General features: G+C 40.0%; 3 protein-coding genes and 2 pseudogenes across 10 annotated transcripts; 2 read left to right on the top strand and 3 right to left on the bottom strand.

Annotated features, from left to right (window-relative positions):
* Positions 1 to 86,011: 86,011 nt before the first annotated feature.
* On the top strand, positions 86,012 to 155,553 carry ERICH6B (glutamate rich 6B). Its single transcript, XM_090258203.1, has 18 exons — positions 86,012 to 86,345; positions 96,882 to 97,062; positions 100,168 to 100,352; positions 111,078 to 111,166; positions 111,933 to 112,217; positions 112,425 to 112,559; positions 116,362 to 116,498; positions 118,272 to 118,333; positions 126,969 to 126,978; positions 127,669 to 127,682; positions 127,872 to 127,898; positions 128,366 to 128,385; positions 129,380 to 129,461; positions 133,663 to 133,669; positions 144,909 to 144,998; positions 145,159 to 145,311; positions 152,658 to 152,883; positions 155,299 to 155,553. The coding sequence occupies exons 1-18, from the start codon at positions 86,012 to 86,014 to the stop codon at positions 155,551 to 155,553; spliced, it is 2,292 nt and encodes a 763-aa protein (XP_090114329.1).
* On the bottom strand, positions 111,960 to 112,535 carry LOC149996148 (large ribosomal subunit protein eL15 pseudogene; annotated as a pseudogene).
* A 6,481-nt stretch (positions 155,554 to 162,034) lies between the features above and the next one.
* Positions 162,035 to 231,182, bottom strand: COG3 (component of oligomeric golgi complex 3). The gene is made up of 23 exons (XM_090258398.1): positions 230,933 to 231,182; positions 223,489 to 223,635; positions 221,209 to 221,270; positions 219,997 to 220,162; positions 219,281 to 219,355; positions 218,035 to 218,127; positions 216,985 to 217,110; positions 214,356 to 214,436; positions 213,108 to 213,151; positions 212,319 to 212,445; positions 211,629 to 211,720; positions 210,433 to 210,572; positions 208,640 to 208,800; positions 202,576 to 202,681; positions 199,796 to 199,920; positions 197,188 to 197,277; positions 193,185 to 193,305; positions 190,656 to 190,744; positions 190,413 to 190,547; positions 181,621 to 181,696; positions 177,041 to 177,168; positions 176,139 to 176,237; positions 162,035 to 164,084 (listed from the first exon to the last, which is right to left on the bottom strand). Exons 1-23 carry the CDS (start codon positions 231,101 to 231,103, stop codon positions 164,055 to 164,057), a joined length of 2,484 nt encoding a protein of 827 aa, XP_090114524.1. The 5' UTR covers positions 231,104 to 231,182; the 3' UTR covers positions 162,035 to 164,054.
* LOC149996146 (60 kDa heat shock protein, mitochondrial pseudogene) lies at positions 227,312 to 229,369 on the top strand (annotated as a pseudogene).
* An 11,222-nt stretch (positions 231,183 to 242,404) lies between the features above and the next one.
* SLC25A30 (solute carrier family 25 member 30) lies at positions 242,405 to 272,860 on the bottom strand. 8 transcript variants are annotated; one of them, XR_016507431.1, is made up of 11 exons: positions 272,778 to 272,860; positions 266,973 to 267,093; positions 265,643 to 265,790; positions 261,638 to 261,732; positions 260,686 to 260,771; positions 258,904 to 258,999; positions 258,085 to 258,209; positions 254,002 to 254,140; positions 252,372 to 252,452; positions 250,896 to 251,251; positions 248,397 to 248,459 (listed from the first exon to the last, which is right to left on the bottom strand). XR_016507431.1 is itself a non-coding variant. In XM_090258418.1 (10 exons), exons 2-10 carry the CDS (start codon positions 267,040 to 267,042, stop codon positions 242,922 to 242,924), a joined length of 1,398 nt encoding a protein of 465 aa, XP_090114544.1. In that variant the 5' UTR covers positions 267,043 to 267,093; positions 272,778 to 272,860; the 3' UTR covers positions 242,405 to 242,921. The 8 variants fall into 8 exon arrangements, 4 of the variants coding, with proteins under 4 accessions (XP_090114544.1, XP_090114547.1, XP_090114546.1 ...); XR_016507432.1 differs by having other exon boundaries at positions 251,101 to 251,251; XR_016507433.1 differs by having other exon boundaries at positions 248,397 to 248,454; positions 251,101 to 251,251.
* Positions 272,861 to 273,459: the final 599 nt, after the last annotated feature.

Below are 273,459 nucleotides of genomic sequence, written 5' to 3'. Positions count from 1 at the left end.
TCTTTTCAGAGGCCTGGCCCCAGGTAAAGGGGTAGCTGCCATATCTGTGGCTGACAGCATCATAACATTAATCCATTACCCACCTTAATCTGATCAAAGACTCTCCCTACCCCACCCTGCAAAGGGAAGTGCTGGGGAAGGAAAGTAAGCAGTGAACACTTGGACTGTCCTGCCACATTAGCATGAAAAGAACTTTTCCTAAACCAAAGGTAGGGCATTGATGAGAGTAAATGAGGTACACATAGCAAGGTCATGGACACCAGCATCAGTCAGCAGACCTGTGTGCAAATCTGGAGGCCAAGAAACAATTACTATATATCTTAGCTCTGTGTGCTACAGCAAAATTCCATAGACTAGATGACTTAAGCAACAGACAATTATTTCTCATAGTTCTTGACCTGGAAGTCTGAGATCAAGGTGTCAGAATATTTGGTTCCTACTGAGATCCATTTCCTGGCTTGCAATGTCTACCTTCTCGCTGCATCCTGACATAGTGGAGCTCTTTTATTAAAGGACACTAATCCCATCTACAAAACTTCATCTAAACCTAAATGAAAGGCTAAACCTCCAAATACCATTACATTGGGAGTGTGGCTCCAAAATATAAATTTTGGAAGGACACAAACATTCAGCTCATGATATTACATGACTTAGGCAAGTCACCCCACCTCTCAGAAACTCAGTTTCCTCATATACAAATGAGGAAATTATATCTACTTTTAGATAACCTTCATAAAGAAGCCAATCACTTATCAAACTCTCAATAAATAAACATTGTTTTGGCACTCTCATGCAAACTTGCATTGCTCCCTCTGACTTAAAATCTCAAATGGCTGACATGCAACTGGTGCTCGATTTAAAAGTTTGATGCTGCAACTTGTGTGAGGGCTTGTGTGTAGTTTTCTTGACTGATTTGCTTTTTTTTTTTTTTTTAAGGGAGGAGCATTTTGAGCTGGGCCCTTCTGGCACTGACATCTCCAATTGCCCATCAGCCATATTCCTTCCTCTTCGGCAGGATACATGCATCCACATCTTGGTACTGAGATGCTTCCTTGATACTGCACACAAAATGCCTGTTATTACTCAGATTAACATCATCATCAATAATCCATGTTCCACGAGCATCCACAGTTGGTCGGAACTACACCGAGCTCAGAGGTAGACATGCAGGTAAAGCAGAGACAAAGGAAAGAACAGGCATGCATCTGAGACTCTCCAGGCTTCCTCACCTGCAACTGTCTGATGATGAACCATGGGGAAAAATTCAACAAACAGTATGGTCTACTAAAGATCAAAGGGACTCCTGCTCTACCTTAGAGACTCAGAAACTGTAGCTCTTGGTCCAGAAGTCAGAGATGGGAATTCGGGGCATGTTCTGATCTTTCTCTCCTTCTCATTTGTCAAGGGGATGAGAAACTGTGTAGATGTAGTAAATAATAATGATCCCTAACATCACGAAATTGCATGTGATGTTTTTGGAAACATTTGTTATTTTTGCTAGTTAGGGCAGAGGGCAGCTCTATGTGGGAGCCAGAGGAACAGCCCAAATACAGCAAAGCTTTGGGCCAGGCTGTTCTTAGGACAGGCTGGGAGGTCTCATCTTCTGAGGAAGCAGAAGACAGTGGCAAACAAATGAAGATCATCTTTTGGAAAAGTTTGGGTGGCAAGAAAGTAAAAATATAGAATGGCAGTTATTGAGGTGATCAAAGCTTGAGGGTTTCTAGAGCTGTGTACTATCCTTACAAAGCTCCCTCCTCAATCCAAGAGCCACTAAAAATTTCCCCAAGTTATGACATTTTCTAAATATTGGTTAATTTGTTTACTTGATCCAAGAGTGAGGCTATATCAAAAGACTATAATATATGGAATATAAAACAAAAAGTAACAAAGAACCTAATAAAGCAAACTCATAGATACAGACAACAGAATGATATTTACCAATGGGGAAAGAGGTAGGGAAAGCAAATTGGATAAAGGAAGTCAAATATATGGTGACAAATAGAAACTAGACTTTATATGGTGAGCATGGTATAGAGTACATAAATATTGAATTATAATGAGGCACACCTGAAATTTATATCATGTTATTAACCAATGTTACCTCAATAAAGTATTTTTTAAAAAGACATCCAATGGAAAAGACTTTCAGTCTCTAAGAAACTTTTTTTTTTTTTTTTGGAAAAAATCAAAAGAAGCAATTGAATGGTCTCTAGCCACCACCTCTGAGATGAGAATTGGCCTTGTGCTCACAGGCAGGCAGAAGCCATGGAAGGGGAATCTTCCAAATGAAGAGACAGGAAGAATCCACTCCAACAGTCTTGACCAACAGGGCCAAAATTGAAGGCTTTGTTTATTAGCACAACTCTCATCATAATTTATGTGATTATGTACATTTCAACCTAAGCAAAAATTTAAAGCCATCAAATTAGTTAAGTATATAATCCCTTCAATTAATTGTACATGGCTCCTTAATGATAAAGGAATGCTTACCAAATAGCATGTTATCTCTGAAGAGTGCCAAATAAAGCGATTAAAATATTTCTTTAAGAACTGGCTTGAAACTGGAAATCAACCTCAAGGAAAAAACTCAAAAACATTCAAACTAATGGAGAATGAATAACATGCTATTAAATAATGAATGGGTTAACAATGACATCAAGGAAAAAATGATAACAATGATAATCAACACACAACACCTCAAAACCTATAGGATATAGTGAAAGCAGTCCTGAGAGGAAAGTTCATAGCAATACAGGCCTATCTAAAAGGGATAGAAGAATCTCTAGTAAAAAAACTTAACCCTACAGCTACAAAAACTAGAGGAACAACAACAAACAAAGCCCAGTGTGAGTAGAAGTAAGGAAATCATCAAGATCAGAGCAGAATTAAATGGCATAGAGACTAAAGAAACAATTCAAAATATAAATAAAATCAGCAGCTGGTACTTTGAAAAGATTAACAAAATTGACAAGTCTTTAACCAGGCTCATCAAGAAAAAAAGAAAGAGGACCCAAATAAACAAAATCAGAAACAAAAGAGGAGAAATCACAACCAATATCACAGAAATACAAAGAATTGTAAGAAATGACTATGAACAGCTATATGGCAAGAAACTAGACAACCTAGATGAAATGGACACATTTCTGGAAATATATAATCTTCCAAAACTAAATCAAGAAGAAGCAGAAAGCCTGAACAGACTGATGACAAAGAGTGAAACTGAAACAGTAATCAAAAAACTGCCACACAAAAGTCCTGGACCGAATGGCTTCACGGGCAAATTTTACAAAACATTTAAGGAAGACCTAACACTTGCTCTTCTCAAAGTATTCCAAAAAAATGCAAGAAGAGAGAAGACTCCCAGCTCTTTACATGAAGCCAGTATTACCCTAATTCCAAAACCAGGTCAAGACACAACAAAGAAAGAAAACTACAGGCCAATATCACTGATGAACATAGATGCTAAAATCCTCAACAAAATATTGGCAAACAGGATCCAGCAATACATCAAAAAGATAATACATCATGATCAAGTGGGATTCATCCCAGGGATGCAAGGATGGTTTAATATTCACAAATCCATAAACGTAATACACCATATAATCAAAATGAAAGACAAAAACCACCAACTTACACCACACACGAGAATAAACTCAAGATGGATCAAAGACTTAAATGTAAGCCATGACACCATAAAAGTCCTAGAGAAAAACATAGGCAGGAAAATTTCAGATATCCCACGTAACAATATTTTCACTGATACATCTCCTAATCAATGGAAATAAAGAAAAAATAAACAAAAGGGACTACATCAAACTAAAGAGTTTCTGCTCAGCAAAAAAAAACATCAGCAAGATGAAAAGGGAACCAACTTATGGGAAAACAGATTTGCCAATGATATCTCAGACAACAAATTGATCTCCAAAATATATAAAGAACCTACATGTCTCAACACCAAGACAAACAACCCAATTAAAAAATGGGCAAAGGAACTGAACAAACACTTCTCCAAGGAAGATATACAGAGGGTCCATAGGCACATAAAAAAATTCTCAACATCACTAGTCATCAGAGAGATGCAAATAAAAACCACAATGAGATATCACCTCACACCATTCAGAAAGGCCATCATTAACAAATCAACAAACAACCAGTGCTGGTGGGGATGTGGAGAAATGGGAACCCTAGTGCACTGTTGGTGGGAATCCAGACTGTTGCAACCACTATGGAAAACAGTATGGAATTTCCTCAAAAAACTAAAAATAAAACTGCCTTTTGAACCAGTGATTCCACTGCTAGAATTATACCTTAAGAATCCTGAAACACGAATTCGAAAGAACCTATGCACCCCTATTTTTATTGCAGTGCTGTTTACAATAGCCAAGTGATGGAAACAGCCTAAGTGCCCAACTGTAGATGAGTGAATTAAAAAACTGTGGTACATTTACACAATGGAGTACTATGTACCAGAAAGAAAGAAGGAACTTCTACAATTTGCAACAACATGGATGGAACTAGAGGAAATTATTTTTAACAAAATAAGCCAGGCAATGAAAGAAAAATGCCATATGATATCACCTGATACAGGAGACTAATAAACAACACAAATGAACAAAATTGAACATGGTACAGAGTAACAGTTATCGGGGGGGTGAGAAGGGGGGTAAGTAGGGGAAAGGTTTAGTAAAGGAACTAGTATAAATAACCCATGGACACAGACAATGGGTTGGGGATGGACCGTGGGAAAAGGGGTGACTGGGGGTGGGAATAATGAGGGGAAAAGTGAAACTACTGTAATAGAAAAACAATAAAAATAAAATAAAATAAAATAAAAAATACCTTTAACCAGACTCATCAAGAATAAAGAGAAGTCTCAAATAAAAAAAATCAGAAATATATGGGAGAAGAGACAACTGATACCACAGAAATATAAAGGATTATAAAAAATACTACGAGCAATTATATGCTAAGTAATTAAACAACCTGGAAGAAATACATTTCTAAAAAAAGAAAATCTTCCAAGACCAAATCAGGAAGAAACAGGAAATCTGAACATATTATTACCAACAAAATCAAATCAGTAGTCAACTTCTAACATACAAAATTCTTGGATCAGATGACTTCACAGGTGAATTTTACAAAACATTCAAAGAATTAATACCTATTCTTCTCAAACTATTCCAAAAACTTGAAGAGGAGGAAGATTCGAAAGACTATAAGCCCACAATTACCCTGATCCCAAAACCAAAGACATTAGAAAAAAGAATATTTGAGTCCAATATCTTTGACGAACATTAAGGGGGGACCGAAGAACTGGAATTTATTTATAAAAAAATTGTTTATTTATTCTTAAATGTTTATACCTCAGTCATCTTTGAAGTACTCTCCTTTTGATGCAATACACCTATCAGAACATTTTTTTTTTTACTGCTCAAAAGTTTTTTTTTTCAGATTTAATGTGTTTTATTGATTAAAATATTACATTTGTGCCAATTTCCCTTCCCTCTGCTCCCCTCCACCCGGTGGCCCCCCTCCCTCCAGTTGTCCCCCGCTTTTAGATTATGTCCATTAGTTGTGCATACAATTCCTCCCAACCTCTCTCCGTCTATTCCATTCCCTCCTACCACGATCCCCAATTCCTATATCATCTCCCTCCCTCTCCCCACTCCCCCTCCCTGTTGACCTCCCCCAAATATGCTTCCTGTACCCACAGTTCCTTTTCCACTCTCATTGCCTGTTTAGTTTGCCTTTGTTTCATCTCCCTAGCTTCTGTTTTTTAAACCAGTCCCTTTAACATCTCATATAACAGTGGTTTGGATATAATGAACTCTTTCAGTTTTATTTTGTCCTGGAAACACTTTCTCTGTCCTTCTATTCTGAATGACAATTTCGCTGGATAGAGTATTCGTGGTTGTAGGTTTTGGATTTTCATTACTTTGAATATTTCTTGCCAGTCCCTTCTTGCCTGTAGGGTCTCCCTTGAGAAGTCAGCTGATAGTCTAATTGGGACCCCTTTGTACATAATTCTTTTCTTCTCTCTTGCTGCTTTTAAGATTCTCTCTTTATCTTTAATTTTTGACATTTTGATTATAATGTGTCTTGGAGTGGTTCTCCCTGGGTCCAGTCTCTTGGGAACTCTCCTTGCTTCCTGGACCTGCAAGTCTATTCCCTTCCCCAAGTCTGGGAAGTTTTCCTTTATTATATTTTCACTCAATTTTTCAAGTTCTAGTTCATCTTCCTCACTCTCTGGCAAACCAATGATTCTTATGTTGGGCCTTTTATAGCTGTCCCAGAGGTTTCTGATCCTCTCATTGTTGCTTCCCATTTCCTCTCTCTGCATTGGTTGACTGCTTGTTCCTTCTCCATATTCCAGTTTGTTGAAATGAACTCTGGATTTTTTTCCCTCACCATCTGTCTCGTATGTGGTTTTGTTCCTTTCGTTATGAATGTTTTTCGCTTCTTTCTTATCTTTTTCCTGCTCTTTTGTGAATTCTGTAAGCCACCTGATAACAATGGCCCAGAACTGAGCCTCTGACAGGTTTCTTATCTGTTCATCTGTCAGGTTCTCTATCTGTTGCCTGGTGAGCTGCACCACCGGGATTTCTATAGTTGTCTGCCTCATTTTGACAGATGCGTTTTGTTTTCTTGGGCCGGCTGTAAGGGGCAGTGCCTGTGTACGCGTCACAATTCAGCGACCGGCGCCTGTCTGCGACCTATTTCGCAGCCCTGTGGTGCTTTCTTTGGGGGCGGGGGTCCAAGATGGATTCACAGAGTTATTCAGCTAGGAGACCGGGATCCGTCCTCCCGCCCCCCTGGGCCTCACTGTTCAAGGCGATGCGGTGGCTGCTTTCCCCAGCGCTGGGGTCGCGCACTGCCAGGGGCTTGACTGCCGCCGGGATTTTTCGCCGCCCCGCCTCAGGTGCGACCGCAAACAGCGCTGCCCTCTTTAACTCTTACCTGCCCAAATGGCACCGCTGGTTTATAACTTCATATGTTGGGCTTCCGTGTAGTTTTATTTTCTGGAATTTCTAGTTATCCTTTGTTTTGAAGTAGTTGTATTCCTCTCTAGTTGTAGAGGGAGACCTAGCGTGTCCGTCTAAGCCTCCATCTTGGCCGGAAGTCCGCTCAAAAGTTTTTTTAAAAAATGTTTTATTGATTATGTTGTTGCAGTTGTCCCAATTATTTTTCGCTCTGCTCCCCTCCACCCAGTGGCCCCTCTCCTTCCAGTTGTTCCCCCCACTTAGTCCATGCCCATTGGTTGTGCATATAGTTCTTCTCAACATCTTCCTGTCTACTCCACTCCCTCCTACTATGCTTCTTAATTCCTGCATCATTTCCCTCCCTTTCCCCACTTCCCCCTCCCTGCTAACCTTCCCCTTATATGTCCCCCACACCTATAATTCTTTTTCCACTCTTGTTGCCTACTTAGTTTGCCTTTGTTTCGATTCCCTACCTTCTGTTGTTGGTTGTTGTGATACAGTTTTTATTTTAATATTCATAGTTTTGATCCTCTTTCTCCTAAACAAGTCCCTTTAACATTTCATATAACAGTGATTTGGATCTGATGAACTCCTTCAGTTTTACTTTGTCCTGGAAGTACTTTCTCTGCCCTCCTATTCTGAATGACAGCTTCACTGGGTAGAGTAATTGTGGTTGTAGGTTTTACTTTTCATTCCTTTGAATATTTCTTGCCAGTCCCTTCTTGCCTGCAGAGTCTCCTTTGAGGAATCAGCTGATAGTCTAATAATTCTCTTCTTCTGTCTTGTTGCTTTTAAGATTCTCTCTTTATCTTTAATTTTTGACATTTTGATTATAATGTGTCTTGGTGTGGTTCTCCTTGGGTCCAGTTTTTTTGGAACTCTCTGTGCTTCCTGGACCTGTAAGTCTATTTCCTCCCCCAAGTTAGGGAGGTTCTGCTTCATTATTTTTTTCACATAATTTTTCAATTTCTAGTTCTTCTTCTTCTACTCCTGGCAACCCTATAATTCGAATATTCGCTCTGTTATAGTTGTCCCAGAGGTTTCTGAGCTTCTCCTCATTTTCCTCACTTTCTGTTTCTTCTTTATGCACTGGTTGACTGTTCCTTCCCTATGTTCCAATTTGTTGATTTGATCCATGGTTTTTCTTCCCTCATCACTTGTTTTGTATGTGTTTTTGTTCATTTCAGCAGGACTAGCCTTCATTCCTTCCCCATCTTGATTAAGTCCTGCTGTTATTTCTGTAAGCTGTCATATAACTATAGCTCTGAACTGAGCCTCAGAAAGGTTATCTATCTGTTCACCGTTAATTCATGTATTTGCTTTCTGGTCAGCTGCGTGATTGGGATCTCTATCATTATTCCTGCCATCCTGGCAGGTTTTTGCTTCTTGGTAGGACTGTGATACCTCCTTTGCTATAATGGGGAGAGCCCTGTGCACTCATCACTATCAGGGGACCCTTCTCCCCACACTGTGGAGCTTTGTGTGGGGGCAAGGGTCCAAGATGTATTCCTGCCGTTCTCTCTCCACTGAGAGACCAGGAGCCTCCTCCTCTAACCCCACGCCCACTGGGCCTCACAGTCTGAGGGCAATGGGGGTCTGCCTTCCCCAGCATTGGAATCGCAAGCTGATGGGTTTAGTCTGCAGCTAGGAGTGTCCCAGGCACTTCTTGCTTCCTCTTAAATACAAGCATCTGTGCTTACTGCAGTCCCACCGCCTGTCGCTGCAGTTGCATCCACCAGCACAACTTGACCTCTCCGCTGCAGCTTCGCCCCTCCTACCCGTCTGGACGAGCACCACTTGTTTATAACTTCATACGTTGGACTTCCATGTAGGTTTATTTTCTGGAACTTCTGGTTATTTATGGTTTTGTGTTAGTTGTAGTCTTTCTTAGTTGTGGAGGGAGAGTCTTTGATTTTGATGCCTTTAGTGTTTCCACCATTTTTTGTTTCACCTGTTCCACATCAGCAAAACGTTTTCATTTGAGAACTTTTTTCATCAAGGGAAACAAAGAAAAAAATCACTTGGGGTGAGATCCGGTGAATAGAGAGGGTGGGGCATAGTAGTCATGCTGTTTTGGGTCAAAACTGCTGAACATTCTGTGCAGTGTGGGCAAGTGTGCTTATAAATCACTCAACATAAAATGGGCAAACGTGTTGAAAAGTCTTCAAAAAAAATTCACTGAAGCCAAACACAACCTCTCACGTACCAGTTGATAAACTGATACAGATGGCTTCCTAGAACATTAACCTAGTGGGGAAGCCAGTGCTACAAGGGGCCCACCCTCAGAAGGTAATTCCCATTTGGGGGAGTCCCCCCCTCATAGATGCAAAAATTCTCAACAAATCATTTTCAACAATACATTTTTAAAAACCATACACTATTTTTAAGTGAATTTATTCCTGGATGTAAGGTTGTTTCAATATTCTCAAATCAATTAACATGATATGCCACATAACATAAAGGAGTAAAGATTATATGATCATATCAATAGGTGCAGAAAAAAGCATCTGACAAAATCCAGCATCCATTTATGATAAAAACTCTCAGCAAAGTAGAAATAGAGGGAAAATACCTCAATATAATAAAAGTCATATATGAGAAAGCCACAACTAACATCATACTCAATGAGGAAATTTTCAAAGCATTTTGCTTAAATTAGCAACATGACAAGAATGTCCACTGTCACCACATTTATTCAATAAAGTATTGAAAGTCCTAGCCACAGCAATCAGATGAGAAAAAGAAATAAATGCATCCAAATTAACAAGGAAGAAATAAAACTATCATTATTTGAAGATGACATGACGCAATATGCAGAAAACCCTAAAGATACAACACAAAAACTATTAGAACTCAATGAATTCATAGTCAGAGAATTTAATACAACTGACTTCAATGGATATATCTCCCAGGCAGAAAATCAATAAGAAGACAGTGATCTTAAATGACACACTATAGCAAATGGATTTAATTGATTATCTTCAGAGCATTTCACCCCAAAGCAGCAGAATATACATACTTTTCAAGTGCACATGAATATTTCCTAGGATAGACCACATGTCAGAAAATAAAACAAGTCTCAGTAAATTTAAGAAAATTGAAATTATATCAAGCATCTTCTCTGAAAATGAGATTTTGTGTTTTTATGTGAAATATCTTGGCATATCATAGACATTCAAAATAGGAACTTGGTCTGATTTTTAAATAGGCACATGGCAGGTCTGGGCTAAGGAGTCAGACACATTGATTCTCAGGGAAGTATGTGACACTGAAGCACTCACAGGAGGAGCAGTACACATATGTTTTCTTGAACGGACTTAAGGAATCTTGCCGCTGAACATGCATCTCATTTTGTTCTTCATTTTCCTAGAGACTAGGCAAAAATGGTCCTGAGGTAGCATGTGTCATTTTTCTTTGGGCAGAACTCAGTCACATAGCCTCAACCAAGTTCACAGGAGCTGGGAAAGCAATCCTTGGCTGAGCAGTCACTTCCCATTGGCATCTTCACTGGATGGAGGGGTAGAAACACATTTTTTTTGGTAATCAACCAGCTGTTGTTGACACAAGTAGTACATGCAGAAGGTTCTGACATGTAGAGAAGGGTTGTGGGATTACAGGAATTAACGGGGAAGAAGAAATGTTGGTTAATCTACCAGAAACATTTTTTTTTTTGCTGTAGTAGGAAAATGGAGCCATCTGTCTCTAGCACAGCCTCTTAGCCACTCTCATAAATAAGTGCTTTTAAAGTCAGTTCTCTGACAGTAGTCAACAACCACCTGACAGTCATTTGATTTCTCATTCATTGTATGAACTACATTGCAGTTTGGGGCATAACTATTGGGTATAGTAAGACATAGCTGTAAAAAATGAATTTTGACCCTGATAGGATATATGTAAGTTGGCTTATTTTTATTTCCATTTATTATATTGGGGAATCGATAGAAGACATTTCAGAGACTTGGCTCAAGGTTACATGCAGATTAAAAGACAGTCATGGAACAGGACCCATGAGTCTAGCAATCTCAAACCCGGCTCTGGGGACCCATTTATTACATGAACGGACTCAAGCTACACTTTTCATCTCCAATTTCTTTAGTCAAATGAAGTCTTTTTGTTACTCTGGCCATGTAAGAAAATAAATATCTTCCCACTCTCCCAGACTCAAGCTTCTTTTAATGTTGGGTGCATTTACTTGAAAACTACTTTTATGGAAAACAACTTGCCATTTAACTGTGCTGTGTAATTGGACATTATGAGGTATATATTTTCTCCATTAAATTCCCTAGGAAAATGAGCAATTGCTAGACCCAGAACCTACAATAGCACATAAATGTCAGGTCTGTATTCAGGGCACACATTCTGTTTCTCTTCCAGTCCTGCTGTTCCTAACATTCTGTATTCCTGGACAAAATACTTTTCTTCATGCCCTCCATATTGAGAGTTGAGTTTAAAATGGCATTTTCCTTTAACTATGTAGGTGAAAGCAGTTTCACAGCATCAATTTCAATTTTAAGAGCACCTTGAGGATTACAGGGAGTTTGTAAGTTTTATTGTATTGAGTTAATAGACATTTCTGAAGCCAAGATTTTAGAGTTCAGACTGTCGATTTTTCCCCTTTTAGCTTCACTTCAATGATTTTAGTGGGAAAAAAATGATCTTTAAGGGAAACTTCTGAGTAATGTGCTTTGCCAATGGATCATCCTTGTGAAAGTATAGTCCCTTTAGACACTCAAGCCTGCTACCATTTAAAATTGAGAGTCTGGATTCATAAGAAGAGTTTCCAAGGAATCAGATCTTTCTTTTGGAACTCTTACTTATGTTTTCTATTCAGGGGGTAAAAGGACAATGATGTTCAAGTGTACAAAATTTACCCTTAAGCCCAGCTCTACTAAGGATTAGTACTGAGGATAAAAAGTGACATCATATTTTTTGACTGATAATTGCTACCCCAGACAGGACACTATAATAATATAAAATGCAGTCCCTTTATAGAGATTCTAAAAGTAATTTGGTGCTGTTGGGCTTGGACTTGGGTGAGAAGGGATTGTGTGACTGGCTTTGAAATCTTCAAGGTCATTTCTGTGCATTATAAAATCAGAAATTCCAAACGTGGCTGTGCATTGTAATCATTTAAGAAAACCTTTTTAAAAGAAAATCTTACTTAGGGTCAACCCCTGATATTCGATCTGTGATTTTTTTTTTTTTTTTTTTTTTTTTTTTGGTGGAGGGCGGTGGTTCTGAAAATTCATGTTTTTAGTATTTGCTCTAATTTTAATTTATTTTTTATTTTTATATTTAAATTACAGTTGAGAGTCAATATCATTTTATATTAGTTTTAGGTGTACAGTATAGTGATTAGACATTTATATAATTTACAAACTGATTCCCCCCTGGCTGGTTTAGCTCAGTGGATTGAGCGTCGGCCTGCGAGCTAAGTGTCGCTGGTTCGATCTTCCAGTCAGGGCACATCAGAGAAGGAAAACTCTGACTCCAAAAAACCTCCGCTGCCTTGCGGCATACCTCTTCAGGGGAAAGGCTAAGGGAGTAAACCCCGACAGAAAATCCGGAGCCGGAGTCCCTAAGGCGGTTTGACGTTGTAGTCAACACCGGCAACTCCTGCAGCGCACCTGAAGCCAAGCTGTATTGACTCCGTCTTTCCCTTGGATCCTTCAGCTGCGAAGAGAGGGGGGGTCTGCTGCATGGGCAACAGCAGACCCTCCATATTACCCTGCCCAGGCTCTGTAGCTTCAGCGTCATCGCACTTGATTCAACACGGGAGGAGACAGATACCATGTCACTCCCGAGTCGGACTGCACAACCATTTTCGGCGGTGCAGATAGACTCTTAAGAAGCTACACCATCGTCTCTCGAGACGGACGGCTGCCGACGACTTTACATTCCCATGACAATTTTGTAACTACCAATTTGTACTTCTTAATCCTTTCACCTTTTTTACGCAGTTGCACAACCCCACTCCATCTAACAGCGATCAGTTTTCTCTATTTATGAGTTTGTTTCTGTTTTGTTTGTTTACTTTGTTCTTTAGATCCAACATTTAAGTGCAATTATATGGTGTTTGTCTTTTTTTGTCTAACTTATTTCACTTAGCATAATACCCTCTATGTCTATCCATGTTGTAACAAATAGTAAGATTTCATTTTTTAATGCTGAGTAATATTTTATTGTATATATGTACCACATATTCTTTATACAATTGTCTATCCATGGGTACTTAGGTTGCATCCATATATTGGCTATTGTAAATAACACTGCAGTAAGCACAGGGATACATATATCTTCTGAATTAGTGTTCTGTGCTTTTTTAAAGTATATCTTATTATGTTGTTACAGTAGCTCCAATTTTTTTCCCCTCTGCTCCCCTCTGCACAGTACTCACCTTCCCTCCAGGAATCCCACCCCCTCCCTTAGTTCATGTCCTTGGGTCATGCATATAAGTTCTTTGGCTTCACCCTTTCCTATATTAATCTTTACTTCCTCCTATTTTGTACCAACCAATTATGCTTCTTAGTCCCTGCACCATTTCCCCATTTCTCCCTCTCCACCCTCCCAGCTGATAACCCGCCAAATATTCCCCATACCTATGATTCTGTTCCTATTCTGGTTTGCTTAGTTGCATTTTGTTTTTACTTTTTAGATTCAGTTGCTGATAGTTGTGTTTGTTGTCATTTTAGTGTTCATAGTTTTGATCTTGTTTTTCTTAAGTAAGTCCCTTTGACATATCATATAATAATGGCTTGGTGATGATGAACACCTTTAGCTTCATCTTGTCTGGGAAGCACTTCATCTGCCCTTCCATTTCAAATGATAGCTTTGCTGGATAGAGTAATCATGGTTGTAGGTTGCTTTCCATCACATTGAATACTGCTTGCCAGTCCCTTGCTGCCTGCAAAGAGTTCTCTGAGAAATCAGCTGATAGACCTATAGGCACCTCCTTGTAGGCAACTCTCCGCCTCACTCTTGCTTCCCCCAGGACTCTGTCTTTATCTTTCACTTTTGGCGTCTCAGTCATGATGCGTCCTGGTGTGGTCCCCTCTGGGTCCAGCTCGCCCGGGATTCTCCATGCTTCCCGGACCTGTATGTCCATCTTCTTCACAAATCTTGGGAAGTTTTCCTCATTTTTTAAAATTCTTGCTTCCTCATTCTGCATTGGTTGACTGCTTTTCTCTTCCTTATGTTCCAAAACATTGATTTGAACCCTGGTTTCCTTCCCTTCACCATTGGTTTTGTGTGGATTTTCCTTCATTTCACTTAGCATAGCCTTCACTTCTTCTCTTATGCGTTTGCCATACTCAAGCATATCTGTTAAGCCTGTGAGCATCTTTATCACCAGTGTTTTAAATTCTGCATCTGTTAGGTTGTCTATCTTCTCATCTGTTAGTTTGGCTATATCCTCATTGCTTAGTTCTCCCACTGGAACCTTGATTCGTTTCCCCTTTTGGGCCATACTACTTTGTCCCCTCATTCTGACAGGCTCCTGTGTTTGTTTGCCTCAGTGTTCTGTATTTTTTATGATAAATATGTAGAAGTGGAATTGCTGGGTCATCAAATAGTTCAATATTTAATTTTTCCATAGTGGATGTACCAATTTGCAATCCCATCAACTGCAGTGTAAAAGGCTCCCCTTTCTCTACATCTTCGCCAACAATTGTTTGTTGATTTATTGATAACAGCCATTCTGACAGGTGTGAGGTGATATATCATTGTGCTTTTAATTTGCATTTCTCTTATGATTTGTGATATTGAGCATCTTTTCATATATGTATTGACCATCTATATGTCCTCTTTTGGAGAAATACCTATTCAGGTCCCCTTCCCATTTTTAATTAGATTGTTTGTTTTTTTTGGTGTTAAGTTGAAGAGTTCTTTACCAATTTTGGATATTAACCCCTTATAGAATGTGTCATTGGTGAATATCTTCTCTCACTTAGTAGGTTGTCTTTTAACTTTGTTAATGGTTTTCTTTGCTGTGCCAAAACTTATTAGTTTGATGTAGTACCATTAGTTTATTTTTTCTTTTGTTTCCCTTGCCCAAGGAGATATATCAGACAAAAATATTACTAAGAACAATGACAGAAAGTTTACTGCTTCTGTCTTCCTATATGAGGTTTATAATTTTGGGTCCTCATTTGAGTCTTTTTTTTTATTTCAACATAATTTAATATATCTCTTCCTTGAACAGATATATGTGTCAATTGATTACCATTATTATTTTCTTCAAGGTAGTACTTTTCCCTGCATTGTAGTGGAATAGTACTTAATAACGTGCATAATGATGAGGTGATGCCTCTTTTAGTAAGCTATAATTAAAGTGTCCCATTTCAGTTAAAGAACACATCTTAAGTGTGGACACATGGAATGGGGACTTTGTAAGGTAACTTTGTCTTAACTGCATTTTTTTAATTAGCCAAATGCACTTTCTTTTTTTATGACAATTTAATATTTATTGACGCTAATAATCAATTTTATCTTTCTAAACTTTATTTTTTAACTCATTAATTTTAGAAAGAGAGAGGAAGGGATAGGGAAACATTAATTTGTTTTTTCACTTATTCATGCATTCATTGGTTAATTCTTTTTTTTTTGTATCTTTTATTGATTATGCTGTTACAGTTGTCCCAATTTCTTTTTCCTTTGCTCTTCTCCACCCAGCACCACTCTCCCTCCAGCAGTCCCACACCTCCTTAGTCCATGTCCGTGGTTCATGCATATAAGCTCTTCTCTACATCCCCCTGTCTATTCTGCACCCTCCTACTATGCTTCTTAATTCCTGCACAATTTCCCTCCTTCTCCCCTCTTTCCCCTCCCAGCTGACATCCCTCCACATGTTCCCATGCCTATGATTCTGTTCCCACTCTGGTTGTCCACTTAGTTTGTCTTTGTTCCCATTCCCTAGCCTCTATTGCTGATAGTTATGATTCTGTTGCCACTTTAATGTTCATAGTTTTGAGCTTCTTTTTCTTAAATAAGTCCCTTTAAAATTTCATATAACAATGGGTTGGTGAAAATTAACTCCTTTAGCTTTACCTTGTCTGGGAAGCACTTTAACTACCCTTCCATTCTAAATGATAGCCTTGCTAGATACAGTAATCTTGGTTGTAGGTCCTTGCTTTTCATTACATTGAATACTGCTTGCCAATCCCTTCTTGCCTACAAAGCTTCTTTTGAGAAATCAGCTGACAGTCTTATAGATACCCCTTTGTAGGTAATTCTTCTCTTCTCTCTTGCTGCTTTGAAGATTCTCTCTTTATCTTTAACCTCCGGCATTTTATTTTATTTTATTTCATTTTTATTTTTATTTTTTTTTTTTGGTTTTTCAGTTACAGTTGTCCCATTTTTTTCCCCATTGCTCCCCCCTACCCAGCCCACCCCTTTTCCCATAATCATATCCCTCCCTGTTGTTCATGCCCATGAGTCATTTATACACATTTCTTGACTAAACCCTTCCCTTACTTATCCCACTTCTCTCACTCCTCCTCCTCCCTATTGACTGTTTTTCTGCTCCTTGTCCTATTTAGTTCATTTTTTTATGTTGTTCTTTAGTTTCCTGTATTGTGATATCATATGGTATTTTTCTTTCTTTGCCTGGCTTATTTCACTAAGCATAATTCTCTCTGGTTCCATCCATGTTGTCGCAAAGAGCAGGAGTTCCTTCTTTCTCTCTACTGCATAGTATTCCATTGTGTAAATGTACCACAGTTTTTTGATCCACCAATCTACAGATGGCACTTAGGCTGTTTCCAGCACTTAGCTATTGTAAACAGTGCTGCTATGAACATAGGGGTGCATAAGTTGTTTTGAATTGGGGTTTCATGATTTTTCAGGTATAATCCTAGCAGTGGAATCGCTGGTTCAAAAGGCAGTTCCGCTTTTAATTTTTTGAGAAAATTCCATACTGTTTTCCATAGTGGCTGCACCAGTCTGCATTCCCAAAAGAGTGCAGTAGGGTTCTCATTTCTCCACATCCTCGCCAGAACTTTTTGTTTGTTGATTTGTTGATGATGGCCATTCTGACTGGTGTAAAGTGGTATCTCATTGTGGTTTTTATTTGCATCTCTCTGATGGTTAGTGATATTGAGCATTTTTTCATATGTCTATGGACCTTCTGTATGTCCTCTTCAGAGAAGTGTTTGTTCAGGTCCTTTGCCCATTTTTTAATTGGGTTGTCTGTTTTCTTGATGTTGAGTCATATAAGCTCTTTATATATTTTGAAGTACAGCCCCCTGTCTGAGATATCATTGATAATTATATTTTCCCATATAGTTGGTTTCCTTTTCATCTTGCTGATGTTTTCTTTTGCTGAACAGAAACTCTTTAGCTTGATGTAGTCCAATTTGTTTATTTTTCCCTTTATTTCTCTTGCCTTAGGAGATGTATCCGTGAAAATATTGTTACATGTGATATCTGAAATTTTCCTGCCGATGTTTTCCTCTAGGACTTTTATGGTGCCACGGCTTACATTTATGTCTTTGATCCATCTTGAGCTTATTCTACTGTGTGGTGTAAGTTGGTGGTTTAGTTTTACTTTTTTGCATGTCCCTGTCTAGTTCTCCCAGCACCATTTGTTGAAGAGACTCTTCTCACTCCATTTTATGTTCCTTCCTCCTTTATCAAATATTAGTTGACCATATATTCCTGGACTTACTTCTGGACTCTCTATTGTGTTCCATTGATCTATATGTCTGTTCTTATGCCAGTACCAGACTGTTTTGATCACAGTGGCTTTCTAGTATTGTTTGACGTCTGGTATTGTGATTCCTCCTGCTGTGTTCTCCTGTCTCAGGATTGCTTTGGCTATTTGGGGTCTTTTATGGTTCCATATGAATTTTTGAAGTATTTGTTCTAGGTCTGTGAAATATGTCACTGGTATTTTAATAGGGATTGCATTGAATCTGTAAATTGTTTTGAGTAGTATGGCCATTTTGATGATGTTGATTCTTCCCATCCAAGAACATGGTATTTGCTTCCATTTATTTGTATCTTCCTTAATTTCTTTCTTCAATATTACATAATTTTCAGTGTACAGGTCTTTTATCTCTTTGGTTAAGTTTACTCCTAAGTACTTTATTTTTTTTGTTGCTATAGTAAATGGTATTTTTTTTTTTGTCTCTGTCCCTGATATTTTATTGTTGGTGTACAGAATGCCTTTGATTTCTGTATATTTATTTTGTATCCTGCTATTTTGCCAAATTCATTTATTATATCTAGTAGTCTTTTAGTGGAGTTTTTAGGGTTTTCTACATATACTATCATGTAGTCTGCATATAATGATAGTTTTACTTCTTCTTTCCCAATATGGATGTCTTTTATTTCTTTTTCTTGTCTGATTGCTGTGACTAGAACTTCCAACACTATGATGAATAGGAGTGGAGAGAGTGGACAGCCTTATCTTCTTCCTGATTTCAGGGGGAATACTTTCAGTGTTTGTCCATTGAGTATGATGTTGGCTTCAGGTTTCTCATATATAGCCTTAATTATGTTAAGGTATGCTCCCTCTATTCCCATTTTGCTGAGTGTTTTCATCATAAATGGGCATTGTACTTTTTATCAAATGCTTTTTCTGCATCTACTGATATGATCATATGATATTTTACTTTCATTTTGTTTAGGTGATGTATTATATTTATTGATTTGTGAATATTAAACCATCCTTGCATCCCTGGGTTAAATCCCACTTAATCATGATGTATGATCCTTTTGATGTATTGCTGGATCCTGTTTGCCAATATTTTGTTGACGATTTTAGCATCTATATTCATCAGTGATATTGGCCTTTAGTTTTCTTTCTTTGTTGTGTCTTGACCTGGTTTTGGAATTAGGGTAATACTGGCTTCATAGAAAGAGTTTGGGATTTTTCCCTCTACTTGGATTTTTTGGAATAGTTTGAGGATGGTAGGAGTTAGTTCTTCCCTAAATGTTTTGTAAAATTTGCCTGTGAAGCCAACCGGTCCAGGGCTTTTGTGTGCCGGGAGATTTTTGATTACTGTTTCAATTTTCTTCTTTGTTATTGGTCTGTTGAGACTTTCTACTTCTTGATTCAGTTTTGGAAGGTTATATGTTTCTAGAAATTTGTTCATTTCTTCTAGGTTGTCAAATTTCTTGCCATACAGTTGTTTGTAGTAATTTCTTACAATCCTTTGTATTTCTGTGGTATCAGTCGTGATTTCTCTTTTTTTGTTTCTGATTTTGTTTATTTGGGTTTTCTCTCTTTTTTTCTTGATGAATCTGGCTAAAGGCTTGTCGATTTTGTTTATTTTTTCAAAGAACCAGCTCCTAGTTTCATTGATCTTTTGAATTGTTTGTTTGGTCTCTGTGTCATTTAATTCTGCTGTGATCTTGATGATTTCCTTCCTTCTTCTTGCCCTAAGCTTTGTTTGTTGTCGTAACCTTTGGCATCTTAATGATGATGTGCTTTGATGTGGTCCTCCCTGGGTCTAGTTTGTTTGGGACTCTGTGCTTCCTGGACCTGTATCTCCGTTTCCTTTCCCAAATTAGGGAAGTTTTCCTTCATTAATTTTTCTCATAGTTTTTCAGTTTCTCGCTCTTCCTCTTCTCCTTCTGGAACCCCTATGATTTGGATGCTGGCACCTTTAAAGTTGTTCCAGAGGTTTCTAAGCCTCTCCTCATTTTTAAAAAATTTTTGTTTCCTCCTTCTGTACTGATCGACTGTTTATTTCTTTCTTATGTTCCAATTATTTGATTTGAGCCCTAGTTTCCTTTCCTTCACCTCAGTTTCATGTGAATTTTCCTTCATTTCACTTAGTATAGCTTTCATTTCTTCCTTGTCATGTTTAATCTTTTCTGTCAGGTCTGTTAGCATCTTTATCACCAGTACTTTGAACTGTGCATTTGTTAAATTGACTATCTCCTCATCTCTTAGGTTTACCATCACCTCATCTGTTAGGCTTGCTATTTCCTTGTCACTTAGTTCTCCCACTGGAACCTTGATCTGACCTCTCTTTGGGGCCGTATTTCTCTGTCTCCTCATCTTGACAGCTTTCTGTGTTTGTCTCTGTGTCTTGGTAGAGCCATCGCACCTGTTACAGCATAAGGGGCAGAGTCTTAGGTATTCATCAGTGCTGGAGACCTGTTTCATCACATCGTGCTGCTGTACATGGGGGAGGGGTCTGAGAGGGAACAATGCTGCTTGCTCATCACTCATCCCTTTTCTAGTCACTTCTCCCCCTTCCTGTACTAAATAAGCTGCTTCTTTTGAGAGACCATTAGTTTCTTCCTCTGCATTAAATCCCGACTGACTTTTGTAGTCAGAAGCAATGCAGCTCTATTTTCCCTGGCACTGGAACTACAAGCTACATTGTCTGTTGTGGTGCTGGGATCCATCTGGTTCTGGGCTGGGAACACTTCCTGGGTTTAATATGTATGTTTGTACTTTTCACCATGGCTACAGTCGCTGTACTGCTAGCCATGCTGCCAGCCACTGCTGCCCCCAGCTGCCATTGTCTCTAGCCCGGCTGCTACTGCTGCTTCTAGCCATGTGTCAGCTGCAGCCACCAAGCACCTCCTCCATAGCTGCTGCTTGGTACCTTGTTCTCTCTGTCCAGACTCAACCCCTTCTACATTTCAGGCTGAATATTTCTTCTTTATTTCTTTTCTGAATTTCCTTGTAGTTTCAATTTTCTGAATTTTCTGTTTGTTTTTATTTTTAGTTTTGAAGTGGTTGTAAACTCCTTAGTTGTGCAGAAGATGCAGCATACCTATTTAAGCCCCTATCTTGGCCAGAAGTCCATTCCCAAATCTCATGTGAGTCTTCAATCCATTCTGCATATATTCTTGTATATGGTATAAGAAGATGATCTAATTCCATTTTTTTTGCATGTATCTGTCCAGTTTTTCCAACACCATTTATTGAATAGACTATATTTACCCCATTGTGTATTCTTGCCTCTTTTGTCATAGACTAGTTAATCCTATAGGCATGGGTTTATTTCTGGGCTCTGTGTTCTGTTCCATTGATCTATGTGTCTGTTTTCATGCTAATACCATGCTATTTTGATCACTATATCCTGTAATATAGTTTTTCCTTTTTTAAAAGATTTCATGTATTTGTATTTTTATACATTATGTCAAAAGTTTTTTACTGTATTTTTCTATTACCATTTAATTTCCTTATACCCCTTCCCCATCACCACAATCGCCACACTGTTGTCCATGTCCATGAGTCCTTTTTCCTTTTTCCTCAATCCCTCCACCCCCAGCCACCACCACCCAGCTTAGCTGTCATTTGCTACCTATGAACCTGTCTCTATTTTGCTTGTTAGTTCAGTTCATTGGATTCTACATATGAGTGAAATCATATGATATTTGTATGTCTCTGATTGGCTTATTTCACTTAGCATAATGTTCTGCAGGTCCATCCATACTGTCACAAAGGGTTAAATCTTCTTTTTTTACAGCCAAATAGTATTCCATTGTGTAAGAGTCCCATAGATGTTTCATCCATTTATCTACTGATGAACACTTGGGCTACTTTCATATCTTCATGACTGTAAATAATGCTGCAATAAATAGGGGTATTTATGTTCTTTTGAATTAGTGCTTTGGGTTCCTCTGGATATATTCCCAGAAGTGGGATTGCTGGTTAAAAAACAGAAATATATTTAATTTTTTGAGGTATCTCTGATACAGAGAGATCTGATTAAGAACACTGGGGAGAAGTAGGAGGGGCTGGGCCATAGGAGGAGTTGGATGAGGCAATGGAAAGCAGTCTAGGATGGGATTAGCTGAGAAACTGAATGCTTCCAGAGCCAATGGAAATAAAAAGAGGGCTGGTTCTTTGGCTCACAGAATTTTCTGAGCTTTTCTGTCTCCTTAGCTTGCTCTCTTGGCTCTGGCTCAGGCTCTGGCTCTCAGGCTCTTTCTCCTAGAGGATGCCTGGATGATAATGCTGCAGCTGCCTGCATTTCCCAATGGATTGTATTTTGTATGGGAAGGAACTCTGGGCACAGCCTAGTATCAAGCTGCTCTGGCAGGGGGTGGCAGGTTTATTCTTTGGGTATTCTAGAGGTAACAGGTTCTGAAGTGAAAGCCTGCCATTCTTCAAAAATTGTGCAGTTTTTGTGTATTATGTTATTTTAGTTTGTAAACTAATCCTAAGGAAACTAACAAGGGAAAAGCTAGGAGAACCCAGGTGTTGGAGTTTAGCCTTGTTTGATAGGCTTAAGCAACTGCATTTGAATAAAGACTCCTTTCCTTTAACACCAAGCCTTTGCCTCTGGAATTTTGCCTAGAGGGTGGCGGCAGGCAGCAAGACCCCAATTTGCGGTTCTATAACATCTCCATGCTGCTTTACACAGTGGCTGCACCTATCTGCACTTCCCCCAACAGTGCAAAAGAGCTCCCCTTTTTCCACATCCTTGCCAGTATTTGTTTGTTGATTTACTGGTGATAGTCATTCTGACAGGTGTGAGGTGATGTCTCATTGTGGTTTTAATTTGCATTTCTTTGATGATTAGTGACATCGAACATCTTTTCATATGTCTATTGGCCTTTGCCCATTTTTTAACTGGGATATTTGTTTGTTTTGGTGTTGAGTTTTATAATTTCTTTATAAATTTTGGATAATAATCCCTTATCCAATGTATTTGTGAATATGTTTTCCCATTCTGTTAGCAGCCTTTTTCTTTTGTTGATGTTTTCCTTTGCTGAGCAAAAACTTTTTAGTTTGTTGTAGTCCCATTTGTTTATTTTTTTCTTTTGTTTCCCTTGCGTTAGGGGATATATCTGTTAAAATATGGCTATGAGTAATGTCCTAGATTTTGCTGCCTATATTTTCTTTTACAATATTTATGGTTTCAGGCCTAACATTTAAGACTTTGACCCATTTTGAATTTATTCTTGTGTGTGGTGTAAGAAGTTGATCTAGTTTCATTTTTCTGCTTATATCTGTCCAGTTTTCCTAACACCATTTATTGAATAAACTATCTTTAGCCCATTGTATGACCTTGCTTCCTCTGTTGAATATTAATTGGCTATAAAAGTGTGGGTTTATTTCTGGGCTCTCTAATCTGTTTCATTGATCTGTGTATCAGTTTTTATGCCAGTACCACACTATTTTGATTACTATGCCCTTATAGTATAGTTTGATATTAGGTAGCATGATTCCTTCAACTTTGTCATTCTTTCTCAGGATCACTGTTGCTATACAGAGCCTTTTGTGGTTCCATATACATTTTTGAAATATTTGTTCAGGTTCTGTGAAATATGTCATTGGAATCTTGATAGGAATTGCATTGAATCTATAGATTGCTTACAGTAGTATGGACATTTTAATGGTGTTAATTCTTCCTATTCATGAATATGATATGCGCTTACACGTATTTGTATCTTCTTCGGTTTCTTTTTTCTGTATCTCATAATTTTCTGAGTACAGGTCTTTTACATTCTTGGTTAGGTTTACTCCTAGGTATTTTATTCTTTTGTAAGCAATTGTGAAGGAGGTTGTTTTCTTAATTTCCCTTTCCGTTAGTTTGTTATTGGCATATAAAAATACAACTGATTTCTGGATATTAATTTTGTATCCTGCTACTTTGCTGAATTGTACCAGTTCTAGTAGTTTTTTTTTTTTTGTTTTTTGTTTTTTTTTTGGTGAAATCTTTGGGGTTTTCTATGTACAGTATCATGTCATCTGCAAATAAAGACAGTTATACCTCTACCTTTCCAATTTGGATGCCTTTATTTCTTCTTCTTGTCTGATTGCTGTGGCTAGGACTTCCAGTTCTATGTTGAATAAGAGAGGTGAAAGTAGACATCCCTGTTTTGTTCCCAATCTTGCTTGTAGTTTTTACCTGATAAGTATAATGCTGGAAGTGGGTTCGTCATATGTGATCTTTATTATGTTTAGGTATGTTCCCTCTGTTCCGACTTTATTGAGTTTTTATCATAAATGGATGCTGGATTTTATCAAATGCCTTTTCTACATCTATTGATTGGTCATGTGGTTTTTATCCTTCCTTTTGTTTATGTAGTGAATCACAGTTATTGATTTGCAAATGTACCAACTTTATATTCCCAGAATAAATCCCACTTGATTATGGTGTATGATCTTTTTGATGCATTGCTGTATTTGGTTTGCTAATATTTTGTTGAAGATTTTAGTGTCTGTTTATCAGAGATAATCAGCCTATAATTTTCTTTTCTTTTTTTGTAGTGTCTTTATCTGGTTTTGGAATTAGAATAATGCTGGTCTCATAAAATGAGCTTGGAAGCCTACCCTCCACTTGAGTTTTTTGAAATAGTTTGAGGAGAGGTGGTAGTTATTCTTGGAATGTTTGGTAAAATTTACCTGTGAAGCCATCTGGTTCAGGGCTTTTGTTTTTTTTTGTTTGTTTGTTTTTTAATTACTGCTTCCATTTCAGTAGGTATAGTCTGTACATTCAGATTCTCTCATTCTTCCTGAGTTACTTTTGGAATATTTTATGTTTCTAGGAATTTATTCATTTCCTCCAAGTTGTCTAGTTTGTTGGCATATAATTGTTCATAATATTTTCTTACAATGCTTTGTATTTCTTTGGTGGCAGCTGTTATTTCTCCTCTTTTATTTCTGATTTTATTTATATTGGTCCTCTTTTTTCTTGATGAGTCTGGTTAAAAGTTTGTCAATCTTATTTATATTTTCAAAGGACAAGATCTTGGACTCATTGATCTTTTGCCTTTTCTTTTTTTTTCTTTAGACCTTATTTATTTCTGCTCGATCTTTATTATTTTCTTACCTCCACTCACTTTGATCTTTGTTTGTTGTTCTTTACAAGTTCTTTTCAGTGTGAAGTTAGATTGTTTATTTGAGCTTTTTATGTTTGGGGGTTTGTTTATATATATATATATACCTGAAATGCTATGAATTTCCCTCTTAGGATTACTTTCCTTGTGCCCCACAGATTTTAGATTGTTGTGTTCTCATTTTATTGGTTTCAAGGTATCTTTTGAGTTTTTCCTTGATCTCATTGTTGACCTATTCATTGTTTAATAGCATGGAACTTTTTTTTTTTTTTTTAGGATAGACTACATGTTAGGACACAAAACAAGTCTCAGTAAATTTAGGAAGGCTAAAATCATATCAAGCATCTTCTCTGACCACAATGCTGTAAAACTAGAAATCAGTCATAAGAAGAATGCTAAAAAACATATTAAGAGATGAAAGCTATACAACATGTTATTTTGGCAGGCTCAGTCTTTAGAGAAAATGTATTCCAGGACTGATAAGAAACACCTTTGTCAGAACAGACAGCACCTTCCCTTGTCCTCTGTTTCCTCTGTTTTCACCATTACTAGGTGATACCTGGTCTCCAACAGTCCTTCCTCCACACTAGCCTCAGCCGTTCTTCCTAGCACTCAATGCCACTCAGAGTTTATAATAGCATTCTGTAAATAGCCAGGAGTATTTCAGACCCATATTTTTATTCTTCATTTCCCTGAATGATTTGCTAAATTACATGTCAGCACAGAGGTGTTTTAAAGATACCTAACTCAGCAGCAATTAACTGAAAGCTTTTAAAGCTTAGTTTTCATTTCATAAGTCTTTAAGAGTCAGAAATAATATCAATAATGCTGAAATAAAGTTGTATTTTACCCCTGGTTAAAAAGGCAGCAATTGACTTGAGAGGCAGTCTAATCTAAAGCAAAATTTGCTAATCTTTTCATTTTCTGCCTACTTTTAGATGTCAAAATTTCTTATACATACATATCATGGAGGGGAATATAGTTAAGCAGGATTTAGCTGAAGTGGGCATTACTCATAAAGATAGCTTTTGAGAGAATGTTTGAGATCTCTGGACACTTTTAGAAACCCAACCTTTTGTTTTAAGCAATACTTATATTTAGGGCAGTTGGTGATATCCTCATCCATTTTCTAGAACTGAAAAAAGTTAAGCCTCTAAAAGCATAACATTCAGAAGGGCTATTCTCCAACAACTGAGGATAAAGAACATAAGCAAGAAGAAACAGTGTGGTTCAGTTTGTTGGGTATCATCTGGCAAGGTGAAAGGTCACAGTTTCAATTCCTGGTCAGGGCACATGCCCAGGTTGTGGGTTTAGTCCCCACTTGAGGCGTGTTTGGGAGGCAACCAATTGATATTTCTCTGCCACATAGATTTTTCTCTCCCTCTTTTTCTCCGTCCCTTCCCTTCCTTCTACAAATAAATAAAAAAATTTTAAAAGACAGATAAGCCCAGCTGCCTTTTATTCAAACACTGTTTAAAGAGCCCCCAATTTGCAAGGAGCTTAGAGACTTGGTTATTTTGCAGCAATAGTAAGCAAAGAGCCCTTTCTAAAATTTGGCATTCATTTGAAAAATAGAGCTTTTCTTATGGGGTACATGTTAAAATAACTTCCCCCAAGAGTCATGCACAATTGAGGATTCTGGACACCCAAGCAATGCTGTAAGCCAGGGAGAAGAGTATTGAAATAGTTGATGTCAGCTCTTACGGCCAAGATGGAGGCATAGACCAGCATGCTGCATCTCCCTCCACAGCTAGGAGGCAATAGAACTACCTCAGGACTGGAGACAACCAGAGGTTCCAGAGAATCAAACTGCATAGAAGTCCAACAGGTGGGGATGTAGATAGGAAATACTCATCCAGACAGGTGTGAGGGGTGGGGCCAGAACAGAGAGGACACGGTGTGGTGGCAGCAGCGGCAGCGGTGGTAGCAGCAGCAGCAGCAGGCCAGTGGAAAGCACAGTTACACATTTTGAGGGGTCGAGAGGGATGCCTAGGGAGTGTTCCCAACTCCTCACCAGGCCACACAGCTCACAGTCCCAGCACCAGGGAAGGTCAAGCCTCATTGCTTCTGCTGTGCAGACTGGTGGGTGTTGGGGCAGAGGAGAAAACTGATGATCTCTCAGCAGAGTCCGCTTGTTTAAAGGGCCCCCATTGTCCTAAACATCCGCAGACCCATCCACTCTGGGGGCGATGGCCGGGCTGATGGCTGGGGAGGTGCCAGTCCTGTGCGGAGGTGGGAGAGGTGCCTGGAAAGGGGGCGAGTGCTGGGCGGGCAGCATTGTTCCCTCTCAGACCTCTCCCCCACATAAAGTGCCACAACATGGTGAAACAGGTCGCTCTGTACTGACAAATACCTAAGACTCCTCCCCTTACAATGTAACAGGAGTGACAGCTCTACCTAAGACACAGAGGCAAACAAACACAGGAGCCTGTCAAGATGAGGAGACAGAGAAGTATGGCCCAAAAGAGGAAACAGATCAAGGTTCCAGTGGGAGAACTAAGTGATGAGGAGATAGCCAACCTAACAGATGAGGAGATAGTCAACCTAACAGAGGCAGAATTCCAAACACTGGTGATAAAGATGCTCACAAGCTTGACAGATATGCTTCAGTATGGCAAATACATAAGAGAAAAAGTGAAGGCTATGCTAAGTGAAACAAAGAAAAATCCACACAAAACCAATGGTGAAGAGAAGAAAACCAGGGTTCAAATCAATGATTTGGAACATAAGGAAGAAATAAACAGCCAACCAGTACAGAATGAGGAAACAAGAACTGAAAAAATAAGGGGAGGCTTGGGAACCTCTAGGACAACTTTAAACGTGCTTACATCTAAATCATAGGGTTGCCAGAAGGCGAACAGGAAGAGCAAGAAATTGAAAACATATGGAAAAAAATAATGAAGGTAAACTTTCCAAATTTTGTGAAGGAAATAGACATACAAGTCCAGGAAGCACGGAGAGTCCTGGCCGAGCTGGACCCAGAAGGGATCACACAAAGACATAAAATGATTAAAATGCCAAAGGTGAAAGATAAAGAGGGAATCCTAACAGCAGCAAGAGAGAAGTGGAGAGTTGCATACAAAGGGGTGCCTGTAAGATTATCCGCTGATTTCTCAAAAGACACTTTGCAGGCAAGAAGGGACTGGCAAGCAACATTCAATGTCATGAAAAGCAAGGACCTACAACCAAGATTACTCTATCCAGCAAAGCTATCTTTTAGAATGGAAGGGCAGACAAAGTGCTTCCCAGACAAGATAAAGCTAAAAGAGTTCATCATCACCAAGCCATTATTATATGAAATGTCAAAGAAACTTACTTAAGAAAAAGAAGATCAAAACTATGAACACTAAAATGACAACAAACTCACAACTATCAACAACTGAATCTAAAAAATAAAAACAAAATTCAACTAAGCAAACCAGAATAGGAACAGAATCATAGGTATGGGATCATTTGAAGGATTATCATCTGGGAAGGGGGAGGGAGAGAAATGGGGAAAAGGTGCAAAGACTAAGCATAATTGGTATGTACAAAATAGACAGGGGGAAGTTAAGAATAATATAGGAAAGGGTGAAACCAAAGAATTTATATGCATGACCCATGGACATGAACTAAGAGGGGGTGGGATTGCTGGAGGAAAGGGGGTACTGGGAAGAGGGAGCACAGGGGGAAAATTAGAACTACTCTAACAGCCTAATCAATAAAATATACTTTAAAAAAAAGAAATAGCTGATGTCAGAAGAATCTACAATTCATCAGGTAACATTACAGAAAGATAACATTACATGTTATTTGACCTTTTGTTTTTCTTTCCTTACATGGATATAACATTTGCAATAAGCTAGTCTACAGCTTTTTATTTTTTATCTTTGTAAAAGTATAATTTTTTTTAAAGAAATAAATTATCTTTAAATGGCTTTTCGTTGTGGAGTGAAGTCTTTGAAATAGCCCTGTGTTAACATTCTCATTGAGAAAGGTTTACCTAGGAGTGGTGCATTTTAGCATGATGATTAGCACAGCAAGTCAAAACTCATGAAACCTCTACACCATAACCTGCTCTATGTAAACAGAAAGTCATCTTGGCCTGTCCAGGTGAAGTTTCCCCATCTACAAAATTATAACAATGTTTGCTCCTTCTCCCTGTTACACTCTTGTTATGAGCATCAATGCCACAGCATCTATAAAGTGCTTTGCACTCCTCAGGGAACAGTGCTCTATAACTTTAATTACCATTATTAACAGCAGCAAGAAACGGCTGTAGGTTTTTCAAGGAAAAGCCATGGCTGGTTCACCCACCCAGCCTTTGATCAGAGGTGTGAATTGGCTTGCTTGCAGGTGGAGCTTCCCTTGGCTAGGGAACACACTGGTTCTGATATCTGATTTTAAAATAGTTCTCAATATGCAGACAGGCCCCAAGAAGGCTGAAAACAACACATCATCATCACTGTCATTAAAGGAAGGCTTGAAACACCCAACAGTACATCAGTGTAAACAAGCATATTGTGGGGGCAGCCCGCAGCAAGTGGCATGGTACCTGGATCCCATTCAGTTAGCCTACACAAAGATAATCCTTTTCCTAGTTAGAAAATGATTTTATAGGATCCCATTCTTTGCCTCAAAAAAAATGAGGGTATGATATTCACATTCATCAAGCTGTCAAGGCTTTTCATGACCCTTTTTAAGACTCCTTCAACTGGAAGCTTGTATTATCTATGTCAAGGAACTCTGGGCTCAGGTCCATAACTCTGTCACCCTGCCTTCTCTTATCTGACTGCTGGCACCATACATCATTTTCATCTTGGTCAGAATTCCACAAGCAAATTCTTTTTTGGACAGCTCTGGCTCTTCCCCCAATCTGAAAGATTACCCTTTATAGCCAGTGGAATTTTCTGACAGTATTTTTAAAACATCATGTCTCCTGATATCTTCCAAATCTTGTCTGACCTGAAAGAATGCCAGAAAAAAATTCAAAAATGAGATGACATTCACTTGACTCCAGAAAAAGTATATTTTCCTGCTATTATAAATATCTGGGTCAACTCATGCAGTAAGTCAGTAGAGTGGCTAAACAAAAACATCAAGAACTAAATGAAATGATATGGTATCTGTGTCAGAAGACTGTAAAGCCAACACAAAAAGAATAATTGAGTATATATAGCTCCAAGTTTCATTTGGGCACAAAAGAAAAGCATACTGTACTTAGCATTCTGTTTTCAATGTAGCATTCATGACTGCCAGGAAATGTGACTTCAGAATATATGAAATTCAACTCCAAACTGCATTAACACTGAGGAAAGAGAAGGGAAACATAAAATGACAAATTTACTTGGAGTCTTGCAGACTCTCTTTTGCCAAATTGCTGGTCTTAGACAGCTCTTCATCCCTGAAAGAACCTGAACTGCAGACTTGTCACTTTCCCCACTCTGTGCTAATAGAAGCTGAGCAATTATGTGTCTGCCTTCCCAATCAGCAGCCCAGTTCCTGTTCTCTGACACAGTTAGAGCTGAAGAAAAATCTTCTCAGGGGACTAATGAAGGAGTGTCGCTAGAGCTCTATGACTGGGTAATGGAAAGATAACATGTCATGAATGAGCGCATCTTTGCATGGAAAGTATGAGTCTCACTAACACAGAGAACAAGAACAGTGATCGAAGGCCCCTCACATGCAGCATTGAGCTAACAAGATTCTGCTTTTAGTTGCTTCCGTCTGCTGGCCTTTCCTTGCAGACTGCCATCTCTTTTTTCCAGATGATCAAGCTTATCCTGATTCAGCCAATTTCATGTCTTCAATGAATGTTTTCCCAGAAGCTCTCCCTCTGGTCTTGAACTCTTGGGGGTAGGAGTTAGCCTTGGTCTGACTCTAGTTGCCCAGATGGAGCTCAATTCATACTTGATGAGAAACAATAAATGTATGAAGTGATTTATTATATATTTATATTATGATGTGCCTATAATACTCTATTTCATATGAAGATATAATTTAATCATCATACTGGTCCTGTGACTATTCAATTTTAATGAATGAAGAAACAGAAATAGGGCAAGTGACATGCCCAGGGTTGTGCAGCTAGTAAGAGCCTGGATCCAGACTCCATGCACTTAACTTCTATATTGCTGCTCCTTGCACTGGAATAAAGGCCTCACCTCCTGGCACTGACTCCCTGAAAACAGCTATATCAAAGCAGACAGCAACACCAAGTTCCCAGGAAATTCATGCAGTAAGCTATATGGGCTCATTAAAACATCCTTTCTCCCCTCCCTCAAGCTCTCCCACATACAATGCTGGTAAAGAGGTGTTAAGGCCAAAGGACAAGCCTAGTGCCCTTGCCCTGGCTGGTGTGCCTCAGCTGGCTGGAGCATCATCCCATAGACTGAAAGGTCACAGTTTGATCCCCAGTCGGGATACATACAAGAAGGCAACTGATTAATGTTTCTCTCCCATCAGTGTTTCTCTCTCTCTCTCTCTCTCTCTCTCTCTCTCTCTCTCTCTCTCTCTCTCTCTCTCTCTCTCTCTTCCCCTCCCTCTCTCTCTAAAAGCAATGAAAAAATATCCTCAGGTGAGGATAAAAAAAAAAAGGACAACCCTAGTGCTCTGGAAAACCTCTCCTTCGGTCCTAAATGGGCATTTTTCTCCCTCCCTTACTACTACCACCTATACAACATATTATATACATGCTCCCACACCAAGGACTGCATTTCTCTCAACTTTGGCTGCTGTTGCTGTCCTTCATCCTAACAAGCATTGAGGAGTTTGCATCCTAATGCAGGTGGCCCAGGGTAAATCCTAAAGTTCCTCTATGTCCAAATTTCCTGAACTTCCTCCCAGCTAACTAAGGAACTATACAAGCCAACCCTATAAACTGGACACAGCTCAGCTAAGATGTGATATTGAGGCTATCCTGCATGGGGACAGAGGGTTCTGGGGCTTGGTTAACATCAAGTGCAATGAGCCCTGTTGACATGGTGGTCATGTAAACCCACAATCAAAGAGAGCATTGAAATTGGGCTGGGAAGTCTTCAAGGCCATTTATTCCAAACCCCTGCCACATGGTGGGAGAACTTTTTCCAAACCAGTTCTTGAAGATTGGTCTTGTTGTGTCACATCTTGTTTAGTTGTGGTAGTATGTTTTTTATTTAAAAAACAAACAATAAAAACATAAATAAAACCAAAAAATAAATAAATCTGAGAGATTACTCTTCCATATCTTTAAAATGTGGTTGAGTCTGATCGTTCTAACTCCTTCTGTGTGTTTTTTATTTCTGATTTTTACCTTAAGTTCACAGAGGGAAGAAAAAGGGAGGTTGGTGCCTTCCTTGCCACCACTGTGGCTGCCATGCTGGCATTTGCAAAACTGGCAAATTTATTGCATCTCTATAGCCTGGAGCCTGGGGGACATATGCCTTATATATACCTTTTTGCCATGCCACTGAGAAATCTATAGGAATCAGAGACTAACTTAAGTTCTTCAAAATTTATTATTATAGTAATATGATGACCTCATTAATCTATAAAATTATTTCCACATATAAACTGAAACTAAACAAAATTTGACTTAAGCAGTTATCAATAAGTCTGTATGGGAGGAGAAACAAGATGGCGGAGGAGTAAGTGGAAGCTACACTAACTTCCTCCCAGAACTAGTCTGGATTTACAACGTAATTTTGGAGAAATCATCTGGAATAAGCAACCGAACACCAGCTGGAGAGAAGTCTTATAACCACAGAGAGACAAAAAAGGCCGCTACATCACAACGTGACCGGTAGGGAGTGCAGAGATGTGGAAGGGCTGGCTGGGCTCACACGGGTGGCAGCTGAAGGGACTGAGAAACAGCTCAGCAGCTGGGGATTCCCCCTGAGAAGGGCAGGGTCTAAACCCCCAGCTGAACTTCCCAGCCTACAGCAACAGAGTGGAAAGTAAAATAGTATCCAGCTGAGAAAAGCGAAAAGCCACAGGGTTTCTTGCTAGCCGGAGAGAAACAGCTGGAGAAAAAGAGCTCTTAAGTGGATCACATACAAAAATATTTTGGCCCCCACTTACCCTGGGCTCAAGTGGAGGAAAGGCAGAGAGGACTGGAGATGCTTGGGGAGAGTTTGGTGTGATGGCTTTGAGGGGAGAGCTGGGGAAGCGGCCGGCTGGGTCCCAGTGCTGACTCATCCCCACACTGCAGGCAGACCATTCCCAGCCAAGTGGCGTCAGCCTGAGGGGAAGCAAAGGCCCTGCCTACAGGAATTAAGCTGCCACACCCACGGTCCTTAAGCCTGACAGCTAATCACAGATTGAATAGGTTAACAACTAAAGAAGACTGACAAAGGTTGTAGATCCCTGGAAGTCTCCAACAGGCTGCCTAGGCCCAGACTGGTACAGGATCTGACGCCACCAGGGGCAGATCCAGGAAGTGCAGATCATTCTAAGAAGCACCAACAAACAATAGGAGTCACAAAAATGGGGAGACAGAGAAACAACACCCCGTCGAAAGGAAAGGTAGAGTCCCCAGAAAGAGTGCTAAGTGAAATAGAGGGGAGCCAACTATCAGATATGGAATTGAAAGCATGGATTATGGAGAAGCTCAATGAGCTCAGTGGAAACTACAAAGAACTCCAGAAAAACTACAGTGAACTCCAGAAGAACTATAAGGAACTTACTGAGAATTATACCAGCATCAAAAAGGACATGGAAGCTATCAATAAGAGCCAGGAGGAAATGAAGAATACGATCACTGAATTGAAGAACACAGTAGAAGGAATTAAAAACAGGCTAGAGAAGCAGAAAATCGGATCAGCGAGCTGGAGGACAACGTAGACAAAAATTCACAGACAGTGCAACAAAATGAAAAAAGGCTGAACAAGACTGAAGAGGCTCTAAGACAGCTGCAGGACAACATGAAATGTAATAATATCCGTATCATAGGAATTCCAGAAGGAGAAGAAGAAGAGCAAGGGATAGAAAACCTCTTTGAAAAACTAATGACAGAAAACTTCCCTAACATGAAGAGAGAAAGAATCATGCAAGTCCAGGAAGCACAGAGGGTCCCAATGAAGATGAACCCCAACAGGCCCACTTCAAGACACATCATAATTAAAATGCCAACATTCAAAGACAAAGAGAGAATCCTAAAAGCAGCAAGAGAGAAACAACTAATAACATACAAGGGAGCTCCAATAAGGCTATCATCAGATTTCTCAGCAGAAACACTACAAGCCAGAAGGGAATGGCAAAATATATTCCAAGTAATGAAAAACAAAGGCCTACAACCAAGAATACTCTACCCAGCAAGGCTCTCATTCAAAATGGAAGGTGAAATAAGGAATTTCCAAGACAAAAGAAGGTTAAAAGAATACATCTCCACCAAACCAGTATTGCAAGAGATGCTAAAGGGTCTGCTTTAAGAAGCAGAAGAAACAGAGAGACAGAGAGGAACACGAGTACAAAGGGGGAAAATGACAATGAATAAGTACTGAAAGAAAGAAGGAACTTCTACCATTTGCAACAACATGATTGGAACTAGAGAGAATTATGCTTAACGAAATAAGCCAGGCAACAAAAGAAAATTACCTTATGCTATCACCTGTTAAAGGAAACTAATGAACAACACAAACAAATGAGCAAGATTGAACCAGAGGTATGTAAACGAGGAATAAACTAACAGTAACAAAGGGGGAGATGGGAGGGAGAGAAGTGGTAAGAAGGGGGAGGGTCTAGTCAAAGAACATGTATAAATGACCCATCGACATGGACAACTGGGTGGGGACTGAATGTGGGAGAAGGGAGGGACGGGGTGCAGAGAAGCAAGAGGGGGAAAAAAGTGAGACAACTGTAATGGAAAAACAAACAAACAGAAAAATTTTTAGTGGGGGGAAAAATATATATAAAGAATAGAAATGCAAGTTCAGTGAATATTAGAAGGACAAGGTTTTTCCTTCACACTGTATATATTTTCTCCCTATCTGATCCCTCCAGAATTTGGCATTCTAAAGAAGTAAGTAATGACCTAAGTTTCTTTGCATAAAACTAATAAGACCAGTTGTTAATAACGATTTTTTTGACTAAGACTTTGACTGGAATGTCATGCCTAAAGGAGACATGCTTGGGCTTTGGTTGTTACCAAAAAGCCGTGAGCAACTGGGAGTGACTTTCAAAGGTAATAAAAGTCCACGAGATAAAAGACCTGGTACCTTGGATGGATGAGCAGTCCATAGCAATCTTTGCAGGGAAGGAACGAAGGTTGTTTTCCTGAAAGATGGCTAGAAGGGACCTTAAGGCACAATGGAAAACCAGGAGGACCTGGAAAAGACAGGTGTTTACAGGCAAGGCTGAATGCCAGGTATGTGGCTCAGCTTCTGTGCCCTGAAGGGCAGACTGAAGGTCACCCTAAATGTTCCTTGCGTAAGTTCCAGCAAAGCAGAACTAAAGATCATAAGTGATCATTTGCTGCTCTTGTTGTGTTTATGGAATCATTAATTAAAAATGAACTTAATGCAGTCCCTTTAATGACAAGGAGGGTAATCTTAGGGAGAAAAATCAAGATGCAAGGAAGATCACAATGCCCAGTGGTAGTGCAGCTAACTGTCTTTAAAGTTTCTTTTCATTTAAAATTTGTTTTCATTTGAAAGTTAAACTATGTCTGTGGCATTATCAAAGATGTTTAATTTACAGGCAAGAAGAATGTCAAATGCCTTGCAACTGGATGTCTTTCCGATAAGACAGTCCTACAGATTTAGAGACTTGTATGTGAGTTATGTTACATAAATTAACATGTGTTTTCTGTTTTAAAAGGGCATAAGCCTACGATCTCATTACCTGAGTGATTGTCTGTACGTATAAGCCTCACTTAATCCTGTCTGCATTGCTGCCTCCTGAGACTCAATGGTTTGGCTGAACTAAGTGGCTGGGTTGGTGAAGAACGGGGTGGTCTGTGGGCTTCACTTTAAAACCGGTTTCTCTTTTCTATCCTAATGGCTTGGACAGAAAGAGCCCAGAGGCCTGAGAGGGGGGAAACCTAAAATATTTCCCTCAGTCCAAACTAAGTATAATGGGCAAAAGGGTTTTGGACAGGTGAGATGTACCTGGCATACCTTCCTGCAAAGAAGCCCTTCTTTTCCCTAATGTGGGACATTGAAAAATTAATACCTGTCTTTTGTCATCTAGTGGTTACGGATTGAATGATGTCCTTTAACCCTGTTGCCCCCAGAATACAACAAGGATGCCAGCCTGTTAAACCAAGCATGCCATTGTCCAGAGACAGCCAACCAACCTGGAGTCTGCACGATCCTTCCCCTTGTAGGAAGGCCACCCTCCCCTCCACATCCCCACTCTTATTAGGGATTTCTTGACCCAAGGGTAGGTAGGACGACGACCATGTCCAGCTTGAAGCAGCTAGAGGAGCTCGAGACCTTTGTCCATTGTCCTTTATAAGATTGTAAAGGGTCTTAAGTCTGAGAGGGAGGGATTGTTATTTTTTATTGTTAAAACATTTAACTAGTTAATTAATTATTTTTTTTTAAAAAGAAGAATATATGAAAGGGTGAGCCATGGGCATGGACTTGGGGAGGGGATTGTCGGGGAAGGGGGGTGCTGGGCGGAGGGGAGCAAAGGGGGAAAAAATGGAACTATTGTAACAATATAATCAATAAAATATACTTAAAAAAATAAGTCTGTATGCTGATTTGAATGACATAATTGATATCAAACTGTTTTTGGATAACTAAAACATTGTGCAGGATAAGTATAAGCTGTGCATATGAATGTTATAAGGTACACATGTGATACCTAGGCATACACACATGTATGTACATGCTTATATGTAATATATATATTTAGGTAAAGTACTATTAAAATTGGTCAGAGTCTCAACTCCTCTTTTAAAAAAGACTCCTCCCACCATTAGTACTGATCATGTTTATCATATATGTTCAAATCCTCAGTCATCTGGAGCTGAGAGCAATTTCTTTCAGATTGGCTGTATTGACTTTTTTGAGAGTGGATGGCTGAGTGTGAAGGGGAGAGGGGATTCACCAAAACATTCCACTTGGATTATCCCACATTCACTGCCCACACTCACTAACAGGGCAGGGAATTGCTGGTAGAGACTATTAAGCACTTTTTTCTTAATTGCCTTGCTATTCAGTGATCATTCTTGTAAATGATTTCCTTCTCACAATAACTGGAATGATCAGTCAAGAGAGGTTTTCTGTGCAGAGAAAAGAAGAAATTTCACATTCCAGTAGGGACCGTTTCTCACACACTAGCAGAGGCTCCTACAGCTCACAGAAAATGGTTGCAAGAATTCATCCAAAGGCCTGGGTGTTCAGCAGGTGTTCTCTGGCAATGCCCTAAAGATGTTATAAGCCAAAGGCACAGGCTCAACCCAAAGAGGTTCAGTTGGAGGAATCTGAGTTGACAGCCTCTACAAATTCTGAAATGTCCAGGCCACTAGGCAATGATCATGACTTTCAGGCCTGTGTTCTGCCTTCAGAAAATCCAAGCTTGGAAAAATGATTCAAACAGAAAAATCACCCCTCTTCCACACCACACACATTCCTCCTTCCACCACCGGCCATCTCACTACTGCCATGGGGCAAATGCTGAGCACCTTCCAGTGATGACTGAGGATGGAGCCAGAGGTGTCTCTGGACAATATCACTGACTTCATGTGGTCTTCATCAATCTGAAAAGAAATTTCAAGATATTTAATTATTTTTTATTTGTCCTTATTTAATTATTTTCAACATTCAGAAGTCACATGCTCATTGTAATTTACAAAACAATATAAAACTATTTGGAAAAATAGTTATTCAGCTCAGCATACCCCTCTGACACCACACATACACCCAATAATCCACTACTCAGAGGTATTGAGTCAAAAAGGCTGCCTGTATTCTCCTGAGCCTTTCTCCTTACTCATACACACGTATTCATGCAGACATGCACATGTACAGTAGGTTCAAGGGGGGGTGTTACTTGGAGTTCTGACCAAATGTTTTTTAATTTTATTTTTATTGTTTTTCTATTACAATTGTCTCACATTTTCCCTCATTGCTATCCCCCACCCATCCCACCCCTTCTCCCACAGTCAGTCCTCATCCTGTTGTCCGTTTCTATGGGTTATTTATACTAGTTCCTTTACTAAGCCCTTCCGCTACTTACCCCGCTTCCCCCTCTCACCCCCAATAACTGATACTCTGTTCCTTGTTCAGTTTTGTTCATTTGTTTGTGTTGTTCCTTAGTCTCCTGTATCAGGTGATATCATATGGTATTTCTCTTTCTTTGCCTGGCTTATTTCACTAAGCATAATTCTCTCCAGTTTTATCCATGTTGTTGCAAATAGCAGGAGTTTCTTCTTTCTTTCTGCTGCATAGTATTCCATTGTGTAAATGTACCACAGTTTTTTAATCCACTCATCTACAGATGGGTACTTATATTGTTTCCAGCACTTGGCTATTGTAAACAGTGCTGCAATGAAAATAGGGGTGCATAGGTTCTTTCGAATTCGTGTTTCAGGATTCTTCAGGTATAATCCTAGCAGTGGAATCACTGGTTCAAAAGGCAGTTCCGCTTTTAATTTTTTGAGAAAATTCCATACTGTTTTCCAGAGTGGCTGCACCAGTCTGCATTCCCACCAACAGTGCACTAGGGTTCCCATTTCTTCACATCCTCACCAGCACTTGTTGTTTGTTGATTTGTTGATGATGGCCATTCTGACTGGTGTGAAGTGGTATCTCATTGTGGTTTTTATTTGCATGTCTCTGATGGCTAGTGATGTTGAGCATTCCTTCATATGCTTATGGATCTTCTGTATATTCTCCTTGGAGAAGTGTTTGTTCAGGTCCTTTGCCCATTTTTTAATAAGGCTGTCTTCTTGGTGTTGAGACGTGTAAGTTCTTTATATATTTTGGAGATCAATCCATTGTCTGAGATATCATTGGCAAATATGTTTTTCCATATGGTTGGTTCCCTTTTCATCTTGCTGATGTTTTCTTTTGCTGAACAGAAACTCCTTAGTTTGATGTATCCCATTTGGTTATTCTTTCCTTTATTTCCGTTGCCTTAGGAAATGTATCAGTGAAAATATTGTTACATGGGATATCTGAAATTTTCCTGCCGATGTTTTCCTCTAGGACTTTTATGGTGTCACGGCTTACATTTAAGTCTTTGATCCATCTTGAGTTTATTCTCGTGTGTGGTATAAGTAGGTGGTCTATTTTAATTTTTTTGCATGTGCCTGTCCAGTTCTCCCAGCACCATTTGTTGAAGAGGCTCTTCTCATTCCATTTTATGTTCCTTCCTCCTTTGTCGAATATTTGTTGACCATAGAGATCTGGGTTTATTTCTGAGCTCTCTATTCTGTTCCATTGATCTATATGTCTGTTCTTATGCCAGTACCAGGCTGTTTTCATTACAGTGGCCTTATAGTATAATTTGATGTTAGGTATTGTGATTCCTCCTATTGCATTCTTCTGTCTCAAGATTGCTGTGGCTATTCATGGTCTTTTTTGGTTCCATATAAATTTTTGAAGTATTTGTTCTAGGTCTGTGAAATCTGTCATTGGTATTTTAATAGGGATTGCATTGAATCTATAAATTGCTTTGGGTAGTATGGACATTTTAATGATGTTGATTTTTCCCATCCATGAACATGGTAAAAGCTTTCATTTTTTTGTATCTTCCTTAATTTCTTTCTTCAGTGTTATGTAGTTTTCCAAGTACAGTTATTTTATCTCTGGTTAAATTTATTCCTAGGTACTTTATTTTTCTTGTTGCTATAGTAAATGGGACTTTTTTTCTGGTTTCCATCTCTGATATTTAATTGTTGGTGTACAGAAATGCCTTAGATTTCTGAATATTGACTTTGTACCCTGCTATTTTGCCAAATTCACTTATTAGGTTGAGTAGTTTTTTCATGGAGTCTATAGCATTTTCTATGTACAGTATCATGCCATCTACAGATAATGACAGTTTTACTTCTTCTTTTCAAATTTGGATGCCTTTTATTTCTCTTTCTTGTCTGAATGCTGTGGCTAGGACTTCCAACACTATGTTGAATAGGAGTGGAGATAGTGGACATCCTTGTCTTGTTCCTGATCTCAGAGGGAATGCTTTCAGTTTTTTTCCATTGAGTATGATGTTGGCTTCGGGTTTCTCATATATGGCCTTTATTATGTTGAAGTATGCCCTCTATATTCTCAGTTTCCTGAGTGTTTTCATCATAAATGGGTGTTTTACTTTTTTAAATGCCTTTTCAGCATCTATTGATATGCTCATGTTGTTTTTGTCTTTTATTTTGCTTATGTAGTGTGCTACGTTTATTGATTTGCAAATATTAAACCATCCTTGCATCACTGGGATAAATCCCACTTGCTCTTGATGTATGATCTTTTAACATGTTGCTGGATCCGGCTTTCCAATATTTTGTGGAGGATTTTAACATCTATGTTCATCAGCGATATTGGCTGATAGTTTTTTCTTTGTTGTGTCTTGACCTGGCTTTGGAATTAGGGTAATACTGGCTTTGTAGAAAGAGTTTGGGAGTCTTCCCTCTTCTTAGATTTTTTGGAATAGTTTGAGAAGTGTAGGCGTTAGTTCTTTCCTAAATGTTTTGTAAAATTTGCCTGTGAAGCCAGCCATTCCAGAGCTTTTGTATGCCAGGAGTTTTTTGGTTACTGTTTCAATTTCACTCTTTGTTACCTGTCTCTTCAGGCTTTCTGCTTCTTCTTGATTCAGTTTTATAAGATTATATATTTCTAGGAATTTGTCCATTTCTTCTAGGTTGTCAGGTTTCTTGCCATATAGTTGTTTGTAGTAATTTCTTACAATCCTTTTTATTTCTGTGATATCGGTTGTGATATCTCCTCTTTCATTTCTGATTTTATTTATTTGGGTTCTCTCTCTTTTTTTCTTGATGAGCCTGGCTAAAGGCTTGTCGATTTTGTTTATCTTTTCAAAGAACCAGCTCCTACTTCTGTTGATCTTTCGAATTGTTTGTTTAGTCTCTATGTCATTTAATTCTGCTCTGATCATAATTATTTCCTTCCTTCTACTCGCTCTGGGCTTTGTTTGTTGTGTTTGTTCTAGTTCTTGTAGCTGTAGGGTTAAATTTTTTATTTGAGATGCTTCTATTCTTTTTAGGTATGCCTGTATTGCTATGAACTTTCCTCTCAGGACTGTTTTTGCTGTGTCCCATAGGTCTTGGCTGTTGTGTGTTCATTATCATTTGTTTTCAGAAACTTCTTGATTTCTTCCTTGATGTCATTGTTAACCCATTTATTATTTAATAGCATGTTATTCATTCTCCATGAGTTTGAATGTCTTTGAGTTTTTTTCTTGAGGTTTATTTCTAGTTTCAAGACATTGTGAACTGAGAAGATGCTTGATATAATTTCAGTGATCTGAATTTGTTGAGGCTTGTTTTGTGTTCTAACTTATGGTCTATCTTTAAAAATGTCCCATGTGCATTTGAAAAGAATGTATATTTTGCTTCTTTGGGGTGAAGAGTTCTATATATATCAACTAAGTCCACGTGATCTAGAGTGTTGTCCAATGCCTCAATATTCTTGATGTTTCTTTGCTTCGAAGATTAGTCTGTTGTTGACAATGGAGTGTTAAAATCCCCTTCTATGAGTGTGTTGCTATTGATATCCTCTCTGTAGTCTTCCAAGATATTTCAAGTATTATAAAATGTCCTTCTTTGTCTCTTTTTATGGCCTTTGCTGTGAAATCCGTTTTGTCTGATATAAGTATTGCTACCCCAGCTTTTTTTTAAATGTTCACTTGCTTGGAATACTGTTTTTCATCCCTTCACTTTCAATCTGTGTAAATCTTTTGTTTTGAGGTGTGTTTCTTGTAGACAGCATATATGTGGGTCATGTTTTCATATCCATTCCACTACCCTATTTCTTTTGATTGGAGCATTTAATCCATTTACATTTAAGGTTATTATTGACAGGTATTTATTCATTTCATTTTGTACCTGTGTTCCTCTTCCTCTCTCTTTTTCTTCTTTTTCTTAAAGCCTTCCCTTTAACATCTCTTGCAATGTTGGTTTGGTGGAGATGTATTCTTTTAGTCTTCCTTTGTCTGGGAAACTCCTTATTTAATCTTCCATTTTGAATGAGAGCCTTGCTGAGTAGAGTCATCTTGGTTGCCAATTTTTTAAAAAATCACACTCTAGATTAATCTGCAAATTGACTTTTGCACTTGACAATATCCTAGGCATCTTTGGATTAATTGGCAACTCCCATACCCATTCTTTTCCATATAGTCTGTGGCTGCTCTTACCCTAGAACACAAGAGGCCAGTGGTTGTTCTACATGTGATACTGCCCACAAACCTAAAATATGTACTATCTGGCCCTCTAAGATAAAGCTTGCCAATGCCCTGCCTTAAAACAGAAACCACTTATATCCTCATAATTCTGTTGGAACTCAACCTGACAGTTCTCTTGCCAGTCTAGCCTAGGGTCATTCATATGAATGCAGTCATTTGGCAGCTGAATAGTCCAAATGGCTTCACTCACATGTTGGCAGTTGGTGTTGGCTATCAGCTTGGCAATATATGTCCAGCAGATTTGTTCACACGGTGACAGCTTTCTAAGAGGGCAAGCCCAATACTCTGATACAAGCCTGTGCTTGCATTACATTTATTGTAATAAATTTTTTCAGGACAATTTCCAAGAAGGCAATAATAATTCTGTTCCTAATAGCAATTTAGATTTCTCTGCATATCTGCCAGCAATAAGTATTATCATTATTTTTAATTTTTGTCAAAGTAATATTAAAATAAGATCTAAAGTAATATCTCATGTAGTAGCAACTCATTTTCCTATTAGTAAATTTGAGAATTTTTGTTTCTGGACTTTAGTATTCGCTATTTTCATAATGCCTATGCATATCTTTTTACCCATTTCTTTCTTTCAGAAACATCCAACTGGCAGATAGTGGAGACACAGCATGAACCAGGCCTCAGAGTGGCTTACATTCCTTCCACTACATTCCATTGGCCAAAATTAAGCATATGACTACACCAAACTGCCTAAAATATAGAGAAATGTAGCTTTGCTATGACCACAGAAAGAAATGGGAATGCATTTTGGTGAACAACTTCTGGTCATTAAATATTTATTTAATCCAGGGACACCACCTCTCTTCGGGAAACACAGCCCAAAGTCATCATGTCATTGCATACAGTTCAAAATCCACAAACTCCTCAGAATGTGCAGTTCTCTCCATCAGGAGCACTTGAGTCTCAGAGTGGGCAGTGGCCAAAGGAATAAAAAACAAGTTAACCTCCCTACCACACAGATCCAATCTAGAATGGAAGAACATGGACAGAATAATCCCAATAAAAATTCCTTTTCGGAAAAAAGAAAGACTTGAAAGATGCACAGTGATACTGGTCCCTGGGGGTCATGAAGACTTGCTTTTCAGGAATGGTGAAGGCCTGCCTGAGGTCCTAGTTCTTGTCTCCAGGATGAACTCTCTGTTTTTACTCTCCACAGCCCTTGGCTCCCATGGCTCTCACTTCCTTGAAATAGTAGGAAGAAAGGCTGCTACTTTAATCAGATCTTTCCCACGGGTCTAAATTTTAATGGGAATTAGTTGTGCAAAATATTCCTTAGGTATATCTAGAAGTCTAGAAGCAAATAAATTTCCCAAACTTTCAGGTTTCCAATTTCTGGACTTTTTTTCCTACCTGCTGTCTGGACATGCTGGGCAATCTCATGAGGCCTGAGTTAAAAACAGCAGAGCCTCCACAGTCTGGGACCTGAGTGGAGCAGAGCACTCGACCCACTGCCACCACCACAATGATGGGGCTTTATGCGAGTAAGAAAGGAGTCTCCATCACAAGCCTCTGAGGGCTCATCTCTTACAACAGGTATTATTTCCTTAACTACATAATGAAGTGTTCACTGCTATTTCTTTCTCTCATTATCATCTATCTTGCCATCCTGATTTTCTATTTGTTCTGTTTTGTTGGTTTTTATTCAAATAGTCTCTTCAGATGTGGGTTATATATTCCCTGAACTATCAAGTGCTTGTAAATATCTGTCCACATTCAGTATGTACCATATTTCTTTGGATCCAAGATTCAGCTATTGTAAGATGCATGATTATTTTATGTACCACTAAGAAAAGAAGTAGAATATCTCAGTGGAACATAAAGAAATGCACAGCTACATGTGCCATTCCATTCATTCCCACCATTGGAACACCTCCATTGGAACTATTATCCTACACCATAAGAAGTAGTTCTGCATTTTAACAATGTTCTGCCCATCAATTATATGAAACAAAATTAGGAACTGAAGCCTAGCAGTGAATTCAGCACAAACATGCTCCACCTCACCACAGTAGAAATTTGCATAAGACCAGCAAAAAAGACAATCCTTTTTTCTCAGAGAATTCATTTATTCAAAATGAAGACTGGCCAGCATGGTTTGGATGGTGGCATCAGTTCAAATGTGGCCACAACTTAATGTATGAGAAACCTTATTTTTAGATGTCTCTACAATCAAAATGAAGAGATATTTCCTACTTTAAATGTGTTGTGAAGATTAAGATCACATAAGGGAAAATATATCTTTCATGGATAGGCACAGAGGTACTGGGTTGGCCAAAATATTCATTTAGTTTTTCCATACAATGGCTCTAGTAGTGCTTCATTGTCTTTAACTTCATTCAAAATAATTTAGTTATATTGTGTTGTGACACCTGTCATAACAGCATGTATTTTTAAAAAACATCAAAATTGGTGACTTTTTGTTTAGCTATTTTAATATTGAAGATGAAAGAAAATAAAAAACATTTTCAGCCTGTTATGCTTTATTATTTCAAGAAAGATAAAAACATAACCAGAGGTAAGATGGCGGAGGAGTGAGGAGAGGTTGCGGTTTCAGGCTCCCAAGACCCGTCTGCAGTTTGGGCTAATTGCAGACAGAACATCTCAGTGAGCAACTGGACATTGGCGGGAGTCGAGCCAAGGCACTGCTGGATTAGAGAAAATCCATCTGGGAACAACCTGTTTAGTGAGGATAGCGGAGGAAAAGGGGACAAAATGGGATTCCTGACTGGGGCAACTGCCCGAGCTGCAGCGGGAAGCACACAAAGGATTTTTGGTGACCACAGGCTGCCCCGGAGAGGAGTCGGGTGGAGAGCGGATCTCTGCCCGCTGGCAGAGACGAGACTCGACCAAGTGGCATTGGCGCTGAAGGACAGGAGACAGCGTGCTGCCGGGCAAGTGAGAACATAATTCTCCTTTATATTTTTCTCTAGTGGATGGTGGAGAGGGGAGGAAAGTTTGGGGGTGATAGGCCATTCTTGAGGAGCCCAGGCGCAGAGGCGCACTCATCCACTCCCCAACCCTACCCTTGGGTCTCGGGGGCGCACATAGGGAAGTGCTCTCACTCACTGGCCCAGGTGCGCGGGGCGTGAGTCCAGGCGTCCCTCGGACACTCCCCAACGGACATAAGATCAGTGCCCTAACAGGCACAGGGAGGGCCCACTGAACAGGCAGAGGACCGTGCACAGATACCCCTAGACAGCTCCCGTGGGCTCAGGGCCCCAGGCCGGAAAGCAGACCACTAGCGCAGGCTCTGTTTGTGCCCACCCAGATGGGTGAGGGAAGGCAGGTGGCTGCAGCAGCATGGGAACAGTGGGAGGCAGCGACTCACAGACGCTCACTTCCACTGAGCACAAGTGTCTGAGGCCCTGCCCTAAGAGGCGAGAGACCAACTCCTGGAGCTAGGCTCAGCGGGACTAAAGGCACGGGCTTGTGAGTGCAAAAACACCTCAGCCTTGGGATAATAGGCGCCAATCCCGGGGAAAGCTCTCGGGCGGCCCATGAGTGCAGGGACTCGCGCAGGGACACCTCGGCGCGAACGCGGAACCACCTTGGCCCGGCAACAATAGGCGCCAATCCCAGGGAAAGCTCTCGGGCCACCTGAGCGCGCAGGGGCTCGCACGCAAGGGCACCTCAACTGGCTCCAGTGGGCAGCAAGGGAGCGCGCCGTGCCAGCAACCGCGGGCACGCACCATAGCGGCAACCGGGGGCGCACACCAGTGCTGCAAAAAACAAGAACCTCTGACCTGCCACACTAGACCAGCTGCGGATGCAGAAAAAGAAGGCAACACACCAAGGCTAAAACGGAGTAAAAACATCGCTTTTTATTTTTTTCCAATTTTTTTCTCCCTTTTTCTTTCTTTCTTCTTAATTATTTCTTTTCTTTCTTTCTTTCTTTATTCTTTTCTTGGGTTTTTTTTTGGGGGGTTGGGGGGTATATATATATATATATTATTATTATTTTTCAACTTTTTTTCTCTCTTTCTTCTTTATTTCTTCTTTATTCTTTCTTTTCTATCTTTCTTTGTTCCTTTCTTTCTTCCCTTTTGGGGTTTTTGGGGAGGGTTTTTTGTGGTTATTTTTTTTTTCTTTCTTCTCTTTCTTTCTTCTATAGTCTTTCTTTTCTTTCTTTCTTTCTTTCTTCTATTTTCTTGGGGTTTTTTGGGGGGGGTGTTTCTTTTTCACCCCTTCCAAAAAGAATAACAAACTTTATCTCTAACGTGTTGCATATAACCTCTCCTTCTCATCCTTTCTCTTTAATTGTTGTTTATCCATTTGTGTGTCTAGTTTAGCCCCCCTATCACTCTAAATAATAGAATATAATTACTATATAAACCCAAATACAATACAATCCCACTTTCTTACTATATTATGTATTTTTCTATCCTTTTCTTCTATTTTTATTAACATACAATGTAAATATTACCTACTGGCTTGCACAGTCTCAACTATTATTAATCTATAACCCCCTCTATCAAAAATTATATTTTTCCTCCCCAAAAACAACTCTTATCTATTCTTCTTATAGTATAAAAGCTCTAATCTCTTTACATTTATATTAATACGGGCTCGTTGGCTGACGATAGCAGGATAGAGTGGGGGATACTTTTTGAGGGTGTGGGTCTCCTGCCTGGGCTGTGTGTTTATGTTTTTAACAGCATATCCACAAAAGAACTCAAGACAAAGCGGATAGAGTGACTCTCAACCAACTAGCCAGAAGGAAGGTCCTATCAAAGAACATCTGAAATATAACCAAACAGCATAAACAAACGACATAAAGGGTAACTCAAGAACATCAGGCTCAGGATATCAAAGAGACTGCACCACTGAAACCCCCAGACCTCCGATAAAGAATCTCACACCACAAAGGAGGGAAGTCAAAGCAGACTACCCCCCCCCAAAAAAACAAATAAATAAATAAAAAGAAAAAACAAACAAAGGAATCCAACATGGTAAGACGCAAAAATAACCCCTCAATGAAAAGAAAAGAGGAATCCTCAGAAAGAGAGATAGATGAAATAGACATAGCCCAAATGTCAGACATGGAATTCAAAACAATGGTGGTAAAGAAGCTCAATATATTCGACATCCTTAAAATCAACTATGACAACCTTCAAGGAAGTTACCAGCAGCTCCAAGAAAATTACAGGGAACTGGCAGAGAACTACACCAGCATAAAAAAAGACATAGAAACTGTTAACAAGAACCAGGAAGAACTTAAGAATGCAATCTCTGAACTGAAAAACACAGTAGAATCAGTCAAAAGCAGACTAAACGAAGCAGAGGATCGGATTAGTGAGTTAGAAGATAATGTAGAGAAAAACTCCCAGACAATACAGCAAAATGAAAAACGATTAAAAAAATATGAACAAGATGTAAGGGAATTACAGGATAGCATTAGGAAAAATAATATCAGGATCATAGGAATTAGAGAGGAAGAAGAAAAGGACCATGGAATTGAAAAACTGATAGGAGAATTAGTGACAGAAAATTTTCCGAACCTGATGAGAGAAAAAGTTATACAAGTTCAGGAAGCACAGAGAGTTCCAATGAAGAGGAAGCCAAAAAAACCCACTCCAAGGCAAATCATAGTTAAAATGGCAACATTCCAAGACAAAGACAGAATCCTAAAAGCAGCAAGAGAAAAACAGCAAATAACATACAAGGGAGCTCCGATAAGGCTATCAACTGATTTCTCAACAGAAACATTACAAGCCAGAAGGGAATGGTCAAAAATATTTCAAGCAATGAAAAACAAAGGCCTACAACCAAGAATACTCTACCCAGCAAGGCTCTCATTCAAAATAGAAGGTGAAATAAGGAGTTTCTCAGACAAAGGAAGACTGAAAGAACACATCTCCACCAAACCAGCATTGCAAGAGATGCTAAAGGGACTGTTCTAAGAAAAAAGAAGAAAAGAACAAGAGAGGAGAGGAACAGAGGTACAAAGGGAAATGAATAAATACACGTCAATAATAACCTTAAATGTAAATGGATTAAATGATCCAATTAAAAGACATAGGGTAACGGAATGGATAAGAAAACAGGACCCACATATTTGCTGTCTACAAGAAACACACCTGAAAACAAAAGATTTACACAGACTGAAAGTAAAGGGATATAAAAAAATATTCCAAGCAAATGGACCGGAAAAAAAAACCGGAGTAGCAGTCCTCATATCAGACAAAACGGATTTCAAAGCAAGGACAATAAAAAGAGACAAAGAAGGACATTTCATAATACTTAAAGGAACAATCCATCAAGAAGATATTACTTTGATAAACATATATGCACCCAACATAGGAGCACCCAAATACATAAAGCAAATACTAGAAGACCACAAAAAGGATATCAACAACAACACACTCATAGTAGGGGACTTCAACACTCCATTATCAACAATAGACAGATCATCAAAGCAAAGAAACACCAAGGATATACAGGCATTGAACAACACACTAAACCACATGGATCTAACATATATATATAGAACTTTTCACCCCAAAGAAGCAAAATATACATTCTTTTCAAGTGCACATGGGACATTTTCAAAGATAGACCAAATGATAGGTCACAAAACAAGCCTCAACAAATTCAAGAAAATTGAAATCATATCAAGCATCTTTTCAGATCACAATGGCTTGAAACTAGAAATCAACCTCAGAGAAAAAAATCAAAGACACCCAAACTCATGGAGATTGAATAACATGCTACTAAATAATGAATGGGTTAACAACGACATCAAAGAAGAAATCAAGAAATTTCTAGAAACTAATGATAATGAGCACACAACAACCCAAAACCTGTGGGACACAGCAAAAGCAGTCCTGAGAGGGAAGTTCATAGCAATACAGGCATATCTGAAAAGGATAGAAGAATCTCAAATAAAAAACCTAACCACAATGCTACAAGAACTAGAACAACAACAACAAACAAAGCCTAGGGCAAGAAGAAGGAATAAAATCATCAAGATCAGAGCAGAACTAAATGACATAGAGACTAAACAAACAGTCCAAAAGATCAACAAAACTAGGAGCTGGTTCATTGAAAAAATCAACAAAATCGACAAGCCTCTAGCCAGTCTAATCAAGAAAAAAAGAGAGAAGACACAAATAAACAAAATCAGAAATGAAAGAGGAGAAATCACGACTGATACCTCAGAAATACAAATGATAGTTAGAAATTACTTCAGACAACTGTATGACAAGAAATTTGACAATCTAGAAGAAATGGACAAATTTCTAGAAACATACAACCTTCCAAAACTGAATCAAGAAGAAGTGGAAAGTCTCAACAGACCAATAACAAAAAAGGAAATTGAAACAGTAATCCAAAATCTCCCGGCACACAAAAGCCCTGGACCGGATGGCTTCACAGGCGAATTCTGCAAAACATTCAGGGAAGAACTAACTCCTATCCTCCTCAAACTGTTCCAAAAAATCCAAGAATAGGGGAAAATCCCAAACTCTTTCTATGAAGCCACTATTATCCTAATCCCCAAACCAGGTCAAGACACAACAAAGAAAGAAAACTACAGGCCAATATCACTGATGAACATCGATGCTAAAATCCTCAATAAAATATTGGCAAACAAGATCCAGCAATACATCAAAAAGATCATACATCATGATCAAGTGGGCTTCATTCCAGGGATGCAAGGATGGTTTAATATTCGCAAATCAATAAATATAATATATCACCTAAACAGAATGAAAGACAAAAATTACATGATCATATCAATAGATGCAGAAAAAGCATTTGATAAAGTACAACAGCCATTTATGATGAAAACACTCAGCAAAATGGGAATAAAGGGAGCATATCTTAAGATAATTAAGGCTATATTTGAGAAGCCTGAGGCTGACATCATACTCAATGGACAAAAACTGAAAGCATTCCCCCTGAACTCAGGAACTAGACAAGGTTGTCCACTCTCTCCACTCCTTTTCAACATAGTGTTGGAAGTCCTAGCCACAGCAATCAGACAAGAAAAAGAAATAAAAGGTATCCAAACTGGGAAAGAGGAAGTAAAACTTTCATTATATGCAGATGACATGATAGTATACCTAGAAAATCCTATAAACTCCACTAAAAGACTACTCGATATAATAAGTGAATTTGGCAAAATCGCAGGGTACAAAATAAATATACAGAAATCTAAGGCATTTCTGTACACCAACAATAAAATAGCAGAGACAGAGACAAAAAAGAAAATACCATTTACTATAGCAACAAGAAAAATAAAGTACCTAGGAGTAAACTTAACCAAAGATATAAAAGACCTGTACTCTGAAAATTACATAACATTGAAGAAAGAAATTAAGCAAGAAACAAATAAATGGAAGTAAATACCATGTTCTTGGATGGGAAGAATCAACATCATCAAAATGGCCATACTACCCAAAGCAATTTACAAATTCAATGCAATCCCTATTAAAATACCAATGACATATTTCACAGACCTAGAACAAATACTCCATAAATTCATATGGAACCAAAAAAGACCCCGAATAGCAAAAGCAATCTTGAGACAGAAGAACACAGCAGGAGGAATCACAACACCAGATATTAAACAATACTACAAAGCCACTGTAATCAAAACAGGCTGGTACCAGCATAAGAACAGACATATAGATCAGTGGAACAGAATAGAAAGTCCAGAAATAAACCCAGGCCTCTATGGTCAACTAATATTTGATAAAGGAGGAAGGAACATAAAATGGAGTAGAAGAGCCTCTTTAACAAATGGTGCTGGGAGAACTGGATAGGGACCTGCAAAAAAATGAAACTAGACCACCAACTTAAACCACACACGAGAATAAACTCAAGATGGATCAAAGACTTAAATGTAAGCCATGACACCATAAAAGTCCTAGAGGAAAACATAGGCAAGAAAATATCAGATATCTCACGTAACAATCTCTTCACGGATACATCTCCTAAAGCAAGAGAAATAAAGGAAAAAATAAATAAATGGGATTACATCAAACTGAAGAGTTTCTGCTCAGCAAAAGAAAACATCAGCAAGATGAAAAGGAAACCAACCATATGGGAAAACATATTTGCCAATGACATCACAGACAGGGGACTGATTTCCAAAATATATAAAGAGCTGATACGACTCAACATCAAGAAAACAAACAACCCAATTAAAAAATGGGCAAAGACCTGAACAAACACTTCTCCAAAGAGGACATACAGAAGGTCCATAGACACATGAAAAAATGCTCAACATCATTAGCCATCAGGGAGATGCAAATAAAAACCACAATGAGATACCATTTTACACCAGTCAGAATGGCCATCATCAACAAATCAACAAGCAACAAGTGCTGGTGAGGATGTGGAGAAACGGGAACCCTACTGCACTGTTGGTGGGAATGCAGACTGGTGCAGCCACTATGGAGAACAGTATGGAATTACCTCAAAAGATTAAAAATGGAACTGCCTTTTGAACCAGCGACTCCACTACTAGGGTTATACCTGAAGAATCTTGAAACACCAATTCAAAAGAACTTATGCACCCCTATGTTCATTGCAGCACTGTTTACAATAGCTAAGTGCTGGAAACAACCTAAGTGCCCATCTGTAGATGAGTGGATCAAAAAACTGTGGCACATTTACACAATGGAATACTATGTAGCAGAAAGAAAGAAGGAACTCCTGCCATTTGCAACAACATGGATGGAACTAGAGAGAATTATGCTTAGTGAAATAAGCCAGGCAAAGAAAGAAAAATACCATATGATATCACCTAATACAGGAAACTAAAGAACAACACAAACAAAGGAACTAAATAGAACAAAGAGCAGAATAGCAGTCAATGGGGGGAGGGGAGAGGGAGAGAAGGGGGATAAGTAAGGGAAGGGTTTAGTCAAAGAACCTGTATAAAAGACTCATGGACATGGACAACGGGGAGGGATATGATTGCGGGAGAGGGGGTGGGTTGGGTGGGGGAGAGAAATTTGGGGAAAAGGGGACAACTGTAATTGAAAAACCAAAATAAAAAAAATAATAATAAATTAAAAAAGAACCAAAACCCAAAAAGAGATTTGTGCAGTGTATGGAGAAGGTGCTGTGACTGATTGAACATTTCAAAAGTGGTTTGTGAAGCTTCTTGGTACTATTGACATTTTGGCCAAATAATTATTTGCTGTGGGGCTGTCTTATGTATTGGAAGATGTTTAGCAGCACCCCTGGCCTCTACCCACTAGAATTCAGTAGTTGGGGATAACCAACATACTCAAAATACCCAAATCAATAAAGCAATTGTAAAAATGAAAATGAGTCTTTTATTTTACAGACAAAACTAAACAGACTTTTTGGGAAACCCAATAGATTCTCAAATGTGTAGTTCTTTCCTAATGCTCAACATATTCTGTGTCAGCAAGTGGGTGCTGTGGCATGATCTGGCTTGCCCCACCTCCCAACTAATGAAACGAGGTAGTTTTTGGCCTTCCTTGAACAAATTCGCTCCCAAATGTGTTACCCTGGAAGGATTCCCTGTTGAGTGCAAAGACGGTAGTCACTTATGCTCATCAAATTTTAGTGACAAACTGAAGTGCTTAGCATAGTGCCATCCACCTAAAAGTACCCAGCAAACAGGAGCTATTATACTTTCCATCCCTTCCTCCACCTCTCCCCCTGCCTTGCCCATTTCTATTGTGTAGAATAGGATAAAGTGCTCAAAAGAATTGTGAAGCCAATGAAGGTGAGCAAGGGGTGGGGATGAGGGGTGGGCTATAAAGAAGAAATAGAGAAACTTCTCTGATGTGGAAGAGAAAACAATCCTGCAGTATTTCCTGGAAGACAACATGGACAACAACATGGAAGGTATTATTTTGATTTAAAAGCTTTAGATCACACTGAACCTGCAATCCTTAACAGCAAACTCTGAAAATCATAAAAGTCCACCACACTGCTGAATGATGTGTCCTGGTGCACATTACTCCACTCTGGGACACCTGAGTACAAAATCTCACAACATTTCAACAACAAATGAAGAGACTGGTGGGCATCACCACTCAGAAACCTACAAATAAACATTCTCTAAGATGTGGCAGCACCAGATCCCACAGGCTGGGAGCAGAAACAAGTGTTGATCCTGTCCTCCGCAGTGGGATATGGGCTTCAAAATAGTCTCAGCTTTCTCAGGATCCCAGGACTCAGAGTATTTATGTTTAGCATCAAATACCAAGATGCAAAAATGACAACCTTGGCTACTGTGGCTTCCTTGGGTATGTCAGAAACAACAGCAGCTAAAGCTTTAGGCATCCATGCTACCAGCAAAAGGGGAGGCAGATTAGTAAAAAGGAGGTAAATCATTTCAGGCTGCTCTACAGCTTCAAGTACTCCTTCATTTGATTAGCTTGACTGGGTAAAAGCTGGTTGTTTAGTATTTTTTTTTTATCCTGTAACAGAAAGTAAACGAATTATATCTAAAATGTTTAGAAAACAAAATCATCATCCAGGAGTCTTAAAGATAAATAATTTGTTGAAATTAAATATAGAATGTTATTTGTTTTAGGAAAAATCAGCTTCCCAAGAGAAATCTAAAAAAGCTCCAATTTTAATGGAGCCATAAACATGTTTTGTGCTGTACTTAGAGACAAGATCTCACAAGTAAACTTTTTAAGTATATTTTATTGATTATGTTGTTACAGGAGTTCCAATTTTTTCCCCTTTGCTCCCCTCTGCCCAGTACACCCATTTCCTCCAGCAATCCCACCCCCCTTAGTTCATGTCCATGGGTCATGCATATAAGTTCTTTGACTTCACCCTTTCCTATACTATTCTTAACATCCCCGTCTAGTTTGTACCAACCGATTATGCTTCTTAGTCCCTGCACATTTTCCCATTTCTCCATCTACCCTCTCCCAGTTGATAACGCTCCAAATTATCCCCATACCTATGATTCTGTTCCTATTCTAGTTTGCTTATGCATTTTGTTTTTATTTTTTAGATTCAGTTGGTGATAGTTGTGAGTCTGTTGTCACTTCAGTGTTCATAGTTTTGATCTTCTTTTTCTTAAGTAAGTTTCTTTGACATTTCATATAATAATGGCTTGGTGATGATGAACTCTTTGAGCTTCACCTTGTCTGGGAAGCACTTCATCTGCGCTTCCATTCTAAATGATAGCTTTGCTGGATAGAGTAATCTTGGTCGTAGGTTGCTTTTTATCACATTGAATACTGCTTGCCAGTCCCTTCCTGCCTGCAAAGTGTCCTCAGAGAATCAGCTGATAGTCCTATAGGCATCCCACTGTAGGAAACTCTCCACCTCTCTCTTTCTGCCCCCAGAACTCTGTCTTTATCTCTCACCTTTGGCATGTCAATCATGATGCATCCTGGTATGGTAACCTCCGGGTCCCTTCATGCTTCCTGGGCCTGTATGTCCATCTCCCTCACAAAATTTGGGAAGTTTTCCTCATTTTTTTCAATTCTTGCTTCCTCATTCTGCACTGGTTGACTGTTTTTTCTTCTTCATGTTCCAAATCATTTATTTGAACCCTAGTTTCCTTCCCTTCACCATTGGTTTTGTGTGAATATTCCTTTGTTTCACTTAGCATAGCCTTCACTTCTTCTCTTATGCATTTGCCATACTGAAGCATATCTCTCTAGCCTGTGAGCATCTTATCACCAGTGTTTGGAATTCTACATCTGTTAGTTTGGCTATCTCCTCATCTGTGAGGTTGGCTATCTCCTTGTCGCTATTCTCCCACTGGAACCTTGATCTGTTTCTCCTTTTGGACCATACATCTCTGTCTCCTCATTCTGACAGGATCCTGTGTTTGTTTGCCTCTGCATCCCAGATAGAGCTGTCGCTCCTGTCATGTTGTAAGGGGTGGAGCCTTAGGGATTTGTCAGTACAGGGTGACCTGTTTCACCATGTTGTGGCACTGTATGTGGGGGAGAGGTCCAAGAGGGAACAATGCCACCTGTCCAGCACTTGCCCCTTTCCAGGCACCTCTCCCACATCTTCACTGGACTGGCGCCCCTCTAGCTGTTTCCGTGGCTGTCGTTCCCAGAGTGGGTGGGTCCGCAAACATTCTAGGACCCTGGGGGCCCTTTAAACAAGCGAATTCTGCTGAGACTGGCAGTTTCTACCTCCACCCCAACCCCCATTGGTCTGCACGGTCAGAAGCAATGAGGTTTGATTTTTTTCCCAGTGCTAGGACTGTGAGCTGTGAGGTCCAGTGAGGAGTTGGGAACACTTCCCAGGTGTCCCTCCTGACTTTTTTAAATGTGTGACTGCTCTTTCTGCTGGCCTGCTGCTGCCGCTGCTGCTGCTGCCACTGCTGCCACCACCACATTGCATCCTCTCCGCCCCGGCTCTGCCCCTCCTACCTGTCTGGATGAGTATTTCTTCTCTATATCTTTGTTTACTGGACTTCTGTGCAGTTTGATTTCCTGGAACTTCTGGTTGTTTCTAATTTTGAGGTAGTTGTATTCCTTCTTAGTTGTGGAGGGAGATGCAGCATGTCTCTCTACGCCTCCATCTTGGCCAGAAGTCTCACAAGTGAATTTTAAAAGAAATCTATCATAGAGGTCTTGTGGGCAGGAACACAGATATAGGGGTTCAAAACACCAACCATTTATGTTCATGACCTCACCACATGAACCTCTAATTAATTATGGTATCGTAATATGAAAAATACTTTTGAAACTAAAGGGTGTCCTACTCTCATTCATAAGTAGGCCACAAATCAGTCAAAACTCCCCAAATACCATGAAGTAGCTGCTCTATTTGTATCTGTGTTGAACTTCAAATGTTGCATAATTTATATCTAAAATCCACTCTCATACATCTACTAAAAGACCCACTCTGACCTTTGCTCCTAATCTCAACTGCATTAAAAGGGACTATAAATCACTGGAACACAGGCACCCAATCATAGCCCAGCTCTCTCAAAGCCAGATAACATTCTTCCCTTGATGAGTTCATCATCTCCTAGAACAGGTTATAAAAATTGTTCACATTTTGAGGTAATAATATAAAGGCTCTTTATTTTACACTGTGGTTCACTGTTCGCCCAGGTGAACCAAGTGAGCTATAGACAAATGGAGTGGCCAGGTTCTACAGAGCCTTCCCTTCATTCCTGCATCAAGAAGACAACCCTCAGATCCATGCTCACATCCTGCAATGGGACCTATCCTCAATTTAACAGAGTTCTGCTTTAGCATCAACACACATGATATCCAAGGATGGTATGAGGTATACAGATATTATCCTTACACCTAAGGATCCCCTTGACTGTGGCTCAAAAGTGAGAATACATTTTTACAGGAATCCTACACTGTTCTTTCATTATAGCAAAGCTTTGCCTTGAAGTACAAACATTTCTTGATTTCTGAAAACAATATTTTGTTTTCTATTCTGCCAAGAAAGAAAATCTTTGAAAATTTTTCTCAGTCCCCAGATGCAGTAAATCAGTTGTGCTGATTATGCAGGTGATGTAAAGTCCACCCTTGCCCCAAATAACTATACAAGCAGAGAACCAAAAGCCCTGCAGCAAACAGGTGCAGGAAGAAGAGGCTGCTGCCAGCAGTTTCCATAGTGATTCTCCAAAGAGGTGCAGGAAAAACTGGGAGGAAGGTTTGCTCCCAAATGGCACCCAGGAGTGGGGAAGGTCAGGATTTTCCTTAGCAACCATGGTGTCATCTGTATTTTAAAAGGGGTTTGATCCATTCAGGTTAGCAGCGGAGGGCTGGTAGGCTGGGAAGAAAGCCAAGCTTACTTCAGACCAGGCATCTCATGAGTCTGTCTGCAGAGAAGCAGCCTTCTTGGAGTTGACATTGAAGAGACTCTGGGTCATTAACTTCACAACACACACCATAAAGTGTTCAACTGAGACCCTGTTCCCACAATCGGCCAGTAACACATGCTGTTGGCTCCCTGCAAAGGCACACACAATTTGTGAGTGTCCTAAGTGAAGGCTGATTGCTCTGCTAAAAAGAAAGTAAAGGGGCTTTGAACATACCTCATTAGCCTCTAGTTTGTTAAGAAGTCTGATGTTTCGTAGGCAGGCAGTAACACAAGAAGAAAAAGCTTCCAAAAGAGTCACCATATACAGCAGACTTAGGCCTCCTGTATATAGTGAGAGATTTTCCATAGTGTTTACGTTCTTTCTTTGTTTTTCCTTTTGTGTGTGTGTTTTAAAAACCTATTATTCAGCAATTATTTCTTTCTTGTGAGGTCCTCAACTGTGGTTAGGGACTCAGTAGAGCCAAGTTAGAAATGCACCATTTTGTTTGTTCTTCCTTATCTCTGTGCCTGGAGATCTATTCCTGACCTCTCTTCTTTGGGGTACAATTCCTTCCAGCTAGAATGCTAAGAAGATGCATGAGAGAGCCATTCAACCCCAAGGGTATTCTTCCATTCTTCAATTAGAAAAGGAACAAAGGAAACATCAGTCTGGGGGAAAGAAAGCTAATTTTTCATTTGTGAAAAGGGAGGATTTTTAAAATGTATTTTTGCCCCTGTCATCCTTTAGGAAAAATATACAAGTTTCAATTGTGAGAGCCAGCTAGCCTTGGAATGAGAAGGTAGAAACCCAAATGAGAATAAGAATAAAGACTTATTACTAGCCCTGGATGGGTAGCTCAGTTGGTTAGAGTGGCATCCCGATAGGCCAAGGTTGCAGGTTTAATCCCAGCTCAGGGCACATACAAGAATCAACCAATGAATGCAGGACTTAGCCTGACATGCTCGATCTCCCTCTACAACTAGAAAGGAATACAACTACCTCAAAACAAAAGATAACTAGAAATTCCAGAAAATAAAAATACACGGAAACCCAACGTACAAAGTTATAAACCAGTGGTGCTCGTCGGACGGGTAGGAGGGGCAAAATCAGGCGGTGCTGTTTGCAGTAGCAGTGGGGACAGCAGCAGGGGGAGCAATTCTGGCTGTACTCTAGCCCAGGCAGCTCGCAACCCCAATGCTGGGAAAGGCAGCCCCCCCATTGCCTCGGACGATGAGGCCCAGAGGGCGGGAGGATGGATCCCAATCTCCCAGCAGAGAATAACAGCAGGAATCCATCTTGAACCCCCACCCCAACTCAAAGCGCCACAGTGCAGCGAAAAATGTTGCAGATCGCCACCAGTCGCCAGCTGGTGATGAGTACATGGGGCTCCACCCCCTACAGTCTACCCAGAAAGCAAAGCAAAACACAAATCTGTCAAAATGAAGCAGACAACTATAGAAAGCCCGGTGACACAGCTCACCAGGCAGTAGATGCAAGACCTGACAGAGGAACGAATAAGAAACCTTTCAGAGGCTCAATTCAGAGCTATAGTTATTAGGTGGTTTACAGAATTAACAAAAGATTTTGAACAAGACCGGGAAGGATTGAAAGCCACTCATACTGAAATGAACAAAAACACATATGAGACAAGTGGTGAGGAAATAAAATCCAGAGATCAAGTCAACAAACCAGAACATAGGGAAGGAACAGTCAACCAGTGTGGAAAGAGGAAACAGAAAGTAAGGAAAGTGAGGAGAGGATCAGAAACCTCTGGGACAGCTATAAGAGATCGAACATACAGATTATAGAATTGCCAGAGGGCGAAGAAGAAGAACTAGAAATTGAAAAATTAAGTGAAAATATAATAAATCAGAAGTTCCCAAACTTGGAGAACGAAATAGACTTAGAGGTCCAGGAAACACAGAGAGTTGCAGAAAAACTGGGCCCAGGGAGAAACACTCCAAGACACATTATAATCTAATTGTCAAAAATTAAAGATAAAGAGAGAATCTTAAAAGCAGCAAGAGAGAAGAAAAGAATCATGTACAAAGGGGTCCCAATTAGAATATCAGCTGACTTCTCAAGGGAGACCCTGCAGGCAAAAAGGGACTGGCAAGAAATATTCAAAGTAATGAAAATCAAAAACCTACAGCCATGAATACTCTATCCAGTGAACCTGTCATTTAGAATAGAAGGGCAGAGAAAGTGCTTCCAGAACAAAGTAAAACTGAAGGAGTTCATTAGATCCAAACCACTGTTATATGAGATCTTAAAGGGACTGGTTTAGAAAAAGGAGGATCAAAACTATGAACATTAAAATGAAAACCGCATCACAAGAACCAGCAACAGAAGCTAGGGAATCAAAACAAAGGCAAACTAAATAGGCAACAAGAGTGGAAAAAGAACTATAGGTATGGGGAACATACTGGGGGGAAGGTCAGCGGGGGGGGGAACGGGGAGAGGGAGGAAGATAGTACAGGAATTAAGAAGCATAGTAGGAGGAAATGGAACAGACAGGAAGAGGTTGAGAAGAACTATATGCACAACCAATGGACATGGACTAAAAGGGGGGGACAACTGGAGGGAGGGTGGCCATCGGGTGGAGGGGAGCAGAGGGAAGGGAAATTGGGACAACTGTAACAGTATAATTAATAAAACACTTTACAAAAAAGAATGAACCAATAAATGCATAAATAAGTGGAATAATAACCCTCTCTCCCACTCTCTCCCCTTTCTCTCCCCCATTTCTCTCTAAAATGAATCAATAAATTTTTACATAATAATTTGTTTTCTTAAAGAATTATTACTAGACAGGATGATGAATGGAACCCCATAAGAAATGAGACTCTGGTGAGGGTTAAGCAAAGCCCTGGGTGCTTTGATTCTAATAGCAGATACAGGTGGTGCCCAGCTTTATAAGGAGAAATGATGCCCTTGGAAATGGCAGAGTGTTCCATGGAACTGTAATAACTGGAGAGATAGTAAAATGTATTCTTCATGCATCCATCTGCAGTCACCTGGAACAATATAAGGTAAAGAAAATTGTTATCAGCCTAACTTCATTTGGCTCTGAGGTAAGGTAACAGGGGTGCTAGAAAGCAATAGATGTTATCTCCAAGAACTTCAGGTAGGCTCTGGGTTCTCATGCCACCTAAGGAACTGGCCATTGAATGAGTGATTTGGGGGTGGTAGCTGGAGAGGACAGAAAGCCCATCTTTGAAAATAAAAAGGGGACAGAAGACAGGGGTTTCTCTGCCAGATGGAAGAAAGGTCAGTTCACCTCCATCTTGCCTCAGGGATAGGCAAACAGCAGACCCCATTCTGAGAGCACTCAGGAATTCAGGGGTGCTACCTGTGGAAAGCAGCAGGATTCTTCTTGGCTGCAAGGAAGAATCTATTTGGTGTCCTCTGGTTCACCCCCCTTTATCCCACTACATTCACTGCTCCCTCTTTTCCAGATTTTAAAACTGCTCTGCCAAACTCAATGTTGAGAACAAACAACAAAAGTCAACCTGTTACTGGACTTTTTTCTTAGGTGAAAGGCCATGTCTTCATTAGCTCCAGTGGCTCTGGTTGGTTCCATCAAAGGAATCAATGTTATTTGTGCTTACTTTTCTGAACTTGAGCTTAATTAAATATTTACAATTTAATAAATACTAACCATTGCTAAAGTGACCATTTGTCCTAGTTTATGCCTATTATCCCCATCTCCCCACTCACTGATGTGTGATGGTCATGCATACAGCCCAGCCATGGACACCTCAGTGCTTGTTTCCCCACCAGCCTCTCCTCTCCTAATAATCACTTGTTCCTCTCTGCCCATTACTTTTAAGTCCTATCAAAGATCATTAATAATTTACTATTCATATCCTACTTACTTCCAACAAGGATTAAAATGGTATAAAATGCATTCACTTAACAAGTATTTACTAAGCCCAAAGTTCTGTGAATACTACCTGGGAATATGCTCAAAGTTGCTCAAATAAAAGTTTAAAGTGAAGACAATGAAAAACTATACAGAGGAGGAAAAAATCTGGATGAAACACAGTAATTGTAACTACTTTTGTCTTTGACTTTTAGCTTCTTGGTAGCAGAACCAAAAAAGTAAATTACAATGAATAACATCAATTGTATTGCCTAAGGATATACAACTTTGACACAAAAGATACTTTTTCTCCTGATACTCTCATAGAATTTAATCATTAATTGAATAAATACTTATTGAGCACCTACCATGTCCCAGGCAGTGTGCTAGGTGGTGGGATACAGAAGTGAACAAAAAAGAGCAAACATAAAAATTGCTTACCCTCAGGTAGCTGACATTCCAGTAGGGTGAGACAGATAATAAATAAAATATATGGTGGGTTAGATAGTGATAAGTGCTACAGAGAAAAATGAAGCTGGAACAGAGAGCTCAGAGTGGGGCCTGCAGCTTTAATAGGACGTTTAGAAAACCCCTTACTGAGGTGACATTTTCAGGAGAGACATGAAGAGGAAGAAGGAGCAGTCATGTGCAAATTTGTGGAAGAGTATTACCAACAGCTTCCCTGAGATGGGGGCGCATGAGACCAGTGTGGCTCCCAGGATATTAATCAGTGGCAAATTTCGAAGCCATCAAGTCATAAATGGGAAAAGAGACAGAAAGTGGGTATCTTAAGGTTTTTTTCTTTCCCATAAGACAGAAAGTCATGGGAAAATGTTGACCATGACACTGAGACATGTCATTACCTGACATATTCTAAAGGATCATTCTGGATGCTGTGTTGAGTATAGGTATAGGGAAACAAAGCATAGAAGTAGAGAGATCAGTGATAAAACTTGTAGACTCTTTCAAACAAGAAAAAGTGGTAAGAAATTATTAGATTCTGGATGTGGGTTAAAGGTAGAGGCAATAGAATCTCATAACAGGTTGCATGTGAGATGAGACAGAGTGGTCAACATGGTTCTAAGATGTTTGGCCGAACAGTGAGCTGCTCTTTACTGAGATGGCAAAGACTGAGGGAGGATCAGTTGGTGAGCAGTGATCAGGAGTTTGGTTTTGGCCATGTTTAACGGGATATGCCCCAGTGTCCAATAGAAATGGGTGTCAAGTCAAGCAGATAGTCAGATAAGTCTGGGTTCTCAAGAATCCTTACATAAAAAATGGAATGATGAAGTGAACAAGATCTTTAACAGCTATTTTTGCCAAAACTACAGAAATACTTGTTTTATGACCATTTTTATATCAGTCTGCAATAAAAATCAAGAGCATACTCTTTAATCATAGCTGCATGCAGACATTTCTGGAAGCATTTAAGTTAGTGTAATAAATGTCCTAGAAGATGCTGCCTTTGGGAATCTAGAACAAGGAAAGAGCTTACAGAAGCTGGAGGAATGGGCAGTTCACACGGACTTCTGCCTGTCTCTCTCAACATGATTTCAGATTTGCCTTTGGCAAGAATGAGTTCCTTGTACTTACCCTCTGGGGAAGATGGTCAGGTCTCAGAGTTGACATTTTGTTATGAAAAGCAAGAGTCAGATAGGTAGTACCCATTTCACCTTTACTTGGTGGCAGGTCACTGGGATATCTGAAAGACCTACAAGAACTTTTCTTTAAAAGGCACTGTGAATTTACTCAAATGGCAGATGAATCCCAAGCTGGGACTTTAAAATGATAAAGTCTCAGTTTGTGATTGAAATTATTCAAATAAAGATGTAATGTTTTTCTGGCAAAAAGGTGGATCTTAGACAGTGGCTTGCACAGACAGATATGAATTAATTATTTCCCCAGCCAAATCATGAAAATGTCTATAGTTCTTCAGGGCCATACCAGTCTGGAGGAGGAGAAATGTGCAACTTTCAGGAATGTAATAGAACTATCAAAGGTATATACCAGCAACATAAACAGGAAAACACAGTTGAGTTTGCCTCTGAAAGTATAAAAATCATAACATTTTTAAATTCCTTGAAACCAGAGACTTTGTCTTAGCCTGTATCCCCAGCACCTCCCAGAACAATACTAGCCCATAGTAACCATTCAGTGAAATACTGATAAAGGAATAATCAATGAACATTTAAAAAATGACAACAAAACCCATAAGCACCATCTTGTGGAAGGCCTTACCATGATGCATCCATGACTCCAGTCACAAGGCTGGGGAAGAGACATTGAAATTTCTGTGTGACAGGGCCTTAGAAGACATGGACTATTGGTAGCGGTGGGCTAGAAAACTTGCCTTGAAACTGTGTTTGCGGAAAATCAAACACTTAGATTCAGATGGAGATTATAGGGGTCTACAGAATTCCCACAAACCGGCTGTTGGCACTGCCTGAGTAAAATTGAGAGCTATAAATCTCAGAAGTAGTCTTTCACCAGTCCCACCCAACAAAAATTATAATAACCTAGCATCAATGTCTTCCTTTGTGCTTCAAGAGATCCTTGGAAACCAAAGATCCAAAGAGCTCTTTGGACAACCAGCAGCATTCACTGAGGCTCCTGCTGTTGCCCCATAATACTGGTATAAACTTGGCCTCTTTTCTGCTTTTCTTCAACCTTCTCTATATTGAGGGAAAGACAGGGAGAAGCAGAAATAGTTATCAGTTCACCTTTCACTTGCATGTCACCTAAGAAACTACCAAGTAGAGTTGGAACCACCAAGATTCTCTGTGTCCCATGCCTCTCCCAATGGAGTTCCCTTTTCTGCCAATGTGTCTCCCTGCCCAAGAGCCTGGCACAGGCCACTAAGAGACAATATGAAGAAACCCAGAACACACATACCTGGTATGCATGGGATCCTCATGATTCTTCAGGTTTTCTGGATACCTGGAGCTTACACAGTTTGGTCGATCCTCTTTGAGAATTACAAATGTTTGTAATTAGGTGCAAAGTGAATATTTATTTAGACTAGGAAAATAAGTAACAGAAAATTACTGGTACCTCAAAGATCCGGGTCCTTTTTTTCTCTCTGTGAAAATTGACCAGAAATGCTTCCACAGATTGCAACCTGGCCTCCTCACCCCATCTGGGCCACTCTGCAACTCCCAGCAAGTCCCTTCAGAGCTCACAGAGCATGTGAACTTTATTGGCTTCCTCCAATCTTGACCCCAGATCAAATTCTGCACTCCAATTCTGTCCCTTCAAGGGAAGCTCCTTACCACCACCACCCCCCAAAGTACTTAGAAAAAGCAAAGGGGCAGTCCTCCAGGCTTCTTAGAGATCTTTGTCCTAGAGACCTGCCCCAGTGAATCTACTCAGGGTGCCTCCTGCGAATATCACCCCAGCCAACCCACCCGCAGCCTCATAGACACAGTGTCTCCATCCCAGCAGCCACGTACAAGCTCAGAACCACGGGGCCCCAGGATTCAAGAAAGATGACGTTGCATGATGTTATAATTAGAAAAAAACAAGCTATAAAAATTACATACTATTAAATAAATAATAAAACTCCACCCAGTCTTCGCCTCCGCTCCCCTGCCCAGGAGCCCAGCAAGGATTGGCAGGCAGTGTGGCCTGGCTGGCGCCAGCCGCCTTCAAGTACTAACAGTCTGCGCCCACAGTCCCCATTCCAGGGAACAACTGACACAGGGGGTCATGATGCAGATCGTGAGAAAACTATCTGAGCCTCTGATGTTTGGCTCAAACACGTCCCCTGCACGGAAGGAGTCTGAGAAAGGGAGCCAGCGTCAGGTCCAGAAGCTGGGAACCTTAGATGGGTATGGAGGAGGATGCCATTGCCATGGTAACCGGGAGCTGCAACAAAGGCGGACACCCAGGACAGCCCTCCAGATCCGTGCAGCAGTTGGGCTGGGGTAAGGCTCTGGTCATTGGCCGCTTGTGCTCAAGGAAATCCATTTCTCCACCTCCACTCCCTCCAGGCTAGAGGGAGTAGGAAGCAGGTCGAGGGTCTGAGGAACAAAGAAAGGGCAACAGATTTCTTTGTTTCTTTCTCCCTCTGTCGCTCCCTCAGTTGGACTTCCTGCTCCCAGATTTGACCCTGCTTCTATCCTTTATGAAGGGGATCTTGGGTTCTTTTCACTCCGGGGAGCCCTGGGCCTGAGTTTAAGTGAAAACTGGGGTGTGGACAGCACTATTACCTTTTCAGCCTGCATAGATCAGTCAACTAAGCAGGGAAATATTTCCCACTACCAAACTGACCCCTGTAACCCAAAGCAAATAATTGCTTTCCCCTCACCTTAAAAATAGGAGAGGACTTCCGGCCAGGATGGAGGCGCAGACAGACACACTGCATCTCCTTCCAAAGCTAAGAGGGAATACAACTACCTCAAAACTAGAAACATCCAGGGGTTCACGAAAATCAAGCTGCATGGAAGTCCAGCAAACAAAGATACAAAGAAGAAACACTCATCCAGACAGTAGGTGGGGTGGAGAGGACGTGGTGTGGTGGCAGCAGCGGTAGACTGGCAGAAGTGCAGTCACACGTTTTGGGGGGTCAGGAGGGACACCTAGGGAGTGTTCCCAGCTCCTCGCCGGACCTTGAAGCTCACGGTCCCAGCACTGGCGAAAAACAAGCCTCATTGCTTCTGACTGTGCAAACCAGTGGGGGTTGGGGTGGAGGCAGAAACTGCCAGTCTCAACAGAGTTCACTTGTTTAAAGGGCCCCCATGGCCCTAGAACATCTGCAGACCCACCCACTCTGAGAACGACGGTCTGGGTGGAAGCTAGAGGGGCACCAGTTGGGTGCAGAAGTGGGAGAGGTGCCTGAAAAGGGAGCCAGCGCTGGGCAGGTGGCACTGTTCCCTCTTGGACCCCTCCCCCACATACAGCACCATATCATGGTGAAACAGACTCTGCCCCTTACAACATAACAGGAGTGACAGCTCTACCTGGGACGCAGAGGCAAACAAACACAGGATCCTGTCAGAATAAGGAGATAGAGAAGTATGGCCCAAAAGGGGGAAGAGATCAAGGTTCCAGTGGGAGAACTAAGCTACGAAGAGATAGCCAACGTAACAGATGAGGAAATAGACAACCTAACAGATGCAGAATTCCAAAGACTGGTGATAAAGATGCTCACAGGCTTGACAGATATGCTTGAGTACGGCAAATACATAAGAAAAGAAGTGAAGGCTATGCTAAGTAAAACAAAGGAATATCCACACAACACCAATGGTGAAGGGAAGGAAACTGGGTTTCAAATCAATGATTTGGAACATAAGGAAGAAAAAAACAGTCAACCAGTGCAGAATGAGGAAGCAAGGATTGAAAAAAGTAAGGAAACTTCCCAAATTTTGTGAAGGAGATGGACAAACATGTCCAGGAAGCACAGAGGATCTCAGGTGAGCTGGACCAGAGGGCACCACACCAGGACACATCATAATTAAAATCCCAAAGGTGAAGGATAAGAAGATAATTCTAAAAGCAGCAAGAGAGAAGTGGAGAGTTGCCTACAAAGGGGTGCCTATAAGACTATCAGCTGATTTCTCAAAAGAAACTTTTCAGGCTAGAAGGGACTAGCAAGCAGTATTCAATGTGATGAAAAGCACGGACTCACAACCAAGATTACTCTATCCAGAAAAGCTATCATTTAGAATGGAAGCACAGATGAAGTGCTTCCCAGACAAGATAAAGCTAAAAGAGTTCATCATCACCAAGCCATTATTATATGAAATGTCAAAGGGACTTACTTAAGAAAAAAAAGATCAAAACTATGAACACTAAAATGACAACAAACTCACAACTATCAACAACTAAATCTAAAAAATAAATACAAAATGCAACTAAACAAACCAGAATAGCAGAATCACAGGTATGGGGATCATTTGGAGGGTTATCAGCTGGAAGAAGGGAGAGGGAGAAATATGAAATGGTGCAGGGACTAAGAAGCATAATTGGTTGGTACAAAATAGAGAGGGGGAAGTTAAGAATAATACAGGAAAGGGTGAAGCCAAAGAACTTATATGCATGACCCATGGACATGAACTAAGGGGGGTGGGATTGCTGGAGGGAAGTGGGGTACTGGGCAGAGAGGAGCAAAGGGGGAAAAAATGGAACTACTATAACAACATAATCAATAAAATATACTTAAATTTTTTTTAAAAAAGGGAGATAAACAGAGGTCTTAACCTTCCTAGGAGATGGTAAGTACTAGCTAATGGCTGGTGATCTACAGCTGTTCTCTGATAACTCAAAGTCACCCTCCTTGAAAGTTCAAACCTAAATACATGAGAAATTATATTTACTTAAAAGGGCCTGATTGCACTGGGATATCTATACTGCTAAAAACAGCACAGATTGGTCTAAGGAAGATAACAGAACTTTTGACTTTGGTGTTTGCCTCGTGACATTTTTTCATGTAGACCCCATCAGTGGGGTCATGGCACCATGTAGGCCATCCGTTTCCCCAAGAGGGAAGTCAACTATCTTTAGCCAAAAATCCTGCCATTTAGAGAGGTTATAAACAGCTTCTGAGGATGACAACAAAAACAAGGCCTTGCATCTGCAGAGCACTATACAATACCCAGGTCCTTTACAGAAATAACGCTTCTCCCCTTGCTCCAGCTAGTGTTTCCAAACCTGAGCTGACAGCACCCAAGCTGTACCAAGGGCCCTATGGTCAAACTCTTCTCTTCATCAACTGCATCCTTGCTGTCTGAGCCCTCAACTCATCTCTGGGCTGTCTCTTCATAGCAGTGGATAGGGACCTGCGAAGTCCAAACCAGAAACCTGATTTGCAATCAGTCTTGTGTGCCTTTCTTCCTGAGGATCATCCATTCAGTCCACAAACTTCTGTTGAAATTCTTTTGTGTGCCAGGCATTGTGCTAGGCTTACTGTTCTATGTGTAAGGCAGACAAACAAACACAAACAGCAGATGAAAGAGTTGTGGGAAAAGAAGGAAGACTTCCCAGAAAAGCTTGCATGTCTTCTAAGAGGTGACTTTGAGTTGGGTTTTAAAAAATAAGCAGACTTAAGGTGATAAGGAAATTAAAAAGCAATGCTGGGACCCTCCAGAAAAATCCCTCTCTGGAACAGCTGGTGAAAATGTATACTGCGTTCTCTAGAAAATAAAGTAGAACTCTTATTATGTAGGCGTAGAAAACCAATAGGAGACTGGGAAATGGGCCAGGAGGACGCCAGGCAGGTGGACTGCTCAGTAGACAAAGCCCTCAGTCCTAGCTCAGAGAGGCTTACAGCGCCCAGTCTAATGAGAGCTAATCCAGGACTGGTCCAAAAGCCTAGCCTCTTTCTAAGTTGACTCTTCATGTTAAATAATGTAACAGTGTTGACAGGAAAGACATGAGTCCTACAAATAGAGTTTTAAATAAACTGGCCTGTTTTGGAACCAAATTTCTCTCCAGTCTCCTGTTGGAAAGAACACACATAGCTATCTACCAAAGCTTGAGGCCTCCCTTACACCTTGAGACGGTGATGCCCTGCTGTTCCATCACTACTGGTGTAGTTAGGGCTGATGTATCTATATTGTTAAGTATGCCCCAGAAGCATATTCCTCACCCCTCATATTCCTCAGCCTGTGATTGTATATACTAGTCCTCAACCCAGTACGTACTGGTCACTTTCTGCATTTTAGGAATTTACCTGGAGTCTTCACTTTGGGTTGTGTAGCTAAAAATCTCTTACTCTATAAATGTTCACTTATGTTTTTCTTGTCCTACCCAAAATAGGAGGTGCTAGTTTAATAATAGAGTTTATTGTTTTTCATATTTAATCCCTCCAAACTGTGGAGCCAAAGATGTGTACCTTTTTAGATTGATGTCTTTGTCTTTTAGAATAAAAGGATGCTTAGGAAGCACATCTCAAACCTGAGCCTGCCTTTCAGCTACAAATCATCTAAGATCGCCAGTCCTGTTTTCACCAGTTGTTGAGATAAACTTCAGTTTTATGTTGGTTCACAGCTTTGAGTAATGCTTTTAGAGCCGAGCTATATGTGTGTAGTTTGCACCCCCTGATGCACTCAATACCTCAGGAGCTGTATCTAACCATGTTCATGAACACACTCTCTAAAGAAATTAAACACTAAGGCAATAAGAACTTCTCACTCGGGTCTTAATTTTCTGAACTCCTGGCAACAGGTGTGGCTCAGCAGCCCCAACCAAATCAATCTGTACAATCAGTTTTCTACTGGGTTTCAGGGATTCCAGGAGGCACTGAGGAGAGATTCAGAGACAGCTGTCAGCGAGCATCTGACACTAGCCTAGAACCCACTAATCTCCAGGTCTCTGTAGCCTCTTTACTGAGAGGTTTCTTTCCTTAGGAGGGGCTCATTGCTTCCTGGATATCCTTCTTTGAACAAGGATATCGGTCCAACATGGGATAATGGGTCTGCCAAGGTCACCTATTCTCTGTCCTACAAAATTCCTAATGCCTGGGAACCTGCAGGCTCCACCACCATCCTGCACTCTGCAATGTGAACAAATAAGCCATAGTGCCTGTACTACAGAGGATTCCTGTCTTCACACTGGGAATTCCTCCTAAATGACTGGGCAATCATGCTTGGAAGACCCTACAACAGTCATTACAAAAAGTCCCTTTGCTCTTGATCTTATCAACCTTCTCAAGGACTATCTGAGCAGCTTCAGGTCACAAATAACCCCATTCCTCTCATTCTGTCCCTGTCTGGTCTCTAATTGAAATCTTAAATGCTTCCTGCTTCTCCAGTCCACCATGTGAAACCTAGACCGACTAGCCATTTCCATACATAAACTCCCCTCACCTCATCATCTACACTTAATTCTCTTTCCATTTCCTTAGAGTGGTTAAAACCTTCCCCATTCTGCCATTCATCCCTGGAACATCCTCTGACTAGTTTTTAATTAAGTGGGGACTATCCATTTATTTCACAGACCCCACACCCCAGAAGCCAGAGTTAATGCTGGCATTCTCCTAGCTCCAATTCCCCTCTTCCTCTTTTTTTTAGAATTCCTTCTTTTTTACTGTTGCACAGTATTACATTTATTTATTTATTTATTTATTTATTTATTTATTTATTTATTTTAGAGAGAGGGGAAAGGAGAAAGAAAGGGAGAGAAATATCAATGTGTGGTTGCCCCTCACGTGCCCCCAAATGGGGACCTGGCGTGCAACCTAGTCATGTGCTCTGACTGGGAATCGAACCACTGACACTTGGTTCACAGGCCGACGCTCAATCCACTGAGCCATGGCAGCCAGGGTTCTTTATTTTTCTTGTTGCTATAGTAAATGGGTTTTTTTTCTAGTTTCTATCCCTGATATTTTATTGTTGGTGTACAGAAATGTCTTCGATTTCTGAATATTGACTTTATACCCTGCAATTCTGCAAAATTTACCTATTACGTCAAGCGGAGTCTATAGGGTTTTCTATGTACAGTATCATGTCATCTGCAAATAATGACAGTTTTACTTCCTCTTTTCCAATTTGGATGACTTCTGTTTCTTTCTCTTGTCTGATTGCTGTGGCTAAAACTTCCAAGACTATGTTGAATAGGAGTGGAGACAGTGGACATCGTTGTCTTGCTCCTGATCTCAGGGGGAATGCTTTCAGTTTTTGCCCATTGAGTATGATGTTGGCTTCATGCTTCTCATATATAGCCTTAATTATGTTAAGGTATGCTCCCTCTATTCCCATTTTGCTGAGTGTTTTCATCATAAATAGTGTTGTATTTCATCAAATGCTTTTTCTGCATCTATTAATATGATCATGTGATTTTTGTCTTTCATTTTGTTTAGGTGATGTATTATATTTATTGATTTGCGAATATTAAACCATCCTTGCATCCTTGGGATGAATCCCACTTGATCCTGGTATATGATCTTTTTGATGTATTGCTGGATCCTGTTTTCCAATATTTTTTGAGGATTTTAGCATCTATGTTCATCAGCGATATTGGCCTGTAGTTTTCTTTCTTTGCTGTGTCTTGACCTGCTTTTGGAATAGAGTAATACTGGCTTCATAGAAAGAGTTTGGGATTTTTCCTTCTTCTTGGATTTTCTGGAATAGTTTGAAAAGTGTAGGCATTAGTTCTTCCCTTAATGTTTTGTAATATTTGCCTGTGAAGCCATACACTCCAGAGCTTTTGTGTGCTGGGTGTTTTTGAATATTGCTTCAGTTTCACTAGTTGTTATTGGTTTATTCAGGTTTTCTGCTTCTTCTTGGTTTAGTTTAGGAAGACTATATGTTTCCAGAAATTTGTCCATTTCACCCAGGTTGTCAAATTTCTTGTCATATAGTTGTTCATAGTAATTTCTCAAAATCCTTTGTATTCTCTGGTATCAGTTGTGATTTCTTCTCTTTCACTTCTGATTTTATTTATTTGGAACCTCTCTCTTTTTTCTTGATGAGTCTGGTTAAAGGCTTGTCAATTTTGTTTATCTTTTCAAAGAACCAGCTCCTGGTTTTATCGATCCTTTGAATTGTTCTTTTGGTATCTATGTCGTTTAATTCTGCTCTGATCTTGATTATTTTCTTCCTTGTACTCACTCTGGGCTTTGTTTGTTGTTATTCCTCCAGTTCTTGTAGGTACACGGTTAAGTTGTTTATTTGAAAATCTTATACCCTTTTTATGTAGGCTTGTATTGCTGTGAGCTTCCCTCTCAGGACTGCCTTTGCTGTGTCCCATAGGTTTTGGGCTGTGGTGTGTTCATTTTTGTTTGTTCCCAGAAACTTTTTAATTTTTTCCTTGATGTCGTTGTTAACCCATTTATTATTTAAAAGCATGTTATTCAGTCTCCATGAATTTGACGGTTTTTGAGTTTTTTCCTTGAGGTTGGTATCTAGTTTCAAGCCATTGTGATCTGAGAAGATGCTTGATATAATTTCAATTTTCTTGAATTTGTTGAGGCTCGTTTTGTGTCCTACCATGTGGTCTCTCTTTGAAAATGTTCCATGTGTACTTGAAAAGAATGTATATTTTGCTTCTTTGGGGTGAAAAGTTCTATATATATATATATATCAATTAAGTCCATTTGATCTAGAATGCTGTCCAATGCCTCAATATCCTGCGTGTTTCTTTGCTTGGAAGATCGGTCTGTTGTTGATAATGGGGTGTTAAAGTACCCTTCTATGAGTATCTATGTTGCTTTCAATATCCTTCTTGAAGCCCTTCAAGATTTTTCTTATATATTTGGGTACTCCTATGTTCAGTGCATATATGTTTACCAAGGTTATATCTTCTCGATGAATTGTTCCCTTAAGTATTATGAAATGTCCTTCTTTGTCTCTTTTTATGTCCTTTGCTGTGAAATCCGTTTTGTCTAATATAAGTATTGCTACCCCAGCTTTTTTTTTTTTATGTCCATTTGCTTAGAATACTTTTTTCCAACCCTTCACTTTCAGTCTGTGTAGAACTTTTGTTTGGAGGTGTGTCTGTAGACAGTATATATGCGGGTCATGTTTTCATATCCATTCAGCTACCCTATATCTTTTGATTGGAGCATTTAGTCCATTTACATTTAAGGTTATTATTGACAGGTAGTTATTCATTTTCTTTTGTACCTGTGTTCTTCTCCTCCTCTCTTTTTCTTCTTTTTCTTAAAGCATTCCCTTAGGCATCTCTTGCAATGCTGGTTTCGTGGAGATGTATTCTTTTAGTCTTCCTTTGTCTGGGAAACTCCTTATTTCACCTTCCATTTTGAATGAGAGCCTTACTGGGTACAGTAGTCTTGGTTGTATGCCTTTGTTTTTCATTGCTTGGAATATTTTTTGGTACTCCCTTCTGGCTTGTAGTGTTTCTATTGAGAAATCTGATGATAGCCTTATTGGAGCTCCCTTGTATGTTATTAGCTGTTTCTCCTTTGATGCTTTTATGCTTTTCTCTTTGTCTTTCAGCGTTGCCATTTTAATTGTGATGTGTCTTGGAGTGGTCCTGTTTGGGTTCATCTTCATTGGGAACCTCTGTGCTTCCTGGACTTGTGTGACTCTTTCTCTCATCGAGTTAGGGAAGTTTTCTATCATTACTTTTTCAAACAGGTTTTCTATCACATGCTCCTTCTTCTTCTCTTTCTGATATTCCTATAATACAGAAATTATTATGTTTCATGTTGTCCTTCAGCTCTCTTAAAACCTCTTTATTCTTTTTCAGTCTTTTTTTCTTTTGTTGCACTGTCTGGGGATTTTTTTCTACGTTGTCCTCCAGTTCATTGATCTGACCTTCTGCTTCTTCTAGACTGATTTTTATTCCTTCTACCGTGTTCTTCAATTCAGAAATTGTACTCTTCACTTCCTCCTCACTCACTGATAATTTATATGTCCTTTTTAATGCCGGTGTAGTTCTCAGTAAGTTCCCTGAAGCTCCCCTAGAGTTCTTTGTAGTTTTCTTTGAGCTTGATGGGCTCATTGAGCTTCCTATAATCATTAATTTGAATTCCTTATCTGATAGGTTGCTTGCCTCTATTTCATTTAGCACTCTTTCTTGGGATTTCTTCTTTCCTTTTGGTGGCGGTTTATTTCTCTCTCCCATTTTTGTGAATCTTCCTATTTGTTTCTGCTTATGAGACTGATCTGCTTTGACTTCCTGTCTTCCTGTTGTGACCTTCTATGGTAGGAGACCTGTGGGATTCAGTGGTGCAGTCTCCATGATCTCCTGAACTTTAGGCTCTTGGAATGCCCTTTATGCTGTTTATTTGGGCTTCTGGTTGTACTTGGGCTTTGGTTGCTGTTGTGTTGCTCTTTGGTGGGTCCTTCCCTCCTGCTAGCCAACTGAGAATCACTCTTTCCACTATGTCTTGTATACTGCTGTTGAGGTGCTCTTTCTTTACTTCCTGGATCTGCTCCTGGTGGCATCAGATCATGTACCAGTCTGGGCCTAGGCAGCCTGTTTGAGACTACCAGAGATCTACTGCCTTTGTCTTTTTCCTTTAGTTGTCAATCTATTCAATCTGTGATCAGCCATCAAGTACTTGGCTAACTTAACCAAGTCATTTGATTTCTCTGAATCTTAGTGTTCTCTGCAAAACGGAGATAATAGCATTTGCTGTACTAGGCTACCATGATGAATAAATTCAATAGGGTATATCTGTTTTTAAACTCAATGTATTATGCAAATCATTGAAGCATAAAAAAGAATGAGAGTAGTACTCCAAATCTGGAGAAAGGAGAACATTTTCCCAATTTAATTAAAAGGAGATGAAAAGGCAAATGTGGCAAGTTATAACCCAGTAAGATTGATATTGATGCTGGGCAGAATTCTAGGGTATTTCCCATGCTGGTTTGGGAGCACTTGGGAGGGGTGACAGGCAGCATAGATTCTTCCCACAGAGAAAGTCATATGGAACTGGAATTCTCTGACAACCCTTCATTAAAGGGGGAAAACCTTAATGAGGCTAGAGTCTCAAGGAGCCAGAGAGTAGGCAGCCTCAGAAAGTTGAGAAGGAGGGGTTTTAGGCAGTTGGAGCAGGAGGGAGGAGAGGGGCTCATGAGTCAGGGGGTGGGGCTCAGAGAATCATGGGTGGAGGGGGAGGAGCTTCAAAGGCTTGGCCTAGCCAGCTGCCCAGAGAAAGAGCTGTGTTCCTCAAAGCATTCCCATTTTTTTCAACAACAAATGTTTGCAGTAGGATCCTCTTTCTCCCCACTTTGTTTCATTTTTTTATGCTCGGGAAAATAAAAATTTTCATTTCAGACTACTATTTGTCAGCGTGACCCTCTTAATAAAGGTTATAAGCCCTTTTGTCCCCTTAAAAACTGAGCCACATTTTCTCATCTATAACATAGGATAATTATACCTACATCGAAGTTGCAGTCTAAGGGTGTTGACATAAAAATGCTCAATCCCTTTCTGACTGATGGATGAAAATCAGCCAGATAGAGGTCTTAGCCTCTCTGTTCTAAGGGCTCTCAGGTTTGATGTTTGTATTAATGATTTGAATGAGGACATACATGATAGGAAATGGCTGAAAGTCTAATAAAAAACTATCAGAACAAGCTGGAGAAAATGCAAAGTCCCTGTTAGGAGGGAAAGAAATTCACTTGTCCTTTGGGAGTGGGTACCTCAAATATACAAACAGAGCTGACAGAAATTAAGTGCTCTTAGACATATAACAGTATTAGGGAGATGGCTACATGGTCAGGCTGGGCCTGGGCTCTGGGTTCTTCTCTAGGCCATGCATGTTAGAGAGCTCTTGACACACACAGCCCATCCAGAGGGCAGCTAGAAATCACACCATCCACTAAGTGGTCAAATGTGAACAGAAGGGATCATAATTTACACATTCACTCAGTAAATACTTATTATTACATACTACATGCTGGGCACAGTTGTAAGCATTTGGGAAAATCAGTGAATGAAACAAAGATAACCTGCCCTCAGAAAACTTACTTGTGAGAGTGAAGTGGTGAGAACCTGTGAAGGAGGAGCCAGCCTGATTTGCTGGTAGATTTGATGTAGGGTGAGGAAAAAAGAGAAGAGCTGATGATGATTCCAAGGACTTTGCCATCATCTGAGAGGTCTGGAGAAGAAGAGCAGGGTCTCAGTTTGGGCACAGTGAGTATGACATGTTTATTAGAGGTTGTGCAAGTAAGCGAGTGTGGAGTGCCCCTCCGCTGGGTCCGTTAGGTTGAGAACACAGCCGGATTCAGCCACGGGAATCAGCTGAGGATGGGAAATGGAAATTTTAGGCCTAGGGGTGGGGACCAAAAGTAAGGAAGAACAGACAATGGTAAATTATTGTTGTTTCCTTTGGCCAAAGGAACCCATTTAGGGGAAATCTGTCTCCTAGCCCCTATTTGGGTCTGATGAATGTTGGGTTTGTCAAGCCCTGGTCTTATATGTGTGTTCAGCTTTTTTGGATTGTTTGTTTGTTTGTTTGTTTTTGGAGAAAGAAGAGAGGGGCATCGCTGTGTGGTTGCCTCTCGCTCGTGCCCCCAGTTGGGGACCTGGCGTGTGGCCTGGTCGTGTGCCCTGACTGGGAGTTGAACCGGCGACGCTTGGTTCACGGGCTGGTGCTTGGTCCACTGGGTCACAACAGCCAGGGCCAGGCATCAGCCTTTAAGGAAGAGAGGGAATATACTCTCTGCTGATCACCACCTACCAGCAGATACGCAGGTCTCTTCCCTCTAAAAAAGAAAAAGATAAGGCCTGGGACCCTCTGTCCTGTCTCCCATTGCCTTATAGCCCTGGCCAGCCGGCAGCCAACTGGGCAGAGGCACCGTGGACGGACAGTACGGACGGAAGAGGCCAGGAACACCTAGCAGATACCCCACCAGTATCCGCCCCCATGACACCTACGGCGCTGGCGGCAACTTATCTAAATTAAGAAAGGAATTGAAACAATGTAAGCAAGACCTAAAGAACTTCCCCGTTCCCTCAGAGCAGCCGGTTTCCCCTTAGGGAGGTCTCCATGGGTCCAGGACATATTAGATATGTCAAATGCTCCTTCAACAAGCACTGAAGTTAGAAACTTCAAGTGCAATATGAAGCGCTTGGTAAAGGACCCCCTTGGACTGGCAGAATAATTAGATCAGTTCCCCGGACCCAGCATATACATGTGGACAGAATTAATGTCTATACTAGACATCTTCAGTGGGGAAGAGAAGGGAATGATCAGACGGGCTGCTATGAGGATATGGGAAAGGGAACATCCCCCGGTCAGGAAATTGTCCCGGCCTAACAAAAGTTTCCCAGTATAGACCCTGATTGGGATAACAGGCCGGAGGCTAGGGCTCAAATGAAAGACCTTAGGAGCCTCATCATCAGGGAAATCAAGGAGTCCGTTCCCCATGCACAGAATGTCTCCAAGGCATTCGAAATACAGCTCCATCAGATCCCTGCAGAAGCTCAGGGACAAAATGAGGAAGTATTCTGGTCTAAATCCAGAGAATGCAGTGGGACAGGGACTCTTAAAAGTCACCATTGTAACAGAAACTAGCCAAATATTTGTAAGAAATTGCAAAAAGTAAGTGAATGGGCCAATTAAAGCAACTGAAAAACTCTTCAGGGAAGCTCAGAAAGTGTATGTTAGAAAAGAGGAGGAGAATGAGGAAGTAGCCCTCTTTAACTCTCTAAATGCGGGAGACAAAGGAACTGTTTTGGCGCCAAACTGCGCCCAGGTAAAGGCGCCTCCCATGGCACCACCCCTTCCACAGGTAGGGGCGGCTCCCGCGGCACAGCCCTCTCCCCAGGTGGGGGCGGTTCCCGCAGCAGCATGGGAGGCTCCTGGGGCGCAGCCCCCTCTGCAGGTGAGCGTGGCTTCTGCAGTGCCCACCCGTCTGCAGATTCAAGGGACTTCCCTCTCAGCACGCCTTTTGGTTATGGCCTCTGAAGTGACTGCAAAGCCAATGACTCCACCTCTGCAGGAGGAGAAATGGGTCTCTCCCTCCAGAGCCTGCATGAAGGTTGTGATTTGGACACTAAGCCTCATAGGTATACTGCCATTTAGGGTAAGCCACGTGAGTGCTCCACCATGGTGGATAAGTCACATGGGTTTGCCACCATCTTGTGGGTGGTACTTATGGGTGCCACCGTCTTCAAAGATGCTGCATGTAATGCTGCCGCCATCTTTGAAGTGGGCAAAATGGTGGGTTAGATATGCTCTTAAGGTGATGTGCTTTGTTTGCAAAATAGTATATGTCTAAACATTCAAGTCATTGCTGCATGACAGGTGTTTGCAAGGTCTAAGCTTCAGAAAACTGCAGAATATCTACAAATCTAGGAACTTTTAGCTGCCAGATACTGAGTTTAAGTACAGTTCTTCGTCGTGTGGAAAAGAACAAGGATTGGAAGCATGTTATGGTTAAATATAAAGCAGTAAAGGGTATTTAGAAAGTTTGTGAATGTTGCAGAAGGTCTGAGGAAAGTTGTAATTATAAAAAAGAAAGAAAGTTATAGAAGCTTTAAACTTGGGAAAAGGAAATCTCAGCTGCTTGTGTTCTGTTTATGCTCTGAAAGGAAGAATTGAGGTTTCCCAGGGAAATTTTAAAACTTCACATGAAAGAAAGGGAACCAGGAAAGGTGTAAGGCATGTAAATAAAAAGGTTGGTTAGAAATTTATAAAGGTTTTGAGAAGAAATTGTATGGTTTTAGTAATAGAAGGTATAATGCATGGAAATGCAGTTTTGAAGGACAAAGATTTTCCTTCACGCCTTTATATTTTTCTCCCTATGGGAACCCTCCAGTATTTGGCATTGTAAAGAAGTAAGAAGTGACATAAGGTTCCTTTGCATAAAACTAATAAGACCAGTTGCTAATGGTGGTTTTTGTCAGCCGAGGCTTTGACTGGAATGTCATGCCTGAAGGAGGCATGCCTAGGCTAATGCAAGCCCATGAGGGAAAGGCCTAGCACCTTGGGTGGTTGTGCGGTCCATGGCAATCTTTCTAGGGAAGAAACAAAGGTTTCTTCCCTGATAAATGGCTAGGAGGAAACTTTAGGCACAATGGAAAGCTTGAAGAATTTGTAAAAAGCATGGGTTTTACAGGCAAGGCCAGATGGCAGGTTTGTGGCTCAGCTTCTGTGCCCAGAGGGCAGACTAAAGGTAATCCTGAAGGTTCCTTGTGTAAGTTCCAGCAAAGCAGACTTAAAAGATTTATGCTATCAATGGCTGCTCTTGTTGTATTTATGCAAATGAACAGGCTAAATTAAAACTGGACTTAATGCAGTCCCTTTAATAACGAGGAGGGTAATCTTGTTACAGAAACAGGGGAGTCCAAAAATCCCCAGAGCTTGCAGCTGGGGGATGGGGAGAAGGAAGCAGCTTTTGGAATGCCTCCACATGCCTGAGGCTGGTGGCTAGTGTCTTTCTTATGCAAATGGATTTAATGCATTCAAAGCCTCAGGCAGATGGGAGGAGTCTTGAACCAGGGGACAGTATGGAAAGCACACAGAGCCTACGTAAGGGTCTGTGAATGGTCAGAACTGTTTGCAACGCCCACTGCGTCAGATGACGCAGTCAGGGATATATAAGCAGCTGCAGACATTTTAGCTGAGACTCTCTCTCAGACGCTCGCTCTCAGACTCTCTCTGGCTTTCTCTCGTGCTCTCACTCTGGGACTCTCGCTCTCTCGCTCGGACTCTCGCTCTGAGACTCTCTCAGACTCTCTCTCTGGGACTCTCTCAGACTCGCTCAGGGTCTCTCAAGCTCTCGTTCGGGCTCTGGCTCTCACTGGCACTCTGAGACTCTCGCTCTCTGACTCGGGCTCTCGCGCTCTGGCTCTGGCGCTCTGACTCTCTCTGGCACGCTCACGCGCTCGCTCTCGCTCTCTCGCTCTCTCTTGTGCTCCCTCCACGTGGCTTGGTGAAGGGTCCTTCTCCATGTGGCTTGGAGAAGGGGTCTCCAGGCTGCGTTAAGAGGCTCTCGCCATGCGGTTTTGAGAAGGAAAGGAGATCCGTGCAGTTTGCAGGAAGAAGACAGTTTGCAAGGAGGCTGAGAATCCAGGCGGTTCTGCATTGAGAGCTGGAGGGCACCACAGCACAGAAAGGACCTCCCCAATCAGATTGAATGATTAGCAGCTGCTGGTAAAGCTGAACTGTGTTTGGAAAGTAGGGAAACAGTTTCTCTGACTTTCCTAAAACTAGCCTGGTTTGGAAGGGGGGAGGCAAGGATATGTGTTTGTGGGTATTTTAAAGAGCATAAGACTTAACAACAGAAATCCACAAATAACTAAATCTATATAGCTGTTAAATAAACAATTCTTTTTCTTTTCACCAAACTCTGGCATTGAGAGTTATAATTTTGGCGGCGGGCAATCGGGCCCCTAACTAAAGAGCCCGTGGGTTTGTTTTCAACTGGAGCAGCCCAGGGGTTCTGTAACAATCTTAGGGAGAAAAATCGTGATTTGAGGAAAATCACAATGATCAGTGGTAGACTATAAACTAGTGCAGCTGTGTCTATAAAGTTTATTTTAATTAAAAGTTTGTTTTCATTCAAAAGTTAAACCAGGTCTGTGACATTATCAATAATGCTTAATTTACAGGCAAGAAGAATATCAAATGCCTTGCAACTGGATATCTTCCCAATAAGACAGTCTTGCAAATTTAAAGACTGGTTTGTGAATTGTGTTGTGTGAATTAACATGTGTGTGTCTTTCTGTTTTCATAGGGCATAAGCCTATGATCTCATTTCCTGAGTGGTTGTCTGTACATACAAGCCGCACTTAAGAAGCTCATCTGCATTGCTGCCTCCTGAGACTCAACAGTTTGGCTGAACTAAGTGGTTGGGTTGGCGAAGTATGGGTTGGTCAATGGGCTTCATTTTAAAACTGGTCTCCTTTGCCTAAAATAACTTTAAGCAAAGAAGCTCCTCCCCCAAACTGCCAGCCTCTCCAGTGCAACCCTCTTCTAACACTGAACCAGCCACAGGCCTTAAGTCAGAAACCCCATGTGGCTACCAGAGTTTATGGCTTAGGAGTGGATATATCTGGCATAGATCCAGTAGGATGGCTAGGTCTTCACTTAGTGACAACTCCTCCTTCCCTAGAAAATCTAACTTCTCTCAGCTAGATCTCAGAAACACCTCAGAAAAGACCCCAGAATAATCCAGCCAAGGTAAAAGTTTTTAAGGTATTAAACCTCAGACAGACCTTAGAGATAGAGACTGGATACGGGGATGCAAATGCTTGGGTAGAATGGGTCAAATTTACCGTTAAATCTCTGAATAAAAGCAACTGTTATGCTTGTACCACAGGGAGACCCCAGGCACAGGTTGTACCATTTCCACTAGGCTGGGACTCTGACCCCTCGGGAATGGCCTGTATGCTCGCTCTCTACCAGGATGAGAATGCATGGGGAAATGAGACTTGCAGAAGCTTGTCTCTCCTCTTTCCCTCTATAAGGAGTAATGGGACTCAGTCACTCCCTTCATACTCAGTGGGGCCCATGAATTACTCTTCTTGCCTCTCTAGGTGGGAAGCGAATTTGGGTACCCCTGTGGAAGAACTCCTAATATGCACTCATACCAGAAATGCGAGACAGCTTTACAGTGGGGCCGGCAACTATATTCCCCTCCGAATCCCCAGAACAGATGTCTGGTAGTATTGTGGGCAGAGGAGTCTCTGGAAAATCCTGCCTAACAGGTGGAGTGGAACCTGTGCCCTGTTCAATTGGCTATCCCATTTACCCTAGCATTTCCAAAACCGATCCAGACTGCCCCTGTTAGGGAAAAAAAAAAGGTCAGTGGCGCCTGGTGAATCCTATAATCCTCATATCTATAGTGACACCATTGGAGTCCCCAGAGGAGTTCCAGATGAGTTTAAACCTAGAAATCAGATAGCAGCAGGGTTTGAGTCAGTGCTCTTCTGTTGATTAGATAAACTATATTTATTATAACCAACAGAGGTTTATCAATTATACTAGGAATACTATAGAAGGAATCGCTCAACAATTAGATGCCACCAGTTGAGTGGCTTGGGAGAACAGGATGGCACTAGATATGATGCTGGCAGAAAAGGGAGGTGTATGTGTAATGCTCGGGGGCAGTGTTGCACCTTTATCCCTAATAATACAGCCCCTGATGGATCTATCACTAAGGCCCTGCAGGGACTAACTATCTTAGCAAATAAACTGGCAGAAAACTCAGGTATTGATAATCCCATAACAGGATGGTTAGAAAACTGGTTTGGCAACTGGAAAGGAATGATCTCATCAGCTCTGGTATCCCTCATAGTGGTAGCAGGTGTCCTCACAGCTTTAGGCTGTTGTATTATTCCATGCGTCAGAGGTTTGGTTCAAAGGCTAATTGAGACTGCACTAACTAAACAGATGCCAGCAACTTTTTATAATCTCCTCCTCCAAGAGACCAAAGGGAATCCTAACTATGAGGAAGAAAGTCAAGAAATCCTCCTTAAATTTGAAGGGATAAATAGAATGGTTTGAGTAGTCAATTTTCCAAAAGAGACAGGGGGGAATTGTTAGAAACAAGGACATAGTGACTCCCAAACCAGTGAAAAGTCATTAGTAACAAAGGGCAAATGTAATTAGAGGGTCTCTGAGAAGGGAGCTGACATCACTGGCATATCTACAAACCACAGAAGGGGCATTTAGATAACCGTGTTAGATTGTAACTCCGGAGTAACCAGTAATGGAGAAACGGGGAAGAAGGAGAGGGGAGGGGGAGCTAATTGCGTTAGGGCGGGGAAGCTAATCGCTCTCACTTTAGGGCAGAGAAGATAATCACTTTAGGGTGGAGAAGATAATCACTTTAGGGTGGCAATTTCAGGGTGGGGGAAGCTAAGACTATAAAACCAGTTTCCTTTGTCTACTTGGCGCGCACATTCTCCTGGCTGTGAGGGTGCGCCCGGCTCTGCAGACTCGTGAATAAAGGCCTCGTTTTAATGCTCAAGTCCTGTGTCCCAGTTTTTATTGTGAGCGTTTCTCACAATGATAAGCCTGTTTCAGAATTGAGCAGGAAGTAGGGACACAGGCAGAAATTCAGAGTGCTGTCACATTCAAAAAGGGCAGCAGCATCACTGGTTCCACATGGGAAAGACAGCCCATGGCTGCCTGAGCTTCTTATTTCCAAGAGAAGTCAGAACCCTTGATTTTTTGTGAATTCTGCCAATCCTAAATATTCACTCTTAGTTTTTAAAAAATTATTTAAACATGGATGGAACTAGAGAGAATTATGCTTAGCGAAATAAGCCAGGCAATGAAAGAAAAATACCATATGTTATCACCCAATACAGGAAACTAACAAACAACAAAAATTAATGAACAAAATTGAACAAGAAACAGAGTAACAGTTATCAGGGGGGAGGGAGGGAAGGGTCTAAGTAGGGGAAGGGTTTAGCAAAGGAACTAATATAAATAACCCATGAACATGGACAACAGAGTCAGTATGGACCATGGGAGAACTGGCGGGCTGAGGGGGGGGTGCAGCAATGAGGGAAAAAGTGGGACAATTGTAACAGAAAAAGGATTAAAAAAATTTTTTTAATTAAAAAATAAAAATTATTTAAGCTGAATAAAATGTCTGCCAGCCCACTCTGATTGAAGCAGCCATTTTATAAAGCTAGTCTAGAGATTAATGAGCTACAATTAGCTGGTTATAATCACCTGTTATGAAGCTGACGTTTCCTGTTGTGACTGCCGAAATTAGCCTGCAATCTGTCAGAAATCAGGGTCAAAATTAGTCAAGATCTAAATTATAAATCAACATCAGGATGTTTGCCTCAGACACTGGGTATCCTGTTGCCATTACTATTTATTTATGCCTAATGGCTTTTCTTATAAATTTCAAGGATCATTAAATGGAGAGTATCTAGAATATAGTTTCTTTTCTAATCTTTGACACCAGAATGCAGCTGACTGGAGCCTTTTACACGGCCTGATGAGAAAATGTAAAGAAAAGACTCAACTCTGAGTGACAGTATGCTGTTGATAAATGCATTTGGGTTGTCCAGGGGACCAGCAGATTTTGATCTTTTATCTTAAGCAGCTAAAAATTATAAAAGATAGAGGATTGCTGAAGGGTAAACACATCTCTGAAGGAGTGGCTGGTGCCTAATGTGCACCTTCACTGCTTCCAGATGAACTGGACAGACACCCTCTCCTACTGCTCTCGCCACCCCTGGCCCCTTCCTCCTTGTTTTGCCTCATAGATAGGACATTAGAAGCGAGTGGGGACAGAAGTGGACAGCTATAGTTGTGTGTTTAGATTTTAAGTCAAAATCAGGTTGGAAGTGTTCCTTTAATGCAGAAAAGGCTCCCATAGACATAGATATTAGCCCCAAAGCTTTCTTGCAGCTCATCCTTTGCTGCAGACATTACCTTCCACCCTCATCTCATGTATGATTTACACCTCAACTCCAAAACCATTTGAAGTAGCCCATGGGCAAAGGCATGTATATACCAAAGAGCTGTGAAGTGATAGAGAAAAGAAACTGCAGGCGGAGTTCCCATTCTCTGCTCCACCTGCAGTTGACCAGAAAAATCCTCTTGCTCCATCCAGTTGCTTTAATCCTATCGCTTTCCCAATCACCACCCAACACAAGATACTTAACAATGAGTTTTAAAGTTCTCTGTTTCCTAGTTCTGCCTTGTCATCTCTTTGCCAGGTCAGTTTTCCCTGCCCCGGGCAAGTCTGATTGCTCTTCACCCTGCCGACCTTCTAAAGTATCAAACTCTCCATGAGACCTTTCTCCTTCTCTTACCCCGAGCTTACAATCAATTCTTTTCCAGATTCACATTTTATGCAGTTGCCTGTCACAGGGTGGGTTCTCTGAAAATAAGCTCTAGGGTACAAACTATTGAGATGCAACCTGCTGAAATGCAAAATGTTCATTAGGGACCAACACTTGAGAAAGAAAGGGCAAGGACACAGGACTGACAGGGAGACAGTGCTGCAGAATAGAGTTAAATAGCTTGGCTAGCCTGATGCAACTCTCTGGGGTGAACACCACCTCTTAGAGGTGTCCCACCTTGGGTCAACTGGATTCATACCCTCACCTTGCTTTGTCACCAGATGCAGGCTGCCCCGAGAAGGGCATGACTTCTGGAAGGTGGCTCTTTGCAGTTGAGGCAGATCCTAAAAGAGCTGGTAGCTTGTGGCTCTGTTGACCACATTCCCTACAGCTGGGGAACAAATCCTTCTTGGAAAACAGTTCTAGGCAACACACTTCTATGTTCACCATACTGCCCCCAAGCTAATCCTTTTGAAATTGAATAACCCTCGAGCTCTAGCAACCCTGCAGCTGAACAAAATAAGCCCATTGGTCCATTATGAATGTCTTTACACATCACTTCTTTCATTTCAGGCATCATGTTGTATATACACTAAAAAGTGATCCTAATTATTTTATCTGGCTGTGTCCCTAGAACAGAGCTTCCCAATCAGAGGTCTGGAAAAAGGTAAGCCAAGATATTTATTTCTTAAGTCCTTGGAGCAAAGAGGAAGATTCTGGGTAGGTGGTCTCCACAATGAGCAGCCTTTTCAACTTATCCCAGTGTACAGAATAAATCTTATAATATTTAACACTTTGGGACACACTGTCCTAGAGCCATTTATTCTTGGCCTTTCATTCAGTGACTGATGATACATTTATTGGATTTCTATTCTGCATCTGACACCAAGCTAACCATTGGCGATAGAGTGGGGAATGGGTCACATAAAGTCACTGTCATCTAGACAATTACTATCCAGTAGAAAAGAAAGATTGAACAAGTAAACACAGAAACAGAAACATAATTAGAAATGGTGGTAAGTGTTATAGGAGAGAATAACAGGGTAAGAGAGTAGGGAATGTAGACTGGCAGGTGCAAGTCTTGCTAGGTCCTAGAAGGCATGGAATGGTGTTTACTTTTTATTCTAAGTGCAAGGGAAAGCCATTGGAGATTTTTAAGCAATACATATCATGATCTGATTTTCACAAGAACACTAGCAGACCAGCAGCAGTGGTAACAGGAAGGCCATTTAGGAGTGTGCTGTAGCAATCCAGACTAGAGATGGCATGATGTTCACTGTGGATACAGACAGTGGAGATGGAGAAGAGTAGAAGCTTTCATATATTTTTAAATAAGAATCAATTCTTTCTGCCTTCAAGAAGGTCACACTTTGTTGAAAGATAGACAAGCAAATACATTATTTAGTATAGCAAAATAGTTAATTGAAAGAAAATCAAGATGGTACAAATGAAGCATAGCATGGAGCATGAAAGACTTCCTGGGGGAGCCAAGGTGCTCACAGTTGTGTTAAAGCTGAGGATTCAAACATTAATGTGCTTGAATGGGTGGTGCTTCCAGCAGAGGTGGCAGTGTGTGGTGGCCATGATTATGTGCCTCATAGACCATCTACAGGGGTCTTCACTGGCCAAGGACCAGTCGCCATATCTATACCACCCTGACTGTGCCTCTTCTACTGTGCTTGTCACTTTATAAATAGAAATCTGTTTGCATGACTGTCTTTCTCCCCAGATTTCAAGTTTCTGGAAGACAGATGCTGTCTTGTTTATTGTGACAATAAATATGTCTTGATGAATAAATAAAAGTCTTCTCTAATGATTGCACCACTAAACACTGATCACATCTTCACTTTTCAACCCTTCTCATTTACTTCATGTTGTGTGGTAATTTTAAAGGCATTGCCTTCAGGTATGGTCTCTCCACTAGCTCCTGGAGGGTAAAACTCCTGTCCCCTTCTTTCATGCCTGTTCATGGGCCATCATGTACTAATCTGCATACTCAAAGGGCCATCCAAAGACTAATGAATAAAAGAACAAAAATAGGTTATAATCATATAAAGCTGACAATTACTAACTAATAAACTTTTATTCCTTTCTTGGTTACTAGGATGATGAAGTGACTTTACCTGCTGCTGAAGGGTTTCATCTGATTAATGCTTCCCCAGCATGTCTGCTGAAAGTGATCAGTCATCAGGAAAGTCATCACCTCTTCACCCTTCTACCACTTCCCAACCATCCATACAGACCTTATCTTCAGAGGAAGAGGACAGAGAGAGAGAGAAGAGTTCAAAGGAAGAATCTCCATTTTCTGAAGAGGAAGAGTATCTGGAAGAGAATGAGTATTTGGAGGAGGAAAAGTACCTAGAGGAAGATGACTACCTGGAGGAGAAAAAGAGTCTGAAAGGAAAGGAGTATCTATATGAACATAGATATCTGAAGAAGAAAAAGAGTCTAAAAGAAAAAAATTATTTGTATGAAGAAGAATATCTGGAAAGGGGTGGTGAGTATATGGAAGATGGCCTCCCAAAAGATGGTAGCTTTAGTTCACCACAGTGTCCAGGACAAAAGAACAAACTTGAGATCTAGCCAAAGCTCAAATTGTCAACCCTAACCATAGTGCTGACAGGTAGGAAGATTCATGACTGACCAATTTCTACTCACAGCTTCAATAACCATGACCCAAACACCATATCAACAGAGCAGGCAGACAGACTTGATGACATAAAGCACCTGTTCATAAAACACACACACACATAATTTGTATCTTTTCCTCATTGCACAAGTAACACATGTTTATTGTGGGTGTTTGAAAAATTACATATAAGCAAAAATCACTACCATCCAGAGATAATTTCTTTTACACTTTGGTTATATCCTCCCCAGACTTATACAGTGTTTGTAACTTTCTTTTTAAGATACATTTGTTGATATACTTATGTATTATAATTATATATAAATATTACATACTTATATGAATATCATTTCATTTATTAAGTTATCTAAAAATCATTTAATGGCTGTATACAATTGTATAATACAAACCATAAGTTTTTAATTGACCCCCTATTGTTGATCATTCATTGCTTCCAGTTTTTGTTACTTTTTTAAAGAGCACTTTGAAAAGCATCCTTATAAATAAATTTTATCAGTCACCTCTAATTATATTCCCACAACTTGTTGCTAGGTCAACAGACACTAGTATGCTTCTCAGGGTGCCTATTTGGCCTCTGGAAGGCATCATCTTATCCGGCTGGTAAGTATTTAAATTTGGATTTATTCCTCTCATCCTAGGTTGACATTTTTCCAATACTGTTTCTGCAATTGGCAAATGTTATTTAAGTTGGGTTTTGTCATTTGGCAGTGGTCTCCTCATGCTGTTGTTAGAAGTGGTTGACATGCATTCACTCATAGGTCCACATGGTGTCAATCCCTTGATGTCATGACTGCAGAGACATATCCAAATAGTTACAGAAAGTTAAAAACTCCAGGCCATGTGCAGCATCTTAATGTTAACCTGGAAGTACAATGCAACTAAATTATTTTTCTGGATCAAGTTCTGTTTCCAACTACAAGCATCTCAGGCAGCTTGAATTTTTTTAAGCTTTTAAATTTATTTTAGAGAGAAGGAAAAGGAAGGAGAAAGAGAAGGAGAGGAACATAGATCAGTTGCCTCTAACAAACCCCCAATGGGGGACCTTGCCCACAACCCAGGCATGTGCCTTGACTGGGAATTGAACCAGCAACCTTTCAGTCCATAGGCCAGCACTCAATCCACTGAGCCACATCAGCCAGGGCACAATCTCCATCTGATTACACACAGCCTACATCCTAAAAGCTGAGTGTTCTCCACAACCACAGAGGCATTTCACCTTTATGTCCCTCTCCATCAAATCAGATATATCAGCCTTGATTCCTATGACCCTCATGAATGTTTAGTTGGGGCATTGAGGAGATAATTTCTGTATTTCTGGGAATCCCTCCTTTCTGTGTGCTTCTACCATTAAGCTCCTTCTCAGAATCCTAATATTTCTACTGATCAAGTACAAAGTGTAGTTCTAATACTGAAAAACAGCATTAGGCCATTTCTTTTGCACAGTATGAATCAAGCATTCTTAACATGTCCCCTCTCTGCACTGGGCTTTTGTAAATATATTACCCACTATAGTAAAACAAATACAATGCTGTGAAGAATAGAACTGTGTATAAAACAAGAGCTTTGCAAATAAATGCCTTGCTAGGAAAAATTGGAGAGACACTGAAAAAACGGCAGTGGAACGCTAAATGCCTCTAAAGGCACACAGAAAAGTGCCTTTATCTACAACAAAAACATTATATAAGAGGTTTAAGAGAGGATTCTCAACTTTTCAAAAGAATTGACATTAAAATTTCTTTTTATTTTTTTACTTTATTTTTTTTCATTACCATGTAGTCCCTTTATGCCCACCTACCCTCCACAATCATCACACTGTTGTCCATGTCCATGAGTCCTTTTTCTTTTTTGCTCCAACCCTCCACCCCTTCTCCAACACCCCCTTCACAGTCATTCTGCTCTCCATCGATGAGTCTGTCTCTATTTTGCTTGTTAGTTCAGTTAGTTCATTAGATCCCACACATGAGTGAAATTATATGGTATTTATCTTTCTCTGACTGGCTTAATTCATTTAGCATAATGTCCTCCAGGTCCACCCATACTGTTCCAAACGTTAAAATTTCTTCTTTTTTATGGGTAAGTAGTATTCCATTATGTAAATGTCCATAGTTGTTTTATCGACTCATCTACTGGTGGACACTTGGGCTGATTCCATATCTTGGAGATTATAAATAACACTGCAATGAACATGGGGGTGCTTATGTTCTTTCAAATTAGTGTTTTGGGTTCCTTTGGATATATACCCAGAAGTGAAATCACTGGGTCAAAAGGCAGATCCATTTTTAATTTGGGGAGGCATCTCCATACTGCTGTCCACAGTGGCTGCACCAATCTGCGTTCCCACCAACAGTGCAAAAGGGTTTCTTGGAATCCTTGGGCTTCTCTATGTATAGTATCATGTCATCTAAAAATAATGACAGTTTTACTTCTTCCTTTTCTTCCTGATTTGGATACACTTTATTTCTCCTTCTTGTGTGATTGCTGTGGCTAGGGCTTCCAGTACTATGTTGAATAAGAGAGGTGAAAGCAGACATCCTTGGCTTGTTCCCCATCTTACGGGGGATACTTATAGTTTTTGCCCATTGAGTATGATGCTGGCAGTGGGTTTGTTAAATATGGCCTTTATTATGTTTAGGTATGTTCCCTCTATTCCCACTTTACTAAGAGTTTTTATCATAAATGGGTGCTGGATTTTATCAAATTCTTTTTCTATATCTATGGATATGATCATGTGGTTTATGTTTATGTGGTGAATCACAGTTATTGACTTGTACATGTTGTACCAACCTTGCATTCCCAGAATAGATCCCACTTGATCATGGTGTATGATCTTTTTGATGCATTGCTGTATTTGGTTTGCTAATATTTTGCTGAACATTTTAGTGTCTATGTTTATCAGAGATATTGTCCTATAAATTTCTTTTTTGTAGTGTCTTTATCTGGTTTTGAAATTAAAATAATGATGGTTTCATAAAATGAGTTCAGAAGACTTCCCTCCTCTTGAATTTTATGAAATAGTTTGAGAAGAAAAGGTGTTAGTTCTTCTCGGAATGTTTGGTAAACTTCACCTCTGAAACCATCTGGTCCAGGGCCTTTGTTTGTTGGGAGTTTTCTTATTACTGCTTCAATTTCAGTAGGTATAATCTGTATATTCAGATTCTCTGATTATTCCTGAGTTAGTTTTGGAAGATTTTATGTTTCTAGGAATTTATGCATTTTGTCCAGGTTCTCCAGTTTTTTGATATATAGCTGTTCATAATATTTTCTTACAATGCTTTGTATTTTTTGGTGTCAGCTGTTATTTCTCCTCATTCATTTCCAATTTTATTTATATGGGTCCTCTCCCTTTTTTTCTTGATGAGTCTGGTTAAAGGTTTGTAAATCTTGTTTATCTTTTCAAAGAACCAACTCTTGGGTTCATTGATCTTTTGTATCTTTTTTTTTTTTTTAGACTCTATTTCATTTATTTCTGCTCTGATCTTTATTATTTCCTTCATTCTATTCACTTTGGACTTTTTTTGTTGTTCTTTTTCAAGTTCCTTTAAGTATGAAGTTAGATTGTTTATTTGAGCTTTTTCTTGTTTTGTTTTTGTTTTTGTTTTTGTTTTGTTTTTTGAGATTCATAATGCTATGAATTTCCCTCCTAGGATTGCTTTCCCAGTGTCCCATAGATTTTAGATTGTTGTGTTCTCATTTTTATTTCTCTCAAGGTATCTTTTGATTTCTTCTTTGATCTCATTGTTGGCCCATTCTTTTTTTAATAACACGTTATTTAGCTTCCATGCCTTTGTGTGTTTTTCAGCATTCTGCTTGTGATTGATTTTTAGCATTGTGGTTAGAGAAGGTGCTTGATATGATTTCAGTCTTCCTAAATTTATTGATATTTGTTTTGTGTCCTGACATGTGGTCTATCTGACAAAACGTTCCATGTGCACTTGAAAAGTAAATGTATTCTGCTGCTTTGGGGTGAAATGCTCTGAAATGAGCAATTAAATCTACTCAATCTAGTGTGTTATTTAAGGCTGCTGTCTCCTTGTTGATTTTCTGTCTGGAAGATCTAGTCATTGGAGTCAATATGTTGTTAAAATCCCTGGCTATGACTGTATTCCTGTTAATCTCTCCCTTTATGTCGATCAAGATTTGCTTCACATATTTAGGTGTTCCTATTGTTACAGCTGTGGATGCAAGATTAATCACTCTGAGACAAGAAGTAAGGAAAGCAAAGGGTTTATTGCCAGCGGCCGGGCCGAGATGAAGTATCCAAAGTGGCGCTGACCCCGAAAGGAATTAGGGTTGGGTTTTTATAGCGTCTTTTCCTTTGACGGGAAAACAACCCCAGCAGGAAGTGGAGGTGGGGCAGCTGCTGGTAGGTGTATACATGACTTCTGGCAACAACAGGGACAAGGTTCACGGGGTTATCTTCAGTCGTAGTCGGCTGCTCAGCCGGATTCTCTGCAGGACAAACAGCTCTGCAAAAAGTCCAAATTCTCTACAAGACACAACTTCATAAGAGTTATAACAAATCATAAGAATATAGGAGGGGAAGTAGGGGGCTGGGATTTCTCAGCTGTTTGTAAACTACCGAATGGCTGTAACATTATATTGGGTGCATAAATGTTTACTAGGTTATATCCTCTTGTTGCATTGCTCCCTTTATAATTATGTAGTGTCCTTTGTCATTACTATAGCCTTTGCTTTAAAGTCTATTTTGTTAGATATAATTGTTGCTACCCTGGCTTTTTTCCCCCTTTCCATTTGCATGAAATATCTTTTTCTATCCTTTTACTTTTAGTCTGTGTGTATCTTTCAATCTGAGGTGGTCTCTTGGAGGCAGCATGTATATGGATCTTGTTTTCTTATCCATTCAGCTACCCTGTCTTTTGGTTGGAGCATTTAAGCCATTGACATTTAAAGAGATTATTGATAGATACATATTTAGTACCATTTTATTGTTAGAATATTTTCCTCTTTTTTTTTTCCTTTCTCTTTTTCTTCTTATTCTTCTTAAAGCAAACCCTTTAACATTTGTTGCAGTACTGGTTTGGTGTTAACAAACCCCATTAGCTTTTTCTTGCCTGTGAAGCTCTTATTTCTCCTTTGATTTAAATGATAGCATTGCTGGGTAAAGTAGCCTTGGTTGCAGGTATTTGCTTTCCATCACCATGAATATTTCAGACCACTCCCTTCTATCCTGAAATGTTTCTGTTGAGAAATCAAATGACAGTCTAATTGGTGCTTCCTCGTGTGTAACTACCTGCCTTTCTCTTGAGGCTTTTAGGATTCTCTCCTGTGTTTAAGCCTTGACATTTTAAGTATGATGTGTCTTAGTGTAGGCCTCTTGGGTCTAACTTGTTTAGAATTCTCTGAGCTTCCTGGACTTGTGTGTATTTTTTCTTCACTAGATTAGGAAATATTTCAGTAATTATTTCTCCAAATAGGTTCTCGATCCCTTGCTCACTCTCTTCTCCTTTTGGTATTACCATGATGCAGATATTGTTATGCTTCAGGTTGTCCAAAGTGTTTCTTAAGCTCTACTCATTTTTTTAAAATTCCTTTTACTTTTTGCTGCTCTGCTCGTGTGCTTTTTTCTACCTTGTTTTCCAAATCACTGATTTGATCCTCTGCTTCACCTAACCTACTGTTTATTCCTTCCAGTGTATTATTTATTTCAGCTATTACATTCTTTATTTTGGAATGGTCCTTTTTTTATGGTTTCTATGTCTTTTTTCATGCTGTTGAATATCCTTATAATCATTACTCTAAACTAGCTGATAAATTTCTTGCCTCTATTTCATCTATTTCTTCTTATGGAGAATTATCTTGTTTTTTTCATTTGGGGCCTGTTTCTTTGTCTTTCCATTTTGGTTGCCGCTTTGTGTTTGTTTCTATGTATTAAGTAGATCTTCAAAGACTCTGGATCAGACCTTTTTCAGATGCTGCTTGTGGCTGGCCCCGGGGCAACCTGTTCAGAGCTATCAGCAATCCACAGCATGTGGGTCCCTCTGCTGGGCCTGTTGTGTACAGAAAGAACCAAGCTGCACACTAAGGCCAGCTTTTTCCTGCACCAGGCGCAGGGGAGGGTCAGCTAAAGTCTCAGACCTCCCAGAGATTTGTCTTAGTTATTAATTAGTGATATAGTCTCAAACTGTACACAGCATTCTGGCTTAAGCTGCATAGTATGGGGCAGAGTAATTCCTGTGGGCAGGGCTATTGCTCTCCCTCAGGCTGATGCCACCTAGAGGGTAATGCTCTGCCAAAGAAAGATGGCTTCTGCAGTATGGGGAATGACTCAGCACAGAAATCCTGGTTGCTGTTCCCTCAGTTCTCTCCCTAGAACCATTGGCCCCAGACTCTTCTCACACGTCTCTAGTTCACTCTGCCCTCCCTCTGCCAGAGTCCAGAGTAAATGACTGCAAATGACATTTTGTGTGTTGGTCCTTCAAGAGGCTCTCTGTGTCTCCAGCTACCTCTCCCTGGCAGAAAGAAACCGCGTTGCTTCTCACAGCTGGATGTTATCTAGGTTCCTTTCTTTCTTTTTCTCTCACTTTCAAAAAAATTTTTATTGTTGTTCAGTTGAGTTCCTTCCTGGCTCTGGTGTTGTGGGCTGGGGAGCCCAGCTTGGAGTTTAGACCCCACACTTCTTTGGGGGAACCCCAGCCACTGAAATATCCCTCTGGCACTTTAGCTGCCACCTGTGGGAGCCCAGCCAGCCTTCTCACGCCTCCTCCACACTCCCTACCAGTCATGTTGTGGTGAAGTGGTTTGTGAACAATTTTTGTCCATGGTTATAAGGCTTCTCTCCAGCTAGTGTTCAGTTGGTTATTCAGGATGATTTTTCTACAATTTAGTTGTAATTCTGGATTGGTCCTGGGAGAAAGTTAGTGTAGCTTCTACTTACTCCTCCACCATCTTGGAGTTCTACATCAAATTTTCTTTATGTGGAATAGTCTCCTCTTTAAAACATAACTTGGTTTATCCTTTGTTTTAAGCCTCAGTGCATAACAAGAGTGCCTTCCTGACCCATACAGCAGATGCTCAGTAAATGCAAATTGAGTTCAGTTCAATTTTATTCATTTTTTAGTCAGGTATATATATATATACACACGTGCATGTACACACCCAACTTTGTGAATTATTTGGAACCCATAAAATGAGCCTACAGATGACAAATGGGCTTCTATCTTTCATGCTGATGGATTAATTCCTAGACTTGAGTGGTGGAGCACTATATTAAGATGGATTCTGAGGCCCCATTTGGGCTCAGCAGGAAAGAGTGGCATGATCAGCTAGTGATGTGTGCCACAAGATCAGGTGTGGGGAGAAGAGCATAAGTTCCATTTATTTGTCTCTTTGGTACAGATATAAAAGTCTGTCACAAAGAGCTATTTTCTTCCTCTCTCAGGAGTTTGACTTCCTAGGTTTGAATGCCAACGCCTTTCCACTTATTAGTTACACAAGGTTAGGCAAACCTCTTAACCTCTTTGTTTTGGTTTTCTTAACTATAATTTCTTAATAACAATTGGCCTACCTTATAAGATGTTTGTGAGAATTGAAGGAGTTAAATTATGTAAATCTTCATGAACTAGGCCGGGTATATAGCTTTTGAAGCCTCTTTAAGTGTAAGCCATTATTATTATTATTATTATTATTTATTATATTGTATTTTATATTCCCCTACCATTGTCTTATGAAGGGTAGTTTACACTCCTCCCCTGGCCACATTGCCCATTTCATGAATGAACATAACAAAAAGACAAGAGAAAATTCAGTGAACTAGAATGTGTGAGGAATATGTGCCCCCAACCCAACTATCTACAGACAGGTAAATTTCAGAGACTCCCACTGCATGGGACAAATTGGGGTAGGGACAAACCAACTACTCCCATTCCCTCTCTTCTTTTCCCCATAGTTTGTGTGGAAATCCAATACGTTTAGGCGAGAAATGTGAATATAAGTTCAGCATTGATTACCACTGAGTAACCAATAACCAGATATGACTGCTCTCCCCAAAATGTAGCAAATACCTGTAGTTTTTATAAAATGCATATAAATGCTGTGAGGTCAGAGTCAGAAGATCCAGCACATGGTAGGGCCTTTTACCTTGGCATGCATGTCATTTACATTCTCTAAGTTTCAGTTTCTCCATGTGTAAAAATACCTTTCTTCACAGCTAATTAAATGAAAGAACTTATCTGAAAATGCTGTGCTAGCCCTCTCACACCATACAATTAATTGTAAGGTATAAAAATACTCTTCTGATCTCACAAGGTGTTGGAAGGTGCTAGAAGGAAGAAGCATGCTGTCATAGAACAAGAAACCACACTATAAACGAGACACTTTTTGTTTTTTAGAACTCAAGAACTTCCTAAAGATGAATTCTGTTTCTGCTGGATTTGATTTGATTTACCCTTGATAGCTCCTCTTCAGCAGTTCCAAATGCTGTTTGCCCTAAATGCTATAATTCAGTTACTGTTTCCAACTGACAGTTGATCTCCTGGTGACCATTTCCAACCTAAAAATTGTGTATTTAAGAAGAAAGGTACAAGATATACTGATAAGGGATGGGAGAGCCAGCCAACTTGTCAAGCAAGAAAGTTCACAGACTGACAAAGCTTCCCAACCAGTGTGTCTTGAATCAAGCTACTGGTGGAGAGAGATGCTGAGCCCCAGAACCAGTCACCCCCAGCCTTCACTCTGCTCCCATGCAAACGGCATCATTTTCTGTGTGTTTCTTGCCCCAAAGAATGTCAGGAGCATAGTCCAATGTCATAGGGTGTATATAGTATCTTTCACAATTTTTGTTTTCTTTAATTCTCCCAGCAATTATTTAGCCCCCACTTCACAAACAAGGAACCTAGAGTTAGAGAAAGGGTATGTGACTACCCCAAGGGCATGGAAAATAATTAGAAAAGCCAGGAAAGACTCCCAAGCCTTCTCTTCTTTCTCTTCTGCTGACTTCCTTTTCTTTTCTCCTTTCCTTTCTCTTTCCATCCTTTGCTTCTGCTTTTTAATAAATTGTGTGTATGCTTTAATCTCAGAAGAGTGACATAAAGACAAATATAATCTTCTTTTGTTAATTTTTAATGGAAAATTTGAAAAGCAGGAAAACATCACCCAACCTACAACATCAAAATATAAATAAGGCTGGTTCACATTTTAGTGATTTTTTTTTTTGTGGGTATTTTATTTTATTTTTTTTTAATGTTTTTTATTGATTATATTGTTACAACAGTTCCAATTTTCTCCCCCTTGTTCCCCTCCACCCAGCACCCCCCTCCCCCAGCAATCTCCCCCAAGTCCATACCCCTGGTTCGTAAAAATTAACTATCCCCCCCCCCTCAAATATTTTAGTGATTTTTAATCTGTGCCTCCCATTCTTAGTGTTTTCATATTGGGTGCTAGTGGTCCTTGTTTTGTTGTTTTGTTTTTCTTGTTTTAAACATACTATATACAAGTTTACATTTTACTTTTGCAATTTAGTATGTGACTTCAATATTTGTTTTAGTTGCTTAATTTTGGGGGACATTATTTTAACAACTGAGTAATAATCCTCAACCATGTTCTGTCACATGAGCAAACTATGAATAAGTGTAAGTGTTGAACATGTAAGTTTCAAGTTCAAATGTTCTGATTCTTATTTCTTTACTATTTACACTATGCCATTCTCTGTTACAATTGTACATAAAATTCTTGATGTAATATTATTCAAGGCAAAGACTCAGGTAGCTAAATGACACAAACAGGTCCTTCAAAATTAAAAATAATTTTTAAATGATCTATATTCTCTGAATGTCAGTCACCTCTTCTGTACAGATACTCTTCATCCCGTGACAGAGCCCCTGTGATAACCCAAAAGATTAATACAGCAAACTTGAAATTCCAAAATTAAGATTGCATGAAAATTATCTTCTTGAGTTCTCTTTGACTTTATTAAATTCCAACACCATAATTTCTAAAGGAAACCATTTATAGAGACAACACTGAGGAACAGTAAAAATAAAATAAAAATTATGAATCAGGACCTCTCCACCCCAATCCCAGCACCATACATTTAACAACAGCTTTTTAACTAGAAAAAAAAGGATGGTTTCTTTTTTTCCAATATTGTCTTTCTCTTCTTTTTCCCAATAGAATTCAAGGTGACTTATTCATTGCAAACCCTGATTAATCTTAATACAAGGTAATAGTTTTGTTTTTGGATAAATGGAAATTTATGATTGTGGATGATGCTTCAGGAGCCTTTAGATTTCCAAAGACAGGGTGTTGGGGGAGGGGAAGGAGGTGCAGGGAGCAGGTCCTCTGAAGAAGGAGGAGTTCAATTGGGGTGAGATCTTCTGGAAGTCACACACAAAGGACCTCTCAGTACTGCTCCCCTCTGCCACTCAGTTACTCACATGGTGAGGGACACATCCCAAGCTCAGAACCCTGGTACACAGATCTACAGAGATGAAAGGGCAGGGGGTACTGCGTCTGAACTCTGGAAAGAGAGCAAAGCACCACATGCTCGTGGTAAGGAGATGAATGAATGCCCAAGGGAAGTTGAGATCTTCCTTGCTCAGGTATATTTGTAAGGTCTAAATGATCATTCAGTGAGTTTTCATTAAATTGCCACAGAGCATAGCACACACTGACAGTCAATAACACACCTATGGAATAAATAATAAAAATGCCTTAAACATGTGTGGGGGTGGTTGGGGGGGGGGGTACTGATTTACAGTCCCTGTCCCTCAGTCTCAGTCTTTACAATCTCTTCCCAAATGATAATTATTTCTCTCCACTTGACAAATGAGTTGACACTAGATATGATGAAAGCACAAGGCCAGTTTGGTTTTGGTGAGAAGCAGGGATAAAACCCCAGCTCTGCATTGGGAAGTAACAGATTACAGCTTAAGGGCTCAGGGCTCCATGCAGGGTTATCCTTAGGCCCAGCAACGCTGATCCCCGCTCCTGCTCTCTACTGGCCCCCTCATTCCATGCTTCACACTTCCAGAAGCACAGAAACACTGAACTGAAAAGATCACTCCCATTAAAGCAATGTATAAAAGGGAATGGCTTTTCAAAGCCCCCATTATCTCTATTACTGACACTCACAGAGTATTATGCAATGTGACAGTGAAGGGGCCTGACAGTGAAGTGACCATTGGAAAGATTGTGATTGAGAAGAGGAACTCCAGAGCCAGACTGCCTGGGTGTTAGCTCCTCTACCCACCAGCTGTGTGCCATAGGATAACCACTTAATATCCTTGTGCCTCAGATTTCTTATCTGTAGTATGGCAACAGTGAGCTTCAACCTCATGGGGCTGAGAGTGAGAATTAAATGAGTATTAACTCATGGGGCCCACTTAGAACAGTGGTTAGCACACAGACATGCTAAATAAGTGCTGAGGACCATTGTTATTCTCCATCTGTGCCCCAAGAGCTACCACCTGGGAACTTATCATACCTAGAATGAGAATCATGATTCCTGATCAGATTTATTTCAAACACACCCACCCATCCTGTCCTTTCTTCATAGTTTAGGTGAGTGGATTTTCTCTTCCTAGGACCCTGAGGAAAACATGGCTATCAGAGAGGTCCTAGGGCCTTACCTGGGTCTGTCCATGTGTTCTTTGGCTTGGGTCCCCAGAGTTCAGGTCTGGACCTCGGCGTGCTCAGACAGGCCCTGGATTTTCCTGCCACAAAGTTGCTGAAAGAATGAACCCTCAACAAACCCTTTTAGGCAAGCAGTGTTACATTCATGTTTGTTACGGTAGGTGATGAGAAAGGGGAGTGGGTTCAAGTCAAGTGTTTAATGGGTCCTTTATAAATAGGAAGGCTACCTCTCCCACTCAACATTCATGCCCTGAAGGTCCCCCAAGCAGTGAGGCCCCTTCCTCACTCTGAAACAACTGCAGAAACAGGCCTGGAACCATCATAGCTCCCTGGGATCTAGTATCCAGTGGGTCCTCCTTGTACACTCATCATTGTGGCAGGGAGCTGATGTTAGCCCAGGCTGGTGGGTGCTGAGGCCACAGAAAGCTCTGCAACATCCCAGACTAGAGCAGTTGTGGCAGGGATGGTGCTAAGTAACTGTACACAAAGATGGAGATGACCAGAGCGATCCATATTACCTTAAGTATAATCCCTGTGTCTGTTTGGCAGCTTTGATTCTCAAGGTCCTTTCATGGGGATCTGTATTATCTCCTTGGGTTGCAGTGGGCACCTGGTGAGTGAGGTAGAACAGACATTGTCCCTCTAGAAGTATAAAGTCCAGGGAAGACTCCTGATCTGTCCTTGAGGCCTGGAGCAGGGCAAGAGTTCACCTGTGTCCACTAGTTCTTGACCCCTGCAGTCATGTGACTAAGACCCAAGCATCTTGCCACTTGACCCTGGGGCCCTTTTAAATGGCACACCCAGGGAACGGCTGCTCTGCCCCAGCCCACTGGCCAGCACAGACCCAGGCCCACCCACAGGGCCCTTGAAGTAGCACAACACCTGCCTGTAACACCCACCGACCCTGAAAGAAAACACCTTTCTGGTGGTGTCTCCTGGTGAGAAAGAGCAGCTCCTCCCCCTCTGCTTCAACCTCTTCACCCACATGTTCAAACTGCAGTCCCTGACTCCCTCCTTGTCCTTACATTCAGGAACTCTGACACAAGCAGGGGCTGGCCTCTCTCAGGAAGGGCTACTGAACTTCTTACTTCCCCTATGAGAATAACAACAACCAACATTGCCCCTACCCTCATTTTGTCCTCACCTGAGGGGACCCAAGGGGGGAGGTATGATTTTCAAAAAGGTGCAAAAACTGAGGCATGGAAGTTCAGTAAATCACCCAAAATTGCTCCACTATCATGCAAGTCAAGATTTAAGCTCAAACCACCTGATATCAAAGTCTATGTTTTTCTACCAACCATAGTTAATGCCCATTTATGTTTGGCATTTTCCCTTATAACTCTTGGGGCAGTTTACATGAGATGACTTCAAAGCCAAAGTACCCCAAAAATCCTTTTTATTCCTTGAATTAGAGTTTTTTGCCCCCAGTTAAAAGTCAGAGATTCCTAAGAAAGTATGATCTGGTGTGTTGGGGTAGTCCCTTTTCATTATGAGCTATCAGATAGCACGGCCTCCACCTCACACCAAAAACCCTGTCATCAGGTCCTCCAGAAACCATTCTCAATGATGGTGGTGTTTGTAGTAGAAAGACGAGAGGGGACAAACAGCAACCAACATTGCCCCCACCCTCATTTTGTCCTCACCTGATGATGAGCTTGATGTTATCTACTGTAACATCTACTTTGGTATTTTTTTCCACTATGTCTGAGGCAGCTATGAGGCAGGAAGGACAACTGGAACAATGAGCCAGAAAGGACAGAGAGTATTTTGAAACATTGGCCTGTCAGTTATAGAAGCCTGGCCCATTGGCCTTTGAAGGCACCCACAGATTCTTCCACTCTAAGTGAAGCAGCATGTGGCAACATGGGGCTCTGCTGCCCAAAATGACACGCAGGCCTATTTTCTGTGATCCACAATCTGGTACTTTCTACCCTGTGACCTCCACTATCTGGGATCGGCAGAAGTCTGCAGGAGCTGGACAGCAGCTGCCACCACCTCAGCTTCCCAGCAGGCCATGGCCCTGGGTTCCTACCTGGCCCCTGTTTGGAAGTTGATTGAGTTCTGTGCTCCCCTCTGACAGAAGCCCACCTGCTGGCATCTCGCAGGTGACCACCTTCCTCACTGTTCCTCCTCCCATCTTGGAACCTGCTAGCAAGTCTCCTTATTATGTCACGAAGCCTTCTACATCTTTCATGAAGGATGATGGAGAACACCTGTCCTGGCAGGACCAGGGCACACAGACAGAATGCATCTGTGATACCAAGGGTAAGGGGAACTGCACCTGCTGCCCATCCCACAGCTGGGCTCTCTGGGGGTTGGGGGAGGAATGCATTCCATGTATGTGAAACATCAGGGTTCAAGTATTATCTGTCATGGGAGGGTATATACTGCACCCTGTGCCATCTGAAGTTGTATTTTGGGTAAGAAGTTAAACTTCTCTACTGGTCCTGCTGCAAACTTCCTCCATCCCAGACTCCCCTCAGAGAAAGAGCATCAGCTAAGTACTGAGACAATTAACTTCTTTAGCTTTTTTCTGTTTCTTCATTCATCTTCCTATTCTTGTTCTGCTTGAACACAGACCCTACTTCCCTTATTGACAAAGGCCATTTCCTTCCCAGATTACAGACCTGTTCCCCAAGGTGATTGGTCATAGCCAGATAATCATGTGGACAGTGGTGAGTGCAACTCAGGCCCACCTCAGATTCTCTGTCTCAGCATACAGTCAAAGCCAGCCATGACTCAGGACCAGTCAAAACCAGCCTAGTCTGAAGTTTTGTGGCCACAACTGGGAGACACTCAAGAGAAAGTCCAGCAAGGGTGCAGTGGGCAGCTTATTCCTCTACCCAATTAAGCCCAAAGGCCCCTCACTTTAAGATCCTGAGGATGGAACACTGAACAGAATTTCTCATCACTATTTATAATTTAAGTGCAGCCTTAGTGAGATTGATCCATCATGGATTCACAGATTTGTTTCACATCTGTAGTCATGGCAGCAGTAAATTAGATTTCCCCATCACCCCACCACCCTGCCCCCATCTGTGCCTGCTAAATTTCATAGCATCAATGTGTTAAGTGAAATTAGGAGCCTGAGCCTATGCAGGAGAATGGAGAGACAAAGGACAGTCCACACAAGTTAGGAGGTCAATGGCACAGAGAGCACATGATGAGGAATGTTTTACGGGATAAGTAGGGTCACGTGGGACATTTGTCAGCATGTATGCTCCAATGGGGCCAGCATAACAGCTGGGGAAAATCTGAGCATTTCTCTACATACTCATAAGCACGGTTCTGAATGTCATTTACTGGGTAATCATTTGAAAGCGCCAATGCTAAGCTTGAAGAAATATAGGAGAGGAGAAAGGAGATAAAAGAAGGCTGGGGTGTAGAGAAAGGGGCACCAGGGCCTGTTCATACCTCTGTGGACCCCCCATAAAGAGGCCCTCTGGCAATTACTGTTTGATTTGATCTGTTCATTCATGATCCTTTTGGTTTCTAAATATAATTTACAGAGCTAGTCATGTCTATATCTAACTTAAGTTTAAAGCACTCTGCATATTTGGTCTGTAGAGGCATATTTTGCAGTTGTCTTAGAAGTACTGAGCTCCTTAATGCCAACATATATTTTTTGATTAAAGTCTAACCACCCACTGCAACTGCTTACTGATGAAATACTGTGACATGGGTGCCCTGGGCCATAGGGGGGACTGTATTGGAGCCTCTAAACCAGGATCAATGGCACACCCCAGCTTCCTGCAATTATGTGAGGGGATGGTCTTTACAGCAAAGGTTAAAACACAAAGAAAAGTAAGAAATTCCCTAAAATTTGTGGAGGTTTTTCTTTTCCCTCTGCCTATGGTTTAAAACCTATCTTTTTGGAGAGCATTGGTAATAATCAGGTAAAACTTTTCAGGAATAGGTACATGATTGTATCTGGCCAATGGAATGGAGCAAATATATAACAAAAAGACTTCTCTGTGATAAGAGAAAGTGACAGAAGTGTGCAGGTGGAAACAGGGAAATATGGAGCTGCAGGAACCTAGAAGAGCTCAAAACTGTGTCAAGAGGAAGTAAAGAAAGAGACACAGGGCGAACAATCTGTGGATAATGCCCAAAGGAAAAGCCAGTCCCTCTGCAGTTGGAGCACAGAACACTAAAGTTTCCCTCTGTGGCTGATGCAAAAAAGAATCTACTTGCAGCCCATGGCTGAAGCCACCCACCTGCCTGTTGGAAAAGCAGACAATCAAGACAAAAGCAATCCAAAGCACTGGTGGTATGGGGCTGAGGGCCAGCAGGGGCAAGCAGAAATGACAACCGGCATCAACACTGCTGATCCACGAGGCCAAGACTATGCATCCCCACCACTGGATGCTATTAAGATGCACATCCCCAGCCTTTATGAAAATCTCTGCTTGCATTCTTAACAAGATCCCCAGAGGAGTCTCAGGTGCAGGGGCATTGGAGAAACACAGACCACAAGTATAGAATGAATACAGTGGGTATGAGGTTCCTATTTTAAAACATTTTTATTACTGGATTATTCAACCTTAGTGGGCCAGAAATGGCATTTTACATGGCAAACCCCTTCTCAACAAATTAGACTTTGAACCAAATGTGGAGGAAAAACACCCAATAAATCCTTGAAACCTTAGTACAGAGAATGGCAGGTCTGACATGGAAGGATCGCTAAAGGTACCAGAAATGTCTTGTGACCCATGTAAAAAAGCGTTCTGAAGGAGGACCAGAAAGGCTCTTTATGGCCTCAGGTTTCCCCCTATCCAGGCACTCACCAGGGTCACAAACACAGTATACCAAAAGTTCTGGCATGTAGCATTATGTATGTCCATGCTTGCAGAAATGCTCAAGGCTTAGTGTCTGGCATATAGTGAGCACCTATAAATATTTGTTAAATACTTGTGAAATTGTTGCTGAATCCTCATCTGATTCAGAGCAGATATGGTGATGAGAAAGTATATCTTATACCCAAAAACAGTCCTTCTAGGAAGATGACTGTGTCTGGGACGACTGTGTCTAGAAAAATGTGGGTGAGGATAATAGAAAGAGAGGAAGTGTTATCAGCGGAATAATTTACTTTAAGCCACCTGACCAGATGGAGAGCAGCGCTGGAAAGCTCCCAAAAGTACAAACTGATGTTTACTCAGAGTTCCCCTCAGAGATTAAAAAGATAAAAATATTACCTACAATAAATGTAGGAAAATGGCTCAAACTTTAAGAGGAGCATCAGGAGAACTGATCGCCCAGGATAAACTTATTCTTACCAGAAAGTAGTAGTAGTAGAAGTAATAACAATAGCAACAGCAAAAGTGCTGCAGGCAGTAACTGAAGAAGGGGCCCTTTTAAAATATGATTGGGGCAAAAAGAAGATCAAACAGATAGGGTCACTGTTTAGTGCAATGTTGAGGAATGATTCAGAGAAAGTCATGTCCTTTGATTGCTATTTAATTTTGATTGTGAAGGAAAATGATCTTCATATTGAAAAGGATACAACAAAATTAGGCAAGAAATAGCAGGAAGCAAAGACTGGTGAAAAGATCAGAAGACACTGCTGTGTCCTGACCTAGATAAAATGCACCTAGAACATACATAGAGAGAAAATAGCTTAATCATGTTATGGTTTAAGGAATTGTGAACAATTGGGGAAATGAGTCTACAGCCAATATGGGGCAAACACTGAGAGTAAAACAACCACAAGAAGCCAGCATAGGATTAATAAGAACAAAGCAAGTATTACTGGCTTTTAGGTCACTTTTTGACAGTTATTAGGTCAGGAAATGGTGGTAATCCAAAATTTCACAATGTGTTACAAGTCTTCCTGATGTTCCTGTGGAAAGAGAGAAACATCAAGTGAATGCTAATGCAAGATGATGGAGTGATAACTGTTAAACGCCCAACTAGAGATACTGTTTAAGGATCAGAGTCAACCCAATTTCCAGCAGGCAGCCACAGGGCTCTGTCCAGCACATTTTATCATAGACTAGGATACAAATGTAGAAGGAAGATTTATGTTTGTAGATGACCTGAAGTTGTTGGGTGGTGGAAATAATGTCATCAGAATCTAAAAGATTTTGACAGGCAGAAACATGGGGCCAGAACAATTAAAATTAGATGCTGCTTTTAGGCCTGCAAAAACAACAGGATGAAGAGGTACAAGATAGGGCAGCCCTATTTGTTGTAGATGCTTTACTCAACCATAAGCTCAGTAAGTGAATGATGTGACTGATATGAGTGCCAGAAAAGTTAATATAAGCAAATATAATTAAAATATTCTATACAGAAGGATCAGTCCTACTCTTGCTTGCACTGAGGGTCAAGCCAAGGACAGTTAGTCTATCCAAGAGCCACCACACTCTATGAGGGCTAGAAGCACACTTGTGGGATTTGGAGGAGAAGGTGTTGTTAGACAGACCAGGAGACTATGGCATACAAAGAAGTGTTGAAGCAAAGGATGTGTTAAGTCTGGAAGACATGTGTCTCTGAGATAACATATCTGCCTGCAAATACCTGACAGTCTGCCATACAAAACCAAGACCTGACCTCTTTATCTACATTGAAGGGCTAGCATAGCACTAGCTTCCATGAAATATGTTAAGAAAAAGAAATTGTTCCTAACAGTGAGAGCCATGCCACAGTGAAATAAGTCATTTTTTCAATTCCTCTTTTAAGTGAGATCATATAGCATTTGTCTTCCACTGACTGGCTTGTTTCACTTAGCATAATAATTCTCCAGTTCCATTCATGCTGTCAAAAAGGTAAGAGTTCCTTATTTCTTTCTGCTGTGTAGTATTCTATTGTGTAGATGTACCAGTGGGCCCTGGCTGGTTTAGCTCAGTGGATTGAGCGTCGGCCTGCGAGCTAAGTGTCGCTGGTTCGATCTTCCAGTCAGGGTACATCAGAGAAGGAAAACTCTGACTCCAAAAAACCTCCGCTGCCTTGCGGCATACCTCTTCAGGGGAAAGGCTAAGGGAGTAAACCCTGACAGAAAATCCGGAGCCGGAGTCCCTAAGGCGGTTTGACGTTGTAGTCAACACCGGCAACTCCTGCGGCGCACCTGAACCCAAGCTGTATCGACTCCGTCTTTTCCTTGGACCCTTCAGCTGCGAAGAGAGGGGGGGTCTGTTGCATGGGCAACAGCAGACCCTCCATATTACCCTGCCCAGGCTCTGTAGCTTCAGCGTCATCGCATGATGTCGGTTCAACACGGGAGGAGACAGATACCATGTCACTCCCGAGTCGGACTGCACAGCCATTCTCGGCGGTGCAGATAGACTCTTAAGAAGCTACACCATCGTCTCTCGAGACGGACGGCTGCCGACGACGACGAGATGTACCAGTGTTTTAATCCACTCATCTACTGATGGGCACTTAGGCTGTTTCCAACAATTGGCTGTTGTAAATAGTGCTGCTATGAACATATGGTTGCATAGGTTCTTTTGAATTGGTGTTTCAGAATTCTTAGGGCATACTCTTAGCAGTGGAATTGCTGGATCAAAAGGCAGTTCAATTTTTAATTTTTTGAGGGAAGTCCATACTGTTTTCCACAGTGGCTACCCCAGTCTACATTCCCACCAACAGTGCACTAAGGTTCCCTTTTCTCTATAACCTTGCTGGTATTTCTTTGTTGATCTATTAATGATGGCCATTCTGACTGGTGTGATGTATATGTCATGTGGTTTCAATTTGCATTTTCTGATGGCTAGTGATGTTGAGTATCTTTTCATATGTCTACAGGCCATCTGTATATCCTCTTTGGAGAAGTGTCTGTTCAGGTCCTTTGCCCATTTTTTAATTGGATTGTTTGTCTTCCTGGTGTTGAGTCATATGAGTTCTTTATATATTTTGGAAATTAAACACTTGTCCGATGTATCATTGGCAAATATGTTCTCCCATATGGTCGGTTCCCTTTTCATTTTGATGATGATTTCTTTAGCCATGCAGAAGCTTTTTAAGTTGATGTAGTCCCATTTATTTATTTTTCTTTTACAGTATTCCCTCACTTATCTCAGGGATTATGTTCTAGCCCCCACCCCACCACCACCACCACCACCACCCCCCGGCGATAGGTGAAAATCCGCAAAGTAGGAACCTTACATTTATTTTGGTATTTATATATTTTAAGTCTTTATAAACCCTTCCCACACACTTATAAACCATTCCCAGTCCCTTATTAACCTTTTCCATTACCTTATTAACCTTTTCCACACTTTTATAAACACTACTTATGTTCCTAAACATATGCTACACTCTTAAACCTATGTAACTTTAACACCATATGTATACAGTACCATAAAATCCCACAACATAGCAAAAAATCTATGATAAATAATTAAATATAAAAATTTTAAAAATCCCACAATACAGTGAGGCCACCATAACTGAATCACGACATAGAGAGGGACTACTGTATTTCCCTTGCCCTAAGAGATATACCAGCAAAAATATTGCTATGTGGGATATCTGAAATTTTACTGCTTATGTTTTCTGCTGGGACTTTTATGGTATCACACAATCCCTATTAAAATACCAATTGCCTATTTCGCTGACCTGGAACAAATACTCCAAAAATTTATATGGAACCAAAACAGACCCTGAATAGCCTAAGCAATTTTGAGAAAGAAGAATAAAGTTGGAGGGATCACAATACCTGATATCAAACTATACTCCAAGGCAACTGTAATCAAAACAGCCTGGTACTGGCATAAGAACAGACATATAGACCAGTGGAACCAAATAGAGAGCTCAGAGATAAACCCATGCCTCTGTGTTCAATTAATATTTGACAAAGGGAGCAGGAGCACACAATGGGGTAAAAATAGTTTCCTCAATAAATGGTGTTGGGAGAACTGGATGGATACAAAAAACTGGATGCAAAAAACTGAACTAGACCACCAACTTACACCATACACCAGAATAAAATATGGATAAAAGACTTAAATATAAGTCATGATACTACAGAAGTCTTTTGACCATTTTAGACTAGGGCAGCCTAATTAAGGCCAGCGGCCAAGGCATTATTTCTAGGGCTTGGTGTCAAGGGTCAGATAAGAAACTAAGCCAAAGAGTAAAGTGCTTTTAAATCTGAATTAAAATTTAATTTTAAAAAGTGAGGAAACACTATTTACCAGTGGAGTTAGAAGGAAAGATAATGGGGTATCCATACTTAGTCCATTCCATGACATTTACTGTGTACCTACTGGCATTTATTATATATCTACTATATACTGGGAAGGATGTAAAGATGGATAAACCCATCATACCCTCTCAGAACTTAAATTCTAGTGGACAAGATGAAATATGAACAAATGGAGAAGAGTCAATATTTATTGGGCATAAATTATAGACTTCATACTGCTAAAGAACATGAAGTTTCTTATCCCAAAACACATGATCTTCACCCTGGTCTCCCCAGCCATTTAGAAGGTGATTTTAAATTGATTACTTCAGGGATCCAAAGGTCTAGTCTAGTTCGCCACACCACATTCTATTAATAATTTTCCCTGTTCTTTTTTGGTGTGTACTATCACTAAAGTGCCACAAGAGGAAGGAAATGCTGAGAGCCTCATATAATATATCCAAAGATTCCTGCTCCCTGCAGTGTCCAGGGCTGAGGATGGCACCCCGAATGAGTGGGTGCCCTGCTGGTCGAGGCTGTACCAAGAGCTAGAGAGGACCTAGGGACATGCTAGGAACACAACCCCAGAACTTGGATGTGCTTCCCTGTCCTTTGCTGAAGAAGGGGGTTAGATCAAGAAACAGAGAGATGGTCTCTGGAGCAAGACCAAATGATCTGGGACAAGACCAAAAGTCCATTTGGACTCCCCATTTAAAGAGTGTCTAGTTGGTTGCTGGGTCCCCTGATGTCTGGGCAGCAGTTCTTGACTGAAATGCATGGGCCCCTCCCAAGAGCTCACCCTATGACACCTTGGTAGGGAATAAATTGGAGCCCCTACACATGGTGCCCTGAAAGACTTATTACCTTTTTATTAAGAAAGGGTTAGTTGAATTTTACAACGGGGAAGAACAAGGGAGAATTCTTATGGTAGTAGAATCCCAGCTTGCATACATCACTTCACAAAACAAAAGCTCTGCAATTAACCAGGCCATCATATTAGACAATAATTTAAGGATGAGGTTCTGTTGTTTTTCAGCATGTTATGGGCTGCGGGGGGGAGTCAAGGCTTTGATCCTGATCCACAGTGGCTTACCAAGCATACTCTTTCAAACTCTGGACTATGCATCCCTTCCATCACCCCACCACTCCCAGAAGGGTGCATATCAATATAATTTATTTTATTTCATTTCCTATCAGGAAGGATGTTAGTAGATGTGCTGCTCAGGCTTTAGTGTGCAGAGAGAGAACCAAGGATCTTGTAACATGCAGATTCTGACTCAGAAGTCTGAGATCCTGCGTTCCTCATAAACAGCAGCAGCAGCAGCTACTCTGCTGATCCGTGGGCCACACATTGAGTAGCAAGATTTTAGAACAGCCTATAGATTTGGGCCCTTAGCAACCACCGTCTAAGATAACAAGGAATCCAGCACATGAAGGATCTAGGAAGTGAAAGAGCATTGAGTTGCAGAGCTGGCACCAGGCTAGTCATTCACTGCTATTCCTCACCCTTATCTCATCTATAACTGGGCATCTGCCCTGCCAGGCAAATACACATGGCTCCAACATCTCTCCCAAACCAGGAACCGCAGTTCTGTCAAGAAAAACATTAGAGGACAGCCATTGACTGAATGGGGAAAAATTAAGATTTGTTTGTAGTCAGACATGGGGAAGACACACTCCACTTTAGGGAATACTGTATGCCAGGCACTTGCCTACATTAGCATGGCTCCTCTGAGCCACCCTGAAGATGAGGCTTATTGGCCCCATCACAAAGATAAGGGGAGTAGAGTGGAAAGAGCTGCATGTCATGCTAGGAGCGGCCCAGGTCCTCTATTACAGGCCTGACACTCCCCATCCCCACCTCACCAACCCTCCCAAAGAGCCATTTCAGGAGAAGATAATGATCTCACCCCAACAAAGGTGGAGGTTGATGGAAATCCCCAAAGGGAGAGTTAATTAGGAGTAAAGCTTTTCCTCTTCGTTCAGGCCCAGTTATATCTATGTTACTGTGTATTTACTGTGTTTGTCCTGACAGGTGGACAGTGCCCATTGATGTTAATACGGTTAATTATTATTGAATCAGACACTTCTGAACACTCTGTTCAGTATTCAGGACTGCTAAGTCGCCTTCTTCTCTTGATAAACACCTACTTTTCCCCCTTCATGTTAAATATGTATTATTCAATAAAGCCTATTAAAATAGAGCAATCACAAATGATGGGGATTTGCTAAGCTCTCAGGCAAGAGCCAGACAATCTCAGGCAGCACATACTCAGAAACCTGCAGGCACTGCTACTCAGTCTCTCCAGCTCCTTTAGGTCTCCTCTCCGATGACAATGTGACAACCAAAAGGGGCTTCCTGTGTGCCTGCTTGAATTTCCATGTATTCTTGCTCGTTTTTTCTCAATGGCTTTTAAAAATTCTCTGAGTCAGTGTTTTCAGAATCGAGCTGAAAGGGGCCCTTGCCTTTGCCAGTTGTCAGTACCTCAGCAGGATGGTGTGTGCCTGTGGGATCTACAGGAAAGAACTGCTGGGCGGGGGGGGGGGGGGACTCTTGTAGCCTGAGGTGTACCACAAATGAGGCAGGTTTCTACCAGGAATAAACCAAAGCTGGGGTATGAGGACTACAGGTAAAGAGGTCCCTGAGCCTGGTGTGGATACAGGCAGATCCAGTTGAGTGGAATTGTCCATCCTACCAGGAGCCCAAAGGAATCAGTTTTTATTACTGAACCAAAATTGGGACAAAGTACAAATATTACAAAATATGTGTGGAGAGCACAAAGAATGTCCCTTCTCCACCCCAAAGACATAATAGAGACACAAAATCAGACAAAAGAAGTCAGCCCCATGCCAACCTGGTAGATGTTCAGGCTTCTCTGGATGGTCCAGCTTGAAGAGGTTAGTGTCATTCTGAAGCTGAAGATGATAGGCCCCTGTAATTTCCCCAGGGGCCCAATTATCATATGGGAGTTCTTCCTTGCAGTTCTGCCTCAGGATCTACACTGTCCTAGGAGGAGGGAAACCAGGCCCAAGTTGTAAGTATCGATTCCTTGATTCAATTTGCACACCTTTGCCACTGGAGGCTTTAAACACTTCTCTGGCCCAGAGAGGCATCAGCCTGTGGCTGACCTTGAGAACAAAGGCATTCATGATCTCCAAAAGACGTTTTTGTAGCTCAGTGGCTTGGGGAGTCACCCTTTACCTTTAATTTGCTATTATGAACCTATGCAGTTCCAGGAATAGGCAATTTTTGACAAAACGTGCAGGATATAGGAATATTTCTCAGGATTTCCAAGAGAAAACCACACTCAGAATAAATCTATGTCAGAATAAAATCTAAAGTTCTCCCCACAGCCTACAAGGTCCTGGGTGAGCTGGCCCTGCCCCATCCCCTTCTCTTCTGCAGCCTTCCTTCATGCTCACTCCTCTCCAGGCATGCTGTGCCTCTTGCAGTTTGTCAAATACATCAACCATGCTCCCACTCACTCATACCTCAGGGCTTTTGCACCTCCTAGCTTCCTGGCAGCAACGCTCTTCCCCAGCTACCTACCTGCGTGCCTCCTTGCTTCATCCAGGACTCACTCAAATGTCACTTTGTCAGATGAACCTTCACCAGCCACCAAGAACACACATTTTTTCAAGTCAGCCACTGAAACTTAACCCGTTTTTTCCCATTTTATTAATTAATATCCTCAAGTTGAATATCAGGAAATTTAATAAATTTATTTAAACTCTTATTGATAGTATATGCACTTTTATTTGAAAGGGCAAGAATAAGTGCTATAAATCTATTTCCTTTTTTGTTTTGGTTTTGGTTTCTTTTCCAAATACCTTTCCTTTTGCTGCATCTTCCAAAATTAAAGTTATGAAGTCTGTCTCTGAAAGGAACTTTGGGGATGATATATTAAATGAGCCCATGGACATACTGAAAGCCGAGGACTTCAATGACAATGTAAGTTGGATAAAAATTGAGACTGTATTGTGCACCTGAAACTTGTATAATTTTGTTAACCAGAGGCATCCCAATAAATACAATTAAAAGGAAAAAAATTTTAAAAACTCAAGACCACTTTGCTTCAAATGTTGGGGCAGGTGGCCCGAGACCAGCTGGTAACTTCCTCATGAGCCATAGGATTCAAAGCTTCACTCTATTGTTAGCACAGCCCAAATGAGCTTTTCTTTTTTTTTTTTTTTCTCCTTTTTCACAGAATTTATTTTACACCTATCACACCAAACAGCATTATAAACACTGACATAGAAAACTCCCTAACAAGAAAAAGCAGCGATTTTCAACTGGTGTGCCGCAATTTTTAAAACATGCAATACCCAACTATTTAGCCAGGGCACTGACCTCTCCCCTTAAGATTGTCAAATATAAAAATGACAACAGCCAACACAATAGCCATCTGGTGTGAATGAATCAAAATTACACCTATATTTTTGGTCAGATCAGCATAAAACTAATACATTTTAGTGCGTCACAGAATTTTAGTAATTAGTTTATATGTGCCATGAGATGAAAAAGGTTGAAAATCGCTGATAAAGCAAAAGCAAGTGTTTACCTTAGGAGAAGCGATACACCATCACTTATAGTCTTCGGACATTATTGCACTTTAACTTTCATAATTTGACAATGCATTCAGGAAACAATCTGCAGACAACTAGTTTTAACAAATTACACTTTTAAGCAGACACGACTGTCCTAAATTGTTTATTAGGAAAGAATTTTACAAGCATCCCTCAGATTAGCGGTGACAGTGGAGCTGGAGGGTGTTGCGCCTTCTCCAAGCTGCGCAGCGAGACCCACCAATGGTGTGGTGGAACTTGTGGCCCTTCCCAAGGCCACAGCTCTTGCAGCCGGCAGATGTCAGCCCTCGCATCTCCCTGTGCTTGTGGACCAGTTTGGTCATCCACTGGGTGTCAGGATTCCGTCTGATAGCCTTATGGAATGGATCAATGAGGATAACCTCAAAGAATTTGTACGTGGAATCTTCACCGACCCAGTAAGAATTCAGGACTCTCAGAGCCCCGCAGTGGCGCCCACCTCGCTCCTCGGCAACAGACTGAAGGCTTCGGGCGAACTTTAGCTGGTTGATACCGTGATGGACAGGCTTGCCATAGGTGGCACCCTTGGGAACAGGGCGTTTGCGGCCACCACGGCGCACACGAATCCGATGTATGACATAACCTTGCTTGGCCTTGTATCCCAGCCTGCGCGCTTTATCCGGCCTGGTGGGGCCAGGGGCCCTGTGGAGCGCAGAGAGCTGGCGGTACTGCCAGCAGTGCACCCGGAGAAGGAAGCGCATCACATCAGACTGCTTCATTCACAGCTCTTGGATGTACTTGTAAGCGCCCATCGTGGCTTACCTGATGGCTGCGGCCAGAAGGAAAGAAAGAGCCTTTCTCCCCCCAAATGAGCTTTTCTTATGACAGACATAAATTTAAATGACACACATTCAATCAAAGAGTTATAGAAAGCCAAATGTGGCACTCCAAGACCCTAGTTTCAGAGTGCCCTGCTGGCAATATAAACAAGCACCCTCAAGATTGCTTTTGAAGGCAAGAAAACCCAAAACAAAATATACACGTCACCTAGATGTCAAGGAAAATCATTCTGTGTAAAACCCCATGTCAAAATGAAGTTAAATTCTGGAAAGATGGAATAGATGTACTTTTCCCACTAAGTACAGCTTTCAACACTAGACATTATATACAAAACAAACATAAGAAGCTTCTGAAAGGCAGAGAGAAGAAGGCAGAGCGGTTAGGGACCTGGGGACTTAATGAATGACATGGCAGTTAGTTTCCTGGGTTTTCTTTTTGCTCTATATATCCCTGACTGAATGCTAGAAAAGACAGTAACTCAGAAACCCCAACAAGCACAGACAACAAAACCCCAAGGTGAGCTGACTGTCTCTAACCAAAGGACCAGGAAGGAGGCAGCCTAGTGACAAAGAAACATTACACAGCCACCTCTGCAAGCAAACACCACAACAAATAGCAGTGAACCACCTCCCCAGATCTGCAGTCCTCCTAACATCGCCCTCTCCAGGGGCCCAGACCAGCCCTGGAGAGGCATCCTTTCCCCAGCTGTACCCAGTAACCAAAGATGAGATGGGAGATCATAATAGTTTGAATAAGCCTTACATCTGTATTGTCTTTACTGCATGAATTCTTTTCCTGCTGGTACAGCCTAGTGGCTCTAATTTCCTGTGTCAGATTGCTAAGACTTATAACAACACATGTTGATTCAGGTGGAAGCATTATTATGCATCCTCTGAAATCATGTATCCCTGGAACTCAATATAAAGCAGATACATTTTTCTAAACTTAGCAAAAAAAAAAAAAAACCCACAAAATAAAACTCAACTAAGTATTTATTTTTGTCTTACATTTTAATTGGGAAAATTTCTAGTCTCAGTTCATATTTAGCCCTAAATTCCTTACTTTCCACACTTGCTTCTATGCATATTACAGGGTGGGGGAAAAGTAGGTTTACTATTGTTCATATGGAAAATAATACAATAATTAATAAGTAATAATACAATAATAAACTCTATGTTTTGTGCACTCACAACTGTAAACCTACTTTTGCCCCACCCTGTATATTAATAAGAATTGCTTTTCAAATACTGAAATACCACTTTCAAGGGAGAAAAAAGATTGCTTGAGATTAGATTCACTGCATTGGATTTACTAAGACAGGAAAGTAAACTCAGGCATTTTAGAAAGATTTTTCAGCAAGAGTTGAAATTTAAAGGAATTGTTTTAATTAGAAACTTGAATTATTCAGAAACCTTCAGGATGCCTGTCAGTTGAGGTTTTAGTGTATGGAGTGGAGCTGCAGTCACAGACAAGTAAGACAACTCCCATGCAGCTGTGCGAGCTTCTGGATGAGCAGAGGTGGAATTAGGTCATTTGAGGCCCTGCGTGCAGAAGAAAATATTGGGCCCCTTAAGAAAAAGAGAGAGACAGGGAAAATAAAAATACAGGATTTTGTGGGGCCCTTCAGAAGTCGGAGCCCAGGGTCTGCGCCCAGTGCACCCACCATTAAATCCGCCTCTGTAAATGAGCACAGCATGTTGGGAGGGTCCCTGTGATGGGTGGGCTGTGCAAGTGAGCTCTAATCACAAGCACCTTGCCTTGACATCTCAGGGGCTTTGCCTTGGTGACAAAGTATGCATACAGTTGGGGAATACATTCCCCTTGCTGCCTATACCACTCTGCCCCCAAGAATCAGAAGCTTAGGAGGACACAGAGGCCCGTGTCCCAGATACAGGCCCCTTGACAGGCAGCTATACAGCTAGACAAAGCAGTACTTCTCCAAGCTAGGTCACAATGGCAGATGTGGACAAGTGGGACCAGAATGGGACAGGAAGAATGGAATGAATGCCACTGGCTACCTACAACTGAAAGACCTTTGAGGCCCATTTGGGGGGAATACCAGAAATCACTGGGGTACAAACTAGGGAAAGGGAGCTAAAGTCCTCCTATTTGGATTGGGGCTATCAATCGATATTTTGGTTATTCTGACAATTCAATTCCTTTGCTATTTTTAGTTCACTTTGCTGCTTGTTTTATTTCTATTATACACCCATGCATCACACACCCTGCTATGCAAAAACTCCTTTGCTTACAAGAACCAGAGATTCACCCAGGAGGAGTCCCTGGCCCTGGGGTGCTCAATACACCTACCATGACAATGAAGATAGTTCTACTCTATAGGCTGGGGAAGCAGATGGGGCCAACCTCATAAGGTATTGTATGTGCTGGCTAAATCGAGTAGGGTGGGACAGCCTAGATGGGACAAGAACATCGACTTGGCCCATATAGTTGGTCTGTTGTCTGGTGGACTACAGCAGGCACCATATTTTCTGCTAAAGAAAACAGAATCCAAAGAAGATGGTGAGAGATCACTGGCTTAGGCACATAGGAAGTTGTTCCACCCAAGAGTGGGATTGTCAATAATGAGGAATTTAGAGACAAGACATCATGGGCCTTAATTCAACCTGGCCTGAAACACTGATTTCAGTGTTAAACGATAAACTGGGGTATATTAAACATTCGAAGAGTTTATTTGAGCATGTTTCTATTAGCATTGGTCATCATCAAACCAGAAGCTGGCTGCTTGTGATTAGTTGTCCTTAGGTTTTGATTTTGTAACCTTGAGGCATTGACAGGCTTAGATTTGGGTTTGCTTATGTCAGCCAACACAGCCTTAGAGCTACCCCGGGATAAGGAACTCCTTCTTTAATTAATTCAACACCAGCAATGGGCAAATGAGCAGGGTAGAGGCTGGGAATCAAACAAGCTAGACCTGAGACATCCCAGCTTTCCCCACAACCTAGAAAAACTAGCTTCTTCTAATATTTGTCCTAGGTCACATGCAACTCTAAATATGTTGGCCTTCTGCTTACTATTGAAAATCAATAAATTAATGCATGCTATACATCACCAGATGTGAACAACAATAATGACAACCTCAGCTTGTAGGTGTGCAAGGCAGCATGACAGATCCATGAGTTTCCTCAATAGCAAGCCAACTTCCATCTTCTATTGAAAGAGATCCAAAAAAAGAAACTTTTATGAGAACCCACCTATGGGTCAGTCCTGGTTAGCATCACAGACCTGGGCCAGAATGATCAATTTTACAAAATAAAAAAGGCAGCTTGCAATGTCATTACTTTGGAAGAATCTTTAAACATAGAGTTGTCCATTGCAATAATGTTCCAGGTGCTACACTGCTATCCTAAAGACTAATTCTTCACACTGAATAAATGAGCAACTGTGGGAAGGTTGGCCATTCCTGGAACTCAGAAAGTCTTTTAAACTCTTAAAGCATGGAAGCGTTTTTACTTTCTATAGCTATCTCCACATTTGGAAAAAGAGCATAATTTTATGCTCTCAAAAGATGTTTTGTTATGCTGTTGTTAAAAAAAGATCTTGAGGAAATTGGGGAGAGAGTATGATAATAATGGAATTATTCCTTAAAGCAAATCTTGCTAGCCACCCTATTTATCCCACTATTTGTGACTTTTGAATAATATGTTGAAATCTCACCTGGTACATTTGGGAGTCAGAAAAGTGATTAATTAGTAAATCATTAATTCCCATTTTCTGAATATCTTATTCTGTGATCCTTTGTAGCTTTTTAAGAGCTCATATCACTCAGTATTTAGGACCATAATCAAAGAAATGGCTGCTCACAATGACCTGGAAGAAGATATTGACATTCCCCTGACTGGCCATCTGGAGAGTGAAACCAGAAGGAAACTGGGAATTCTGTAAGTGACTGGAGAGTATGAGATATTGGTCAGTGGGTTCAGGTATGTCAGAGGTAGCAAGCAGGAAAATTGTAAATTGGGCCACTGGAGAAAAGAACAAGGCCAAGGTCAGGCAGGTACCCTGAGTCAAAGAGCAGGAGCCAGGTGCAGGAGCAAGGAAATCTATAAGCATGGGAGATCCATGATAGGATCGAAGGTAGGCAATGACAGAGGTTTGAAATCCAGGGCAATAAAAACCTTGAAGGGACCATGAACTTGAACAACAGTCTAGGAAGTAGGGCTCAGAATCCTGGGCCTTTTAAGAGAGGGGCCAGTGGGGGAATCAAGATCCTGGGCATTTGTCCAAGAAATTCCCTGGCCTTGTACTAGGCTAAGCTAATGCTTTTTCATGTTTCTTGGAGGGGGAAAGCCTTCAGCTTCACCGACCTGAGAGCCATGGCTGGAGCCCCTATTTGGAGTGGAGAATGATAAGGTTATTGCAGGCTGTGGCTGGCACCAAGCCTTTCTAGTTGGCATCACCCCAGTCACAGAATGTTCCAAAACCCCATTTATATATCCACCCTGTGCTGCATTTGCATTCTCCCAGCTGTCAAAAATTTTGGTGAGCAAGGTGCATTTTGAGGCCTCCTGTGAATCTATCACAAACTCTGGCAGTGGCACCAAGGAACAGGCTGTGGGGGATGAGGTTTCCTGCATAATTTCCTTAGTGAGTTGAGGCTTTTACAGAAATCAGGAGAGAGGTTGATGGGTGCCTCTAGCTGGACCCCTCACTGGAGTTTTAACTCTTGCATGTATTTGGCACCCTCTCTTGACCTGTGGGACAGGCATCACCACACCTACTCCCCCGGTTCCATTCCATTTAAAGTGCTAGCAAATAAAATGAATAACAGCTGGTGCAAATGGGCCGTGAAGCACTCATTCTCAAGTTCCCTTACTGCTTCTAAAGCAGAGAGAGTAAACCTTGGCTCTCTGCCAAGTGAACCAGTCCCTCCTTTTCCATCAAAGAATATTTGCTTCTGGGGTTCCTTGGGCTTGAATTATTGTGGTCTCTTTAAGGAATCTGAACTTAAAACTTGTCATGTCAAAGGCCTTCTTCTCAGATCTAATTAAGCTGGGAAGCTCACTCCTTCTGGTATATTCCCTTTCAAAAGTGCTCTGATCTGAGAATAAGGAAACACAACTCCCCCTGGAGACCACCTTAATTTGGAAGAACAACAGTCTAAGCCACTGAAATGCGAGGATGACTCATTTTGTGTGTTGGCTTCAGTATTTCAAAAAGCTGTGCCTTGGTGTGGCTTTCATGGTGAGTCATTCTGAATGGAATTATTGAAAATGTTCCTACTAAATGCAAAAGGGCTTCAAATGGCTCTGTCCAGTTCACAAACAATGTTGTTTTTCCAAGCTATTTCCAAGTGTAACCCTCACTGGGATAAATACAAGCCATAGAAAAGTCAAGCTGCATGAGCTTAACACATAAAGGCCAGCCCTGCATTTGAACCTTTCAACCCTGTCCTAGACCCCAAGATGACCCTCATTAAGTTTATTTTAAAAGTTTGGGGATCAGCTCAGGTTCCCAGGTTGAAGGTGAGTTAGAGGCCAGGAGGGAAGCACTGAGTCGATACCATGTGCCACTGTCCCTTTATTCCTGAACCATCAGCCCAACTTTCCACCTATAAAAAAGACTCAGCAGGTTCTAGCACTGTCTACCCTGTGTAGCATGACATAAACACAAATTTAATCTCAGCTCTTAAAGATAATTCACATTCCTTTTAGGTTGAAGACAAATTTTGAAAAGTACAAGAAAACAATTCAATGGATTATGAAGAAACGTGAACGTAAGGACCACTCTATTATTTTTCATCCATGACTGGCTCTCCTGTGTGGGTCTCACTGCCTCTCACCTCCTGCCATGTCTGAACAGGAGGCAGAAATGCTCACTCCCTCACTTGAGCACCTACTACTCTAGTTAGGTCCTCGCTGCCAGAGATAAATTATGAAATAAGAAGGGCACAATCTGAGATCTCAATGGGATTATGCTTTGGTGGTGGTGGGGCAGGTGGGTAGGGATGGTGAGGATAAACAAGAAAGCAGGGAATCTGCCTACAGAATGGTTAAATGATATGGTGGGAAGGGGAGGCTATGGGACCACACAGAAAGGGATCTAACCTATATTCGGGGAACTCCAAGAAGTCATTATTAACACAAAGTTTGGGAAAGAAGTAGCCCCTTTACCAGATATTGAAAGCATTTGAGGTCCAGCTATTAAGATTTGCCAATCATGGAGCTTGCCAGTTTTTTGGGTCTAATCATAGAAAGCTTGAGCCAAGCGCTCAAGCACTCAATAAGTGGTTCTTGAATGAATGCAGGTTTGCATGATTTTGTGCTCCTTTGGGGAAAGTAATGCCTTTCAGGATACTGTATGGTTACACACCCAAGGTAGGACTTCCAACTGGGGATTGAAAGTTGATATAGTACAAATGGATGCATTCCCCATAGTGCCTCACCCCCACCCCTTCCCAATCCCTGCTTCTCTGGACAAATAAAGCCTAGAACATTTGAGCTTTTTATACAATTTTTAATTGATAAGAGGCATCACTTCCATATTCTGGTTGTAGCCAGTCCCAAAGAAACCTCCCAGTCTCCTTTGAGATGCAAATTCATTGACTTCCAGTACCCAGCCCCTTATTCCATATTGCAGGCACACAGCCCCATATCTCTAAACACTGATTTCCAAGCGAGGGCTGGCTTTGGGGATACACGAACTCTGCAGTCACATGGGGCCTCACACATACAGGGGCCCTGCACTGGGTTTAAGGCTCTGCTGTCGCTGTCTTAACTCCTTAATAATTTTAGAACAAGGATCCCTGCATTTTCATTGTACATGGGGCCCCTCAAATTATGTGACCTTTCCTGTTAGAGCCATCTAGTCTGATTTGAAAAGTGGGAGAACATTACACAGCTTGAATCATGAGCCATTAAAATTCAAAGCTCTTTGTGCGAAGGACACCGAAAGGAGGCAGGCACATTGCAGGCATTATTTCACAGAAACCCCATAGGTCACTGTAGGTATCATTTTATCATATTATGAAAACTGAGGCTCAGAAAAGTAGCCTATAGCTTTACCTAACAAAGGCAGAGCTGGGTATACAGCACAAACCAGAATGTTCACGATTTTAGCATTTTGACAGGGAAAAAATGAGTATATAAATGTCCTTTTTCATCATTACCACTTCAGAAATGCTTTCATTTAATTTCTAACTGATAATCAGGAATAGTAGTTGGGCTCACTTCAGGTTTTGTGCTCTGATGATCATTACGGTTCTGTAAGCAAGCACTGGGGAAAGTGTTCCTCACAGGGAGACTGAGACCCAACTGCAAACTTCTTACGAAGGTCTCCAGGTGACCTTGCCCTGCCCTCTCCCCTCTCCTCATTTGCCTGTGGAAAGATCTCCCTCTCTGAATCCTAATTAGTAGCCTCTTGAGCTCTCAGATCTGCTGTGACCCTTGATTCTCTCCTGTGCCCCATCCCACACTGTCTCCATCCTCAGACATCTGTGTCTCTCCCCTGGAAGACCTCCCTGGTCTCCCTGACTCACATCTTCTTCTTTCTCAGTCCTTTCTTCACATTGTTTTCAGCATAATCTTTTAAAAACTCTTCACTTACCTTCCATTACCTCCAGGAAAATGCCCACATTCCTCATGTGGCTTAGAAGCCCCTCACTTTTCCTATCCAGACACATTGGCTTTTTGTTAATCATCAAATGAGCCAAGTACTCCCGCCATGGGGCCTTTGTACTTGCTGTTCCTCTCCCCGGAGCACTCTTTACTCCAATATTCCTGTGGCTGCCCCCTCTGCCTAATGTGATCTTCTCAGAAATGAGTTCCTTGGCTACCCAGTAGAAACCAGCATGTGTAAGTGCACACATACATGCACATGCTCACATCATTTTCCATCTGTCTTGCCCTGCTTAATTTTACTTTGGAGCATTCCTAGCCATGTGGCATATTACATGTTTGATTTTTTTTTTTTTTATCCTCACCTGAGGACACACTTGATTTTAGAGGGGAGGGGGGCAAGGAGAGAGAGAGAAAAAAAGATCGATATGAGAAAGAAATATCGATTGGTTGCCTCTTGTACACACCCCAACCCGGGAATGAACCCACAACCTAGGCATGGGCCCTAACCAGAAATCAAACCCATAACCTTCAGTTTACAGGACAATGCTCCAACCAACTGAGCCACACTGGCCAGGGTGGCATATTACATCTTATCTGTTCACTTATTTAGCATCTGTCTCCCCTGCTAGGATGGACAGCAGGGACTTGGCATCCCTAACACTAGGACTGGTCTTGGCACACAGGTGCAAAACAGAACTTCACTGAGTAAGTGAATAAAGGAATGATCTAGCCCTGCCTGCCTCTCCTGAGTCATCAGTCACCACTCACCCATTCCCACTCTAACCTGCCACCATACAGTGCTGATGCAGGGAATTCCCCTTCCCAGATTAGAGACTTCACTTTTACCAGAAGTTAAGGTCAGGTAAAGTTCCCTTTGGTGAACTCTCCTGGCATGCTACGTGATGGATTGCAAACTTGGGAGCTTCACAGGTGAAATTAGAAACTGGCCCCAGTACAAAGAGGGCGAGAAGAGACTCAAGAAAAAAGCAGGCCACTTTTGATTGCTAGATGGAAGATTTAATAAGCAAGGGAACTTACTTACAAGGCTTGTATTAGGTAGCAGTAAGACAATTATATTTCCACATCTGCCCATGAGAATCTTAAAGTTTATCTTAAAGTTTATATAGAGACCTTACCTGGGTCCAGTCACTATTCTGCCCAGATGGTCTCACAACACATTGCTCTCTCAAGGCTGCATCCTTGAAAATAGCCCCAGCTGCGGAAATGGTGGGGAAAGAGTACATTTCTAGGAGATGAGAAAAGGAGGGTCCTGTGATTGCCCAGGTCCAGCTCCCAGGCCAACCAGCTGTCATGTCCCCTTAATAACCTCCTCCAACACTGTGTGGACCCCAAGAGATGACTAAGATCTTAACTGGCCTCCTCTTAAAGTAGTTGCCAGGGAACTGGGGCCACCACTTCCAGTGAAGAGTTTCCCAGATGATAGTGTGCTAGAAGCTCTGCCCAATGCTCATGCCATTGCTGTTTCCAGTGGTTGTCAGACATCAACCAAGGGTCAATTGGAAGGGGGATTGTTCTTCAGTTGTCCTTACTAGTTTAGTTCTAGGTTTCGGTTTTTAGAAAAAACTAGACAAAATGAAAAGACACTTGTTGCTAAGAAAACTAATACTTTAAAAATTTAAGCTCTGACTGGTGTGGCTCAGTTGGTTGAGCCTCATCCTGCAAGAGTTAAAAGATTTACAGTTCAATCCCCAGTCAGGACACATGCCTGGGTTGCATGCAGGTCCCCTTTTGGAGGCGTGCAAGAGACAACCACACATTGATGTTTCTCCTCCTCTCCTTCTCCCACCCTACCCTCTCTCTAAAAATAAATAAATAAATGTTTTAAATTTTTTTAACAATTTAATTTTTTAATTACTTTTTAATTTTTTATTTATTTACTGTTTTTCCTATTACAGTTATCCCACTTTTTCCCCCTTGCTCCACCCTCACCCTGCCCACCCCTTCTCCCACAGTCAATCCCCACCTCGCTGTACATGTCCATGAGTTATTTATACTAGTTCCTTTACTACATCCTTCCCCCACTTACACCCCTTACCTCTCTCTCCTCCTCACCCCCCGCCTTGCAACTGTTAGTTTGTTCCTTGTTTACATACCTCTGGTTCAATTTTGTTCATTTGTTTGTGTTGTTCATTAGCTTTGTGTATTAGGTGATATCATATGGTATTTTTCTTTCATTGCATGGTTTATTTCACTATGCATAATTCTCTCTAGTTCCATCCATGTTATTGCAAATGGTAGGAGTTCCTTCTCCTCTTTCTGCTGCACAGTATTCCATTGTGTAAATGTATCACAGTTTTTTGATCCACTCATCTACAGATGGGCACTTAGGCTGTTTCCATCACTTGGCTATTGTAAATAGCACTGCTATGAACATAGGGGTGCATAAGTTATTTTGAATTGGGGTTTCAGGATTCTTTGGGTATAATCCTAACAATGGAATCAGTGGTTCAAAACGCAGTTCCATTTTTAGATTTTGCAGAAATTCCATACTGGTTTTCATAGTGGCTGCACAAGTCCGCATTCTCACCAACAGTGCACAAGGGTTTCCATTTCTCCACATCCTGTGTTTGTTAATTTGTTGATGATGGCCATTCTGACTGGCGTGAGGTGGTACCTCATTGTGGTTTTTATTTGCATCTCTCTGATGGCTAGTGATGTTGAGCATACTTTCATATGTCTATGGGCCCTCTGTATGTCCTCTTCAGAGAAGTGTTTGTTCAGTTCCTTTGTCCATTTTTTAATTGGGTCGTCAGTCTTCTTGGTGTTGAGACGTATAAGTTCTTCATATATTTTGGAGATCAATCCCTGGTCTGAAGTATCATTGGCAAATATGTTTTCCCATATAGTTGGTTCCCTTTTCATCTTGCTGATGCTTCTTTTTGCTGAGCAGAAACTCTTTAGTTTGATGTAGTCCCATTGGTTTATTCTTTTCTTTATTTCCCATGCTTTAGGAGATATATCGATGAAAATATTGCTATGTGGGGTATCTGAAAATTTCCTGCCTATGTTTTCTGCTAGGACTTCTACAGTGTCATGTCTTACATTTAAGCCTTTGATCCATCTTGAGTTTATTCTGGTGTGTGGTGTAAGTTTGTGGTCTAGTTTCGTTTTTCTGCATATTACTGTCCAGTTCTCCCAGCACCAGTTGTTGAATAGGCTCTTCTCACTCCATTTTATGTTCCTTCAGCCTTTGCCGAATATTAGTTCACCAGACAGACTGCGGTTTATTTCTGGGCTCTATATTCTGTTCCATTGATCTATATGTCTGTTTTTATGCCAGTACTATACTCTTTTGATTACAGTGGCTTTGTAGTATAGTTTGATATCAGGTATTGTGATTCCTCCTACTGTGTTCTTCTGTCTCAAGATTGCTGTGGCTATTCGTGGTCTTTTTTGGTTCCATATAAATTTGTTCTACATCTGTAAACTATGTAACTGATATTTTAATAGGGATTGCATTGAATCTATAAATTGCTTTGGGTAGTATGGACATTTTAGTGACGTTGGTTCTCCCATCCATGAACATGGTATTTGCTTCCATTTAATTGTATCTTCCTTAATTTCTTTCTTCAGTGTCATGAAGTTTTATGAGTACAGTTCTTTTACCTCCTTGGTTAAGTTTGTTCCTTGGTACTTTATTTTTCTTGTTGCTATAGTAAATGGGATTTTTTTCTACTTTCTATCTCTGATATTTTATTGTTGGTGTACAGAAATGTCTCCGATTTCTGAATATTGCCAAATTCATTTATTTGGCTGAGTAGTTTTTTAGTGGAGTCTGTAGGGTTTTCTATATACACTATCACGTCATCTGCAAATAATGACAGTTTTACTTTCTCTTTTTTAACTTTGATGCCTTTTATATCTTTTTCTTGTCTGATTGCTATGGCTAGGACTTCCAAGACTGTGTTGAATAGGAGTGGAGAAAGTGGACATCATTGTCTTGTTCCTGATCTCAGGGGGAATGCTTTCAGTTTTTATCCATTGAGTATGATGTTGGCTTTGGGTTTCTCGTACATGGCCTCTATTGTTTTGAGGTACGCTTCCTCTCTTCCCAGTTTGCTGAGTGTTTTCATCATAAATGGGTATTGTTCTTTATCAAATGCTTTTTCAACATCTATTGATATGATCATGTGATTTTTGTCTTTCTTTTTGCTTATGTGGTGTATTACGTTTATAGATTTGCGAATATTAAACCATCCTTGCATCCCTGAGATGAATCGCACTTGATTGTGGTGTATGATCTCTTTTTCTTTTTCCACTTTATTGTATTTATTTATTTATTTTTATTTTATTATTTTTAGAGAGAGAAGAAGAGTGGGAGGAAGAGGGGAAGGAGACCTCAATGGGTGGTTCCCTTTCACATGCCCCCAAATGGGAACCTGATTGGGAACCCAGGCATGTGCCCTGACTGGGAATCAAACCAGCAGCACTTCGATTCACAGGTAGCTCTCAATCCACTGATCCACACTAGCAAGGGCAGTGTATGATCTTTTTAATGTGTTGCTGATCTGGTTTGTCAATATTCTCTTGAGGATTTCAGCAACTATGTTCATCAGTGATATTGGCCTGTACTTTTCTTTCTTTGTTGTGTCTTGACCTGGTTTTGGAATTAGGGTAATACAGACCTCTTTGGAAGAGTTTGGGAGTCTTCACTCTTCTTGACTTTTTTGAAATAGTTTGAGAAGGGTAGGCATTAGTTCTTCCCTAAAGGTTTTATAAAATTGGCCTGTGAAGCTCTCTGATTCAGGTTTTTTGTGTGCTGGGAGTTTAATTTCACTCCTTGTTATCAGTCTATTCAGGCTTTCTGCTGCTTCTTGATTCAGTTTTGGAAGACTATATATTTCTAGGAATTTGTCCATTTCATCTAGGTTGTCAAGTTTCTTGCCTTACAGTTGTTTGTAGTAATTTCTTACAATCCTTTGTATTTCTGTGATATTGGTTGTGACTTCTCCTCTTTTGTTTCTGATTTTGTTTATTTGGGTCCTCTCTCTTCTTTTCTTGATGAACCTGGATAAAGGCTTGTAAATTTGTTTATCTTTTAAAAGAACCAGCTTCTAGTTTTATTGATTTTTTTGAACTGTTTGTTTGGTCTCTATGTCATTTAATCCTGCTCTGTTCTTGATTCCTTCCTTCTACTTGCTCTGGGCTTTGTTTATTGTTGTTGTTCTACTTCTTGTAACTGTAGTGTTAGATATTTTATTTGAGATTCTTCTATCATTTTTTGGTATGCCTGTGTTGGTATGAACTTTCCTCTCAGGTCTGCTTTCACTGTGTTCCATAGGTTTTGGGCTTGGGTGTTCATTATCATTTGAGGTTGATTTCTAGTTTCAAGGCATTGTGATCTGAGAAGATGTTTGATATGATTTCAATTTTCTTGAATTTGTTGAGGCTTGTTTTTGTGTCCTACCATGCGGTCTATCTTTGAAAATGTCCCATGTGCATTCAAAAAAAATGTATATTTTGCTTCTTTGGGGTGAAAAGTTCTATATATATCAACTAAGTCCACGTGACCTAGAGTGTTGTTCAATGCTCCAATATCCTTGGTGTTTCTTTGCTTCAAATATCTGTCCATTGTTGGACAATGGAGTGTTAAAGTCCCCTACTATGAGTGTGTTGCTGTTGATATCCTTCTTGTAGTCTTCCAAGATTTTCCTTATATATTTGGGTGCTCCTATGTTGGGTGCATCTATGTTTACCAGGGTCATATCTTCTTGATAGATTGTTCCCTTAAGTATTATAAAATGTCCTTCTTTGTGTCTTTATATGGCCTTTGCTGTGAAATCTCTTTTGTCTCATATAAATATTGCTACCCCCACTTTTTTTTTATGTCTATTTTCTTGGAAAATTTTTTCCATCCCTTCACTTTCAGGCTGTGTAAATCTTTTGTTTGGAGGTGTGTTTCCTGTAGACAGCATATATGTGGGTAATTTTTTGTATCCATTCCACTACCCTATGTCTCTTGATTGGAGCATTTAATCCATTTACATTTAAGGTTATTATTGACAGGTATTTATTCGTTTCCCCTTAGACCCATGTTCCCCTCTCTCTCTCTCTCTCTCTCTCTCTTTCTCTCTCTCTCTCTCTCTCTCTCTCTCTCTTGTTTTTTTTTCTTACAGCCTTCCCTTTAACATCTCTTGCAATGCTGGCATGGTGGAGATGTATTCTTTTAGTCTTCCTTTGTCTGGGAACTCCTTATTTCACCTTTCATTTTGAAAGAGAGCCTTGCTGGGTAAAGTAGTCCTGGTCGTAGGCCTTTGTTTTTCATTGCTTGAAATATTTTTTGCCATTTCCTTCTGGCTTGTAGTGTTTCTGTTGAAAAATCGGTTGATGGCCTTATCGCAGCTCCCTTGTATATATTTGCTGTTTTTCTCTTGCTTCCTTTAGGAATCTCTCTTTGTCTTTCAATGTTACCATTTTAATTATGATGTGCCTTGGAGTGGGCCTTCTTGGGTTCATCTTCATTGGGACCCTCTGTGCTTCCTGTGCTTGTGAGACATTTTCTCTCCACGTGTTTGCCAAATTTTCTGTCATTACTTTCTCAATCAGGTTTTCTATCTCTTGTTCCTCTTCTTCTCCTTCTGGTATCCCTACAATATGGATATTGTTTTGTCTCATGTTGACCTGCAGCTCTCTTAAACACTCTTCATTCTTTTTAAGTTTTTTTCATTTTGTTGCATTGCCTGGGAATTTTTTTCTACGTTGTCCTCCAACTTTCTGATCTGATCCTCTGCTTCGTTAGCCTGATTTTGATTGATTCTACTGTGTTTTCAGTTCAGAAATTGTATTCTTCATTTCTTCCTGGTTCTTATTGATAGTTTCTATGTCCTTTTTCATGCTGGTGTAGTTCTCAGTAAGTTCCTTGTTACTTCCCGGGAGTTCTTTATAGTTTCCCTGGAGTTCTTTGTAGTTCCCCTGGAGTTCATTGTCGTTTTCTTTGAGTTTGTTGAGTTCATTGAGCTTCCTCATTACCATTGTTTTGAATTTTATGTCTGAAATTGCGCTTGCTTCTATTTCACATATTCCTCCTTCTGGGAATTCCTCCTATTCTTTTGGTGGAGTATTGTTTCTGTTTGGTGGGGTGTTATTCTGCCTCCCCATTTCGGGTACTGGTCTTGTTTCTGCTTCTTAAACTGATCTGCTTTTATTTTCTGTCTTTGTGGTGTGACCTTCTGTGGCAGGAAGCTGTGTGGTTCAGTGATACAGACTCCTTGATCTCCTTAACTTGATGCTCTTGGGATGCCGTTTATGCCTTTCAGTTGGACTCTCTAGTAGTATTTTGGTTTTGGTTTTTGTGGGTCCTTCCCTTAAATTAGCTGACAGAGAGTCACTCTGCCCACTTCTGACAGTTGTTCAGCTGCCTCTGGCTGATGCCACTTGTAGGGGAGTAGTCTACTTATGAGATTTATCCCATAGCACTGAGGTTGAGTCTGCCCTGGGATCTGGTCTGTTGCTCCCCCAGCTTTTTCTCCAGAACCAAGGTCCAGAGTTTTTCAAAGCTCCTCTAATTAATTTCACCCTCTTTTGGCTGCAGCCCAGGTCTAGTGTGGCAAGTGTGCTCTTTCCTGCCAGCTAGCAGGCAGGCTAGGGTGGCGGGTGGGTGCAAGGGTTGGGATGCATTCCCCTGTGCTTGGGCGCTGGCTGGGGGAGTTACCCTACACTGGCAGGTGGGCAGAGGCATTACCCTGCACCTGTTGGGCAGGCGTGCTGAATACAGGCATTCCTCTGCACAGGTGGGCAGGCTGAGGGCAGTCCCCTGCACTGGCTGGCGGGCACACAGGCTAGTAGCGTTTTCTGCTCCGGTGGATGGGTGGGGTGGAGGCATTCCCCTGTGCCAGCAGGCAGGCCACACTGATTGGGCACATTCCCCTGCACTGGGTGCGGGGTGCTAGGGCCTGGGGAAGTGGGTGTGGGGCCTAGCAAGCCCCTGCAAGTGGTCTCCTGTGCATGCACTCCTCAAGTATCTTGCCCCACCCCTAGCCTTTCCTCTCCTGTCCACAAAAAACAATCAATAAATTTAAAAACACACATATACACACACAGAAAAAGAACACTGCTCCCAGCCTCCCAGAGCCAGACACCACCTGGCCAACTCCATCTCCGACTACTCTCAGGGGAGACCCAGGGGCATTGAAACACCTTTGTGCTCTGCCAGCCACTGCCCAGGGGAGCCACGCCAGCCAGAACTCGCGTCTCTCCCATGTCTCCTTTACGAACCTCACCAGACAGGTCACTCAGTGGCAGCCTCCTCCGCTGCCAGCAGCACCAAGGTTCAACTCCCACCAGTTTCCAGAGGTTAACTGAGATACTCCGTCCACATTTAGCTGAAAATATAGACCAGTCTCGGGAGCAAGCAAGGGCAGCCTCTCCTCACTCATCCGCCATCTTCCTACCCCTCCTTCATCTTCCTGCCCCAAGAATTTAAATGATGCTTTGAATGCTTGAAGAAGACCTAATAAGAAAATAGTTTTTCTTAAAAAGTGCTTACAACTAGATGTGCACCAAACATACATAAAATATTGAGGAATATAAAGAAATTTTTTAACTCAAACTACTTAGAAGTTGCCAAAACTGAAAATTATAGGTAATAAATTATGAATGTGATTTGAGCAAAAATGATCACAAAGCCCATCATCAGACCCACACACAAAGGAAAGACTTGCCCTACATTTAAGGAGATGTGTTAATACACATTTATGTTTTAAGTTCAAATAATATGGTTGAGGTATGTTTTATTTTTTTAGTGATTCCCCACTTTAGCCTTTTTTTTATTTTTCAGTTAACTGAATTAGCAGCTACGCTTGTTATTGAGGCATGTGGTTAGTATGTCACCTCTTACATTCCCAAGTCTGGGCTGGGTGGTCTTCACCATGCTGTCTGGCATCTAGCATTGGGTTGGCACATCGTAGGCCCTTGATAAATATGTGTTGAATTAAAGACTAGAAAAATGAGAGTTGTAAATTCAACCTCTACATTTCTCTCTTCAAAGACTTGCTCTTTCCTGGGAGCCTTTCTTACTTTGAGGGAATATGGCCCATGGCCCATATTTCTATTCTTTGGTGACTTCCGAGAAATAGAACTAAGTTTTCTTTCTCTTTTCTTCCAAAGACTCACTCAATCCCAAGACTCCAGGGACATGTACTTATTCATCGTGTTTATGGAATCAATCACCACAAATTGAGGAGCCTGAGATAGAAGAAATTAAAAAAACTCATCATATTGTTCATCATAAGAAGAAATTAGAAGTAGATACAGAATGGAAAAAGAGCAATGCTGAGGTGAGTGTGGCAGTGCACTGGTGTTTTTTCTTTGTGCAGGCTTTCTTTTTTTGGCTCAGATGAGATACACACACCATCAGAAAGCTGTCAGAACCAATACACAATGAGAATACCAACAAGAAAAATGTGTTCAATATATAGAGGCACATGTGAGTGTGTGGGTTATCACAGATTGACTAGGACTTTTACTCAGGTTTATTGAGACTCTTCTCCCTGAAGGGCCTGTATTTGGCAATTGGATGGGGTTGGGAGGGGAGTAAAGAAAATATATGTTATAAAAATAGGTCCCTCCCTTAATAAATTTTAAATCTATGTCAAAAATGAATTACATGGTGAATGGATAAATAAACTCTGGTACATCCATACAATAGAATATTATCCAGTGCTAAAAAGAAATGTGCTATCAAGTCAAAGAAAGACATGGAGGAGTCTTAAATTGATATTACTAAGTTAAGAAAACCAATCTAAATGATTACATACTGTATAATTTCAACTATACACTATGATGATCTTTGAACAAGGCAGGGATTAGAGGCAACAGCAAGCTGCAGAGTCAAAAATCAATTATAACTTAAGTCTGCCCTCCACATATACAGAGTCCCAAGTGAAGATCAAAAATACAGTTGACCCCTGAACAATGTGAGTTTGAATTGCATGGGTCTACCTATATGCAGATAACTGGGTCTGCACAGTTCAGACTCATGTTGTTCAAGGGTCAACTGTATGACATTCTAGAAAAGGCAAAACTATGGAGGGGCCTGGGTGCAAACAGGAAGAAACAGGTGGAGCAGAGAATTTTTAAGGCAGTTATATACTCTGTATGATACTACAAGTGAATACATATCATTAGACAATTGCCTAAACCGCCAAGAGTGAACCTTAATGTAAACTATAGACTTTGAGTGATAAGAATGTGCCAGTGTCAGTTCATTGACTATGTAAATATACATATGGTGTGGAATGGTAGCAGTGCTGGCGACTGTGTGTGTGTGTGGTGGGACAGAAGATAGAGCGTTACAGCTACATAGGCGAGATTGAACACTCTGAAGCAGTGTATAAAGTAAGCAAAGGATTTATTAGCCAGTTGTCGGGCAGAGAACTTGTCTCTAACACGCTCTGACATACGATGGGTTTTAAACACTGAGTTTTTATACTGGTGGAGTCCCTTTGTTTCTTCTTTGGCCTTAGGAAGAGAGGGGGCTGGGCAGGACTGCAGGAATGTCTTGGCAGTAACAGGAACAGAAATTTGCAAGGCTATAAGGTTATATCCGGCAGCAGCATAGCTTTCCAGCCAGGGACAAATTCTTTGTGAAGCAATTTATCTTTAAAGGGCTAGATATTCTGTAAAGTATAACTTCCACAAATGTTATAAACCAGACACAAGCAAATGGAAGGTGACAGAGGCTGAGGTGCTTTTAGCTTGTATAAACATCAATTGCTACAGCACTTTTTCCCACATTCCTCCTTCCAAGGCTTTTTAGCAAGTCCTTGCTACATTTTACAAAAAACATATGAAGCCCCTAGATATTTACATATTTAGCAAACCTCTGTGACTTTTTACAGAGAATATTTGGTGCCCCTACAATAGGGAGTCTCTGTATTTTCTGCTCAATTTTGCTGTGACCTGCTCTAAAAAATAAAGCCTATTTGAAAAATCAATCACATGGTAATATTTATGAAGATAGATACTATGAAGTTATAAGTAAAAATTAGTCTCAAAATATTAGAGTCATTCAGGGTGAGTTAATAATCAGTCTGAAGCTCAAAAAGGAGCTTCACTGAAGTGAGAACATACTATGCCAGGCCCTTATCTAGGTGCTGGAGATACAAAGGTAAACAAAGCAAAGCCCCTATGCCCATAGAACTTATGTTTCAGTTGAGAAGACAGCCGGTATTGTTAGGTGCTATGAGGGACAAGGCAGCATAAGGAGCTCTTGAGGTGTTGAGTTGAGAGAGGAGTTGCTCTCATACCTATAGGGCAATCTCAGAAGTGCCATTTGAGCCTAGCCATGCATGAAATGAGGGAGTGAGCCATGTGATACCTGGTGGAAAGGCATTCTAAACAGAGCAAACAAGTGCAAAGGCCCTGAGGCCTCTGTCTCAAGGAAGCTGTGAGTGAGAGAGAAATAAAGAATGAGCTTGGGTGCCCAGATCAGGTAGAGCCTTGTGGGTCATAGTAAGACTTTGGATTTTATGCTGAGAATGAGGAGAAACCATTGGAAAGTCTAGAGCAAGGGACAAGTATCATCTGACTTATGCTCTAGAAGAATCTTTCTGACTGCTATATGGAGAATAGGTCTAAGGGGCAAGAATAAAGTTAGAAAGTCCAGCTGGAAAACAGGCATAAATTCAGGTGAGAGGTGATGAGCATCTCTACTAAGTTGTAGCAGTAGGGGTGGCAAAAGCAGTCTGATTTGGGATATTTCTTGAAGGGAGAATCGAGAGGGCTTCCTGTTGAATTGGAAGTGGGATGTGAGAGAAAAAGAAGACAAAAGAATGAATCTAAGAATTTTGATGTGAGCAACTGAATAATTGCTATGTTATCATTTACTAAATTGGAAAACACAAGGAAACTAATGGAAACTAATATTTATATAACACTGTGCAGGTTGTAAAACACTTCTACATGTAATGTAAATATAGCTTTTCCCAACAATTCCTGCACCATAAGTGTGGTATTATTATCCTCACTTTACAGTGAAACCCAGAAAAATGTACATGACTATCTCAGGACACAGAGCCTGTGCTAGTCAAAGCACTGTTCATTAGCTGCCAAAATATATGATTCCCAAAGCTAAGTGGCTTAATAACCAGATGTGGGTTTCTTGTTCACATCACAGCTGATTTATGTCTTGCAGCTCTCCGAGTGGCTCTCCTAAAGTCTGGCTCTACGGTATCTGGGCCCTTTCATCACAGGTCTGCCCCATCTTGGAGTTCTTTGTGTCCAGTTGCATGGAAGTGAAGCCAAGATCCAGGCTTAAGTTCCATTAGCCAAAATGAGTGCATGACCCCAGTTAGATGCAAGAGGTCTGGGAAATGTACTCCTGCTCTGTGTCCAGAAAAAAAAAAAAGAATACAGTTTTCACTAAGAGGACAAGTAATCAAACATCTTAAAGTGATGAGGGTGGCCTCACTAATGGTAAAAATTAAGAGTTAGAAAGTGGCACTGTCAACCAAGGTGTGAACCCTTCTGGCCACCAGAATAGGAATGAGAAGTTCAGTATCTTGGGCCTGCATGTAGAAGGGAAGTCGGTGGGACCAGTCAGAACTCCTACAGACAGAAGAATTAAGGGAGAGCAGGGCTGTAACAGACAATGAATAGAGAGGGAGTTGAAAGCCTAAGAGAAGGCCTTCAGTTTCCTCATCTCCCTGGCCTCACCTCCAATCCATTAATGAAACCTTCCTTTGTTTCTTGCTCCAATCAGGCTAGTGAACTCCCTGCCCTGTCCCACCTCGAAGCTGTTACTCCTGCAGCCTGTCCCCCAAGTAATCTTCAGTGTTCTCCCTGCAGCCAAGAGGAAGGTCCTCACCAAAATCTCTAAGCAGAGTATCCTTCCTAATCCACCATTCACATCAGACTGCTCAAAACATCCATGAGGAGTGGGACATTTGGTGCTTTGTTTGTTTGCTTTTTACAAAAGAGCAATAAATTTCAAGTAGTATGCTGAGTCAGGAGGAGCACTGCTTATAAGTGTATCCTGGTGCTCAGGAAGCATGCAGCCCAGTCAGCCCAGGTGCCAGCAGCTCCATGGCAGCCAGGGAGAGAGCACAGACAGACAGCAGCAGGGCAAGCGCACAGACAGCAACTGTCTCACCGTGCAGGGTCCTGCCAGTGAAGCACTGTTTTTTCTCTGAAGGAAGGGCCAGAGATGTAGTCCCTTCTCTCTGAGGTTTTAGATCTTAGCCGCTTACTCTGTCTCCAGGCAAATGGTAATGAGATTTAGGCTTTTAGATATGCCATTTATTATACATCATGCACACATGTTATGCCACATGTGTGTGGTGATGCTGGTGTGAACAAACCTACTGCGATGCCAGTCATATAAAAACACAGCACATACAGTACAGTAGGGGGCTACCCTCCAGGGTTGTGTGTGCACTCTGAGATGTTTCCACAATGACCAGAAGATGCTATTTCTCAGAACATATCATTGTTGTTAAGTGGCACATGACTATAACTTCTCAGTGAGAGAAAATGTAAGAATGCCACCTCTGTGTCAGAGATTTTGCTTTGCTTATGGGGACCTCATTGTTAGGAAAATATCATTACATGACAAGTGAATTTGAAAAGCAGAAAGCCTCTTGAGAGAGTCTGGCTTTCAGCCAGCTTTTGAATATAAGACCAAAAATTAAAATATACTTTTCCATAAGCAATGTCTAGAAGCTTTTTATAGGTATAAGAAACAAACCAGTCACAGATGTTCTTATAAGGCACGTTTTTATGTTAAAAAAAAAAAAAAGAAGAAGAAAGAAAAAGAGAAGAGCAGTGATTTGTAAACTAAATAAATGTGCAAGGTGGCTGGGATCTTAATGGTGCCAGGCAGCATGTTTCCACTGAAGGAGCCTGCAGGCTGGGGAGAGGGGGATGATGCAGGAGTGTAGCTCTCCTCTCACTGGTAACTTTGTGTATGTCATTTAGCCTCTCTTAAATGGCAATAATGATAGTTACTATTCTGTAGGGTCACTGTGTTGTGGCAGTAAAGCAGTGCTGGGTATGGTGATAGTCAATTATAAGATCTTCTCACTTCCCATAGTGGTTTTCACCCAGATGACCAGGTTCCTGGGCATATAAAGTCTGTGCCCACCCTAACTGGGTAGTTAAGTTGATTAGAATATTGTCCTGATAAGCCAAGGGTGCAGGTTAGATCCCTGGTCAGGGCACATACAAGACTCAACCAATAAATGCATAAATAACTGGAACAACAAATCCATGTTTCTTTCTCTTTCCTCCCCACCTCCACCCTTACTCTCTCTCTCAGAAAATAATATCAATAAATTTTTAAAAAATTAAAGGCTGTGACCCAGAGAGAAAGCCACAGCAACTCCACAAATAGCTGCATTTCTTTCTTTTATTATCTTAGATGTTGGCATTCTGCTGCAAGCTTTCTTGGACAAAGGACTCTTCAATTATTGAAAACAATAGCTTGAAAAATCACTGGTCTGACTTCCAGTTAAAGTAATGTGTAATCCTCTCATTTATAAAATGAAAGCTGAGGAACAAAAAAAAAAAAAAAATAGGGCCAGAAACCATGAGCACATCATTACAAAAGATAAATGATGCAATGGATTCTTGCGTTTTTATTCTGTGATTGGGTTGGGAAGTTTGACACGTTTCTGCTGTTGCCTGGAAGTATTTGCTTACATGAGAAAGAACAATTTTGATTTTTGGAATGTCATTACATTTAAAAATATTGGCAATCCAGGAAGGAAGATGGCGGAGGAGTGAGGGGAGGCTGTGCTTGCTTGCACCCAAGACCTGTCTGTAGTTTAGGCCAATTGTGTATAGAACTTATCAGTTAACATCTGGATACTGTCAGGAGTTGAGCCTTGGCACTGCTGGATCAGAGAAGGCCATCTGAGAGCAACCTGTCTGGTGAGGATAGCAGAGGAGAAAGGGACAAGACGGGATTTCTGACTGGCTTGGCTCCCCAAGCTGCAGATGGCAGTGCGCAAAGATTTTTTAGTGACCCTATGTTTCCCCAGAGAGGAGTCAAGAGGAGAGCGAGGGCAGAGCCATGAGTGGCCCAGGTGGTATACGGCTCTGAGAGGCAAGGAACAGCGTACTGTTGTGTGTGTATGAATGTGCTTTTCTTTTTTTTCTCTCTCTCTCTCTTTTGATTGTTTTTTGTGGAGAGGGAAAGAGAGACTATGGGTGGGGTGAGATTCTTGAGCAACACAGGTGCAGAAGCCCACTCACCCACTCCCAACACCCCCTAGGTCACACGAGCACACACACAGAGGTGCCCTGGTCTGCCTGCACAGGCGTGCAACCAACCTGCCTGCTGACACACCCAGCACCCCCCATCTGCCCCAACAGGTGTGCAAACAACCTGCCTGCTGATGCACCCAGGCACCCCCTACTTGCCCCAACATGTGTGCAACAAAGCCGCCTGGGGCCATGCCCAGGCACCCCTGGCCCGCCCCAACAGGCATGAAATAAATGCGCCTGCTGGTGTGCAGGGGCCTTCCAATCCACCAGAACAGGCAAGCAACCAGTCCAATGATTGCCAGCACCATGCCAGTGCACAGAAGAGCCTTGGACCCCCCCACCCCAGTGCACAATGGGTCAACCCTTCAAGGCCTGCGCAAGGGAGTGCACTCGACCATGGCTAAGGCCAAATGAAGGTGAAGTGTACTACAAGCACTTTGTAAAAAGTTTTGGTTGCTTGCTCTCGAGAAAGAGTTAGGAGAGCAGCAGAATAGGTCCCAGTAAAAATCATCCCCCATGCTATGGGAGAAATCACCTAAGCAGAGTGCTCCCCTCCAAGTGGCATCAGCTGGAGGCAGCAACTCAACAACTGTATACAAGAAGGTCACACCAGAAAGGCAGAAAATAAAAGCAGATCAACTTAAGAAGCAGAAACAAGACCAGTACCCGAAATGGGGAGGCAGAATAACACCCCACCAAACAGAAACAATACTCCACCAAAAGAAAAGGAGGAATTCCCGGAAGGAGGAATATGTGAAATAGAAGCAAGCACAACTTCAGACATGGAATTCAAAACAATGGTAATGAGGAAGCTCAATGAACTCAACAAACTCAAAGAAAACTACAATGAACTCCAGGGGAACTACAAAGAACTCCAGGGAAACTACAAAGAACTCCCGGGAAGTAACAAGGAACTTACTGAGAACTACACCAGCATGAAAAAGGACATAGAAACTATCAATAAGAACCAGGAAGAAATGTAGAATACAATTTCTGAACTGAAAACACAGTAGAATCAATCAAAATCAGGCTAAACGAAGCAGAGGATCAGATCAGAAAGTTGGAGGACAACGTAGAAAAAAATTCCCAGGCAATGCAACAAAATGAAAAAGACTTAAAAAGAATGAAGAGTGTTTAAGAGAGCTGCAGGTCAACATGAGACAAAACAATATCCATATTGTAGGGATACCAGAAGGAGAAGAAGAGGAGCAAGGGATAGAAAACCTGATTGAGAAAGTAATGACAGAAAATTTGGCAAACACGTGGAGAGAAAATGTCTCACAAGCACAGGAAGCACAGAGAGTCCCAATGAAGATGAACCCAAGAAGGCCCACTCCAAGGCACATCATAATTAAAATGGCAACACTCAAAGACAAAGAGAGATTCCTAAAGGAAGCAAGAGAAAAACAGCAAATATATACAAGGGAGCTGCGATAAGGCCATCAACCGATTTTTCAACAGAAACACTACAAGCCAGAAGGAAATGGCAAAAAATATTTCAAGCAATGAAAAACAAAGGCCTACGACCAGGACTACTTTACCCAGCAAGGCTCTCTTTCAAAATGAAAGGTGAAATAAGGAGTTCCCAGACAAAGGAAGACTAAAAGAATACATCTCCACCATGCCAGCATTGCAAGAGATGTTAAAGGGAAGACTTTAAGAAAAAAAACAAGAGAGAGAGAGAGAGAGAGAGGAACATGGGTCTAAGGGGAAACGAATAAATACCTGTCAATAATAACCTTAAATGTAAATGGATTAAATGCTCCAATCAAGAGACATAGGGTAGTGGAATGGATACAAAAAATTACCCACATATATGCTGTCTACAGGAAACACACCTCCAAACAAAAGATTTACACAGCCTGAAAGTGAAGGGATGGAAAAAATTTTCCAAGAAAATAGACATAAAAAAAAAAAAGTGGAGGTAGCAATATTTATATGAGACAAAAGAGATTTCACAGCAAAGGCCATATAAAGAGACAAAGAAGGACATTTTATAATACTTAAGGGAACAATCTATCAAGAAGATATGACCCTGGTAAACATAGATGCACCCAACATAGGAGCACCCAAATATATAAGGAAAATCTTGGAAGACTACAAGAAGGATATCAACAGCAACACACTCATAGTAGGGGACTTTAACACTCCATTGTCCAACAATGGACAGATATTTGAAGCAAAGAAACACCAAGGATATTGGAGCATTGAACAACACTCTAGGTCACGTGGACTTAGTTGATATATATAGAACTTTTCACCCCAAAGAAGCAAAATATACATTCTTTTTGAATGCACATGGGACATTTTCAAAGATAGACCGCATGGTAGGACACAAAACAGGCCTCAACAAATTCAAGAAAATTGAAATCATATCAAGCATCTTCTCAGATCACAATGCCTTGAAACTAGAAATCAACCTCAAGGAAAAAACTCAAAGACATTCAAAAATCATGGAGAATGAATAAGATGCTATTAAGTAATGAATGGGTTAACAATGACATCAAGGAAGAAATCAAGAAGTTTCTGGAAAGAAATGATAATGAACACACAAGATCCCCAAACCTATGGGACACAGTAAAAGCAGTCCTGAGAGGAAAGTTCATAGCAACACAGGCATACCTAAAAATGATAGAAGAATCTCAAATATTATAAATCTAACACTACAGCTACCAGAACTAGAACAACAACAATAAACAAAGCAAGAGCAAGTAGAAGGAAGGAAATCATCAAGAACAGAGCAGGATTAAATGACATAGAGATTAAACAAACAATTCAAAAGGTCAACAAAATTAGGAGCTGCTTCTTTGAAAAGATAAACAAAATCGACAAGCCTTTAGCCAAGCTCATCAAGAAAGAGAGAGAGGACCCAAATAAACACAATCAGAAACAAATGAGGAGAACTCACAACCAATATCATAGAAATACAAAGGATTGTAAGAAATTACTACAAACAACTCTATGGCAAGAAACTTTACAACCTAGATGAAATGGACAAATTTCTGGAAATATATAATCTTCCAAAACTGAATGAAGAAGAAGCAGAAAGCCTGAACAGACTGATAACAGAGTGAAATTGAAACAGTAATCAAAAAACTCCCAGAACACAAAAGTCCTGGACCGGATGGCTTCACGGGTGAATTTTACAAAACATTTAGGGAAGAACTGACACCTACCCTTCTCAAAGTATCCAAAAAAATCCAGAAGAGGGAAGACTCCCAAACTCTTTTTATGAAGCCAGTATTACCCTAATTCCAAAACCAAGCCAAGAAAGAAAACTACAGGCTAATATCGCTGATGACCATAGATGCTAAAATCCTCAACAAAATACTGGAAAAGCGAATCCAGCAACACATTAAAAAGATCATACACCATGATCATATGGGATTCAGCCCAGGGACATAAGGATAGTTTAATATTCGCAAGTCAATAAACATAATACACCACATAATCAAAATGAAAGACAAAAACCACATGATCATATCAATAGATGCTGAAAAGGCATTTGATAAAGTACAACACCCATTTATGATGAAAACACTCAGCAAACTGGAAATAGAGGGAACATACCTCAACATAATAAAGGTCATATGTGAGAATCCCGAAGCCAATTTCATACTCAATGGACAAAAACTGAAAGCATTTCCCCTGAGATCTGGAACAAGACAAGGATGTTCAGTCTCTCCACTCTTATTCAACATAATATTGCAAGTTCCAGTCACAGTAATCAGACAAGAAAAAGAAATAAGACTGCCAAGATGGAGGCATAGACACTGTGTGTCTCCCTCCACAACTAAGAAGGAATATAACTACCTCAAAACTAGAAACAACCAGAAGTTCCATAAAATCAAACTACATGGAAGTCCAGCAAACAAAGATATAAAGAAGAAATACTCATCCAGACAGGTAGGAGGGGCAGAGCGGGGGCAGAGAGGATGCAGTGTGTTGGCAACAGCGGCAACAGCAGCAGCGGGCTGGTGGAAAGCACAGTCCCACATTTTAAAAAGTCAGAAGGGATACCTGGGGAGCATTCCTAGCTCCTCACTGGACCTTGCAGCTCATGGTCCCAGCACCGGGGAAAATCAAGCCTCATTGCTTCCGACTGTGCGGACTAATGGAGGTTGGGGTGGAGGCAGAAACTGCCAGTCTCAGCAGAGTCTGCTTGTTTAAAGGGACCCCATGGTCCTAGAACATCCCCAGACCCACCCACTCTGGGAACAACAACCAGGGCAGCAGCTAGAGGGGCGCCAGTCCAATGCAGAAGTGGGAGAGGTGCCTGGAAAGGGGGCGAGTGCTGGGCTGGTGCCTTTGTTCCCCCTCGGACCCCTCCCCCACAATACAGCACCACAACATGGTGAAACAGGTCACAGTGTCCTGACGAATCCCTAAGGCTCCACCCCTTAAAATGTAACAGGAGCGACAGCTCTACCTGAGACGTGGAGGTAAACAAACACAGAAGCCTGTCAGAATAAGGAGACAGAGAAGTATGGCCCAAAAGGAGAAACGGATCAAGGTTCCAGTGGGAGAATAGCGACAAGGAGATAGTCAACCTCACAGATGAGGAGACAGACAACCTAAGATGCAGAATTCCAAACACTGGTGATAAAGATGCTCACAGGCTTGACAGATATGCTTGAGTACAGCAAACACATAAGTGAAGAAGTGAAGGTTATGCTAAGTGAAATGAAGGAAAATCCACACAAAACCAATGGTGAAGGGAAGAAAACTGAGGTTCAAATCAATGATTTGGAACATAAGGGAGAAAAAGACAGTCAACCAGTGCAGAATGAGGAAGCAAAAATTGAAAAAAATAAGGAAACTACCCAAATTTTGTGAAGGAGATGGACATACAGGTCCAGAAAGCACAGAGGGTCCCAGGCGAGCTGGACCCAGAGGGGACCACACCAGGACACATCATGACTGAGATGCCAAAGGTGAAAGATAAAGACAGAGTCCTGGGGGCAGCAAGAGAGAGGTGGAGAGTTGCCTACAAGGGGGTGTCTATAGGACTATCGGCTAATTTCTCAGAGGACACTTTGCAAGCAGGAAGGGACTGGCAAGCAGTATTCCACATGATGAAAGGCAACCTGCAACCAGGATTACTCTATCCAGCAAAGCTATCATTTGGAATGGAAGGGCAGATGAAGTGCTTCCCAAACAAGGTGAAGCTAAAGGAGTTCATCATCACCAAGTTATTATTATATGAAATGTCAAAGGGACTTACTTAAGAAAAAGAAGATCAAAACTAGGAACACTAAAATGACAACAAACTCACAACTATCAACAACTGAATCTAAGAAATGAAAACAAAATGCACCTAAGCAAACCAGAATAGGAACAGAATCATAGATATGAAGATCATTTGGAGGGTTATCAGCTGGAAGTGGGGAGGGGGAGAAATGGGAAATGGTGCAGGGACTAAGAAGCATAATCGATTGGTATGAAATAGACAGGGGGATGTTAAGACTAATATAGGAAAGGGTGAAGCCAAATAACTTACGTACACGACCCATGGACATGAACTAAGGGGGATGGGATTGCTGGAGGGAAGGGGGATACTGGGCAGAGGGGAGCAAAGCGGAAAAAAATTGGGACTACTGTAACAACATAATCAATAAAATAGACCTTAAAAAAGAAGAAAAGAAAAAGAAATAAAAAGGCATCTAAATTGGAAAAGAGGAAGTAAAACTCATTATTTGCAGATGACATGATAGTGTACATAGAAAACCTTAGAGACTCCATGAAAAAACTACTCGACCTAATAAGTGAATTTGGCAAAATAGCATGGTACAAAGTCAATATTCAGAAATCTAAGGCATTTCTGTACACCAACACAAAATATCAGAGACAGAAGCTAGCAAAAATACCCCATTTACTATAGCAACAAGAAAAATAAAGTACCTAGAAATATATTTAACCAAAGAGATAAAAGACCTGTACTCGGAAAACTACATAACACTGAAGAAAGAAATTACGGAAGATACAAATAAATGGAAGTATGTACCATGTTCATGGATGGGAAGAATCAACATCATTAAAATGTTTATACTACCCAAAGCAAGTTATAGAGTCAATGCAATCCCTATTAAAATACCAGTGATGTATTTCACAGACCTAGAACAAATACTTCAAAAATATATATGGAACCGAAAAAGACTGCGAATAGCCACAGCCATCTTGAGACAGAAGAACACAATAGGAAGAATCACAGTACCTGACGTCAAACTATGCTACAAAGCCATTGTAATGAAAACAGCCTGGTTCTGGCACAAGAACAGACATATAGATCAATGGAACTGAATAAAGAACCCCGAAATAAACCCCAGTCTATCTGGTCAACTAATATTCAACAAAAGGGGAAGAAACAGAAAATGGAGTGAAAAGAGCCTCTTCAACAAATGGTGCTGGAGAACTGGACAGGGACGTGCAAAAAAAATGAAACTAGACCACCAACTTACACCACACACCAAAATAAACTCAAGGTGGATCAAAGACTTAAATGTAAGACATGGCACCATAGAAGTCCTAGAGGAAAACATAGGCAGGAAATTTCAGATATCCCACATAACAATATTTTCACTAATACATCTCCTAAGGGAAAAGAAATGAAAAAAATAAACAAATGGGACTACATCAAACTAAAGAGTTTCTGCTCAGCAATAGAAGACATCAGCAAGATGAATAAAGAATCAGTCATATGGGAAAACATATTTGCCAATGATATCTTAGACAAGGAACTGATCTCCAAAATATATAAGGAACTTACATGTCTCAACAGCAAGAAGACAGACAGCCCTCTTAAAAAATGGGCAAAGGACCTGAACAAACACATCTCCAAGGAGGATATACAGAGGATCCGTAGGCATACAAAAAAATGCTCAACATCACTAGCAATCAGAGATGCAAATAAAAACCACAATGAGATACCACCTCACACCAGTCAGAATGGCCATCATCAACAAATCAACAAACAAGTGTTAGGGAGGATGTGGAGAAACAGGAACCCTAGTGCACTGTTGGTGGGAATCCAGACTGGTGCAGCCACTATGGAAAACAGTCTGGAATTTCCGCCAAAAAAACTAAAAATGGAACTGCCTTCTAAATGAGCGATTCCATTGTAGAATTGTACCTGAAGAATCCTGAAACACCAATTCAGGAGAACCTATGCACCCCAATGTTCATAGCAGTGCTATTTACAATAGTAAAGTGCTGGAAACAGCCTAAGTGCCCATCTGTAGATGAGTGGATCAAAAAACTGTGGTACATTTACACAATGGAATTCTATGTAGCAGAAAGAAAGAAGGAACTCCTGCCATTTGCAACAACATGGATGAAACTAGAGAGAATTATGCTTAGTGAAATAAACCAGGCAATGAAAGAAAATACCATATGATATCACCTAATACAGGAAGCTAATGAACAACAGAAACAAATGAGCAAAATTGAACCAGACGCATGTAAACAAGGAACAGACTAAAGTTACCTGGGGGTGGGAGGGGGGGAGAAGAGGGGTAAGTAGGGGAAGGGTTTAGTAAAGGAACTAGTATAAATAACCCATGGACACTGACAACAGGGTGGGCATTGACTGTGGGAGAAGGGCTGGGCTGGGCACGAGGAGCAATTAGGGAAAAAGTGGGACAACTGTAATAGAAAAACAATAAAAATAAAACTTTAAAGAAAAAAGTAATGTGGAATCCTATGTAACCTAAAAAGCTGTCTCCAAACACCTAGAAAATTTAGATAAAATGTAAAAAGCATTCCTTTAAATGCAGAGCAGCATGTGTAAGACAGTAAGGAAAATAATACGAGAAATAGAGAGACACTGAAAAAGCAGCAGGCGAGAGTGTGAATGAGTATAGGTGATGTGGGGGGGGTGACAGGGAAAGGAGGGGTAGGAGCCTGCGAACAGTGTGTCCTGATAATCCAGGAGCTTGGGTCTTAACGCAGGATGGGAACATGAGACAACTGGAGGAGGTGTATCCTTTTCAAGCACATGTGAAATAGCTACAATAATTAATCACACACTAAGCCACAAAACAAATCTCAGCAAACACTGAAGAGCTGCTATATAGACTATGTCTCTTACCCCAGTGCATTTTTATTAGTAATAATAATAACAAAAGCAAAAGCAACTGGTATGTTGTAAATTTAAAAACACACTTGTAAACAATTTATATCTCAAAGAAGAAATCATTTTCAAAATATTTAGAATGGAATGAAAGGTAAATCTCCACACTCAGGGGAAACAGCTAAAAATAGTATTTTGAAAGAAATGTTATAGCTTTAAATGTTTATATTGAAGAAGGAGGAGGAGGTGAAGGAAGACCAAGAAGAAAGATAAAAATCAATGAGCTCAATATTCAATTCAAGAAATTAGAAAAATAAACTACAGTAAAATGGAAAACCCACAGAAACTAGCAATATTATAAATGATAAGAGCAGAAATTGATACAATAGAAACCAAAGAAATAATAGAATAAACAAACCAAAGCTGGTTCTCTGAAAAATGGGCAAATCTTCAGGCAAGGTTGAACCAGCAAAAAAATAAATAAAAAAGAGAGAGAGAGAGAGAGAGAGAGAGAAAAGGTATTAATAATATAAAGAATGAAGACAAGGACATGACTACAGAGGCAGTAGAGGTTTTTTAAACATTATATTAAAAGTGTTTATAGTAATAAATTTGAAATTTTACATAAAATGAACAATTTCCTGGAAATGTATAATTTACCGAAACAGATTTAAGAAAAAATAAAAACGCTGAATATTCTCCTAAAAAAGATTTGTTTAAATCCTAACACTCAGTGCATTAGAATGTGACCTTATTTGGAAAATTGATCTCTGAGGATGTATTTACTTAAGGTGAGGTCATCCAGGAGTAGGGTGGGCCCCTAATCCAATACTACTGGTGTCCTCATAAGAAAACGGTCACCTGAAGACACACAGACATAGGGGGAGAAGGCCACATGAAGATAGAGGCAGAGATTGCAGAGGTACAGCACAAGTCAAGGAACAGAAGGATTTCTGGCCATAACCAGAAGCTACCAGAAAGGCCTGAAAGAAATTCTCCCTCAGAGCCTCCAGGAGATACCTTGACTTTAGACTTTTGGCCTCCACAACTATGAGAGAATAAATTCTTGTAGTTTAAACTGCCCAGTTTGTAGTACTTTGTTACGGCATTCATAGGAAAAAAATACAACCAAAAACCACTAGAGTGATTGAAATTATAGTTTAAAATCTGCATGCATGCATACATGCGTGCACACACACACACACACACAGAATGATCCATTTCAGCCTCCTCATCACATGGTCAAGTAAACAGGTCGTGAGAGGCTTCTTGTACATATTCCCTAGCAGGTTGGTGGTAGTGATGGGTGGAGTGGTGATGGGTGGGATGGGCATCCAGAGTAAGTGGATATGTCCCAAGCACTCTAGTGACAACCCCATGCTCTGAATTAGGACAATCAGCCCCTGCACATTTTTCACAGACATTTCTTTTCTTCCCAGGTGCGTGCCTCAAGGTGTTGTAAAATTAATTCTCTACCCCAATGAAAGTACCTTCCAAATTATCTTTGCTGATGGATCAGGTCAGATACAGTATCCACTGGAGCACAGGACACTTATATTGACACAGATGGTGCCTAAAAAGTCTGATTCAGGGCTGGGCCATGGGTTTTCCTAAGGCCTGCACTCTCTGCATGCCTGTGCTTTTCCAAGGGGATCCCAATGAACTGCTTGTGCCTTAACCATCTTCCAGTTATCCATCAGGAAACCTGGCTCTGCTCATCCTCAGTATGAAAGAGAGCAAGTTCACATATATCGTTCTGAAAGACAGTGAAGAAACTTGTGTTCAGGCCCTTATCAACAACTCTGGCCATGCCACCTTCTATGATGAAAACAGAGAAATCTGGTAAGCTTGGGTCATGGGTCCCACACACTTTTCCCCATGGAGAAACATTATGGTTAAGGCTTGATTCATTCTCTCCCCACCCCCTTTGTCTCTCTGTCTCTCTCTGTCTCTCCCTGTCTCTGTCTGTCTGTCTCTCTCTCTCTCATTCGCTTGTGAAGTCACTCATCTGACTCACACATACTGGAATGGGGAGGTAGATATCATGATGGACCAGTAACACAGGTCCTTGACCTCAGACAAGGTGTACTGTCCTTGTCCCACCAATGCTTGCCCATGGTGAAATATCGGCAGCCGTCCGTCTCGAGAGACGATGGTGTAGCTTCTTAAGAGTCTATCTGCACCGCTGAGAATGGCCGTGCAGTCCGACTCGGGAGTGACACGGTATCTGTCTCCTCCCGTGTTGAATCGACATCTTGCGATGACGCTGGAGTGTCCTCTCCAGTGAAGCTGAAGCTACAGAGCCTGGGCAGGGTGATATGGAGGGTCTGCTGTTGCCCATGCAGCAGACCCCCCCTCTCTTCGCAGCTGAAGGGTCCAAGGGAAAGACGGAGTCAATACAGCTTGGTTTCAGGTGCGCCGCAGGAGTTGCCGGTGTTGACTACAATGTCAAACCGCCTTAGGGACTCCGGCTCCGGATTTTCTGTCGGGGTTTACTCCCTTAGCCTTTCCCCTGAAGAGGTATGCCGCAAGGCAGCGGAGGTTTTTTGGAATCAGAGTTTTCCTTCTCTGATGTGCCCTGACTGGAAGATCGAACCTGCGACACTTAGCTCGCAGGCCGACGCTCAATCCACTGAGCCAAACCAGCCAGGGGCAATGGTGAAATAGCAATCACAGATTTAATGCAACCACCTCTATTGGCTTCATTTCCTCTATACCTTTTGAGATTCAAACCTCATGAGAATTATTCTAGAAAGACCCAGAGCCCCTATGTTCTGAGGGCCTCAGAGAGGAGGGTATGGTGAGCGCTCTGGAGATGCATGTATTGTATTCAAAACTATAACTTCTAAATATTTTACTGTAACTGAACTTAGTTCTTAAGTTTCCCATTTCTGGTAATGGTGGAAAACTTCATCTTACCAATTTAAGGTAATTCAGTCACTTCAGGATTTTCCCCATCTTTTCAGGTGAAGTACTCTGTCTTTTCAAGATTCCTGCTCCCCTTGCATTCTAGGACATGTAGTGGGAAATCCATGTTATCTTGGATCGATGTTATACTTTCTTTCTTACTGATAGACAAAGCCAAACTTTTTTATTTTTTATTTTTAAAAAGAAAAAGGATTTTCACTCTCCAGGCCTTGGTTTTTAAGAATATTTTCTCTGCTATGGGTTTTTTAAACACCTTTTCCTAACTTACTACTTTGTTCTCAGAGGTGCCTGCCACTCTCAGAGGGCCCTTTGTATAAAAACTGATGTCTGAAATGTGGAAAAAGGTACCGGATACAAGAAACACCAAGTAATGTGGGCAAGAAACTGTTAATTATCCCAGATGGCATCTGGCTACATATAGGTGGACCTCTTCTCCTTAATGACGCTTATTTTTAGGGCTGAAAGAGACCTTGGGGAAGTCTACTTTCATTTTCTTGATGAGAAAACTGAGCCTCAGAGAAGCTGAGAAGTCATTTGCTCTGAACTATACATAAAATTTTAGGCAAGATGTTTTATGGCATTTTGACTCAGCCTAAAATTAAGCCTTTTGTCTTTAAATTATCAAATAAAGTTCACAAGAGAAACCACATCTTATCCCTCAATCTCAACCCATCAAACCCAAGGTGAAGGATGGTGTTCGGAGCTAGAGAAAGGCTGACCCCCACACTCCGGATGCTGATTCTGTCAGGGTGCAGTGGGCTGGAGGTCTTCACCAGGTCAGCTGGTGTGGGACCCAAGCCAGCATGCCCTCCACTTGGGCCTTCAAGGCTTTGGAAAGCAGCCAAGGCCCACAAGCTGGCTGCAGCAGCCCACCACAGCCCCGCCCACCAGGCATGGCCCCCTGAAGTACTGTAAGACAAAGACAGAGGACCCGGAAGGAAATATTTCCATCTCCTCTTCAAAATCAACAGGAGCACCTCCTGTCTTCCCCCCCAGTCAGGAGTGGGTGGCTATGTGCTGACACCCCAGACCATTGCGGGGACTCCAGGACAGCCTCAGCCTCATGAGGAAATGGACCCAATGTCCTGTCCTGGGGGACAGCAGTGATCAGAGGTTCGGTCTCTTCCCCAGAATAGCTTTGCTTACAGGCACTAGCCTCCTGGCCATTTCAGGGTCCAGGAGCCCCAAATGTATCATCTCCCATCTCTCTCCTTGTGACCTGCTGTTTTCTTGTCTTGAAGTTTTTCTGAAATTGCTAACCACTTCACCATTTATGGGTTCTCAAGAGGGGAAGATACACTGGCTGCTTTCCCTTCTAACACTGAGCTCCTCCTGCACTGGAGAAAATGGGAGTCTGTCGGTGTTAAAAGCTAATCACTTAGGCTCATAGTGGGCCTCAAATGTCTCTGAAAATGGCTGTGCAGCATCCTGCCAATGGGGCCAAGACCAAGGCCCAGGAGACCCCAAGGGGCCTCCACTCTTCTCCCACCTGGCCTAGCCCCTCCACCTACCCACAGGCAGCCTCTGCCTTTCCCTCCTTGCTCCCCAACTGCCGCCACAGCAGGACAGAACCCCCCATAGTGTCACAGTCATTTTTCTTTTGTCCTTCTTTTTTTGTCTTAGAGCAGCAGGAGATAGGGAAAGGGCAGAGTTCCCTCCCCTCACTCCCTTCAACAGGTCCGGGCGCTCGGCACACAGGCCTGGTGCACTGCTCACCTCCTCTCAGCAGCCCTTCCACACTCAGCTGTACACAGTTACTTGACCTTTCTGTCCTGTCTCCCAGGTAAGGGCAACCGCATCTTACCTGGGTCATGCTCTAGTTTGGCTTAACCCAAAACAAAGCAGCAGGCATTTCAGCCATCAGAGAGATGGATGAGAGAAGAGCTGTCCTTGTGTATCCCCCACACACACATCCATCACCCCCAAAAGGTCATACCACGGGATGGAATGGGCCAAGCCCTCCCCAGGGGCAGCAGCACCAAAGAAAAATGTGATCCCATAACAGAAAGGTCCCCAAGGAAATTCATCATTAGAACTGATGTCCCACAGTCACAGGGAGAACAGTTTTGTGGAAAAGACCCTCCTGCTCAGCCAGGGCCCACTGACCCTAATCATTGCTAGAAATTTCCACAGCTGCTCCCCAGGTTCTAGCCCCACCTGCACATCCCCAATGCTGATGCTGAGCAAGAGCTCCTCCCCTGCACCCCAGGCACAGGAAAGGATTCAGAGCCCAGCTATTTTAAGAATGAAATATTTCTTGGGTCATTTTTCATTTCTGTCTCTTCAGGAAAGGTAGATGGCATACTTGTAGTTTGCTGGACATGTGGAAACTAAACCTCAGCATCACCTCGAACCTCCAGGTTCGAGACTTGAGGGATCTCAGACCAGATTTCCCACCAGGCTTCAGGGTCCTATATAGCATGGGGCCTCCAGACCTGCCTTAACTCAGGGTCCTTGGTGGGAGGGCCTTTATACCCCCTGAAAGGAACCTCCAGATTCAGATAGCTCTGGGTGCTCTAGACCCCATTTTCCTGAGGAAGCCTTAGCCCAGCACTGGTACCCACAGGCAGGGGCAGACATCTAACCCCAGGGAGCATGGAAGGCCTAGTGAGAGAACTCTGATAGGAGTCATTGAAAGGTTTAGTCTACTCCCACACAGGGTGAAAGAAAATTCCCCTTCAATGATAATAACATTGTAATGTTAACTAAGTTATTATAAAGTACTATTATTATCTGCATTTTGCAGTTGAAATTGAGGCATAGAGAAGTTAACTAACTGGCCCAAGATCACACAGCTTGTAAGTGACAGTTCCAGGCTTAGAACCTGGAGACTCTGGCTCCAGCACCCACATTTTTAATTCCTCATGTGCATATAGCCTCTTATCTAATTAAAGAGAAATGAGATTGGCCAGGCTGAGGCCTGATGGTGAGAAATTTAGAACTTTTGCACTTTCTTCGATGGGCAATGGGAAGCAATAAGAGGATCTAAGATTGGGCGTGACCAGAAATCCTCCTGTTGGAGGTGAACAAGGCCGCCCTGAGCCAGCCTCTCCCTCTGAGCCGACCGACAAGGCCCCTGGACAGCCAGAGGAGACCTGGCAGGTAGTCTGAGTAATCCAGTCTCCCCTGAACCCTACATCTTTCTGATTAACCCAGGTGTCAGATTCACCTCCCTCTTCATTCAGTCTTTGAGAGAAGTTGCTGCCCCAGCAGCACAGATTCCAGGGACTGCTATGGTGGGATTTGAAAAACAGAAGCCAGGGACAGAGGGATGTGGTGGCTTTAAAGGGCCAAGAAGACTTCCGGCCAAGATGGAGGCCTAGACTGACATGCTCCGTCTCCCTCCACAACTAAGAAGGAACACAACTACTGCAAAACCAGAAATAACCAGAAGTTCCAGAAAATAAAGCTACATGGAAGTCCAACATATGAAGTTATAAACAAGTGGTGCTTGTCTGGAAGGGTAGGAAGGGCGAAGATGGGGTAGAGAGGTCAAGCTGTGCTGGTGGTGGCAGCTATGGCGAGGGGCGGTTGGACACTGGTAAGCACAGACACCCATATTTAAGGGGAGACGAGAAGTGCCTGGGGAGCACCCCCGGCTGCAGACCAAACGCATCAGCTCACGATCCCAATGCCAGGAAAGGCAGACCCCCATTGCCTCGGACTCGGAGGGCCAGAGTGGGTGGGGATGGAGGAGGAGGCTCCCAGTCTCAGCAGAGAGTGAACAGCAGGAATCCATCTTGGACCCCCGCCTCCACACAAAACATCACAGCATGGTGAGAAGGGTTGCCCAGTAGTGATGAGTGCACGGGGTTCCGCCCCCTAGAGCATAGGAGGTGTGACAGCCCTGCCCAGGAAGCAGAGGTAAATACAAAGCTGTCAGGATGGCACAGGTCATGATAGAGATCCCTGTGACACAGCTGACCAGACAGCAAATATCTAATCTAACAAAGCAGCAGATAGGAAATCTTTCTGAGGCACAGTTCAGAGCTTTGGTTATATGAATGGTTATAGACCTAACAGTGGATCTTAAACAAGACAGGAAAGGAATGAATGCTAGTCCTGCTGAAATGAATGAAAACACATATGAAACTAGTGGTGAGGGAAAGAAAACCAGGGATCAAATCAACAAATTGGAACATAGGGCAGGAACAGTCAACCAGTACAGAAAGAGGAAACGAAAAGTGAGGAAAATGAGGAGAGGCTCAGAAATCTATGAGACAGCTATAAGCAGGCCAACATCTGAATCAAAGGGTTGCCAGAAGGTGAAGAAGAAGAACTAGAAATTGAAAAATTATGTGAAAAAATAATGAAGCAGAACCTCCCTAACTTGAGGAAGGAAATCGACTTACAGGTCCAGGAAGTAGAGAGTTCCAAAAAATCTGGACCCAGGGAGAATTACACCAAGACATATTATAATCAAAATGTCAAAAATTAAGGATAAAGAGAGAATCTTAAAAGCAGCAAGAGAGAAGAAGAGAATCACGTACAAAGGTGTCCCAATAAGACTACCAGCTGATTTCTCAGAAGAAACTCTGCAGGCAAGAAGGGACTGGCAAGAAATATTCAAAGTAATGAAAAGCAAAAACCTACAACCACGATTACTCTATCCAGCGAAACTGTCATTCAGAATGGAAGGGCAGAGAAAGTGCTTCCAGGACAAAGTAAACCTGAAGGAGTTCATCAGATCCAAACCACTGTTATAGGAAATGTTAAAGGGACTTGTTTAGGAGAAAGAAGATCAAAACTATGAACATTAAAATGAAAACTGTATTACAACAACCAACAACAGAAGCTAGGGAACCAACACAGAGGCAAACTAAGTAGGCAATGAGAGTGGGAAAAGAACTATAGGTATGAGGAAAATTATGGGGGTAGGTCAGCAGGGAGGGGGAAGGGGTAAAGGGAGGGAGATGGTACAGGAATTAAGAAGCATAGTAGGAGGGAGTGGAGTAGATAGGAAGATGTTGAGAAGAACTATATGCACAACCAATGGGCATGGACTAAGGTGGGGGGAACAACTGGAGGGAGGGGGGTCACCGGGTGGAGGGGAACAAAGGGAAAAGAAATTGGGACAACTGTAACAGCATAATCAATAAAGCATATAAAATAAAATAAAGGGCCAAGAAAGGATGGCTCATAGATGAGCAGCGCCGTGGCCGGGTAAGGGAGAAGCACAGCTACGCCTCGCTCACACAGCACCCGTTTATGCTGGAACTCATGAGAGAACAAGAAGGGCATGGACCTTACCCTCCAAGATCACATTTTACATTTACATTTTAGTAAGTAAAAACAGACAATAAACAAGTACAGTTAATTCTCATTACTCAAGATAGTCTGTACTATAAAGTTCCCAAGAAAACTGAACTAGTGAACACTGAACTCATTGCTTCTGGGGGAAGTGTATGTGTGTGTATTTCACAAAGAGTCATAAACATGAGCAGGGGGGTGAAAAATACGAGTCATCTGATGTGCACATTTCCAGCTGAGGCTGAGCAAGGTGACTCTGACTCCCAGAGGAGGGAGACAGGAGGGCAGGGCACTGTAGCGCAGGAAGCCTCAGTTCTTGAGCCAGGTGGATTGCTTTTAGGATCTAATATTATCTATGTGAGATGTAGATAAAGATATAGATATAGATATAGATATACATATAGATATATAGATATAGATATTTCTCCTTGGAACAATGGATTTGGTATTCATTAAGTGTTCAAGGCCTTTTATAGACCCTAAATACATACCACAAATAACAAGAATCACCTGTATGTATTAGTAAATTATATGGAGGAAACTAATAAGTGGCGAAAATGGAGAGTGATATAGAGAACCAGAGGGGCTGGTCAGGATAGGGTCTCTCTGAGCAGGTGGTATTTGAGCTAAGACCTGAAGGATAAGCAGGAGCCAGCCATGCCACCAGGTTGGAAGTCTGTTCCAGACAGAGGAAACATGGCAGAGCCCTGAGGAGGTGAAAAGCATGCAGGCCCCTAGGACTGGAAGGAGAGAGAGGGAGTGAAGGGCCAGGGCACAAGTCCCACATGATGAGGCTTAAGGGCCACACCTAGTCTTGGACTTCCCTTTCTTGTTGGGATTTCTTCCACCTGCCAAGATCTGTGGGAGCCTGTGGTCTGTTTGTGGGCAAAGGTTGAAACAAGAAAGGGAAAGAGAGAGGGTGGAAGCAGGCCTGTGCTCCCATGGAAGGGGCTGTGACCATTGACCCAGGACCCAGTGCCCTGGCTACCTGATATGACTTCTTGACCTAGGTTGAGCCTGAGCCAAAACCTGGGCTACTACTTTGCCAAAGGCAAACCCCAGAAGGCCTGGAACTGGTGGAATCTGAACCTCCATGTCCACGCGCCCCCTGTCGAGTCTATTTCCCTAAATATCAACCAGTACATCAAGGTACAAATCAGGAGCCAAGATAAGATCATCTTCTGCTTCATCCACCAAGCAAAGCACATTTGCTTAAACCTGGGCACCAAGTATAAGGTAAGATCTCAACTCCCCACACCTTTGCCCACCTGCACTCAGGACACCGCTGGCTTGAACTAGTTCGAGCCATGAGCCCCCGGGCCATGTTCTGCATGACCCCAACCCATAGAAAAACAAGGCCGCCTCCATTAACCTGGTGCTTAACACACACAGAGGCATTCATGTCACTTGCCAACACCATGAGATTTTTCTCAGAAGAAACTGACATCGTCAAATAGCTTAGCCATAAGCTAAACCAAAAAAAAAAAAAAAAAAAAAGATATCAACATACATTATCTTGCCCGACACTCACTACGACTGTGTCAAACAGGAGGGCCAGAAAAAAGGGGAAATCTGTGTCACCAACCCTGCACTGGTGTGCTCTTCTCCTCTCCCCAGATATGCTCATCTCAGAACAAATGGCCACCTGGAAATTCAAAGCCCGCTGCTTCGGCCAGGCAAGTTGTCACAAAGGAATGTTAGTGTCCTTGGGCTGCTATAACAAATTACCACAAACTGGGGGCTTAAAACAACAGAAATTTATTCTCTTACAATTCTGGAGGCTAGAAGTTTAATATTAAAGTGCCAGCAGGACCATGCTCCTTCTCAAGGCTCTAAGGGAGAGTCTTTCCTTGCCTCTCCCAGCTTCTGGTGGCTCCAAGCATTCCTTGGCTGGTAGCAGCTTCACTCCAATCTTTGCCTGTCTTCACATGGCCTTCTCCTCTGCCACTCTCTGTGTGTCAAATCTCCCCCTCCTTTCTCTTGCAAAGACACTAGACATTGGCTTATGGCCCACCCTAAGCCCTCATCCAAGATTCTTAATTACATCTGCAAAAAGTCTATTTTCAAATATGTTTACATTCACAGGTTACTGGGCATTAGGACTTGGGCATGTCTTTTGGGGGCCACAATTCAACCACTACATATGGTGAGCTGGGACCCTAGCATTCTCACTGTGAGAGGGCAAGAAACCTCTATGTCCACACACCCCTTGTCCAGGCTACCTCCTTAGCCACCCACTGAGATCCACCAAGACCTTGTTCCTGCACCAGGTCCCCTTCCCCATTCCACAGAAGGCTGTTTACAGACCCACCGGGGAGGCATTCAAGGCCCCCAAAATCAAGACTGCCTGGGAGACACACAGATGGGCATGTCTCTCAGGAAGTGAGCCAGACAGAGAAGTAGGTTGATGGAGGAAACAGCCAAAGAGCAGACTCAAGCAAAATTAAGCCCTATGAATATTATTTGAAACGAGTAGAGGGAAAACCCAGCTTTCCCCAGGACTGAGAGGTTTTCCAGGACATGAGACTGTGAGAGCTAAAACTGGGACAGTTCCAAGCAGACCCAGACAGCTGCTCACCCTAGGTTCCCTCACCTGGGAAGGCCTGCTATTTTACAAGCTAAATAATGAAGTCACGACCTTCCTTCCTACCCTGGGTCTCCCACAGCAGCCAACCCACATAAGAGACGCATTCTGACAGTCTACCCCAAGTTTTCCATTTGCCCCTGCACAGCGGTGACAAGCTAAGAGGAGGCAGCTGGAGTGGAGAGTACATTTGGACCTGGGCCACTGGCATTCAAATAATAATGGGGTTCCACTGAGGGAGCAGGGTCAGCAAAGGAAACTGATGTCCAGAAGGGCATGTGAATGACTGACATGGCCAGTCTGATGCCAGTGGAAGGTGGTCTCCAAGTGAAACAGATCAGCACACATGTGACTCACCAGCAAGGTCCTCCCAGGCCAGGCCGCAGGGTGCCCTGAGAACATGCCAGCCCCTCCACTTCCTGTGTGACACCAGGCAGGCCTCTTGCTCTTTCTGGGACTGTTGTCATTTATGAAATGACAGCATTGTTGTAAGGCTTCAAGAAGATGCTTTATGTGAAAGCATTTCATAAACTGGATACTTCATAGAAATAGAACATATTGGTATGATCCTTTATTATTCTCCCCACCTTTGGGAGAGCTTTTGCTTGGCCTTCTGTAACTACAAACTAAGGCAGAGCTGGAGTAGAGGTGGCCTCACTGGGGTGCTACCTCATCTGAGCACAACCCAGACACACTCCAGGGAGCCCAAGTGGAAGTGGGGTTCACCTGCAGGCACTTCGGACAGTCTCCTGGTTGTGCAGTGCCTCCATAGTAGAGAATCCATGTGGAGAAGTCTGATGCCCCCAGGAGGGCACGACCTTTGGAAGGCAGGCCACACCAGGGCTCAGGAGCTGGCACCCTTTGGTTTGGGTTCAGGCTGGGATGTGGTCACTAGCACAGGCCCAGTGAGTGTGCTTGGGAAGCAGCAGAAAGGTTGCTGGAGGCAAGGCTGGGAGAGTGAAGTTTCCAGGTAAGACTCACTCCTGGCCAGGGAGGCCTAATTCTGGGGTGGGGCGCCATGGTGCCGGCGCCTAAATCCTCACCTAGCCTTCCATGAATTCCCACAGTTCATAATCCCGGAGGTGCTGAGTGAAATGAAGAAGAAAGCAATCCTGGAGGTGGAATTCGGTTCAACGGTACGGAAAATCCAGATCCTTCTGGGGAAAATGAGTAGGATCCTGAATTTCCTGACCATCTGTGATTTGGAAAACTTCTTAGAGGGCACTAAGATCTTGCCAAATAATGAATTCCCAACCTTCTTACCTACTCTGGGTCTGAGGGATGACATGAACCTGAGGAGAAAATCTTACATCCCAGACTAGGGCAGTCACCACTCTGTCCCAGAGCTTCTCCAGCACCTGCTGAATGTCTCCAGAAGACAATGTTGTCAGGAGTGCCTATGAAAACCCCAAAGTCTTGTTTGTGTCTTTTGAGAGTTGTTTTGTAATTTGGGGCCTGTCACAGCAGCCTGGTTTGAAAAAGAAAAGTGTTTTGAGGTTCCGACAGAAACTCTGGCGGGGGGCAGAAAAGACACTATTCAGCCCTGACCTGACAACATTAGAAGCAAGTTGTTTCAGTAGACAATATATGTCCACACCTGTCCTGCTTGTTCTACTGGTCACTGGAATGCAGAAGTTCTTTTTGTGATCTACCTGTACTTAGGGTGACTCAGGACACACTCTCTCAAAGTCTAGCTCTGCTGAGTGTTGGTTGTGTGAACCTTGGGCAAGTAGCTGTATGCCTCAGTTCTCTCATTTGTAAAATGGGTCTAGAAATAGCTCTCATTAACCCCGACCTCATCACAATCCCCCCCCAAACCAGGGCAAAGGGAAATCCATACCAGCCTGCAGTAGATACCCCAAACCAGGAGGCAACTGAAGCCCAAAGGACCCACAGTAAACCCCTCTTTTGGTCACTGGTAATAGCCACCAACTCAGGTAGGTAAAGCAAAATGGGAACTGTGTAATCTGGATGGAAGATATAATGGATCTCAGAAAGGACTGGAGCATGGAAGGGCCTCCAGAAGCCAAGAGGACTTTCATTCCCATCTCTGTGACTCTCTCATCTTGTCTGGAGACATGTTTTCTATGCACCTCAGTTCACATGACTTTGTCACCTGATCTCTCTCAAAATACCCCGGTGGTCTCTGATTGGCCTGGCTGATCAGGTACAATGCAGGGTGGTAAGGGAGGGTGGAGTTATGTCTTGTAAACATAGCTCCTAGTGGGTGCCTGAGCATGGGGAGGGGTGGTGGTTCCTAGAAAAGGGGAACTCAGGAGCTGGGCAGTGTGCCTTTTCAATCCGTGGGACACAGCACATTTCCCAGGGTGATCTCAACTGCAGTCTAAGCCAAGACAGGAAACCCCTTCTAGCAATTAGCCATTCCCTGCTGTGAAGAGTAACACCCAAGCCCCACCTTTGTGGCCCTGCTTTCCTGCTGACCTCACACTGCCTGCCTCCAATGCTTTGTCAGCACCCAGACCATGAGGCTGAGCAGCTGAGGTGGGACTAAGGTGGTAAGGCCCCAGGGCATTACACAGTCTTTCCACTATTTGGCTCTCACACCTTACTGGTGAATAGTATCATCAGCTAAAACTGCAGATTAGAATTGATAAACAGCCCAACTTAGTTTATTTTCATTTCTAGAAGCACCTTTTCCTGCCAAGTCACTGAAGATAAATGGGAAAATGACCCCTGGAGAAGTATACCTGCACAGGCCAACCTCAGCATTAGTGCACCTTGTTAGCTCTGCCTCTCTGCTCAGTATGCACAGAAGCCCTTTCTCTTACCAGGCACTAGAGACAAAGCTCCTGAGTTCCACTTGGCAACAAACAAATCCTTCCAAGCTGGCAACCGTGTCTCAGAGCCAGCGCAGATGTTTCTCCCAGCACTGAAGGCTGGGATTGAAGGCGTGTGTGCCCTGGAATCAGATAGCACCAAAGTGGAATCTTGGCACTACTGTTTTTTAGCTGTGGGACCTTGAGCAAAGAAGTGAGCCCCTCTAAGATTCAGTTTCCTTGTAACAGGATGAATTATGGTGAAGATTAAAGAAAATGCTGTTGGTAAAGCCCTAAGTATGGTCCTTAATAGGTGTTGGCTCTTACTATTATCAGCCAATTCCTCTCCTTTAACAAAACCTGAAAACCTGATTCCATTAATACAGAGGTTGCACACTGGTAGCCTCACAGAGGGATTTTGTTTGATCAGCCCCATTTAAAATGTTTTGCTGTCAACATTAAATGGATAGATTTCCAACTTCTCTTGTAACTGCTGCTCTGTGCCAATTAGCGTAGCCTGGACAGAATAACACAGAACCCAGGGGCTATGTTCATTAGGAAGAGTGAACCACCTCACAGACTGTGAAGGAAATCATTCAAGTAGCCAACCAGATGGTCGGGACCTATAAAAATCCAGTCCCACCTTCTGTATCAGTTTGTTTGGGCTACCATCACAAAGGACCACATGCTTATCAGCCTTAACAACAGAAACTTCTACTGTTTCACAGTCTGGAAGCTAGAAGTCCAAATCAAGGGCTTCCCTCTAAGGTGCTAGGGATGGCCCCTCTCCCAGCATCTGATGGTCCCTTGGTTTGGGACAGGATCACTCCAGTATTCAAGGGCAGTTCTCCCTGTATGTCTGAGTGTCCATGTCCAATTTTCACTTTTTATATGGATACCAGTCATAATGGATCAGGGGCCCACCTGACCAGCATGGCCTCATCTTCACTAGTAATTACACCTGTAACAACCATGTTGCAAATAAGCTCACAATCTGCATATAGTCCCTCTCTATATCGCGCATCACTTATCGTGGCCTCACTGTATCGCGGGATTTAAAAAAATATTATATTTAATTATCGCGGATTTTTCGCTATATCGCGGGATTTTGCATTACTGTATACGTATGTTGTTAAAGTTACGTAGGTTTAAGAGTGTAGAATATGCTTAAGAACATAAGTAGTATTTATAGAAGTGTGGAAAAGGTTAATAAGGGACTGGGAATGGTTTATAAGTGTGTGGGAAGGGTTTATAAAGCCTTAAAATATATATAAGTACTAAAATAAATGTAAGGTTCCTACTTTGCAGATTTTCACCTATTGCTGGGGGGAGGGGGAGGGTCTAGAACTTAATACCCGCGATAAGTGAGGGAATACTGTACTGGAGATTAGGACTTCAACATATGAATGTGGGGGACACAATTCAACCCTTGAACACCCTGTCTGCTTTACACCCCCAGCCCCTCCCAGGCCCTCATCTTTCTGAGGGCACAAATCCTCTCACTATCGTTTTATCTTCAGTGACTCGGCAGGAAAATGTGCTTCTAGAAATGAAAAGGAACTAAGTTGGGCTGTTTAACAATACTAAGCTGTTCAGTTACACAAAAAGCTTTCCTGATGGGTAACTTCATCAATGAATACCCCAAAGCAAATGGAGTTTCATCCTGTGCCTACAGAAATTACTAATTAATTCAGTAATGAATTACACCATGCAATAAATATGCACTGTGTACCTACCATATGCTGAAAAGAATAGATTGTCTGCCCTCAGGGGGATTACATATTATAGAGTGGGGCTGAGGACCAAGCCAACAGCAAAACAATGAAAGTCTTGCTTTGTAAAGGAGCACAGTAGAAGTAAAGAAGAGTCTCCTGGGGGAGAGGGAAGGGGTCACAGAATGCCTCACTGAAGGGGTACCCTTTGAACCAGATGAAAAGGAGAGGAGGGTGGGCAGCTGGGAGTCCCCAGGAAAGGCAGGAGTCTGCAGACACAGAGAATGAGCACTTAGAGGAGACATAAAAGTTACGGCATTTGGAGACATGTGGGCAAATATCTTTTTTCTAGCTGCACAACACTCAGCCCCCTTCCTTTATGGAGGAAATCACCCTTGTGAGTAATTACTAGTGGGCGGCAGTGCCCTGCTTGCCACGACAGAAACTAAGCTGAAAAATGTCACTAGAAGACCCAGAAACCAGCCTAGTAGTTTAAAAATGAAACAAAATGTAACAAAATTTAGCAAGGTTAATACTAAAAGGAAACTAAAAAGAACTCTAGAAAATCAAGAACAGCAAATGAAAGGCAGTGTTTCCCTCCCTCCCTTTCTCCTCTCCACTCTTCAGAATGTACCCAAGAACAGAGCTAAGAACTTGAAAGTGCTAAGACCCCACCTTGCTGGACAGAAGTGACTGCAGCGCGCTGCCTGGTGGGGAGGGTCACTGGGGTGCCAGGAAGCGGGAGCTGCTCAGTGCACAGGATGTGGCCGCTAGGTCGCAGAAGCTGGTTCACAAGGAGCTTTCTGCTGGGATGCCAGGAAAACTCACTGGCGTTGAGTGCCACCAGTCGTCCCCTGCTTTGCCACAATGTGGAAGAAAAAACAGACACAACAGAAAAAGACCCCCTCCCCTATGCCTCCCAGTGTACCTCCAGCACCCAACAGAGCCTAATATTGCACCAGCTGCCACAGATGTGTTTTCAGGGCCCAGCTCCAGAATCTTAAGGTAGGGCCAAAAAAAAAAAGTGTATTTGGACCAGATAGGCAATAAACCAGTAGCTAGCTTAGAGATAAGTCTTCCTCCTTGCTCCAGCACTATATTGGAGCATGGAAAATCACATACATGCACACACGCACGCCTCATGAGAGCAACTGAGTGATGCCCACCCAGTCCAGGACTCCACCACAGCAGTGGAGACTGAACCAGCTCCTTCTGCTTTGAAAAAAAATGCATCTGCGATGCTTCCTGTTCTTACTCCTCTGTTCCTCCAACCCCGGTCTGTTCCCCAAGCCCCCATTTCCTCCCAATAAAGCTGTTCCCGCTCACATTAGACAATGATGTCTTCTGTTGCTTGCACTCAAGGACTCTGCTAGGCAGAGGATTAGTGAGATGATGAGGCTAGACTGATGAGCAGAGGCTGATTGAGACAGCCTCATGTGCCATAGGAGTTAAAGTTTTATATTTTGGAGCAAAGGGGAGGGAGGGGGTTAATAAGACTGGGCTCTTGTAGTAAAGGTATTTCAATATTCCAAACAAGAATATTGAAAACAAGGGCCTTGACTCGGACAATGGCATTGGAAATACAGAGAAAGGGAGGAAATAAAGAGCTACGTAGGACAGGAAATAGGCAGGACTTGGTAGCACTGGGACAAGGTAGGGAAGGCTACTTGACTTGGGCAACAGAGTGGATTCTTTCATTCATTCAGCAAATACTGAGCACTATTTTAGGTGCTAGGTATTTGGCAATAAACAAAACAAAGCTCCCCTCCATGCAGTTTACAATCTGGGTCGGGGAAAGACAGGCAAAAGACACATAAGCAAAATATCTCATGAGTCATGATAAGTAAGCCATGTGAGGGGAATAAAAAGTGCTAAGGATTGGGAGTCCCTAAAGTATACATACAGCAGGTTTGTACTGAAAAATTTGTTCGGGAGGCTGTCCTGTGCATTGTAAGATATTTAGCAATTCTAGTTGACGTCTACATCTTTTTATGTATGATAGTGGTATTAAAGTAATGTAGGAAAATGTTCTGTGTTTGGAGATGCTAAAGTATTTCGGGGTAATACATCATGTCTCCAACTTACTTTCAAATCATTTACGTATGTATATACACTGATAGTAAAACCCACTTGATTAAAAATGTGAAAGAGTCCAATATGTAAGAAAAATTATTTTAGAATTTATATAGAAAAATGCAGCAGTATGCCAAACATTTAAAAGCAGTTCACCCTTCTAGGTTCATTTATGACTTTCACATTTTATATTAAAATTCAAACACTACAGAAATGCCTAATAGTTAACCTTTTTTATAATCAGAAAAAAATTTTAAAACCCTTTATTTCCAAAAAGAAAAACATATTCATTGAATCACTATTTAATAGATGCCACTATTTCAAGTCTCCAGCAGCAGCTGGGTCGGGTAGCTGACAAGCGGAAGATAGACAAACTAGTCAGGAGAAGAGTGCTGCCAAAAGGAAGTACTGAAGTTAGCTCCTCTCTTTGAGTAACATGCTCTCATTAACATCCGCGGGCTCCTTTAATGAACAGCGCCTTGTGACAAACTAAAGTTGACTATTCTTTCCCACTGGCAAGATAATAGCAGAAGTGGACTTAAAGATATGGAGTTGTTGCCCTGGCTGGTGTGGCTCAGTGGATTGAGCGCCGGCCTGTGAATCAAGAGGTCGCTGGTTCAATTCCCAGTCAGGGCACATGCCTGGGTTGTGGGCCAGGTCCCCAGTTGGGGGTGTACGAGAAGCAACCAATCGATGTATCTCTCACTCTTTCTCCCTCCCTTCTCCCCCTCTAAAAATAAATAAAAATAAAATCTTAAAAAAAAAAAAAGATATGGAGTTGTTAAACCAGGGAAAAATACAAATTTCTTTTTATTCCTACTTCACCAACGCTAAACTTCAACATAATTATTTGTGCTGACATTACTCAGAAAATTCAGTTTCGTAAACAAAAAAAAATAAATTCTTTCAACTAATGAGGCATTGAGCTACTTCAGAAATGTCTTTCCACAAAAATTATATTGCCAAAAGAATCCACAGAGTGCAAGTAAAACTAGGGAAATCGAAATAAGATTGGCAAAGTGCACCAATGTCAGTATCCGGCTTGTGATAATGTGTTAAGAGTTTTGCAAGATGTCACCATTGGGAGAAACAGGGTAAAGGTACATGGGATCTCTCTGCATTATTTCTTACAACTGCATATAAATCTACAAGTTGGTGCAATAAAAACTTCAATTAAAAGTTTTTTAAAAGATCTATATACATAACAGATATGTGAGAACAAAGTAGGAAGCAGAAATCTCTATTTTTTAAAAACCTCACATTTATTAAAAACAGCAATTTCTAGCCAAATAATACAAAGCCTTTTAAATTATTTAAAAGTATGTACACTCTTTGTATAAGTAAATACTTGAAACTGTACATATTTAAACAAATATTCATTTAGCAAACAAGGTGGACCGCTATCACCTACTCAGCACTTTGTAAGGTGTTTTGAGTGTTTCAGAGATAAAAGATTCAACACAAGACCTGGTGCTGTGAAATATTTTTATCCCTATGTACATCAAATTAAATCAATCATAGTATAGTACAATAATCATGCCCTCATTTCTTTGGAAAGGCTTATAAAAATCAAATATACAATATAATACATAAAACTAGGTACAGTTTATTAAACATGTATTTTAAATAGTAAGTGGAAATAAATCCAATATTATTTATTTCATGTCAAAAAATGAATATAAACCCTCTTTACCTTCCACCTTTCCAAAATATAGAGTATTAAGCTCTATCAAGCAACATCCATCACCAATTTAAACTGAGCTGAAAAACAAGTGACCTTTTTTAAATGAAAAACATGTAACCTATCTATACACTCAGAGTTGCTTTAAGGGGATGAGAAAGGCTGCTAGGCACATAAAATGAGGTCTGCTGGCTACATTCCAGAACACTTGCCAGTGTTCTATCTCTAGGCTAGTGTTCCAATAATTCAAAATTCCTTTTGAACCAAAAAGCAGGCTACATTTACTATGACATCAGAGGCAAAACCAACCCAATCAGGAAATAGCTGTTTGTAGGACAACTCACAGAAGTGCATAATTTATTTGATAATCTCTGATAGTGTGACAGGTTTTTAAAGGGTGGGCCATCTTCATCCTTGTCTTTGTTAGTAAAATGTATTCACTGTAGCAGTTACACAGAACAGGCACTGAATATATAGGACTTGAAAGTGTTCTCTTTTCAAAGAACTACTAAAACTGAAGGCAGTGTAGAGAAGGCTGGTAACCTTGACCCTCTTGCAGGAATACACTAGTTATCAGGTTTCCTTCTCTCCTGTATGTTCCAGATTAACACACCTTAACTGGTACTTCCAAATCACAAACACCAACTGTTGTACCATGAAGATTCTCACTACAGATACTGCATGTGAGGAGGTTGCAGCTCCCTGGTCTCAAACATTCTGTACCTAAGCAATTCAAGGAATAGATACTGGGACTTTACATGCAATCCTTGCATCCTGAAACTAACTCGCATCAAAAACACAGGAAAAGGGGGTTGGGGGAGGTAGAAGAGGACAAAAGGGGGGTGCATGGTGGCATAAAGAGACTTAACTTTGGGTGGTGAGCACACAATGCAGTGTGCAGATGTTACAGAATTGTACACTTGAAACCTGTATAGTTTTATTAACCAATGTCACCCCAATATATTCAACAATAATAAAAATTTTAACAGGACACGAAGGTAACACCCTGAATTTCCAGGAAACCAGGATGTGTTCTCAGAAGCATTTAATCTACTCCAAACTAAACTTCAAAGTGACAGGAGAAACATTACAATGAGTGTAGAAATAACATTTCTGAAGTAAAAAAATAGTCAGTGTGGAATGCTCAGTGGTTAAGTGTTCCAGTGTTTTATAATTTAACAAACTTTACTCTAGAAACTTTCTAATTAGCTGTATTTCCATAAAGTTCTTCTCTGCTCTACCTATTGCAACCTGTTTTCACTGTACATCTTTTGCTAGAACCATTTCACTGCGTGTTCACCAAAATTACCTCTTAAAAACTTACATTTCTTGAGACCAATTAATGAGGCAGTTATTGCTGCTCACAGATTAATCTTTGGCATTTTGATGTTTTTAAAAGGTAAACACCAATGTTTTAACACTCTGCTTGTATTTCATTCTGCCGTCAGCAATGAGCAGCACACTTGTGTGGTTCTCAGGGACATTCCCACATACAATTCCTCAAGTGTCCTGCAGGCCTCATGACTTCTCAGCAACTCCTGCTGGACAGATTGTTTACAAGCACAGCCCAACTGGCCTGATTATTTAGAAACTGACAGCAGGAGATTCACCTGAAAAACAAAGTGAAAGACTATGTTAGTTCTGCTGTAGAATACCATAAGAAAAGTTGTTTAGATATTCAAACACAGAATGAGAGGGAAAGTCTTAAGATTTTTAAGACACCAAGAAGTATGGCATAAGCTGGACCTGCAATACTTATCTGATCTCTTTTTTAATTATATTTTATTGGTTATATTGTTACAATAATTTCAATTTTTTCCCCTTTGCTCCCCTCCACCCAGCACCCTCCCTCCCCCAGCAATCCCCTACCAACTCCATGCCCATGGTTCATACATACAAGCTCTCCCGCTTCACCCTTTCATATATTCTTCTTTTTTAATAAATAAATGATTAATTGTTTTAACAATAAAAAATAACAATCCCTCCCTCTCAGATATTAAGACCCCTTATAATCTTATAAAGGACAATGGACGAAGGTCTCAAGCTCCTCTAACCTTATCTGATTTCTGAAGCTGCCACTGGGCACTGAGTGTTGTGGAGGCCTGTGGAAGGTTATACTCCATCACCTAATCTAGACCCTCAACTTATTTAGAATCCAATAAGGATGACATAAAAACTATATACCAACACTGATAGGGACATAAATATGTCTAAAAAAATCAACTTAACCTTTTTCTATGCAGAGTGTGTTTTGAGAAAAGTTTTATGTAAGTCAAATTCTTTAAATGACTCTTAAAAGCTTAAGAACAGGCATGACAAATGAATTTCAGCACCCTGCCCACTCTAGAGATGTGACACAGAGCCAGCCAGAAAACCAGAGAAACACGCCGTGGTGACAAGGAGGGAAATGGCAGCCTGCACACCACAAATTGTTAGCCAGGCCCTAGCAAGACTTTCAGTTAAATAAAGATGGCAGTGAGCCCTTCTGTAAAGTATAAACTATTTAGAAAATCAAAATAATCATCTCATAACTCTTTTATCAATTTATACTTCCAGTGAGAGGGGCATAAAATCACCTCTGTTTTTCCTGGCCAAAATAAAAAACCTGGATCTAATCATGAGGAAAAAGACAACTCCAAATTGAGGGCCATTCTACAAAATAAACTACCTGTCAAGGTAAAGAAAGCCAAAAAAGGCTGCAAAACTGCTCCAGAGTAAAAGAAACTAAAGAGATGTGACACTTAACAGCAACCACTGGACTGGATTCTAGACTGAGGAAACACATCTATAAAGAATGCTATTGGGAAAATTGAGGAAATTTCAATATAAACTGTGGATTAGATAATAGTGTCAATGTTACATTTCCTGTTTAGAAAATTGTGTGGGGGTAGAGTAAGAGAACTCCTTGTTTTTAGGAAATACACTGAAATATTTCCAAGGAAAGGAGCACAAGTGTCTCCCAACTTCCTCTCAAATAACTTAAAAGAGGGGCAGGGAGGGAGAGGAAAGGGAGAAAGCAACAATGATAAAGCAAATGGGGCAACTGGATCAAGTGCCTTATTACCATTCTTGCATTTCTCTGTAAGTTTGAAATTATAACAAAATTAAGTTATAAAAATTGTATACAGATAATGGGGTTTATGTCCTGATAAATGCTGAAAATATTTGAAATAGTTAAAAATATCAAAGTCAAAATGCGTTTAATATACCTAATTTACCAAACACACAAGTAGTCTAACTTTCCTTAAACATGGTCTAGAACACTTACATTACCTTAAAGTGGGCAAATCATCTAACACAATGAACATAGCGTAGAATATGGGTTGCATACCCTCGTGATCTGGGAACTGCGGCTCATTGCCCTGACCAGAGCCATGAGAGAGTACTGTACTGCATATCGCTAGCCCAGGAAAAGATTAAAATTCAAAATTCCAAGTAAGGGGTCAGGTCAAGATGGCAATATAGGTAAACATGGCTCACCTCACACAGCCACATCAAAATTGAAACTAAGCTATGGAACAACCATCAGAAATTGAGCTAAGTAAAAGTCCTACAACTACGAAATTAAAGAAAAAGCCACATCAACACTGGTAGGAGAAGCAGAGATGTGAAATGGGTTGGTCCCATGACCACGTGTGGCAGATAAAAATTGGGAGGGATATCTCAGGAGTGAGGAGTCCCAGCCCCACACCAGGACCTCCCAGGCTAGGGATCCATGCCAGAATCATAAATCCCCAAAATTTCTGGCTATAAAAACCAGCAGGGATTGAGGCTGTGGAGGATAGAAACTTTTGCAGTCCCAGAAATTCCTCTAAAAGGGCCGATGTACAGACACACTTGGACTCACTCCTTCTGAGCTCCAGTGCTGGGGTAGCAGCTGAACATATGGGGAGGACTGAATTGTCCAGCATCAGGGCAAGAGCTAGGAGGCAGCTCTCTGTTCCTTTTCTGAGCCCTCCCCTCACAAAGTCACAGAGCTCTGTGACTGGATATCTGAGACTCCCATCAACATGGCTCACACTGGTTCACCCCACCCTAGTGATTCCCTGAGCTCAGCCCCACCCAACTTTTGGGCCCACCCAAGCTCTTCCCTGTGGCTTTTCCATAGAAATGGACTGTCTTGGCTCATGCTGCAGATTTTACTAAATTCTTTCAAACAAGCAGCATCTGGCTTCAGTGAGCCTCATACCTCTCCCTAAGTTGCCCTAGGCTTGGCAATAGCAGCAGCTAGCCTTGGCTCACAGCATGGCCTCACCTGGACACCTCCAAGCCCAGCACAAGCAGCAGCCATCTGCAGATCCCTTTATAGATTATGCTGTATGACCCTACACAGAACACTAGTGGTGGCTGACCTTGGATGTGCCAACAGCAACCAAGGCTCAGCTACAAGAGGAGGTACACATGTACTCAGCCCACATGAAGGGCACACCTCCAGTACCAGCTTGGGTGAGAAGGGAGGCTATGCCACTGAACCCTACAGGACATCTACATTACACCACACTACCAAGACACGGAGACATAGCAACTCTACCTAATATATAGAAACAAACACAGGGAGGCTGCCAAAATGAGGAGACAAAGAAACATGGCCCAAGTGAATGAACAGATCAAAACTCCAGAAAAAGAACTAAACAAAATGGAGATAAGCAATCTGTCAGATGCTGAATTCAAAACACTGGTTATAAGAATGCTCAAGAAACTTAGAGAGAACCTCAACAGTGTAAAAAACATCCAATCAGAAACAAAGGATACACTACCTGAAATGAAAAACAATTTACAGGAAATCAACAGTAGAGTGGATGAAGCCAAGAATCAAATCAATGATTTGTAAAACAGGAAAGCCAAAAACAACCAATCAGAACAGCAAGAGAAACAGGAATTTAAAAAAAAAAAAAAATGAGGATGGGGAAGAAGCCTCTAAGAACAACTTCAAGCATACCAACATTCACATCATGGGAGTGCTGGAAGAACAGAGAGAGCAAGAAATTGAAAATCTATTTGGAAAAATAATGAAAGAAAACTTCCCTAATTTGGTGAAGGAAATAGACATGCAAGTCCAGGAAGTACAGAGTCCCAAACAAGATGGATGCAAAGATGCCAAACAACACACTTCATAATTAAAACGCCAAAGGTTGAAGACAAAGAGAGACTCTTAAAAGCAGCAAGAGAAAAGCAGTTAGTTACCTACAAGAGCCCTCCCATAAGACTGTCAGCTGATTTCTCAAAAGAAATTTTGCAGGCTAGAAGAGATTGGCAAGAAATATTCAAAATGATTTACAGTATTCCCTCACTTATCAAAGGTATTATGTTCTAGACACCCCCTGCCCTGCGATAGGTGAAAATCCCCAAAGTAAGAACCTTACATTTATTTTAATATTTATATATATTTTAAGGCTTTATAAACCCTTCCCACACACTTATAAACTGTTCCCAGTCCCTTATTAACTTTTCCCACTCCCTTATTAACCTTTTCCACACTTTTATAAGCACTACTTATGTTCTTAAACATATTCTACACTCTTAAACCTATGTAACTTTAACCACATACATATACGGTACCACAAAATCCTGCAATATAGCGAAAAACCCGCGATAATTATATATAATATTTTTTAAAATCCTGCGATACAGTGAGGCCGCGATAAGTGAACCACGATATAGAGAAGGACTACTGTAAAGCAAGGACCTACAACCAAGATTACTCTATCCAGCAAAGCTATCATTTAGAATCTGAAGATGGAAAAAGAACTTCCCAGACAAGAAAATGCTAAAGGAGTTCATCACCACCAAACCATTATTATATAAAATTTTAAAAGGTTTTTAAGAAGAAAATAAAAAATATAAACAATAAAATGGCAACGAATACATATCTATCAACAATTGAATCTAAAACAAACAAACAAACAAGAAGAACAGTCACAGAATCATATATACAGAAAACATTTTGATGATTGCAAGAAGAGAGGGGGATCAGGGAGATGGGCAAAAAAGGTCAAGGGATGACAAAGTACAAATTAGTAGTTACAGAATAGTCAAAGGGATTTAAGTACAGCATAGGGAATAGAATAGCTGAAGAACATATATGCAGGACCTAGGGACATGGACAACGGTGTGGGGAGACTGAGTGGGCAGGGGGTGCTGGGTGAAGGCAGTTTAAGGGGGAAAAAATTGGAACAACTGTATTAGCATAAACAATAAAATATAAATTAAAAAAAAAACAAAACAAAATTCCAAGAGTAGTTCCTATTGAATGCACACTGCTTTCACACTATCGTAAAGTCAAACCATTATGAGTCAGGAATCACCTGTACTGCCATGTATTGGGTCTTAAGACAATGGGTCACTAAAAGGAGATTTGACTTGGGGTGGTGAAAAAACAATACAACATACAGTTGACGTATTATAGAACTGTACACCTGAAACCTATAAAATTTTATTAACCAATGTCACCCGAATAAATTGAATGTTTTTTAAAAAGGGGTCACAAACAATCAGTTTCCAGGGAAGTTTAAAATGGGAGAGAAAATGAGAGTAAACCAGAGGGATCCTTCCTCTAGAAACAATCCATGAAGTGGAAATACAAGGTTCTGGTTCCTATCATGTAGCAGATAGCAAAGTGACTTAACTAACTCTCAAGGTCACATTTTCTTCATCAGTAAAATGGGACAAATATAGGAAGGTCAAGTGAAGATTAAGTGAGATGATACATGTCAAATGCTTAGAATAGTACTTCACAGCAGAAAATGTTACAGTTCTAAAAGAGGATCAAGACACAGAGAGATGATGGCCCCTATTAGTGTTTTTAATTTATTATTTTTATTAATTTTATTGATTATGCTATTACAGTTGTCCTGGTTTTTCTCCTTTTGCTCCCCTCCACCCCGGCACCCCCTGCTCCCTCAGGCAATCACACCATTGTTCATGTTCATGGGTCATGGCTGTAAGTTCTTTGGCTTACTCCATTCCCTATATTATACCTTACATCCCCATGGCTATTCTGTAACTACCAATTTGCACTTCTTAATCCCCTCACCTCTTCACCCACCCCCCACATCCCCCCTCCCATCTGGCAGCCATCAAAACACTCTCTGTATCCATGATTCTGTCAGTTTCCTTGTTTGCTTAGTTTGTTTTTAGATTCAACTGTTAATAATATGTATTTATTGTCATTATACTGTTCCTAGTTTTGATCTTTTTCTTAAATAAGTCCCTTTAACATTTCATATAATAATGGTTTGGTGACGATGAACTCTTTTAGTTTTTTCTTGTCTGGGAAGCTCTTTTAACTGCCCTTCCATTCTAACTGATAGCTTTTCTGATCAAAGCAATACTGGCTATAGGTCCCGGCTTTTCATGACTTTGCATATTTCTTGCCAATCTCCTCTAGCCTGCAAAGTGTCTTTTGAGAAATCAGATGACAGTCTTACGGGAACTCCCCTGTAGGTAACTAACTGCTTTTCTCTCTTGCTACTTTTAAGATTCTCTTTTTATCTTTAACATCTGGCATTGTACTTATGAAGTGCCTTGGAGTGGGTCTCTGTGCATCCATCTTATTTGGGACTCTCTGTGCTTCCTGGACTTTACATGTCCACATCCTTTACCAAATTAGGGAAGTGTTCTTAATTATTTTTCCATAGAGATTTCCAATTTCTTGTACTTTTTCTTCTCCTTCAGGCACCCTATGATGCCAATATTGGTATGCTTGAAGTTGTCCTTAGAGCATCCTTACTCTCTCGTTGTTTTTTTTCTTTTTTGGATTCTTGTTTCTTCTTGTTCTGGTTGGTTGTTTTTGGCTTCCCTATATTACAAATCGTTGATTGATTCTTGGCTTCACCCACTCTACTGTTGATTCCCTGTAAATTGTTCTTTATTTCAATTAGTGTATCCTATGTTTCTGACTGGATGTTCTTTACGCTGTTGAGGTTCTCACTAAGTTTCTTGAGCACCCTTACAACCAAGTGTTTTGAATTCTGCATCTGATAGACTGATTACCTCCATTTTATTCATTTTCTTGGAGTTTGATCTGTTCTTTCATTTGGGCCATGTTTCTTTGTCTTCTCATTCTGGCAGCCTCCCTTTGTTTATTTCTATATATTAGGTAGAGCTGCTATGACTCCCTGTCTTGCTAGTGTTGCCTAATGTAGTAGGTGTCCTGTAAGGTCCAGTGGCACAGCCGCCCCTATCACCCAAACTGAGTACTCAAGGTGTGCCCTCCATGTGGGCTGAGTACACCCTCATCTTGTAGTTGTGCCCTGATTTCTGTTGGAAGGTCAATGGGAGGGATTTACACAGGCCAGTCAGCTGCAATGACTGGCTGTGATCACTGACTATCAACCTCCACCCTCTGTAGAGGATCCACTGTACAAGGGCAGGGCACTGGTGCTCTGATGTGGTCTGTAGCTATACACAGGTTACACAGGCTCTGGCATATCCAGGGTAGTGCAGGCAAATGTCAGTTCCAACCTGTGTTTTGCCTGGGGCCACCCTGCATGAGCTATTAAGCAATCTGAGATGGCTGCTACTTGTGCTGGGCTTAAGAGCTTCCGAGGCAGAGCAAAGCTGTAAGTCTAGGCTGGCTGCTGCAGTGCCAGGCCTGGGACCATTTAGCAAGAGGCACAGGGGTTGGGGCCTCACTGAGGCTGGCTGTTCCTTGTCTGAGAGGATAGGACCTTGTGAAGCATGAGCCAAGACCAGCTATTCATATGGAAAAGTCATTGTTAACAGCTTGCTTGGCTGGACCCATAAACTGGGTGGGAGAGAGTCTCAGGGGATCTCCAGGGTGGGGCAAACTGAATTAGCCAGGATGATGGAGTCTCAGATATACCACCCGCCTTCTAACTCTATGGCTCTATGGGAGTAGGGTTCAGAAAAGGGACAAAAATACTGTAATAGAACAATAATTAAAATAAATTATTTAAAAAGAGATAAAAGAAAGAAAACGGACAATGGCCTCTGTCTGTCTGTCTGTCTGGGAGAGAAGAAAGCTGTCCCCTAGCTCTCACCTTGATTCCAGACACTTCAGCTCCTCCCTGTATTCCACAGTGCCTTTTAAGCTTCTTACCCCGGTGCTGGAACTCCAAGGGAGGGAGTGTGAGTTAAGTCCATGTGTGGGTTCTTTAAGAAGAACTGCTTGGGTGACAACCCAATTAAAAAATGGACAAAGGACCTGAACAAACACTTCTACAAAGAAGACATACAGAGGGCCCATAGACATATGAAAGAATGCTCAACATCACTAGCCTTCAGAGAGATGCAAATAAAAACCACAATGAGATACCACCTCACACCAGTCAGAATGGCCACCATCAACAAATCAACAAACAACTTGTGTTAGTGAGGATGCGGAAAATTGGGAACCCTGGTGCATTGCTGGTAGGAATGCAGAGTGGTGCAGCCACTATGGAAAAAGTGTGGAATTACCTCAAAAAACTAAAAATGGAACTGCCTTTTGAACCAGCCATTCCATTGCTAGGTTTACATCTGAAAAATCCTGAAACACCAATTCAAAAGAATCTATGCATCCCTATGTTCATAGCAGCACTATTTACAATAGCCAAGTGCTGGAAACAACCTAAGTGCCCATCTGCAGATGAGTGGATAAAAAAACTGTGGTACCTTTACACAATGGAGTACTATGTAGCAGCAAGAAAAAAGGAACTTCTACCATTTGCAACAACATGGATGAAACTAGAGAGAATTATGCTTAGCGAAATAAGCCAGGCAACGAAAGAAAAGTACCTTATACTATCACCTATTACAGGAAACTAATGAACAACACAAACAAATGTGCAAAATTGAACCAGAGCTATGTAAACAAGGAGTAGATTAACAGTAACAAGGGGGGAGATGGGAGGGAGAGAAGAGGGTAAGAAGGGGAAGGGTCTAGTCAAAGAACATGTATAAATGACCCACGAACATGGACAACTGGGTGGGGACTGAATGTGGGAGAAGTGGGGGGCAGGGTGCGGGGAAGCAAGGAGGGGGGGAGTGGAACAACTGTAATGGAAAAACAAAAAATTATTAGTGGGGGATAAAATGAAAATATAAAGAATGGAAATGCAAGTTCAATGAATATTAGAAGGACAAGGATTTTCCTTCACACTGTATATTTTTCTCCTTATCTGATCTCTCCAGAGTTTGGCATTGTAAAGAAGTAAGTAATGGCATAAGTTTCTTTGCATAAAACTAATAAGACCAGTTGTTAATAGATTTTTTTGACCAAGCCTTTGACTGGAATGTCATGCCTAGAGGAGACATGCTCAGCTCTGGTTGTTACCAAAAAGCCCTGAGGAACTGGAATGGACTTTCGAAGGTAATAAAAGCCCACGAAATAAAAGGCCTGGTACCTTGGTTGGATGCGCGGTCCATGGCAATTGTTCTAAGGAAGGAATGAAGGTTGTTTTCCTGAAAGAGGCTAGAAGGGACCTTAAGGCACAATAGAAAACCAGAAGGATTTGGAAAAGACAGGTGTGTACAGGCAAGACTGAATGCCAGGTATGTGGCTCAGCTTCTGTGCCCTGAAGGGCAGACTGTAGGTCACCCTAAATGTTCCTTGCGTAAGTTCCAGCAAAGCAGAACTAAAGATCATAAGTGATCATTTGCTGCTCTTGTTGTGTTTATGCAAATGAACAGCATAAATTAAAAACAAACTTAATGCAGTCCCTTTAATGACGAGGAGGGTAATCTTAGGTAGAAAAATCATGATTCAAGGAAAATCACAATGCTCAGTGGTAGATCTGGAGTCTGCAAGATCCTTCCCCATGTGGGAAGGTCACCCTCCCGTCCACATCCCCACTCTTATTAGGGATTTCTGAACCAGAGGGTAGGTAGGACGACGACCATGTCCAGCTTGAAGCAGCTAGAGGAGCTCGAGACCTTCGCACATTGTCCTTTATAAGATTGTAAAGGGTCTTAAGTCTAAGAAGGAGGGATTGTTATTTTTTATTGTTAAAATAATTATTTTTTTAAAAAAGAAGAAGACTATATGAAAGGGTGAAGCGGGAGAGCTTGTATGTACAACCCATGGGCAGGGACTTGGGGGGGCGAAACGCTGGGGGAGGGTGGTGCTGGGCGGAAGGGAGCAAAGGGGGAAAAATTGGAACTATTGTAACAATATAATCAATAAAATATACTTTAAAAAAAAGAGTCTATGACATATTTTTAATTTACTAAGAACTGGCATGTAATTAAATAGTGTCATCCACCTCAAGAAGAAATTCGATACTTTTTATGTATGCAAAAAATTTTGAACTTAAATAAGACTGTTACAGATTAGAAAAAAAAAAGAACTGCTTGGGAGGGGGGGTCCTGCAGTTTCTTCCATCAACTCAATCCATGCTGATTTCTGCAGCCAGAAGTTATGGGACTTATCTTCCTGGCACTGGAACCCTGAGCTGGGGGGCCTGGTGTGGGCCTGGGACTCCTCACTCCCGAGATATCCCTCCTGAATTTTTATCCACCACATGTGGATGTGAGACCAGCCGTTTCTGCATTTCCGCCCCTCCTACTAGTCTGGATAGATGTGTTTTCTTTAATTCCACAGTTGTCAGACTTACATTCAACTCTTTTTCTGACAGTTTTGAGTGATGGTTGTTTTATAGTTTATCTATAATTTTTTATGTGGTTGTGTGAGGTGAGCCTATGATGCCATCTTGACCAGCTCTATTAGTGTTTTTCAAACTGTAGGTTGCAACCCACTGGTACATCATTAAAATAATGTAGCGGTTCAAAAGAATAGGGAACAGAAAGACACAAAGCAAAGCAACTGAGTTGTACATGATGTAGACCTTTTAAGTTTTATATATATATTATATATAACATATATATTATATATACATGTATTATATATATCTACATATATTATATATATAATATATATATATCTACACATATATATTATATATATAATGTGTATCTCACTGGCAGGAATCAAGAGGGAGCTCAGGAACTCTGTGTTCTTGGTAAGCCTCACCCTGATACTCCCCATTTACATCATACAACTAACTATGACTGGAGAAAAAAATTAAGACAAGTATGTTTATTGGTCTCTCTTGGATTTATAACCACTGAACTCAACTGATCCTTCCTCCTCATATCATTAGCACCTCCTCATTCAGTGAAGACCTTCCTTCCTGTTTCATTCACACATGTGAGCAGGCAGATGACAGCTTTCATGAGCTCCGATCACATTCACTACATCCTCGCAAGTGTACCCCCATTCAGCTTTCTCTCCTTTTCATTACTCAACCACCATGCACCAAAAAAAGGCACCACCCTCCTACTGTTCCTGAGAACCATCCCCCTTCTTTACTCCAGGACCTTTTTTCAGCATCAATTTTTCCCTCTGTTTGGACCTTCCCCATGAACATACAACATGCATTTCCCCTCCATTTAAAAAAACTTTTTTTATAAAAGGTTAATAACAATCACAAATAAAATGTTACCTATCATTCAATAACAAAGTTATCTATAGGGAGAGAACTGGAATGGGAAACAAAACACCTCAGAAAATGGGTAGAAATTTCTCTAAGTATTGAAAAGAAACCTAAGTATAGTGTAGTTTTAACAGAATAATCACAAAATTACTTCAAATGACTTATTAAAAAGTCTATTAACTGCACAATCCTAGAACTACAGAGGTACATTTTTAAAATATGACCCATATAGCCATACAAAGGAATATATACAGCCATAAAAAAGAACATGGGTAAGCCTTAAAAACATTATGCTAAGAGAAAAAAAGCCAGTCATAAAAGGTCATGTGTCATCTGATTACATTTAATGAAATATCTAAAATAGGCAAGTCCATAAAGATAAAAAATAGATTAGTAGAAGAATGGAGAATGGGGAATCTGCCAATGGGTATGGGATTCTTTTGGGGCGGGGTGATGTTCTGTAATTAGATAGTGGTGATGCTTGCATTGAATATACTAAAAAGCAATTAACTATCCACTTTAATGGGTGAATTTTAAGGAATATAAATATATCTCAATAAAAACATGACCCATTTCTCCTCCAGCGACCACCATCTTTTCTCTCCCCATATAGAAAAACCCCTCAAAAGACTTACCAACACTCTCTGCCTCCAGTATCTCTCCTCCCACTCCCCACCCATTCCAATTAGGCTCTCATCAACCTTACCACTTCTCCCCAAATTCTCTGGTTCTTACCATATACAAAACTATACTAAAAAATATCACCCATAGCACCAGCCTACTCATAATACATCACAGGTTCTCATAAAAGCTTGCTGATTATATTGAATGTATCAATAATAGTAAACAAAACCTGAGCTCTTTATTCAGTTTTTTAACATCTAACATCTTATCTCCAAAATAACTTCCACTTCTTTTTCATTTGAAATGTGGGCCTCTTATCATGCAAATTGCAAAAATTTTTCAGCAAGCTAAACTACTATTTGAATCTTTCAAACAGTTCATTCATCTTAAACATAGCAACTTTCAATACTAGAAAGGATTAAAAAGCAACTGAAAATTCTAAAACCATCATTAAAATTTTACAAAGTTTGAGCTCTTGCTCATCAGAATAAAATATTGTACCATCTTTAAAATTAAAACTAAAAACACAGTTACTCAAATACATTACTCAATTAAAATAAATTAAGAGCTTACAAAAGTAACAAGGATCTTCAGACTATGGATTACCTGTTCCATAGTAGGACAAGCAATGATGTGGATATCTTCAGGACTGAACTCTTCCTTTAACAAAACATGGAACTTCTGGAAGACTTGCTGAACATTGTTCTTAGAAAGAGAAGAGGCAATCATATTAAATGAGTCACTAAAAATGTATACAAGTTGCTTTAAACATGAAGCACTAAGAATGTTAAATCGTAATGATAATTGACAAAACAAGTGGAAAAAATGTATCTTTTATGGGATTACAAAAGACATATACAGTTTGCACTTAATACTTCACATGCTAGCACAACCGAACTAAGACTCACCATGTAACACTTACTGGCAAAACCAAACAAGGCCTGTCCCCCCAGAGAGTCTTCAGCAGCAATTTTTCACACAAAAGATCACAGAGGTTCTAGACACATAACATGTACTTAAAAAAAAAAAAATCAACCAACACCTTGGGTAAGGATGTAAGCTCAACACAGAGCTGAAGTTATGAGTTCTAAATCTGCTCTGACATTTAATACCTTAGTGGCTGCTACAAGCCATTTATTTCTACTCTTCATCAGTGACACAGGGCATAATTCCTGAAATGCTGCTCTCGCAAGTGTTGGTCCACACATCCAATGTGAGAGTCTAACTATTTATTTATTTACTAATTTCTCCTTTTAGGTAGGACGTAACTTAGTGCCAAAGATATTTAAGACAAAGGAGAGTGGAGGGGGGAAGGTATAGTCAGACAAATGCCGGCTTTGTAAGCCTTTCAAGAATCACAGTGACTATTAGCCAACTTCATTAGAAAAATATGGCAACAGGAAGAAGTATACTATTTTTAAATATCCACAGGAAAAGAAAAATGATAGACAGGGCCAGGACAGTTAAAGAGAGTGGCAAACATTCAAATAAATGATCGTGATACTCACCCTAACAGGTTTAAACAAGATGAATTCGGTATCTTTATTGGATAGGTATAATGACATACTTCTCAAGGTCAGAGGCAGCTTTGCTTTTATTGTCTTGTAGACACTTGTCACAAGGTCACTGACCTTTGCTGGAAAGAAATTAACCTCATTAGTGTCACAAAGAAAGAGAAGAAATATTTCCATTTTAATTCAGAGGGGAACAGAGAGAGAAATAACAAAAGACTATTTCCCCAAAGAATTCTTTCACTTTTGTTTATTTATCAAGTTTAATCACAAGTGTGTAAACATCAAGTATCTTCTAAATACAAAATCCTAATCCCTAGGGATAAGGCAACAAAAAAAATTCCTCAACATGCTACAGAACATTCACTGCGGCTTGGTGCTTTTGGAATTTGGAGATAAGTGTTAAGGTAAACTAAAAAACCATTTGCAGAGAGATATTAATAAGAATTACTTCACAATGAATGAGCTTATTCATTTGCAGAACTAGCTCTCAGTAAGAGATGCACTCTGCCTCACAAGATCATTCAGAATATGTAAAAAATTCATGTTACATTTTTATACTGTATTATCAGAAAGAGAACCAAATTCCAAAAAACTAACTGAAATAATTAAGTAGCCCAAATGTAGTGTCTGAGAAGAAGTGAAAAATGGAAAAGAGTAGTAATCTGTATTAAGTATTTAAAAGGAAAATACACAAAAAGCTACAAAGGAAAAGATTAATAATTTCAAAGATGCTCAATCTCATTCATAATTAAAGAAAGGCATATTAAACTATTTTCAGATTGGCAAAAATTATTAAGATTGTAAATATACACATTTGGCAAGGGTATGGAGACCTCATCCACTGATAATGGGAGTACAAATTGGTTCAACCTCTTTGGAAGGGTATTAGGCAATGTCTAATGAAATCAAAAATACACATCCTCTTTCACTTAACATTTCTAACTGCTAGAAATTTACCTTGAATGCACTCACAAAATAGCAAAATATGTGTGTACAGGGACATTTATTAAAGAGTGTATGGAAAACAAAAAAACTAAAAATAATTCGAATATCATTAATAAAATTATTGTATTAAAGAAATTGTGCTATAGGAATATATTCTATGCATCTATCAAACAGAATGAGTAGAGCTGGATATAGGCTGGTACAGAAAGGACTCCAAGATACAGAGCAAGTTTAAAAAGCAAAAAATATAGCACAATCTTATTTGTACAACATACTTTAAGTCTATATATGCTGCTATATACATAAATAATTTGGGGAAAGAAACTAGTGGTTCCCTTTGAGAGAATTAGTTTTAAAGTGGAAAACAGAATTACTTTTCATTTTATACTTTTTCACTATTCAAATTTTATGTTTAAAAAAAATTTCTTTTTAATTGAGGAGGGATGTGGTAGAGCAAGGTAATTACGAAAGCGTCAATGCTCTCAAGAACAAATAATCCAGAAACTGTTTATTTTTCGTAAAATACATGAAGGCTCCTTTAAGACAATTAATTCCAGAGGCTCTGGTTCTATCATCACTAACACACTTCAAGGATCACTAAGACAGTTTTCAGAGCCCTTGATTACCAAAAGGTGTGTGTGGAGCACAGTAAATGAAGTACAGTAATCATCCCTTACCCAGAGTTTCACTTTCCACAGTTTCAGTTACCTTCTGTCAACCACGGTCCAAAAACATTAAATGGAAAATTCCAGAAATAAATAATTCCTAAGTTTTAAATTGCACACAATTTTGTGTGATGAATTCTCACCATCACAGTCAGCACATGAATCATCCCTTTGTCTACTGTATCCACGCTGTATTCACTAGTCACTTAGTAGTTGTCTCAATTATCAGTTTGTTGTAGTATCGTAATGCTCATATTCAAGTCACCCTAATTTTACCTAATAATGGCCTGAAAGCGCAAGAGCAGTGATGCTGGCAATTCAGATACACCAAAGAGAAGCCATAGGTGCATGTACGTTTAGGAAAAAGCATAGTATTTACAGGGTTCGGTACTGTCCTTGGTTTCAGGCATCCACTGGGGGGTCTTGGACTGTATCCCCTGCTGATAAAGAGGACTACTATTCCTCCAATTCCTAAAAAGACATATTTCCCAGAGTAAAATAACAAAGTGGTATCCCAATTTATAATCTGATCTCCCATGAATTTATCATGAAATGACCCCAAGAACCCAATCAAATATGCATGAACTAGTAACTCTGGGTTTCCAGAGGTTCAAGGTAAGTCCCTCAATTGTTTTTGATGCTCCCATCTCAAAAATCTCTCTGATATTATGTGTGAGCTGCTGCTGCTTCTTTTTTTAATCCTTACCTGAGGATATGTTTATTGATTTTTAGAGAGGGAGAGAGAGAGAGAGGACCACTGATGTGAGAGAGAAATCAATTGGTTGCCTCCTGGACACACCCCGATCAGGGACTGAACCTGCAACCTAGGTATGTGCGCTGACCAGAAATCAATCCTGCAGCCTCTTGGGGCATGGGATGACCCTCCAAGCAATTGAGCCACCTGGCCACAATCAAGTTGTGGGCTTCTTGTAGTACAGATCAAGAAAAAGCAACTCCACAGCCCCATACAGCTAAGCAGAAAATACAACAAGTAGATAAACTAAAATGCCATCATTTTATTTGCCAAGATCTCTTCACTTAGAAAAAAAAATGAGTTAAATAATAAAACAGCAAGCCCTATTTCAACTCTGTCCCTTTGTTAGTTTCCTTTCAGCTTTACTAATGACAAGTCTAGTAATGCTTAAGAGCACAACACACCTAACACTGGGGGTTCTATTAGGATTCCACTTGAAAAAAATGACAGCTTCTACTTTGAGTGAAAGAGGATCTTTCCAAAGGGGCACTATGCATCAAGGCCCTGGGATTAGCTGTACTAAATATAAATATGCCTATGCCTATTTGTTGGTTTCTGCTTATTTTAAGAAAGATTACACCCAAGAGTTTCATTTACATAACATTCAAAATAAAATCAGCTCCTATTTCTAAATAAGCTCTATAAGTGACTGAAATTTTGAGCCCAAGTCTCCATTAATTGAAAGATTTTTGGAGTACTTTCTGGAACCATGCTGAATTTTGAACTAAAAAGTCTGCTCCGGACTGTGAGGGGTCAAATTAGGTGGTCACCACCAGCTTAGTATGGTCAGTAAAAGAATTTGGTTTTATGTCTTCTGACAGAATGTACTATGGCATCAAGTGTGTTCTCTGTCCTTTAGTAAGGTGGCAAAGATTCCAATCTCATACAGTAAACAGAAGACCTAAAACATATCATAAAGTTTTCTTGCAATAAAGCAATCAATGCAAACCTGTACTGACATAAACAAAGTTCACATGACAAATTTTTGTAAAATCCTGTCTTTCTTTCAAATACAATTAATAATTCCCTACATTTACAAATCTTAATTCTAGTTCAACTTCAAATTAACATGAGGCATTAAATAATAATATGAAAATTTTAGAATGGCCTCAATTCCTTTTCCCCAAAAAAATATGTACCTGACAGACACAACATTTTTTTATATGAAAAACCAATCACATTAAGACATTGTGTACCGGGGAATTTAAATGCCTTTTAGAAATGATGAGAATTCTCACCACCCGTACACAATGTGTTAAGAACCTAATTCCAGGTTATATGCCTGTCAACAGTCAATTCTTTATAGATTCTAAGCCAGAATCATTCTTTGGATCTCCCGCACTATCAGCAAAGAGCTTCCCTAACAACTTGGACACAGCTTACACTAAATGAAAACACTGATTCTTTAGCCATTTTGCCCTTTTTAGTTTCAGAGAATCATTATCACACTATAGTGATAATTTAATGTGATAATGGCCAGGGGAAGGCCAAAATTAACAATCTAAGAAAATTATTTATTCTGGTTTAATGGCAACTTAAAATGTCACAAAATGTACCTAAATAATCCACAAGGTTAGTCATGATTTTAAATGTCTAATGTCTAATGCTGAAGACAAAAACCAAAAACAAAAAGGAAAAAAAAAAAAAAACCTTTTAGCGCACGAAAAAAGTACACTTAGGGAAGCATAAGACTGGGAACATCTCAAGCATATCTGTCAATGAGACAATGATACGGCCTGCACACTCCCAAATGACATCACAATTTTTATAACTTTCTCAAACATTAAACAGAAGATGTAACTTGCATAAAATGAGGAACAAAATAAGGTACAATATCCCTTCATATAATACCTTAAAATAGTAGCATTCTCTCCATAATATCATACTATCATACAGGTTTTTCATCAAAGCTCTATAACACAATGAAAAGTGAGTATACAGAAACCAGCAGCCTTGAAGTGTTTCCATCTAACCCACATTTTATTTTTAACTATGTTTGTGTATATTTTTAAAATTCTTCCTTTCTTGAAATGCTTGTTGAAATGCAAGTAGTGTTGGCCAATAAAGACCTGCCAGCTTCAAACTACATCTTCTGTTAACCCAAACCACAGTAAGAGTAGAAAACCATTCCAGGCTGTCAGAGCAAGAACTATATAAATAGAAATTAATCAATATCCTAAAAAAAATTCCTAATAGTAAAATGTGAATACCTGGTTGTGCCCAAGGCTGCTGTGACAGAGTGTACTTGGGTCCTCCCTGACTGACCATTGTTTTTAGTGCTGAAACCTAGAAGAGACAAAAAGTTTCATTTCACTGATTACAAATTAAACCAGTACTTTTCTCAAGATACATGCCACCATTTGAACCTATTAAAACAAAATGATAATCAAACGTACAACCCTAAAAGAAAATACATCATATCTCATAGTCCTTACAATTAATAAAATATTTCAGTAAAACTTCTTTTGTGATTTCAAAGCATATCTTATCTTGCAAAAAACCATACTAATGTCCTGAGGCATTCAACCTGAAACTCTACCCGAGACAAAAATGAGGATGTAGAGAAATGTTAACACAAAACAAGCCTCTCTTTAAGTAGACTGTTACGTTGATATTAAATTATCACATGTTATTAGAAAAATGTCAACAGCTGGACAAAATCTTTATAAACCAAAATAGTCGTTTTCTTTATTATATCATAGGCAGAGAAAATGTTATATTAAAAAACAAGATTTTTAGAGACAGACTTCCGGTCAAGATGGAGGCCTAGACTGACATGCTCCGTCTCCCTCCACACTAAGAAGGAATACAACTACTGCAAAACCAGAAATAACCAGAAGTTCCAGAAAATCAAGTTACATGGAAGTCCAACGTATGAAGTTATAAAGAAGTAGTGCTCGTCTGGATAAGTAGGAGGGGCGAAGCCGAGGCGGAGAGGTCAAGCTGAGCTGGCAGTAGCAGCTGTAGTGACAGCGGCGGCGACAGCGGCGGGATGGTGGTAAGCACAGACACCTGTATTTAAGGAGAGGCAAGAACCACCTGGGGAGCACCCCCAGCTGCAGACCAAACTCATCAGCTCGCGATCCCAATGCCAGGAAAGGCAGACCCCTATTGCCTCAGACTGTGAGGGCCAGAGAGAGTGGGTACTGAGGAGGAGGCTCCTAGTCTCTCAGCAGAGAGTGAACAGTAGGAATCCATCTTGGATCCCCGCCCCCACACAAAACGCCACAGCGTGGTAAGAAGAGTCACCCCATAGTGACGACTGCATGGGGCTCCACCCTCTATTGCATAGGAGATGTTACAGCCCCGCCCAGGAAGCAAAGGTAAACACAAAACTGTCAGGATGGCACAGATCATGATAAGAGATCCTAGTGACGAAGATGACCAGAGAGCAAATATCTAATCTAACAAAGCAGCAGATAGGAAATCTTTCTGAGACACAGTTCAGAGCTTTGGTTATATGAATGCTTACAGAACCTAACAGCAGATCTTAAACAAGACAGGGAAGGAATGAAGGCTAGTCCTGCTGAAATCAATGAAAACACATATGAAACTAGTGGTGAGGGAAAGAAAACAAGGGATCAACTCAACAAAACAGAACACAGGGAAGGAACAGTCAACCAGTGCAGAAAGAAGAAACGAAAAGTGAGGAAAATGAGGAGAGGCTCAGAAACCTCTGGGACAGCTATAAGCAGGCCAACATCTGAATCACAGGGTTGCCAGAAGGTGAAGAAGAAGAACTAGAAATTGAAAAATTATGTGAAAAAATAATGAAGCAGAACCTCCCTAACTTGAGGAAGGAAATAAGACTTACAGGTCCAGGAAGTAGAGAGTTCCAAAAAATCTGGACCCAGGGAGAACCACACCAAGACACATTATTATCAAAATGTCAAAAATTAAGGATGAAGTGAGAATCTTAAAAGCAGCAAGAGAGAAGAAGAGAATCACATACAAAGGTGTCCCAATAAGACTATCAGCTGATTTCTCAGAAGAAACTCTGCAGGCAAGGAACTGGCAAGAAATATTCAAAGTAATGAGAAAAAGCAAAAACCTACAACCACAATTACTCTATCCAGCAAAGCTGTCATTCAGAATAGAAGGGCAGAGAAAGTGCTTCCAGGACAAAGTAAAACTGAAGGAATTTATCAGATCCAAACCACTGTTATAGGAAATGTTAAAGGGACTTGTTTAGGAGAAAGAGGATCAAAACTATGAACATTAAAATGAAAACTGTATCACAACAACCAACAACAGAAGGGAACCGAAATAAAGGCAAATTAAGTAGGCAACGAGAGTGGGAAAAGAATTATAGGTATGGGGAACACTTTGGGGGGAGGTTAGCGGGAGGGGGGTGGGGGGAAAGGGAGGGAGATGGTACAGGAATTAATAAGCACAGTAGGAGGGAGTGGAGTAGATAGGAAGATGTTGAGAAGAACTATATGCACAACCAATGGGCATGGACTAAACGGGGGGTGACAACTGGAGGGAGGGGGGTCACTGAGTGGAGGGGAACAAAGGGAAAAGAAAATGGGACAACTGTAACAGCATAATCAATAAAGCATATTTTTTAAAAAAGAGAGAGGTAAAATAAGAATACATGTTAACCATATTTTTAATTAAATAAAAATATGTACTATTAATGTTTTATTTCCAATAAAATTTGAATATATGTATAATTAATAAAAGCATAATAATCACAAAGTTTTGAACTAATAGTTGAACATATGTACAAGTATAATTGTAATTAATGATAGTATATGTATAATAGGAGTAACAATCCGAAATTTGAACAAAAAAAAATCATAGAATTTTACCTGAAATTAAAATTACAAATGTGAAAATATTTAAGTAATTTTTTTTTGCTTTAAGAAAAACAACAACAACATATTTTTAAATAGTATCAAAAGGCACATTTAACAACAAGTGCTACAGGTACAGAGTTGGATGCCCACCTTCTTTTTATCTTTCTTTACATTCCTCAGCATCGGTACAGAGAAGCAAAACCAAAAAAAGTAGTCAGCTTCTTGGACAAAACTTAAGATGGAAAATTATAGTGAAGGTAAGGTGTAGCTTGGAAGGGTGAAGGGCAGAAACTTCAGAGATCTTTTTTTTTTAATTGATTGTTAGGTGCCAACGTTCAGGCCATGACCTTGACCTCACTAGATAATCTCATTAGAAAAATTTGAGCACCAACTCTTTAGATTTCTCATAAAGGACACAAAAATATTTAGGCAGAGGTTGGACACAGACAGCATATAATGTTAACTCAGAGCTTTCCAGCCTTCACTATTTCTACCAAGTTCATATTTATGGACCACTCTAGGCCTTTGCTCACATGGCCGTTAAGTATAAAATCACCTCTTTTCCTAGTATTACTCAATTCTTCATGTCTTTCTCTTTTTGAGATGTGACTTTTAAAAGTCACAACCCAGCATGGTCTTGGTTTGGATTGCTATTTAAGACTTGACTGTTGGATCATGATGACCATGTAATCTTGGAGAAGACTTGTAGTGGCTGTTTGTGGGCTCCTGAGCTTACCTCTCAAAGGGCTGGGTGAGGGGGGCAGGTGATGCATGTATAATCTATACTGTTGACTACCTCAAAAAAATCATACATATGATTTACATATGATTATAGATCAGACAATGCTAAAAGAAAAGCATGTTCATGTTCAGTGTTGGTGTAGAGGTTCATATGAAAACATTTGGGTCAGATATTTTCTCTCAAACTCAAAAACCCATCCATGTTGTCACAAATGGCAAGATTTCGTTCTTTTTCAAACAGCTGCTTCCATACCTTGGCTATTGTAAATAATGGTGCAAAGAACATAGGGGTGCACCCAGCTTTTCAAATTAGTGTTTTCATTTTCTTTGGATAAATACCCAGAAGTGGAATTGCTGGGTCGTGTGGTAAATACATTTTTAGTTTTTTAAGGAATCTCCACACTGCTTCCCCTAGAAGCTGTACCATTTGCAGTCATCTTGAAACCAACTTTTAAAAAAGGCCTAGCTAGTCAGGGGTGTAAGAGAAAAAAGTACTGCATTTTGAGTCAGCAAAGCTGAGCTCTGGACCCCTCTGTACTTCCTGACTGAAATAGTAATAAGCAAGTCATTGCTCCCAAATAATTTCCAACTTAAATATATAAACATACTAATCTGTCTACACTTACAAAATAGAAACACAGTGCTCTGAAAACTTTTTCCCCATTTAAATATAAATTCTAGACATTTTTTTGTATCCAACAGTTATCTTTTAATAGTAATGGCTGTCTATTATTCCACCTTGTAAATTATTTGTATATTAAAAACAAATACAAACTTGTATATTTATCTCTATTTACTATCTAGATAATATATTTATCTCTATGTTAAACCTCAAGGAATATTTTCTTCAAAAGTTTTCCCCAATTAACTCCATCTTTTTAAAAAAGCCATACAGGATGAATACAGGCCTGTTGTCTCACAATGGCACTGCTGTAGACATCTTCATGCTTACATATTTTCTGTCTTGGTTTCCCATTAGGTTATAGCTCCTTGAGAACAGAAATTAAGTTTAGATGTCAAATTCTACTGAACACACCACATCAAGGAAAACATTTTAATTTATAGTATTGCTGAGGAAATTAAAAACACTTCAGAGGGAATATTAAAAATAAACTTGTAATACTTCAGCAACTTGCTTGAAAGAAACTGAATATTGCTGAAATACAAATCTGAGTTTTTAATTGTACACAGGTTTCTACAACACCCACTACCAGTTAAGTCCTACCTAGTTTGTTTTAAGCAATATTAAGTATGATGAAATTCTAGAATAAAAATAGCATCAACAGTTTTTGAGTTTGAGAGAAAATATCTGACCCAAATGTTTTCATATGACCCTCTACCCCCAACACTTAGAACAATAGTACATTCCCTAGGGTCATTTAAATAGTTAACATAAGTTTATTTTCTAAGGAAAAGAAAATAAGGCAATAGAACGTGTTAAGTACTTCAAGAACTTACTTTACTTATCTTAGGAAATTCCATGAATTGTATCCCCAAATCAGGATGTTCCCACTAGACATATGAGGTCTGTCCAAAAAAAAATCTAGTCATTGTTAATATTATAAGAACAGTTTGCACGATAGTGATATAACCTGGTAGCCAAGGAAAGTGAACTGGAATGCACATGCGTGAACAATGACAACTTCACTGTACTAGTCAGTGGGGGCGGTAGATGCCTTTGAGTATGTGTACTGTGTGGCCATTGCATTCAAAATGATTGAGTGAGCAGAGAAATGAATCTGCATCAAATTTTGCGTAGCTTGTACATTCCTCCACTGAAACTATCTGGATGACTCAGAAGGCTTTCAAGGACAATGCAATGAATGCAGTACAAATAAAAGTGTGGCATAAATGCTTCAAAGATGGTCGAGAATCTGTTGAAAGTAATCCACATTCTGGAAGGCCCGCAACAAGCAGAATACCTGAAAATGTTGAACATGTACAAACTGCAATCAACAAAGATCAGCACTGACAGGGTGAGAACTAGGAGCTGATCTGGGGATTCCAAAAACTACTCTGCCTGAGATTTTGACACAGGGTCTTGGCATGAAAGGTGTTGTGACAAAATTCAATCTGTGGTTTCTGCTACCAGAGCAGGAGGAACATTGTTCCGCAATTGCTAATGACTTGATTCGAACCAATACCAATGAACAGATTTGGCACCCTGCAACTTCCAAAACTAAAATCACCTTGGAAAGGGAAGAGATTTCAGACCGTTGATGAGATTCAGGAAAATATGACGGGGCAGCTGATGGTGATTGGGAGAACTGTGTGAGGTCCCAAGGTGCCTTCTTTGAAGGGGACTGAGGCATCACTGTTCAATGTACAATGCTTCTTGTGTCTTGTGTCTTCTTCAATAAATGTCTCTTTTTCATATTATAAGGCTGCACACTTTCTGAACAGACCTCATATTAAGATGCAGAAATTTCTCTTTGGTGTCTGCTGGGTCACTGCCAAGCTTCAGCCTCTCAATCTGTGCAGTGAAGTTGTACTTTACTCCAGGTACCGGGGTGTAATGGGGATTAATGAAAAGGAAGCATCTCAACAGGAAGAGCCCAAAGAAGGGACTTCTAAATAAAAGAACCAATTTACAGCAGGTGATGGGGATCAGGAATCAACCCCCGAGTCTTCAGGCTCAAAGCAAGAGTACTAACAACCTCTACACACTCAGTTTTACTATGCAAACCCATATATATTTATCAAATCAGTCCAAACTTAGAAACAAGCTGAGCACATTTTGTTGATGAGACTTACATCCAAATGGTAAATACTGAGACCTACAAGCATACATCCAAATGAAAAGTGAAATACTGTTTCTTTTCTGTACCTATGGATGCTGTTTTTCTTACAATCATCTATCAAGGTACAAGCACTGGTTGCCTTATAAAATGCCAACTATAATAAAAGAGGCAGAAGATTCTCCACTTGCAGATTTACCTTTAAAAAATCTTCTGAAAGTTTTTAAATTCTTTATTCTGTCTCTGTTATTCAGAATAGTAGTAACATTCACCAGGAAAAAGTGAAAATGTTTGGTCTACAAATTCTAAGAAGCCATGTCTTAAATGATCACATTATGTGTGAATTCTACTGCTTGCGTTGTATGGTTCTGCGTGTGTGTGCATGGTGTGTATCTTTGTCTCTGACTCACTCTATGCTCCATAAATAAAAGGGATGCTCAGTCCTCTACTAAATATGTTGACTGCAAACTCAATGAGGAGCGGTGAAGGACCAGGGTTGAAAAAGTAAAAAGAAGGCAACTGTGAATGATCTAAGCAAGGGCACCACAGACTGAGAAGGGAGGATGGGACTGGCTTCTCAACGATGATTAGAGGAGGGCCTTTCCCTCATCAATCCCACAGTGAAGGAAGAACAGAAAGATGCATGAACAGCTTAGCTATACATAGGTCCCCACTGGAGACATGTTGCATGTCCATGGAGAACAGTTACATAACTCAGACTTGGAATGCATATTTTCTACATGAACCTTTAATTAAAAAAAATTTTTTTCTTAAAGTGTCCAGAGTCTTCCAAAATGCACAACTGTTACCATTCTACAAGATTTATCTAACTTATACTAAGGCCAGCTTGGACAGCATCATCAGATTTTCATTCTCTTGATTTTAAGGAAACTGCTTTTCTAGAAAAACCCTTTAATCCTAGATATTTCATTATAATCAACTTGTTTCTATAGAAAGTTTCACTCTGCTGCTCTGTTATTACAAAATATTCATCTACAATATTTCCCACCAATGTTAATGTGGATACTCTCCCAAAAATACAGGGTGGGGCAAAAGTTGGTTTACAGTTGTGAGTACACAAAACACAGAGGTCATTCTTGTATTATTACTTATTAATCATTGTATTATTTTCCCTACAAACAACTGTAAGCCTACTTTTTCCCCACCCTGTGCATACTATAATCTACAAGCTGGTTTTCCATCAGTAAAAATTATGATTAACTTATCAATAAATTAAAGTATCAATAATTGTACCATTTTTTAAAATTAAAACCTGGGAGAAAACATTTCAACCATCCTTTTAAAATTCATGTGTTAGGAAAAAAACACGTAACACACACTCCAAATATCTGACATGAGTGGGCTAAAATCCATAAACAGTTCTATCCAACAATAAACAAACATTAGTTGAACTGGTTTAACATTTCTATACTTGCTTTTTTTTGGTATTTATTATTTTTTTAAACTAATATATTCTATTTTTACCACAGGTTTCAGGTATTAGTATTGCTGGACCCAGCAACAAGTTATGAATGAACAATTTGCTTATTTTCCCAGTTAAGACTCAGATAAGAAAATTTGAGAGAAAGGTCCGTCATATGTCTAAGCTTTTTATGATGTCTTCTAATACAAGTCTGGACAAGCAGTAGAGGTTTAGTAAGTTAAAATTAATTTCAAGACTTTTTAAACACCTTTTGAGAAAAGTTCTTAGTAACAACACTTAAAATTTTTTAATGATTAGTTTGGGAAAGGAAAGTCAAAATAGCCATCATCTGAATTTTTCATCACTGGCATTAGTTAATAGATTTTACCTGGGAGACAGAGAGATACATGAATGAGTATAAACTCATTTATATGGTGATTACCAAGATTTTTAATTACCCATGTAAAACAAAAAGAAAAACAATTCAGTCATTTAATTAATAGGAACCCCTGATAAGCAGGACTGTGATCACACAGGTCCTGATCCAGGAAAGTGAAAGTCCCAGACCACACGCTAGTCACAATGTGGGTAGTAAACAGAACATAGCTGACCAGAGGTGTGCTAAAACTAGCTTTGCAGTATTAGCATTCTTTCTCTTAAAAACTAAAAACTTTAAAAGCAATTTTTGTCTGTAAGTTCCAAACAAAAAACATCTGTAAAAAAGAAACAAGGTGACTTTCTATATAAAATCATTAAGACTTGGGCTTACTATCTCTTTCTGCCAGAATTTTTTGTTTGTTTTGTTCTTTGCTTTTCTTTTTTTTTAAGATTTTTTTTTTTTAAGTAAGGGAAGGGAGAAAGAAAGAGAGGGAGAGAAATATCAATGTGTGAAAGAAACACCAATTGGTTGCCTCCTGAATGTCCCCAACTAAAGACCTGACCCACAACCCAGACATGTGTCCTGATAAGAAATCAAACTGGCGACCTTTAGGTTTGCAGGACAATGCCCAACCCACTGAGTCACACCAATCAGGGCAGACTTTTTGTTTTTGTTTATCCTCATCCAAGGATATGTTTTTATTGATTTGAGTGAGTGAGTGAGAGAGAGAGAGAGAGAGAGAGAGAGAGACATCAACTGGTTGCCTCCCATACACACGCAACCTTTTGTGACGGTGCTCCAACCAACTGAACCACCTGGCTAGGGATCTGCCAGAGTTTCCATAAGACAGTAATTAACTGAAAAGAAAATCTAGGAAAAATTTCAAAATCTATTTACTGAATATGCACCAGGTCTATACCTTTGTCATGAACTCCTCCAGCTGCTCTACAAACTGCTTGGTCTGCTGCTGAATAAACTGCTCACAGGCCAATTTCAGATGACGGTCCACATCCTTTTTAGAGTCAAGATAATGTTCTCTTATCTCAGGAGTACCCTAAAAAAAGATGACAATTTCCTCCTATTTTTACATGCATTAAAATTACCAGGCATGTAAAGAAAGTCATTTTATCTCCCACCACCAATGAAACAGATTCCTTCTCACCTCCAACAAGAACTCTATCAAGGCATTGTTGCTATTCAGCCTAAAAAACCTTGGAACAGTCATAGGGTTCAGGATTTTAAATGCTGCATCTGTGAAACAAAATTACTCATCCAGTAAATATGTACAGTTGCAACAGAAAAGCTGAGTTATTGTCTCAGTGTGTTAACATACACTAGTTTCCTATTACCACAGAGCAAGAACAATTTCATTTTCAACAACTCATCTCCAGAACAACTGTGAGAATAGTGCCAAGATGGCCACAGCACCGAGTTATTTTCCAGAAGTCAGAACTGCACGGTGACTATTAAACTTAATTATTCATGTATAGAAAAAAAAATAAAAATGATAAATAATAATTGATACCTTAAAATTTCACAGCTTTACTTTTATGATGCTAAATATATATTTTTTAAATATTCACATACTTACCCAGCTTCTTTTGTTAAGGTCCTGGCTGGCACAGAAATTTATTCATTTAAAGTGAAGTGAATAACTTAATGTGTCAGCCAGAAAGAAAACACCAAAAGGACATATTTACCCCTTAACCTCCAGACTAACTAGAATCTATTTAAACCATTAATCAAGGTCTCATTGATGTTCAAATGCAATTAAGATATAACATTAGTCATGAGAGTTTAGAAGCTTAAAAGTAAAGATAGCAAGTATTAACGGATAGTCAGAAAAGACCATTTCTTTGCTTTGCTTTGTCAGACTAGAAAAAGCAAAGCATGCAACACTTCCAACCCTGGTTTTACCACAAGAGTACCTACTACCCTTACCTTGATCTTACTGAAAATGAACCTCACTATCAGGTTCAGTGTTCAGAGTAAAGCTTTAGTAAATGGTTCTTTGTTTCTGTTCTCTTTTCTGTAAGAGACCTGAAAGAGTGTCTATAATAAATAGAATTCCATCAGCATATGGTAGGATTACATAGGCTTCATAATATTTTAGGGAAAACATACTTTAAACCAATATTTGCCAAAATTTTAGGGTATTTCATTTTCTCACACCTCAGTGGATATATACTCCAACCTAACAGCAACAAATTATATAAAATTTTAAAAAATGAAAGAAAGTAGACTAGCCCTGCTTTATCCTATCACTAAAATAAAGTAAGGACTATCAGCACCTGGCGCCTTCAAGGTTAAGAGCACTATTCCCACACATTCCACACTGAAAAAAAAAAAAAAGAAGAAGAAAATCAACTAGAATGGATGAGAGATAGAAGCTCCTGATGAGAATAAGTTCTAAAAATAATTACACATTCTTTCAGGTCAAAAGCCAGGAAATCTGACTGCTGTTTAAAAAAAAAAAAAAATCACTAAGTATATGAATAACACATAAGCTTACTATCCAAATTCCAACAGAACCAAAAAGCATTCTGTGATGGAAAGAAGAGAGTATCACGAAAAGAAGACGAGCAAAGCGTTTTAACATGACTCATAATGAGAACACACTGGCTCTCAGGTGAGTTACATCAAGTCTACTGTTTTATAGGCATAGTTATTAGGGAACAACGTAATACCCTTGGAAATTCTATATCTGGAGTTCCACTGAACCACAGAATACAGAAAATATAAATTGAATGACTATGAGTTTTCTCAATCCCCCCAAGATTTGCAAGAAGTTCATTCATTACACTAATGAATGGCTTAAGTCATTAGAGCTTAATTCTCTTGAAAATGGTTAAGAAAAGATGAAGTTTATTTTATAAGTACTTAAGAAAAATTAGGATATACTCTTCATTGCTTAAGATCAACAGTTTAGAAAATAACTACTTTGATCTTTTCAAATCATTGTTTATTATTTCAGAGCCAAATCATTAGGATAGATGAAGGATCTTTCCCAAGGTGATTCTATGTCTATTACCAACTCAAAGACCCTATCTATCTACATGATTACCTAACAACCGATGTAACAAAATACCACTTACATTAATTTAAATATCTTAAACTTACAAAGCACTTTAACATATATTTTCATTCTTAATTATTTTAATTGATCTTGATAACCTGGTAATGACATGTTGATCATGCTCATTTTATCTGGCATATGAAAGCTGAAACACCCATCCAAGGTCACACAAGAGCCAGGAAACGATGAGCCAGGAACAGAGACTGACTTTTTCAGACTCAGGTGAGTACTCCTCTCCTTCTACCCAGCTGGCTTCCTGGATTTTCATGAACTGACAAACTCAATGATTAAAACCATCCCAGTTAGCTGACACTGTTAAGTAGTTGTTATACTGATTTTTCATTTAACTGATTATGGTAATATGTGGCAGAGTCTGAGAAGTGATGCTATAATTACAAATTGAAATGCTCAGATGTAGCGCCTTTCATGAAGAAAATATAGCAAGTTAGATGTAATAGAATGTTGACAGCTCAGCTTAGTATGAACAAGAAACATGCTTAGCAAGCACAGCATGCAAAAAAATTGCAGATGAACATAAAATAAACCTATAACCTGTGCTGACACATTTGGACAGGTCCAAGATACCCAACTGTGCCAGCCAGGACAATAAAGTACCTCTAGTTTTTTTGAGGTCCAGGGTAATTTCCTTAATGGTGAATTCAGTGTGAAATGGAGCAATTTGCTCACGAAGAATCAAAAGGTGCTTTATTAAGAAAAGTTGTCCGTCGATCTGTGTCTAAATAAGACAGAAAAATGAATATTATCACAGATTAAGTTAAAATATGAACATATAGAACACATACATTACTAATCAACATTAATCTAAGTTTATAATGCCTGACCTAACTTTTTTACTCTTAACATAACTTTATGGCACCAACACTCCCCTTTGTGTGAATTCTCCCCATATTATCCAGATTATAATTATCTGAAAAAATCTTGCTTCAAACTCTTATTGATACTATTACCTGCTCTATTAGTAAATCCAAGAGAGTAAATCAGACAAAAGGTTGTAAAGCAACACAGTTAGAAAGAGCAGTCAAATCTATCATTCTTTAACTTGGAGCAAAAGCAGAAAAGAGTATGCAGCTTAACATCAGCACAGAACAGGAAGTAAAAGATGTGCACAGTGTGAGCATGATTCTGACTTCTTGTGCCTTTCTAGTTTCTCTTCAGTAACACAGCTTTTGCTATTTGGTCAAAGTGGTTTCAAAATCAGAATATCTGAAATATTCATATTTACACAAAAGTATAAGAGGAGTCCCCAAATGTACAATTACTTAGGCTTACCATTTTGGATTATCCTGCCACCAACAGAGCGCTGGCCATCTATACCCTTGAGAGTCTCTGCATTTCCTTGTGCCCTGTCAGGGTCCATCTACAGAAGTCTTGTGATTCAAGCTTAGTTCTCAAAGCTCTGACCCAAATAGTGAATAATCATAACTCTCATGTCAGAAAAGAGCCTGTATATTCACAAGAGCAAGGCTGTTTGCTCTTTCTACCTTGAAAATATTTCTAATGAAATTATAGTACATTAGGAAAAGAATAAAGAGGCTATGAAACAAAGTGACTCCTCTCTGGTCTCTCCCTACCTTCTAAATAATGGAAACTAACTTTGCACTCTGGAACACAGAGCACTGGATAAGTAGGGAATGCTACACATTTTGAATACTTGCTCTACTTTAAAAAGAACCAGCAACTCCAATGGGCAAAACAGTATAATATAAATTCAATTTATTTTACTAAAGCTGTTGTGATCCAGCAAATAGTATCATTTCAGTTTACTGATATATTAGGTGCTCAATTTAAGTATGTAAGAACTATTTCTTGCCTTAAAAGTCTCTAAAACATTAAGTGATTATTTCCATGGATCACTTTTTATAAAGTTGAGGAAGCGACTTCTGGCCAAGATCGAGACGCTGTGTCTCCCTCCACAACTAAGAAGGAATACAACTATCTCAAAACTAGAGACAACCAGAAGTTCCAGAAAATATAGCTGCATGGAAGTCCAACAAACAAATATATAAAGAAGAAATACTCATCCAGACAGGTAGGGGGGGCGGAGCTGGGTTAGAGAGAAAGTGGTGTGGCACCAGCAGCAGCCAAGACAGCGGCAGTGGCAGGCCAGTGGAAAGTGTAATAACACATTAAAGAAGGTTGGGAGGGACACCTGGGGAGCACTCCCAGCTCCAGACCAGACCACACAGCTCACAGTTCCAGTGCTGGGGAAAATAAAGCCACATTGCTTCTGACTATGCAAACCAGTGCGGGTTGGGGCAGAGGAAGAAACTGCCAGTTGCTCAGCAGAGTCCATTTGTTTAAAGGGCCCCTACAGTCCTAGAACATCTACAGACCCACCCACTCTGGGTACCACAACCAGGGCAACAGCTAGAGGCACCAGTCCCATATGGAAAGCAGGAGAAGTGCCTGGAAAAGAAGCATCATGGGGTGCCAGGAGGAGAAGAAAAAGAGCAAGAAATTGGAAATCTATTTGAAAAAATAGTGAAAGAACACTTTCCTAATTTGGTTAAGGAAACAAAAATGCAAGTCCAGGAAGCACAGAGAGTTCCAAACAAGATGTATGCAAAGAGGCCCACTCCAAGACACATCATAGTTAAAATGCCAAATGTTAAAAGATGAAGAGAGCATCTTAAAAGCAGCAAGAGAAAAGCAATTAGTTACCCTCAGGGGAGTTCCCATAAGACTGTCAGCTGATCTCTCAAAAGACACTTTGCAGGCTAGAAGGGACTGGCAAGAAATATTCAAAGTTATAAAAAGCAGGGAGAGCGTTTTGATGGTTGTCAGATGGGAGGGGGGTGTGGGGGAATGGTGAAGAGGTGAGGGGATTAAGAAGTACAAATTGGTGGTTACAAAATAGTTATGGGAATGTAAAGTACAATATAGGAAATGGAGTAGCCAAAGAACTTTACACCCATGACCTGTTGACATGAACAATGATGTGGTGATTGCCTGAGGGAGTGGGGGGTGCTGCGTGGAGGAGGGCAAGGAGGGAAAATCCAGGACAATTGTAATAGCATAATTAATAAAATATTATTAATTTATAAACAAATGTAGGGAAAAGGAGGAGAAATCATTCACTGTCACCTAAAAGCTTTCAATGCTACATTTTTTAAAAAAATCTTCATCAGAGGATATGTTTGTTGATCTGAGATAGAAAGGAAGGGAAAGAGAAACATCAATCAGTTGTCTCTCATATGTGCCTCCATTGGAGATCAAACCCACAACATGGTTATGTGCCCTGGCTGAGAATCAAACCCACACCTTTTTTATGTATGGGATGACACTCCAACCAAATGATCCATTGATGTGACCAGGGCATCAATGTTACATTTTTTTAATATGTGTTTTCATTACATAGTTATATATATTTTGTCTATGATAAAAAATGAGTGCTCAACTTGAAAATACTTTTTAAGCCCTGGCTGGTGTGGCTCAGTGGACTGAGTGCCAGCCTGAGAATAAGAAGATCACCAGTTCAACTCCCAGTCAGAGCACATGGGTTGCTGGCCAGATCCCATGTTGGGGGCTTGTGAGAGACAATCAATATATGTTTCTCTCTTACATCAATGTTTCTCTCCCTCCACTTCTCTCTTCCTTCCCCCCTCTCTAAAAATAAGTAAAATCTAAAAAAAAAAAAAACTTTTAAAAATGTAAATCTACCTGTCTATAACTTAACTTTCCATCCTCATCAAAATTTCATTTCAACTCTCCATTCCACAAATGGGAAGACACAGTGGTCACAAAGGTAGAATTTTTCCAGCAACAGGACCCCAAGTTCTTTCGTAAGTTTTTTTGTTTTGTTTTTTTAATTTGGTTAAAGCCTTGAAGTCAGAAATCAAGTTTGTAAATCTGGAAGCCCAAAAAGGTTAACAAGGTTTCAACACTCCAAGCAGCAAAGAAATCTTTGCTTCATACAGCCCCACAGCCCTCTTCCTGCAGGCAGCAAGTATTTTCGGTGAAGAGTTAGCAGAGCAACACTTCCAACCATGCTGTATTTCCAGGAAAATAATCTCAGGGGCCTTGAGAGAAGCACATGGTAGCAATTTTCAGTCCCAGATCCCTTCATGATTACAAACTGTAAGTCACAAAGTCATGGCAACTACTTCTAATGATACAACCCATGGATTACAACTCCCGGTCCTCCAAACTGACTGGCTGATTTCCTCCAAGTGAAGCCATTCAACTATTTTAAAAATTATAAATTAAGTTAAATTATGTTAAATTAAATTAAAATAAAACATAATTATAGGGATGATTTTATTTTGCTAGGTTTCCTTGAAAACCCTGTTTTGGTATTCCGAGGAATACCACCCCACCCCACCCCAGTTGCTAAGGCTATAACAAGAAAACTTTACCCTATAGAATTTATAACCTAATTATTATTTTTGGTACTTCTTCAAACTTGGAGCTCTCTTACACTGTGTAGTCTTTATTTAGAACTACAATGAAATCCTAGCTCCTCTCAAAGGGCCTCAATCAAGTCATTAAAAAACAAATTCTACTGCTAAAATGGCTTTAAATTTATGTGCCTATAAATAAATGCTATATTCCACAATATTAATATAGGTAACAAGATTTCACTAACACTTTATCAAACCTTGTTTTTGCTGATGGATTCTGATGCTCCAAGTAAGGATTGAATACAGGCAGACAAGGCTTCCTGTGATAATCCCTGGAACACTGCCCTCTGGTGAGATAAAAGAGAAACATCACCCTGTAGCACTGCACAAAAAAAAGGTTGTAGGTTGAGTACAGAGACCAACCGCTTGCCCTCATCCATTGGATTAATTTATATTACCAGCAATATTCCTCTTGGAATCCCCTATTTCATATAATCTTTCTAGAGTAACACTCATAATTTGTATCTCTTGAAATAGTCATGGACCCTTTAATAATACTTCCTGAGCACCTCTCATACAAAGCTCTATACTAGATGCTGGAAGTACACTGGTGGGTAGACAAGGCTGATGTGATTCTGACCTCATAGAGCTCTCACTCCAATATGATCTCATGCTGCAGGCTGTTTTTTAAATATATAAAGCCAACTTTAAAACAAACCCTCAGTAAATCCAGTTCTAAAAATTTATCCCAAATAATTAGTCAGTAGTGTATTATAAGATTCATGTATGTGGCTCTTCATCACAATATTATTTAAAACAACAAAAAACTGAAAATAACTTAATGTTCAATAATGAAGGGACCAACAAATAAAATACTAGTCAATCTAAATTCTAGAATACTGCATGAAATAAAAAAATGCTAATGGAGGTGATGAAGTCCTATAAAATATAATTAAGTGAAAAAATCAGGTTATAAAGTGGTATATTAAGTGTGATTCTTAAATTAATTCTGTCACTTCTATGTCTTCCCAGAGGTGTCACATGTTGGCCTGCACAGGGTCTCCTGTCAGTCCTCTTGCTTCCTTCCTTGTGTCCATTCCACCCAAGATGGAATTGTAATGGATGAGCATGAGCAAAATATTTATTAGGCCACAGTCCTGGGTCCTGGGCCCACACTTGATGCTCTTTTCTTTTTGTTCCCTCTCTTTTGTTTCCCACGAGGTTACTGTATTTAAGAAGAGACTAGGGCTGCCTCTTTTAGGTCACTGACCCTACTTTAGGAAGACTGAAGATGGTAGTTTAGACTAAGACCCTCTCTTTCTCCTGTTCAGCCTTAATGAGGTTTTCACTGGATTTGTCTTTCCTTGTCTTTGATGGGTAAGATAGAGAAGGGTAAGGCATGAACGTAAGTTAAGTGAAAAATAAGCAGGTCTAGGGCGTAAAAAAATACAGGCAGTGACATCCTTAAGCCTACCTGTTTGGTTAAAATCGCTGTTAAGAACCTAAGAAGCTTCACTAGGGTCTGTGATGACAATGGGTTTTAAGTGGAAATATGCCCTCTGCACATTTCCCTAGGGATCCTGGCTCCACTACAGGAAGTTTCTGAATCCCAGCATAAAAATACCATCATTCAATACACCTGCTGGGGAACCTGGGGAAAAGTAATGCCAATGTCAAAACTTCCTCTGGAAGATACCTCATCAGCTGGGCAAAAAGGCTGAGACATCTAACTCTGTAGAGGTGATCTGGCCTCACTTCAAAGTCCCAAAACTGGGCAAAAAGCACTTTGTAGTTGAATTTCAAAATCTTCAAGCACAAAATCCAGTAACTGTGCAGTTTAATATAGATACTGAGTAGTGTGCATTTTAATGAGCCAATGAAACAACTGTGCAATCTTATTCATGTCCTAGGACTCCTGAGTCAGAGCATCTCCAAAGTGAGAAGGAATACATATGCCCCTCTGACCCATATTCTTAAGAAACAGTGGTATCTAGACAATTATGTACTTGCCTTATATGTAACCACATCTCTCTTTATATGCTATTTGGGCTATAACAATAAAATTAATTTTTTAATTGAATTAAAACCACTGAGTTTTATAACCTATTTTGGATCAGCAGCAAACCACTAACTATAAATTAATGCAGACAAATCTGATCTTTCAGGGATTGATAATCATAAACTGGAATGCTCAAAATAACTGTTACCTAAAATCAGTGCACAGTATAAGTTGGGGCTAAAAAAAAAAAAAAAAAAAAAAAAAAGGCAGGGGCAAGGGAGAGGAAGGGTACTGCTAATCTCAGCAAATAAGTAAAATCAGTCCATGGTTAGAAACACATGTAAATACAACTTGTTAAGGAAGTCAATTTAAACTGAGTGCAAAACCAAAGTAGTTGCATTTAATACTAAATTTAAATGTATATTATACCTATGTGACATTGGACATATCACTTAACCTTTCCGCATCTTTTTTTTCTTCATCTATAAACTAAGACAAATGAATTAATCTATAGTTTTAAATTTATTTGTTCACAGACACACACCCCCACCATGAGAATCAATACAAGCTATAGGCCTTCTCCTCAGAAAGACACAAATACAATCAAGCATAAACAATTTTACCAAAAACATGAAGGTGTTCGCAGACTACCCAGAGCCCATTAGTGTATTCTAAGGGTCTACAGAATGCTTAGGTTAAGAATTCCTAAATTAGATTGATCTTAAAATTACCTCTCTATATAAAAACCATATGATTCTAGTCTAATACTAAACAAAAGTATCAAGGTCATAAAATTTAAATTTAAAAACATTTCAAGTGAGACAGCAAGCAATTTATAGTAAACATACAATAATTTACCCACATACATCTATGCATCTGTACAATTTGGAGAGACACACAAGAGTTCGTCGAACGGTAGGATACCACATTCCATGAAGATCTGCTGGAGAAATTGTGGTCTGTGGTCTAGGATTGAAAGATTCTGTTGACCCTAAAAACCCAAATGGAAAAGAAAACACATTTCACACACACGTAGATTTATCTTACTTGCATAGCCACTATAAATAGTTCTTGCTAGGTACCATTAGCTGGAGGAATCCACCTTCTCTAGTCCTACCTTTAATCAAGAATGCCATAAAAACAGTGACAGATAAGCTATAACACTATATATATGTATGTATGCATTCATGTGTGTCCTCACATACTCAACCTAACTGCTTTCTCCAAACTGTGATCAATAATCTTTATGGAATAAATGAACAGTATACACATTACAGAATACGGCGCAGCCATTAAAAAGGAGGCAGATCTATATGTAGTCATGTGAAAGCAAGAGGGAGAAAACAGAGAGGAGGAGTGATAACCAAACAAAGCAATGTTATACAGGAAGATTAATCAAAGCTGGTTTGTCTGACAGCCTGCCTTCCATGCTCTAAGCTGTATCAATTATAGACCCTTCCAACTCCAAAGACCTTCATTTCCATCCCTCACCACTTACCCAGCAGACAGATTTTCTTAAGACTTTCTTTCAGAATTCCTTCCTAATTACTTTCCACACTTTCTAATTATTATCTCACCTCTTACTTACTAAATCTTTGACTCTTATTCTCTGACCACAGTATCTTCGTGATTTCCCATTTCTCACCTGTTTACTCAAAACACACTGCCAACTCCTCCTCCTTTGGCTTCAATCACACCCTATACCCTTGCCTGCTTCTGACCTCTATGGCTATTCTTTCTCAGTGAACCCATTACATTCCTCTACCTCCATTTGCTCCTTAATATCAGCCTCTACTAACGCACTCTCCCCAGACTCCTGTATCACCACTCTACTCTCTGTCCCGGGGTGATCTTATATAAGCCCAAAGCATCAACTACTCCTTTATCTTTATCTCTAAATTAGTCCCCCTCTTTTTAGCTCTAGAGCAGCACTGTCCAATAGAAATATAATGTGAGCTATAAATGTGACATTAAAATAACACATGAATATGTGAAACTAATATATTTCATTTAATCCAATATATCCAAAATAACATCACTGTAATATATAATCAATATAGAAATTACTAATAAGATATTTTCCATTCTTTATTTCATATTAAGTCTTTCAAATTCAGTGTGTATTTTACACACTCATGGCACATTCAGACTAGCTACAATTCACAATACTCAATGGCAGATGGCTACTATACTGGACAACACAGTGCTAGATCCCTGTAACACAGATGCTCTCTGTAGTTCCATATGGACCTTACTTAATCTTACTCTGCCCCCACACCTAGTGTGTCATTAAATTCTGTTGATTCAAACTTCAACCATATCCTTCATCTATGCACTTCTCTCCATCTCTCAGTCACGCCCTGGTTCAAACCACCTTTCTTACAGAAGAAACAATGTCCTAAACAGTCTCTACAGTTCTGTCAACAATACCTTACTGTGAAGTCAGGTATCGGTTAAAGAAAAAGGCTTATGGGGGAGAAACGTACAAGGCCAGGGTTGGTAAGACAGAAATGTATTCTAGTCTCTCTAACAATTCTCGAAGAGATTTACTAGGATTAAGGTATATACTAGGACTAAGATATATACTAGAACCAAGATATATACTAGCACAAAGACATACAGTAGGACATGGCATGGATTCTATTTCAGAGGACAAAATTTCAACCCCCCATGGGTTTCTCTTCCTAGCAAGCATAATAAAATGACTTTGTTAGATAATGAATACCCAGGTTGCTTGGCAATCTGGATTTGGAGTATCAACTGTTTAGAGTTGACTCAATACTTGATGATGCCCTAAACCTGGTGATTTGAGGGCAGCCGGGTCTCTTAAAAGTCCATAGAGTTTGAGTGCCCCCCCAGCTCCCAGCCAGTCCTATGGGGACCTGAGCTTTAGTGTTACCACCTTTACATCTTGGGGGGAAGGGGATGCTGGAGAAAGGATGCCCTACTTCCCACCTAGCTTGTTGTCTAGGTAACTCATGAGTACCCAGGGCTTCTGTTGGACATGTTTGCTCCTTACATAACATGCACCCCAGTCCAAGTTATCCCATACATTTCTGTTATTTTTTTTACCCCATTCCCAGGCATTCAATACATTTACAAAATGCAAATCTAATGAGCAGTTATCGTGATATACTATATCACATTAACTAGAAGTTCAAAGTCCAAGAGACATCTAACACCGTTATCACAATGTGCCCTGTTTTACCTGCTCCTACTCAATACAAACAACCCATGCCCAAGCACACCAAACAACCTGACTTCCCCAAAGCAGCCAGTCTTCCAACCCTGCATGCCATCCTCCATGCTCTTCTACCTTAACCTCCCTTCACCTGGCTCTCTTAGACTCATCTTTATAACCTCTACAGCTTTCAGACAACATACCACTCACTGAATCCAGCTTCCTGCATTCAAATTTCATCTCCCTTCCTAATTCTGATGCCCCTCTTCAATGGTCCAAGAGTGTCCTGTGCATACCTTTAGCATGTCACCACTGAATTATGTCTGTGGCTTGTCAACGCCCCCTGACTGAAATGTGTGCTCCACAAAAGCACAAGCTGTTTTTTATGACTGGGATATGACAAGTCCTAAATAAAAGCTTTTTAAATGAATAAGTAAAAGTTGGAAATTAATAATTGTAACATACCAGATTTTGTCACATTATTAGACTTTGTTTCTTCTAACCGAACATCTGAAAAAGAAGCTTCTGAAGGTACCTTCTTCTGTTCATCTTTTAAACTCTGTGCAATTTGCTATACAGAGAAATCAGAAGGAACATTAAAGTGTAGCTTTCAGCTGTCTGACAATATGAACATGTTCTTCCCATAAAGTAAATAAACAGTAATAAATAAATAAATGAACTAATTAAGAGAACTATGCCAAAACAAGTGGAAATGAAAAAGTAAAATTATTATAGTGTCTTTATTCTCTTAAGCACATATGTAGCCTTTTCTGAAACACTAATTTCAGAACCACTACAGGTATCTATTGAGAGCTCAAATATACAAGATTCATATGAGAAGCGAAACTTTCAATTTCAAGTTTAGAAACAAAGTTTTCAAATGTCATCAAGGCAACAAGGAAGGGAGAGAAGGATGAGAGAGAACGTGATTTCCTAGGTCAGGCTGAGAAACAGATCTAGTTCTCATTATATCCACTTTGTAACATTTAGAATCAAGGCAAATCCTGCAAATGGACTATCCATCTGCTCCTTGGAGTTATTATTAGCAGTCCCTAGACACCAAAAGATAATTCCTACTACAAGCCTGAAGAATAATAAAAGCTGGACAAATACTAAACAGTCCCAATACTATATGCCCTAACCTCCCATATACGTGATCCTTGCAGGGCTGATTTTACATATTAAAAAATAATAATATTCAAATAATTAATATAACTACTCAAAATAAAATAAATTTAAATAGAAGTCAGGAGAATTAAAGTTTAGGAAAACATTCTTAAAACAATAAGTAAGGGCATAAACTAAATAGGTTGGCATATTTCAAGTCTGTTAGCTTTAAGGCAAACATACCTATCACCACACATTTATCAGTATAGGTACTGAAACAGGTTAAGTTAAAATGCTGGTGAGGATTTGGAACAGGAATGGCCTGGATATACACATATATTTCTTCACTGTGTTAGCTGAGAAGTCCCAGAGGCACCAATACCACATAGCAACAACTACACTTAGCACCCAAATCTTGGTTTCTAACACTCTTCCCCAATAAAAGGATTCAGAATTCCTTGAAGAAATGGCCAATTCTAGAGCTGACGCATGAAACAGTAAAAATAAGCCTGGAGCATCTTGTAGTATAAGGAAGTAAGGAAGTGCTCAAAAGAAAGTAAAAGAAATACTACATTGAAGGGATATATCAGTGATATAGGAACCAACTGAAAGAGCTCCCAATGACCAACGACAGAACTAACTGAGCAACAAAATAAAGTAACAGTGGACTATAATCCCAAACATGAAATAAATCTCCGTAAGTCCATACCGATATCAAGTGATTGAATAAATAAATACATACATACATACATACATACATACAAACCTCACTTGCAGAAAAATTCCAAATAATTTATAGATACTGCCCTGGCTGGTGTGGCCCAGAGGATTGAGCGCCAGCCTGTAAACCAAAGGGACACAGGGTTCAATTCCCCATTCAGGGCACATGCCTGGGTTGCAGGCCAGGTCCCAGTTGGGGGCGTGTTAGAGGCAACCACACATTGATATTTCTCTCCCTTTCTTTCTCCCTCACTTCCCCTCTCTCTAAAAATAAATACATAAAATCTTAAGAAAAAAAAAATTTTATAGATACTCTGTCCTCAAGGAAGTAGAGCATAACTCTCCGCTCCTTAAGAAGAGCCTGCATATAGAGCTTCCTTCTAAAGAGGAGAGTATGGAAAAGGAGGAAAAAGAGATTTTTCAGATATGTCTGCTAGGTGATTAAGGTCAACATCAACAGTGATAAGTCATGTTGATAGTATTTACTCTTGATACGATGTCTTGAAAATGATAATTTACTTCTATAGTTATCCTCTAAAAAAACCATGATATTTGTCTAATTATGAGGGAAACATCAAATTCCAACAGAGAGGCACCTACAAAACACTCTACAAGTTCTCCTCAAACTGTTAAAATTGTGAAAAACAAGGAAAGTCTGAAAAACTGTCAAAGCGAAGAGGATCCTAAGAAGATATGAAAAGTAAATGTAATATAGTATTATAAATGGGATACTAGAACAGAAAAAGACACTAGATAAAAACTAAGAAAATCTGAATAAACTATGGACTTTAATTAGTACCAATGTATTATTACTGGTTCATTAACTGTGTCAAATGTACCATACTAATATAAGATGTTAATTAACAGAGAATAAGCATGGGTATACCAGAACTCTATGTAGTATCTTCTCAATTTTTCTGTAAATCTAAAACTGTTCTAAAAAATAAAATCTATTTTTAAAGAAGAAAAGAGAATCAGGATGTGTGACATCCAGGAGAAGCAGGATAACAGGATAACAGAATGATAACAACAGGATATTGATAAATAGGGGCTACACTGAGGAAGAAAGAGACTTTAATGTATTTCTCACAAGTAAATTTAAGTCTATCAGTACTTCTGCTTAAACCAATGATAATTAAGCAAGGATAGTTTATAAACACGGCAAAACTTGGATGACATTTTTAAAAATATGTTAAAAACATATAATGACTTAGCAAAATTTTTTCAAACAAATTGAATCAAGTAATTTGGTTTTAGAGTGAGGGGAAGAGAGAGAGAGAAAGAAAGGGAGAGAAATATTGATGGGTTGCCTCTCACATGCCCCCAGTTGGGGACCTGGCCTGCAACCCAGGCATGTGCCCTGACCAGGAATCAAACTGGTGACCCTTCCCTTTGCGGGATGCCCAACACATGGAGCCACACCAGTCAGGGCTGGATCAAGTAATTTGTTTTAATCAGTTAAGAAATAGTTACCTTCTTATAGGTTAAGGGAACCTAAAAAGACAACATCCTTCATATTAAATTTTAATACAGAAAAGAAAACCATCAAAACTCACCTTTACTAACAAGCCAAATATATTATTATTTTTTAAAATTAATAAATAACTCAACCTCATAGAAACAGAGAACAGACAGGTGGTTGCCAGGGGTGGGAGGTGGTTAATAGGGAAAATAAGGAAAAGTAGTCAAAGGTATAAACTTGTAGTAATAAGATAAGTAAGTTCTGGAGGTCTAATGTACAGCATGGTGACTATAATTAACAATGCTGTATTTTATATTTGGAAGTTGCTAAGATAGAAGATTATTAAAGGTCTCACCACACACACAAAAAAAATATTGTTATTATGTTCGGTGATGGATATGTTAACTAACCTTATTGTGGTAAATAGTTCAATGTATAAATATCAAATAATGATGTTGTATACCTTAAACGTATACAATGTTATATGTCAATTATATCTCAATAAGGCTGGAAAATATTAAAATTCAAAATTTTACCTGTTGGGTTGGACTCACTGATTTTCAGTCAAATGTTGTTTCTAAATATTTCAAAGGTTAAACAATAACAGCCACTGCCTACTGTATGACTACTAAGTTAAGTGCTTTCTAGCCATTATCTGTACTCTCACAACCTCCATGGTTAGTACTGTTATACCTATTTTACAAATAATGAAACATATTCATAGAAGCTAAGGCACAGATACTGACTGACAAAGCTAGAATTTGAACCTGTATCTGTCTGACTACACTTCACATGCCATGCAAATGGCAACCTTTCATGGGCAACATCTCTAGTCTAAAGAGATTAGCTCTTAATTTACAATCTTTAGATCTATAGCTGACAGTTATCTGATTGTACAGGATGGGGCCACTTTAGAAGACAGCTCAGCAAATGATAAACCACAAAGTTACTATATGACCCAGCAATTCCACTCCTATGTATGTATATACACAAGAGAAATAAAAATAGATATCCACACAAAAATGTGTACATGAATGTTTATAGCAGTAATTTTTATGAGAGCCTACCCAAGTGTCCACTGCTGGACAAATGAAGAAGCAAAACGTAACACAGCCATACAATGGAATGTTATCCATCCATGAAAAGGAATGAAGTATTAATACATGCTACAACATGGATGAACCATGAAAACATCATGCTAAGTGAAAGACATCACAAAAGATCACATAGTATATGATTCCATTCATATGAACTGTCCAGAAAAGGGCAATCTATAGAAATTAGTGCTTGCATAGGGTTGGAGTATGAACATGATAACTAAAGGTTATAGGGTTTCTTTCTGAGATGATGAAAATGGTCTAAAAATGGTGATGATTACACATATTTGAGAACAAATTAACCACTGAATTATAAACTCTAAATTAATGAATTATATACTGTAAACTATACCTCTATAAAGCTGCTTAAGAAAAAAGAAAGATGTATTCAAAGTTTACGACAACATGTCAAAGGATAAAGAAGCCAATCTAAAGAGGCTTCCACTCATCAAACTTGGGAAAATTTTAAGCATCAAAATGACAATGAATTATAATGACTTTTTTTTAAAAAGTCCACTAGTGTACAAAGACGGGGATGCAGGAAAGGGAGAGAGGAAAGGAAAATAAGACATTACAGCAGAAGGCTAACTAACAAATGTAGAAGAAACGGCAGGTACGAAAATCACCATTTGCTACCCTCCACACAGTAACTGATTCAGGCAAGAATCATTAATAGTTGCAAAAGGGTGAAAAGATGTTGGGGAACTCACATAATCTCAAATTATGATCCTATCATAATTTTTTATAATGCAGAAAGTTAGCAATCACTGCCTTCACCAATACTGGAACAACCTGACATCATGTGCATTTGAAATAATGAAGTCAGAAGTATACAACATCAACTATGTAGTATTCTTGCCAAAAAAAAAGTTTCACCTGAATCTAAACAGAGGGAAACAGACCAATCCTGAATGTGGTACATTCTATAATACAACTGGCTTCACCTCTTCAAAACAGTCTATGTCACAGGGGAAAAATGAATGAATGAATGAATGAGCGGAGAAGAGTTTGATTCTGATTTAAGATGACATAAAATCGAAATGAAACCCAGTAACCTTGACTGGATCCCTTTTTTATATTTTAATCCAGTTAGAAGGACAACTGGGGAAATCTGAATATGGACTATACATAAATAATATTGAATAAATGTCAATTTTCTTAGATGTAAAATCTGCATTGTGATTATGTGGAGAATGTCTTCATTCTTAGGAGAATAAGAAGTGAAGTACTCAGGAGAGAAGTATCATAATGTCTCTAACTTCTTTTCAAATAGTTGAGCAATAAAACACAAAGAAATTAAGTAAATGTGACATGACATTAACAACTGGTGAATCTGAATAAATTTGAGATATTTGAGATATTTAATGATATTAGGAAACTATAAATAATGTCTTTAGGTGTGGTCACTGTATTGTGGTTGTGTTAAAAATAAAATAATAAAAGTGCCTCTACCATTTAGTTACCTACTGAAGTATTTACTAATGAAATGATGTTTAGAATTTGCTCTAAAATAACTAATGATGGGGAGAGGAAGAAAGAGAGTTTTAAGTAAAACAAGATGTCCATGTTGAAACTGAGGTAATGATACGTAGGAGTTCGTTCTATTATTGTCTCTACTTTTGCTTAATTTGAAAATTCCATTTAAAAATTCTAGGTCCTAATTCTGTTTTAGTACTGATATCCTAGGCGTTATTTAAATTCTGTCCAGCACTCAACAAAAGATCAGTGCAGTAAGCCTAAGTCTTCAAACCATAAACTAAAAATAAGTCCTGTAGTTTTGAGGATATGGTTACTCTATGACCATCAATTATGGTGGCTCCTATGTTATCAAACCTCTTCAATGCCACTTATAAGAAAAAAGAGAAAGTACATGAAACACTAATTCAATTTAAAAACTGAGAATGCGTATGTCCTGGAAAAGGGGAGAGAACTGAATAGATGTTTGTAAAGTACAACTTAAAGGACGGACAACCTCACAAATTATTTCTGTTCAATTTTTATTTTTTATTTCCTTTGATTTTGTGGCAAGTTTATCTTGACTTTACAATTTGAATGAGAATTAAAAAGAAAAATCCGATTTTAACTAATATAAAATATCTAACAGTTGTGAGGGGAGGGAACGAGATCAATAAGAAGGACCTACCTCCATCATTACTAACTTATCAGGATAGGCCAGATCTCCAGGAGCTGGTTTGTAGCCAATGATGTCTGTCTGAATGTAGATGTGGGTTCGGTAGACAAGCCGCTCTTGTACATCTTCCAACATCTGCTTTACTCCAGCTGCAAATGCCCCTAGTTGTTCAGCTGATTTAAAAAAAAAACTGCAGTTATTTATTCTTTTAGATTTAGAAAAATACTTTCTTTAAAAAAGCAGACCTGGCTGATGTGATGTGGCTCAGTGGATTGAGTGCCAGCCTGCAAACCAAAGGGTCACTGGTTCGATTCCCAGTCAGGGCCCATGCTTGGGTTGAGGGCCGGGTCCCTGGTTAGGGGCAAGTGGAAGGCAACCACACATTGATTTTTTTCTCCCTCTCTTTCTCCCTCCCTTCCCCTCTCTCTAAAAATAAATAAGTAAAATCTTTTAAAAAAAAGCAAAAATATTACTAAATTGTCTTGTAAAAGTATGTACCATTTTTGCTTCATGGACTGGGTTGTACATATTCTATTTCAGTATGGCTCAATGACCTTAGAAAATTTTAATAAAGGTATTTCAATTTTCCCAAATTTAAAATTGGAAAATAAATTTTTCTTTATACCTTCTTCCTGTGACTCTGTGAAATTATTTCTATTATTAATATGCATGAATAATAAAATCTGACTTTTAAAGTGCTTGGTGCTTTTTAAGTTATCTCAAATAGCTTCAGACCATACCTGAGATATAGCTAAGGCAGCTTATTAATTGGGTTATCATCCCCAATTTAAAAATAAATTGAGTCCCACAGATATTAAATGATTTGTTAATGTTCTCACAAAGAAAAATGATTTAAAAATGAGATAAGATTTTATCTAGAATTTCTTCATTTCTAAGATGCCATCAATGTTAAGACACACCAGTAATTCCGTAACTGCATCTCAATGGCTGGGGAGTTGAAGACACTACACAAATCACATAAATATTCACATTAATTTTTAAAATCATCTTTAATTCAGAAGAATTAAAATGTAAGAAAATGCTCTCCTGAATTTCAAATGCACAAAAGAACTGCAAAACTTATTCTCTGGAGCATTTGAGATCTTGCTTACTGGCATATTTCATCAGTTTGGCTCAAATAAACTCATAAAAATAAAAACATAAATAATGTACATCTTTGAATGAACTAAATGCAATAGAATAAAAAACTCTGGAAGAGTAACAAACCTACAGTATCTCTTAAGGAAAGTCAAATCATCTCTGACAGTAAAATGATTACTTGAAGGGTATTTTTTAAAGGTACTTAAGTCTCATTAGGAAAATCATTTTCTATGATAAATCCAATAGGAACGTATCACATAGATAAAGTAAAACTGTTTCAGAGAACTACTTTTAATTTCAAAAAGATGAATCATTACTATATGTGTATGCTGAAATAATTCCTTTTTAATCAAGAGTACACAATATGGTCAATTATCTTATGTATTCAAGTAACAGAAATGCCTAACATAAAACTGATGGCCCATTCTCTCAGTATTTCGGAAGCTAGAACAATAACTATAATTTTTTTATTACTAATTTTGCTCAGGTTTTAAAATGCTTCCCCCATTTAATTTGTATGTATAGTCACAGAATAAGGTGCATCTTGATTCAAAAAAAGACAAGGCATTAACCCAGGCTTCAAAAATATTAAATTTATATAGATGGTAGGGTAGGGGGAGAAAGAGCTAATCTTTTTCAAATTCATTGAGCCAAAGATATACTTTAAAAGACCTTTGAAATTATCATTTCTATTCATCATTTACCATTGTTCTGTACATGATCTTCAAGCACCTCATTTTTAAGAATCCCACAAAGTTCTGAAAGAGTTTCTAAGTGAATAACATGAATGATCAATGGCCTGAAGACATCATACAATGATACACACAGTTTCTCCAAAAGTTCACTAAAATAAAGAAATAAAACACAGTTTAGTAGTAATCTTTTCAGTTTAACAGGCATCTTTGATTTCTTCCAGCCAATAAACATAGTAAAAATTTACTGAAAAATAGTATGGGGAATATTATATAATGAGGAGTGAAAGGCTGAAATTAATTCTTTAAAGCATTGTTTTAAAAGTCAATAATCAATAAACAATCAGCAATCAATTAAAATTAGCTGCCCCCAATTCATTACAACTTTTACTTATTTCAGTAATAACTCTTATATATCTTTTCAAAAACAATAAAAAGTATTTCGGTAGACTTAATTATCCTTTTATAGTCTACATCACTGTGAACCAAATGGTAATATTTTCCCCAGGAAAGATACATTCAAAATTCTTGAAAACTTACAGATTTAGATTAAAAAAAACTCAAAGTACTCTGGACATATGTTTTGACAAAAACATTTGAAAAGAAAAAGTTAGCTGTCTATATTCTTCATATTGTCTATGTATCTCTCTGTATGCAATCTTTCATCAAAAGTGATGGACCCAATCAAAACCATAAGACATATTTATCTCTTCCCTATTACGAGGGTCATAGTCTTGGGATCTTTGTAACAGTCCACATTGCAAATATGAAGAAGCCGAAAGTTAATAACAGTGTATCTGAAAGACACTTTTAGAAAAAAATTTTTAAAGGATATTAAGTAGTGTCTGTATTCTTAAGAGTCTTTAATTAGTTAGAATCACAGAATTTTTTAAGTATAAGGATTTATTATATTTAGTGGAGATAAAGGGATCTAGATCCCAAGACTTAGTTCCCTACACAGGATTCTTACTATCATACCAAACTGTCTCCATAATTACATTATCAACAATATGAAAGCATGCTGACCTTTAAATTGCATATTTATCTTAAAATAACCACTGTCCCACTCAATAATATTGTTTACACACCCACAAAAATTAAAACATTCTGTCAGTTAATTTAAGAACACTCCCATAATATAATAAGCCATTATGATCATTAGTAAATTAAATCTTAAAAACAAAAGTCAAACTCTGTGTACTACCTACTCTAATTTTGATGTTGGTTTTGTGAAAAATTCATTGTAAAGTTGGTGCTCATCCTGGCATACATGGACCATAAAGGCACAGCCACTGCGAATCTGCAGGAAACAAATACAGACCACCTACAGTTAAAGACACACTACAATTCTAACATTTATGAAATAAAGCAAATATTTTATTTGCAAAGAGATTATGTATATATATTCATAAAACATCTTACTGAAACATGGAACATGGTTGGTTTTCAATGGTTTACTACAAAATGTGAAGTTAGGTGATTTTTATTTTTTATGCTTTATTTTCTGAACCTTTGACAATGAAAATAAATCACTTTTGTAGTTGAATAAAGGGTACTTAAAAAAAAGAATATGTATTTTTCTAAAGTATAAATTAAAATCACACTAAGCAAAAAAGCATCTCTGCAGCAAAAGCTAAGATAAATCCACAAATTTTGAAACTTCACCATTCAGGGAGTAATACTTATTTGATAATCTTCGTATTTCAAAAAATAGATCAAAATGAGAATATTTTGCCAAGTTGAATGCTAATTACTAAACTAGGTTTGTCATAACTGAAAAAAAAATTATTTAAGTTTGTTGATATGGAAATTAAAACTTACTTAACCAGTATAGCTTCTAGGGTATCGAAATATTTCAGAGGAAGTTTAACATTAAACCAAAACAAGCAGAAACTTACCAAAGCACAATGATCTCTGTTATTCTGGCTGGTTAACTCTGTTACAGTACTAGTAATACTAGGGCCCAAAAGGAGCTGCCGCTGATCAAGGTAACACTGGTGGATATCATTTAGCAGTTGTTGGTATCTGATGAAAAGAAAGTGAGATGGTAGTATACACTTTTGATTTCAGATATGTAAATTAAATCTGATCTTAAACCCCAGAATAGGTTGCCAAACCTCTAAAGATTTATGGTCACCTCTCATTTACCCTCATTAAACACTAGAAATATTTACCCTTTTAACAAAAGATTTATCTTCCAAAAGTAGACATCTTACATCTACCCAAATGCAAAAAAAATCCTGCTATGGGGAAAGAGAGGTGCCTTGCTGAAATGTATAGTATGGCAATTATAATTAATGATACTCAATGCATATTTGAAAGTTGCTAAAAGAGTAAATCTTAAAAGTTCTCATCACAAGAAAAAAAATTCTGTAATAATGCATGGTAATGGATGTTAACTAGATTAACAGTGGTGATTCTACTGAATCATTATGTTTTATACCTGAAACTAATAAGTTGTATGTCATTATACCTCAATAAAAATGAGTAAATAAACAGAGATGCCGCCCACACTGACTACATCAGGTCTACTATCTTGTTACCCCTCCAAATAAGTTATGTGCTATAAGAAAAAGCTTGCATAGTATGCAAGGTAATTGCTCAGAAAATACCTGGGACATAACAGACTGGGGAAAATAGTACAAGAGGAAGGTAATTTGGAAATTGAAGAACTTCTAGGTACTCACTCAGGTATTTTTTCAGATCGCTGTTCTATTTGTTCAATAAGAGTCTACAGGATAAAGAAAACATGTTAACAGTCCATTTGTTTTAGTTATACTAGTAACTACTTTCTACGTGCTATTAGAAAATCTGTAAACACAAAGAAGTTGAAACAAAAATCATCTGTAATATCACAAAATAATCAGTCAATATTTTAGAATATTCTTTCGGTTTTTTGTATACATACTCTATAGTTACGATATTTTTCTTCTTAAACAAAACTGGAATTTTACTACATATTCAGCTTTATAATCTGCTTTTGAAAAATTAACATTATTTCAAAACATTTTCCTACTATTAAATAATTCTCAATATCAAATGAAAATGTAAATAAAAAGCATTAGCATAATGTCTGAGCATCTAGTAAACAACACTCAATGAATTATTATAAAAATTATTTAAAACATGTTTAAATTTGTTTATGGGGTTGGGTAGATGCACCATAAATCAACCATTCTTCTACTATTGGACGTCTTGGCTCTTTCTTAAGAATAAGAACCCAGAGATCAAGAACTCTGGGCTAGGAACAAAACTGAAGGGTTTGAGTGCTGGCTCCCCCGTAACTGTTTTAAGCACAAGACAGCTGGTTCACTTCTCTGAGATTCCACTTTCTATCATGTAAAGCTGGTATAATGACAATCACCTACTTACCGGTTGAGAGTCCCCAACACTGGGTCATAAGAGATAAATATTTTTATACGCTTCTGATTCATACTCCTAAAATGTTTTTGAAAAGGAAACTGCTTTACATCCCTATCAGCAGTATTGCCTGTCTCACTAAATCCTCAAAAGCATAATTACTGGTATACCTTAATCTGCCAGTTTCTAACAGGCAAAAAAAAAAAAAATGCTATTTAACCTTAAATTGAATGTATTCTCCCCTGCTAAACGCCAAGTTCATACTTATTAACCATTTGTATTCTCTGTAAGCAACCAATCCCCTCAAGTTCACTATAAATCTAAGTAGTTTAAGATCATGTATCACGTTCACCTAGAAACATCCCCTAAGCATCTTAAGAGCTAGATGTTTCCTGCTCTGTGATCCTAAGGCACCTCTAAGATAATGTCATGTAATGTGTAAGGACAATGCTTACCTTTCTTTCATTTGTGTTCATTTTCCTGGTATAAGCAAAGGGCCTAACATACAGTAGTATTTTTAAAAACCTAGCTAAATAAATTTCATAGCAATATTCTATTTATGTCAACAGACTTACTCTGACTTTGGGGGCAGCAGCTCGAAATTTCACATAAAATAGTGTGAAGGCATTGTCTGCATTAGGTACACATGAAGGATCCTAAAGAAACATGGGGGAGGACAGGGAAGGAAGATAATTAAGCAAACAAGTAAGTATTCAGAAAATGTGATGCACACCATTTCAAATAGCTACTGCTTGGCCCCTATACCAACCAAAAGCTTAGAAAGAAAAATCTCAAAAAGAGATTAATATTATTATTGCTATCAATAGAAAATAAATATGAGGTATCATCACCTCTCTCCTCTTTATAATTAAAGTTTATTTACCCTATGATACGTGAATTTTGGCAGCATGCAGACCTAAATTAAGCTTCACACTCAAATGATTTACTGAGGAGGACAATGACCAAATAACCTCTCTGAGATTCAGAGCACCCATTAAATGGTGATGACATACTCATGAAGTCATATGCAGCTCAACAGTAAAGCACTATACACCGTAGTAGTAGTACTTATTAGGTATTAGTTTCCTAAACTTATCAAAAATTTTACAATAGAAAAATCATATAGCCTGGCTGTTGTCAATAAGAACAATGTGAATGGTAAAAATGCAACCCAAATATCAGTGGCTTTGAACTGAAAACCAAAAAGATATTCCATGTTCTTTAGAAAATATGCTTAAAAATAAAATGCATAATCTTTAAGGTTTTAACTCTTAGCAAAGAAATGTGCTCAATGACCATCTGAGCTAGCTCCACTCTTATTTTCTAAGCTATCATTCTGCTAATTTCCTACCTAGCATCTACTAGTCTGCAAATGAGTAATTTGTTTGGTTCCTTCTTTACTAATTATTTCTCCTGAATATAAGCTCCATGAGGGCAGAGACCTTACTAGCTCTTTTTTACTACTGTATAATTCCTAGCACAATGCCAAGCATTTAGGAGGCATTCATTAAAAATACATTTGCTAAATATAAAAAATTTAATTATCCATCATATATAAAGAAAAAATTCCAAATTATCCATCATACAAAGGTCTATCCAGAAAGCATCCAGCCACGCAATATGAAAAATAGAGCCATTTATTAAAGAAGAGACAAAATACAAGAAACATTGTACACAGGACAACGATGTCTCAGTCCCCTTCAGAAGAGGTACCTTGGGCACTCACACAGTCCTCCCAATCACCATCAACTGGCCCATCATATTTTCCTGAATCTCACTGATGGTCTGAAATCTCATCCCTTTCAAAGGCGATTTTAGTTTTGGGAAAAGGCATAAGTCAGAGGGCAACAAATCCAGGCTATAGCGGGGCTGAGTCACCTGGATGACTCGATGTTTTGACAAAAATCTCTGCCCGAGATGTAATGCTTGAATGGGCACGTTGTTATGATGAAGCTGCCAATTACCAGCTGCCCATAGCTGCGCCCATTTTCATGAAACAGAACTGAATCTCTCAACCAACAGAGAACATCCATGTAGTACTCCTTATTAATCACTGGCCTGTAGGGACATACTCATGATGAACACCTTCCCCGTCAAAAATCACAGTTAACATGGTCTTAATCTTGCTGCAATTTTGTGGTGCCTTCTTTGGGCATGGAGAGCCAGGCGACTTCCATTCAGACAACTGGGCCTCATTTCCCACAATGCACCTCAGGTAGGACATTCTTGAGGAAATCTGGTTCATTGGTAGAGGTCTGAATCAAGTCATGAGCAACTGCAGCATAATGTTCCTTCAGCTCCGGTAGCAGAAGCCATGGAACGAGTTTTGACACTACATGTTTCATGCCAAGATCCTGCGTCAAAATCTCAGGCACAGCAGTTTTTGGAATCCCCAGATCAGCTCCTAGTTCTCGCACTGTCAATCACCAATCTTTGTTGATTGCAGCTTGTACACATTCAACATGCTTCCTGCAATCCTTCCAAAACATGGATCACTTTCAACAGATTCTTGACCTTCTTTGAAGCATCTGTTTCACACTTCTATTTGTGCTGCACTCATTGCATCATCCCTGAAAGCCTTCTGAATCATCTGAGTAGTTTCCATGGAGGAATGGTCAAGCTTTATGCAAAATTTGATACAGATTCATTGCTCTACTTGCTCAGTCATTTTGAATGCAATGGTCATGCAGTACACATGCTCACTTAACAGAATCTACCTCCCCCACTGACTAGAACAGTGAAGTCATCATTGTTCATGTGCAGTCCAGTTCACTCTCCTTGTCTGACAGGTTACATCAATGTCACACAAACCATTCTTATTATATTAATAATGGCTGGACTTTTTCCAGACATACCTCATATATAATCCCACCATTCAGATAGAACTACCTTTATTATTTTGGTGTACTTCCTTCCAACATTTTCATGAAAAAGATAAGAAAATGTTTTAAGTGACAAACTGCTTGAATTTTATTATTTATCATTAGTACTGAATATTTCCCACACTGGTATATATTCTTGAAAAATTAAGACTCATATGGACAAACACAATACAACCATTTTTCCTATTATAAATAAAACTGCAATGCATATTCTTATTTAATATGAGGTAGAAAAAAAACTTTGGAGTTTCTAAGTACTACTATCAGACTAAGATTATAGTAGATAAATGAATTTTTTGATAAACCTCACCCATTAACTCACCCTTTTTAATAACTGATTTGTGAGGTTCTGTAGTGTGTTCACAGTGTATGTCTTCATGAGGTGCAAAGCTTTAGAAAGACATTGCTTAAACTTCAGTAAATATACAGGATAATCTTTAAAATTCGGCTATAAAGGAAAGGAAAAGATTTACAAAAAGGAAGCAAACATTGACAAAGCAAATTTTTAATGAAAACCAACATGTCTTTTTACAAAGTTATATATATATAATAGATTGAAAGTTCCATGACAAATATTGTGACTGCCTTGGTCACAGCCAAGTCCCCTATGCCTGACACAAAGCAAGGGCTCAATAAATATTTACAGTTTGCCCTGGCTGGTGTGGCTCAGTTGGTTGGAGCATCGTCCCATAAACCAAGAGTACAGGTTGGATTCCCAGTCAAGGTACATGACTGGGTTGTAGGTTCAGTCTCAGTTGGGGTGCATGTGAGAGGCAACCAATCGATGTTTCTCTCTCAGATAGATGTTTCCCTCCCTCTCCATCTCCCTCCCTTCCACTCTCTCTAAAAATCAATAAGGATGTCCTTGGGTGAGGATATATATATGGAAAGAGAGAGCACACAAAGCTCTCTCTCTCTCTCTCTCTATATATATATATATGTGTGTGTGTATATATATATATATGTATATATTGCAATTTTTAGAGTAAAATATACTCAATATTCCAAAGACTTCAAGGCTAATATATCATGCTCAACTAGGAAAAGAATAGAAGTTGGGAAAATAAATACAGCTAGAAATCCTTAGGGAATAATATCTAGCACAATAGCAATTCAATAGCCTAAAAATCCCTCATCCTTTTAGATGGAATAAAGCTGTGTCAGTTCAGGACATCATTCTATTCCAGGGACTGCCTCAGTAGCTGAAAGTACTTTTTACATCACTATCAACAATGACAGAATTTACCACAGTTTTTCAAGTACAGGAGAGATATTTTTTCCCTACACAAGAAATAATTACTTTACAGCCTAAGAAGCAAATTAATAGGGATGTTAAGATTTCTTAAAAACATACAGAAATACCATGACTTACATGAGATGAGATATATGTTATACAATCATCTAACTTGGCCAGCATAGGTATAAATCCTTCACTATTCACAGACAATGTAGGAGAATTCAATTTCTTGAGGGGAAAAAAATATTAATTCATAAAAAAATATATAAATAAAACTTGATAGTTATGTATCAGAATTAGCATATTTTCCTTTAGGATACAACACAGTTATACTAATTTCTTTACATTTTGTGTGACCAAAATATCATCAAATGTAGCCCATGTGTACAATAAAGGACAATTAAAAAAGAATACTGATTTAATTCAGTTTATTGCTAATGAGCTTTAATGGGGCTCTTGATGAACAGGCCAACATTGTATATTACTCCACTGTACTCCACAGACTTCCATTTACTAGTACTTTACAACATACATAAATATTCTACTTTCAAACACTGGCTAGTTCCCCAAGATTAAAGAATTAACTAGTATTATGTTTAGCAGTCATATTATGTAAGTTAACTATAATAAAGCATAAAATAATATTAATATAAATATAAAGATATTGTATGTGATAAATACTTAATATAATGTACAAAATTATATATTAAAACATAAAGCAACATAATATACAATATTTAATGTAATATAAGTATAATATACATAAAACCAGCCAATTATTTCTTATCTTGATATACAAATAGCTTGACAATGAACTATTTCCCATTGTATTCCATTGTTAACTGAATACTAGTTTTATTTCTATCTCTTTAGTAAATTATATTTATGATTAATTCAATATTTTAATAACATGTACATATAGTTATGATTAATTTATGAACCAAAAATATAATTTATACAGCGGTCTTTATTGAGACTATTACTTTGGGACACAAGTACGTATTACGAGGGCTATACTTTTCCTCACACTAAATATGCAATTAGTTTAAAAGATATTTTTATTATTAGTAGTGGTTTAACCACAGCAAGATTTAAAATTTAATATTTCTTACACAGCTTATAAATAAGACACTCTAAGAGGTAACCAAAGAGATTTTTAATAACAATAGTATAATTTAAACATAACTATTACTTAAATCATACTTGAAAAAATCTGAACTGGTAATGGTATGTCCATCAGCCACAAATACGTATACTTTCAGTTAGCAAACTAGTAAGTTAAAATATCACTCATGTTAATTTTCAGGTTTAAAGATCATACTCAAAAAGGGAAATATAAAGTAAAGCGACTAACTTTAGAAAAAGTAAAAAACACACTTACTGTGTTAATAGTTTCCAATTCATTAAAATAGGAAAGCTTTTGTTGAATGTTTTCAGCCAGGTCAACAAGTTCCGACTTGCATTTTTTAAAAAAGAAAAGTTAGTTACTATAAGAACATAAAAATCAACACTTTAGTCTCAACATTACACTGAATTGATATACATTGGACATAAGATTTCAGAATAAGTCTGAAAGATTTTTGCAATCATGAACTAAAATAAGCAATGATTATTATAGATTATATATAATCTTATAAAAAAGTAAACGACTGCCTTTTAAAAAACAGAACACACATAGAGAAAACTCTAACTTAGTAACTTAAATATTCTACCTTTAAGTCACAATCTAAGCACAACCTAGATCAGTTCATCTTTTCTTAAACCCCACCACTGCCACAACCACTCGCTTATTTCAAAAGTATCAACGATAAAGAATGAACAGAGCAAACTAATATATTCTCTTCACTCTGAAACTGAACTGACACTTAGCAGTTCAAGACATAGGAAAGCTTGCCCTTGCCCTTGTTCACATAAGCTTATTTAGAATGAAAGCAGGGTGCCAATGTAATATTTTGCATGCTCACTGCAGGGCCTCATACAGTGCAGTGTTTAATATATAGTTGGAGAAGTTAAGGAAACTAGAATTAAATTATATTCATCTATTTTAAAATAAAATAGTAAATATACTCACTGGCCCTTTCTCCTACTGCAAATTACCTGTTCTTTTAGGAGTTGTTCACAGGCTTCATGTAAAGTTCCTGTCTTATTGGACACAAAAAGATATTGTTTCTGCAATGATTCCAGATGCTGAAGAGCATTGTTTACATCATTCAATATAGCATCACACTGCTCCTGAAACCCAGACAAGTAATCCCTCATCTGTCTAGAAAACAGAACCAAAAAGGGATTGGCAATAATATTTTCCCCCAATGAGCACAGAAAATAAACAAAGTCTCATTTTTCCCCCCAAATGCTTGAATTTTAGGAGGAAGGTTGGACTTTTCATCATAGGTCATCATATTCAGAAATATACCAAAAGCTTTGTTACAAACTGTTTCAATATTTAAGAAGGAAAATAACTGAAACTAAAAGGAACAACAAAAGGAATCAGCCTCAAAGCCATAAGCTGGCTTGTCATATGTAAGATAATAAATCACAAGCTCAACTTTCAAAGACAGGGAAAAACAAGGGCCATCCCAGGTATCAAGTAGGTCAATCCTTTAGGTCACTTTCACCTTTGAGAGTGTGATGTCATGGGAATAATTTTGGACTCAGAATTAGAAAACCTAAGTCCAAATCCCAGGTCTGCCCAAGTCTCCATGATAAGGCAAGTTACTTAATATTCTAGGTCTCAGTTTGCTCATTTATAAAATGAGAATATCACCTCTGGTCACAGAACTGCTATAAAGATTAAACAGAATCATACATAAAACAGCCTAACACAACACTTAGCAATTATAGTCATGTAATAAATGTTCAATAAATGCAAATGCTCAAGCTGTAGACCCCCAATCAGCCATAAACTGTACACCATCATTTCTCCCATGCTATCAATATACACAAACAGAATACAGTTACACCCCAGAATCTAGGTAGCCATCCCTAAAGTCTCTTGGGTCTCTCCTAAAGAAAGGCAACAAACACCTCTTAGGGTTCCTGTAAAATGTCTACTTGAACCCAAACTTTTCTAGAGTTATCAAAAAAAACAATATCTGCCCCCAAACTTATTAATTACAATGTAACTTTGTTTTAATTACACAACTTCTAATGCCAGTTGACCCAAATCCTCTCCCTGGCTATTTTTAAAGAAAATATTGCTGTTGAGGTTTTCTTTGTACCCTAATGTTATTTCATTGGAGATACAGATTACAAAATGCTTCAGGTGACTGAAGCAAATTGGGATAGCCAACAAATCCAAGAGCCATATACCTATATTTAGTTTCTTCATCCTGATCCATCTGAGTTTGAAGTTTTGCAAACCATGAGAAAAACTGGAAAAATAAAATTATTATATTGTCAACAAAACTAAAACACACAAAATGAGAAGCTGCTACATGCTAAACAGCAAGTAAAAAGGGTAACACTAATTTGGGGTTCAGACATTAATAATTAGTTTTAAACAGGAGATAATTTAATTGCATAGTCAATATCTACATGCTAGAAAAAGCAGAGGATATTAAAAACAATGGGCCACTTTCAGAGTTAATTAAGAAAGAGTACTAAATATATAATACATAAGAAATGTTTCTTCCTGAGAGGCTAGAGCTTATTTGCTAGTTTGCCAAATTTGAGTAATAACATAGGGCTTTGAGTAAATATTAATATTGTCTAGCAGGAACTGTGAGAATATAAACTTATAAATAATATATCAGATTGGTTTAAGAACATGGGACTTTTGTATCAGCTAAACCTAGTTGGAATTCTGACCCTATATTATGAAAATAACTATTATTAAAAAGAGATGGGGCCCTGGCTAGAGTGGCTCAGTTGGCTGGGCATCATCTTGCAAACAGAAAGGTCACAGGTTCAATTCCTGGTCAGGGCACATGCCCAGGTTGTGGGTTCAGTCCCCACTCAGGGCACATGCAGGAGGCAACCAATCGCTGTTTCTCTCTCACATCAATGTTTTTTTTCCTCTTTTTCTCTCTCCCTTCCCCTTTCTCTGGAATCAGTAAGAGAAAAACATGCTTTTTTAAAATGTTTTTAAAAAAAGAGATGGGTAGGCTCACCTTAAACAAGCATGCAGGTACTTTTTAAATTAATGGAAATATTTTATATCTTGATCATAGTGCTAGTTATACACTTGTCAAAACTCATCAAGCTATATGCTTAAAGTGATTAATTTTATCACATATAAGTTTAAGTCAATAATTAGATTTTTCTACATTTAAAGAGGTGTGCAAATTTAATCCAGAAGATTTATTTTAAAGTCCAAATAAGTTCACAGACCTGGTACAAGATTATCTTCTATAATTCTCAAGTGGGATTTGAAGTCAAAGTATGCTTTATTCTCTGAAGATACTAAGTTTGACAAGTACAATACCTTATATAATTTACTGAACAATGATTGTATATCTGACACACAATGGATTTACATGTATGTACCATCTTATTTAATTCTCACAAAAATCCCATGACATAGGTATATAATTATCATTGTTTTACTCATAAGGAAAGTAAAGACCTAAGAAGATAAAGTAATTTTCCTAAGCTTACAAAGATGGTAAGTGACTTTCTGGTCCAGGGCCTAACTCCAAAGTTAAAGAGTTTAAGAGCAGTGCTGCTTATCTCAACTTACCATATATGCAAGTCTGCACATCTGCTTTATGTTTGACTCAGTAAATGCCTCAGCTCTGATTCTTCATAGTACAAAAAGAAGAGCAGAGGAAGTGGCAGAAGAAACTACTGTATATTTAGGTTTATAATCGGTAATAAGCAAAAACCAAAAGAAGATTACACATGCTTTTTTTTTTTTTTTTTTTTAACTGTGTGGTTGCCTCTCACTCATGCCCCCAACTGGGGACCTGACGTGCAACCTAGTAATGTGCCCTGACTGGGAATCGAACCAGTGACACTTGGCTCACAGGCCGATGCTCAATCCACTGAGCCACACCAGCCAGGTACATGCTACTATTAAAAATAGCTATAAGGATAATCTAAAGAGAATATTTAGGTTTTTGAAAAAGAAATTACCTAGCAATAGGCAGAGAAGGGTATGTGCATGTGTCTGTGGATGTGCATGTGCATGTGCATACACACATGGCATACTGGTGGGGACATAACATAGATATACACTGGAGGAAGTCAAAAATACAGAAAATATTGAAACCTTAATAAATATAAAAATCTATGAGCATCCAAACTAGAAATATATTTTTATCTGTATTACAAATGTAATTGGGCATAAGGTTCATTTAAAATACTTAATAGCCACAACTAACACAAAATCAAGAATGGTCTAAAACAATTTGACGTTAACTACAGGGTGGGGCAAAAAGGTTTACAGTTGTGAATACATGAAACAATTTATTCTTATATTATTACTTATTAATTATTGTATTTTTCCCATACAAACAACTGTAAACCTACTTTTGCCCCCCCCGTAGAGTTTCAAATGTTCAGAACTTTTAACTAGGACCTTTTTTATTAGCCTTGTCTCAAGACATTTAAAATTAACTAAACATCCTTAAAAACAATACTGCCACTCACCTGCTGTGCAGTTTCTATTTTTTCTTCTTCCATTCCTAAGGAAATGAAACCATTCAAAAGAATGTCTTCTGTAGATTCAGGTACTATTGAAGTCTGTGCAATGGACAGTGACTGGGATGTTAAACTGCACAAGTCTTCAATTGGGAGCTTGAAAAAAAACAGCCACAAAGATATCTAAATAACTTGAAAATTCTCTTAACTCAAGATTGCTATTACACCTCTGTTGTTTTGAGAGATTAATGTTTTCTATTAAATAGTTTGAGGTTAATAAATGCCATGTCATACTAACATTTATAACTAGACTATATATTAAATGCTAGTCTCAAAATGTAAACATGATACTGATATCCCAGTATTAGTTAAGTATGGTTTTTGAGTTACCTTTCTAATACTGGTGGTGTATCTGTGCTAATCAACACATATTTTCTTAATTGAATCCCTTGTGAACCATCACCAAAGAAAAAACCTGTGTGCTACTTGTTGAAAGTAGCTTGCCCTCCCCATTACCTAACACAAAAGCCTGACCTCATTAACACCAACCAACAAAAAACAAATCACAACCAAGAATTAAGTACCAGTAAACATTAACTCCTTCTACCATTTCCACTGCGGGCATACTTCACCCACACCTTCTTGCTGACAAATTTTGAAATTACAATTAAACAGAAAGAATTTCAGTTTCCCATCGGTTTCAGAAGAGCCCCACCTACAACACCTCAACTCTGATGCCATCAGACCTATAAAACTTGCTAGTTCTCCACTGGTACTAAAGATAGTCCAGGTGTTAACTTACCTGTAGTCATACAGACAAGCTATTTTTAGACCTAGAAGAAAGAGCTGTGGATGCTGGGGAAGTTGTAAAAGAGCCTAATGGTTTTGTTTCAATACATTTTCAGCCCTTAGGGCATGACATTTAAGATCCAACAATATTAAAATATTGATCCAAGGCCTTAGACGATCACGCCTTAGGAAATTGCCCCCCTATTTTTCTAGATATAGAAATTTCATCTGAAGGCAGTATTTTCTCTCTAAAGTGAAAATAAGCTAGATGAAAAATACACCATTGCTGATTTAGAAATACAATCCTTTAGACTGATTTTTTACAATAATAGCACATAATAGCATATGATTCCTGACTTCCATAAATTCATCAAAATTGCAAGGTCACTGATACCATCTTTGTTTTTGGTGTGCAACACATTTATTACTGTCATATCAAAAGGATCCAGGGGTGTCATACACATGGGCTCAGTCTGTTATTTGAAACAAAAAAATATTTATCTTCCAATTTACTTTAAAAATAAGATCATATGAAAACTCTGGAAACCTGAGACGATTCTATAAATATTCCAGGTATAATCTGTACTCTAGCTGTTGTGAGTAAATATAATAATTTGAGCATATGAAACTGCATTCGGCCCTGGCCAGTGTGGCTCAGTGGATTAATCACCGGCCTGTGAACTGAAGGGTCGCTGGTTCAATGCCAGGTTAGGGCACATGCCTGGGCTGCGGGCCAGGTCCCCAGCTGCAGGTGTCTGAGAGTGTTTCTCTCACTCTCTATCTCCGTCCCTTCTACTCACTCTAAAAATAAATAAATAAATAAATAAATTTTAAAAAGAGCATTCTATTTGCACAAATACTTTTCAGTCATAAGAACTTTCAAATACCAGAAGCAGAAGGAGGCTTCCTGTCCTGTTCCCTTGTTCTCATTAACTCAAAACATTTTTTCTCAAACAAAGCAAGACAGAAGCCACACTGCAACCTCTTCTAAGAAGTACATAAAAGCATATGAGAAAATCTCCAATTTAGGCACCTTTACTAAGCTGTCTTCTTTTCTGAAAGCACCTGGAATAGAATGGCAAATGAGGAAGTGGGTTGCTGGTGTCGCAAACTTTCCTGTTCTGACCTCTGATTCACTCCTGAAGTGGGGAGGACCGTATTCATCTGACTCACTTCCACTGTCCCAGCTTCCAGATGGAGTAGACATTTACCACCAACAAGAGAAGAGCACAGATCTAGGCTCCTGATTGGCAGTCCTAAAATGCTATTATTATAGTTGATGCAAATAGGGACACTAACACATTTTGGGTACTAACTATAATAAACTACCAAGCCTTCCTGACCAGCTGAACAGGTACAGGAAAAAACAAGCAAATACATCTTTCTCTCCCAAACTTTACTTCTTGCACAGTTCTGGGTTGGAGAAAATCGCTTTTATAATCAGGCTAATCAAATTTATTCCCTAAATGAAACCTGATGTTACTTTCTCTGCAGCAAATCATTGAAGAGGTATAGATTGAGTCTTAGAACCTTCCTCAAGGAACCTAATCTCTTTTCTTCCTTTGGTCTGAGTGACACCTATGCCAGCTCAGGATCATAAGACTCTATTCTTTTAAGATGTTAAATATTTGGAGTGAAAAAGACACATGAAAAATACTAGCAGCTAGCCTGCCATGTGCACTTTACATACATGATTTCGTTTAATTCTCACAAGTCCCCATGAGATAAGAACTACTATAATTCCCATTTTATAAAGAATAAAACAGGCTCAGAAAAGTTAAACATCACATCTAAGGTCACACAGCCTTTAGGAAAACAAATGGAGCAGTAAATTTCAGCACAAATTATTTTAGCATTTTATCAAGAATTACTCAGTCCAGCAGAAAGAAAAGGGTTGGCCCTCATCACTAGAAAAATTGTCCTGACTATAAGAAACCAGTCTACCTAATATTCTAATGTAAATAGTCCATCACAAATTCCCTTATCTAACACTAAATAAAAAGGTATAACTCCTAAGATAAGACTAGTTCTCCTTCATAAGAGAGAGAGCTATTTTCTAAAGAAGTTAAAGGCCTTATGATATTTGCTAAGAGTTAGGTGGACTAGTGCTATGCAACTAACTTGCAATAACTGCACTGCATTGCTTTTTCCTCCAGCTTAAATGTTATCATCTCTAGTTTTTGGATGGCTGTATTCTTGTTCTCCATTATGACTTCTTACCTCAGACTTACTTTCTTGTCCAAGGACACACCTCATCCCTTCATGTCATACCATCCTGGTTTTTTTCCTTATATCATAAATCACCATCTGAACTTACCTTCCTTTTTCTTTTTTTACATGCTCATGATCATCATAATTACATCAGCTTCATAAGGCTAGGGATCTTGACTTACTTATCTTTCTGTCCTCAATTCCCAGTCCAGAGTAGCCATATAAATATGTTCAATAGCTGAATGAGTTTAATGGTAGCTATTATGTTGCACAAATGTGAAACAACTGGGTAAGAATGAAGATTCCATTTATTTCACTCCAAACCCTTTCCTTTAAGCTCAATGAGAATAAGAATAGTTTATGAGCCATGAAAAAAAAAACAAATTGGGTTATATTTCTTGTGAAATATCTCCACCCCCTCACTGCCCACTATGACGTCCAAGCACCCTGCTTCAGTATCAGGCCAAATCAATTACAAACAGACTGTAATACTGATAGAGCAAACAATGTCTATTATCCAGAGCTTAAAAGACTTTAATAGTCAACCCAAAGAAATTTCCACCTACTTCCTCATTTATTACAAACCTACTCCCAGCAGAGCATGCTAGAAGTGGACAGATAAACCCAAAAAAGAACACCTCTATTTCACTGCAAGAAACAGTAAAAATGAAGGAACTTTCAAATCAAAGTTCTTAATCTCTAAAGATTGAGGGCAGGAAAAAAAAAAAAGTTTAAGTCTCTAGATTTAATCTGTGTTTGGACACAGTAAAAAATAGTGTAAAAAGAATTCTTCTACCTTCACTTGCCACAGTTGACCTGCCTCACCACTCCCATGGCCTGCCCTGCAGCTGCCCCACAGAAATGCTTTGATTACACAGTCTTTCACCAGATTAGGGTACTGGCTCCTCATCACACTCAGACTTTTGCCAAAGATATGAAATTTGGTGCAAATGCTTAAGCGTTAATGTTTCAAGGTGTAAAGCTTTTAGCTGATGCTGTAGCCGTTACTATGGAGCGAAAGGGAAAAAGTGGTTATTTTATCCTCAGTCAAGGACACTTTTTCACTGCTTTTTAGAGAGAGAAAGGGAGAAACATCAATGTGAGAGAGAAGCACCAACCAACTGCCCAGATCTGGAATCTACACACCTAGACCAGGTACTGAACCCATAACCAAGATATGTGCCCTGACTGGGAATCGAACCCTCAACGTTTCAGCTGGGAGATGATGCTCCAACTGAGCCACACCCACCAGGGTGAGAACAGTGATTACTGAACAGAGTTAGGGAAATCTCCAAGTAACAAAAAGATGGTGTGATCATTGCAAAACCCACTGACTTCAAAGATAAATAAAAAAATATTAGCACTAAACTGGTTCAAGATGTTGCCAACGATACAAATAAAGGTTGGGGATGACACTACTCCCTGGCGATGACATGCTCTACTGCCAAGGCAGGCTCTGAGAAGTTTAGCAAAAATACTAATCCAGTGGAAATCAGGAGAGGTGCAATGTTAGAAATTGGCAACATCATTTCTGATGCAATGAAAAAGGTTGGAAGAATGATCATCACTGCAGTAAAGGACAGAAAAACACTAAAAGATGAATTAGAAATTTTTAATTGATGTTACATTTCTCCATACTTTATTAGTACAGCAAAAGGTCAGAAGTGTGAATTCCAAGATGCTGTTCTCCTGAGTAAAAATAAAATTTCCAGTGGTCAGTCCATTGCACCTGCTCTTGAAATTGCCGATGATCACCATAAGCCCTTGGTGATAATTGCTCAAGATACTGATGGAGAAGCTCTAAGTATACTTGTCTTGAATAAGCTAAAAGTTGATCTTCTAATTGTAGCAGTCAAAGCTCCAGATTTTGGTGACAACAGAAAGAACCAGCTTAAAGAGATAGCTATTGCTATTGGTGGTACAGTGTTTGAAGGATTGGTTCTAAATCTTGAAGATGTTCAGCCTCATGTTAGGAAAAGTTGGACAGGCATTATGACTAAAGATGATGCCATGCTCTTGAAAAAAAAAGGTAACAGACTCAAATTTAAAAACATATTCAAGAAATCATGGAACATCGCTTCTCGGCCTTTTGGCTAAGATCAAGTGAAGAAATCATGGAACAGACAACAGAATAAGGATAGACGATGGGAGTGGGGGGGGGGCAGTGGAGAGCAACAAGGGAAAAATTGGGACAACCGTAATGGAACAATTTTTAAAAAGGGAAAAAAAGAAATCATCAAACAGTTAAGATATCACAACTAGTGAATATGAGGAGGAAAACCTAAATGAACGTCTGGCAGAACTCTCAGATGGACCGGCTGTGCTGAAGGTTGGTGGGACACATGATGAAATGAATGAAAACCAAGGCAGAGGAACAGATGCCGTCATTGCGACATAAGCTGCTTTTAAGGAAGGCACTGTTCTGGGAGGGGGCTGTGCCCTGGTTCAATGCATTCTAGCCTTGGACTCATTAAATCCAACTAATGAAGATCAAAAAATTGGTATAGAAATTTTATTTTAAATACTCTAAATTCCTGCAATGGCCATTGTTAAGAACGCAAATGTCGAGGTATCACTGATAGTTGAGAAAATTATGCAAAGTTCTTCAGAAGTTGGCTATGACACTATGTTTGGAGATTTTGTGAATACGGTGGAAAAAGGGATCATTGATCCAACTCAGGTTGTAAGAACTGCTTTACTGGATGCTGCTAGAGTGGCCTCTATTAACAACAGCAGAAGGTGTGTAGTCACAGAAATTCCTAAAGAAGAGAAAGACCCCGTGGTGGGTGGGATGGGTGGAATGGGAGGTAGAACGGAAGGTGGCATGTTCTCATCCTGGAATAGTGCTTTATCATTACTAAAGAGAACTGTGAGAGGATGTTCAAGTTAGTGCTCCTCACCTATAACTTCAGAAAAGTCACATAAAGGAAATGACTGAAAAAAGGCTGACTGATGTTTAAAAAAATCACTGTAAGTATCAGTTACTGGTATCAGTTGACAACATACAACGGAATACATTTGTACATTCTTGATAAATAAGTGCAAAAGGCATGTACCAATGCAGTGCTTTCAACTAAAATCATGAGGCATTTTTACTACTATTTTGTTAAAATCATGATTTTAGTGCTTGTCATGATCCAAAAAAGGCAGCCTTTCTGTAGAAAGTAAGAATAACTGTGTACAAAATGGAGAAATATCCAATTATGTGACAATCCTTGTGTTAAATTTGTTTAAACTTTTAAAAAATCCAAAGGAACTTCATTCCCAATAAAAGTCCTACTAAACCTGGCCTCACAACTAAAAAAGGTTGTCAAACATTTAGTAATTCATAAAATGTACTTCTTGCTATTATAACTAACTGAATTGAATCACACAAGAGTAAGATGAATAATATCCCAATGATAATTACGATTAAAAACGTTGACACTAAAACCAAAAACCAGCCTTGTTTAATAATATAATGACCCAGCTTTCTAAGAATGTTCTTTTTCATTGCTTTCCAATAGGTCGAATAAATCGATCTCCCATAACCAGCTCCCTGTTCAACGTGCGATGAATGAAACTGTCACACGTGATCACGTTTTGGTTTGCCCCCAAGGGAAAAGGCCGCTGGGTTATTTATTAAGGCGGTAAACAAATACGTTTACCCACTGCCTCATGGGAGTTTTAGTTCAGGATTAGAACCTTTCTGCAGAGAAGGAAAACTCTGACTCCAAAAAACCTCCGCTGCCTTGCGGCATACCTCTTCAGGGGAAAGGCTAAGGGAGTAAACCCCGACAGAAAATCCGGAGCCGGAGTCCCTAAGGCGGTTTGACGTTGTAGTCAACACCGGCAACTCCTGCGGCGCACCTGAACCCAAGCTGTATTGACTCCGTCTTTCCCTTGGACCCTTCAGCTGCGAAGAGAGGGGGGGTCTGCTGCATGGGCAACAGCAGACCCTCCATATCACCCTGCCCAGGCTCTGTAGCTTCAGCGTCATCACAAGATGTCGATTCAACACGGGAGGAGACAGATACCATGTCACTCCCGAGTCGGACTGCACAGCCATTCTCGGCGGTGCAGATAGACTCTTGGGAAGCTACACCATCGTCTCTCGAGACGGACGGCTGCCGACGACGAAACAAATACCAACAGGAGGCTGTCCGGAAGCAGCAGGGCTGCCTCAGAGGATAGGGACAACCGGGGCAATAACACCAGGACAAAGCTCCGTCCCACGCCACAAGGGGAGGGTTGGGAGGCGGCGGACACCGGCCAATGGACGCCCTAGCAGCCGTCCCCTCGCGGGAAGAGAGAGTTGGCGGTCGCCGGCAGCGGCCTGGCAGCCCGAGAAGGTGAAGGGTCTGTCCTACCCGAGCCGCCACTGTGATCAAGGAGTAAAGAGACCCTGGACAGGAGTCTGCAAGGCCACGGTCCGCCCGAGCGCCCCCAGCGCCGTTCCCGCGCGTCACCTCACCTCCGGCGGCACGGGCAGGTTCTCCGCCGCGGCCTTCAGTTCTAGCACCGAATCCATCTGCTTGTCGGTCAGCGGCGCTGTGCTGTCGGGTCTCCGATCCCAGAGAGCGAGCCTCTCCCGAACGTCCCGCTCCGCCGCCTCCGGCAGCAGCAGCAGCGCCGCCTCGGCCATCGCCGCCACCCCGCCAAAGCCCTCAGCTGCAGGAGTATGGTGGGACCTCTACGGACAGGCCCAGGCCACTTTCCGGAGTGCCGGGGCTTCCAGCAAGACACCGGCGGCGGGGCGGAACGGACAGTACGGAGCCGGAAGTACCAAAAACCGGAAACGCTTCCACAGCGTGTGGGCGGGGCTGAGGTCAGGACAAGACGTGGCTTTAAAGGAGTACAAGTATTTCCTGTTGCCACGTAGACGTACACGGAAATAGAAATGCCCCTACCGGAAGTCTATTCGTCAACATTAATAACTTCGGTGTTATGTGTTGTTCACAGTTGTGATAAGAAACGCGGCCGGCAGGGGTTTTCTTGAGCTTCCAGATTTACTGCCTCAATTTACAGCTGGGTAGTCTGGGTGGAGTGTGTTACTGTGTGATTGCCTCGCTAGCCTCTTTGACAGTTTCAGCTGCTTGGATCAAAACCACGAATACAAACTTTTCCACATGCAATAACTCCGCTGTTAGAAAACTAATTTATAAAAATACATAAAAATGCAAAGATCTGTGTGAATCAGAAATCATTAATAGTACTCAAGTAACTGGAAACAACCTAAATGTCCAACATTGAATAATTCGATCAGTAATTCCTGGCACAGACATGTAATTGGAATACTATTCTCCCATTTAAATCATGTAGTCTTGAGCAACAAAAATATGATAGTATTGGATCATAAGTTATAAATAGCCATGAATCCATACTTATTAGTAAGTTGGGGAGAAGGGACAACTGTACCTTACTGAAGAATTTAAAAAAAATAAATGGGAAATAGTATTAATTGTAGAAGGCAAGATCTAAGGATGGATGCTAAAATTAGTAGGTGAAAGTTTGAGAACAGAAATTTGCACTTATCAAATGATCTCCCCAAGATATGTAGCAGGCAAGGAAGCCTATTAACTTTACAGTGGGAACACCTGGCAGACATCACCTTAACCAAGTGATCAAGTCAACATCATCATCATTTAACTCCTAATATGATAGATCAAGGATACAATGTCCCTTCTGTGGTATTCTTGCCAAAAATGCAAAACCACATTCTACACATGAGAAAACATCAAAAAAAACTCAAATTGAGGGATGTCCTACCAAACAACTCACCAGTATTCTTCAAGTGTCAAAGTCATAAAAGACAAGGAAAGACTGAGGAACTATTGTGTATGGGAGATGAGGGAGACACAACTAGATGCAGCTGGAACCTGGATTGGATCCTGGGATAGAAAAAGGGAAAACTATAGACTAAAATATAAATATTCCAAAAAGGTCTGTAGTTTAGATGGTAGTATTATACCTATGTTGCCCTGGCTGGTTTAGCTCAGTGGATTGAGCGTCGGCCTGCGAGCTAAGTGTCGCTGGTTCGATCTTCCAGTCAGGGTACATCAGAGAAGGAAAACTCTGACTCCAAAAAACCTCCGCTGCCTTGTGGCATACCTCTTCAGGGGAAAGGCTAAGGGAGTAAACCCTGACAGAAAATCCGGAGCCGGAGTCCCTAAGGCGGTTTGACGTTGTAGTCAACACCGGCAACTCCTGCGGCGCACCTGAACCCAAGCTGTATCGACTCCGTCTTTCCCTTGGACCCTTCAGCTGCGAAGAGAGGGGGGGTCTGCTGCATGGGCAACAGCAGACCCTCCATATCACCCTGCCCAGGCTCTGTAGCTTCAGCTTCACTGGAGAGGACACTCCAGCGTCATCGCAAGATGTCGATTCAACACGGGAGGAGACAGATACCGTGTCACTCCCGAGTCGGACTGCACAGCCATTCTCGGCGGTGCAGATAGACTCTTAAGAAGCTACACCATCGTCTCTCGAGATGGACGGCTGCCGACGATTATACCTATGTTAATTTCCCAGTTTTGATTATTATACATAGTTATGTAAAGTAATAACATTAGGGGAATCTAAATGAAGGGCACACTTGAACTATGCACTACTTTTGCATCTTTCCTAAAGTTGAAAATTATTTCAAAGTCAAGAGTTAAAACTCTAATGTTGTAGAAAATATTTATCTCTTTAGAAAAATGGTTGTGATATAATTAAGAATGATATAGTATACAAGCTTATTGCCCAAGAGAAACACTCCCAAAACATTTACAAGTGGCTGGGTTTACTAATAGGTAATTTTCCTCTTCTCTTCCTCTTCTTCATCCTCCTCCTCCTCCTTATTTTGCAATGAATTCTGCGTTTAAGAGTAAGGTTTTTATTTTAATTATTTAACCTAGCTTCAGAGCATCATTGCCCCATCACATCAATCCACCACTATTTCCTAAGGAAAATTATCTTATAAACATGTACAGATATGTAAGATCTATATATGTTGAAGTACCTAAAAGACACTTTCTCTTCTTCAGACCAGACTTATCTCTAGCTTCAAAAATCTCAGAAATGAAGTTAATCCTGTTGAGTTTTGTGATGACAATTCTTCTCCAAACATCATCTTTCTAAGGCCAAATATAAAGTCTCTCCCAAATACATTTGTATTGCAGATTATCCCAAATTCATGTTCACTCTACTTTCTTCTAAAATTATGTTTAATTCCTTAAAACATTTTCACCAACTGGTGATTCATCATGCTAAAGGGTGCAATGCAGGTCATGTTACCTTTGAAAAAGATCTGGGCCAAGGCTGAATGTTTAATCAGCAACTGTGAGATGAAGTGAGGGAAAACAGAGGGTAGCTATGCAATGCAATAATGCTTGAATTATTCTTGAATTGAAGAATTGAGGGAACTGTTAGAAACAAGGACATAGTGACTCCCAAACCAGTAAAAAGTCATTAGTAACAAAGGGCAAATGTAATTAAAGGGTCTTAAGGGCAAATGTAATTAGAGGGTCTCTGAGAAGGGAGCTGACAGCACTGGCATATCTACAAACCACAGAAGGGGCATTTAGATCGTCGGCGGCGGCGGCAGCCGTCCGTCTCGAGAGACGATGGTGTAGCTTCTTGAGAGTCTATCTGCACCGCCGAGAATGGCTGTGCAGTCCAACTCAGGAGTGACACGGTATCTGTCTCCTCCCGTGTTGAATCGACATCTTGTGATGACGCTGGAGTGTCCTCTCCAGTGAAGCTGAAGCTACAGAGCCTGGGCAGGGTGATATGGAGGGTCTGCTGTTGCCCATGCCCATCCGTCTCGAGAGACGATGGTGTAGCTTCTTAAGAGTCTATCTGCACCGCCGAGAATGGCTGTGCAGTCCGACTCGGGAGTGACACGGTATCTGTCTCCTCCCGTGTTGAATCGACATCTTGCGATGACGCTGGAGTGTCCTCTCCAGTGTAGCTGAAGCTACAGAGCCTGGGCAGGGTGATATGGGGGGTCTGCTGTTGCCCATGCAGCAGACCCCCCCTCTCTTCGCAGCTGAAGGGTCCAAGGGAAAGACGGAGTCAATACAGCTTGGCTTCAGGTGCGCCGCAGGAGTTGCCGGTGTTGACTACAACGTCAAACCGCCTTAGGGACTCCGGCTCCAGATTTTCTGTCGGGGTTTACTCCCTTAGCCTTTCCCCTGAAGAGGTATGCTGCAAGGCAGCGGAGGTTTTTTGGAGTCAGAGTTTTCCTTCTCTGATGTGCCCTGACTGGAAGATCGAACCAGCGACACTTAGCTCGCAGGCCGACGCTCAATCCACTGAGCCAAACCAGCCAGGGGCATTTAGATAACCGTGTTAGATTGTAACTCCGGAGTAACCAGTAATGGAGAAACGGGGAAGAAGGAGAGGGGAGGGGGAGCTAATTGCATTAGGGTGGGGAAGCTAATCGCTCTCACTTTAGGGCAAAGAAGATAATCACTTTAGGGTGGCAATTTCAGGGTGGAAAAGATAATCACTTTAGGGTGGCAATTTCAGGGTGGGGAAGCTAAGACTATAAAACCAGTTTCCTTTGTCTACTTGGTGCGCACATTCTCCTGGCTGTGGGGGTGCGCCTGGCTCTGCAGACTCGTGAATAAAGGCCTCGCTTTACTGCTCAAGTCCTGTGTCCCAGTTTTTATTGTGAGCGTTTCTCACAGAACTAAGGAAGAACAGCTGTGCCTAGTCACCAGCTGATTCTGAAGGAATGAGGAAGAGAAAGTATTGAAAGAGCATAACAGCAGTTTTTATGGGGTGTTTTAATTTTGCAGAATACTAGCATAGAAGTATATATATTTCAACAATGCAGCAGTTGCTCACAATATAGTAGAAAGAGTGTTATACAACATACTGGATTTTCTGCTTCAGGCTCTAGTGCTCTTTTCAAATATTATCTAGTACCCCCGCCCCCCACCAAAGAAGTACAAATTTCCTATAATGGACAATTTCTTCCTGTTTCCAGCTGGTAATTAGCTTATTCCCAAAAGCACTAGATGACAGGACAAATATAACTGCAGTTTTAATTTTCTACTATAATTCTTATTTTTATTTAATTCAAGTTTTGGTATTTGTTCCCATATATTAATTCAAATTGATACAGTGGTAAACACTCATGTCGCACGTATCTGTGCATATGTACACAAAGATACACATGCATATTCATATCGTGTGTGTGTGTGTGTGTGAGGGTGAGTGTGGAGGGAGTGAGAAGACAATTGCATTGGCTAGTTAGTGAAAAGGACAAAGATGAGGTCAAAGTTGTCTCATCCCTAAATATTCAATGTCCCCACCTCACAGATGACATTTTCTTTGTAAGGAGTTATTCAGATTTCACTTTTAATTTGTAAATTGCAACTCTGTAAGTTAGGTTAGGGGCTGTTACTGTTACAGAACCCCTGGGCTGCTCCAATTGAAACAGAACCCACGGGCTCTTCTAGTTAGGGGCCCGATCGCCCGCCGTCAGAATTATAACTCTCAATACCAGAGTTTGGTGAAAAGAAAAAAATTGTTTATTTAATAGTTATATAGATTTAGATTATTTGCAGATTTCTGCCGTTAAGTCTCATGTTCCTTAAAAACACCCATAAACACATATTTCTGCCTCCCCCTAACAAACCAGGCTAGTTTTAGAAAAGTTAGAGATACCATTTCCCTACTTTCTAAACACAGTTCAGTTTAACCAGTAGCTACAAATCATTCAATTCTGATTGGGAGACCTCGTCTGTGTTATGGTGCTCGCCAGCTTTTAATCCAGAATCTCATGGATTCTCAGCCTCCTTGTAAACTGCATGGTTAGTCCTTTGTAATCCACATGGAGAACCTTCCTTTTCAAATTAGCAAGGTACGTCCTTTCCTTAAAACTGCATCATCAGACCCCGTTAAAATGTCTGCCGCTTATTTTTAAATCCCTGACTGCGTCCTGTGACGAAGTGGGTGCAGTAACCAGTTCTGACCATTCACAGAACCTCATGCAGGATCTGTGTGTTCTTTCCATACCATCCCCCAGTCCAAGACCCTTCCCATCTACCTGAGGCCTTGGATGCATTAAAGCCATTTTGCATAACAAAGTCACTAGCCACCAGCCTCAGGCTTGTGAAGGCATCCTGAAAGCTGCTTACTTCTCCCCATCCCCCAGCCGCAAGCTGTAGGGGTTTTTAGACACCCCTGTTTCTGTAACATTGCTACAGAAGAAACAGGGGAGTCCAGAAACAAATCCCAGAGTTTGCGGCTGGGAGATAGGAAAAAGGAAGCAGCTTTCAGGATGCCCTTGCATGCCTGGGGCTAGCGGCTGGAAACTTTGTTGCACAAAGATCCGCTTTACTTCCAAGGCTCAGGAAAATGGGAGGGATCTTGGACTGTGGGCTGGTATGGAAGGAGCCTACAGAGCCTGTGGGGGGTTCTGTGAATGGTCAGAACTGGTTGCAACACCCACTGCATCAGAGGACGCAGTCAGGGATAGATAAGCAGCTGCGGACATTTTAGCTCTCTCTCACTCTCGTGTGCTCCTTCCATGTGGCTTGGAGGCGTAGGTCCCTCCAGGCTGCTTTAAGAAGTGCTCCATCCATGTGGATTGGAGGAGGGGGCCTCCAGGCTGCTTTGAGGAGAGGAGATCCACGCGGTTTGCAGGAAGAAGGCAGCTTATAAGGAGGCTGAGAATCCAGGCGGTTCTGCATTGAGAGCTGGAGGGCACCACAGCACAGAAAGGACCTCCCCAATCAGAACTGAGTGATTGGCAGCTACTGGTAAAGCTGAACTGTGCCTAGGAAGTAGGGAAACGGTGTTTCTGACTTTCCTAAGGCCAGGTCTGGGAGGAGGAGGCAGAACTATGTGCAAATAAACAATTCTTTTTCTTTTCACTAAACTCTGGTATTGAGAGTTATAATTCTGGCGGCGGGCAATCGGGCCCCTAACTAAACAGCCCACGGGTTCTGTTTCAATCGGAGCAGCCCAGGGGTTCTGTTACAACATTACCTTTCATTTAGACATAAGTAAACAAAACATAGGAAGATGAAGTGTGTCATCAAAGACATTTTGGAGAATGAAGGGAAAAGGTCAACTTTATATGCTCTTTCTAGAGGGAAATTTGCCACCACTTTGAAGAGACTGGAGAAATAAAGTGAAAAGATAGCACTATCATCCAGCAATTCTATCTCTGAGAATTTATCCTAAAAAAATTGAATATGCAAAATAGTACTGTCAGGGTAGCTCTACTCTGAGAAATCGTCCAGAGACTGCTGTGGGAACAGATAACTGGTTTATTGAGGGAACAAAGGAAGGGGGAAGGGGGTTAAGGGGAAAGGCAATTCCCTGGACTGACTCAACGGCCCATAGGAGCAAGGGAAACGGCGGCGGAGGGGTTGGGGGTAGCTCCCGGTCCTCCTCGTGGGCCCATAGGAATCACCCCCGACACTTCTGCAAGCACCTTTTTTATGCACCTTCCGATAAGGGGGAGTTTGCTTATCGACATATTCAGTAGGTTATTTACATCTCATTGCTTTCCCCCTCTCACACCAGCTTAGTTAACATATCGGGCTAAGTCCATTAGCATTTCCTCTGGGAAAGTTTCAGTCCATCAACATATCTTTTGGGAAATGCTAAGTCCAGGGCCAGGTTGATTACCAAAGTCCAAAGTCCAGGTGTCCATGATCTGACAAGTACATGAATATTATAGTTTGTAATGGATAAAAATGACACAACCTAAATATTTTTCGACAGAGGAATAGTTTTGTTCCTGTTATCTATTGTTACCTAACAAACTAACCCAAAAATTGTGCCCTAAAAGAAGCACCATTTTATTTTCTTTAATAATTTTGTGGGTCAGAAATTTCCTCAGCACACATAAGAATGCCAGTTAAGATGGAGGCGTAAGTAAACATGGCTCACCTCCTTGCACAACCACATCAAAATTACAAACTATAGAACAACCATCACTCAAAACCATCAAAAATCGAGTTAATAGAAAACTACAGAATTAAAGAAAACACATCCATCCATATAGGTAGGACACGCAGAGACACGGAGACACTGAACAGGCTGGTCCAACACCCACGTGTGGTGGATAAAAATTCGGGAGGGATATCTTGAGAGTAAGGAGTACCAGCCCCCGGGCACCCCCAGCCCAGGGTTCTAGTGCCAGGAAGGTAAGTCCCCATAACTTATGGCTGCAAAACCCAGCAGGGATTGAGTCAGTGGAAGAAACTGCCGGAGTCTCAAGCAGTTCCTCTTAAAGAACCCACACACTGACTTACTCACTCCCTCTGAGCTCCAGCACTGGGGTAGCAGCTTGAAAGACTCTGTGACACACAAGAGCTGGGGGATAGCTTTCTCCCAGATAGAAGGCAGGCAGAAGATGTTATGGCTACATAAGCGAGATTGAACACTCCGGAGCAGTGGATTAAAGCAAGCAGTTTATTAAGCCGGCTGTCAGGTGGAGACTGTCTCAAACAGTGCACAGACAGAGGCTTATATAGGATTTGGCTTTCTCTCTCTAGTGAGAAGAGGCTTGTTGGAAAGGGGGGTGGCAGGACGGGGCTGCGAGAGTGTCAAACAGGAATAAAGTTCTCAGGGCCAGAGGTTCACAGGGCCAAAAGTTCGCAGGGCCATAAAGTTATCTCCAGGGGCAGCATAGCTTTTCAGTCAAGGACGAATTCTCTGCAAAGCAGTTTATCTCCAAAGGGCTAGATATCCTGTAAAATATAACTTTCACAAATGTTATAAACAAGACACAAGCAAATGGAAGGTGATAGAGGCTGAGGTGCTTTTAGCTTGTAATTCACCAATTGCTACTCCTCCCTACATTCCTCTCTCCAAGGCTTTTTAGCAAGTCCTTGCTGCTTCTTAAAAAGAACATCTGAAGCCCCTACATATTTACATATTTAGCAAACCTCTGTGACTTTCTACAGGGAATAGCTGATGCCTCTACAAAGTCATTGTCACATTTCTGAAACCCCCTCCAACAGAGCCACAGAACCAGCAGACAGATGCCATATCTGAGACTCCATCAACCTGGCTAACACTTTTGCCCCACCCTAGATATACCCTGAGACTCCATCCCACCCTACTAATGGGCCCATCAGGTTGTTAACAGTGGTTTTTCCATATGAATGGCTGGTCTTGGCTCATGCTTCACAACTTCCTAAATCCTCAAACAAGGAACAGCCAGTCTCAGTGAGTCCCCAGCCCCTGTACCACTTCCTAAGTGGCAGCAGGCCCAGCACTAGCAGCAGCAAGCCTAGGTTCACACCTTGGCTTCACCTGGGAACCTCCAAACCCAATACAAGTAGCAGCCATCTCAGATTGCTTTATTGCTCATGCAGGGTGGCCCGGGGGCAGAACACTCGTGGGAGATGACCTTGGCCTGCACCATCCAGGAAACCCCAGAGCCTACACACCCAGTGGACAGCTACAGATCACATCAGAGCAGCATCACCCAGCTCCTGCACAGCTGATCCTCCACAGAGGGAGGAGGTTGGTAGTCAGTGATCACAGCCAGTTGTTGCAGCTGACTGGCCTGGGTAAATCCCTCCCATTGACCCACCAAAAACAATCAAGGCTCAACTACAAAAAGAGTGTACTCACCCCACACAAGGAGCACACCTCGAGTACAACAATACAGTGGATGAAGCCAAGAATCAAATCAATGATTTGGAACATAAGGAGCAAAAACAACCAATCATAACAAGAAGAAGAAACAAGAATTAAAGAAAAAAAAAAATGAGGAGAGTGTTAAGCAGCCTCTGGGACAACTTCAAGCATTCCAACATTCACATCACAGGGGTGCCAGAAGGAGAGAGAAAGAGAAGTTAGAAATCCATTTTAAAAAATAATAAAAGTTCCCTAATTTGGCGAAGGAAATAAAAATGCATGCCTAGAAAGCACAGAGTTCCAAACAAGATGGATGCAAAGAGGCCCACTCCAAGACACATCATAATTTAAATGCCAAAGGCTAAAAATAAAGAGACCCTTAAAAGAGGCAAAAGAAAGGCAGATAGTTACCTACAGAGGAGTTCCCATAAGACTGTCAGCTGATTTCTCAAAAGAAACTTTGCAGGCTAGAAGGGCCAAACAAGACATATTCAAAGTCATGAAAAGCAGGGGCCTACAGTAAAGACTGTTCTACCCAGCAAAGCTATCGTCTACATGGAAGGACAGATAGAGCTACCCAGACAAGAAAAAGACTAAAGGAGTTCATAATCACCAAACTATTATTTTATAAAATGTTAAAGGAATTTATTTAAGAAAAAAAAATCAAAACTAGGAACAATAAATGGCAATAAATACCGAACTATCAACAACTGAATCTAAAAAACAAACTAAGCAAACAAGAAGAACAAAGAGAATCATGGATACAGAGGGTGTTTTGATGCTTGCCAGAAGGAAGGGGAGTATGGGGAGAATGGGTGAAGAGGTGAGGGGATTAAGAAGTACAAATAGGAAAGGCAGTAACCAAAGAACATATATGCATCACCCATAAACAATGGTGTGGGGATTGCCTGAGGGAGTGAGGGATGCTGAGTGGAGGGGGACAAAGGAGAATAATGTGGGACAACTGTAATAGAAAAACTAAATAAATCAAAAATTTTTTAAAAATGTCCAAAGGCCCATAAAAAATAATAATAAAATAAAATGTAATTTGAAAAACAAGAATGGATAAGCAAAATGCAGCCTATGCATATACCAGACTATTATTCAGCCTTAAAAAGCCATGAAATTCTGTAATATATTACAACATGGGTGAATTGTGATGACATTATGCTAAGTAAAATAAGCCAGTCATACGATACATATATAAGGTAGCTAAATTAGTCAAAAATCAAAAACAGAAAGTGTAATCATAGTTGCCTAGAGCTGTCAGGAGAGAACGAGGAGTTATTATTTACTAGGTATGGCATCAGTTCTACGGGATGAAAAGTTATAGGGATGGATGGTGGTGATGTGTACAACAATGTATATGTATTGTATTTAATTAGCACTAAACATGACACTTAAAAATGATTAAGATAGTAAATTTCATGTGTATTACACTCCCCCAAAAAAGTATCAAGATACAAGTTCTGGGATTTTTTTTTTTTAAGTATATTTTATTATGTTGTTATACTAGTTCCAACTTTTTTCCCCTTTGTTCTTTTCTGCCTAGTATCCCCCTTCCCTTCAGCACTCCCACCCACTTTAGTTCATGTCCATGGGTCATGCATATAAGTTCTTCGGCTTCACCCTTTCCTATATTATCCTTAACATCCCCCTGTCTATTTTGTACCAACTGATTATGCTTCTTAATCCCTGCACCATTTCCCCATTTCTCCCGCTCACCCTTCCAAGCTGATAACCCTCCAGATGAACCCATACCTATGATTCTGTTCCTATTCTGGTTTGCTTAGGTTCATTTTGTTTTTATTTTTTAGATTCAGTTGTTGATTGTTGTGAGTTTGTTGTCATTTTAGTGTTCATACTTTTTATCTTCTTTTTCTTAAGTAAGTCCCTTTGACATTTCATATAATAATGGCTTAGTGATGATGAACTCCTTTAGCTTTACCTTGTCTGGGAAGCACTTCGTCTGCCCTTCCATTCCAGATGATAGCTTTGCTGGATAGAGTAATCTTGGTTGTAGGTTGCTTTTCATCACATTGAATACTGCTTGCCAGTCCCTTCCTGCCTGCAAAGTGTCCTCTGAGAAATCAACTGATAGTCCCATAGGCACCCCACTGTAGGCAACCCTCTGCCTCTCTCTTGTTTCCCCCAGGACTCTATCTTTATCTTTCACATTTGGCATCTCAGTCATGATGCGTCCTGGTGTGGTCCCCTCTGGGTCCAGCTCGTCCAGGACCCTCTGTGCTTCCTGGACCTGCGTGTCCATCTCCTTTGCAAATTTTGGGAAGTTTTCCTCATTTTTTTCAATTGTTTCCTCATTCTGCACTGGTTGACTGTTTTTTCCTTCCTTATGTTCCAAATCATTTATTTGAACCCCTGTTTCCTTCCCTTCACCATTGGTTTTGTGTCGATTTTCCTTTCACTTAGCATAGACTTCACTTCTTCTCTTACGTGTTTGCCATACTCAAGCCTATCTGTCAAGCCTGTGAGCACCTTTATCACCAGTGTTTTGAATTCTGTGTCTGTTAGGCTGTCCATCTCCTCATCTGTTAGGTTGGCTATCTCCTTGTCACTTAGTTCTCCCACTGGAACCTTGATCCGTTTCCCTTTTGGGGCCATACTTCTCTGACAGGCTCCTGTGTTTGTTTGCCTCTGCATCCCAGGTACAGCTGTCGCCCCTGTTACGTTGTAAGGCGCGAAGCCTTAGGGATTTGTCAGTACAGGGCGACCTGTTTCACCATGTTGTGGTGCTATATGTGGGGGAGGGGTCCAAGAGGGAACAATGCTGCCTGCCCAGCACTCACCCCTTTTCCAGGCACCTCTCCCACCTGCGCACCAAACTGGCAACCCCTAGCCACCACTCAGGCCGTCGTTCTCAATGGGTGGGTCTGCAGATGCTCCAGGACCGTGGGGGCCCTCCAGACAAGCAGACCCTGCTGAGACCGGCAGCTTCTGCCTCCACCCCAACCCCCACTGGTCTGCACAGTCAGAAGCAATGAGGCTTGACCTTCCCTTGTGCTTCGATCGTGGGCTGCGAGGTCTGGCAAGGAGTGGAGAACACCCCCCAGGTGTCCCTCCTGACCATTCAAAATGTGTGACTGCATTTTCTGCCAGCCTGCTGCTGCTGCTACCGCTGCCACTGCTGCTGCCACCACCACACGGCATCCCCTCCACCCCGGCTCTGCCCCTCCCACCTGTCTGGATGAGCATTTCTTCCCTAGATCTATGTTTGCTGGACTTCCATGCAGCTTGATCCCCTGGAACTTCTGGTTGTTTCCAGTCCTGAGGCAGCTGTATTCCTTCTCAGTTGTGGAGGGAGATGCAACATTTCTGTCCACACCTTCATCTTGGCCGGAAGTCCCAAGTTCTGGGATCTTATCTTCCAGCTTGGGTCTGTAAGAAGGCAACAAGCATGGACACTGCTATTGAGTTAAGGACCAAGATCTATTCAAAACAATTCATCTCTCAGAAGTTATGGAGATGGATGGTAGTGGTGGCTGGACAACAAAGTGAATGTAATTATTGCCACAGAACTGTACACTTTAGTATGGCTTAAGTGATACATTCATTTTATGAATATTTTACCATAATTAAAAAAAAATTCTTAGCCTGAACTGAACACAGGCTGACAGAAGTTTTGATTTCTCTGAAACTCGGTGAATAAAGCAATCTGTAGGAAATGCTACCTGTAGTACTCTCATCCCAATTCTCACTGACACCTTATGACCTTAAGATAACACTTACCACATAAGAACCCCAGAAATAATGAGCAAATCTTAGTAAGTTGCTTCCATTTAATGCAACAAGTATTTATTGCACTATATACTATGTGCAAATTATTGTTTAAAAAGCACAAAGTGGTATAGCAAATTAGACTAGTAATGGGATTCAAGATGAAATCTGCCAGTGGATTCAAGCAGTTCTTGCATATTTTTGACCAGGGTGGCTCTAAGATATGGATTCCTTTTAAGTGTAGAATCACCAAAACTCTCACACATACATTCAGTGAAGATCTGCTTCTCTTCCCAGAAATATATGAGTATTTGCCAGATTACAATTAATGAAGCACAACCTCATAAGAGAAAATGTTGCTCTCTCTACCATACAATGCAATTAAACAGTTTAATTTGAAAGTACTATTGCCAGAGGGAGACTAAGAATTGTGTAAAACACCTCAGGAGTTTACAGAGTAGATACACAGTCTACATGATACACTCTATCTAGAGGTTTCACCCCACTGTCAAAAAAATGGTTAGAAATTTTTAATTATAAAATATTAAGTTCACTGAATAAAAACATAAACTGAAATAAACAGCAAAAGTTTCCCACTTATTCTTTCAGCAGAATTTTAAGTTTGATAGACAATACACTTTTAAAAATATTATATCATTAAAATATAAATAGTATATATTTACTTCAACTCCCATTTTCCCCCATTTACCATAACTTAGACATCTGTATTCCAAGCTAGCCCTTTTTTTGTTTCTAATATTTTAAGTAATAAAATATAAGCTTTTAGAACCAAGAGAACACAATTCTGCATAAAGAAAATACTCATAATGCTTTCCACCCTATGATAGTTAAATTTTGTCTACTTGGCCACGCTATAGTGCCCAGTTGTACAGCAAACACTAGTCTAGATGTTAATATAAATGTATTCTATAGATATTAAATAACATCTATAATCAGTTGACTAAGATTATACTCCATAATATGGGTGGGCCTCATTTGATCAGTTAGAGGACTTAAGGGGAAAAAACAAGGTTTCCCAGAGAATAATTCTGACTCAAGACCATAACAAAGAAATCGTGCCTGAGTTTCCAGTCTGCTAACCTGCCCTACTGAGCTACAGATTTCATATTAACCAGCCCCTCACCTGAGCCTAGTCCTTAAAATAAATAATCTATCAGGTCTGTCCAGAAAAAGTCCAGCCATTGTTTATATAATGAGAACAGTTTGCATGACATCAATGTAAACTGTCAGTCAAGGAAAGTGAACTGGAATGCTCTCTGTGAACAATGATGACTTCATTGTTCTAGTCAGTGTGGGCGGTAGATACTGTTCAGTGAACATGTGTACTGTGTGGCCATGGCATTCAAAATGAGCAAGTAGAGCAGCAAATCTACATCAAGTTTTGCGTAAACCTTGACCATTCCTCCATGGAAACTATTTGGATGATTCAGAAGGCTTTCAGAGATAATGCAATGAATGCAGAGCAAATGCTTCAAAGTGCTCGAGAATCTGTTAGCAGCCATCCACATTCTGGAAGGCCTGCAACAAGAAGAACACCTGAGAATGTTGAACATGTACAAGCTGCAAACAACAAATATCAGTGACTGACAGTGCGAGAACTAGGAGCTGATCTGGGGATTCCAAAAACTACTGTGCCTGAGATTTTGACGCAGGATCTTGGCATGAAACGTGTAGTGTCAAAACTCGTTCCATGGCTTCTGCTACCAGAGCTGAAGGAACATCGTGCTGCAGTTGCTCATGACTTGATTCAGACCACTACCAATGAACCAGATTTCAAGAATGTCCTGCCAGAGGTGCATCATGGGTCTACAGCAATAATCTGAAAGCAAAGGCCAGTCATCCCAATGGAAGTCACCTGGCTCTCCATGCCCAAAGGAGGCACAGCAAACCTGCAGCAAGATCAAGACCATGTTAACTGTGATTTTTTTATTGGTAAGATTTTGTGCATCACAAGTATGCCCCTGAAGGCCAAATAATTAATGAGGAGTACTACCTGAATGTTCTGTTGGTTGAGAGATGCAATACGATAAAAACGGCTGCAACTATGGGAAGCTGATGATTTCCAGCTTCATCACAACAATGCACCCTCTCATGCACCACGTCTTGTGCAGTTTTTTGACAGGTCAAATCACCCAAGTGACTTAGCCCTCCTACAACCCAGATTTGGCACCCTGCAACTTTTGCCTTTTCCCAAAACTAAAATCACTTTTGAAAGGGAAGAGATTTCAGACTGTCAATGAGACTCAGGAAAATACAACAGGGCAGCTGATGGTGATTCCAAAAAAGGATTTTTGCAGTTTTGAACAGTGGGAGAGACACTGGGAGAACTGTGTGAGGTCCCCAGGTGTGTACTTGAAGGGGACTGAGGCATCATTGTCCTATGTACGATGTTTCTTGTATCTTGCATCTTTTTCAATAAATATCTCTATTTTTCATATTATATGACTGGCTGGGTACTTTCTGGACAGACTTCATATTATGTGTGAATATATCACACACACATGCCTATTGGTTCTGTTTCTCTGAAGAACTCTTAAGCACACCCTTTAAATCCATTATCTACTTACATAAATTTATGCTTTTCTCCTAAGAAATGAGTTCATGACATACTTAATAACATATCATGGACATCTTTCCAGGTCAGCAGGTTGAGATTTAACTCATTCTTCTCATGTGCCACACACAGTAAGTCATTATATGAGTAGAGCAGTTTATTTAAGGAGGGGACATATAGCCATAAAGGTTGTGTCCAGTTTTTTGCTCTTGGTGCTTTGATTCTATTATTTGCATCAAGCTTTCAAGAAACAGATACATACTCTGTCCTTCTCTTTTTACTTCCATGCTTTGCTTCCAAATGATTTACTTATAATCTACTGAAAATTTACCCTATAGATTTTCCCAGCTACCACTTTATTAATAAAGAGCCTGGATTTAAAGCCAAATTGTCTAACAGGTGCAATAATCCAAGTTAAAGTTCTATTGTTCAGGTATTCGAGACACACCAGTAGTCAGCTGTTCTCACTGACCCTCATAGAAAGTCAATCACATATGGCTATGTCATTTAATCTCTTATGAGGCAGAACTGAAACAAAAAATATCCCTCTTTTTTCCAATTCTGTTCTTTTAATAAACTACTGTTTAATTCAAATGTTAATGTAGAGGCATCAGATATTCTCTGTAAAAAGTTGCAGAGGTTTGCTAAATATGTAAATATGTAGGAGCTTCAGATGTTCTCTGTAAGTAGCAAAGGTTTGCTAAAAAGCCTTAGTGGGAGGAATGTAAGGAAGAAATGTTACAGCCACTCGGTGATTTACAAGCTAAAAGATCCCAGCCCCTATCTCCTTCTATTTGCTTGTCTTGTTTATGACATTTGTGAAGTCGTATTTTACAGGATATCTAGCCTTTCGAAGATAAATTGCTTTGCAGAGAATTCGTCCCTAGCTGGAGAGCTATGCTGCCATGCTGCTGCTGGAGATAACTTTATGACCCTGCGAACTTTTGGCCCTGAGAACTTCTATTCCTGTTTGACACTTCTGCAGCCCTGTCCTGCCCCCCGCCCTCCTGCTTCCCAAAAGCTGCTTCTCACTAGAGGAGCCAAATCCTATATAAACCCTGCCCCAAATCCCATTCCTATTGGTGCTTTGTTTGAGACAAGTTCTCTGCCTGGCCTCCGGCAAATAAATCCTTTGCTTGCTTTAATCCACTGTTCCGAAGTGTGCAATCTCACTTATGTAGCCGCAACATTAAGAAAATAGGCATCTAGAAAAATTAACGAACCATGTTTGTATTTCATCTACTGGCTATTGGGGACCCCCGACCCACAGAGATTCCCTGGTGTCGAGGATGAAATGAAGACTTCCCAGACAGCTTGTGCTATGGGAGAGAAGGCCGGCAAATGCCTGAGAGACAAATGCCTCAACTGTTTTCCTCCAAGGTCTTTTATTGAGTGCAATAAGCTTAAGGGCATATAGCATGCATGTAAAGCTCATCAACCAATTAAACAGTGCAGATTACAGAAAACAGACATTGTTCAGGGATAACAATTGAAGGAACATTGAGATCTCCCTCAGGTCAGGGTGTGTTGGACACAAAGACTTCAGATGGCCATAAAATAGGGATATTGAGTTCTTTTTGAGTTAAAGTTAAAACTTCTGCTGCTGGTACAATAAAGCGATCAAGCGAGGTAAAAGAACAGGGCAAGCGTCAAAGGACATAAAGCATTTTCTCATGACCTGATTCCCACTGGGGCCCACTGGCTATAGCATCAAGGCACGTATGCATCCAGCTTTCCTGGTTTTCTGGTCAGGTCTTACAGGCTTCGTTTCCTTCGTCTTAATACTTTCCCAGGGAGACCCCCAACAACTGGCTATTTATCTTATGCCAACCAGAGGTATCTCTGCCTACCTTCAGTTAACCAAGGACCCCAGCTCCTGCCTTGGGACAACAAATCAAATGCTGGAAGAAGTACAGAGGGAACTTGAAAGTTCAGGGCACTGATGTCATCACATTGGTATTCTCAATTTTCAGGGTGTTTTGCCAACCCTGCCCATGAAGCAAATTCACTAGCCTCTTCTGAGCTGCAGAATATTTCCAATAATAGGAAGTCACACAGGTGTCCAGACAGTAAAATGATCCCAACAACTTCCCTAGGCAGAGAGAAATGTCTGTGAACACCTTCACAAAAGCTACTTCTACTCCAGCTTTCTGGACTTTTTGGAGAGTACCTTAGTTTAATTGTTTCTATTTATCTGAAATAACCACAAATCATTTTTATAATTATATATTACTCTAGTTTATTAAATAATGAATCAAGGTTTATGCCACACATTCCAACAATGTTTAAATAAAGAGCTTGAAATATAAAGGCTTATCAAAACTTTATAGTCTTTATATAATATATACTATTCCTAGCCCAAGAATAAATACAGAGAACAGAAGGCATTTTTATATTATGGATCAGCAACATTTAGCATTAATGATTACACAAATCCACAAGCAAACAAAAAAATCCATTTTTCTTATTTTGGTTATAAAAGCTTAAAATCCTCCTGCCTAATCAATATCCAATGGTACAGGGAGATTTTCAGCCACGTCCCTGAAAACAAGGGGACCAAGTCTCCCAGGTCCTTACGTTCTTTCTTGGTTAGAAACTTCAACAACTGCATTAACTCTTTCAGAAAGCAGAAAAAATAAAACAGGTTAAAATCCTATTTCATAACTGTTTAAAGAAATACTGAATTTTTTCCTTAAAAACATATTTAAATTGAGGTTTGAATTTCTTTTCATTCTGGTATGACTATATACATAATTTTAATAAGTCGATATAATGAGTAGTGCATGATATTCACATTTAGAAATGATATGTACACTTAAAAAATAAAATGTTTTCTACATTAAAAAGAGTGGTTCATAGTAAATAATTCTTTAAACTCAAGGAACTCAAAAGTGAAAGCCTTTCTATAGAAAGCCCTTATCACATTATGGAATGTTTTGGTAAGTAGAAAAAAATTTCCTCTTTATAAAGATATGGTTCAGTACCAGTAGTGAGGCCTGAATAAGTTTAGCTTTCCAGAGTCACATCTAGATAGTGCCAAGGAGATCTGGACTTTCATCTTAGTCTTTAAGCAATTTACATGTACTTACCACTCCACCACTCTTCTGTCTTCCCTTCTCTTTTTAATACCTTTGCCTTAGCTCTTACTTTTGGAAATAAAATTCTGTTCCATAAAATCTTATTTAAAGTCATCATTAATAAAGAAGGCAAGATGAAAGTGGCTTGGAGGAGAATTGCCCAATCCACAAGAAATACCTGTGTTCCTTGTACTGTGCTCGAAGAGAGGAGGCAGCCCAGGGGCTAGACAAACTGGTAGAGGGTAGACACTGCAGAAGTGTCTAGCAGAAGTGCCTACCCTGGAGCCACCAGACAGCATGTACTTAATGTTCTCAATGGGTAGAACTGAAGCCCCTTTTCTGAGACTGTCTTCTAGAAGTGAAAGTTCCTGAGGCTGGCACAGTCACTTCTTACTTTGAAAAGAATAAGATGAAGAGAAAAAAGAAGAGGAAGAATGATGCATCTTGTCTTTAGAAGAAGAGAAGGAAGATATATACTTCTTAGCAGAAATTAAATAAACAGGTGTGACACTAAAGAAATAGTTTCTAAAATTTCACGCAAGTATTTTCCATCCAAGCTAATCAGGAAGTCGAAGACAGGAAATATTTTAACAAACATAACCCAAACTAAAGTAAAAACTGGAAAATCTGAAAAATTCAACTCTGATTCACTTGTAACATTCTGCTAAGAAAAAATTACAAAACCTTAACTTATACAGTGCTCTCTCTCTCTCTCACAGGCCTTTAACAAAGTGCTTCACTCTGAATTATGATGAGTAGTCATGATAAAATGACTTTCATATACATAGACTGTTTCTTCTTGGATTAAAACTGTATGACAGCATAATGTAAACACCCTTACCAAACAAGTCAAGTAGCAGCAACTAGCATTTTTTTTATTTGACCGTCACCTTCCATAGATGTTCTCTCCATTTCCAGACTGAGAAATAAAGTTTTGCTAAAAATCATAAAGCAAATTACTAGCATGACCTAAGACAGAACCTAAGCTGCTTGAAATACCTCCCATCAACACAACCTTGCCACTTTCATAGCCAACATATCACACCATCATCAGATATCATTAGATGTTATTAATATCATTAGATATCATTAGATATTAATATCATTAGATATCATCATTAATATCATTAGATATTAATATTTTGTAACAATTCCTCACAAAGGTCAAGTCTCCAAAGGCTTAAAATCACTTATTATAAGTGAAAATATCCTGCCAACATAGGAAGTTATAAAGTAGTGCAATATTCCAAGGATCTATTTTCTGCACTGTTTATAACTAGGGTTGAGAAGTCCAGTTTCCACATGTGAAATTTCTTCAACTGACAAGAAGCAAAAGCCCCCAAGTTCAGGAACAATAATACCCTCTTGGAGGCTCTATTCCATGTACCAGTGAGTTTCCTTAGAATCTGATACTCTCGGGTATGAGCTGAGATGCATCAGGTTTTACTCACCCCTGAAGAAAACAGTGTATGTAATAGTTCCTGATCTCCTTGCAAGTTTTCTTTAACAAAAACCATGCATTTCATGTTATCTTGGATGTTGAAGGGCACTTTGATGGGAAGGACTAGGTTTATGCTATTAAACATTCAACACAGAGTGTCTTGATGCCAAAACACAGCAGTCTGAATTAACCCCATCTTCATCTGTTGCTCACACCTCAGAATCTGTGACGAGCCAAGCAGTGAGAAGCAGTGTGAAACACAGGAAGCTTTACTGTTGTAGAAATTAGCGTTTTCAGAGGGATGTCTCATGCAGCCTTGACTTGTCATAAATCCAATTTCTTCAACTGCTCGTATGTCACAAAGAACTACAGTTATCAGTTAAGGCTGACAAAGAAAACAGATCTACAGATAGTACATCTATGAACAAATACATCTGGGCAGACCACATGCCATGAACGGGACTAACATAAGGGGCTCCATCCTAACAATCCTGAAAGATCTGCCCCTGAGCCTTCCCAATGTCAGCCTGGAACAGAAAGATCACAGCTAAGATATAGAAATCACCTAGCATCAGCTCTGAAAGTTTCTCCTAAGATTATACCCACACTGCCTAGCTTTTTTTACTTTACTGTGGTGGGAAGACTTTACAGAACAGTTAAGTTCTGTGTGAAAGAGAAACACAGCCAGCCCTGCGAAGCTCTCCTCAAGGGTTTCCACTAGGCAGGCTTCCAGAGGAGGGAGGCAGAGATAAAGAGAAACAAGAGGATGGTAAAACCAACATTCCCTACCTTATAATCTGCCCCATCATGTCTATTAAACTGCTACTTCTTTCCTACCTCCCACTTTGGCATACAAGAAATAGTGCTGATTGGCCAAATAATTCTAGAGATAATTACTGTTTATCCTTAAGCACTCTCTAAACAGTGGTCCCCAACCTTTTTGGCACCAGGGACCAGATTCATAGAAGACTATTTTCCACGGGTGGGGGGTGGGGGGTGGGGGTGACAGTTTCAGGATGATTCAAGTGCATTACATCATGCTCCCCTCCTGCTGTGCAGCCCAGTTCCTAACAGGCCCAGACCAGCACCAGTCCATGGCCCAGAGGCTGGGGACCCCTGCTCTAAAATAAACATTCTAAAACACTGCTGCCAAAATACATCCCTCCCAAGGGTGGCTTGGGATATAAAATCAATCCTGCCTTTCTCTCAAATCCTACATACTCTCAGCTTTCAGGAGAGAGCCTAAGTAAAAATGTTTACGGATATCATTACCTTTCCATAACACCATCATTAAACCAAGATTCATAGTACCTAACACAGAGACGTTATACCTCCTGAAAAAGAAACTGAAGTTATTTCTTGAATCAGAGGAACTTAAATGACTAAAAACCAACTTCTAAATTATAATTAATAGGATGATAGTTTATACAAACAATATTATTTTAGCTGTATCTTTTTTCAGATCTACTACAACAGAAAAGGATACAATGATATTCCAAGGACCAAGTCTCAACCAATTTGGCCAAAACCCTTTATATAGAGCAAAAAAACCTTCATTCTTCCATGTCTGTTATAAGGGGAAAGAAAAGTTAACTTTAAACTTTCCAATTATGTGAAATGCATTAATAATAAATAACATCAGAGCTGAACCAATCCAATCTATTTTTTCTTAAAAATTAAATCCTGTTTGGAAGGACTATCTAAGAAATCATTGCCCTCTGCCTCTTCTTGGTCTTTAAAGGTTTCTGGCAAAGGTAAAAACCAAGGCTCCATGCAAAACCATCCCAAAGCAAGCAAATAGTAACTTAATAAGAAATGAGATTTAATCCCAACCAAAGTCTTTTGCCTCTTTTCCATTTGGACCCACAGAGAACTCAGACATAAAGAAACAAAGCAATATTGGTAAAGATATCATTCAGACCATCACTATTTCATATCGTTGGATGAATACAAACAAGTATCTTTACTTCATTAAAGCAATACTTGAAGTCTAAGATGTACCAGCCTCATGCTGGAAAATGAAAACTATAAAAGTGGTCCCTAATCTTTGGTTGCTGGCATTTTAGTAGGGCAGACAGCAGCAAACTTCTGTCCACTCATGAGAAGTAGGCCCAACTATTTAAACTAAGAATTATAGTACAGCTGATGTATTCTTTTGTGAGATGTCTGAATGAAGGATACTCACTCCAGTTTGACTCAACAGGAAGGATACTTAGGTATTTTAGAAAGAGACATAGTTTTACTACGATCACAGAAAAGATTACTATTTTCTCACCTTTCACAGTAAAGCAAAGGTATAAGAAAATGAGCTTTCATTTCTAAACATTCATCTAGGTTTTGTATTTATAAAAGTTAGCTCCTAGCCCTGGCCTAGTGCAGCTCAGTGGACTGAGTGCCAGCCTGCACGCTGGTTCATTCCCAGTCTGGGCATGTGCCTGCGTTGCAGGTCAGGTCCCCATTTGGGGACATGCAGGAGGCAACCAATTGTTTCTCTTGCATATTGATGGTTCTCCTTCTCTTTCTCCCTTCCTTCCCCCTCTCTAAAAAATAAATAAAATCTTAAAAAAAAAAAGCCCCTATGTGGCAAAACTGTGTACCACCTTGGTTTTAGAGTATCCCTCATATTAGTTATAAGAGTCCTCAACATTTAGTTACTTCTTAGATTAAATGAATAACATATAAATATATATGTTTATATATATTAACATAGATATATATTTTGGGAGTAGTTGCATCGATTAAAGCAATCCACTAGAATGTTGAAGATTAAGTAAAATAAATTTACTTATTTCACAATACTGTCCCTTATCATTAATTACTAACAAGGCTTACCACATTATTCCCGGCACAATGCTGTTTGTAGACATTAACTCAATCATTTTTTCAATAACTCTATAAGTGCTATTATTGTCCCGTTTCACTGATGACCAAACTGAAGTATAGAGTCTGTACCTTCACCAAAGTCACACAATAACAAGTGACAGATCCATAGGCCTATCTTGCTATAAACACTGTTTTTCAATCACAATAAGAAACTCCTGATAAAGAGAATCAGACAGAAGCTAATGAGCTGTGAAAGAATTTCCAACCCTATCCAGGTGGACATTCATTCTTACCTGTAACAAGCAATCCAGAGTACCTGTATACCCAGAGCATCTGCCATCACGAAGTACTCTCTGATTCATCATCCGTGTTCTCACAACATCCACAGGGTTGGAAGCCAGGGCTCCCGCCAGACCACAGGTGAAGCTTGAGCTATAAAGAAGATACAACAAAAAGATCACCACCACCACTATAAAAGGCAGGTAATAATCTCCCCCCAAACTATGTTAAAATAACAGGTAACAAGATGAAATGTATGAAAAATGAGGACCATATCTAGAGAGCTGCATAAACTTCTTAAAAACCAGCACTGATTATACTGGCTTATAAGTTTCAACCTCAGCTAAGAATATCTTTGAGGGTCTGGAATGTCAAAGAATCACAGAAACATGAAGGAATATTCACTAAGGATGATCTATTGCAGCAATTTTCCATCCTTCTCATCTCATGGCATACATAAACTAATTAGTAAAATTCTGCAGCACAACAAAAAAATATGCCTTTTGCCAATCTGACAAAAAATTAGGTATAGTTTTGATTCATTCACACCAGACAGCTATTGTTGTGTTGGCTGTTGTCTTTTTTTTTTTTATTATTTGACAATTTAAAGGGAAAAAAGTTAGTGCTCCTGACAATGGTTGAAAATCACTAATCTATTGCATCTATTCACCTGTAAGTAGTCATCAGAGTCATATCATAGCCATATTTTTCTTCAAGATGTGAGAAAATTCCCTTACTGAAATGCCCACTAGGGACTTTAGGCTCTACTAAACTTTCAGTCTCACAAGACTGCACAGACCACACTTGGTTTCAGTTAACTCAGTGTAGCATTTCTCAACTTCAGCACTACTAAGACTTTTGAGTGAGATAATTCTCTATTGTGTAGGTCTGTCCTATTGTAAGATGTTTAGCAGCTCCCTGGACTCTACCCAGTAGGTGCAAATAGTACTTCCTACAGTCTTCAGAAATTGCCAAATGTCCCCAAGGGGCAAAATCGCCCCTCAATGTATTAAACTATGATACATCCATACTAATCTGCAGCTATTAAAAATAAATAAAGTCTGTACTGGTATGGAAAGATATAAAGACAAATACTGCATGGTATCAACTTATACATGGAATCTAAAAACAAACAAAAACTAGCCCAAGTCATAGAAACAAAGAGTAGAAAAGTGGTTGCCAGGGGCAAAGGGGTAGGGAAAATAGGGAGACTGGAGGGTACAAACTTTCAATTAGAAGATGAATAAGGTCTGAAGATCTAGTGTGTAACATGGTGACTATAGTTGACAACACTGCATTGTATAACTGAAATCTGCTAAGAGTAGAACTTAAATAGTTTCACACACACTCACAAAAGGGTAAACAAGTGAGGTGATATATTAACATGATGGAAAGAATCTTTTCACAATGTATATGTATTATATCATCATGTTGTACATTTTATATATCTTTCAATTTTACTTGTCAATTATACCTCAATAAAGCTGAAAAATAATAATAAAAAGGGAATGAAAAGCATGAGCTTTGTATAATGAAGTATATGTAATATACTTTTGTAGACATATTTGCATATGCACAGAAAACACTTGGAAGTTACTAATCAAACTGTTAACAATTGCTACCTATGTAAAGGGATATGACTTTTATTTTCCTGGTTCACTTCTGTAATGTAATTTTCAAATATGAGAATATAATATTTTTATAAAAATCTTTCCTTAAAATTTCTATAAATTTGTAGCAAATTTCCACCCTAAACTTGTATATATGTAAAATATTAATTTAAAAATCCATAAATACTTCCAGTCAAGATGGTGGCATATGTAGACATGCTGCATCTCCCTCCACAACTAAGAAGGAATACCACTACCTCAAAACAACCAGAAGTTCCCCAAAATTGAGTTGCATGGAAGTCCAACAAACAAAGATATAAAGAAGAAATACCCATCCAGACAGGTAGGAGGGGCAGAGAAGATGCAATGTGGAGGCAGCAGCAGGAACAGTACCTGTGGCTGGCCAGCGGGAAGTGCAGTCACACATTAAAAAAACTAGGGAGGGACATCTGGGGAGTGTACCCAGCACCGCACCAGATCACGCAGCTCACAGTTCTAGCACCAGGGAAAATAAAGCCTCATTGCTTCGGACTGTGAAAACCAGCGGGGGTTGGGGCAGAGGAAGAAACTGCGAGTCTATAAGCGGAGTCCACTAATTTAAAGGACCCCCATGGTTCTAGAACAGCGGTTTTCAACCTGTGGGTCGCGACCCCTTTGGGGGTCAAATGACCCTTTCACAGGGGTCGCCTAAGACCATCGGAAAACACATATATAATTACATATTGTTTCTGTGATTAATCACTATGCTTTAATTATGTTCAATTTTTAACAATGAAAATACAACCTGCATATCAGATATTTACATTACAATTCACAACAGTAGCAAAATTACAGTTACGAAGCAACAATGAAAATAATTTTATTATTATTGGGGGTCACCACAACATGAGGAACTGTATTAAAGGGTCGCGGCATTAGAAAGGTTGAGAACCACTGTTCTAGAAGGTCTGCAGACCCACCCACTCTGGGAAACACAGCCAGGGCAACAGCCAGACAGGCACAAGTCCAATACAGAAGAGGGAGAAGTGCCTGGAAAAGGGTGAGTGCTGAGCAGGTGGCATTGCTCCCTCTCAGACCCCTCCCCAACACACAGTGCTACAACATGATGAAACAGGTAGCCCCATACTGACGAATACATAAAATTCTGCCCCTTACAACATAACAGGTGGAACGGCTCTACCTAAGACACACGCAAACACAGGAGCCTGTCAAGTTAAGAAAAAAGAGAAGTATGGCCCAAAAGAGGGAGCAGATCAAGGTTCCAGTGGGAGAACTAAGCAATGAGGAGATAGCCAACCTAACAGACAGGGAGATAGCCTGGGTTCAAAACACTGGTGATAGAGATGCTTACAGATTTGACATATGCTTAGTATGGCAAACACGTAAGGGAAGAAGTGAAGACTATGCTAAGTGAAATGAAGGAAAATCCACATGAAACCAGTGGTGAAACTGGGGTTTAAATCAATGATTTGGAACATAAGGAAGAAATAAACAGTCAGCCGGTACAGAAGAAAGAAACAAGAATTGAAAGAACACAAGGAGAGGCTTAGGAACCTCTGGGACAACTTTAAACGTACCAGCATCCAAATCATAGGGGTGCCAGAAGGAGAAGAGGAAGAGCAAGAAATTGAAAGCTTATGTGAAAAAATAATGAAGGAAAACTTCCCAAATTTTGCAAGGAAATAAGACATTCAAGTTCAGGAAGCACAGAGTCCCAAACAAGCTAGACCCAAAGAGGACCACACCAAGGCACATCATAATTAAAATGCCAAAGGTTAAAGAGAAAGAGAGAATCTTAAAAGTAGTAAGAGAAAAGCAGAGTTACCTACAAAGGGGTTGCCTATAAGACTATCAGCTGATTTCTCAAAAGAAACTTTGCAGGCAAGAAGGGACTGGCAAGAAATATTCAAAGTGATGAAAAGCAAGGACCTACAACTAAGAACACCCTATCCAGCAAAGCTATCATTTAGAATGGAAGGACAGATAAAAGTGCTTCCCAAAATAGATAAAGCTAAAGGAGTTCATCATCACTAAGCCATTATTATATGAAATGTTAAAGGGACTTATTTAAGGAAAAAAGGAAAAAAACTATGAACATTAAAATAACAAACTCACAGCTATCAACAACAGAACTTAAAAAAATAAAAACAAAAAGAAATTAGGCAAACAACCAGAATAGGTATGGGGATCATTTGGAGGGTTATCAGCTGGGAGGGGAAAGGTGAGAAATGGGGAAATGGTGCAGGGATTAAGAAGCATAATTGGTAGGTACAAAATAGATATGGGGAAGTTAAGAATAACATAGAAAAGGGTAAAGAACTTATACAAACAACTCCTGGACATGAACTAAGGTCGGTGGGATTGCTGGCGGGAAGGGGTATACTGGGTGGAGGGGAGCAAAGGGAAAAGAAATTGGGACAACTGTAACAGCATAATCAATAAAATATACTTTAAAAAAAAAGAAAAGAAAAAAATCCATAAACATACAGGAGGTGAGTATACACAGTGTCTCCCATCAGGCCTGAGAGAATCAGATGCTTCTTGGTGAGGTCATAGACTGGTAGCTCCACGCCAACAACAATCGCAGCCCTCTGAGCAGTAAGGGACACACCCTGAGTAAAAACATTAACAATAATGGCTGATGTATCTCTCCATAGAAGAAGCCTTGCAGATGTGCAAAGGTTCTACTCCACAAACTATGGCCAATATTTATGTTTTCCCGCTGGTAGGAAGAAATATACAGTGACAAAGTAGAAAAGACCAGAGTGTAAAAACTCAGAAGCGCCAAAAAAAAAATCAAATTCTGATTTTGTCACTAACTGTATGACCTTGACCAGGGTAAGTCACCTCTCAGAGCCTCCACTTTCCTTGTACATACAGAGAGGATTGTGCTGGGTGACCTTTAGGGTCTATCTCGTGAACTGATGAGTCATTAGAATACTAAAAAAAGCACTAAAAAAAGCACTAATAACAGTCTTCATTTAAAAGGCATGAAACTACATACATCATAGAAGTCAACAGAACTGTGACCTAGAAACCCCTTCTCCATAAGAAAAAAAAAAGGCAAACTAAGTGTTCAAGCTTCACAGAACTTCTTATATATAAATTATTCAAAAGGTACTTTCAAATGATGACATATTCCTTTCATGTCCATTTTATAGAAAAAAAATATCTTCAAGAGCAAATGTCACTCTTTCTCCCTTTATTATACTATTTGGATTAATTAAAATGATAGACATAGGAAAAATAAATTCAAGAGGAAAAAAAGGGAAGGATTAAGCCAGTCAGATCCATTTTCAAGCTTACCTTCCAGAGTCCTCTCGTTCCCTCTTGCTGGTAAATGTTAATGAAGTTGCCTATCATTCCTCCTTGAATGGTGTTGCTTTGTGCTTGCATCCGTATCTAGATTATTTCAAAGACTAACATTATCTAGAGATCATTTTAAAGACTAAAATAAGAAGGAAACTAGCACATTTCTCCCCAAATATAGATCTCTGAAAATCATGCAATCTGTTGTTTAACAGCCATTAAAAGAAAAAACTATAATTATAAATATTACTATAATGCTACCTTAAAAAATCCTCAGTAGACTAAAAATATATAAGGACTGGTTCTTCAGCACTTTGGATTCAACAAAAAGCATCTAATGAAGTTTAGAATGTCTTACATGTAACAAACAGCTCACTAAGTATCAAAAATAAATTAATTTTTAAAAAATAATCTTTGAAAAGGAAAAAACATGGCATTTTTCCCTATAGGTTACTAAACAGGAAAGAGAATATGATGGTAATTCTAAAAATTTAACATAATTAATAAGAGTATCCAGTGTATTTGGCAGCACTGAACATGAACAAGCATATTTCTTCAATTAGTTACTCCAACCCACTATTACTTCAAACCAGCTGAACCAAAAGTATGCAGGCAAGTTAGCTGTGGGACAGCCACATGATGCCCGTCACACTCTGTTACACTTGAACTTACAAATGAACTTTACAATGGCCATAATATTTACATGACCAAGATTCCAACATAAAAATAATGTCTGATAGCTCTTTGCATTTTTAGGAATAAACACACATTTCTCACTAAAAAATTAATAACTTATTTCAGTTTAGGGAGCAAATACCTCACTCTAATTTCTAAAAGGGAACTGTTATTGCCATGCTAAATGTGAAAATAAACCAAAATACATACAGGAACTATCTTTCTGTAGCCCTGATATACGATTAAGATATTAATAGAAGCATGGATATTTTTCTCTAGCAATCTTACCCCAAACTGGGTAAAATTATGGTAAGTGCCTTCACACATGTTGTACCTTCACTGTGCGTAACTGTAGTGTACCCAATGTGTTGCTATATAAAATCATAATGCTTCTCAGAAACTCCTATCAGAGGGAAGGCTCTCTAAAAGCAGAATCTTTGTCTTACTCATTTTTGGATTCTAAACACCAAAAGTACTCCAACGGTACAAGGTAGAAGCATAGTGAATTCTGGTTAAATAATATTGAAAGAAAAGGAGGGGGAGGGAGAAGGAATATCTGAGGGTTCAAAAAGTAACTCAGGACTAATTTTTATTTTATTTAATTGGTTTATACCCTTGCCTTATTCCAAAAAGGATTTAAGAAAGCTATAAACCCTGAAACAGAAAATCTAATACATTACGTCTAATTGTGGTTAAGTATTTCCATTAGTATTTCCTAAAATTGAATTAACAGATAACATAATGTGTTCAAATTTCCTAAAATTGAATTAACAGATAACATAATGTGTTACACTTCTGTAAAACTTGAAGCTCATCTATTTTTAATGAACCAATAAAACAAAGGAGATTTTCCATGAAAAATTCAAATGCACCAAAGCTTAAATTTTGTTTTCTGCTTAATCACCAGAAAAACTTGTCTCGAAAACAAGCTCTACTTTTGAGCTCATCTGTATCAGTGGGAAATAAGTTAGTCTTCACAACACTTAATTATAAATAGATTCACACATTCAGAGCGTATGTTACATTCAAATTTTCATTATCTGAACGTTGTTCTCAATAAGAAAATGTGGATTGTGCCTAGAAGATACAGGGAGAAATGCTTACTTTCAAAACATCAGTTGGATTGGCAATGGCTGAAGAGATGACTCCAGAGAGAATTCCACAGACCACATTTATCAGAAGGTTTTCATCTGTAAACAAAGACATTAGCTGTCTTTTCATACATACAGAGCTCTTCATGTGAATATTCCAAATACAGGTATAACTCATTTACATACTTGTTCCTCTTAAGAAAATAAATAAATTTATACTTTATGAATCAAGTAATTTTAAAAGGATTAGAAATTTTGCTGGCTAAAGGGATTTTACTTAGCAAAATTTCTTGCAATCTAAAAAGGAATGTAAATTATCAAGCAAAGTGAGTAACCATCTACCAATTCACTTTTGTGTGTAAACAAAGACTACTGTAATTAATATGAGGTGTGTCTGGCAGAAGAATAAAAAAGGATAAACTCCTATAAGATAATATGGAAACAGAATTTTAAAGTACATCTTATTTAATTAGAAGTACAATGAACACTTTCAAAGCATCTTAGCTCTCAGGTACCAGTTAACTGGTGCTTGCCCCTTTGAAAAAAGAGAGAAAGTTCTGTGGATTAAAGCAAGTCACAGTCAACCAGCAATAGAGTACAGGAACTCAGTTCTTACCACTAAGAAACGTACTCACTTCTTTTCGGAAATACAGGTAATAATTTCTATGATTTTAGAAAATTCTAAGTTGGCTAGAACTGTAACAACATATCCTCTAGTCCAAGCATTTTAGAAATGAGTACAACTAATTAAAAGGTTTGCTCCTTTTAAACTGTTATACCCCTACATTCAGCTGATAACTGACTTGCTATATGCACAATTCATTTAGACTTCACACCTAGAGCTCTCCTCAACAGCAATAAAGTCACAAGTAAGTTAAAAGAAAATTTGATACAAAACCACTTGAATAAAGCCAAACAACCCACCTCCTGTCTACAGTAAGTAGAAAAAAAGATTCCCCACTGACCTTCTAGGTGTTCAACAAATAATCGCTTCAAGCTTTGGTAAGTACCTATCTTGATGGTGCCATAGGAAGCCTGGCGTAACATCGCAGGGGCAATCCTGTCAAACCAATGTACAAAAGGACTAAAAAATTCTAAAAATCACTTAAAATCCTCTAGAAGACCCACAGGCAGAGATACAATCACCCATTTGCCTTCCACAAACTACACTAAAATAAAGTTCAAAAAATATATATAGGTATAATCAAAAAAGGATATAAATACTTGAGCAAATTATTAGTTCACTACGTGAAAGCTCAGCCCCTCATATTTATTCTCAATGAAACTAAGTAAACATGTGGTTCTATTTGCCCATTCATGTTAAAATGAAAAGGCTTTCCTTTCTCAACACAAAGCGCCTGGTGAAATGTGGCCTTTGGAAGCATCTATCAATCTTGAACTGGTGCTCACCTCCCTTCTTGGGGCCCTGTTTCAGTTATTTCCTCTCCCTCCCATTACCCCACCTGACCCCAGAACCACCCTGTGGCATCTGTACTCTCCAGCTCTTTCTGCACTCCCCACTTCCTTCTCGAATTGCAATCTGGCTTCCCTCCACCTCCTCCATCAAAACAGGTGGCCAACTGACATCTCCGTTACTAAAATAAATGATGCTTCTCAATTAGTGCCTTAAATAACATCTTGCAGTATTTGCTACTTGCAGGTGTCTAGTCCCTGAGCTGCCAAAACATCACTCTCTTCCATTTTTTCTCTCTATAGCATCCTACCTCTGTCCTCTGGGACTTCCCAGAATCTGTCCTATGCTTTCATTTCCCTTTGCTCCACACACTGCCTGGGTAAGCGCATCTATTCCCATGGTTAACTGACAACTCCTAAATTCATGTTTTCAACATTGATCCAAAGATATATTTCCAACTCTTCCTAGTTTCTCAGTTCACATGTACTACACCTACCTACCTACACTGAACTAATTATATTCCCTGTCTAAACAATCACGTCTCCTCTTCTGTTTCCTAGACCATGGAATGGAACTTCCATCTAGACAATGGCCAAAACCAGAAATTGAGACATTAGCTATGTCTTCTCCTTCCCCACAAACCCCTTCATATATTAGATCAAATAATATGTCAATCCTATGCCCTAAATAGCTTTCTATTCTTTCTCTCCATTCCCAGGACAACCCCTCAGGTCAGATCCTTGTCTCTGCTTCCTACCTGATGACCTGCTTCCAGTGTTACTAGTCTCTTTAATTCTTTCTCCCATGGCAGGCAGGCATGTTTTTACAGTAGAACCTAATCGTGGCGGTCATTCTACTTGAAACCCTTCAGTAGCTCCTGTCTGCCACAGGTGTAGCAAACTCAAGTACTTACAGGTACTAGATAGAAGCCGTAGTGAGTACAGCAGGCTATATCTAACTTCACATACATATACCGTGTGAGTGGCAGAGGTTTTGGTAAATCAGAAAAAGCATTAACTTCAGTTACTATTATCATAAATGAATGAACATGCACCCAGATGTTATTTTCTCTGAGAAGACTGAATCTGTTTTTTATGTGCAGTTTCTCATATTTAAAGTATTGGCTCAATTGAAAAACAAAATCCTTCAGAGACTGGTGGGTGGGAGGGCTGTGAGGCACCAGTCTGGGACAAAATCAAGGTGCTTAGCATAGCCTGAGGTTGTCCATATCCTAACCCCATATTAGTACTCCCATCTCCAGCTCTTGGTATTCACTAACTCCCATGCTATATCCATGCTGAATTACTTGCAGTTTCTAGAATATACCATGCTCTCTTGCACATTCTACTGGTTCTGTGGGAACATAGTTCCTCTCTAACTTCACCTGGCTAACTCTTTTTGATCCTCAAGAGCTGGTGTCTCATGCATCAAGCAGCTTTCCTGACAACCCGCCTCCTCCCTCATTCCCACTGTCTGGGACTGATACCTTTGCCGGACAAGGAACAATGTGCTGCTGCTGATCCTTATTTGTCCTCCCAGATCCACTCTGACCCTTCTCCATTCTGCTCCATGACCTAAGAGGCTGGTGCCTATGGACTACAATACCCAGTCTTCCTCTGTCAGCTGACTTTCATGTGGATTCAGCCTGCAGAAGATGGGAGGGAAGAAGAAGTAGAGGTACTTCTTTCTCTCCCTGGACACTACCAAAGCATCCCTTGAAAACTACTGTTTGTTCCTTCAAGGCTCCAGCCCTGGTAGGCTCTGCTACACTATTCCCGTCCTTAGGTTGGTAACAATTTTTCACTTTGCTGGTTTTTAGGTACCTTAATGCCCTTCATTTGTTCCCTTAACCCTTAAGTAGTCCCTTCATTAATCTCTCTTCATTTAAACCACCCAAATGAATTCAGTTTCTTGTAGGGATTCCGGCTGACATAGGTAGGATCCTGCCTTACTCACTTTCCTGCCTAATGCCTACCGCATACTGTTTATTACATGCTGGATTAAAGAAAAGTACTTCATTGCAACTCTTACCCATGGAGAATACTCCATCGTTTTCATTATGGCAAAAAAGTTAGTAAATCATAATAGCCAGGGGGAAGAGCTATTTTCAGAGTAAAAAACTAAATTACAGGATTTTTTAAAAAACAGGACAACTGGGTGGGGACTGACTGTGGGGGGGGGCAGGGTGCAGGGAAGCAAGAGGGGGAAAAAAAGTGAGACAACTGTAGTGGAAAAACAAACAAACAGAAAATTTTTTAGTGGGGGGGGAATAAAAATATAAAGAATAGAAATGCAAGTTCAGTGAATATTAGAAGGACAAGGATTTTCCTTCCGATAAGACAGTCCTACAGATTTAGAGACTTGTATGTGGGTTATGTTACATAAATTAACATGTGTTTTCTGTTTTCAAAGGGCATAAGCCTACAATCTCATTACCTGAGTGATTATCTGTATGCATAGGCCTCACTTAATCCTGTCTGCATTGCTGCCTCCTGAGACTCAAGGGTTTGGCTGAACTAAGTGGCTGGGTTGGTGAAGAACGGGGTGGTCTGTGGGCTTCACTTTAAAACTGGTTTCTCTTTTCTATCCTAATGGCTTGGACAGAAAAAGCCCAGAGGCCTGAGATGGGGGAAACCTAAAATATTTCCCTCAGTCCAAAATAAGTATAATGGGCAAAAGGGTTTTGGACACGTGAGATGTACCTGGCACACCTTCCTCCAAAGAAGCCCTTCTTTTCCCTAATGTGGGACATTGAAAAATTAATACCTGTCTTTTGTCATCTAGTGGGTACGGATTAAATGATGTCCTTTAACCCTGTTGCCCCCAGAACACAACAAGGATGCCAGCCTGCTAAACCAAGCATGCCGTTGTCCAGAGACAGCCAACCAACCTGGAGTCTGCACGATCCTTCCACTTGTGGGAAGGCCACCCTCCCCTCCACATCCCCACTCTTATTAGGGATTTCTTGACCCACGGGTAGGTAGGACGACGACCATGTCCAGCTTGAAGCAGCTAGAGGAGCTCGAGACCTTCATCCATTGTCCTTTATAAGATTGTAAAGGGTCTTAAGTCTGAGAGGGAGGAATTGTTATTTTTTATTGTTAAAATATTTAACTAATTAATTAATTAATTTTAAAAAAAGAAGAAGAAGAATATATGAAAGGGTGAGGCGGGAGAGCTTGTATGTACGACCCATGGGCATGGACTTGGAGAGGGGACTGTTGGGGGGGGGGTGCTGGGCGGAGGGGAGCAAAGGGGAAAAAAAATTGGAACTATTGTAACAATATAATCAATAAAATATACTTAAAAAAAAAAAAAAAAAAAACAAATGTAATTTTATATTATCTATATTTGAATATAATAAAAACACCACAACATTCACTACATAAAATACATACAAATACAATAAAGTTGACATTAAAAATAAAAAATCTATCATGTTACTTGCTCTTTTTAAATACACCTCAAACTTGTACTTTTTCTCTATGAAGTCTTAGTGTGAAAGACTTTCATTTAAAAGGTCAGCAGTAAAATTTAACATACAAAGGTCACTTACCCTGAATACAATGCTCTTAGGCCTTCTTCTCTGCCTATCCTCACTAACGCATGCAACATTCCTCGATACCTAATTTCTTTAAAGTTCACATCATTCATCTGGCCTTGAATCTGGAGCCGTGTCTTGGTTAAATCAATTGGAAATGTACCTAAAAATTTTAAAGAAAAATTTCACTTAATAAAAATAAATCCCACTAAGGATACATAGTGACATATTACTGAAGATCATTTAGACTGTAGTAAACCAAGAAACAGATACTTTGCAATCTTTTTTCTATTAAAAAATGGGAACCAAAAGAGTAAAATAACAAAAAAAGACAAAAATATATTTTCTTTCTTTACATTTTTACTTATTCTACAAAGAATTTGAGGAAACTGCACTGCTGTAAAAAGTAGATACATGGAATGATTTTGACAACCAGGAAATCAATTTTAAAATATAAGTTATTTTTTACATATGTGAAGGCTAAAATTGGATTCATTATTGAGAGATAAGTTCATTTCTAAAGAGTTTCTCACTTTGTGTTCTATAGTCTAAAAACAAATTTGTTAATGCAAGTAAAGTTTAATATAGTGCCTAAGAGATTATCAACCCAAATTTGTAAAACTCATACTCAGTAAATGTGATTTATTTTGTCAATGGGAGTGCCCAACTGTACAAGGAACGTGGGTGGGTGGTTAATGAGCCTCCACTCCTGGGCACTGGTCCCACTGGCTCCTCAAGGGCAGCCTTCATCCCAGGACAGCAGTGACTGAGCCCTGGAAGCAAATGAAGTGTCTGGCCTAGCACTTGGCACTTGGGCAGCTGCACAATCAGTATTTATTGAATGAATGAGTCTAGGGAATAAACAAAAGAATAAACAGGACCTCAACTAATGAAGAAGTCACAAATAGGATATAGATCATGTGTGGTATCAGAAAGTGACAGCACAATGATAGCCAATGGAATTTGGCTCAGGGAAGACCTTGGAGCTCCTCAAATTTCTTTATACTCAAATGTGTTAAGGGTGGGGGCAAAGTATGAAAAAGACAAGGAAAGCAGGGACTGATGTAATTCAAAAATGATTCATAAAACTTCTGTTTGGTCAATGACTTCAACTTTCTCCCTACTGAACTTTGAATTCTAAATTTACAATAAGTAGCCAAAATGACTTTTGTCTAAAAGAAGCACACCAAAAGAAGGAAAATTTGAATTCTGAGATTAATGTTTCATAATCTCCCATTCTGTGCTTGAACTACATTCACATCAAGCACCAATCGTGACCTTAGGTTTTAATCACTGTCACATACAGCAGGTAAATTGAGCTGACTCCAGCACTCGGGCTCCTTACCACATTCAGCTGTGATGGAGGCCAACCCTCCATACACAAAGGGCTTCCAGTTGAGGGTCGACATTCTCATTACTGTCCCTTCTCCTTGGATTCACAGAAATATAACCTCCAACAGTTCTTTCTGGGAACAAAAGAATGATATTTCAAAGTTGGAACTTCTCACACAGGCAGTTCCTCCTTTAAACTTGTGTTTCATTTGGAGAGTGCTATCAGATACTATCAATGAAACTCCCCTGCAACAATGCACAAGTCTGGGATGGGAGCCTTGCCCCAATAAAGCAAAGCATCCATATCTACTAAACCCCAAATCAGCAACTACTATTCTCTCTATATCCGTTGCCTAATTCTCATTCAAGCTTTAATTAATCCAGTATACTGATACCTTGGTATGTGTGGATGCATTCAGTGTAAAACAATGGAGGCTATTTTCTCAGTATGGGTAGTCTGTTTTATCTTAAATCTGTCCTTCCGTATTTGCTATTTGTCACTGTCTTAGTGAGTCCCTCCTGGGAGGCACTGAAGTCCCTCAGGTGTACTACAGCAAAATAAAAGCTGCAACCCAGTGTCACAAGGTTAAACGACAATTACTTAAAATTACCAAAAAATATTTCTTACTTTACACTCTATAAATGTTAGCTTACCCATATTATGTAATAGCTGGGAGGCAGCTTGGTGTGAAGGAAAGAGGCAAACACTGCGGTCAGAGCCACAACACTTCCTTTCATGGGAAGTTCCTGTTAACTTCCGGGTTTTTTTCTTCGTTAACAACAACATCAACATCATCATCATCACAGCAGCCAACAAAATCAACTAGGGGTAGAGCCCATACTTTTATTCACTAAGCTAAATAAAATACCTAGCTTTTAGATCTACTGTGGAGATTAAATATATAACTTTAAACTAGCAGAAAAGACATTCAACAAATGCTGACTTCCATCCTCCTTTCCCTTAATAGGTCGGGTGGCACTGAGACATATATTTACATGCCTGCCACAGCCAAGTCCCCCACATTCATTATATGTTCTGCAGTTTTATGCAATGTTAGTTGGTAAACATGGCCTCATGGCTGTTACTAGGTAATACATGCAAGTTAAACTTTTGTGTATACACTAACACATATAATTATTGTTGATTTAAATCAAAATTTCTAATTTATTAGCACCATTACTAGCGAAGAATATGCCCAATGTTTCTACTCCACATGTTTTAGGAATTTCCCAAGTCTACATTTCCCAGGAGAGGCCTATCATAAATCACTATTGACAAGATCGTCAGTTTTCAACAAAGTCAAGCGGCTTGCTTAAACTAAGCGAAAAAACAAGCAACCCAAAGGCCACACTAAATAGATCTACCAATAGCTATTCCTCATTTATGGACATTAACCATTACAAATTACTGAGGCAGAAGTCTCCCTAAGCATGGAATTAGAAAATCATCATATGCTTTATGTATTTCAGTACCAAGAACAAGCCCTGTCCCTAAAAATCTATCTCTGTATTATGCTTGAAAATACTCAATATCTGTACTTAACTAATTCTTAGCTTTAATAAATTATAGGATAATATAATGATTAACACTAAGTTATAGACTATAAGAGCACATGATAACAAATACAATAATTAATTTACTGTCCAGAAGTATCTTCTTCAACCCATTGTTGGATTTTGCTGAATTCAAGTTAAAAAACAAGTTGATAATTACATATCAATGACATATGGAAGTGTACAATATAAATTATTTCAGCGGATCCCCTCAACAAGTGTGGGATAGAATAAAAACAGACCAGGAAGCCAAGTCTCGGGAAACAGGACAAAGCTGGGCTCCCAACCCCAAGTGTTCTGATTTCAAGTGCAGGGTTCCTTCTGCTACCATTTGAGGCTGTACACAGTCATGAAGGAGTGCTGACCTTTTAATTAAGGAGAAAATATTACTAAGCAGCTTTGAAAAGGTCCTGGTGATAAGACACCTATTATAAACAATAAAAGTGTGCTTAATTTGAGAAAAGCCTTAAGAGAAAATATTCAGAAGGTAGTCGACCTAAACAGGGATAATTTATATTACCAACACAGCAACAAAAATAGTGTTTATGATTCTTTTTCACACGGTATTTTTACTGAGGTGAAATTCATACTATAAAATAAACCATTTTAGCAAACAATTCATTGGAACTTACTATATTCACAATGTTGTACAACCACTACCTTTAATTCCAAAATGTTTCATCATACCACAAGAAAACTATTAAGCAGTTGCTCCCCATTATCCCCTCTCCCTGGCCTCCATGTGATTACTTTCTTGCCTGTGATACTACATATGCGTCAAGCATCTGTGTGGAACATAGAGAACTCCTTATTAGTAATTCCTAACCTGGCTGCAGAGCTTCCTAAAAATACAGACATCAGGGCCCCATCCCACGCATCTGTGTTGTTACTGAAATCAGTGGATTAAATATATTATTGCCAATCACACGTTGGGATACTTATCACTTAAATCCCTGTTTTAAATAGTTAATCCTCAAAGATGACAATATATAGTTCATTCTTTTATTCACTTATTAAGTAATTATTTTTTCTACAGTTACTATATTATGTCAGAGAAGGAAAACTCTGACTCCAAAAAACCTCTGCTGCCTTGCGGCATACCTCTTCAGGGGAAAGGCTAAGGGAGTAAACCCCGACAGAAAATCCGGAGCCGGAGTCCCTAAGGCGGTTTGACGTTGTAGTCAACACCGGCACAATAAATATCCTCTAAAATATCAGCAAAAATTTATGGGAAATGGGATTATACTAACTTTTAATTTAAAAACAAAATATTTTTTAAAGAGAAAAAACTAACTGACATGGACAACAGTGTGGTGATTGTGGGGTGGGTGACGGGTTGGAGGGGTGGGTATAGATGGGATAAATGGTGATGGAAGGAGACTTGACTTGGGGTGGTGACCACACAATACAGGGTACAGATGATGTGTTGTAGAATTGTGCACTTGAAGCCTGTATAATTTTGTTAACCAGTGTCAAATTCTAAAAAGGAAAAAATAAAAATAAATAAAATAAAATAAATTTTTTAAATTATTTATTTATTTATTTTTAGGGAGGGGGAAAGGAGGGGGGAGAAACATCACTGTGTGGTTGCCTCTCCCTTGCGCCCCCAACTGGGGACCTGACATGGGACCTAGTCATGTGCCCTGACTGGGAATCGAACCAGCGACACTTGGCTCGCAGGCCGACGCTCAATCCACTGAACCATAGCAGCCAGGGTTTAAAATAAAATCATTTTTAAAGACTATATTGTCATTAAGACCTCATGCCATCTTACTGGGTAACTTCCTGGTTTCCTGTCACTACATTTTTGTTTTGCTAGTTTAGTTTTAATGGGATTTGGCTTCTTTTTCTTCTGTTGGTCTTGATATTAAGTTTTTAGTTAGATTACAACCCAGAGGTTCTGAGTTATACTCATCTGTAAATACTCAACAAGAGCTCAAAATCGTTGTGGAATTGCCTCCCTATGGTTTTAAATCACATGGGATGGTGGACCCACCCATTAGTTACTATTCAGATGTACCACCACAAATAAGTGTCTACTCCTGCATCCTGAGTTAAACTCTAAGAAAATACTTTCTGTTCAATTACAATTTTAAAAAATTTGATAGGAAGAGAGAAAAAAAACTTTGGGTTCTTCTCCTTTCCTTTCCTAATGCTAAGAATAAATCCCTGAGCAGTTAAGACTACTGTGCCTTCCCAAGTTAATATTTGTTATGTCTAATAATTTGGTTCAGATAACAACCAGAGAGCATCAGTATTTGGTCAAACATCCAAATAAGCATGGGTTCTAACAAAGACTGGAATGTCCAGTAAGATATACTGATCACGGCCAGCTGGGACAGGGATTCAGTTATCCTAGGCTGAAAGCTCTGTTCAGTAAACTAAACCATGTCTCTGTTTTTGAGTTCTCTTCGGAGGAGTTTTCCAAACACACATTCCTTAACTTCCTAGCACAATTTTGGGGAAAAATCCCAAACTTGATGAAGTGCCAAGACTGACAGCCCAACACAGTCAGGTAGATTTGATGTGTCCTTAGCAATCACTAGTGGTTGGGCCACATCTCAGCAACTTGGTAAAAACTGTGTCAGGTGTAGCAGTGGCTGTCAATCAACTTCCCACTCTGTGCTTCTCTTTAGGCACCTCTAGCCTTACACCCAGAGACTACTTCTCTTTGCTGCCTTCTGAACACAATACTAACAACAATAGATATCAGTACTGAATATCTGATACATCAGGCATTGCTGTATGTTTTCCACTTAAAGGATTTTATTTAATCATCACAACTCCATGAAAGAGGTATAATTATCCACATTTCACAATTGAAGAAATACAGCCTCAGAGAGGAAGAGTGGCTTTCCCTAATCACACAGCTACAAAGTACTCAAACTAAGGTCTCCTTGAAGGAACACATGATCTTTCCTCCATTACTACAACGCCAAACACTATTTCCCAAAGGCTGTTAAAAAGTATTGGCCTGTGGGAAGGTAGGGAATTCTGAAATTCAGAATAAGTGTAAGGTTTTCTTGCAGGGGAAATACAAACTATTTTTTTACGTGTTACCTGAGTGAAATGTCTATACAAATTATGAATTCCAAAGGATTCTCCCTACACTTAGGAAATGTGCTAAATTACATAACCTCTTAACTATATTTTCTCTTACTTCAGCACTTATTTTCTCCTTACCATACTTGTACAGCTGCAAAGGAAGGTTAATAATTCTCTAACATAATTAATTCTGGATAAGTTTTTTCAATTTTGTGTTCCCATTTCAGTCTGAGTCCTAAACTGTAATCACAGTCTCCAAAGTTCAGTGCACTTATAAATCTTTGTTCCCTGCAGTACTGTCTTTCATGAGCATTTCCTTTTTCTTTCTTTTTAAGGGCACAGGACAAAAAATAAGCTCATCACAGGCTTATAAACGTGAATTTTAAAGGAATATTAGGAACTGTATTTCACTTTGTATGACTTAACTCATCCCATGGTGACAAAACTAGACAGCCACAAAACCAAGACCCGAATTTATGGCTTTCAACTTTTCTCACCACTTGAGGAAGATGAAGCTAGAATCTGCCGGCAGTCCCGACATTGTTTCGCTATTCTTGCGCAGGCACAATAATGCTGTTCATTGCAACTGCTTTACACGAAATTACTTAACCTAGAAAGACGCTAAAATCCAGAGCTACATTAACTTCTCGAGCAAATTAATTCAACCTGTCCTTGCGAACATGAGCCGACCTGGCGTGTTCTCGGAGCCATTCAAAGTACAGCGTGCCATTTCCCAGAGCAGCAGCTCGCCGGTGCTCGGGCTGCATACTCTGAATCAGGCTCGAGTGGCCGGGATGCAGAGGCCGACGCAACACGCCGCGGAGGCAAGAGATGCCAGACGGGCCCCTGACTCGGATCTCAGTGACGGCGGAACAGACGTCATCCCACACCGCCAGGTAATGAGGCCTGGGAGCCTGAGCTCCAGGGGAACCCACCTGATCGCGAGCAGCAGGAACCAACTGCGAAACCTAGCGCCCCACTGAGCCCGGCCCAGCACGCGAACCGGAGGGCAGAGGCAGCTCGAAGCGAGCCTGGCCGCTCCGGGTCTCTCCAAGGCCGCAGTCCCACCCACAGTCCCAGCACACAGCCCCCGCCGCCCCGAGGGGCAGCACCAGCTAGTTCCAGACGCCGCGGGAAAGCAGGACGGACCAGAGGAGGGGTGACCCGGAGGGAGCGACAAGCAGCCACCTCGGCTGCAGCTGGGTGGCCAGAAACTCACCTGGTGGCCCCGGATCTGCACCCTTTCCTACCCAGAGCCTTACTAGGTGGCAAGAGCCGCCAGCAACCCGGAAGCTGAAGAAAAGTCAGTAGAGCAGCGCGGAGGCCCGGAAGCCCGCGCGCAGGCCCGCCCCGGCCCGCCCTGAGCCTTGGCTCCCATTGGCCTCTCTCGCCACTGCCCCGCCCAGCCACACCCATGGTACCCCGCGGCCAGGGGCTGGAGAGGAGCCGGACACCTAGTTCGCTGCACACTGCACGTCGTGGGTGCAGCGCGGGATTCCGAGCGCCTCCTGAGGCCTCTGAGCTCGAATTTGCGGTGGAGAAGCAACCTTGTGAATGTGGGAGAGCCACGGAAAAGGATCCCCCTCATGGCGCTGATTCTTCCTGCCCTCTGAACTGCACTTTTTTTTTCAATTACAGTTAACATTTAATATTATATAAGTTTCAGGTGTTCAGCACAGTGTTAGACATTTATACAACTTAAGAAGTGATTCCCCGTAAGTCCAGTATCCACCTGGCACAGTGCAATTATTACAATATCATTGACTATATTATCTATGCTGTACTTTATATCCCCCTTGACTATTTTGTGATTACCAGTCTGTATTAATTCTTTCACCTCTTCACCATCCTCCCAAACTCCCTCCCATCAGTTTGTTCTCTGTGTCTATGAATTTGTGTCT

The sequence above is a fragment of the Furipterus horrens genome, unplaced genomic scaffold (genome assembly GCF_987537825.1).
Source record: "Furipterus horrens unplaced genomic scaffold, mFurHor1.1.pri manual_scaffold_12, whole genome shotgun sequence".
Classification (NCBI taxonomy): Eukaryota; Metazoa; Chordata; class Mammalia; order Chiroptera; family Furipteridae; genus Furipterus; species Furipterus horrens.
Note: the sequence above shows the minus strand (reverse complement) of the source record. Positions and strands in the feature narration are given on the sequence as shown.

Coding starts and splice junctions, on each gene's coding strand:
- ERICH6B (XM_090258203.1), top strand. CDS start 86,012: ATGTCTGCTGAAAGTGATCAGTCATCAGGAAAGTCATCACCTCTTCAC. Junction 116,499..118,271: donor AGAAGGAAACTGGGAATTCT/GTAAGTGACTGG, acceptor CATTCCTTTTAG/GTTGAAGACAAATTTTGAAA. Junction 145,312..152,657: donor GATGAAAACAGAGAAATCTG/GTAAGCTTGGGT, acceptor TTCTTGACCTAG/GTTGAGCCTGAGCCAAAACC.
- SLC25A30 (XM_090258418.1), bottom strand. CDS start 267,042: ATGAGAATGTCGACCCTCAACTGGAAGCCCTTTGTGTATGGAGGGTTG. Junction 261,733..265,642: donor CTAAGAGCATTGTATTCAGG/GTAAGTGACCTT, acceptor TTGGTTTGACAG/GATTGCCCCTGCGATGTTAC. Junction 259,000..260,685: donor ATCCAACTGATGTTTTGAAA/GTAAGCATTTCT, acceptor GAAATAATCTAG/ATACGGATGCAAGCACAAAG.
- COG3 (XM_090258398.1), bottom strand. CDS start 231,103: ATGGCCGAGGCGGCGCTGCTGCTGCTGCCGGAGGCGGCGGAGCGGGAC. Junction 202,682..208,639: donor ATAAGTTAGTAATGATGGAG/GTAGGTCCTTCT, acceptor TTCTCTGTATAG/CAAATTGCACAGAGTTTAAA. Junction 197,278..199,795: donor AATTGTACAGATGCATAGAT/GTATGTGGGTAA, acceptor TTATCTCACCAG/AGGGCAGTGTTCCAGGGATT.